Source organism: Callithrix jacchus, chromosome 18 (assembly GCF_049354715.1).
Source record: "Callithrix jacchus isolate 240 chromosome 18, calJac240_pri, whole genome shotgun sequence".
NCBI lineage: Eukaryota > Metazoa > Chordata > Mammalia > Primates > Cebidae > Callithrix > Callithrix jacchus.
The window spans coordinates 17,206,770-17,482,678 of record NC_133519.1 but is presented as its reverse complement, the minus strand read 5'-3'; the positions used below and the strand labels follow the sequence as shown (position 1 = coordinate 17,482,678).

Here is a 275,909-nt window from a genome sequence, read left to right as displayed (position 1 = left end):
CAGGGGAAAGGATCTCTGAGAGTTCGTCTCAGTCTCCCTCCTTCAGACCAGGTGCCAAGAAGGTGGGACCACAGAGTTTCTCTCCCAAGAGTTCCCAGGGCTACAGTGAAAACTGCTTCTCACTTGCCCCCAAAGCCGCGGGCCCATCCCTGGCCCTGCAGGAAGGACGAGCCCCCAGGGGCTTTCCCATCACCCTGCCCAGTTTGGGGAGACAAAGAGCCAGTGTTGTCTGCCCCAGCATAAGGAACTGGATGGTGCTGTCACGGGGTTTGGGCCCTGTTCAGAGAGACCAGCCCCTGGGACAGAATCATTCTCCTTCCTGGGGATCGTCACATATCCCTCTGCCTGGCCCCACCGCCTCTTCAGTGACCCCCATTTCTCAGGCGATGGGAAATGCCTTGAGGTCACTCTTCTAAAATTTCTTTTTGGAGTAGGTAAACCCAGGAGACTAAAAGCTCAGCCCCAGAGGACTTTACATTTCCAGGAGGTGCACTCTGCGTTTAGGCAATAGATTCGTGTGGAGCAGACTTTTTCAACCTTGGCACCGTTGAGATTCTTGGCTGCGAGATTCTCTGCTGTGGGCAGCTGCCCTGCGCATTCCTGGGCGTTTAGCAGCATCTGGGACCCCTACTCAGTAGATTCCAGGAGCACCCTCCCCCACCCTCTTAGGATAACCACACTGTCTCCAGACATTGGTAAATGTCTCCTGGGGAGAGGGGAGAAACCGCTCCCAGTGGAGAACCACTTAAGTAGAGAATGGTTTCAGCAAATCCAGATGTTCTGGGGAAGATGGGAACCAGGTTCCTCGGACTCAGAAGACTGTTGGGTTCCACACAGCAAGGGTGCTCTCTGGTGGCCAGAGTCAGTACTGGCGGTCCAGAGGCGCTCAGAACCCTGGCCTAGGCTGGGTGCAGAGCCCACAGTGGAAGGGGTGAAGGGGTGATGCTCACCTTGGAGTCCTCTGCGAGGAGGAAAAGAGTTGAAGGATGAAAACATTTTATCCATTGCAAGCCCCCTTAGCAAATCATGGACCGTCTACGAAAAGCTCACAGGTCTAACGTAGCAACACTCTGCAGCCCGTTTGTTTCTGGTGAGACCAGCTGCCATCACACCCTGTGGCTGTCAGCTTCATCTGCGGATAGAATGCTGTGGGTGCTCGGCCTTCTTCCAGGACAGTGGACACCGGGCCGAGACACAGTAGAGTCAGCTCACCTGCCAGTCCTGCTCCTGGGCACTCGGTTCCGCTGTACCAAAGGCATGTGCAGACACACACCTGGGCCTCAGGAGTTTCAGGGAGTCAGACTCCCAGGCTGCACGAACCTTATGCTGTTAGGAATCACAAGGGACCTTTAAGAGCATCAAGTTCAAGCCCCATAACTTCACAGTCTCAGAGAGAAGGTACTTGTTCAAAACCAAATAAGAGAAGAATCAAATGCAGAACATAAATTCCCTAATTGTCAGTCCGTGTTCTTTCCATCTCACCATGACCACTCAGCTAGAGAGTCGAAAATCCCTTAGAAATGAGTACATATGTTAAGAACAAAGTTTTAAAATTTATTCCTGTGTGATTTTTATTTAATTTTTTTTTTACATTGATTGATTGATTGAGACAGTCTCACTTTGTCTCACAGGCTGGAGTGCATTGGTGCCATCTCGGCTCACTGCTACCTCCACCTCCCGAGTTCAAGTTATTCTACTGCCTCAGCCTCCCGAGTAGCTGGGACTAGAGAGGCTGGCCACCACGCCAGCCTAATTTTTGTATTTTCAATAGAGACAGGGTTTCGCTGCCTCTCTGTTGGCCAGGCTGATCTTGATCTACTGACTTCAGGTGATTCCCACCCCACCCCATTTTGGGCTCCCAAAGTATTGGGGATACAGGCATGAGCCACCATGCCTGGCCCCTGTGTGATTTTTACTATGAGCATAGTTGTAAGCATTTTCCTTTTTGTGTGCACTGTGGCATTTGATGACATATTGTCTTGTGTCCTCCTCTAATTGTCTCATGTATATTAATATTGTGCCCCCATAAAGCTGGTATTCTCAGGGTAGTGCAGCACACCTGTTTGGTGGAAGGTGGCTAGTCACTAGAACACTTGATTAGCATGTGGAAGAGGTCTTGGAGGTTTTGTTTGTTTTTTTTTGTTTGTTTGTTTTGAGATGTAGTTTTGATCTGTCGCCCAGGGCCTGCACTGGAGTGCAGTGGGGCAATCTCAGTTCACTGCAACCTCCGTCTCCAGGTTCAGGTGATTCTTCTGCCATCCTCCCGAGTAGCTGAGATTACAGGCACCCACCAACATGCCCAGCTGAGTTTTAAATTTTTAGTAGAGATGGGGGTTTGCCTTGCTGGCCAGGCTGGTCTCAAACTCCTGGCCTCAAGTGGTTAGCCCCCTCGGCCTCCCAAAGTGCTGGGATTACAGGCGTGAACCACCATACCTTGGAGATTTAAAAACGAAAACAAAAGCAAAGTATTTGCCGTCCTGAATTGTTGGTGGTAGTGAGGACAATCCCCACCCTCTCCCTTTCGTTCCCTAATGAAAACCCTGACCCAGGGAGAAGAAAAAAATCCAAGCACCATACATGTTTTATATACATAAGATTTCAGTGTTCCACATCTTGTCCCCTGGGAAAGTCTTCAGGGGCGATAACAAGCATGGAGGTGTCATCTGCTATAGCGATGCCTTCTTCTGAAATACTTCCTGAAGGACTTGCCTGAGGCGATCCTGACTGTGCCCACATCAACATGGGTAATACCATACGTGCTGCTCCGTAACACGGTATCTCATGGATGTCTTCCCAATTAAACATAGAAAAACATACACTCACACATTGCTTAATGACAGGGATACATTCTGAACAAATGTATTGTTAGGTGATTTTGTCTTTGAGCAAACATCATAGGGTATATTTACACAAAGCTAGATGGTACAGGTTGTCACACACCTAGGCTCGGCATAGCCTATTGCTCCTACGATACAAACCTTACAGAACCTGTGCTAAATGCTGTAGGTAGTTATAACACAATGATAAGTACTTGTGTATCTAAACATAGAAAAGACACAGTAAAGCCCGGGCGCAGTGGCTCACGCCTGTAATCCCAGCACTTTCGGAGGCCGAGCAGAGCAGATCATGAGGTTAGGAGTTCGAGGCCAGCCTCGTCCACATGGTGAAACCCATTTCTACTGAAAATACAAAAACCAACCAGGCATGGTGGCAGGTGCCTGTAATCCCCACTACTCAGGAGGCTGAGGCAGGAGAATCGCTTGAAACCAGCAGGCTGAGGTTGCAGTGAGCTGAGATCATGACACTGCACTCCAGCCTGGGCAACAAGAGCAAAACTCTGTCTCAAAAAAAAAAAAAAAAAAGAAAAGAAAAGATACAGCAAAACTACAGCGTAAGAGATAGAAAATGGTACCCCTGTAGAGCTCATTTTGCCTTGAATGGAGTTTACAGGACTGGCAGTGCTCAGGATGGGTGAGTGAGTGAGTGGTGAATGAATGTGAAGACCGAAGGTATTAATGTACACTACCATAGACTATAAACACTGTACACTTAAGGCATACCCCATTTATTTAAAAGTGCAGTAGTGTGATCTCAGCTCACTGCAACCTCTGCCTCCTGGGTTCAAGCGATCCCCGTATTCAAGGGGTCTCCCCATGTTGCCCATGCTGGTCTGGAACTTGTAGGCTGAAGTGATCCTCCCACCTCAGCCTCCCAACTAGCTGGGATTACAGGGGCATTCCACCACGCCAGGCAAAGTTTTTGTATTTAGTAGAGATGATGTTTCGCCATGTACTGGTCTTAAACTCCTGACCTCGGCTGATCGGCCTGCCTTGGCCTCCCAAACTTTTTTACTTTAAAAACTTTAATTTTTTTTTAACTTTAGACTCTTTTGTGATAACACTTAGCTTAAGACACAAATATACTGCACAGCTGTACAAAAATATTTTTTCTTTATATCCTTACATGTAACAATATTATCCCTATTCTATAAGCTTTTTTCTATTTTTAAAATACTTTTTTATTTATTACTTATTAAACTTTTTATTAAAAACTAAGACACAAGCACACATATTAAGACACAGCACATGGCCTGAGCGGTGGCTCATGCCTATAATCCCAGCACCTTGGGAGGCCAAGGTGGGAGGATCACTTCAGCCTACAAGTTCCAGACCAGCATGGGCAACATGGGGAGACCCCTTTTCTACCACCCCCCAAAAAAGTTAGCTGGGCCTGGTGGTGTATGCCTATGGTCCCAGCTACTCAGAAGGCTGAGGTGGGGGAATAGCTTGGGGCTGGGAGTCAAGGCTGCAGTGACTTGTGATCGCCACTACACTCTAGCCTGGGTGACAGAGCAAGTCACAAAAAAAGCAAACAAAGACAGAAGCACACACAAGCCTCGACCACACACAGGGTCAGGATCGTCAATACCAGCGTCTTCCACCTGCACCTCTTGTCCCACGGGAAAGTCTTCAGGGGCAATAACAGGCGTGGAGCTGTCGTCTGCTGTGATAACAACGCCTTCTTCTGGAATTCCTCCTGAAAGACTTGCCTGAGGCTATTTCACAGTTAATTTTTTTTTGAATAAGTGGAAGGAGTACACTCTAAAATAATGTATAAGTTTATAGTGCAGTGAAAGTATAAAGTATTAAAAGTATAGTACAGTAAATACGTAAACCAATAACATCGCCGTTTATTATCATTACCAAGTGTTATGTTCTGCACACAATTGTATGTTCTATGCTTTTATGTGACTGGCAGTGCCACAGGTTTCTTTACACCAGCATTACCACGAACACGTGAAGCATGTGTTGCACTATGACATTCCAACAGCTACAATGTCACTAGGTGACAAGAGTTTTTCAGCTCCATTATAATCTTATGGGACCACACGGTCCCATATGAGGCACTGACTATATACAGTTCAACAAACACTAATTCAATGCCTACTGTGGGCCAAACACTGCACTCCCAGGTGCTAAGAGGCAGAGTACCTACCTCAAGACACTTTCGTCTGTGCCATGTCACACAGACAGCCTGGCAGAAGTCAGTACATGGCACAAAAGGCAAGCCAGCTTGCAGGTGGATGGGTTGGGGAGTGGGGGAGAGGCCAGGAGGGGGCGCTCTGCAGGAGTTGTTTAGAAATCAACCCACATTTTTTTTTTTTTTTTGAGATGGAGTCTCACTCTGTCACCCAGGCTGGAGTGCAGTGGCATGATCTTGGCTCACTGCAACCTTCACCTCCCATGTTCAAGCAATTATTTGCCTCAGCCTCCTGAGTAATTGGGATTACAGGCACCTGCCACCACGCCTGGCTAATTTTTTTTTTTTTTAAGTATAGACAGGGTTTCACCATGTTGGCCAGGCTAGTCTCAAACTGCTAACCTCAAGTGATTCTCCTGCCTTGGCCTCTCAAAGTGCTGGGATTACAGGTGTGAGCCACTATACCTGACCCTACAATCAACCTACTTTAAAATGCATACAAATAAATCTTAAGAATTCATCTCTAATTCCAAAATGGAGAAAGCCAGGTGATATGTGCTTGTAAAGTTATCATGACACATACACAGTTCCGTGGTCACTTCCAGGTATTTGCAGCTAGTGTTGACCATCTTAACCCTAGCAAACATCCTGTCATGTTGAATAGACATACATTTAGCCATTACCCTTTTGGTGATCTTTTAGGTCATTTCTTTTTATTTGCTTTACAAATAAAAATGACTTTGAAACTTTTGACTGTGGTTATAATCTTTTTTTTTCTTTTCTTATATTAATACCTTGAGATAAATTCTCAGGAGTGAAATTACCAGATCGAAAATTATGACATTTTCCCAGCTATTCTGGAGGTTGAGGTGGGAGGATTGCTTGAGCCTGGGAAGTTGAGGCTGCAGTAAGCCGTGATTGTACCACTGCCCTCCAGCCTGAGTGATAGAATGAGACCTCGTCTCAAAAATATATATATATATGACGTTGTAATGACTTTAGATACACATTGCCCAGCTATCCTCCAAAAGATGATCACGTTTTTTAAAAATCATCACGTTTTTAAAAAATCATCACGTTTTAAAAAAATCACATTTAGGCCTCATGCAGTGACTCACATCTATAAACCCAACACTTTGGGAGGCCAAGGTGGGAGCATCACTTGAGCCCAGTAATTCAAGACTAGCCTGGGTAACATAGTGAGACCCCATTTCTACAAAAACTAAAATAAAATAATTAGCCAGGGATGGTGATGTGTGTCTGTACTGAGGAGGCTGAGGTGGGAGGATCACTTGAACTCAGGAGGTCAAAGCTACAGTGATCCATGACCATGCCACTGCACTCCAGCCTGGCTGACAGAGCAAGAGCTTATCTCAAAACAACATAAAAAATAAAAGTTACATTTATGCACCATTCACTATGAACCATGCAGTCCTAAGTGCTTTGCATACATTAGCTCAATCAATACTCATAACAGCTTTGCACTATTATAATCCTTTTTTTTTAGGTTGTTTTGTAGGAATGGGATCTTAGTATGTTGCTCAGGCTGGTCTCAAACTCCTGGCCTCAAGCGATCCTCCTGCCCCAGCCTCCCAAAGTGGTGGGATTACAGGTATGAGCCATCACATTTAGCCTTTAATCCCATTTTACAGATGAGGAAATTGAGGTCTAGAGAGGTAAAATAACTTGCTCAAGGCCATGTTCCTGGCAAGCAGCAGAGCCAGGGTTCGGACCTAAGCAATCTGGCTCCACAATCTCTGCTCAAGTGCTGGCCTCTGATGCCAGTAGCAAAAGACAAGTCCTCTTCGAACCTCAGCAGCTCTGGCCTTTCCCCACCTTTGGCCACTTCTACCAATAAGAGTAATGTTATGTTATTACCGTCCTCTTTGATACATCTTCAAATAGATGGTGAGGGCAACCGAACGTTTCTCTGCTCATTTGCTACTTGTAATTTAGCCTCACCTGTTTTAAAATTAGAAATAAGGACCACCTCACTAACACAATAATGAAAAGACATTTGAAATTCACACAACTGCCAGGTGAGGATGGAGGGGGAATAGGGGTGGATGAAGGAAGAGGAAGCAAAAAGGAGATGGAGCTCTTCAGAAGATTTTCAGGAAAAGGGAGAATAAAACATTCCAAGCACCAGACTAGCCATCCATTATTTCATTGAGCGTTGAAAAGATAAACGACTTCTATAGAAATCCCCTCTGGCTACTTGGACAGAAAGCTGTAATTTCATTTGAAATTTTAATGCTGTAGCTAATTCACTGTTTGTAATTATTTCATTGTCTTTTTCCCAAACATCTCAGAGGCTCAGACCAGGCAGGGCAACCACAGGGGAAAACTGAGTGAGCACCACCATAAACACCTGGAGAGTTCAGCCGAAAGAAAGCAAGCACCAAGTGAGACTGGGTCTTTGGACATCCTAATCCCATGAGACCCACGCAGCGCAGATACCATGGACCACGGCCAGGACCTAGCGATGGAGCCAGGGATATCATCCAGTCCAATTCATTTATTTTTCAGTTGCAGGTTCAAAGGCCCTTGAGGAGAATTATTCCAGAACATTAGGAAAAGCAAAACCTGTGTATGAACTCCTGCGTGTCAATCACAGTCACTTTTCCTACTGTTGACTTTCTGTGAATTGATGGAGAAAATCTCACAACTGCACGACTTGCTGCTGCCATAGAGCCCTTCCTGTCCAACTTCATTTGGGCCCTCAAAAGCCTTTTGCTACTCCTGGGTCAGCTCACAGCGTCTACTCTAAATCTTCTCCCACCCATATCCCACTCCTTTCCTCTTCAAAGTTGACAGCATTTCCTTGGCCAGGCAAGGTGGATCACACCTGTAATCCCAGCACTTTGGGAGGCCGAGGTGGGTGGATCACCTGAGGTCAGGAGTTCGAGACCAGCCTGACCAACATGGTGAAACCTCATCTCTACTAAAAACGCAAAAATTAGCCAGACATGGTGGCACATGCCTGTGATCCCGGCTACTTGGGAGGCTGAGGCAAGAGAATCGCTTGAACCCGGGAGGCGGAGGTTGCAGTGCGCTGAGGTCACACCATTGCACCTCAGCCTGGATGACAAGAGTGAAACTCCATCTCAAACAAAACAAAACAAAAACAAAGTTTACTGCACTTCCTAGCAGGGCCCACTTGCACTCCTCCAGTCCTTACTTCCAGTCTCAAGCATGAGTTATTACTGATCCAGTGATATAATCCCTCCCACCTTTACTAAACAAGGAAGGTCAAGCAGGTGTTAGCTCTTATGCCCACTCCAGTGGGACACAAGCTAGGAAGCACATGAAAAAGAAGGGTTCCAAGGCTGTACTGTTTGCTTAGGAAGGAGAGTGGTGCCATGTTTTTCCCATGACTTTCATCACAGTAAATCCAGTGACTACATTTTTGTCCTTATCTTATTTTGTCCTCTGGTTGTGACATCGTGGACAGCCCTTTGTTCCATTAGCTGCCAAGATCCATCCCTTCCTGTTCTCTCCTTCCTACACCTGTTGCTTTTCAACCTCATTTCTGGGCATTCCTCTGCACCCCCGCCTTTGGGGTCCACAGCTCTGTGTATTCCACACATTGTTCCTAGAGAGTTTCCGTTTGGGCTTCTCTCCGTGCCTTAACCACCACCTACATGCTGACTGCTCCCAGATCTGTATGACCAACCCTGACCTCTGGCTCAAGCTTCAAGGTCATGAGTCCAAATGTCCACTGAGCATTTCTGCCTGGATGTCCCATAGGCATCTCAAACTTAGCATGTCCAAAATGGAACTCTTTATCCCAACATCTGGTGCTGCCTTCCACTCTCCTTTTCTGTTCCTTGCCCTAGTTAATGACGCCACAATACATCCAATTACACCCAAGCAGAAGCCAGGGTGGCGGCCCATGCTGTCTTCTCCCTCACCTCCTGCACCTGGTACGTTGCCAGATCCGATCAGCTTCACCTCCTAAACATTTCTTAAATCTGCTTTCTCCTTGACAATCTACACTGACCTAGTTTAGGCCCTACAGATAGTCTCATCTTGTCCCTGTCCAAGTCATACTCCATATTGCTAGAATGGTCTGTTTAAATTGCCAATCTGATCATGCAACTTAAAACTCTTCAATGGGTCCCCTGAAAAACAAAACTCTCCATCCCCCCAGTGATGATAATTTATATGTACTATAATGTCATTTAAATAGATATAGACATAAAAGTAGGTATAAATATATATTTATGGCCCATAGAACTATAAAAGCAATGGCAATTTACCAATTAAATAGAAACAAAACTACAAAGCCAATACATTTTAAAATATAAACATGGATTTATTGTGACAGATGATGTTTGCTGAAACTAATTGCTGCACAAAACGTGATGTGGGATAGGGAGCTCCAGCACAGGGTCTCCGAAGTTCGGCACACTGTGCAATGACTCACTCCTCCCACCACTTTTCTCTATTGGGACTTCTGCTAACCCTTTGCTCCTTCAGCCTGCTGGGAGGACATTTGGCCTCCTCCAGGCGCAAAGGCATTATTTACATATTAAATCCTCCTCTGTTCTTTTCTCATTAGCTGAGACAATTAAAGCAGCACTACTTGGTGCCAACTCATCACAAACACAAAGACGAATGCAGACACTGAAATCATTTGGCAATATAGGTTATAAATTGCCACCCAGATGATCCAAACCATGATTATCTCATTTGTTTTTTATATTGTCATTAAAAGTAAGACACAAAAGTTAACGTTTTCCTAGAAATTCCATGGACTTCAGATAAGACCTAAAGAACCAAGTCCAGGCCGGGCGCGGTGGCTCACACCTGTAATCCCAGCACTTTGGGAGGCCGAGGCGGGCAGATCACGAGGTCAAGAGATTGAGACCATCGACCATCCTGGCCAACATGGTGAAACCCCGTCTTTACTAAAAATACAAAAAAAAAAATTAGCCTGGCGTGGTGGCCCGCGCCTGTGGTCCCAGCTACTCGGGAGGCTGAGGTGGAAGAATCACTTGAACCCAGGAGGCGGAGGTTGCAGTGAGCCGAGATTGCGCCACTGGACTCCAGCCTGGTGACAGAGCAAGACTCCACCTCAAAAAAAAAAAAAAGAACCAAGTCCATGCTCTCTATAATGTGGGTTACAGGAGCTCCTCACTGGACCCCATGCACACGACACTCACAGAGACACTTCTGCAGCCACTTCCCACCACCTGCTTGACACCCTGGCGGTAAAAATCGCTTGTGCCTCTGTGCTTGGATGCCTGCTCATCCCTCTGACTGACAGGCCTTCCTGCCCTCTTCTTAGGCTAACTCCTCCTTATCCTTTAGGGCTTTGCTCAGAAGCTTATTTTGACCCCATGGGCAGGGTCAACTGCCTTTCCTCTGTACCTAGCTTTATCATAGAACTGACTGCATCATGTGCAAATAATTCTGGAAAGTAAGCTGCCCCAGGGCAGGGACCAGGCCGGATCAAGCTCTACAGTGCTGTCTCCTAGACAAGGTCTGGCATATGGCAGCATGCAGCAAGGGCTGCTGAACTAAAATCGCAGCTCCATGCTGTACTGGAGAGAAACTCTCATAGCGGCTGGGCTATAGAACTTGCTTTGATGACCACCTGTGATCTTACACATGTCATTTCATCACCTCCAGCCCCAGCTGCCCCATCTATGAAACAGAGACGATATAGATATACTGGTACAGATGCAAAATTAGGAGGAAATTTGATGGAGCATGGCTCCAAAAGCAAAATATCGGAAGCGACTAAATATCCATCTTTGGTGTGCTGATTAGACAATGGTACCTTCGTACAGTGGAGCACTGTGCACTACCGAAAAGAAAGAGGAAGCTCATTATGTACTGATGTGGGATTACCCCTCAGGTTTGTCTTTTTTTTTTTTTTTAGAAAGAGAAAAAAGAAAGCAAGGAAGAAAAAGAGAAAGAAAGAAAAAAATGAAAGAGAGAAAGAAAGAGGGAGAGAGAACGGGAATCTTGCTCTATTGCCCAGGCTAGAATGCAGTCTAAAAATGGGTATTAAAAACCTCTTTTATGCCAATAATTGTGCTTAACAATGGAGACAGGAAGGAATAAGGGAGGAAAATAACAAACAAGCAGCCAACCAATGTTTCATTTAAACCTGTGAAATGCTATGCAAATACTGAGGGGTGATTTACTTCCAATTATGTGGTCACTTTAGAGTAGGTGTGATGTGATATTGAGAAAATGTATGTTTTGTGGATTTGGGGTGGAGAGTTCTATAAATGTTTATTAAGTTTACTTATTTCAGGTTCAAGTCCTGGATATCCTTGTTAATTTTCTGTCTCTTTGATCTGTCTAATATTGACAATGTGATGTTAAAGTCTCCCACTATTATTATGTGGGAGTCTAAGTCTCTTTGTAAGTCATTAAAAACTTGCCTTATGTATCTGGGTGCTCCTGCACTGGGTGCGCATATATCAAGGATCGTTAGCTCTTCTTGTTGCATTGATCTTTTTACCATTATGTAATGTCCTTCTTTGTCTCTTTTGGTCTTTGTTGCTTTAAAGTCTATTTTATCAGAGGCGAGAATTGCAACTCCTGATTTTTATTTATTTATTTATTTTTGCTCTCCATTTGGTTGGTAAATCTTCCTCCATCCCTTTGTTTTGAGTCTTTGTGTATCCTTGCATGTGAGATGGGTCTGGATGCAGCACACCGATGGGTTTTGGCTTTTTATCCAATTTGCCTGTCTGTGTCTTTTGACTGGGGCATTTAGTCAATTTAAATTTAGGATTGATATTGATATATGTGAGTTTAATACTGCCATTTGATGCTATCTGGCTGTTTTGCCCATTAGGTGATGTAAATTCTTCATTATGGTGATGCTCTTTACCTTTTGGTATGCTTTTGAAATGGCTGATACTGGTTGTTCCTTTCTATGTGTAATGCTTCTTTCAGAAGCTCTTGTAAAGCAGGGCCTGGTGGTGACAAAATCTCTGAGTACTTGCTTGTTTGCAAAAAATTTTATTTTTCCTTCACTTATGAAGCTTAGTTTGGCTGGATATGAAATTCTGAGTTGAAAGTTCTTTTCTTTAAGGATGTTGAATATTGGCCCCCACTCTCTTCTAGTTTGTAGGGTTTCTGCTGAGAGATCTGTTGTGAGTCTGATGGGCTTCCCTTTGTGGTTAACCCGACCTTTCTCTCTGGCTGCCCTTAGTATTTTCTCCTTCATTTCAACCCTGGTAAATCTGACGATTATGTGCCTTGGGGTTGCTCTTTTGAGGAATATCTTTGTGGTGTTCTCTGTATTACCTGGAGTTGAGTATTGTCCTGCCTTGCTATGTTGGGGAAGTTTTCCTGGATAATATCCTGAAGAATATTTTCCAGCTTGGATTCATTCTCTTCGTCACATTCAGGTACACCTATCAAATGTAGATTAGGTCTTTTCACATAGTCCCATATTTCTTGGAGACTTTGCTCATTCCTTTTTAGGCTTTTTTCTCTAAACTTGTCTTCTCGTTTTATTTCATTAAGTTGGTCTTTGACCTCTGGTATCCTTTATTCTGCTTGATCAATTTGACTGTTAAAACTTGTGCATACTTTGAGAAGTTCTCATATTGTGTTTTTCAGCTCTATTAATTCACTTATATTCCTCTCTAAATTGTCTATTCTTGTTAGCATTTTGTCAAACCTTTTTTCAAAGTTCTTAGTTTTTTTGCATTGGGTTAGAACATGTTCTCTTAGCTCACAGAACTTTCTTATTATCCACCTTCTAAAGCCTGCTTCTGTCAATTCATCACACTCATTCTCCATCAGGCCTTGTTCCGTTGCTGATGAGGAGCTGTGATCCCCTGTAGGAGGAGAGACATTCTGATTTCAGGTGTTTTCAGCCTTTTTGCACTGGTTTCTTCCCATCTTTGTGGATTTACCCACCAGTTGTCTTTGTAATTGCTGACTTTCAGATTGGGTCTCTGAGTGGACGTCCAACTTGTTGGTGATGAAGTGTTTTCTGTTTCTTAGTTTTCCTTTGGCAGACGCCCCTCCCTGACAGAGCTGGACCTTCCCGGGTTCAGCTGTACTTGCTGTGAAACTCTCTATCTTCAGCGCTTCCAATTGCTGTTTTTTTGTGGGAGTGGGACCAGCCAAGCCCGATCACCTGGCTCCCTGTCTCTGAGCCTCTTCTTCTTCCCTTTTTTTTTTTTAGTTGAATGGTCAACTCTCTCCCAGGTGTTGTTCCAGTCACCCTCTGAAAAAGCACTGGAATCTGTGTAAGATTCAGGTTTGTCTTAAGAGAAAAAGTGGGAGCAGAAGAGTATGTGTGGGATGTTACTATTTGTCTAAGAAGGAGGGAAATATATATAGAGATTTGTGTTGAGTTGATTAGGTATTAAAATGTTTGAAAAGGGCTGGGCATGGTGGCTCAAACCTGTTATCCCAGCACTTTGGGAGGCCAAGGTGGGCAGATCACCTGAGGTCAGGAGTTCAAGACTAGCCTGGCCAACTCAGTGAAACCCAGTCTCTGCTAAAAATACAAAAAACACGGCCAGACGCAGTGGCTCACGCCTGTAATCCCAGAACTTTGGGAGGCTGAGGCGGGTGGATCACGAGGTCAAGAGATCGAGACCATCCTGGTCAACATGGTGAAACCTCGTCTCTACTAAAAATACAAAAAATTAGCTGGGCACGGTGGCATGTGCCTGTAATCCCAGCTACTCAGGAGGCTGAGGCAGGAGAATTGCCTGAACCCAGGAGGCGGAAGTTGCGGTGAGCCAAGATCGCGCCATTGCACTCCAGCACCTGGGTAACAAGAGCGAAACTCTGTCTCAAAAAAAAAACAAAAAAACAAAAAAAAATTGGCCAGGCATGGTGGCGTGTGCCTGCAATCCCAGCTATTGTGGAGACTAAGGCAGAAAAATCGCTTGAACTGGGATGCGGAGGCTGCAGTGAAGCACAGTCACGTCACTGCACTCCAGCCTAGGTAACAGAGCGAGACTCTACCTCAAAAACAAAACAAATAAAATAAAATGTTTGAAGAGATAAACAAGAACAATAGAGGTTGCCTGTTGGGGAGAAGAAAATGAATGGATAGAGGACAGAATAGAGAAGTAGCTTTTTCACTGCATATATTCTATACTTATGATTTTAAAACTACAGTACCATATTACTTATATAAAATTTGAAAGTATTTCCTGCCCACCATAATTACATCTCGAAATCAAGTAGGAAGACTAAGTAGACATTGTAAGCAGGGCGCAATGGCTCACGCCTGTAATCCCAGCACTTTGGAAGGCCAAAATGGGCAGATCACTTGAGGTCAGTAGTTCAAGACCAGCCTGGCCCACATGATGAAATCCCATCTCTACTAAAAATACAAATATTCACCAGGCATGATGGCATGCACCTGTAATCCCAGCTACTCAGAAGGCTGAGGTGGGAGAATTGCTCAACCCCGGGAGACAGAGGTTGCAGTGAGCTGAGATTATGCCATTGCACTCCAGCCTGGGCAACAAAGCAACACTGTCTTTAAAAAAAAGTAAATATTGTAAAAGCATGTATTGTTGTTGGAAGATGTAAGCAAGAATGACATTTTGTGGTGAAACTGCTGTCTTATACTTGTACTAATAAATACAATGAAAAAGATACCTTCCCTTCTCCATCCCCATCTTTCTCCAACACATACCCTCTAGGGGAGCAGTAAGCTTCACTCTCATTTTACAGAATACAGCAGATTGAAAGAACGGAAGTGACAGCTAATTTGACACACGATCTCATACATGCTTCTAATACAGAGTCCCACACATTAACCTTCCCCTAAAGAGCTTTATAACAGCACCCTCTTCAACAAGAGCCTGGCTGCTTCCTAGTCTCCCTTTCCGCGCCCCATTCCTACCTTCTCAGTGACCCTCACTCAACCAGGGTTGAGACAATCTGCCACAGAGTGTCTCAAACATTTCCCTTCAATTCCAAACATTATTTTCTCATTAATCTAGTCTGCTGAACTTTCCTCATCCACCTTGGCATCCTCACAGAAACCCCAAGGCTGCAAAATCCAAATAGCAGCCCAATGGCAGGCCCTACACAGAGTTACTGGGTGCTGACTCTGAGAACTTGAAGCAAACCCCGTCATCAGAATGCGTTACCTATGACGGCCTTCTTACTTCTCATCTTTCTTCCTCTTTGTCAAATGTTTCCAAGAAGCCAGAACTGGAGGAGAAGAATGCCAAGGTTTGCTTCTGGAGGGCAGCCAGGTAATGTGTGATAACATCCCAGTGATGTCTGTAGAAAGGGTCTTCTATGAGAAGGAATTCTGCATTCAGTCCTACTCAGTTCAAGGCATGGCTGAAAAGACCGTAATGAAATGGTTAAACACATGAACTTTAATGTCATGTGTTTATTAATTCAACAAATATTTATGCAGTGCCCACTAAATCCTAGGCACTCGACTCGATAATGGCATGCTGGACCCTGATCTCCAAAAACAGAAATTTTTAACTCCTAATTTAAGCATTTGCCAGTTAGCATGGTGTAAATACTCCCACCACAGTCAATATCAAGGTACAAGACATCAGTGAATGCAGAACTGGGAAGAGATGTATGTCATCGGCCATTGTGAGCCAGTTCAAGCTGGCTTTGGCAAACCACTGGACAATGAAGAAAATACACATGGACTCTACATTCGTGGAATTAAGTATAATAACTAACATTTATTGAGTGTTGACTATATGTCAGATAATATTGTAAGAACTTTATAGATATAAAACATTTAATCAGCACAAAACACCTGGAGGATATTGTCATCTAACAACAAAAAACTAAACACATCATCTCGAATTGTGGTAAGTGATATGATGCAAACAAAAAGGGTTAGGGGAGATCACAGACTGAAACATTTGCTGATTTTCATGGTGTAAATACTCCCACCATGACCAATTTCAAGCTACCAATGTGACTTCAATTGGTTTGCCAAATTCCGGAAATTTTACCATATTGCTCTCGTGATCCAGTATGAGCCAGTACAAGCCAGCTCCAGAGTACTACTTGGACAAAAGAAGGAGGAGGAAAGGAGAGTGACTCTGGAATGATCGCAGGTCTCTGTGGGAGATGGAATTTAAGCAGAGACATGAAAGATGACAAGGTGATAATCTCGTGGAGAACCAGGGAGCACCCAGGAAGAGAGGCATAAAACGAGGTTAGAGAGAAAGGGTAGAGCCGGATCATGCAGAGTCCCTTTGACTGTGGACAGAAATTTGAAAGTTATTCTAAATGCATAGAGACCTGGGTTTAAATTTCAGTTCCACCACTTACTATGTGTGGGACTATGGGAAAGTTCTTTCACTTCTTCAAGACTCGGTTTCCTCATGGGTGAAACAGGTTTAATACCTGAAACCTATTCTCACTATGTTATCATAACCAATACATGAGATGTGTATGTAATGCCTACCCCATACTGAAGCTATTATTATTACTAACCCCCAGTACATAATGCCCACTCATGTGAGAAAGAGAGGATTGGGATAAATGCTTGAGAGCCCTAGAAAATTTGCTCCTTATGAGGTCACTCTAGGATCTCAAGCTCAAAGTCCTACAGGGTCAGGCATATCATACACAATGAAACATGATAGAGACTAAGGCAAACAGACAACACGCTATCTTCCAAAGATAGCAGTTATTACAAAGTCCAACATGTTGTAGTCATGTGTAACATGAACCGCATGTTGACAGGTCTTCCAATTATTGGGATTTTTACGTGAAATCGCCCCATTTGCAAATGTTGACCCTAGTTCCAATTTAAAACACTGTGTAGACCAAACCAAATAAGCCTGCAGGCCACTCATTTGTGCCCTCTGCTTTATAGCTACCAATGGGCTCTTTCTCTAACCCAAGAGGAATTGGACTAGCCAAGGAATGCCCCAGACTGAGGACACACAAGTGAAGTTAGGCTCTAAGAGTTACCTTCAAGATGAAAAGGGCAACTCAACTTCCAAGGCAAAAGAAATGATTCCACATGTCCTACAACTCCTAGATGCTCACGAGTTCAGAAAGCACTTTCTGATACATATTAGTTTCAATCCACCATCTTGTTGTTTTATATTGTTTCTTGTTTCTTTTTTTGAATTTTTAATAAATTGTTTTATTTCTCCTTTTTTGTCCTCTACTAATTTAGAAGTTATGTACACAGTTTCTGTCTTATAATGGGTTGACCTCAAAATTACGACTTGCATATTAACTTGCTCAATGTTACTGTTTAATGTTAAGTACCTTTATTATTCCCTCCCAGACAGTATAAGAACACTAAATATTTTGGTTTTAATTTTATTTTTATAGAAATGAGGTCTCGGCCGGGCGCGGTGGCTCAAGTCTGTAATCCCAGCACTTTGGGAGGCCGAGGCGGGTGGATCACAAGGTCAACAGATCGAGACCATCTTGGTCAACATGGTGAAACCCCATCTCTACTAAAATTACAAAAAATTAGCTGGGCACGGTGGTGCGTGCCTGTAATCCCAGCTGCTCGGGAGGCTGAGGAAGGAGAATTGCCTGAACCCAGGAGGTGGAGATTGCGGTGAGCCGAGATCGCGCCATTGCACTCCAGCCTGGGTAACAAGAGCGAAACTCCGTCTCAAAAAAAAAAAAAAAAAAAAAAAGAAATGAGGTCTCATCTTGTTGCCCAGGCTAGTCTTGAACTCCTGGGCTCAAGTGATCCTCCCACCTTAGCTTCCCAAAGTGCTGGGATTACAGGCATGAGCCACCCTGCCTGGTTGGGAACCCTAAATATTTTAATTACACATCCCCTGCTCTCCATGGCCAAAACTCACATTTGTGGTTTTCCATTTTTGGCTGGCTGGAAAGATGATTCTTAGGGCCACTTTGGAAGCAATGTGCTGAAAATGGAGAGTCTTTGCCTGCCCTGGTACCTGAATAAATATGCAGAGGAAGGCTTTGTGCTATATGTTTACCCACTCTGTACTGTTAGGTGAGGAAGGAATACATTTATGACAGTTAAGGCACTGATATTTGGGATTTGCTTGTTACAACTGGTAACATTATCGTAATTAATATAGATATTTTTGCCTGGGCACAGTGGCTTACACCTGTAATCCCAACACTTTGGGAGGCCAAGGTGGGCAGATCACCTGAGGTCAGGAGTTCAAAAACAGCCTGGATAACATGATGAAACCCCATTTCTACTAAAAACATACACACAAAAAAAATTAGCTGGGTGTGATGGTGCACACCTGTAATCCCAGCTACTTGTGAGGCTGAGGCAGGAGAATCACTTGAACCCAGGAGTCAGAGGTTGCAGTGAGCTAAGATTGTGCCATTACACTCCAGCCTGGGCAACAAGGGCAAAACTCCATCTCAAAAAAACATATAGATAAGATATAAATTTTTCATTGATTGGCAAATGTTTTCATTATTTCAAAATTATCAGATTAAAGACGTCATTCCACTGTCTTCCGGCTTTTATTGTTGTTATGGAGAAGTCAGCTGTCAGTACATCTCCTGCTCCTTTGAAAGTCATTTGTCCTTTTTTCTCTAATCGCTTTTTTAAAATTTTCAGTGATTCTTTCAGTATGTGTCTCTACAAGATAAGGAAGAATTCTTTATTTGTAACATAACCACAATATTATCATACAAAATATTAACTGTAATTCCTTAAATCGCCAAATAAATATCCCATGTACAAAATTCTGTCTCTCAAATGTCATTTGCTTTTTTAAAAACAATGCATTTGTTTAAATCAGTTTTTTTGAGGTGCACACATTATGATCAGATTATATAATAGTCTTTTTTTTTTTTTTTTTTTGAGGTTGAGTTTTGCTCGTTACCCAGGCTGGAGTGCAATGGCGCACTCTCGGCTCACTGCAACCTCCACCTCCTGGGTTCAGGCAATTCTCCTGCCTCAGCCTCCTGAGTAGCTGGGATTACAGGCACGTGCCACCATGCCCAGCTAATTTTTTGTATTATTAGTAGAGACGGGGTTTCACCATGTTGACCAGGATGGTCATGAACTCTCGACCTCGTAATCCACCCGCATCGGCCTCCCAAAGTGCTGGGATTACAGGCGTGAGCCACCACGCCCAGTCCCTAGTCTTTTCAATATATGGGTTCACCCTCCATATTGCTCATCCTCTCTCCTGCTCACTTTCTTTCTGTGTGTGTGTGATTTTTACATATGAATGTATATACATACACACACATATATAAAAATATAAATACAATTTTTTTCTGACAGTTCATTTTTTGTTTGTTTGTTTTTTGAGACAAACTTTCTCTCTTGTTGTCCAGGCTGGAGTGCAATGGTGCCATCTCCGCTCACTGCAACCTCCAACTCCCAGGTTCAAGTGATTCTCTTGCCTCAGCCTCCAGAGTAGCTGGGATTACAGGCATGGCATGCACCACCACGCCTGGCTAGTTTTGTATTTTTAGTAAAGATGGGGTTTCTCCTTGTTGGTCAGGCTGGTCTCAAACGCCCAACTTCAGGTGATCAACCCGCCCAAAGTGCTGGAATTACAGGTGTGAGCCACCACACCCGACCAATTCATTTGTTAAAGAAACCTAATTGTCTTATGGAGTTCCCAGAGACTGCATTTTGATGATTACAGTTTAATGATTATTTTTGGTAAGATATCTTCATAGATAGTGTTGTGTAGAGTGTATAGTACTCTTTCTATGCTCACTCAATGTCTCCGTCCATTAGCTCACTAGAAGTTATATCTCATTGGCATCCCAATTATATCATATATTGATTTATTAGATGCAATACACCTATAAGGATAAACTCCACTTCATCTTTTTTTTATTGCATTTTAGGTTTTGCGGTACATGTGCAGAACATGCAAGATAGTTGCATAGGTACACACATGGCAGTGTGTTCTGCTGCCTTCCTCCCCTTCACCCACACTTGGCATTTCTCCCCAGGCTATCCCTCCCCAGCTCCCCCGCCCCTGCTGTCCCTCCCCTATTCCCCCCAATACACCCCAGTGTTTAGTACTCCCTTCCCTGCATCCATGTGTTCTCATTTTTCATTATCTGCCTATGAGTGAGAATATGTGGTGTTTCATTTTCTGTTCTTGTGTCAGTTTGCTGAGAATAATGTTCTCCAGATTCATCCATGTCCCTACAAAGGACACGAACTCATCATTTTTGATTGCTGCATAATATTCCATGGTGTATATGTGCCACATTTTCCCAGTCCAGTCTATCATCGATGGGCATTTGGGTTGATTCCAGGTCTTTGCTATTGTAAACAGTGCTGCAGTGAACATTCGTGTGCATGTGTCCTTATAGTAGAACGATTTCTAGTCCTTTGGATATATACCCAGTAATGGGATTGCTGGGTCAATTGGGATTTCTATTTCTAAGGCCTCGAGGAATCGCCACACTGTCTTCCACAATGGTTGAACTAATTTACACTCCCACCAACAGTGTAAAAGTGTTCCTATTTCTCCACATCCTCTCCAGCATCTGTTGTCTCCAGATTTTTTAATGATCGCCATTCTAACTGGCGTAAGATGGTACCTCAATGTGGTTTTGATTTGCATCTCTCTAATGACCAGTGATGATGAGCATTTTTTTCATATGCGTGTTGGCCTCATGTATGTCTTCTTTTTTTAAAGTGTCTGTTCATATCCTTTGCCTATTTTTGAATGGGCTTGTTTGTTTTTTTTCCTGTAAATCTGTTTGAGTTCTTTGTAAATTCTGGATATCAGCCCTTTGTCAGATGCGTAAACTGCAAAAAAATTTTTCCCATTCTGTTGGTTGCCAATTCACTCTGGTGACTGTTTCTTTTGCCATGCAGAAGCTGTAGAGTTTGATTAGGTCCATTTGTCTATTTTGGCTTTTGTTGCCAATGCTTTTGGTGTTTTGGTCATGAAGTCCTTGCCTACTCCTATGTCCTGAATGGTTTTGCCTAGATTTTCTTCTAGGGTTTTTATGGTGCCAGGTTTTATGGTTAAGTCTTTAATCCATCTGGAGTTAATTTTAGTGTAAGGTGTCAGGAAGGGGTCCAGTTTCTGCTTTCTGCACATGGCTAGCCAGTTTTCCCAACACCATTTATTAAACAGGGAATCCTTTCCCCATTGCTTGTTTTTGTCAGGTTTATCCAAGATTGTATGGTTGTAGATATGTTATGTTGCCTCCGAGGCCTCTGTTCTGTTCCATTGGTCTATATCTCTGTTTTGGTACCAGTACCATGCTGTTTTGATTACTGTAGCCTTGTAGTATAGTTTGAAGTCTGGTAGTGTGATGCCTCCCGCTGTGTTCTTTTTGCTTAGAATTGACTTGGCTATGCGGGCTCTCTTTCAGTTCCATATGAAGTTCATGGTGGTTTTTTCCAGTTCTGTGAAGAAAGTCAATGGTAGCTTGATGGGGATAGCGTTGATTCTATAAATTACTTTGGGCAGTATAGCCATTTTCACGATATTGATTCTTCCTAACCATGAACATGGAATATTTCTCTATCTGTTTGTGTCCTCTCTTATTTCGTTGAGCAGTGTTTTGTAGTTTTCCTTGAAGAGGTCCCTTACATTCCTTGTAAGTTGTATTCCCAGGTATTTTATTCTTTTTGTAGCAATTGTGAATGGCAGTTTGTCCTTGATTTGGCTCTCTTTAAGTCTGTTACTGGTGTATAGGAATGCCTGTGATTTTTGCACATTGATTTTATATCCTGAAACTTTGCTGAAGTTGCTCATCAGTTTCAGGAGCTTTTGGGCTGAGATGGTCTTCTAGGTATACTCTCATGTCGTCTGCAAATAGAGACAATTTGGCTTCCACCTTTCCTATTTGAATACCCTTTATTTCTTTTTCTTGCCTGATTGCTCTGGCTAGAACTTCCAGTACTATATTGAATAGGAGTGGTGAGAGAGGGCATCCTCATCTAGTGCCGGATTTCAAAGGGAATGCTTCCAGTTTTTGCCCATTCAGTATGATATTGGCTGTTGGTTTGTCATAAATAGCTTTTATTACTTTGAGATACATTCTGTCAATACCGAGTTTATTGAGAATTTTTAGCATAAAGGGCTGTTGAATTTTGTCAAATGCCTTCTCTGCATCAATTGAGATAATCATGTGGTTTTTATTTTTGGTTCTGTTTATGTGGTTAATTACGTGTATAGACTTGCGTATGTTGAACCAGCCTTGCAACCCCCAGAATGAATCCTACTTGATCATGGTGGATAAGTTTTTTTATTTGCTGTTGCAATCGGTTTGTCAGTATTTTAAGGAGGATTTTTGCATCTATGTTCATCATGGATATTGGCCTGAAGTTTTTTTTTCTTGTTGAGTCTCTGCCGGGTTTTGGTATCAGGATGATGTTGGTCTCATAAAATGATTTGGGAAGGCTTCCCTATTTTTGGATTATTTGTAATACTTTCAGAAGGAATGGTACCAGCTCCTCTTTGTGTGTCTGGTAGAATTCGGCTGTGAACCCATCTGGACCTGGGCTTTTTTGGTGTTTCACCAAGTTGGCCAGGCTGGTCTCGAACTCCTGTCCTTGTGATTCTCTCACATCGACCTCCCAAAGTGCTAGGATTACAGGCATGAGCCACCACATCCAGACTTAAACCCTATTTTTTAAAGACTCAACCTAATTATCACTTTTCCTATGCTCCCCAAATACTATATTTATTCCTCTATTTTATCAAGATAAAAGGGGGGGGGGAGCCAAGGCTGTTATTTAAGGGCTGTTATCAACGGTGTCAAGCATCTCAAAAAAGTCCAGTGGTCACCAAATACATCCACTGGACCTGACAGAATGGAAGCCACTGGAGGCCGCTGCCCAGGCAGTTCAGAAATACAGTGGGGAAGAAATCCAGACTGAAACACGTTGAAGAAAAATCAGCAGTGGAGGTGAGAAATGTCGAATAGTCTTTCAAGGAGCTTGGTAGTGAAGGGGAGCCAGAGGTTAGGTAGGTTTCATGTTTTGTAAATGGAAGATATGCACAAATATGTGAGAGGAAAGAGGCGGTAGAGAGAGGATAAAGATACAGGAGACAAAATGACAATTTCTTTCTTTCTTTCTTTCTTTCTTTCTTTTTGAGACGGAGTTTCGCTGTTGTTACCCAGGCTGGAGTGCAATGGCACGATCTCGGCTCACCGCAACCTCCACCTACTGGGTTCAAGCAATTCTCCTGCCTCAGCCTCCCGAGTAGCTGGGATTACAGGCACGCACCATCATGCCCAGCTAATTTTTGTATTTTTAGTAGAGACAGGGTTTCACCTTGTTGACCAGGATGGTGTCAATCTCTTGACCTCATGATCCACCCGCCTCGGCCTCCCAAAGTGCTGGGATTACAGGCGTGAGCCACGCGCCCGGCCAAAATGACAATTTCTAATGCAAGTTCTCACTGAGATTTGAGGACAAAAGTAAGATGGAGAGGTTTACAAATACGGAGAAACCTAGGGGTGGGGTGAACATTAATATGAGTTATAACTTCATCTTTTTTATTTTCATAAAACAAGTAAGAAGGGTTGTGGAGGGGAACACTTGAAGCAAGTGCTATGAGAGAAAGGAGAGGAGTTGATACCTCTCAGAAACACACAGGATCACAGGAAATCAAGCAGAGAGAAGAGATAATGAATTTGTACAGGTTTTACATTTTGGCCTGGAGTGGTGGCTCACGCCTGTAATCCCAGCACTTTGGGAGGCAGAGGCAGACGGATCACCTGAGGTTGGGGGTTCAAGATCAGCCTGACCAACATGGAGCAAACCCCATTTCTACTAAAAATACAAAATTATCTGGGCGTGGTGGTTCTCCCTCTGCTGCTCAAGCTGGAATATGGAGGCATGGTCTCAGCTCCCTGCAACCTCTGCCTCCCAAGTTCAAGCGATTCCCCTGCCTCAGCCTCCTGAGTAGCTGGGATTACAGGCACATGCCACTACACTTGGCCACTACGCTTAGTAAAAAAGGGGTTTCACCATGTTGGCCAGACTGGTCTCGAACTCCTGACCTCAAATAATACGCCTCCCAAAGTGCTGGGATTACAGGCATGAGCCACCATGCCTGACCCTACTCCAGCTTGCTTAAAATTCGAGTTAGCATAGTATGACTTTTTCCACCCTTACTTTTAACTAATTTGTGTCTTTACATTTAAAATGAGGTTATTTTTTTTTCTCTTCAGATGCAAGGTAACTATTGATAAAGTGGATGATACAGTTTGGCTCTGTGTCCCCACCCAAACCCAAATCTCATGTTGAATTATAATCCCTACATATCGGGGGAGGGCCTGGTGAGAGGTGACTAGATCATGGGGGCCGACTTCTCCCTTGCTGTCCTCCTGATAGTGAGTGAATTCTCCTGAGAATACTTAAGAAACCGGCCAGGCGAGGTGGCTCACACTTGTAATCCAAGCACTTTGGAGGCCAAGGCAGGCAGATCACCTGAGGTCAGGAGTTCAAGACCAGCCTGACCAACATGGTGAAACCCCGTCTTTAAGAAAAAAAAAAAGAAACCACTGCCAAATCCAAAGTCGTGAAGATATTCCATTCTGTTTCCTTCTAAAAGTTTTATAGTTTTGCCTCTTAAACTTAGTTTTTTTATTCATCTTACCTAATTTTTATGTATGGTATAAAGTAAGGGTTTTATCATAGAAGAATGTGAGATTTTTGTCCAACTTCTTTCTTTTGCATGCGAATATCGATTTTTCCCGGCCCTATTTGTTGAAAAGATTGCCCTTTCCTCCTTGCATGGTCTGGAAACGCTTGTCAAACATCAATGGACCATATACATGAGGGTTTATTTCTTGGGTCTCTATTCTGTTCTATTGGTGTATATGTCTATATGCCAGTACTACTGTTGTTTTGTAGTAAGTTTTGAAATTGGGAAGTTTGAGTCATCTTTGTTCTTTTTTGATATTGTTTTGGCTTTTGGGATCCCTTAACATTCCAAATAATTTCATGGTAAATTTTTCTATTTCCACCAAAAATTCTGCAACAAACTCCCTTGAGATTTTGACAGGGACTGAATCCATTCTGTAGATTGCTTTGGGTAGTGCTGGCATCTTCACAATATTGTCTTCCAACCCATACACATGGGATGTCTTTCCATTTGTCTAGGTCATTCTTAATTTCTCTCAGCAATGTTTTGTACCTTTTAGTGTACAAGTCTTTTACCTCCTTGATTAAATTCATTCCTAAGTATTTTATTCTTTTGGATGCTCAAAAATAGAATAGTTTTCTTAATTTTATTTTGAAATTCTTCACTATTAGTGTGTATAAATACAACTGATTTTTGTGTGTTGATTTTATGTCCTGCAACTTTGCTGCACTTGCTAATAGTTCTAACAAGTTCTGTGTACGTATTCTTAAGGTTGTTTCCATATAATGTCATATCATCTGCGAATAGAGATAATTTTATTTCTTCCTTTCCAATTTGGATGGCTTTTTCTTGCCTAATTGCTTAAACGATCCTCCCACCTCAGCTTCCTGAGTAGCCGAGACTAGAGGCATGCACCACTATGCCTGGCTGATTGTCTTTGCTTTTTGTAGAGATGGATTCTCACTATATCGCCCAGGCTGGTCTTGAACTCCTGGGCTTAAGTGATCCTCCCGCTTCAGCCTCCCAAAATGCTGGGATTACAGGCATGAGCTGCTTGCTGTGCCTGGCCTGCCTTTATTTATTATTTGTTTATTTATTTTTGAGACGGAGTCTTGCCCTGTCACCCAGGCTGGAGTGCAGTGGTGCAATCTTGTCCCACTGCAGCCTCTGCCTCCTGGGTTCAAGCAACTCTCCTGCCTCAGCCTCCTGAGTAGCTGGGACTACAGGCACACACCACCATGCCCAGCTAAATGTTTTTGTATTTTTTTTAATAGAGACAGTGTTTCACCATATTGGTCAGGCTGGTCCCGTCTTTATTTTTGAAGGACATGTTTGCAGAGTTAAAGGGTTCTAAGTTGACAGGATTTTTTTCTTCTAATAGTTTAAAGATGTTGCTCCACCATCTTCTAATATGCATTTTTATAATGAGAAATCATCTTTATACTCTATCTTGATTTTTCTGTATGTAATGTGTGTTTTTTTCCTCTGCTTCCTTCAGAATCTTTTTATCACTTGTTTTAAACAATTGGATTATGATGTTCTTGATGTAGTTTCTTGTGCTTGGGGTTCGTTGAGCTTCTTGGATCTGTAGGTTATAGTTTTCATGAAATTTTGAAAGTTTTTGCTATTTCTTCAGATATTTTTGTCTGTTTCTCTCATCTTGTTCTTCTCCTTTGGAAACTAATTTATGTATAATGGGACACTTGAAGTGTCTCACAGCTCACTGAATCTCTTTATTTCAGTCTTTTTTTTCTTTTTATGTTTCATTTTATATGTTTCTATTGCTATTCTATAAACTCATTAATCTTTTCTTCTGCTGTATCTAATTTGCTATTAATCCTATCCAGTGTATTTTTCACTTAAAACATTATAGTTTTCATTCCAAGAAGTTCAATTAGGTTCTTTTTACACTTTCTTGTATATCTATGCTTAACATGCTCAGTCTTTCCTTTAGCATCTTGAGTGTGTGTGATACAGTTACAATAATTCTTTGTGGGTACTAATTCTATCACATGTATTATTTCTGGGTCAGTTTCAACTGATGGACATTTTTCCCCATGGTAGGCAATAATTTTCTTTGCATGCCTAGCAATTTTTTATTGAATACCAGCCATTGTGTTGGTAACAGATACTCAGTGCCACAAGGAAAAATCAGTGCTGAGGCAAAGGATCTCTCAGCAAGCAATTTTTACTTCCTGGACTGCAGGAAGGGTACTCTCATTAGCCATCTTGCCACAGGAGTACAACAAACAAAGGAAAAGCAGACATATTTATCCTTTATGCATTTGGGGTCGTCCTTACTGCCATGTCTGATCTCCATTGGCAGAGCCAGACCTCACAATCTAAACCAAAACCCGATTGGCTAACAACTTAAAACTTTTCTAAACAGATAAAAGCAATGGCAAGCTGGGACATGCCTGTGGGCACATTCAGCACAGATACCTTGGTTAAAGTACATGAACATAGAATGTACTACGTGCCTGTAAGCACAGCATGTCTAACAGCTACATAGGACCGGGCTTAACAACGAGTTATTAGTACACTTATGATTTATTCTTTAACAAGAAAGGAAACTTTAAGAGGAATTTTTCTACCTCCCACACATTGTGAGTTTTACTTTGTTGGGTGCTAGATATTTCTTATTTCCTACATATATTCTTGAATTTTGCCAGAGAATGCAGTAAAGTTTCTTAGAAACAGTTTGAACCCTTCAAATTGTTTTTTTCAAACTTTGTTAGGTAAAACCAGGACTATATTTATTCTAAGGTTGGTTTTTCACTCTCATTATTGAGGCTAGATCTTTCTGTGTACTCTGCCTTACCTCATGAGTTATGAGATCTTTCACTCATAACAGACAGTGTTCCTGGCCCTGTGTGAGTGTTAAAGGTTATTCTTTTTTTTAATTTTATGTTTTATTTTTTGAGATTGAGTCTTGCTCTATCACCCAGGCTGAAGTGCAATGGCACAATCTTGGCTCACTGCAACCTCTGCCTCCCTGGTTCAAACAATTCTCATGCCTCGGACTCCTGAGTAGCAGGAATTGCAGACATATACCACCATGCCAGGCTAATTTTTGTATTTTTAGTAGAGATGAGTTTTCATCATATTGGCCAGGCTGGTCTCGAACTCCTGACCTCAAGTGATCCACCCACCTCAGCCTCCCAAAGTGCGGGGATTACAGGTGTGGGCCGCTGTGCCTGGCCAAGGGTTATTCTTTCTAATCCTTTCAGGAAGTTCTTTCCTCACATACATTCAGTGATCTAAATTCAGCTGAGTATTCATAAGAGACTGGCCCTGTGGAGATCTCTGGAGTCCTCTCTGTGCAGCAGTCTCCTTTTTGATACTCTGGCCTGTGGGCTCCAGCCACCTTGCCCTCTTGGACTCCTGACTTTGACTCCTCAACTCGGGAAATACCACAGGACTCCACCTGAGTTCCCCTTCCTCTGCCGTGGCCCGGAAACTGTTCAGGGAGTAAGCTGGAGCAAGGGAGGGCTCCTGGCATCTGTTTCCCACTTCTCAGGAATCACTATTCTTCATTTCCCGGTATCCAGTGTCTTGAGAACTATTGTTTCATATGTTTTGTCTTTTTTTTCATTGTTTCAGTTGAAACAACTGAATCCAGTTCCTATTACTCTCTCTGGGATAGAAAGAAAAATTCTGCTTGCCCTTTATTTTCAAATTTTAACCCCATTCCTGCACTTAAAATCTGAAAAATTTTCACACTAGTGAAATTAAGTTTTAAAGGAAGGCTGTTCGTGTTACCCTTTTAGGAGGGAGGCTCTTTAGTCTAATGATCAGCTCTTGAGCCCTCTGTCTGGATTTGATTCTTAGATCCTCCAAGATTTGAGTTTCAAGCCGTGTGAACTTGGAAACGTTAACTGATTTATCTATGCCTGCATCCACATTTTAAAAGTAGTTAATAATGATAATGATAATAATACCTTGCCTATAGAGTTTCCGTGAAGACTTAATGAATTAATACTTGTAATGCTCTTGTACAACGCCTGACACACAGCAGGTGATTATTACATTTGGCTATTTATATAAATGAAGAGTGCAAGCATTGTGTAATCAGATAAGCTTGGCTATTGTGGGATGCAGATTGGTAGGAAATCATGAGAAATTAGGGTAGTAAAGGAGGATGAGCATGGTGGAATAAAGTTTGGAAATTGGGCTAATTTTTTTGAGATGGAACAATTTTTTCAGCTAATTTTTGCTGACTGAACCAATCAGCACGGGGGAAAAATGTACAACAGACCTGGGAGTGGTGACTCACACTTGTAATCCCAGCACTTTGGGAGGCCAAGGCTGGAGGATTGCTTGAGCCCAAGGGTTCAAGACCAGCCTGGGGACAAAATGAGACCCCATCTCTACAAAAAGATGAAAAAATTAGCCAGGTGTGGTGTGGTGGCACACACCTATAGTCCAGCTACTCCACAGCCATGATCATACCACTGCACTCCAGACTGGCACAGAGACTGTGCCAGGAAACTGGCCGGGCGCGGTGGCTCATGCCTATAATCCCAGCACTTTGGGAGACCAAGGCGGGCGGATCACGAGGTCAAGAGATCGAGACCATGGTGAAACCCCATCTCTACTAAAAAGCACAAAAATCAGCTGGATGTGGTGGCACGCACCTGTGGTTTCAGCTACTCGGGAGGCTGAAGCAGGAGAATTACTTGAACCCCAGAGGTGGAGATTGCAGTGAACCGAGATCGCGCAACCTCTTCCCTAAGGGGCACATATTAAAAAGAAGATGTTGTGGCCGGGCGCGGTGGTTCACGCCTATAATCCCAGCACTTTGGGAGTCCGAGGCGGGTGGATCACGAGGTCAACAGATCGAGACCATCCTGGTCAACAAGGTGAAACCCCATCTCTACTAAAAATACAAAAATCAGCTGGGCATGGTGGCGCGCGCCTGTAGTCCCAGTTACTCGGGAGGCTGAGGCAAGAGAATTGCTTGAACCCAGGAGGCAGAGGTTGTGGTGAGCCGAGATCGCGCCATTGCACTCCAGCCTGGGTAACAAGAGCGAAACTCCGTCTCGAAAAAAAAAAAAAAGAAGAAGATGTTGTTTACTAATCAGTATCAAATTCGCAAAGCATTAGAAAATTAAAACTATCTAATGTGGACAAGAAGTGTTTCATGAAATAGTAACTCTCATTGAATAAAGTAGAAAGAGGTTTTTACTCTTTGAGTAAATTATTCAGTTTGGCCGTATGAATAAAAAGCCTTACAGTGGACACTTCTTTTGCTTCAATAATTCCTCAAGAATGCTTATGGCAGCATCTTTACTTATACTAATTCAAAATTGGAAAAATTTTTGATGATATAAAATAATTGAATTACAGCTCAAATGGAATGACAGATTTATCTAGTCTTCTTCATAATTCTCCATTTGTTTTCCTCCAAGTTTTCTGCAATAACCTGTATTACTCTGATAATAAAAACATCTAATTTTAAATTATTTTAATTTTAAGAGAGGACAGCAGGGAGCCAGTAGGATTATCTGGTGGAGATGGGAAAGGGTAAAGACTACTTCATTCCAGCAGCAATATGTAAAGTGGGATGGATAAGGGCCCAGATTTCTGATTACCACTTCTTCATGTACTTGGATGAGTTTCACAGGAGGCTTTTAGAGAGTCCTTCCCAAGGACTTGCACACATAGTGACCTCTCCCGCTGCACTTTGAGAGGAAAGTTGCAAGGATCCATCATAGCCTGCAGCTCTTTGCTGGCAGGCTGGGCTCCCTGCTTGGTGATTTTTGAGAAGCACGGCAGCTGCAGGGAGAGCCCAGCATGTGTGCCAACCTATTCTGATGCCTCACTAATCCTCATGGCTGGAGAGCACACAGCAGTCAGACTGGAGAGATTAGAGATTCTCAACCAAGACCACAGTAATTCCAAGAGTGGGAGAGACTGCCTTTTTGAGAAGTGGGTTAGCATTAGGGATGGAAGCGTGAGGCAGGAAGCTGTGTTGCTGGATAGGGTGAAGCGTGAGCCTGGAAGTCCTAAAATGAGTATGTGGGGTGAAATAATGAAGACTGAGGAACAAAAATTAAATGGAGTGGACTCGAGTTAAAAGGACACTGGATGAAGGAGGAAGCTCTAATCAACCTGAGCCAGTCTTGGCTTTTGTGGATAGAAGAGAAAGAGGTCTTTGGCAGCCCAGGGCTTTTCTAATTGATGTTAACTATAAGCCTTCATGACGGTGTTAGTGGCAGGAAACAGAAAGAGTTCTGACAAGAAGCAGGTATCTGAGCAGAGCTGAGTAAATGATGGATATTGAGGCTTGGGTGAAAAGATAGTGAATAAAGAGTGTTTCCTATTGCTAAGTAGACACACCAAGCTAGGTAGGCCAGGCTAGGACAGATGGCAAGGAGCACATAGATCAGAGTCCATGGGGGTTCATACAAACTTTTCTAGAACGTTGAAGAGGAGATAATTCTTCCCAACTCATTCTATGATGCCAGCATTACTCTGAATCTAGACAAAAACATTATAAAAAAGAAAAGCGGCTGGACGAGGTGGCTCATGCCTGTAATCCCAATACTTTGGGAGGCCTAGGCGGGCAGATCACCTGAGGTCAGAAGTTTGAGACCAATCTGGCCAACATGGTGAAACCCCATCTCTACTAAACTTCAAACGTTAGCCAGGTGTGGTGGCGCATACCTATAATCCCCTACTTGGGGAGGCTGAGACAGGATAATCGCTCGAACTCAGGAGGTGGAGGTTGTAGTGAGCCGAGATCACACCACTGCACTCCAGCCTGGGCAACAAGCGAGACTCTGTCTCCGAAAAGAAAAAGAAAAAAAAGAAAAGCTACAGACTAGTATCTATCATGAGTATCATGAACACATATGCAAAATCCTTAACAAATTTTTAGCAAATCAAATCCAACAATGTATAATAAGGTTAAAACATCATGACCAGGTAGAGTTTATCCCGGAAATTCAAGCCTCATTCAACACTGAAAGTTCACCATATCAACAGACTGAAGAGAAACCATAAAATCATGTCAAGTGATGTGGAAAAAAGAATTTGAAAAAATACATGTATTCTTTTTTTTTTGAGACGAAGTTTCGCTCTTGTTACCCAGGCTGGAGTGCAATGGCGCGATCTTGGCTCACCACAACCTCCGCCTCCTGGGTTCAGGCAATTCTTCTGCCTCAGCCTCCTGAGTAGCTGGGATTACAGGCACGCGCCACCATGCCCAGCTAATTTTCTGTATTTTTAGTAAAGACGGGGTTTCACCATGTTAACAAGGATGGTCTCGATCTGTTGACCTCGTGATCCACCCGCCTCGGCCTCCCAAAGTGCTGGGATTACAGGCTTGAGCCACCGTGCCCGCCCTTTACATCTATTCTTAAAAAAAAGTTATTGTGTATATTTGAGGTTCATAACATGATGTTACGGGATACATATTGAGAGCAAACTGATTACTATGGCAAAGCAAATTATCGCATTCATCATCTCACATACGTTTTGTTTGACAAGAACTGTCAAAATCTACTTATTTAACAAAAAATCCTAATATAATACAATTTCAGCTATAGTCCTCATATTGTACATTAAAACACAACTATTCTTGTTAAAGCTCCCAGCACACTAGGAACAGGAGAGAACTTCCACAACCTGATACAAACAATAAACCTGCAGACAGTATCATATTTAATTGTGAAAAAAGAATTGCTTTCCCACTAAGATGAGAAACAAGGCAGGGAATTCTTATGTTACTCGTTCTAACAACATTGCACTACATGCTCTAGCTAGTGCAATAAGACAAGAAAAAGAAACAAAGGGAGTGCCGATTAGAAAAAAAGGAATAAAATTGTTATTATTCTCAGATAACATGAGCATCAACTCAGAAAATGTGATGGAATTTACAAAATACCCAGTGAAACTAATAAGTAGGATTACAAGATTGCAAGATACAAGATCAATATGCAAAAATAACTGTGTTTCTATGCACCAGTAGTAAGTAATCAGAAACTGAAATGTAAAAAATACCATTCAGCAATAAATAAAAACACTCAACAGCACAGATGAATCTGAAAATAATTATGCTGAGGACAAGTCATAAGAAAGGAGTACATACTATATGCTTTCATTTATATACAATTCTAGAAGATGAAAACTAATCTATGGGAGCAAAAAGTATATCCAAGATTGCCTGGGGACCGGAATGGGGAAGAGTGCCCAGTGGGAAGGGTTGGGAAGAAAGAATGAGAAAGCAGCACCTGTAAGCTGTTCAGGTGCTGACATTATTATCTTCTTCGTTGTGCTGACAGTTTCATGTGTGTATGTGTCAAAATTTATCAAACTATACATTTTAAATATGTGTAATTTATTGTATGTTAATAACTTTCTTTTAATGGATACGTTTCAGTTTTGTTTTGTTTTGTTTTTTGAGACAGGGTCTCACTGTGTCGCCCAGGTGGGAGTGCAGTGACATGATCATAGCTTACCGCAGTCTTGGTCTCCTGGGCTCAAGTGATCCTCCAGAGTAGCTGGAACTACAGGTACGCACCATCACACCCAGCTAATCTTTTTGATTTTTAGAAGAGATGAGGTCTCACTATGTTGCCCAGGCTGGTCTCAAACTCCAGAACTCAAGCAATCCTCCTGCCTTGACCTCGCAATATTTTTCAGTTTTAAAAGCAGGATTTGGGCAGTTTTTTATTATCTTCCTCTTGGCGTCTCACCTTTTTTGTTTCTCACATTTGATCCTGGGAACTTTGTCATATTGGGAAGGACACACACACACACATACACACACTCACACACACACACAGTACAACATACCCAACTTCCCAAAATATTAGCCTTAGGTCTAAAATTGGTTTTCTTTCACACATTTTTTTCCTTTACAATTTATCTTGGCACCTTCTCTGTTATTCAGTTCGTCTCAGCTACTTCGAGTGTGATGGGAGAGCCTTGGTTTCTAAGGTAACCACAGACAGGAAGGTAGCAAGCTGGGAAGGCTGAAGGGCACACCTGGGTGACCCTGCAAACAATGCAGACCTCTCTCCACGGGCAAAGGTAAGAAGCTCCTTCTCCACTAAATTTCCTGAGATCCTCAAGAGGGAAGAGGCGCCAAATCTCTGGGGGAAGAAAACTCAGGGGCCACTGAGATGGAAGACAAAAAACTAAGAAAAATTTGCTTGTCCATTACCCCATGGGAAAAAGAACGCTCTGTGGGCATTGAGGAGTTAAACCAATGGACTGTATTTCGAGGTCCACCCACCCCAGTTTCTCCTCATAAGTTCTGCACCTCTCCCATCTTTCTGAGAAGGTTCTGCCAAATTAATCGTTCTTTGGTTTTATCATTTTCCCTCAGGGCCTGGCATTGTGCCTGTGACAAGAAGGCAGTACAGGTAATAAAGGAAAGTCAAGCACAGACCCTGGAGCCAGAGTGCCTGGCTCTGTGACTCTGGGCCAGTTATTCCAGCTCTGTGACTCTGGGCAAGTTATTCTGCCTCTCTGGGCCTCTGTTTCCCCTCTGAAAATGAAGTTGATATAATAATAGTACCTACCTCAAAAGCTTGCTGAGAAAATCGAGTGGTTAATCCTTTTAGTTTCCTTGGAACAGTATTTACATAGCGAGCACTGTATACGTTTTGGGTATGCTTATTACCTGATACTAAAATTTTATTGGGAATTCAACAGGTTAAATGAAAATAACATTCTGAGTGTCAATGAAATCACATCTGGAACAGAGATTTTAGAATTGGTTGTTCTGGCTACCCAGAAGTATTCTAGATAAATCAAAATCAGCTAATGAAAAAGCCACAGAATTTTCTCAGCCTTAGGAGTAAGCAATATCTCAGTTAAGCTTCTCTATATCATCTTCCCAACTGATAAATGTTTAAGAGGAGTGAAAGATCTTCAATAAAACAATGGCACTATCTCTCCAGTGGTGATTTTATTTTGCCAGACCTGTCCCTTAACAGCACCCTAGAAGGAGAATGATGGCAACCTGGAGTCCATTTCTTTAAAAGAAACGCCACTCTGGGATGGGGGTGTCTGCTCATGGATGAGAAGTTGCTTCTCTAGAATTCACATCGTGAATCATTCAGGGTTTTTCATCACTGCTCTCCCTTAGCTATTTAATCAACCACTGAGTTTCCAGAATCTCTCCCAGAAATAAAAGTTGGCCATACCCACTTACCCACCTTTATCTTTGCTTCTCACTACTTAAAGATAATCAGGAATGAATTCTAGTCTCAATCTATCAACTAATGGGATTGCATGCAAATCACCTAAAACTTCTCTGTGCCATAGTTTCCTTAACCTTGATGTAAACAGACATAACAACTAGTGCCCTACCTATTCCCCAGGATGTTAGGTAGAGAAAAGGATTCATCTATTAATAGAGTTATGTGGGGAAAAACTTAAAAGGACTATTAAAACTAATTATGTTTTACTAATACTAATTCATTTAAGGCAGGGGTGTCTAATCTTTTGGCTTCCCTGGGCCACACTGGAAGAAGAAAAATTGTCTTGGGCCCCACGTAAAATACACTAACACTAACGATAGCTAATGAGCTTTAAAAAAATCTCATTGTGTTTTAAGAAAGTTTATGAATTTGTGTTGGGCTACATTCAAAGCTGTCATGGGCCACGTGCAGCCTGCGGGCCCCATGTTGGACAAGGTTGTTTTAAGGTATCGCTTCCTGAGATTTATCCTGATTTTCCTGCCCAGGACTCTATAGCTTACAGAGCCCAGGCTTGTTCATATTAAATCCTTACAAACTGGAGACGGCAGATCGCAAAGCTAGAAAGGGATATCTAGTTCTCTGGACTCCTAGTCTAGTGCTCTCTCCATTGATCACCGGCTGCCTCCAGATTCCTACAACCTAGTCTGTCTAGGACACAATCTAATCTATTTTGTTTTCCAACTTGAGACTTGTAGTTTACTTAAATGGTTAACTAACTTCAGGGAACTCCATCTTACTAAAGCCACCCTCATCGTCTTCAAAGTGGAGTGTGCCAGGATATGCATGAGGTAAATATTTAAGAATGCACTCAAACAGTATTTAATTATAACAAACATTATTACATTTTACTAATACTAACGACCTGGCATTCTCACTCAGTCACTATGTCGGAAGTCATCTGTCGCACACAGTATATGAGGAGGTTCCAAGAACCAGAGGTAACATCACCGTTGACATTCATTTTCTTCCTAATGTATGCCACCCACCAGACAAAGACAAGTCTGTTAACTGCCACAAACTTTACAATTCTTGGTAATGACAGAGAATGACCATGAAAATCTTTGCTGTGCAGACTGACAATCTCCTGGGGAAATTGAGCCTACAATGAAATATTGAGCATAGAGGAGATGCACATTTTTATTTCACATGTTCTATGATGAGAAATGGCTGTCAAGAGTATGCTACCTAGCACTTACTTTCAAACATAAAAAACAACAAAAATGTCGCTTAATCGGTCCCTTCAAGCTGTCCCTTCAAGGTTAAGATGACAGTCTATCCATGAGCGAGGAAGTCACTGCTTTTCTAAAGAAACACGTACTTTAGGAAAAAGTATTTTGAAGATGGATGACTGGAAATAGTTCCAATATTGTGATTTTTAAAAAATTACCAAAAACAATGGTTTCACCTATGAAAACCTTTCCACACTTTGAAAAACTAAGAAACAGAATTTTAAAACTTATTTTTAAAATTTAAATGAAATTTCTTAATGGAGGTAGAATCCATTTATTAAGAATATAAAAAATGTAACATCTTCCAATCATTCCAGAAGGATTGACAAGATATAAATTTACTAGTTGAATTTCAATTAGAAGTCTTTGCATTGTTGGTGAATGGGATGCGAAAATAAGTATCATGATTTAATAAATGCAATCGAGGGCCTACTTCTTCTGTTTGAATCTACCTATCTTTGACAAGCATCTTTTCCAGTTATGACAGCCATTAACTTTCACTAAAAAGTGTGATTTTTAAAATGTTCTTCATTTTTAAATTTCAACCTTTTAATATTTCTACACTAGTGTTGTATAAGGTATATAATAAAATGCATGTAAATACTTGTTTTAAAAAATAAATTACATAGACCTAAGCGGGAGCTGCCGAAATGAAGTTCAATCCCTTTGTGACTTCCGACCGAAGCAAGAATCGCAAAAGGCATTTCAATGCACCTTCCCACATTCGCAGGAAGATTATGTCCTCCCCTCTTTCCAAAGAGTTGAGACAGAAGTACAACGTGCGATCCATGCCCATCCGAAAGGATGATGAAGTTCAGGTTGTACGAGGACACTATAAAGGTCAGCAGATTGGCAAAGTAGTCCAGGTTTACAGGAAGAAATACGTAATCTACATTGAACGGGTGCAGCGGGAAAAGGCTAATGGCACAACTGTCCATGTAGGCATTCACCCCAGCAAGGTGGTTATCACTAGGCTAAAACTGGACAAAGACCGCAAAAAGATCCTTGAACGGAAAGCCAAATCTCGCCAAGTAGGGAAGGAAAAGGGCAAATACAAGGAAGAAACAATTGAGAAGATGCAGGAATAAAGTAATCTTATATACAAGCTTTGATTAAAACTTGAAACGAGGAAAAAAAAAATAAATAAATAAATTACATATATTAAGAAGACATTATTAGTATTATTATTTTGAAATGGAGTTTTGCTCTTGGTGCCCAGGCTGGGGTGCAGTGATGGGGTCTCAGCTCTCTGCTGAGTTCAAGCGATTCTCCTGCCTCAGCCTCCAGAGTAGCTGGGATTACAGATGCCCGCCACTGTGCCAGGCTAATGTTTCCTATTTTTAGTGGAGACGAGGTTTCACCATTTTGCCAGGCTGGTCTCGAACTTCTGACTTCAGGTGATCCACCCGCCTCAGTCTCCCAAAGTGCTGGGATTATAGGCATAAGCCACCACACCAGGCCAAGAAAACATTATTTTAAAATGTTTGGCAACCAGTGGTCTGTCCCCACAGAGTAGTGTCCACATTTGAGAGCATCATTTTTGCAGGTAGTATGGGAAAGACCCGATGAAGTCAGCAACAATCTAGGCTGTGCTTCAAGTGCCGGGGAGATCACCTGTTTGGGGTTCTGGCCTAGGGATTGGTGGAGACAGGGTGAAGGCAGCAGGTCCTTTTATTTGCCAAGTGCTCCCTAGCACTTACTTGATAACCTGATATACCTGATATACATTAAAGGCAAAGTTCCTGGTTCATAGTAGGTCTTCAATTGATCCTTATTTGTTTCTTTTTCCTCTTGCAATTTGCATAGCTACCACTTCTAACACTGGCAAGGTCATTCCGGAGCTCAAAAACGTGTATGGATAATTTACATATACACATCCCCCCACTCCCAGAACAATCCAGGTAGTGTGAAAGGAAGAGAACATATGCAAACACCCCACTGCCTGCAGAGTATTTACAATGGCATCTACCTAGGCAAGAAGGCAAAGTCCACTCACGAGTCCTAGTGACAGTTTCCTTTTTAATGATTATTTTTTATTTTATTTTATTTGTTTGAAATGGAGTCTTGCTCCGTTGCCCAGGCTGGAGTGCAGTGGCGGGATCTCAGCTTGAAATCCGCCTCCCGAGTTCAAGCGATTCTCGTGCCCCAGCCTCCTAAGTAGCTGGGATTACAGGGGCGCGCCACCGCGTCCTGCTAATTTTTGTATTTTTAGTAGAAACGGGGTTTCACCATGTTGGCCAGGCTGGTCTCGAACTCCTGAGCTTGGGTGATCCGTCCGCCTCGGCCTTATCTTAATGATTTTTAATCATAAAGCTTGGGACCTTCTGACTAATGTCATGTTACTTGTAAAGATGTAGAAACTGTGATTCTGCGAGAGGGGGGCATGAAAACAGAATTGCTCTGGAAAGGCTCTTCCACAGAGTTCAAAGACACTTTACACAGCCTGGTGTCAAGATGCCCAAGCCAAGCCTAGAGGAAACAGCGAAAGGTCTTCCCCCAAAGTCGGTGGTATTAGAAGTGGGTAGGACCACAGAAACGGGAGGAAACAGAAGAATTAACACAACGAAGGAGGCCGCAACAAATGTTTGAAAAATAAGATCAGAAAAGAGGTGGAGAGAGGGTGAGCTGTGGCTGCGGGCGCCCGGGTAATGCCGGTGGACGCCAAGAGGTAAACCCGTACCCGTGGGCAGGGGCACGGGGCGCGGGCACCGTGTTGGGGCGGGCAGAGGGTCGAAGACAAAGGTCGGCTTCGGAGCAGAAGTCAATAAAAGGGGGAAGCAGCCGAGGAAAAGCGGCAAGAAGGCGGCAGGGGTGGCGGCGGCGGGGACGGCGCGCAGTGCCTGGCGGGGTCAGGGCCGGGGTCGCCCGCGGGCCGAGCCGGGCCGGGGACCCGCTAGGCCGCGCCGAGGGGCAGGGCCGGCGACTGAGGGGCCGCAGAGAGGACCGGCCGAGGCGCTTCGGCGAGAGGTCGCGGGGGGCAGGGCGCGCAGGAAGGCCGGGACAGGGGCGGGCCAGTCGGCGGGAGTCGCTGCCGCGGGAACCGAGGCCGGCGAGGGCGGTTAGCTTCCCGCCCCCGCCCCCGGCCGCCGCGGCGTGAGGGGAAAGGCCGGCGGGCTGCGGGCAGCGCGGCGAGAAGGAGGAGCCTGCGGCCCCGCCCCGCCGGAGCGAGGGAAGGAGAAAGGCTCGCAGGGAAGGAGGAGGGAGTGAAAGGGGCGGCCGGCCGGGCCTGAGCCCGAGCGAGCGGCGAGCCGAGGGGGAAGGGGCCCGGAAGGAGGCGAGCACGGCCGCGACGCCGGCAGTCTGACGCCCGCTCGTGCCGGCCTGCCGCAGCCGCCGCCGCCTTCCCTGTGCTCCGAGCCCGGCGTCCCGAGCGGCGGCGAAGGCCGGAACACGGCGGTCGGGCGCGGGGCGAGCGGCGCCGGGAGCCGGAGGCCCGGCCGGGCGTCCTGCGCGAGGCACGGCGGGCTCCTGTCTGCGAGATTAGGCGAGGGGCGGAAAGGGAGGCAAGGAGAGGCCGAGGGGAGGCAGGCGATCGGATTTTCCAGGAGGCTGGTGTGGAAGAAAAACCCACCCCGAACTCAAATCCGCAATCATAATCCGAACGAATAATAAGGGAGCCGTCTTTCTGGCCGAGCGAGAGAGAGGGAGAGAGAAGGGGGAACGGGAGGAAGCGAAATCTCCGTTTCATGGAGGCTGAGGCAAGAGAAAATTTCGGAGCCTGGATGTGGAGGAGCCCAACAGCAGAACTAACTCAGGAAATTGTCTTTCAGAAAAAGGCCGAACGTAGGCTGGGTCTGAGAATCAGTCTGGGGTAGGTGGAGGAACCTGCAAGTTTAAAGGAAAAAGAAAGGGAGAGAATATTTTCAGAGATTGTCTCTGGTTTGTGATCATTGCTACCATCTTAAGGTAAAAAGCATTGCATTTCAGGTGTTCTTTGATTTTTTTTTTTTTTTTTTTTTGGTGCAATTGGCTCGTTTAAGAATTTCAAAACATTTAATGTAAAAGCTTTTTTTTTTTTTTTTAAGTCCATAAATTTTGGTTCCCAGGGTTGCATTGGACTTGGAAGGAGTGCTGTCGTGTACATACTATTGTATGGTTTTATTTATTTTTTTTTACTGTGCAAATCAGCTGAAAGGTTTTTTTCCGAGTGCCATTTCGGATTTATTAATCCTTTTTTTTTTCCTTTTCTGAAATATATTTGCTGTTGTCACATTAAGCATTGGAGACTGGAAAAATATTTTTCACCCTTTGAGCTAAAGGGTCTCTTGCCCACAGAAGGACAGCTGAGAAAACTGGATTTAAAGGATGGTGTTATCTGTACTTTGCAGTTAACAGTGATATTTTGAAGGCACATTTTTCTGTGATTCATTTTTTAGCCCATAGTGCTAACCTTGAAGAGATTTGTGGCTGGGTTTTTGGTTTCTGAGAAGGTCATAGTTTTTCCTCTTTTTCCTTTCTTTTTTTTTTTTTTTTAAGTGGGGGAGGGGAAGAGGGGCTGAGAAAGGAAATCATGCTCGCTCGTAGAAGTAGAGTGGAGCATCAGTTACCAGGGTCCTGAGAGCTGGAGGAGAAAGGATTCAATCTTCAAGTTGGGAGACCCTCCTCTCACCTTGCTTAAAAACTGCAAGCGATTCAGTCGTGATCAAGACACCAAAGCTGCAGGATTCTGGAACCGTGGAGACACCGAGAAACCATGAGTGTAAGGTTACCCCAGAGTATAGACAGGTAGGTTTGCTGATAATTTGATTTTTCGACATTGACTAAAGGAAAGACTGGGAGAGAGGGTGTTGCATTTTAATGAATGGTTGAAAATGAGGGTCTGGGTGGGCTGTGGGCACTGGTGGGCTAGGAGCATTCGTCTCTGGAGACTGTCAGCCTGTGTGGTTATGTGCTCTCTGTGTGTCTGTGTTCAAAACACAGCTTTTGATTCCGCGTCTTTTGAGTATAAGCTATAAACAGTGAAGCCAGGAGAGGGGAAGGAGTGAGAAATGTTTCCAGTGGTTTATGACTTTTGCCAGGATGGAGGCTGAATTTGAGTCCCCCCCAACTTGCCAGCCTCAGGTGGGTGCAAACGTGTCTTGTGAGCCCCTAGGGGGACTGGCTTTAAGTGTTGGAGCTGCTGGGAGAAGGGTCCTGGGAGGGTCGTGGGTCTTCACCAGGCTGGTTGTTATGGAATGTTGGGGCTTGGCGATGGGGTAGATCTCATTTCTAGAAATGAAGAGGATGTTCTTGGCCTGAATGATGGGACAGAAACATCCTTTGCACCCATACAGGTCTGGATTTTTACCAGTAGCTGACATGGCCCCAAAATGCATAGGTCACATTAGAATTTCCTCTCCTCTGAGCTTAGAGTTTAAATTGAGACCTGCCAACCAACTGATGCTCTAGGTTTAATCTTCCAAGCCATTCTTAATAAGCTTGACTCTGCAAAATGGGCCTTCCCTCTGGCTCGAGCCGGAAGGAGTTGTTTTGGGCTCGTAGGCCTGCTGGGCAGCAGCACTGCCCTCAGAGTCTGAGCACATGATGCCCCTTCCCCCAAGAGTCTGCCCAGCCACCTCTATCACTGGTAGTGTTACAGTGTGGTTGCAATTCTTTCCTCCAGTGTGGTTGCAATTCTTTCCTCCAAATGATTGGTACAACTTTGCAAGCTGCTTGTCTTTTCCTTCCCTCCCCTACCCCTCCTCAACCCTTCTCCCCATAAGAATCTTGCGGGGTGGTGGTGGTGGGGGGTGTTTTGTGGGCACTGCACACATCCTAACTGGATAGATGGGTGGTTGAAGGACTGAATAAGCAAATGAAAGGACTGGGCCTGGAAAAAATATTATTGGAGAGATAATGAAGAATATTTGCAAGGATGCAATTGCTCCCTTCATGCCCAGTCCATCTTCGGTTATCCATGCTATTAATTTCCTTTTGGCTGTGGAATGTGGCCTAAAATGCATATAATCTCTCTTTCCCAAGCACTAATCTCTGCATTGCCTCAGAGTCCCATTTAGATTAGTTCAGCAGTCCCTAGATGGGAACTGACTTGGCAGTGCAGAAGAGGAAGCAGGCAGGCACAAGGATATATGGCCAGTTCAGACCTCCCTCCCCCTTTCTGTTGGGCCTCTCTGCAGTTTGACCCTTGGAAAGGGAGAACTGAGGCACGTCAAGGTGAGGAGTTGGAACGGTTTATATGGCTGCCCTTCTTCCCTTTTCATCCTCTTGGAATTTGAGAATTAGTGTACTTGGCCTTTTTAAGATTTGAATGCTGAACTCTTTCTGGTAAATTCAGGGATTTGAGAAGATGGAAACCCAAGTTTTAGGGGTGCAAGAAGGAGGAGGCAGTGAGGGTTCCTGGATTGATGTGAGACACTCCTCTGGGAATTTGGATATCCTCATAGATAAAAATCTCAGGATTTGCCCAGCACATTACAGTTTCCTAAGTGCTTTCACAAAACATAATCTCATTTGGATCTTGCAGTGGTTCTGTGAGGTAGACAGAAACATCAGAGGTTATTGTTCACGTTTCACAGAAGGGAAAACTGAGGCTCAGATACCCAGCTTGCCCAGTGCCATCTTGCCTGGCTAGTGACAGAATCTGCACTTAAAGATTCAAAGACAGGTCTGAATCTGTGGCTCTTTCATTGACCCTTCATATCTAACTGGGCTTCTATACTGGGCCTGTAGAATGTGTGCAGCACCGTTTTCTTCTTTCTCTTTGGCAGTAGGGTAATTGCCCATCAGCAGTCAAGGTCTTCCCTTCCATTTTCCTGTCTTGGGGCTCCTACCTGGGGGGTTCAGTCTTGGGTTTATACCTCTAAGTCCTATAGTTAAAACACTTTTCTCCTATGAGATAGTGCAGCTTTGCAGGGTAAGGGTATTCCTCACCTTCACCCTGCCTGATCCTCTTTCCTGTTAAGAGTGAGTGCTAAGACTCAGATTCCCTTCAGCTATCCCCAGATACCTGAGTGCTGGGACTCAGGTCCCCTTCAGACATCCCCAGCTAGATGCACTGAATCCTCCCCCCTTAGCTGTAGGCCTATTCGATCAGAACTTTGGACATCAGGCTCAAGACTCTATGGATTTTAAATAATTTACAGTCTTAAATCACACTGAAAGGAATAAAATGCTGCAGATAATGGAGTCTAGTATTCTTTCAGTTTATCAGTTTGCTGTGTAGAGAACCTAGTGTAAGGTGCTATAAGAGAGTTTTAGAAAATTAAGGTGACAGTTCTTGCCCACAGAAAAAGCATGCAACTGGGGGACTTAGAAAGATGTAAGACTCCTGAAGACCACATTAAGCAACACCAGACTGTAAGCTCCATGCAAGCAGGGACAGTTTGGTTTGCTTGTGTTATATTCTGCGTGCCTAGCTTGATGTGTTGCATGTGGTGAGTACTCGAGAAATGTTTGACAAATGAATGTTGGAATGAATGAACGGATCTTCAACTATAAATTCTTTCATTTCAGGTTGTTTCAACATTCACATGTTAATTTCAAATGTAGTCAAATGGGGTCAGTTAGAGAAGGTTTGCTAGGTAATCTGTATTTTCTAGAAGATAAACGACATAATAAAGGGCTACGTATTTGGAAAGAGATTATAGCTCAGAGTAAGAAGACTTTGGAATATTTACTTGGCAGTCTTTTATCCCCTGTAGCACCCTGTTCGAGAGTGACTCCTGGGTCCATAGAAAGCATAAAGTATTTGCAACTAATCTTTATCTTTCAGTGTTAATCAGTTATTACTGATAGATGGGCTAAAGTGTAGCTGTTCATGTCCCTTTCAGTTTTTGTCCATGAGCAACTTACTGCCTATTAATAGATATTCCTTTCAAGAGTTTCTAAAAATGTGTTTGCTGTTGCAGAGATGATGATACTGAATTATTTTTCATGGGAGTGGTCAAGAGTTTTGCTTAGCCATCTGTATCCTTTAGCCTGGTTCCCCATGGCAGATGTTTTTGAGATGGACAAGTGGGTTAGGGGTTTGCATCGGTGAAACATCTTTCCTCTGCCCAAAGTTAGTTCATATGAGGATCAAAGCAAAGTCTTTAGGCCAAGAGTTTGTGGTTTGAGTCCTGGCTTTCCCCTTAACTATGTGACCTTGGGCAAGTCACATGCCTCCTCTGGCTTCCTCATGTGTAAAGCAGTAGTAGCTAATTTCTGTGAAGTGCAATCCAGTTCTGAAACATTTTTATATGGTGTGTCATTTGAGGAGTATGATGTTTATTTCATCTCTCTCACAGACCTGTTGAAAAGAGCAAAACAAACAAGATATGTATTTCATTTTCTAAACTGTAAACTCTATGTGAATTTTAGATGGTAAATTCACAGATTTGATTTAGCCATGTGAACAACTTTCTGACCTAAGTAGCCCAAACCAAATTAAAGGTGACTGAAATCTTTACATCATTTTGAAGAATTTAAGCAAAGTGAACTGGCTTTATTGTTGCAGAAGTGCATGGGGTCAGGAGGAAGGAATTTTTTTCCCAATAGACAGGGTACTAGAAGAGTATGAGAAGAGAAAGGTTACTGAATCTCCTTCCCAGGAATTCTGATGATGAGAGACTTCATCTACCTTAGCTCAACTTAAATGTTTGTCATTGATGGGGCCGCAAAGGATTTGTTCTGTGATCTCTGGCCATTCCTTGTCTTAAAAGCATATGACTTTCCTAATTCAAAATAAATCCAGACCCAGCAACTGTTCCCTGTCAGGGATCTCTTCTCATCTTTGCTTCTGGTCATTATTGAGCTCTGGGACCGAGAAGTCCCCATTTAGCTGAGCTTCTACCTTGATGAGAAGGTTGGCCTCCCAGCATGGTGACAGGGATCCAGAGCTACACATGGTAAGTCCCCTGAAATGCTGAGTCGTTTCCATCTAGGGGTGTGAGAGAAGAGACACAATGATTTGCAACTGAAACATTTGGTGATTAATCACCATTATGCGTAGGAGCAGACTAAGCTTAACTTGAGACACTCAGAAGCATTTCTGAAAGAATGCCCTTTGATTATTCTGTTTGCTCAGCTTTTTTAATAGATAAGAAATAAGAAAAATTAAATGACAGCACAAGTTCATAAAAAATAAAAAGATTTTGTGAATGGTACATAGCTAATCCCCAAGTTGGTGTAAAGGTCAAGGAGTTCTAGAAGCTCACAGCCTCTGTGGACTGGAGTTTAGAAACTCTAGTTTGTACAGTGTTTCTTGCTGCCTTAAAGTTTTGATAACCTGATGTATGTGAAAGGACTTTGTTAACTGTTGAGTTCTATAAACATAAGAGGAGTTGTTTTAATCTGTATTGACTGAATCTGTTTCACCTCTTCATAGTGGCATTGCCTTTAAAAATCCATTTTATTTATGATTTTTTAAACTGAATTCGAAGATATATCACGTGGCTTGGAAACTCTCTTTGCTGTGGACTGTGTTCTTTTGTCAATCACTGCACTGGGAAAAGACCCAAGCATCGACCCTCTAGTGGCATGCAGGATCATTCCTTTGCCCGCCCCATGGGGTAAACAGGACTGAAGAAGTTACTGAGCCTGGTCTCAAAAAGAAAAAAGTATAACTTCATAAAAAGTCATGTTGGATTTTTTGTGAAAGGAGGTTTGGAGTTCTGAGGAAAAAACACAGCGTCTGAGCTAATAGATGTGGATGTTGGGGCCACCTTTGTTAGCAGCTGAGTGAATGACCTTGCAAAGGTGCTTACCTGCCCTGGACCTCAGATTTCTTATCTGGACAAATGAGGGAATTAGACTAGCCAGGTTCTAAGATTTTATTCCTTTTAGCTATTACATTCTTGGGGCCTCTGAAAACAGAATGCCTTGTGTCTTTTCAGTGGGCAAAACAGTCTTTCAGAAATCGTTATCTCACTTTCCTGAAAACTAGTGAAAGTGAAAGTTTGAAAAGAACAGAGAACAAAGCTGCCTGATCAAATGGGAGAAAAGATGGAAGTACAGGGACATGGAAACATGGGAGGAACTGAGAGATTTGTGACCCCCAATAGAATTGGAATAGGATTTGGAAGGTGATTTTGTTTTGTTTTTTGAGACAGGGTCTCACTCTGTCGCCCAGGCTGGAGTCCAGTGGCGTGACCACGGTTCACTGCAGCCCTGACCTCCCCGGGCTCAGGTGATCCACCCACTTCAACCTCCTGAGCAGCTGGAACTACAGGCATGTGCCACTATACCTAGCTAATTTTTGTATTGTTTAGATACGAGGTTTACCATGTTGCCCAGACTGGCCTCACACTCCTGAGCTCAGGCAGTCTACCCACCTCAGCCTCCCAAAGTGCTGGGATTATGGGTGTGAGCCACCATGCCAGGCCTGGAAGGTGTTCTTAAGGTCTGGAAGAACACCCCGATTTATCCTACCAAAACAATTGGACAGATTTCAGTGAAAAATCACAAAAATCTGGCAGGACCTTAAGGGATCCTTTTGCCCTTTCCTCTTGACTCCAATAAGCGTCTCTTAAGCTAGTAAAGACAGGCTGAGGGCTTCTCCCATTTTCAGTTGTCTATGGAGGGCGATTCCATGAGTTCAACAATTAGAAATCCCTTTGGATACCAAACTTCCTCTGCTAGGATTTAAAACCATTTTATTGTTTTTCTATTCTGATTTCAGCATAGGCCTTAAAGTCACTAATATCCCTCTATTACCTTTGTTGACTTCCTTAAGATTTTCCTCCTCATTTTAAAGAATAGCAAACTAAGACATGAATGTGTGAAAAAGGGGCTTTGAAAAGGCAGAGTGAAATAATTTCAGAGTCTTTCTTTCCAGCCGTTGCTCCTTTCTCTCCTTTACTTGGGAGCAGCCCCTACAAAATGGTGTGATGGGATCTGTAGTCAACAGTCACAGCCTGGCCTCAAATCACATAGGGAACCAATCTAGCAGCCCTCCAGGTGATGACCTGTGATCTGTGGTGCCTGACAGTCGGTTGGTTGGACTCAAAATGTTTATCAGATGGCTCAGTGCCCAGCACAGTTCTCACTGTTCTGAGAGATAGTACATGAGAATGTAGAGCTTACATTCTTTTTTTTTTTGAGACAAAGTCTCGCTCAGTTGCCCAGGCTGGAGTGCAGTGGTATGATCTTGGCTCACTACAGCCTCTGCCTCCAAGCGATTCTCTGCTTCAGCCTCCTGAGTAGCTGGGATTACAGGTACATGCCACCACACCTGGCTAATTTTTGTATTTTCAATAGAGACAGGGTTTCACCATATTGGCTAGGCTGGTCTTGAACTCCTGATTTCAACTGAACCGCCCGCCTAGACCTCCCAAAGTGCTGGGATTACAGGCATGAGCCACCACACCCGGCCTCAAGCTTACATTCTTGTTGGGAAATGTTATTAACAAAACAACACAAAATAAAAAGATGGTACATATTGCTGAATTGTTATGTACACCAAAATGTACATTTAGAAAAGAGCCGAAGGTCGGTGCTAATGAGAATAGCCATAGGTGTAGTAGTTAGGAATTATTCAGGTCGAAGAAAGAGAGGAGGCCATTTCAGACTAGAGAAGCGACGGAAGCAAGGTAGCGCCAACACGGTGTGGTCTGCAAGTGTTAAGGTGATTATAGAGCAGAGAGAAATTAGATTGATAAGGTGGGTAGGGTAGGGAGAATAAAGGGATTCAGACTTTATGTGATAGTAGAAAGGGAGGCAGGGAAGGTTTATATATCATACAGTGATGAAAATAGTGTTTCAAGAGAGAATTCTGATATCAATATGTAGAGCGGAAGAGAGCTTGGGGTTAGGAAGCCTAGGAGTTTTGTAGCAATCTTAGGAAAAGACAATGAGCTTCTGAATCAGAATGGTTATGGAGGGGACAAAGAGGAGCGGCAAGATTCCCAAGACATTTTGGTATTAGAATTAACCAGTATTTTAAGGCTGAATCAGTTGTTTGTTTGTTTGTTTGTTTGTTTTCTGAGACAGAGTTTTGCTCTCCTTGCCCAGACTGGAGGGCAATGGCACAATCTTGGCTCAATGCAACCTCTGCCTCCTGGGTTCAAGCAATTCTTCTGCCTCAGCCTCCCATGTAACTGGGATTACAGGCACCTGCCCCCATCCCCGGCTGATTTTTTTGTATTTTTAGTAGAGACGAGGTTTTGCCATGTTGGCCTGGCCAGTCTCAAACTTCTGACCTCAGGTGATCCGCCCACCTCCGTCTCCCACAGAGCTGTGAGCTTACAGGTATGAGCCTCCATGCCCTGAATTAAATTTTATTCCTAAATTTATGAGACTGGTGGACCAGGAAAAGCGTAGTACTATTGATGGAATAGGATCTTCAGTAAAAGTCGTTTTGTCTGCCATTGATACCTAGCAATTTACTGAATACAGTGGATACTTAACCTTCCTAAGACCCTTAGGTTAGACCATTTCTACCAAATAGTTTTAGAGTTCTTCAGTACAACCCTTTAAGAGAAGTGGAAGTCCAGGTGGGGTGGCTCACACACTTATTAATCCCGGCACTTTGGGAGGTGTGTGGATTACCTGAGGTGAGACATTTGAGACCAGCCTGGTCAATATGGTGAAACCCCGTCTTTACTAAAAATACAAGAATTAGTCGGGTGTGGTGGTGCACACCTGTAGTCCCAGCTACTTGGGAGGTTGAAGCAGGAGAATCATTTGAACCCGGGAGATGGAGGTTTCAGGGAGCTGAGATTGCACCACTGCACTCCACCCTGGGCAACAGAGTGAGACTCCATCTCAAAAAAGCAAACAAACAAAAAAAACAACAGAAAAGAAAAGTGAGCAGAGTCAGTTTTGGGAGCTCCCTTAGGAAGCTGGATCATGGTTTGAGGAGATGAGCATATATCTGATGGGTCCTGATTAATCAGCCATATCTCATTCCCACACAGCTGACCAAGCTCCAGGGCTGGAGGGCCATCTATGTAGAAGCCATTCTAGTAGCCTAATGTGGAGAACATAGGACTTTAAGTGAGCCCCAGCTCAGTGGCTGACTAGCTGTGTGATCAGGATAATTTGTGTAGAAGCATTTTGTGAATTCCATGGTGCCAAACATATGCTGAGTGTTGTTAGAGCATTTGGGTTGGCAGGGACCCCAGATTGTCCTAAACTCTCCTCAGCTGCTACTAGAATACTAGAATGCTTGGGTTACCCTCAGTCCTGTGCTGATTCTCAACTAAGGATGGACAGGCATGTGTGGGACTGTACTGAACAAATGCAGGACAATAGTTGGAAATCAGGGGCCTAAGTGCTCACCCCAAGGCAGATCCTTTGCTAGACACACACAGTGTCTTTTCTTTCTAGCCCAGGTTCCCCAGCTTGGGATTCATGACTTTCTTCAGTTTAGCCCACATCTCACTAATCGTAGGTCGCATTACTGTACCCTGTCACCCTGCTTCAGGTAGACCAGCCTGATTTCTGGGCCCACATCTCTCTTTGCACACCTTTGTATCGGTGTTCTCTGTCTTCCCCTGACTCCATTGCTCTTATTTCCTCAAGGAAGCCTTTGCTGGTTAATATCACCAAACCCTACACGTTTATATTACTCAGCATTCCGTTTGCACATACATACCGCAGTTCAACTCTGATTTACTTGTATAAAATAATTTGTGTAAAAGTTCTGGCAGAATGTCTTAGCATGTGGTAGACTGTTAGGTTGGTTCAATTCCACTCTTTTATATGGTTCTTGTGTTTTATCCTGTTCCTAAGGGTTCAAGAGCAGCGTCTCCTCATTGTTCTGGGTTGTCGTCTTCGGCCCAGCTTAGTTCTCTTTAGACAGCTAAGAGTTGTCCCTACATGTTCTTTCCTGACTCAGAACGTAGCTCATTCTTGATATTGCTGATTCCTTCTATGCCTAGCCAAGGGATTTTAAGAAAGCAAGCTCTAAACACTCGTGCCAGGAACTAAGACCAAAATTCCTCTTGTTCTCATTGGGTGCTAGGTCTTTGGTACTTGGTATTTCTTCCAGGGACAGAGCAGCCTTGTTGGGGTTGCCTGCCTTCAGCCTCTCAGAGTTCTGGGGATTTCCCCATTGGCGGCTTGGTTTCCGGGCTGCCTTTCCCTGCAGGGGTCTGATGGGCACAAGGCCTACCCTGCCATTGTCCCGCCTGCCCTAGGCTGGCCCCATTTATTTCCCAGAGCAGGGCCTTCAGAAGCTTCCCCCCAAGAGACTGCTGCTGCAGAGAAAGGCCACTGTTGTTCTGGGGGGAGGTGGCTGGAGAGAGTGTAGTAAATAGCTGAGTGAATAGGACCTTGTGTGCAGCTAGAACCACAGACCCTCTTCCCCTCAGAGCACTAGGGAGAGGGGAAAAAATACCACTAGGATTTCAGTGTCTTCACAGGAACAGCGTTTCAGGTTTGGGAACATTCATGCCACCCCTCAAATAGGAAGCTTGGTCTGTTTAACAAGTCTTCACTTATCGTAGTGCTAGACATCAAGGATTCAACCAGAATACATTGCATATGTTGCCCTTAAGGAGCTTATGATTTTGTGGAGGGAGACAGAAGTAAGCATGGTAGCACCCAAACTTATTCCTGTGGTAATAGTTGAAGCACTGGGAGACACCTGAAGAAGGTTTCCTAGAGGGAAGGACCTTTACATTGAGGCCAAAAATAAAAGCCAGGCTGGAGACAGGGAAAATCCAGGCAGAGGGAGCAGCAGGTACAGAAGCCTCAAGCAAGAAAGAGCATGGTGTTGTGAGAATTGCAGGTGGCTGTGACCTGTGGTGAGACCATAGAACCATTAATTAAATGAAACCGGAGAAAAGGAAAACGGGTAGGACAGGGCCTGAAGACCACGAAATGCTCTGTCCTAGAGGTTTTGGACTTGCTCCTGAGGGCAGTGGAAGACCATTGTGAGATTTTAAATAGGGGGTGACGTGATCAGATATGCTTTTACAAAAGCAAGATCATCCTGGCTACAATGTAGACATGGGATTAAAAGAGTGAAAGAGTGGAGGGAGGGAAGATGGGTTAGGAGACCCTTGCAGTAACCCGGACAAGAGATGAGTGTGGTCTCTGCTACAGAAGCGACTTCGGCGGAGATGGAGAAAAATGAGAGATCAGAGATTATGAAGTTGATTATATGGGCATGGGGGAGGCAAGGGTTATATGGGGATGAAGGAGAGTGTGCGGCAAGGAAGACACCGTATCTCTTGTCTTGGGCTACTGGGTAGTACTATTCAATAAGAAAAGGAACTCTAGGGGCAGGCGCCATGTCTGGCCAGGAAGGTGGCAAGAAGAAGCCCTTGAAACAGCCCAAGAAGCAGGCCAAGGAGATGGACGAGGAAGATAAGGCTTTCAAGCAGAAACAAAAAGAAGAGCAGAAGAAACTCGAAGAGCTAAAAGCAAAAGCCTCGGGGAAGGGGCCCCTGGCCACAGGTGGAATTAAGAAATCTGACAAAAAATAAGCTGTCCCTTGTCCCTGAGGAGATGGTGACCCATTATTTCATCTGTATTTAAACATCTGTATTCCCTGCCATAGCATCTTTTGCCACCTATAGCTGGAATTAAGTGTTGTCTTGGAGCTGTCGTACATTTAAGAATAAACTTTTATGTTAAAAAAAGAAAGAAAAGGAACTCTAGGAAGAACATAACATGGTTGAGGGAGAGAAGAGGAGAGGGGTCAGCATCCCTTTGGACATGGTGGGTTTGAAGTGCCTGTGGGAGATCCAAGAAGGATGTTCAACAGGCAACTGGACCTTGGGCCGGAGGTCAGGAGGGTGTTCTGGGATAGAGAGTCACATTAGCAGGTTGTCAACACCTAGCCAGAGCAGTGGAGGCATAAGACTGTCCAAGGGCAGGGTATAGAGAGAGGAGAGGGCTGTGCACAGAACCCGGAGAGCCATACATTTAAAAGGGAGGTGAAGGAAGGTGAGCCTGCAGAAGAGACTGGCAGGGAGTGACAGAAGGAGCCAGGGCAGTGAGGAGCCTCTGGAGTGAAGGGAGGGACCCATGTCAAGTTCTCCTAAGAGGTCATGGACAAAAAGGACAGAGAAATGCCTGGACTTAGTAACTAGGAGGATGTTCATGACCTCGGTGAGTGATATCTGGGCAGGAGCAAGGGCAGAAGCCAGTTTGCAGCAGATCCAAGTGAGAACAGGTGAGGAAATGGTGATGGACACAGTCTAGTCAATTCTTTCATCAAGTTTCTTCAGAAAGGAAAAACAAATGTAGCTCCTGGTCCTATCAGTAGGACTTTATTTTTTTTCAAGGTAGGGACATATTACCCTAGGTCAGAGGTGCTCAACCTTTAGAATACTTTAGAATCAGCTGGAGAACTTGTTAAAATACAGGTCTGTGGGCCCCATCCCAAACATTCTGACTCTGTGTGTTTGAGCTGAGGTTGGGGCCTGAGGATCTGCATTGTTACCAACTTCCCAGATGATGCCAGTGCTGGCATTCTGTGCTTCCAGAGTCACTGCCTTATGACATTCATGCTCTTAACAGACTCTTTTTACGTTCTTAGAACAGAACTTTTGTTCATTGTCTATTTCAAAACTTGTTAGTGGCTCTATTCTGCTGGGAATTGCTTCAGTGGATTGTGAATACCTTGGAGCAGACTGGTGGTTTTGTAAGCTTAACGTAAGCTCCCCATCTGGGAAACCTTGCTTAGCCCATTTCTGCTTACCTCTGACATAGATGCAAATAAATCCTGTCTACTAGAGATCTCTAAGGATGGTGGGTTTACAGGATTTTTTTGTGATTTCAAAATTAAAGCCCAGAAGAGTCATACACTAGATAAATGTCAAAACTTATAGTAAATGTCAAAATCAAATATACATAATTTTAATAATTCAGTTTTGGGTTAAGAGAGAATAAATTTCCTCAAACTGATCCCAGATTCTGAATTTTCCAGTGGGAAGGATCCTTGGAATATCATTGTTACCTCTTAGCATGTTGTTAGAGCTCTTAAAACCTGGTTCCTGCACTAGAGCTTACAGCCCCAGGACATGCTTCCACAGAGTGGGTGGTTGTTCTACCCCTGCGGGTGTCCGCACCCTGACTATGGCTTCTCTACTCAAGGGGTGGGAGTAGGGATCCCATGCAGTTCTGGGGTTCTATTCTAGAGCCTTTGCCACTTCCCTTGAAATTGGGTTCAGGACCACACACTGTGGTTTCTGAGAGTCCCCTGACCTTGACACCTCTTCCTCCTCTTCTGCTTCTCTTTTTGCCCTGTGCATCAGTGGGCCATTTCTCATCATTTCCAGGTTCTCCAGACCAATAGCTCTGAGTCTGAGATGCAGGTGTGGGTCAGAGGATAGAGGTAGGTACATGACACGGCCTGGAAATTCCTGTGCCAGAGGGTTTCCTAAATAACACTTCAGGGCTTAGGATCATTTAATTCAGCAATCGGAAACCCAGAGGAAATCCTAGTTCTCTTAGCTCAGTCTAGGTCAGGGCTGATGGTTACACTTCTGCTGTAGTTCATGCCTGGAGACATCCTTTTGCTCATCCTGAACTTGAGGCCTGGCAGGTTGAGGAAGAACTGGGCAGGATAGAGGGGGAGAGACCACTCCCTCATTAAGATCTTACTTCCATTTGTTGTTCTGGCCTATGGGAATCTTAAAATTCAGTTAACACATTTGCCGAATACCTATTAAATGTTAGGCAACATTCCAGGCACTGAGGATAGATACACTGGAACTTTTGTTCTGTTGGGGCAAGACAGACAACAAGCAAGTGTATAAAATTATTATGATTAGTTGTGATCCAAAGTGTAAATGCATTTTGTAAGACCTGGGTTTATGACTGCTGTGGGAGAGGCAGGAGGAAAGATGTGACAGGTTTAAGGGAAGAATTACAGTCAAGAAGAGAAGTCTGTTTCTAAAGTGGAGGTGGGGGACATAATTCATGGGAAGAGAAGGATGAAAGCTTTAGGACCAAGATTACAGTACAATGATAATGAGGCTTCTTTGTATTTCTGCAGCACGGTTCGTAGTTGGCCAAGTGTCTTTTGTCCATTATCTCATTGAGGTGGTCCAGGGCAAGCATTTTCACTTTCATTTTATAGGTAGGGAAACATGCCCAGGGAGACTTTAGTAACTTACTTAAGGTCTACAAACTAAAAAGTAATGGAGTTGGAATTAAAAAAAAAATCTGTGCCTACCGAGCCCTCACGTAGTGCTGTTCCTCTTTTCCTGTACCCCTGTCAAGGCTTGGTGGTAAAAATGTGTACTTCTTAAGGGAGCTGGACATCAGATTTGCCTGAAAGTAGTGAAAGGTAACCTCTAGGAAAGAGGTAGGTAAACCAGGAGTCAAGTCCCCCAAGTTCTTCTGTCTCTTCCCAACACAGTCTCCTTGTCCGTGGCCCCTTTAGGACCTGAGGTTTGCATTCACTGTCTAAGAAGAGGATAATTTCGTGTCTTTTGCCTCCTCATTGGTTAATGGTGGGGAGAGTGGCACGCTGGGGCCTGGGAAAGACACAGTCTCCTCAATAGTCGCCCAGCACTCTACCACTTAGCAGTGCAGCGTCTTTAAGCTACTCAGGGACCCTATCTTTGTGTACACTGTGGTGCCTGGGACTGTGTAGTGAACGGATGCTCAGGATAGTTTTATTGAAAAAAAAGATACAGTTTTTTAGTTAACAGCTTTACTGAGATAGACCGTACCATCAAATCCACTGCTTTAGAGTGTACGGTTCAGTGATTTTTAGTATATTCACAGAGTTGTGCAACCATCACTGTCTCATTCCAGGACATTTTAATCCCCGTAAAGAAACCTTGGCCCATTAGCAGTCGCTCCTCATTGCCTGCTTCCCCCAGCCCCTGAAAACCACTAATCTACTTTTTGTCTCTATGGTGTTGCCTATTCTGAACATTTCATGTAGATGTAATAATACAGTATGTGGTTTGTTGCGTCTGGCTTCCTTCATTTAGCGTGATGTTTTAAAGATTTACCCATGTTTTAGTATGTATAAGTACTTCGTTCTTTTTATGGTTGAATAATATCCCACTATACAGATAGACTCCTTTTTGTTTATCCATTTATCAGTTCGTGGACATTTGGGTTGTTTCCACTTTTGGACTATTATGCATAATGCTACTGATAGGAACATTTGTGTGCAGGTTTTTGTGTGGACATATGTGTTCATTTCTCTTGGGTGTATATCTAGGAGGGGACTTGCTGATCATTTGGGAACTCTGAGGAACTGCCAAACTGTCTTCCAAAGTGGTTGCACAGCCAGGCACAGTGGCTCACACCTGTAATCCAAGCACTTCGGGAGGCTGAGGCAGGTGGATCGCCTGAAGCCAGGAGTTCAAGACTAGCCTGACCAACATGGTGAAACCCCATCTGTACTCAAAATACAAAAATTAACTGGGCATGGTGGCAGGTGATTGTAATCCCAGCTACTCAGGAGGCTGAGAGGCAGGAATATCGCCTAAACCTGGGAGGCGGAGGTTGCAGTGAGCAGCCGAGATTGTGCCATTGCACTCCAGCCTGAGCAACAGAGTGAGACTCTGTTTCAAAAACAAAAACCAAAGTGGTTGCACCCTTTTACAATCCCTCACAATGTGAGGATCCAGTTTTCCCGTATCATTTTTTGTTTTGAGACAGGTTCTCACTTCAGTTGTCCAGGCCGGAGTGCAGTGGTGCAATCTTGGCTCACTGCAGCCTTGACCTCCTGAGCTCAGGTGATTCTCCCATCTTAGCCTCCTGAGTAGCTGGGACTACAAGTGCATGCCCCCACGCCCAGCTAGTTTTTTGTATTTTTAGTAGAGACAGAGTTTCACCATGTTGCCCAGCTGTTCTCGAACTTCTGGATTCAAGCGATCCGCCCACGTCCTCCCAAAGTGCTGGGATTACAGGCATGAGCCACCGCGCCCAGCCAGTTTCTCCTTATCTTTACCAACACTTACTGTCTTTCTTTTTGATAATAGCTGGCCTTGTGGGTGTGAAGTGGTATCTCACGGTGGTTTGCGTTTCCTTAGTGCTTAAAGATGCCAAGCATCTTTTATGTTGATTATTTGCATATTTTCTTTGGAGAAATGTCTAGTCAAATCCTTTGCCCATTTAAAAATTTGGGTTATTTGTGCTTTTGTTGTTGAGAACGGATACAGTTTTCAGCTAAGTCATTTACCCTTTCTTGGCTTTACTTTTATCGATTGTAAAGTGGGAAAGTTGGGTTTGATCTCTGAGATTCATTCAAATCTAATTTATTTAATCTTGGGCAATTTAGTCACTCTTTTAGGGTTCTACTCACCACTGTGTGCAGTCCAGTCTGGTTATTAGGGGTATGAATTTTATGTTGAATGAATCTAGGTTTCCTGCTACTTTACCCTTCTAAGCCTGTTTTTCCCTTTGGAAAATGGGGGGGAAAAGTATTTCTTTCATGAGGTTCCTCTGAAGATTAAATAGAAATAATGCATGTGAAGGGCTTAGCAAAGTACCTGATGTAGATAAGAGTTCAGTAAATGTCAGCTGTTATTATTATATCATTACTTCATGTCTTGTTGTCTTCACTTGGCAAGCCAGTTCCCCATCCCCTGGATGTGACTTGCCTGTCCTGCTCTTAGAGCTTTTGTACAGATCAGTATTGTTCAGTTTATCCGTTGCTCCCCAACAGGGGCTTAACATAATTCTAATCATTTATTTTGTTCAGAATTCTGGCGGTTGATTGGGCTGAGCCAAGCAGTTGTTCTCACTTGAGGTCTCTCATGCAGTTGTAGTCATATAGGGACAGGGCTGGGCTTCCAAAGGCTTCTTCACTCTGGCACCCTTGCTGGGAGGACTCATACAGCTGGGGCTTGAAACAGCTAGAGCTCTTCAGGGGTCTCTCTTTCTCTCCCCCACCACCCTTTCTCTGGAATCTCTCGATTATCTTTCTCCATGGTGACCTCAGAGTAGCTGACTTCTTACAAGGAGGGTGAAGGCTCTCAGAGCAAGCATCACAAGACATTTGCAGAGGTGATGTCTTGATGAGCTAGCCTAGGGGGTCTGTTAGTTGAGACAGTCACAAAGGCCAGCCCAGGATGGGGAGAAGACATAGCCACCTCTGATGGGCAGTGGTAAGGGTCTGGAAAAGCATCAGGGATGGGAGCTACTGTTGCAGTTACTTTTGGAAAATTCGTTTGTCACAATTATTTAACTCCTTTATTGTTAATTTTTGTCCCTCCTCTCCTTCAAATACCAGTCCAAAATTAACTTACTAGTGAAGTTGTACCTTATTAACTCTCCTTGATGTGGGTTTCTTCTTTTTCCTATAGCTCTTACCATGTAGGTCCCTTTTGATTTTTGTATGACATCCAATTATCTTTTCTTGTGCCTCTGTTACCTGTAAATACTCCCACAGTACCCACAACCAGACAGTATTGCTTTTTTTTTTTTTGAGACAGGGTCTCACTCTTGTCAGCCAGACTGCAGTACAGTGGCACGATCTTGATCTTGGCTCACTGCAGCCTTAACTTCCTGGGTAGCTGGGACTACAGGCACATGCCACCACACTCAGCTACTTTTTGTATTTTTTTGTAGAGACAGGGTTTCGCCGTGTTGCCCAGGCTGATCTCAAGTGATGCTGGGCTCAAGCGATCCTCCTGCCTCGGCCTCCTAAAGTGCTGGGATTACAGTGAGCCACTCTGCCCTGTAATCCTAGCACTGTAAGTAATGTGGACCAGCTACCCGAAAGAGTTTACTAGAAATCCCCAATTAAGATTTTTTCAATAACTTTAATCAACTAGTGATCAAATGTTGACTGGTTCTCTCTGCGTTAAAAATTCTCACGCTTTTTCAGACTGACCCCCAACCCCGGTCCATCCTGCACTTTAGGGAAGCCCACGTTCCACCACTTTGTTTTCTCACATTCTGTCACATCTAGGCATAACTGATAGATGGTGGCTCAGGAGCGATCCGTCATAACAATTAGCATTTGTTCAGCACTTTAGTGGTTTTGGAAAATGCTTTATAAACAGGCATTTTGAAACATAGCTGTTATGGTTATTATTCTCCTTTATAATAAAAAAAGCTGAGGCTCCCAGGAGTTGGTACCTGAAATCACATAGTATTGAAGCTATGCTCTGTCCCTAAACCCTGAGCTTCCTGTCCTTGCTTGAGGAAGGCCTCTGATTTGGCCCCACTGGATCTCGGAAATTGCCTTCTACCTTCCAGTCTTTGTTGAGGGTACTGAACCCTGATGAAATCTCTTTCTTCTACAGTTCTAGCCCTGCCTTCTCTGTTGTAGTCATCTGGGTGATCTGGGACTCAGAGCTTTGTTCTCCTTGCATGGTCTTGCCTCTGCTGTTTTGACTGTTTACCCTGGAGATTGTGTTGCTTGGGCACCCTGTGAGCTTGGTTAATTCGAAAAATTGCACTCCCATTAGGGGAAACTGCATGCATGCATGCGTGCGTGTGTGTGTGTGAGTGTGATCTAGGAAGACAGTCTGAGAAATAGTGCTTAATAAAATAGGAAGCACAGGATGGGCAAAAGGACAGGAGGGTAGCTAGACAAAGTAGAGAAAAGAATCTCCCAAAATGGTAACTTTAAAGTTCTCTTTTCTTCGGTGGAGGAGAGAACAGGCAAATGCAAAACCAATGCTGTCTCTGCCTCTTGACTCTGCTGGTATCCGCCCCGACTGTAGATTGATACTTATGTTGTCAGGGACTCTTCACTGAGAGTTGGCTTCATTTTATTTCCTGTCTTGATGATCAAATATTTGGTGAGTATAGTTAGGCTGCTGTTGCAAGAACCGGGATATAAACCAGGCAAAGGATAAGAATCCACTTAATGTAATAATCCTTTCAGTACCAAGCATTATACAGCGTTTTTATTCTTCAAAGCACTTTCTGTTGTTATACCTACCCTCATCACAGACTTGTGAGGAACAGCCTGGGCATGATGAAGGAGCCATCTCCCGCCAAGTGACTTAGTTTCCCCTTTCTCCTCTCCTTCCTTCTGCCTGGGTTCCTCTAGGACACACTTTTTTGACAGTTCTTTCCAGCTTTTGAAACTGGCCCCTTCTAATATAACTCAGCTCCTTTATCTGTCCTCCCATGAGTAGAGTCCCTTCCCTCCCTGATAGTAATTAACAGGGGAGCCTGCTCATCTGTGTGGCTGCCCAGTCTGTCATCATCAATCTCACGGAGAACCCTTTATATGAAAGCTACAAGATTAGAAAATAAATTGGCTAGGGCAGAAAGATTACCAACTCAGGCTAGGAACCTGCATGTTCAGGAAGACCTAGGGGAGGGGTGGTGAGGAGGGAGGGATGAGATAACTAGCTGGCAGCCCTGATCCTCCTGGAATCCAAGGTCCTTTTTCCCTCTCTACTAGATTTATACCCCGTCTCATTTCAGCTACTGTTGTTTCAGTCAGCATCTATACCTGCTTTGTATTGTGTGCTCATTTCTGTTCGACATGCATTGGGGAAGATATTACAGACAAGTGGTACTTGCCTTTAGGGAACCTTGAGCTTGTTGGAAAGGCACCTGCAAAAGAACTAAGAACCTGGAAGGTTCTGACTTCACTTGAAAGTCAGAGTAAAGGCACCACAGCCCACAGCAGGAGTGCTTACTGTCTGTACTGTAGGTTTGGTAGAGATAACAAATCTCCCCTTCTTTCTGATTTACTTTCAGGTCTTATTTGGCAATTAATTGACTTCAGCAAGAGATGTTCATAGATCCTAAGTGGATGTTCTGTACTGTGCTAGACAGAGGTTGTAGGGACTTAATTTATAAGCGTATAGTTAACATGGGGTATGTGTTCAAAAAATAGGAAAAGAATAATCACTCCAGATGCCAGAGGAGTGACATCTCTAAGACACATTTTAAAAAGTTTTTTCTGGTATTATGAATAGACGGGGTTCAAGAGAAAACATGAGAGAACTATTAAACTATTACAGTAATCTAGTCAAGAGATGATGGGCATAATTATGGAGTTAAAAATCTGTTGTTTTGACTGTGGCACAGATACAAACTTCTTTAACTGTGGAGAAAGATAGGTTCCTGTGTGTTGTCTTTTTTTTCCTTTCCCCCATGCAGTGTATCTTTAATACAGCTTTTGGTCAAAGATGAAAAGGAGATTATTATAAATGTGCCCACAAGTCAAGATGTAAATACATTGAAACATATTTACATAACATCGCAGGCTGAGTACCACCTATACCTGCAGACACGTTTTTTGAGGATTAGTGAATTGGCTGATTTAATTGCTACTTCATCTAACCTTCATGACTTCACAATCCATAGCCATTTATTTTGTATCATAATAATCCCTTGTGTATGTGCAGCACTTGCAGTTTTATCGTTTGAGTATTTTCATATATATTCTTGTATAACAGCTTCTCGAGATATAATTCATATGCCATAAGATTCACCTAAGGTTGTACAACCATTTTCACTGTCTGTAATTTCAGACATTTTCATCACCCCAAAAATAAACCTCAAACCCATTAGCAGTCACTTTCCATTCCCCCTCCCTGCAATCCCAGGCAACCACTAGTCTTGTCTCTATGGATTTGCCTGTTTGGGACATTACATGTAAATGGAATTATACAAAATGTGGCCATTTGTGTCTGGCTTCTTTCACTAAGCTTGATACTTCCAGGGTTCATTTTTTTGTAGCATGTGTGAATACTTCATTGTTTTTATGCCGATTAATGTCCTGTTGTGTGGATATACCACTTTTTGTTTATCTGTTCATTAGTTGATGGATGTTTGTTTCTACTTTTTGGCTATTATGAATAATGCTGCTATGAATATTTGTGCATAAGTTTTATGTGGGCATATGTTTTTATTTCTCTTGGTTGTATATGTAGGAGGGGAGTTGCTGGATCATATGATAACTCTGTGTTTAGCACGTTGAGGAACTACCAAACTTTTCCAAAGTGGTTGCACCATTTTACATTCCTACTAGCAATTTGTGAGGCTTCCGGTTTCTCCACATCGTCTCCAGTAGTTGTTATTATCTATCTTGTTTTCTTTTTTTTAATTTTTTTGTTTTTTTAAGACTGAGTCTTGCTGTCACCCAGGCTGGAGTGCAGTGGCACAACCTCGGCTCACTGCAACCTTCACCTCCCAGGTTCAAATTATTCTCCAGCCTCAGCCTCCTGAGTAGCTGGGATTATAGGTGTGTGCCACTGCATCTGGTTAATTTTTGTATATTTAGTAGAGATGGGGTTTCACCATGTTGGCCAGGCTGATCTCGAACTCCTGACCTCAGGTGATCTGCCCGCCTCGGCCTCCCAAAGTGTTGGGATTACAGGCTTGAGCCACAGTGCCCAGCCTATTATCTGTCATCTTATTATAGCTGGACAGTGGGCATAAAGTAGTATCTCATTTTGATTTGCATTTATTTAATGACTGATGATGTTGAACATCTTTTTATGTGCTTATTGGCCATTTGTATATCTTATTTAGAGAAATTTCTATTCACCTCCTTTGCCCATTTTTTATTTGGGTTATTTGTCCCTATATTGTTGAGTTGTAAGAGCTTTTTATAGATTCTGGATGCTAGACCCTTGTCAGAGACATATGATTGGCAAATAATTTCTCCCATCCCATGAAGTGTCTTTCCACTTTTTTTGAGGGTGTCCTTTGACACACAAGACTTTTTAATTACATCTAATTTCTCTTTTCTTTTGTTGCTGTGCTTTTGGTGTCATGTCTGAGAAACCATTGCCTACCTCAGAAGTCACAAAGATATACTCCCATGTTTCTTCCAAGAGTTCCGTAGTTTAACTCTTACAGTCTGTGGTCCATTTTGAGTTAATCTTTATGTATGGCATGAGATAGGTGTCACTTCATACTTTCACTGGTTGTTCCAGCACCATTTGTTGAAAAAACTATTCTTTCTCCATTGAATTGTCTTGGCATCTTTGTTGAAAATCAGTGGACCCATAAATGTGATGGCTTATTCCTGGTTTCTCAGTTCCATTCCATTGATCTCTGTCATTATGCCAGTGCCACACTGTAGCTTTGTAATAGGCTTTAAAATCAGAAAATGTGAGTTCTCCAACTTTGAGTTTTTTTCAAGATCATTATGGCCATTCTGAGTCACTTATATTTCCATATGAATTTTAGGATCAGCTTGTCAATTTCTATTTAAAAAATCAACAGGAATTTTGATAGGGATTGCATCAAATCTGTAGATAACTTTGTAGAGTAGTACCATCTTAACAATTTTAAACCTTCCAACCCATAAACATGAATATTTTCCCATTTATTTAGGTCTTTACTTTTTTCAATGATGGCTTTTAGTTTTCAGTGTACAAATCTTGCACTTCTTTTCTCAGATTTATTCCTAGGTATTGTATTCTTTTTAGTGCTATTGCAAATGTAATTGTTTTCTTAATTTCATTCAGATTTTTCATTGCTAATATATAGAAATGCAGTTGAATTCTCTATCTTGATCTTGTATCCTGCAACCTTGCTGACTTTATTTTTATCCTAATAAGTTTTGTTGTGGATTCCCTAGATTTTCTATATGCAAGATCATTCCATGTATAGAGATAAGTTTTTCTTCTTCCTTTCCCATCTGGATGGCTATTTCTTTTTCTTGTCTAAGTTTATTCCTTAGTTTATTCCTGATCTTAGGGAGAAAGCATTCAGTTTTTCACCATTAAGTATGATAGCTTTGGCTTTTTTATGCATGATGTTCATCAGGTAGAGGATTTCTATTTCTAGTTTGCTGAATGTTTTTTATTATAAAAGGGTGTTGGATTTTGTCAGATGCTCTTTTTACATCTATCGAGATGATCATGGTTTTGTTTTTTAATCTCTTAATATAGTGTGTTACACAAATTGAGTTTCATATGTTAAATCAACCTTGCATTCCTGGGATAAATCATACTTGGTCATGATAAAGAATACTTTATCCATGTTGCTGGATTCAATTTGCTGATATTTTGATGAGGATTTTTGCAAATAGAGTCTTGTTTGATCCTTGAAACAACCCTATGGGATTAGGGTTCATATGAAGCAACTGAGGCGTAAGTTGTTTGCCTATGACCACACAGTGTCAAACTGAAACAGGAATGCAAGACTTTTGAATGTAGTCTTTTTATCCACTGTTTCACATGGCCCCTCATTTAGCATCTATAACCCACAGTTGATTCCATTTATTTAGACTATTTCCTTTTATGAAACACCGTCATTACTGTCTTGTATTGAAAACTTCCAGAGGATGGTCTTGTTAATGCTCCTGTCCCATGGCCACCTAATTAAGGCTTAATATTGGATGCATTTGAGGTGCTAGTGAAATTTATATCCTTGATGGTTATTATTTTGATTTTAAATATATCCTTGTCATTGTCTCTTTTTTGATTCAGAAGCATTTCAGGGCAAGGACATGCCTGTGATTCTGCTTTCTTTTTGGGTGTTCAGCATTTGCCATCCTCAAACAAATACTTGATAAAGGTTTTAGGATTGGAAGGATGCATGTCTATAGTGCCCACCTGAAAACATCTGAGGACAGGTTCTGTTGGCCAAGGATCCACATGGCCTGAAATCTCCATGTTCTTCTCTTCAACCTATACTGTGTACCCCATCACATCGCTCTGTCTCTCTCCCTTCTTCCTGCAAAGCAAATGGCATGTCAGAGACTGTAATTGCTGAGAATTTACAGGCTCTCAACATTAAATCTTTTGCTTTCTCCACTTTTTCTGATGTGTGCACAGGCTGCCTATTATACATTTCACTTTTAGATCCCCAGAAAGGCTCTTTGGGGCAGCTTGGAGGAGTGGTGGGGAGCACGTGGACAAACATTTACCTGGAAGTATATAACATTTTGCTGGCTTTTGAATTCTTTTGAATTCGAATGAATGCTTTAAATTCTCAGTGCCTACATGTAATGCAATTGGTTTATTGATATCAGCATTGTAATTTATCCTTGTTGTGAACTCCTTAGCTCCTGCTCGAGTATAAAATAGGAAAAAAATGACAGTTCATTTTAATGTTAGTCAAAGCCTGACATCCCTAAGAATATATCTGCTGCAAAACAAAACCCCGTATTATATTACAAAGGCAAATGAGGAAGCATTGTGTAAAAATTATCTGTCTTTGCTGATTATTTGTGTTGCCTCTCCATTAATGTGTGTTTGGAACTTGCCTGTACATTAATTGATTAAATCATCGTATGTATGTACAATCAGATAAAATGCAAGAGGGTTTGTACATATTATGATTTTCCCCCATTTTAAATTCAAAGACCATAGCCTCATTTTAGGATCTGCCAGCACTATGTCCTGGACAATAAATAGAATGTCTTGGGACAGCCTTATATTACCACTAAAAAGAATGAGTGCCTACATCTCTATAATTGAGTAAGGGAATGTTTAGTTTCTAATATGGACCCAGAATAATTTTTTTCTTAATGCTGTTTTTTTTTGTTTAATCACTTTATTAAGGTATATTTGATATACAATAAATGTGCACATTTATATTTTATAATTTGATGTGTTTTGACATACGTGCACATCTGTGACACTGTCCTCAAAATCAAGATAAAGAACATACCCCTCACCTCCAAAAGTTTCCTCATCTTCATTCCTTTGTAATCCATCTCTCTCCTTTTTTCCCCTCTCCTTTCCCTAGGCAACTACTTGCCTCCTTTTTCTCACAATAGATCAGTTCACATTTTCTGTAATTCTATGTCAATATAATCATACACTGTATACTCATTTCTTGTCTTTTTTCACCTGACACAATTATTTTCCAGTTGATCTATGTTGTTGTGTCTATCCATAGTGTGTTCTTTTTCATTGCTGAGTAGTATTCCATTTTATGGGTAATTTGTATATTTGTTCACCTGTTCATGGATGTAGGGGCTACTACAAATAAAGCTGCTATGAGCATTCATGTACAGGTCCTTGTGCAGACATGTTTACATTTTTCTTGTATAAATCCTAGAAGAATGGCTAGGTCATATGGTAGATGCGTGTTTAATGTCATAAGGAATTTCCAAATTTTTTCCCAAAGTGGTTTTATAATTTTACATTCCCACTGGAAATGTGTTCAGTATCCTGGTCAACACTTGATAATTTCAGTCTTTTTCATTTTAGCCATGTTAGTACATGTATAGTAATATCTTATTGTGGTTTAATTTGCCTTTTCCTGATGAATAATAATTTGTATTATATAAATACAAATATAAAATATAAGTATGTGTCAGTTTGCCTTGTATATATCTTCTTTTGTTGAAGTATTTGTTTGGGTCTTTTATCTGTTTTTATAAGTGGGCATATTGCTTAGTATTAGCGCAGTTATTGAATTGTAAGGGTTCTTTATGTATTCTAACTGTAATTTCTTTGTAAGATATATTTTTACTACTATTTACTCCCAGTTTGTGGCTTGCTTCTTCATTTTTGTAGCAGTGTCTTTTAAAACTTGTTTAAATTTGCATACAGCAAAAACTTAGTCTTTTGAAGAACAAAAGTTCTTCATTTTGTTGAAATCCAGTATGTCAGGTTTTTCTTTAATAGTTTGTACTCTTTGTATTTAATGAATAAATCTTTGCCAATTTCATAGCCACTAAGATTTTCCTCCTGTGTTTTCTTCTAGACATTTTATGGTTCTAGCTCTTACATTTAGATCTATGATTTATTCTTCATTACTGTTTGTATAGTGTGTGAGATAAAGATTGAGGTTAATATATTATTTTTTGCATATGAGGCACCATTACTTGAAAAGCAAATTCTTTCCTCATTGAATTGTGTTGGCATCTTTGCTGAAAATCTGTTGATCATATATGTGTGGTCCAGACTCTACTGTGTTCCATTGAGCTCTGTCAGTAACATTCTGATTTGATTATTGTAGCTTTACAATATGTTTTGAAATCAGCTGATCAAGTCTTCCAATGTCATTCTTCTGTTTTCAGAATTGTTTTTGAAGTCTAGGTCTTTTTCATTTCATTAGATTTTGGAATCAATTTGTTGAAAGTGCCTTCTGGGATTATGATTGGGACTGTGCAGAAACCATAGATCAGTTTCTGATCATAGAGAGAATTGGTATTTTAACAATATTCAGTTTGTTAGTCTATAAACATCATGTATTTCTTCTTTTATTTAGGTTATTAAGTTCTCTCAGCAATGTTTTGTAGTTTCTAGTGTCAAGTATTATACATTTCTTATCAAATTTATCCCTAAGTATTTCATATTTTGAGGCTGTTTTAACTGGTAGTATTTAAATGTCAATTTTCATTTATTTTTGTTGGTATGTATAAACGTAGTTTATTATTTTTTTTTTTTGAGACAGAGTCTTCCTCTATCACCAGGCTGGAGTGCAGTGCCATGATCTCAGCTCACTGCAACCTTCACCTCTCAGGTTCAAGTGATTTTCCTGCCTCAGCCTCCCAAGTAGCTGGGATTACAGGCATGTACCACCACACCCAGCTAATTTTTGTATTTTTAGTAGAGATGGGGTTTCACCATGTTGGCCAGAATGGTCTCAATCTCTTGACCTTGTGATCCGCCCTCCTCAGCCTCCCAAAGTGCTGGGATTACAGGAGTGAGCCCCTGTGCCCAGCCCACAGTTGATTTTTATATGTAGATTTCATATCCTGAAACCTTGCTAAATTTACCTGTTAGTTCTGTCATAGCTTTTTTGTTAATTCTCTAGTTTAGAATCAGCTTATTTGATTCTAAGTTATGTTGTCTGCAAATATGACAGTTTTACCTCTTCATTCCAATCTGTATGTTTTATGAGTTTAAGAGAAAATTAGGCTGTTAGAACTTCTTGCTAGACCTTTAGAGCAAGTGAGATGCTCTCTCACTAGAAATTCTTTTAAAAATCAAAAGAAAAGAGACTGTTAAATCCCTTTCTCCATTTCTTCATTAATTCAGTGAACATTTAGTACCCACTGTATCAGACACTAGTGATTAATGGAAGAGACAGACATGTAAACAAATAATTATAATTTAACAAGTATGTGTAATAAATGCCATGGTGGTTATGATACAGAGTGTGCTGAGAATTTAGAGGCAGGACTGTTCAGAATCTGGGCAACGAGATGATCTTTACAGACCCTGCTGCTCTGGAAGGGTATGACTGCCTGAGGAATACTTGGAGGTCATTGATAAGAAAGTGTTTAAATTGAGCTATCTGGAGAAATTCCACCTCCTCCTCATCCTGATTGTCCATATTTGCTTTATTATTATGGGGAGTCTGAAAGAAATACATCTTTATCAATAGTTGTTCTTCTCCTTTCTATTTTCTCTTTTAAATCTTACATGGTATGGCAGCAGCCTTAGCTTCTAGCCTTAAATCTCACTAGGTTGGATGTGGTGGGGCATGCCTGTGGTCCCAACTACTTGGGGGGCTGAGGTGGGAGGCTCGCTTGAGCCCAGGAGGTAGAGATTGCAGTGAGCTGAGATTGTGCTACTGCACTCCAGCCTGGGTCACAAAGCGAGATTCTGCCTCAAAAATAAATAAATAAATAATAAAACTCTTTATGATGGAAAATTTCAGACAAATAAAAGTAGGATAAGATAAAGAACAAACAGTTATCAACTCATGCCAATTTCATTTTGTCAGCGCTCCTACATACCCTTCACCAGATTATGAAGCAAATCACAGACCTTATTTTATGTGTAAATTTTTCAGTATGTCTCTCTAAAAGATGAAAATGGTTAAAAATCCAATCACAATACTCTTATCACACACACAATGAATAGACACCAAACAACCTAGCAGTAGAGAAAAAGAATTTTAAAAACAGGAATATTAGGCCAGGCACTGTGGCTCACACCTGTAATCCCAGCACTTTAGGAGGCTGAGGCAGGTGGATCACCTGAGTTCGGAAGTTCAAGACCAGCCTAGCCAACATGGTGAAACCCTGTCTCTACTAAAATTACCAAAATTAGCTGGGTGTGGTGGAAGGCACCTATAATCCTAGCTACTTGGGAGGCTGAGGCAGGAGAATCGCTTAAATCCGGGAGGCAGGGGTTTCAGTGAGTTGAGATTGCACCACTGCACTCCAGCCTGGGCGACAGAGCAAGACTCTGTCTAAAAAAAATAGATAAATAAAAAAGGAAAAAACCATAAAAAAGAAAAACAATAATATTAGAAGTAGCTCCCTTTTGTTGCCTGCCAGGCCTGTAATGGGTGTTACGGATGCGTGGCCTCATTCAGTCCTCACAATAGGCATCTGGGGCTGTAGGTCTTATTTGTGATTGACTGGGCAGCCTGACTCCTGGCAAGTGTATTTCCTACTGTTCTTCTTTTGCTGCTTCATTACTGACTGAAATCTTAGAGATACTCACACTCCTGCTTTATTTTTAAGACTGCAGTAGTCATCACATCACTCTTCCAACTCCCCTATTGTGACAAGGTATCTCTCCCCCTTCCTCAGTTGAGAATTCCCAGAGGGCAGGGACCATAATAGCAAAGTGACTGGCACCTGGTGGAAATTCAGTAAATGTTTTTGATTGAGTGAATGAGTGTAACTGGCTCCCCCTGGGAGACACACCTGTTGGGCCAGGTCGCCAAGAATCCCATGGCTGATCTTCCTTCCCAGTGCTTCTGCCTCCTTCAGTGGAAAGAGGCGCCGATCCACACGTGCCTGTGCTGCATGCGGTGAGGCCCTCCAGGATATTGTGACCATTGGCAGACACACACTGCGCATTACTGAGGACCTAGAGTGTAATTATGGCAGTAGACCTTCAGGCTGCAAAGATGAATAAGACAATCCCTGCCTCAAATAGCTCAGAGACCATTAAATAGATAACTACAGCACAAGATGAATGCAGTGATGGGGATGTGCCCTGTGAGGTAGGACAGGGTAAAGAGAACCCAGCCAGGGGAGGAGAGTGGGGTTGCTTCTTTGATAAATACTCATATAGTACTTATGTACCAGGCACTGTTCTAACACTGCACATAATAATTTTTTTAATCCTCATAACAGCCTGTGAGTGTCCCCATTTCATAGCTGTGTGTAATGAGACAGAGAGCATTAAGTACCTTACCCAAGTCACACAGCTGGTAAGTAGTGGAACTAAGGTTGAAATCTAAGCCGTCTGGCCCTAGGTTCCGTCCTCTTAACCACTATATCATGCAGTCTCTGAAATTCCTGAAGTAGAGGGGAAAATGAGCAGCATAGACATTTGTATCAGATTGTCAGGATTTATTGTTTAATGGGCTGTGTGGTCACAGAAAAGGAAGAGTCAAGATTGATTGCCAAAGTTCCTACCTAGTGGGTGAGAGAATACAAGAGGACAGAGGTGTAGTGCATGGAGATGAGTTTGTCAGTGCACTGAGTTGAGTTTGAGCGTCTGTTGGCCGAGTTGTCCCCCAGAAAGTCACACATGGAGCCTGAAACCTGAGAGACACTAAAGGCTGAAAACAGGAATGAGGAGTCAGCATTGCTACAAACGTTGGTTAAAAGGAGAGTAGGCACTGTCTCCTAAGGAAGGGTAGGATTAGAGTAGCAAGCGTGAAAGCAAGAGAAATCAACATTGTCGCATGCAGAGAGAGGTCCACTTGGACGAGATCTGGAAAACAAAATGCTCTCAACTTCTCGGTTGAGGGGCTGTTGGTAATCTTACTGAAAACAATCTCATCAGAGTTCTAGAGGCAGAAGCCAGATTGCAGTGGATTGAGAGGTGAGTGTGAGGTGAGAAACTGGAGACAGTAGATGTACAACTCTTTCCAGGAGTCTGGATGAGAAGTGGAGAACATAGATTGGTTGATTGGTTATAGCTAGAGGGGCTTTTGGGTCAAGGAAATATTTGTTCCTTGGGTTAGAGAGAATTGGCTCACTTCAGCCCAGGAGTTTGAGGCTGCAGTAAGCTATGATCACACCACTACACTCCAGCTTGGACAACAGAGCAAGACCCTGTCTCAAAAAGAGAGAGAGAGAGAAAGAATTGGATAAATTTATGGGCTGAGGAGGTAGAGCCAATAGAATTAGATTTTGAAGATTTAGAAGGGGCGTGAGTGAGATTTGACCTTGGACTAGACAGAAAAGGCTAAGATGAGTGTGAGGAACTTGTGGGTAGAGGTAGGAAGTCGAGGAAGAACAATGCCTAAAGGCTCCAGTTATTTTTTTGTGGTAAGAGGCAATACGATCTAATGATAAGGAGAGGGTGGGCTTTAAATATGGAGGCTGAGGAGAGCTGTAAAGTTTTAGGGTTATGATGGAAGGTCATGGAAACACTAATAAAACCCTGACTAGAAGCACTGAAGGCCCGAGCAAGGCTGGAGGCCTTGAATCTGCATGTTAGATCACACAGTGGTGCGATTTTTCCCTAGCTGAGTGCAGCTAACAAAGTCGAAGTAAAGCCTGAAAATGGGAGCTTTGCTACTGTGCTAGTTTGTTGGACAAATTTGGTGGGAGGATGGGGATACAAAGGAATCAGGACTGCTGCCTTAGGTGATCAGCTGTGGAATTCAGGCTAAAAAGAAGAGAAGCTGAGAGGAGGGTGATACCTGGGAGGAAAACACAAGGGTCTGGTGATGTCACCAAGAAGAGACTGAAAGTATGAGGGAAACTGGAGCCTGTGTTTTTGAAGGTGGAGGTATTGTGAGCAATGTCAAGATCCAAAATGTAGTTCTGGGTGTGAGTAGTGGAGGTGGGGATGGGAATGAAAGTCATGAAAATTAAGGGAAGAAAAGGAATTCAAAGTGGGTTGTAGGAGAGACACCCATACATGGAGATTAGCTATGCAGAATGAAAGGTGTTATAACAGAGGGAGGGAGAATACCAAGTAAAGCTGGGGCCAGAAGGAAGGTGTGAGCAGCCACTGCTGGGGGAGAGGCAGGGAAATGCTTCACCAAGAATCTAATGGTTAACGTTTGAGGAATTAATAGGGGCTTGAGGAAGAAGCAGGAGTTTTTGCCAGACATCCAAGGAGGAGACATGGTGAGACATGGCTGTGCTACTGACAATGGTACAGAGAAAACCAAAATTGCCTTTGAAAGAAACCCATCCACCAGAGAAGGTTCTTGGTGTGCGTGTGGGATAGTGGGGAGGTATGAGGAGTTGGGGACAGACCCAAGTACATGATGGAAGGGAAATAGAATTCAGCCCTACAAATAAACCAGATTCTAAAGGACAGAGCTACAGTGGCTAAAGGTCTAGGCAGAGGTATCAGTTGTAGGCATCCAGGACTAGATAGCAGACCACAGGATGAAGATTGCACGTGAATATTATTGGCCTGTCAGCTTTGAATACCTCCCCCTCCACACTACTGCCCCAACAACCCCCTAAAAAAGTACCCTTATCTAAAGACCTGCGGGGACTTTGTACCAGACAGGGAAGGGGAATCTGACTTGTGCCCTATTTTATTTTTCTCCTTGAGACCTAGCTATGATACGTTTCTTCATATGTATTAGACAGTCAATTTCGTTGAATGAATGGCCCAGAAATGATGAGGATGGTGGTGATGATTGCAACTAAAACTTACATAGCATCTACTATACACCAAGCACTGTTCTAAATGTTGTTTAATACTCAACAGCAACCTGTGAGGTAGGTGCTCTTTTTATTCAGAGTCAACATAGATGATTTGGCAAAAATACTGAACTAGTTCCTAGACGGAGAAACTACTTTCTTTGAATATATGAGCAACAGGTAACCATCCAGAGTAGATGGTAAGGCAATAGTATCCTCTGAGAATCTCTTACAAGAGTACTAGGAAAGACCTTTTCTTCCTCTCTGTAAAACCAGAAAAGCATGGAAGTGGAGGGCTAGTTGTTTTGCTCGTTTCATTTGTGTGTTATACTTTTTTTGAAATATATTTCACATATCATAAAATTTATCCATTTAAATTATACAGTTAAGTGATTTTTAGTATATTCACAGTTATGCCATTATCACATCCTAGTTTTAGAATTTTTCAGTATCCCAAATGGAAACCCCACACTCTTTCCCTTTCCTGCTCCCCACTCCTTCATCCCTGCCACAGCTAGCCATCAATCTAATTTGCCTATTCTGAATATTTCACATATGTGAAATCACATGAAGTCGTTGTAACTGGCTTCTTTCACTTAGCATAATGATTTCATGGTTCTTGCATGTTGTAGCATGTATCAGGATTTTGTTCTTTTTTTAATTGCCAGTTAATACGTTATTGTATGGATATGCCATCTTTTATTTATCTGTTAATAAGTTGATGGACATTTGGGTAGTTTTCTGCTTTCTGGCTTTTGTAAATACTGCTGCTATGAACCTTCATGTACAAGTTATTATGTGAACTTTTCACTTCTCTTGGGTATGTACCTAGGAGTGGAATTCCTGGGTCATATAGCATATGTGTGTTTAACATTTTGAAGAACTGCCAAACTATTTTGCAAAGTGACTACACTATTTTACATTCCCACCAGCAATATATTAAGCTTCTCATTTCTCCACATCCTCACCAATACTTGTTATTTTCCATTATTTTTGTTCTAGTTATCCTAGTGGATGTAAAATGGTATTTTGTTGTTTTGATTTGCATTTCCTCAGTAACTAATGATATTGAGCCTCTTTTCATGTGCATATAGGCCATTTGTATGTCTTCTTTGGAGAAGTATCTTTTCAGATCTTTGCCCATTTTTAAATTGTGTTGTGTTTTTATTGTTGATTTATAAGAATTCCTTATATATTCTGGTTACAAGTCCCTTATCAGATATGTGATTTGCAAATATTTTCTCCCATTCTGTGGTTTGTCTTTTCACTTTCTTGATGATGTCCTTTAAAACACAAAGTTTTTCTATTTCAATGAAGTCCAGTTTTTATATATTTTTTCTTTTGTTGCTTGTCCTTTTGTTGTCGGGTCTAAAAAACCACTGCCTAACTCAAGGTCACAGATATTTTTTCCTATGTTTTCTTCTAAGAGTTTTACAGTTCGGTCAATGATCCATTTTTAGTTAATCCTTATATATGACATGAGGCAGGGGTCTAGCTTCATTCTTTTGCATGTGGATATTCAGTTGTCTTAGCACCATTTATTGAAAAGGCTATCATTTCTCCATTGAATTGTCCTGGCACCGTTGTCAAAATCAATTGACCATAAATGTGAGAGCTTATTTCTGGATGTTCTGTTTTATTGATCTTTGTCTATCCTTATGCTAGTCCCATACTGACTTGCCTGCTGTAGCTTTCGGGTAGATTCTGAAATCAGGAAATATGAGTCCAACAACTTGATTGTTTCTCAGGATTGTTTTAGCTATTCATTTTCATATGAATTTTAGGGTCAACTTCTCAATTTCAAAAAAATTGTGATTTTAATAGGTATTTCATTTAATTTGTGGATCAATTTGTGGAATGTTGCCATCTTAACAATCTTAAATCTGCCACTCCTTAAACATGGATGTCATTTCATTTAATTGTTTTCAGTGATATTTTGTAGTTTTTAGTATATAGGTCTTGCTTATTTTGTTAAATTTATTCCTAAATATGTTATTTTGCTGCTATTAAAATTATATTGTTTTCTTAATTTCATTTTTGTATTGTTCATTGCTGGTGTGTAGAAATACAATTTTTCAGTCCAAATGTGGTGGCTATGCCTGTAATCCCAACGCTTTATAGCTGAGATGGGAGGATTGCTTGAGGCCAGGAGTTTGAGACTGGCCTGGGCAACATAGCAAGACCCTATCTCTACAAAATATTAAAAAATAAAAATTAGCCAGGCTAATTAGCTACTTGGAAGGCTGAGGTGGGAGGATCCCTTGAGCCCAGGAATTTAAAGCTGTGGTCAGCTACTATCACACCACTGCACTACAGCTTGGGTGACAGAGCAAGACTCTGTCTCTTAAAGAAAAAAAGAAATGAAATTTTTTATATGCTGATCTTGTGTCCTGCAACCTAGTTCTCATTTTTTTGTGTGGGTTCCTTAGGATTTTTTTCTATATACAGGATGATGTCATCTGTGAAAGGAGAGAGTTTTCCTTTTTCCTTTTCCATCTGCATACCTTTTATTTCTTTTTCTTGCCTAATTGCCCTGGCCAGAGCCCCTAATTCAACACTGAATGGAAGTGGCTAGAGGAGACATTCTTGTCTTTTTAAAATTTATTTTATTTTTTTGTAGCGATGGAATCTCACTGTGTTGCCCAGGCTGGTCTCAAACTCGTGGGCTCAAGCAATCCTCCCTCCTTGGCCTCCCTAAGTACTGAGATTACAGGCACGAGCCATCATGCCCAACCCAGATAGTCTTGTCTCGTTGCTCTTCTTAGGGGCATATCTTTCCCTGTTGAGTATGATGTTAGCTGTGGGTTTTCATTTATTTTTGAGGGAAGGGCGAGATTGAATTTGGTAAGTGCTCCAGGCAGCAGGTTCATGTTGAGAAGAAAGCAAAAGAGGTTCAGATTGAGATTCAGCTAACGTGTATTGAATTGAGTGCATGGGGAGAATGGGAGCCTTTTAATATTGGAATGAACTGGTTTCACCCTCCACAGAAGTTTTCCAGCTAGATTAGACTAGCTCATGAATCTGTTAGTAAGGAGTCCTGTGTTTAGATCAAATCATGGTTCAGAGTCAGGTTTAGAAGCCAGGAGAAATAAAAAATGAGTGTTTATCCCTTCTGGGTACCCTTTAAGAGCTTAGCTAGGTACCACCAACCTTAGGATAGCTCCCCTTGCTGAGTTCCATTTTCTGATGACGATGTTTATTACTCAGTACGTTCTGTGTACAGTTGGCACTTTGTGGATTTGGACTTCTCTTATTTGTTCATTGCACAAACTTAAGTCTGTTTTGCCTATGTCTCCTAACTCCTCAAGATTGTATGTTTCCCATGGACAAAGAACCATGCCTTCCCCTTAATATATGCCTCAATGTCTAAAGCATTTCTCTGTACCAGTAAATTGTCATTAACTGTTGATAAAGGTAAATGTGATCATAAATACAAAGATCTCTGAGTCATTTGGGAAGCATGTTAAGTATAAGTCCATTGTATACTGTATAAGCAGACTTTTCATAGAGGCTAAGATCGCCGCCTAAAAGTCATGATTTTAAGATTTGACACAGACACACTTGGGTTTTCGAAAACGTGAAGAAACATTAGTACTAAACTGCCCCTAGGATTTATTTTATTTCATTCTTAATTAGCTACAGGTGATACACTGGGAAGTCTGACTTTTTACTTCCCATGGACCTGATCAGCATCTCCACTAACCCCTACTCCTGAGTACAATCTTGTAGTTTGACGATAGCTAGGAGGAAAAGCCTTTGAAAACAAATCCATGCCTTACCTTTTGTTCCTTTCCCCACCTTGTGAAGGAATGAAGTAGGACTTGGAAGAACAGCTCCCTTTGGATCCCTCTCAAAGGTGATAGATACCATTGGCTCCCAGCTTAGAGTAAGAAGCTCTGAGAAGTTAAATGAAGGATGAGATAGAGACGCTGAACCCATTCTTCCAGCTTCTAGTGTTCTTATTTCCAGAATGGCCAACACCCCTGCATTGATACACAAACACATTCCAAGGCCTTGTGTAATAGAAAGTTCACTGGCCTCCTGGGATAGGAGCTCTGGGTTCTAGTTCTCACTCTGCCACTAGGGGCCCCGAAGACTCCAATTAAAGGCTGTTTTAGTTATCTTGGGTCACCATAGGCTGCGTGGCTTAAACAACACGCATTTATTTCTGACAATTCTAGAGTCTAGAAATCCAAGATCAAGGTGCCAGCATAGTCACATTCTGGAGAGGGCCCTCTTCCTGCTTGCAGATGGCTGCCTTTTCAGCGTGTGCTCACATGGTCTTTCGTGTCTGTGTGTATGTGTGTCTGTGCACGCAAGATGTCTCTTCTTAGAAGGGCACTAATCCCATCGTGAGAGCCCTACTCTCATGACCTCATCTAACCTTAAACACCCCCCAAAGCCCCATCTCCAAATGCCATCACACTGAGGGGTAGAGCTTCAATATAGGAATTTTGGGAGACAAACACTCAGTCCATAACAATGGCTGTGGTCCTCAGTTTTCTTGTCTGTGAAATGCGAGTGCTGAGATTCTTTCTAGCCTTTATCATTTATAATTCTGTGAGAAGTAGATTAGCATGATTTTCTAGTTTGAGTTATATGAAATGTTCCCCCCTACATTTTCTTGGGCAGCTGAGAACTGAATAGGGCTAGGTTTAGGGTTAGGCTTATTCTTTCATTTAATAAGCATTTTTGGAGCATCTCCTGTGTTCCAGGAACTGTTCTAAGAGTGGAAGCTATAACAGAGAACAAAAGAGAAAAAAACAGAACACCTTTGCCTTCTTGGAGCTTACGTTCTAAGCAAATTAAATAAGAAAATTATTTGTTAGCTAATGTGTGTTAGATAATACTGTGTGTTAGATAATAGTGGTTAAGGAGACAAAATAGGAAGTATCAGGAATGCGGGATTGCAATTTTAGATAAGGCGGTCAGAGAGAAGATCACCTTAGGTGGTATTTGTGTGGAAAAGGGAGAGAGAATGCTTACTTCTGTGTAGCCGGATTGGAAACTGAGACCCTGCTAGGGAAAGTATCTTAACCCAAAATCCTACAGTAGCCTGGTTCTTACTCCCAGATGCTGATGACCCACTTCTGTCTGCACATATTCCTCCCCCCACCACCCTGTCATTCTGTTTTGTGCCAGACACTCCACACTAATTAATGATTTCACAGCCCTTTTATAAATCTCAACCCAAGGACTGTAATAAGAAGTTCCATTTAACACCCCTGCTGCCAGCACTGCCTCAGTCTGGGAAGTCTGGCTGGCATAGAATCTGTACCAACCCCTGAGACAGTCTGATGTTTAAATACTGTGATTGCCTTCGCTCCCCTTGTCAATGCTGCTGCTTCTCTTTTGCCGATTTCTCTTGCCTTTTTCCACATCTTTCCACGTAACCATCTATCCCCAGCTATTTTATTCTGTCATTCTCTTGCTCTTTCCTTTCTTTTGTAACTTCCACATTTCCCCCCACTTCTTTGTATTTTCGTCTCATGTCTGTATTTATTCCATCTCTAACTCTGTTTTTTTCTCCTCCTTTCTACCCTGTCATTCCCTTGTACCCTGAAATGTACATAGAGAACAGGGGTGACACAGGTGAGGTGTTTTCTGCATTTCCCCACTCAGTCACGCCCTGGTACCTCTGCCACCTCCCCCTAACTGTGCTGCCTGAACACAGAACCCTTGAGGGGGAGATTCTGACACAAGTCAGAAAGGGCTGTCGATCTTGGCCAGCCTGGCCCTGCAGGAGCCGCCCCTCACTAGGCCTGTGGCACAGGGCTCATGCCGCAGTTCTCAGGTTGTCTCACTGAGGCCCTTCATCCTCTGGCTCAGGCTCCTGGCACATTACACTTAGTGTATTATGGGGATGGCATCACATACCAGTCAAATCATTAAAGGTTCAGTGTGATCCAGGGAAGGAGGTACCAGCACATGGTGAAACTTTTCTCAGTCTCTGCGATCTTCTCACTGCCTTTCTGACCTGAGCCCTACCCAAGTGTCTGGAAAGCCAGAACTGCCTGACTTCGCCTGCTGCTACCAAGAACCAGAGCACTGAGTCCCAGGCCAGTGCAGTCTCCTGCACCAGAGGGCAGACGTAATCAGAGAGCAATTCTCTTGTCCTCAGAACCCTTTTATTCTCTCTCTAAGGAAAGAGAGAAACTAGATTCCACCCATTTCTACCCTGTGATTACAGTTCTTTTAGTGTTATATATCCTAGCTCTCTCACTCCCTCTCACAGTCCCACTCTGTCTTCAAATCAGAGTCAACTTCAGGATTGGAAGGAGTCTTGGCAGTCATCTAATTAAACTGGTTCCATTTTCAATATCTCCAGTTTTTCTTTGGCTATCTGGTCTTTTTTTTTTTTTTTTTTTGAGACCGAGTTTCGCTCTTGTTACCCAGGCTGGAGTGGAATGGCGCAATCTCGGCTCACTGCAACCTCCACCTCCTGGGTTCAAGCAATTCTCCTGCCTCAGCCTCCTGAGTAGTTGGGTCTACAGGTGTGCACCACCATGCCCAGCTAATTTTTGTATTTTTAATAGAGACGGGGTTTCACCTTGTTGACCAGGATGGTCTCAATCTCTTGACCTCATGATCCACCCGCCTCAGCCTCCCAAAGTGCTGGGATTATAGGCGTGAGCCACCGCGCCGGCCTATCTGATCTTTTAGATTTGTGATTTATGGGCCAGTTGCAGTAGCTCATGTCTATAATCCTAGCGTTTTGGGAGGCCAAGGCAGGAGAATCGCTTAAAGGGCCAGGAAGTTTGAGAGCAGCCTGGGCAGCATAGCAAAACCCTGTCTCTACAAAAAAAAAAAAAAAATAGATTTGTGATGTCCTGGTTGCCATTTGTCAACTGGTTTGCCACACACAAGTGGATTGAACAATGCTGTGTGTAGAATCCTATATTTTATAGCGAATATTGTGTGTGTGTGTACATATATACGTATGCCCATGCAAAAACATGTTTTACTGAGCCAGCAGAGGAGAGTGCAAAGTTTCAAAAATGGGAGACATTCTTTTCTTTCGAGGAGTTTACAGCTTAGTTGGGGTAACCAGAGATGTCGAAATATATTGATCTAAGAATACCTAGAAAAAGAGTATCAAAACAAGTGCCCTTTAATATAGAAATCAGGCCTCTTTAGAATGAACTCCAGGGAGAGTTCATATTTTTGGTCATGCTGAATGTGTGAAATATATCTTGAAATAAATGGTTTGAATGGGTTTGTGTTGACTGTTTTTCACTTTGATTTTGTTGTAAGAGACTAAGTAATAGTACAAGAATAAATTTGTGAGGACTCAAGTTACGAGAGGCTAAATCAAGGAAAGCTTCATGGGATTAATGCATTTTAAGTTAGGTTTTGATGGAATTGGGTGAGTACCAGACTGTCTGGGGGCATTTCTTAGTCAACCGGAATTCTCGGGGCTCTGAGTAGCCTTGAGAAACTGCCCTGGTAACCTTCCGTTCTGACCTCTGAGCCATCGCCGTTCAAAAGACCTTTAGGATGTTGAAGTCCACGTCCTATTTGAGATGCCCCTCCATCCATCTTTTGCACTATCCAACATTAACTTCACCTCCTGAGAGTCCCTAGAGGTGATTCCAGGGAACCCAGATCCACTGAAGACTGTCAGCATTATGGGGGTTGAGGGATGCAGCCAGCCCTGAGACCACTGGGAGCTATAAGGGACAGCATTCTCTTTTTAATGGTGGGTGTAAGGCGGTCATCAAACTAAGCTGAGCAAATCCACTGCCCAAGCAATGGGCAGTAACACAGGAAGGAAGAAAGGAAGTACTGTACAAAGTGTGTGTGAAGTTTGAAATAATGGGAACATCGGTCCTACATTTCAGCATAAAAGAGCAGCATATTTAGAAACAAAGGCAAGGCCTGGCATTCCTTCCTGTTAGCCAAGATTAGAAGGAGCTGTGGGAGGGGTAGACTTTCTGCAGGACCCCTCTGTGATCTTGGGGGTTGAGAGTTAGAGTCCTAGATTCCTTTGACCTTCTGGATGTCATCTTTTCCACATCCTGTCTCTAGCCAAGGCTCTTCCTTTCTGGAGAGATTGAGGTTGTTGTTTCCTATTTCACAAGATCCCTTTTATTTTCACATTTGGGGGGTCTCATCCAGGAAATTCCTTCCTGATGTCATCTTTGTGAGATGTAAAGGAGGGAACGAGGGGAGGGGCCCCAAGAATGTTTCTCCTTCTGTGGAAGTTTTTTTCTGCTCTTACTGCCATTCAGCATTACTTGTATCCATGAGATGGCTTCTTTCCTCCCTCACCCCACCCTTCTTCAGTTTCCTGGAAATGGAATGGGGGCTGGAAGAGAGAAAGGATGGAAATTCCCATTGCATCTCTCTCAGCTGTGCAGTGGTTCAGATGGGGTTTTGGTGAGGGGGGATGGGAGAGGTAGAGAGATGGAGTCAGCCCTGAAGGGAGAGGCCAGGAGACTGCTGAGCTGATGGTATGGGCCTAATTACTCCCTGCCTTGAGCTTGCCTGTAATTGTGGTTTCTGGGAGCCAGCGCGTCCTGGAAATCTGCTGGCACAGCAGAGATTTGGGGTTTCCGCCTGGGATGGAGTTGAATTTTCCACTTGGAGCAACTTGCCCAGCCCCCGTTTTTGGTTGGGGAGCAGAGTGAATCCCTAAAGCTCAAAAGGAGCAATTAGGATAGTGGTAGGAGTATCAGGCCTTCCTTTGGAACTGAATGAGAGGTTGCGTACTGTGAAATGCTGGACATTTTCGTAAAGTTCAGAGAGGCAGCAGCTAGCAGGACCCGGTGAAGGGTTGTACGCTGCAAGTTAGAATATCAGCTCTGTCCCTAACCAAGGGCAAGTGACTCAATCTCTTCAGACATTAGTTTCTCCATCCGTGATTTGATTTGAATATCTGTCTTTCCTAGCAAGGCTGTCCCTTAAGTAATAGGTGGAGAAATCCTAGACCAATACAAGGGAGCAACTTTAGTCCCCCTTTTCCTATGGTGGTGATAATAATAATGGTTAACATATTTTAAGCATTTAATGTGTGCTCTGTGCTAAGCGCTTTAATGAATTCTACCATTTAGCCTCTTAACTATCCAGTGTCATAGTTACTTCTGTTATACCTAAGGGAGCGTGGGTTGAGAGGTTAGATATGTTACCTGAGGTCATGGCCCTGGTGAGTGGCGGCATCAGGATTCTAAAGCCTGTGCGTTTGGCCAGCAGACATACAAAGTTGTCAGTACTGCATTTTACTCGCTTTTGTCAGGAAACACTTAGAGCCAGACTGGCTTAGTGAAGCTGGCTGTTGGATTTGGCATCAGAGAATCTGAGTTCAAGTCCTAGCTCTGGGCCTCACCAATCCTGGGAGCTCAGGCAAGTCCTCTATCTTCTCTGAACTTGTTTTCCATTCATAAAATATGTTTTCAGAGTTGTTCTGAGGGTTTAGTGAGATACTATCCGGCATAACACCTGCTACTCAGTAGATGCTTAGTGTGCATTAGCAGAATCTGACTTTGAATGGGGGGAATTTGGATAAGTGTCATAGTATAGACTCAAAATAAGCAGCCCCAGTCCCGACCCTCCTGAATTTGTGTTCTGAGATTTTAGAACATTGGCGTAAGTTAAAGATGGATCTATGGCAAAGTCAAATGGATGGCGAGGACTCGTTCTAGACAGAGTGCCAAGAATTAGCAAAGTAAAGGCTCTGAAGTTCAACTGCTTACGTTCATATGCCAGCTTCATTTCACTTGCTGGATGCGTGAAATCAAGCAGCTCAGCCTTTGTGTAGCCCATTTTCTCATCCGTAAAATGGCAACATTAATAATGCCAACTCATGAGGTTGTTGGGAGAATTAAATGTTATAAATAAGAATGGCTAACATGAATAATCAATCAGTGAACAATCAATAAGGAGTTCTTACTGAGTACCAGACCCTGGCCTGAGCATTATTTACATGCTTTAGATGATTTAATCCTAACATTCTCATGAAATAGAATCCTAACATTCTTATGAATTCTGTTATCCCTATTTTATGGATGAGTAGTCTGAGTCAAGAGATTAAGTAACTTGCCTAAAGTCAAAAGCTAATAAATATCAGGGCTGGCATTTACATCTGGGAGGGGGCTCAGGAGCCTACACTCTTGTCTTAGTAAGCGCTTTAAGAATTTGCTAGCTCTTATTATTATCCTCATCATGAGTTCCCATTTATCAGTCAGTCAGAAGAATTTACTAAGAGCATATGCTTAGCACTGTGTTATTGCAGGTTCTGTCACCAAAGTATATGTGACAGGATTTCTGCTCATGAGGAGTTTATCATCTAGTTGGAGGGAGATAGGAACAATATGGATGAAATGATTTGATAACCAGTGCTAACTGGTATGGTATGGACTCAAAATGCAGCAGAAATGGACTTGGTTACTGAAAAGACCATTGGGTAAGTTGGACTAGTTAGTTAAGTTTACTAGAGATGGCAATATTGAATTCAGCCTTAGAAAAGTGGCCTAACGGGCAAGGTTGGGCTCTTTGGGGTACTAGAGTTTGAAAGGATTTAGAATTTCAAGGTTGGTCATTGAGCATTCAACAAATTTCCATTGAGTGTATCCTGTGTGCCTCAGTCAATGGAGACTAAGATCCAAATTGATTGCTCAGTTGCGGTTGTTTCTCTCCTGGCCAATTCAGGTTCATTTCCTGGAGAGTATGTTTTGCAGACTAGCAATTTCCAAGTTGAAATACTATTATTGCCCTGCCCAAGGTAGTCCATTGTTGATGTAATAAAGCTTCATTATCATGTGATTTGTGCCCGGATAGAATCAGCATATATGTCCAGGTCCTAGAAAGGAACTGCAGGGACCACCTGGTTCGTTCATCTCTTCCTCTCTCCACCATCTCACCCCTCCCTCCCTCCGCTGTCCAACCCCACGTAGGCACTTGCGACCACACTTTTTCCTTAGGAGGAATATAAGACCTAGAACTAAGACTATAATTCAAATCTTTAAACCTTCGGGGCACTTTATTTAAACTGTGCTGCCTGGTAGTAAATTGTGAGTCAAATTAAGTGCTCTAGGACAGATGCCTACCATTTTTGTAAACCTACAGAGGGAATTATAAGCCCATTTCCCGGTGCCAGTAATTTTTGTCTTCCTAACAGTCTTTTCACTGTTGTGCAAGCCCCTCAGTATCAAAGACGTAATTCAGTAGGAAATGTGTAAGAGACAGCAACACTGGCTGGAAATGGCAGGAGCTACTGCTCTAAAAACCACTTTTCCTCCCACAGAATGGTCTAGGATCTCCCCCAGGGGAGAGGGCACCCTCCCTTTTTTATGATCTAGATCTGCAGACCCCAGAAGTGCCTGCATAGCCAGAGCCAATGGAGCATTCTTTTGGTTTGGGGCCTGCCTCTTGCACCTCCTATCAGGCAGCTATATGTTGAGTTTGTTGCTTGTCCCAACGGTCCCAGGCCCATTAGTCAATGTGTGGGGATGGAGTAAACAACAGAGAGATCCAGTGTGGATCCCTGGGTGATGAAACTGGTGAGAGCTGCAGGGATCTGGCTCCTAGAAAACTTGGTTCCGATTTTCTCTGGCTGGCCTTCTGTCAGCATCCTAGCCAACTATGTATATCAAGTATATCCTCTGTAGAGCTCAGTATATTGGTTGAGAGACCCGTTTCAGGAGGCTGGAGACTTGGTGCTAAAGAAACAAAAAATAGATGTCTCCTTCAGGACAGGTATTCTATTAGATCACACGGTAGAATATATGCGTTTCTTTTAAAAGCAATACACGGGCAGGGATCTGTGATGATAGCACAAGTCAGATGCTTAAGGGCCAGAGGAGGCAAAGAATAGGCGTGGTCATTATTCTGAGTTCATTGAGGAAGGCTTTCTGAGGGAGGGGAGTTTCTGGGCAGGTTTTAGAAGGGTGGAACAGGAATTTCCAGAGGGGCCTGTTGCAGGCTGGAGAATAACCTCCCCTGCCTGCCCGCCCTTCTTTCTTCTGTTTCTAGCAGGGCTTCCTGAAGTCACCATTCAAGAATGTGGAGGGTATGGACTCAGCCTGTGACACTCTGGCTCCCCTCCCGCAACTGTAATGGGCCCCCATTACAGTTGGGAAATTAGGTTGCATCTACCTGCAGTTACCTCCGCTGAAGAAAGGCAGCCTCCCCGAGGTAGGAAAGGGATTGCAAAGACAAGGCAGACCTCATACCATCTACTCCCATTACTTCCATAAGTTACCCATTTGATGGTTTAACCTCAGTGGCTTTAAAGTTGAACACTGACTTTCTTCTGCCACCTAGTACTTTCCTATCAATTTTGCTGTGAACTCAGGGAAAGGGAACTAATTTAAAATCGACCTTAAGAAAGTACATTAGAAAGATGAATCTTCTGAGCCAAATGATTCTTTTTTAGTGGGGGAGCGGGGGAAATGGAATTTTGCTCCCATTGCCCAAACTAGAGTGCAGAGTCACAATCTTGGCTCACTGAAACCTCCACCTCCCAGGTTCAAACGATTATCTTGCCTCAGCCTCCCGAGTAGCTGGGATTACAGACCTATGCCACCACGTCTGGCCAATTTATTGTATTTTTAGTAGAGACAGGGTTTCATCATATTGGCCAGGCTGGTCTCGAACTCCTGACCTCAGGTGATCCACCTGCCGTGATCCACCCGCCTGAGCCTCCCAAAGTGCTGGGATCAGAGGTGTGAGCCACTGCGCCTGGCCCAAATGACACATTTTAAAAAGCAGTATGAAGACTTTTTATATTGGCCATTGTCCTGGGTACCTGTTTAATTTTTGGTCCTTTATTTGTGCCAATAATCAAAAATCGACTCAAGTAGCAACTCTGTTTATACAAGGTATAAAGTAAGGCATGCCTTCTTTGAAGAAAACCCAGTCTTTTGATAATTAATATTTAAGGTATTATCACTTTCAGAATGATTTACTTCAGAACATATTTACTTACCTTTTCAGGAAAATATTAGGTAAAACAAGATATACCTGTAGGGTTGGGCATAGTGGCTCACAGCTATCCAGCACTTTGGGAGACTGAGGTAGGTGGCTCACTTGAAGTCAGGAGTTTAAGACCAGCCTGGCCAACATGGCAAAACCCCATCGTTACTAAAAGTACAAAAACTAGCTGGGCATGGTAGTGCATACTATAACTCCTGCTACTCGGGAGGCTGAGGCGTTGAGAATCACTTGAACCTGGGAGGCGGAGGTTGCAGTAAGCTGAGATCGCTGAGATCGCACCATTGCACTCCCAGCCTATGTGACAGCATGAGACTTTGTCTCAAAAAAAAAAAGCTTGTAGAGTGGTTTTAGGATGACAAATAATGTAATTATCACAGTGCCCCGCAAAAAGTACAAGGCTTGGTCTTCCCATCTTACCGTTAGGAAAGCCGAGACTGAAAGCTAGTGTGGCTTGCCCAGTGCCACATAGTGGCCATGATGTGGCAGGGAGGAAACCTCATTCCATAAATGGAGGCCTTTGCTTTGAATGCTGGCGAGTCCCTGTGACAGATCCCTGTTCTTGATCTTGTAGGTTCTAGGTTCTTCTGGTCTCCTTTGCCCTTTGCTGAAAACCAGGAAACTCAAATGAAACTATACCTAGCCATCTTGTGGATATCACCAATGCAGACACAGAATTGCTTCTAGATCATGGTTGTTTCTTTTCTAGTTGAAATGAATTTGGCCATGGCCTGCCCGCCCTTTATTCTTTAGAGAGGACCTTTCCCTTCCAGGCTATGAATGCAGTTCTGCCTGGGTGCAAAGACCTGATAAACTGAAGAAGAGTTGTGAGGGACAAAGAATCAAGCAGTGGTAGAACAAGAAAGGACGTCAGATGACCTCGCTCAGCTCACTGGTCATGGGGATGATAGGGCCAAGGCGCAGAGAGAGGAAGCTGGGATTTTGGTATCAGGCACAGTTGAACATGTGTCCTGGCTCTACCATTTAATAGCTGTATGGCCTGGGGTGACTTGTGTAACTTATCTGAACCTCATTTTCCTTATCTGCAAAGGAAAATAACACTGTTATCTCACCAGGTTGTCAGAATTAAATGAATGCCTGTAACACATGCTTATTATATGTAATTTTCTTCTCCCTTTTCAAGGATATATAAAAAGATAAGGGCAGAGTGGGTCCAGAACTCAGATGTCTAGGCTGTCTGCTGTCAGTCCTGCCCACTTGTTAGAAGGGCCTGCCCCCTCCCTCCTGCTGGGGCAGCCTCCAGGGTTTCCCTTCCTGTGGCTTTGCTCTCCACCCCCAACTCCTGCTTCTACCCGCCAGATCTTGGATCTTCCTGAAAGTTGCTTTGTATTGTCTGGAGTTGCACAGCTAGTAAATGGCAGAATCAGCACCAATACCTAGGTTTCCTGGCTTCCTCTTGATGTCCTGAGATACTGTTCTTTTCACTGAAGGTAAGTTTGATGAAGGACACTGTGACAAAAGCACATAAATACGGGCTAAACATAATAGTCGACAGTAGGTCATCTAGGAGATCTGTAAGGTGGTTGCATCTATATTAGATAACTTAACACTTGTTGGTTTTGTGTTGCTTGAGACAGGATGTGCTTGCTTTGACAGTAGCTTACTAATTATGTCTGACTTAGGGTCTTACAGCAAGAAGAGCACCCACTTTTAAAGTACTGCAGTGTGCCAGGCATTATGCTAGTTACTGTACTTCCATTACAGCAATTCTTACAACAGCCTGTTAGGATAGGAAGCTAGTATTCCAGTTTTTGTAGATGAGAAAACTGAGGTTCACAGAAAATAGTTTGCTCTTAGTCACATAGATGGCTAGAGGCAGAGCCAAGACGCAGACCTGTTCTAACTCCACACTTCACCACACTCAATATCAGGGTAAATTCCTGGGCACAGCTTAGACATTGAGCTTTTTCTGAGAAATATGTGACAAATTAGATGAGTCAGGTGTGAGATCGTGCCAGTACCCATGCTGATAGAGCCTGTGGGGCTGACGGGGTATTGGGTTCTGAGTGAAGAAAAGGATGCACAGCCTAGGGCATGCCGGATTGTTCTCTACTAAGGGATGAAGATGGTGCCCTCAGAGCTGGGCTTGGCTTCCTCCCTGGGAGACAGATGAGCTTGGTGTGCCTCTGCACTCTAGGAACTCACAATCCAGTGAACAAGGAGAGAGGTCAACAGTGTGGGAGGTGCTTTGGCAGAAATATATACCAGTTGCTGTGGGAGACGGGAGTTATTGGAGGGGTGACTCTGGGCAGGTTTCTAGTTTTTTGTTTTTGACTGTTCTGAAGGGCAAGGAGTCCTCATCATTGGAGAGAAGGCGGAAGTGTGGTGCAGCTGTGGCCAAAAGAGGCCAGACCAGTGCTGTCCAGTAGAATGAAAACGTAAACCACGTGTAATTTAAGATTTTCTAGCAGCCATACTAAAAACTAGTAAAAAGAAACAGGTGAAATTAATTTTAATGATATATTTCATTTAACTCAATATATTCAACATACTCGTATTTTAATATAAAAAGTTATTGAGATATTTTACATTTTTTAACTAAAACTTTAAATCTGGTGTGCATTTTATACAGTGCATTTCAATTTGAACCAGCCACATTTCTGGTGCTCTTAGCCACATGTGACTTGGGGCTCCTGTTAGACAGTACAGGGCTTGAGGGTACTACTACCAGTGTCTGCTCCTAGTAACCCACTCTCTCTAGTCTATCCCTCACCTGCATTTTCTAGTGCATTCCATGGCATTGCTGCCTTTCAGGTGCATGTCTGCTCTGCCGCAGCTGGTCTCTGGGCCTCCAGCTCTTCCAGGCCACTCTAGTCACTGCAGTCAGACTTATCTTTTTAAAGGCTAAACCTGATCCTATTACTTCTTCTAGAGAGCCTTCAACAACTCCCGCATCTGTAAAGAATCATATCCATAATCCTTAGATAGCATTTAAGGCCCTCCATAACTTGTCTCTTCCCTCTGTTGTACTCGCTAGCAATGATATGTTACATTAGTATTTGCAGAGCCTTTTGACATACTTTGTCTCGCTTAATTCTCACAGAAGCTGTGTGAGATAGGCAGGGCGGGGCAGGTGAATTATAAGGCTCAGAGAATTTAAGAGAGATTTCTGGCTGGGCATGGTGGCTCACACTTGTAATCCCAGCATTTTGAGAGGCTGAGGTGGGAGGATTGCTTGAGCCTAGGGGTTCAAGACCAGCCTTGGCAACAAAGGGAGAACCCCCTCTCCGTCGCTACAAAAAAAATTTTTAACTAGCCAGATAGGGTGGTGCAGACCTATAATCCCAGCTACTTGGGAGGCTGAGAGAGAAGGATCACAAGACCAGGAAGTGGAGGTTGCAGTGAGCTATGGTCACACCACTGCACTCCAGCCTGAGTGACAGAGCAAGACCTTGTCTTAAAAAAAAAAAAAGAGAGAGAGAGAGAGATTCCTAAGCTCAACCAGGATAGAGACCCATGTCTTTTTAATTTTATCTCTTGTTAATGCTTCCTGTTGTGAGATCTGTCCCCTTTTCTCCCATAGTGCGCTGACAGCCTACCGAGAGTCCCTATGTCCTCTCTCTGCCTCCCTCTATGTCTCTACTTCTGCTGCTTCCTCCCCTAGAATGTCCTTCCACAGCATAGCTGCCTGTGAGAATCCCCCACTTCTTCCAAGGCTCTGGTTAAAATTCGCCTCCTCTCTGATTTCTTGTTTGGCTATTCCCTCCCCAAATCCGCTTTGTAACTACCAACACACTTTACCATGCATTTTCTTATTTAGTTGGTGCTTCACTGTCTTATGTGTAGAATTCAATTCTAGAAATCTGGGGCACTGAAGAATTTAGGAGCTTAAACAGGTTTTTCAGGGTAGCTAGCGGTACTCCCCACTTAAGTCCATGAAGAGGCTAACACCCTCCTACTTTATTAGTCTTTGTTAAAACTGTGAAATTATTAATGTAATCCTAATTTATATGCATTGTGGAGGTCACTCAAAAATGTTTCTCTCAACCGCTGTAATAAGTATAAGCTTATGATATTCTGATGTCTAAAGATCTGTTACCCATATCTGATTTCATCTTCTAACATGTATTTATTGAATATCTACTATATACTGTGTTTTGAAGCTGTTCTGTGCTCTAGAGAACAAGATACATGAAGTTTATCATTAAATGGGAAAAGCAGGCATTTAAAAAAGCACCCAGAGAGGCCTCACAGTGGCTCATGCCTGTAATCCCAACACTTTGGGAGGCCAAGACGGGAGGATCACTTGTGCCCAGGAGTTCGAAACCAGCCTGGACAAGATAGTGAGAGCTCATCTCTATTTAAAAAAAAAAAAGAGCGGGGCAGCTACTCAGGGAGCTTAGGTGGGAGGATTGCTTGAGCTCGAACCCAGGAAGTCAAGGCTGCAGTGAGCCATGATTGTACCATTGCACTCTGGCCTGGCAACAGAGTGAGATAGAGTGAGACCCTATCTCAAAAATAAATAAATAGAAAAAAGGCACCCAAACAATAATGTAGTTACTATTGAGTTAGGCATACTACAAAGGGGAATTTTAGAGAGGTCCAACCCAGGAAGTGTCAGAGAAGGCTTCTCCGAGGAAGAGACCCTTAAGCTGAACCCTGAGGAATGAGTATGGGTTCCCCAGGCCAAGGTGGGAGAGAAGGCTCCTGAGGTTGAAATACAGTGAGCAAGAGGGATATTGACCAGATACGTGGCTTGAGGATAGGCATGAGACCTCACTAAAGACCTGCTAGTCAGGTGCAGGATTTGGAACTTCATACAAGGACAGTTGGAAACCATGGAAGGGGGCATATCCTCTAATTTCCCTCTTTAAAAGATCACTCCATGTGTAAGAATAGATGTGGGGAGGCCAGTTCTTCTAGGTGAGAAATGTTGGTGTCTTAAATGAATGTGGTGGCAGAGACGGGGAGAAGTAGGTGGATTCCAGAAATGCTAGGGGGTTGTATCAGTAGGACTTGTCGATTGATTGGATTTGCAGAGATGTCAAAGATAATGCTCAGATTTCTGGGATGAGCAAGTGCCTGGCAGTGTTTCCTGAGGAGGAAACATTTGATCAGAAGGTCTGGGGAGATTGATTGCAGTTTAACTGTTTCAGCTCTGAGGTGTAAGTGAAGGTGATTTGGTCCTCCCAATTACCCTTTGAGAAAGGTAGTACTATCCACATTTTTTATTGGGAAACTAAGGCTTAGAGAGGTTGGATGACTTGCCTAAGACTGCATAGCCAAGAAAGGGCTGAGCCTGAGCTTACGGCAGTATTTTGACTCCCACAGCTGTGCTTTAAAAACCATACCACATGGCCTGTGTGCTGAGTTTTCAGTGTTGAACCAAGCTAACCAGCCTTCTCAACATACCAGTTCTCTGCCTCCCTTCTCCACACACATCTTTCTGCCAAGTTGTCTGCTCTGATAGTCAAACAAATCCTAAAATCCCTTCTTGTCTAACACCTTCATGAAAGTAGAAAGGTGAGGTTTATTGGCCCTGCCCTATCTAGAATTTGAACACCCTGGGGGTATTTTTCACTCACTCATTCTAGTTCTGTTCCCCTCACCCCTGACATTTTTCAAGCATAGGTCACCCACTGTAGAGCTGGGGGAAAAAAAAAAAAAAAAAAAAAAAAACAGTAAAAAAGCACAGTGAAACCATTTGCAGAGGGCTATATAGTTTCAGGCACTTAACAAATACTATCTTTTTTGCCCTCGTATCAGCCCTGGAAGAAAGAAAGGACATGTGTGGTCCTTCAGCTAACATTTTTGGAGTGACACTGACTGCACCAAGCACTGTGCTGGAACTCACCTGGTGATACGAGGATGAATAAGACATGGTTCCTGTTCTCAGGGGTTTAAAGTCTAAAAGAGAAGACAGACTAACAGCTGACACCAATATGTGTTCGTTTTACAGATAAGAAAGACAATAGACTGATGATAGACTCAGAAATTAAGGGACTTGTTTTAAGTCCATACCAGAGACCTGCTGAATTGGATCCCTAAGGGTGGGGCCTCACGTGATTCATATGCTACTGGATAGCTAGGGAGTGATCCAACTCAGGTGTGAACCTTTTCTGGTACACTTCCAGTGACCATTTGTCTATCCTCTAGTTTAAGAGATGAGGCAACTGATGCTTATAGATCAGCAGAGATTCTCTGCAGACAGGCCTCTTTCCTCACAGCCCTTACTGTAGGGACGTACAGGCCCAGGAGGGTGTGTTTCCAGCCTCAGACCAGAGGCGAAATTCTACCTGGAGGCGGAATCCTTAGAAAGTTAGGGTGCCAGGAACCTGCTTAAAACTCCACCCTGGGCGATAGGGGAAACCAACCAGTAAGACCAGGTCAGAGTTCAGTAAGTGTGGACTTTATCTGGAGCTAAGGTCCTGGTAGGGTGGCTCTTTCCTGGTTTACTGCTCTCATCTTTAGGGAAGGGCCCAGGAATATTACTTTGCCCCAGACTCAGGAAGACCTAACTCAGCCTGTATATAGTGTGCTTTTTTATCTTTCTCTATCCATCTATCATATGTATGTATATTATATAATTATATACATTTATAGCATATGTGTATTATATTTAATCATGTCATAAATGTATATGTGTGTGCACACATGTGATGTATATATGTGTATATGTCTTATATGTGTATGTGTGTAAAAGAGAAAATAAAGACCAGGCAAATCTACCTGTGGTATATACAGGTCATATAACTTTTTGTTTAGGGGTACAGACCTCAAAGTCACACCAACTTTATGCACATATTAACTTCATTTACTTAACCTCTCTGTTCATGCATTGGAAAATGGGGATGTACTAAGGTTTCACCAGGCTTTTGTGAGGATTGAATTAGATAAGATTAGATCAAGTACTTAGCACAGTACCTGGTAGGTAGTAAGAACTTTATCATTATTACCACAGAACGTGGATGTTCTAGGCCTTGTCCTTATTTACACGTTTGTGATGGGTTAGGAGTAAGGCTAAGCCCAGCAACCTCCCATTGACAGATGGAAAGGACACAGTATTGTTTGCTGCTCTTTGTTTCTTTAAACTCCAGAAGCCAGTCCTGTTTGGCCACCCTGAGTTCAAACTCATGTACTTTGTAGGGGTCTGAGTGAAGCTGTGGGCAGTGGTGAATGGGAAGGGTAAGACATCCCGTCTGGAGAGGGCTGCCACCACCCAGTTTCAGCTGATTGTCACTATGTGAGACCATAAGCTCAAGGATGCCAGAACTTCTGGCTGACATTTTAAGAGAAGTCAGAAATCTGTATTTTATTGTTTAGCAACTAACTTTTGAAATATATATATACAGATTCACACACAGAGACACACCACAGGCCAACAAAACGGATACGTGGGCTCTCTGGAAGGTCACCAAGCATCTCCTTGCTTTGCCGCCCACCCTGTAGGCTGGGGTGAGGAGCGTGTGGATGCGTAGAGAGGATCTGCTCTGTGCCTTGTGCTGCACTCAGGCATACCAGAAAGTCCACATTGCAACCTCTGCCCTCCAGCAGAGAGGCAGGACTGATGTACCAGGCCAGAGGGAGCAGTGGAGGAGGGAGAACATGTGCGCCAATGCTGGCTGCATGGGAAAGAAAAGGAAGAGCCCTTCGAGTTACTCTATAGATACTGTAAATGAAAAAAAACAAAATGCAAAGGGGAGGATGTTATCTGTTGTGTAAAGAAGAAAGGAAAATAATATGTATAGGTGTTTATTTAGTTTCACAAGAAGAAACACAGAAAGGAAACCAAAAACAAATAAAAATGTTATTGGGGAGGGGGAGAAAGAATAGGTACACTTCTGAATATACTTTTAGAATTTCATTTTGATTTTTCGGCCATGTAAATGTTTATTCAAAAAATGAAATTAAATAAGCCTGAAAAAAGGCAAACCCTAAAATTCAGCACAAATATAAAAAGAAGCCTAAATATATCTCAAACTGATAACATAAAAACAGATTAAGACCAAGCACAGTGGTTCACACCTGTAATCTCAGTGCTTTGGGAGGTCAAGGCAATTGGATCACTTGAGCCCAGGAGTTCAAGACCAGCCCGGGAAATATGGCAAAACCTCATCTCTGCACAAAAAACAATAGAAAAATTCGCAAGGCATGGTACTGTGTGCCTGTAATTTCCAGATACTTGGGAGGCTAAGGCGGGAGGATCACTTGAACCCAGGAGGCAGAGGTTGCAGTGAGCTGTAATCGTGCCACTGCACTTCAGCCTGGGCGACAGAGTGAAACCCTGTCTCAAAAAACTAAACAAACAAAAAACCCAACGGATTAACCCAGAAATGTTCACACACAGTACTGATGGTACTGGGATATAGTCTAAGGACAAAAAGAATGGCAAGAAAACCTTGAACTTCATAGGTTTGTTGTTACTGATGATATTGCTGTAGTAACTCCAGGAACTATCTTTTCTGCATATTGAACAGAGCAATGAGTAAATATATTGGTATTGTTTAGGAATGGGGTTCTCAGTATGAGAAAAGGAAGATAAAATGTGGAATGGGGAAGATGAAGAACCCTGTTGTGTTGAGTTCAAATTGGAGATACCAGTGTGAACTCAAAAATTTATAATAAGGCCAGGTGCGGTGGCTCAAGCCTGTAATCCCAGCACTTTGGGAGGCCGAGACAGGTGGATCACGAGGTCAAGAGATTGAGACCATCCTGGTCAACATGGTGAAACTCCATCTCTACTAAAAATACAAAAAATTAGCTGGGCATGGTGGCGCGTGCCTGTAATCCCAGCTACTCAGGAGGCTGAGGCAGGAGAATTGCCTGAACCCAGGAGACGGAGGTTGCGGTCAGCCAAGATCGCACCATTGCACTCCAGCCTGGGTAACGAGCAAAATTCCGTCTCAAAAAAAAAAAAAAATTTTTTTTAATAAATTTTTCTAGCTCTATCCATTAATAGGTCCTGGAAGGAGGGACAGCTCAGCAGCAATGAGTACCTAGCAGCCAGATCTTGTTTGCAAATGCATTTCCTGCTAACAGTAACAGAGCTCCTTGGAGAAATGTTTGATTCCAGGTCTGGCATAGGGGAAGTACAAGGTGAGCATGGAGCATCTTTTTGTGCCAGAAAGCAAGGACGTGATCAAAGACAGATGGTGATATGTTAAAAGGACACAGGAGCTGGCTTTCGGAAGCTCCCACTGGTCAAATGGAAACATTTTAAACATTTTTTATTTTAAAAAAGGATAATAGACTATAATGTATTACTTGGGAGAGGGGGAAGTTCTGTGAATTCATAGCAATACTCCAGAAAAGGGATGATGACATTCTTTACAAAAGCTTATTGGCTAATATGTGTAGAAGGAATGATAGAATTAGCAAATTGCCATTTTGCAGGCATTAATGCAATAAGCACTTTAGGCAAGAATCATCTATGAAGAGTAAAACTATTGGATGAGAGGTTGTTGGAAAACAGTATTTATGCAATCTCAAAATATCCCAGAGATTTCTCATGAATTCAAATAAGAAAAGAGATTTTTACCATTGAAAAAAATCTCAGGAGTACCACTTTACCTAAGTAATCAAACCTTCCATCACCAAAATGGGACAAGCCATCCAACATCACTTATATAATAGTCTCTTAAAAATGTTTAGCCTGAATCTAACCCTGAGGAGGAGCAGATGCATCCAGATGGTAGGCCATTCAACAGGATAACTCACCTAGACTCTGCAGAACTTCAGTGTCATGAGAGACAAGACCAAGAAAAGCCGAGAGGGCCGAGATTAAATTAATCCAAAAGAGACATGACATAACTATAATTTGAGATCATTAATTGGCTCCTGAATTGAGGTAATTGGGGAATAGCTATAAAGAACTTAATAAGACAATTGGGAAAATCTGCATGTGTACTATGTATTAGATAATACTGTCTCCAACTCATTGAGTGTGCTGAGGGCATTGTGGTTATATAGAAGAATTTCAACACTCTTAGGGGATTTAGGCCAAATTCGGGGTGAAGTGTCATGATGTCTGCAACTTTCAAATGAAAAAATGTGTAAACATAGATAAAGCAGATGCGACAAATGTTAGTTGCTGAATCTGGATGAAGGGTATATAGACATTCACCATGCTGCTGCTTCAATGTTAAAGTAGTTTGACATTTTTCAAAATAAAATAAAATGTTGGGGTAAATGAAACGTGGGCTGCGGTGGTCAGGGATTGCTTCATGGAGTCAAAGTGATTTCATCAGGACCTTGAAAAAGTAATAGGAGATGGACAGAGACGAGAAGGGATGGTAACCATCAAGTCAGGTGGGAATGAGCACAGCATCGCTTAGGATTCGATAGAGAGAGGTAGGTGGTAGGCAAGTAATAAGAGGTGAATCTGAAAAGACATTTGGGTCCACAGGATTAAGTCCCTTAATACCAGGCTATTGCAGGCACATCTGATTGTGTGGATAAGAAGGAGAGAAATCACAAGTTCTTGATGAGAGGGCCTGAGGGAGTGGTTTTTGGGTAAGTTAGTCTATGATGGTGGAGTGCTGGATGGACTGGAAAGTGGAAAAGAGGTTTTTTTCAGTAATCCAGGCATGAGGCACTAGACATGTGGCTTCAGGGGATGAGTGTCAATGATTATGTAAAGAAAGGAGCAGCCCTGGGAAAAGATGATAAAGAACCTACAGGTTTCTTTGTCTGGCAGTAGGGGATAACTGAGAAGTTGGGTCAGAAAGTCTGTCTCAGTAGTACCATTTAGAGAGTGCAAATTTGGGGGGAAATTCTCCACTCTCCACGACCACCTCCATACCCCCAGGTTTAGGCTAAGTGGAATCTGAGCTCTGCTGCCAAATTTGGATGAGAATGTCATCAGGAAAAGGGAGGGCCTGCCATTAAATTATGACAGCCTCCATTTCAGGCCAAACTACCTTCCTCTCTCCTTTCCTTGCTTCGCAGATTTTTAACCTTTCGAGGTCTTCCTTCCAAACACGTGCTTAGACTCAAAACCCAGCTGACACAACAGTCTGTCCATTGATTCTATCCACCAGGCCTGACTTCCGTAGGCAGTTCTTTCTCCTTCCGTTCAATGGTAGTTTTCTCTCCTTTAAGGTCTCAGAAAAAAAAAAATTTTTTTTTGCATCTGTTGCAAGTATACTTATGTTGCCATCTCCTTGTCCCCCACATACCTGCCCTAGCCTGTGATTTTATTTTAGAGAGACGTTGATGACTGCTGAAATGGTCTTTGTCAGTTGTTGACAGCAGGGACATGGACTCCTAACAGTTGTTGGCAGCACGGACGTGGACCTTTGCTTCATTAGCCTTTGATTATGTGAAACTGCTCATGCCCCAGCTCAAATGCAAACTGAAGTAGGTTATCAGGTTCAAATGCACCTTCTAGACTTCAGTATGGGCATAGGAAGCCAGCTTCCTGGTGGGGTGTCTTCACGAGACAAGGAGGCCTGAGGTGGGCTTTCTCTTTAGGTCTGAAGGAGGAGGAGTTCAAGCCCAGCATGGATAACTCTGTGCTGTCACAGGGAATAAAGCAGGCAGAACACGTGGGAAGAAGGAACAGCATAGGCGGAGACAGAGCCAGAAACCATAGCAAGTGAAAGGAGGACAGTCAAGAGCAGGGACCAAGATTAGGTGTGAGCCCCTACTGCGTCAGGCACTGGGGATACCCAGCAAGACCCTCTCTGCTTTCACAGACCTTCCAGCTTTGCCTGTACAGCATTTTCAGTTGGGTATTCGAGCTGCAGGAAGGATAGATATTGGCAGCTGTGGAAAACATCAAAGGGTGCGTCTGCGGGCCTCAGGCATTATCCTTCATTAGATGCTGTGGCAAATGGCCTAGCTGAAGACAGATGACTGTTCCCTGAGTTCACGGGGAGTTTCTAAAAGGTTTTCAGTGGCAAAATGACGTGGGTAAATTTGCCTGTTGGTAAGCTCGTGGCTGTGTTGTGCCAGGTGCCTCCCCTGGGTCACACTTGGCTCTGTTGTGGTTTTTCATTTGAACCAACCATCTCTAGTGTCTTGTCTGGTTTATGTAGTGTTTTGTTTTTCTCTTTCTTCCTCCTCTCCTGCATCGCTCTCTCCTGGGCCCCACGCTCTCTCCCTCCTTGATGTCCTTCTCTCTCTGATCCAAAGATCAGCCAGTAAAAAGCAGTCTCACCTGTCCAGGTAAGAGGGGTGCCACTGTCGGAGGGACAAAGACCCCCTCCTTTATAAGTTACTTGTATCCTCTCATGGTTCCAAACTTAAAAAGTACCAAAGAATATCACAAAAGCCTGCAGTTCCGTTCCTGTGCCCTAGCCACCCACTTTCTCTCCTTAGAGACTATCATGTTACATGTTTCCTTTGTATTTTTCCAGAGATATTTTAGATATTTTTGCATATGTAAATAAATATTTAAACATATATTAAACACATAATTTTATTCTCCCTTTTACTCACTTTTTTTAACTGTCAAAAAAAATTCTATATTTTGTTTATTTCACTCAGTAACATATCATGGAGATCATTCTCTATTGTGTATAAAGAGCCTCTTCATTCTTTTTTATGACTAAGTTCTGTGTCATTGCATTACTGTAATTTATTTAACTAGTCACTCATTGTGAACACTTAGATTATTTCCAGTGTTTTGTCATCACACACGGTGCTTCCACGAGTAGCCTTCTACTTAGTCATTTGCTCTAGGTAGGATAGGAATTGCCCCTTTCTGAGGGGCAGCAACTGTTGATTCAGGCACTTGCAACTTGTACACTTTTCCAAAAAGGAGTGCCACAGCAATTACTGAACTTTCTTCTATTCCTGGGAGGGTCCCAGTTAAAGGAGATCAAGCAGAGAAACCTTTGGTGATCTGTACCATTTGGAGGTTTGGGGTCTTTCATAGTTTCTAAGCAAGGTGCTTCAGGGTGGCTGAGGCAACAGAGCTGAATATGGGGCTGGAATGCTACCACCAAACGGACCAGATTCCTGTTCCCCCATGATACCCAAAGGGTAAATGGAATTTTCAGAGGCTTGGGCCATTGCTCTACCCTCTTTTCTAGAAAGTGTGCAAGTTGCCAGTTACCCAGCGGGCTTGTACTCATGCCCATTTACCCTCCTGGAGATCACTGTTACGGAGAGGTGGGACTTTGAGGGACAAAGAGATGAAGCTGAATGGGGAGCTTGTCTCTGCTGCCGCCATTGCAGCCCCTGCTGCGCTCATGCAGGCCTCTACGTGTTTGACCCACCTCGTCCTTCCCTCCAGTCTCCTCTTCCTTTGTAAATCATCGCCTAACACTAACTGGCTGTTTGGTTTTTTCCTGTCTTTTTCTTGCATTCATTTTCTCTGCTGCTCCGTTCTGTTCCATCAGCCCCATTGCAGCCTGGTAAGACCCAACAAGCTTGTATACATGTGCACATCCCCTTCTTGCTATTCTCTCTTTGTCGCTTGACTCCAGGAAGGGTTATTTCCCTTCACACCTTGCTGGGTATTAAAGAGATCATGCTTGCCTTGCCAGCCCAGGATGCCAGATAGGTGGTGTTGCCAGTGATGTACACATGGCTTATGTCCTGCCAGATTGGGTTACAGGGTGGGTGAGTGGGTGGGTCTCTCATTATCCAAGACTCAGGGCCCCTTTCGACAGAGCCTCCATCTACTACAAGGATGGTCCCTCCCTGCCCAGCTCATTGACGTGCTTTTCTTACTCCTTCTCCAGGTTAAGTAGCCTGTCTTCCCTGGGAGATTCTGCACCTGAGCGCAGGTCCCCTTCCCACCATCGCCAGCCCTCGGATGCCTCTGAGACAACAGGTAACCTCCTTGGGCATTAACATACAGACACAGCCAGGCATGGTGGCACATGCCTATCTTCCCAGCTACTCGGGAGGCTGATGGAAGGATCACTTGAGCCCAAGAACTCTGGACTGTAGTGTGCTATGCCAGTCAGGTATCTGTACTAAGTTCTGCATCAGTATGATGACCTTCCGGGAACAGGGACTACGAGGTTGCCTAAGGAGAGGTGAACTGGCCCAGGTCAGAAATGGAGCAGGTCAAAACACCTATGCCGATCAGTAGTGTGATCATGCCTATGAATAGCCACTGTACTCCAGATTGGGCAACATAGTGATACTCCATCTCTTTAAAAAAAAAAAAAAATCACATGGCCAGTAATGGTGGCTCACACCTATAATCCCAGCACTTTGGGAGGCCGAGGCAGGCAGATCACTTGAGGTCAGGAGACCAGCCTAGCCAACATGGTAAAACCCTGTCTCTACTAAAAACACAAAACTTAGCCAGGCTACTCAGGAGGCTGAGGCAGGAGAATTGCTTGAACCCAGGAGCAGAGGTTGCAGTGAGCCGAGATCACGCCACTGCACTCCAGCTTGGCGACAGAGCAAGACTCTGTCTCAGAAAAAAAACAGCACATGAAGACAGAGGTATACACTCATACAAACAGATCAGTATACTCCAAATGTAAAGCAACTTAGTTTTTATGTTAAGCACATGGTATATACTAGGTATTGTATTAATGGGTTTTATATAAATTCCCTCCATATATCAACAGTAGAAGCTAGGTTTTATTATCTGTATTTTGCAAATGAGGAAGCTGAGGCACAGAGGTTAAGAAATACGTCCAAGTTTACAAGCTTACTGGGGACAAAATCAAGACTTGAAACCAGTTCTGATTTAACTCTAGAACCCACACTTTAATCAGTACAGGATACAATCACACATACCAAACATATGCACAGTGTCTACTGTACACTCACAGGAATGGAGACATTTGATAGTCAGAGCCTCTGTTTCTTTTTTTTTTTTTAATAATTCTGTATTTAAAAAAAAAAAAAAAAAGAGTACAAGTCAAGGAGTAGAGGAAAGGCTTCCTAAAGAAAAAGCCTGCTTCGAAGTGTGAAATACAGAGCCCGCTCAGTAGAGGGAGGGATCAGAAGAGGACAAAAACAAGTAGAGGCCAGTGCGGTGGCTTGCACCTGTAGTCCCAGCACTTTGGGAGGCCAAAGTAGGGTCACTTATGCTCAGGAGTTTGAGACCAGCCTGGGCAACATGGCAAAACCCTGTCTCTACCAAAAATAGAAAAAATTAGCTAGGCATGGTGGCAGGCACCTGTGGTCTCAACATAGTTAGAATTCATCTCTACAAAAAAAAAAAAAAATTTTTTTAATTAGCCAGGTGAGGTGGCATGCATCCGTAGTCCCATAGCTACTTGGGAGGTTGAGTTGGGAGGATTACTTGAGCCCAGAAGACCGAGTCTGCAGTGAGCTGAGATCACACCTGTCCACTTCAGCTTAGGCTACAAGGCAAGACTCTATTAAAAAAAAGGAAGGGAGAAAGTCTAAATGGCTTTTAAGTTTTTTTTAAAGAAATAAAAGTGATCATCTTTAATGATGTGAACCCCCAGAATATCTTTATGAGCCTACATGACATGTATCCTTTTTTTTTTTTGTCGTATATCCTTCCCTGGATTTGCCAGGAGACCACTCCTAAGTCACCTTGCATGAGTTATCCAGCTCTCTAAGAAGAGTCAAGCATTGCTGTACTACTTGCTGCATTCATTGGATGTCACTTGACATGTAACTTCTAGGCTCCCTTGGGCTTCAATCCTGGGAGGCTCCTAACTGGTAATATTAGTCTTCAGGAGGATGGCTAAACTTGGCCCTGCCCCTTCTTTGACCAGTCTCACCCAGGCACACCAAAAGGCACAGACATGTACATGAGAGACAAGCATTTTAGCACCTCAGAGAAGGGTAGTTTCTTATTTGGAGTGCAAAGTATACAGGTTTTGCCAACCACCGAGGGAGGCATGTCTACAGGTAGTTTCTATAGGTAGGCATGTCTACCTAGTTTCTACAGGTAGTTTCTTATTTGGAATACAAAGTATACAGGTTTTGCCAACCACCAAGGGAGGCATGCGGTAGTGTTCAGACAGGAATAGTCTGGGGAAGTAAGTTAGTGTGAAAAGGCTTCTTGAAGAAGAAACGTACTGGGGCTTCCCTCGGTTGGTCTTGGCATATGTACACTAACTTTCCAATGACACTGTGTACTCAACCTTTCTCTCCACCTTCTAGGTCTTGTTCAACGCTGTGTCATTATCCAAAAGGACCAGCATGGCTTCGGCTTCACAGTCAGTGGGGATCGAATTGTTTTGGTGCAGTCTGTGCGGCCTGGTGAGTGCTGCATTCGTCCTGCCCACAGTGGACAGTTCTTGCAAAGCCACCGTGTATGTGACAGTGCCACTCTACTTGGAGAACTTGTGCTTTCCTGTGGGGCACAAATGAATTACTCTAGAACTGGCTCTCCATGGGTGCCTGGGGAAGCCTCTTCAATGCAAAGCCCCAGGCAGAATTTCTAGAGATTGCACCTCATGCTTGCTTTCCTGGTTGGGAAGTGAAAAACCAGCAAAGTAGCTGTCAGGTCATCATCAGGCAGATGTCTGATTGCCATCCAAGGGAGGTCCTCATACTGGGTCACAAGATTCTGTGGCAGAATCCAAGGCACCCTTTCTTCATATTTACCTCCATACTACCTGGCTAAGTGCACAGATGTTCACTTTCAACAGAGGTTTATAACCTGAGACAGGCACAATAGTCCAAATGATTACAGAGCACATTTGCTGATATAATTAACATTAAATAATAAATTACCAACAGATGAATGATATATGCTGGACATGATGTCGGTTGGGGGAAATGGTGTTTGGAAGTTTGAGTAGTTTGTGATTTGAGGTGTAGTCATTTTCCTTGTGATCGTTTGGGAAGCCCTCTTTTTAAAAAAAGGATTTTCGAAGTAGTTTGAAAGATGGAAATGAAAAGCAAATCAGCAGAATAGGAATTTGTGGGAAGGGAGTAAAGAGTGAGTGGGCATCATAGCCAAATCCATCCAGTTACCACTTGTGTATAGAAGGGGTGAAAACAGTCAAAACTCTAGCATGTGCCAGCTAGTGGAACCATTGTTAGTGGTCCAGGCTGAGGAGGATAGTCAGAAAGACGGTGGGTGTGGAAGATTCCCTAAAGGGTAAAGAAGTGTCCCTAACAGGAGTGAACTTCAGTGCAGTAAGTAGCACTGGGCTGGTGCCAGGGAGCATCCTAGGCTTGGCTTAGACGAGAGCACAAGGAAAGGATTGGGAGTAGATTTCCCGTTAGGGATGGTGCAGAGGAGGAGGGAAAATACACTTGCATTGATTCTGGAGGAAGATTTGGGCTATGTTCATAGGAAAGGTGAAAAGAGAATTTCAAATTTGTGACCAAAGTGAGATATGTGGATCATATAAGGATATAAATAAGCATAGCTTCTTATGTTTGGGAGTGAACTTATATCAATGGGAGATTTGTTTTGCATATCCTGAGGTGACGCTCTAAAAAGATAGTTTTATTCTTTGCTTTTCTTATTTCTCAGGGTTCCTGGACTGGGGTGAGACAGAGTTAGTAGAACTGCCAATACCTCTTACTTTTCCTCTGCAGCCTATCTTGTACAGAAAATATGGGATCCCCTTTAGTGAAGTGTAGGTTCAGCTCTCCTTTACCTTCTTCCTTCTCTTAGGCTGAGCAGAGTCAGACCCAGAGAGGAAAGAAGGAAAAGATGGCTTACAAGGAGAATATGAGTTTTAGAGACTATGTTTGTGTGAGTGTGTGTGCATGCATGCATGTATGCATGTGTGTGTTGGGGAGGAGAGTAGAAGAGACTTCATTCATTTGGATTGGCATTGAAGTCACAAGAATAACAAAGCAGTAGTTATCTTTTCCAGATATATATTAGGTTTCTTTAATTCACTGTTTCTGAAAATATAATCTGTGTTCTGCCTGAATCAGAATCACCTACGCCCAAGATGATTGAAATCCTTTTTCTTGGAGCTGACCTTGGAAGCACTGAATTGCTTTCTGGCAAGAGGTCCATGAAATACACTTTTTAAAAATTCCTGCACAGATTCTCATGCTTGCTGAAGTCTGAGAACTTCTACTCAAGTTCCTTTACTCGGAAGAGTTTAGTTTTGTTTCGTTTTTTTTATCACTAAGTTATTAGAAGTCCCCTCACATGTTTCATACATTCAGGCAAGACAGCTCTGTTCTCTTTAACATTAGTTTCTAAATGAATGTATAAGCAGGAATTTCAAGCCATTTGCAAGTATTCTTCCATAAATAGCACACTTTAGATGAGGGTAGTCTTGAGTCCCAGGATTGAAAAGCCAAATTGGAATGTAGTCATCACTATATTTTTCTTTTCAGAGTAGACACGTTTAGATGGGCTTTGTGGGAGTTTTGTTTTGATCAGAGGAATGCAACTTACAGATTTAATGATCACGTTGGGGCAAATGTGCAATATGTAATTTTTATGCTTCTCATTAACTTGTTTTGGCTTTAATGCTTTTTGCGCTTCCTGGATGTAAATTAAACTAGGAATATAAGCCATTTTAAACTGTCTTGTGAGGTTGGGCATGGTGACACACGCCTGTAATCCCAGGACTTTGGGAGGCCGAGATGAGAGGATTGCTTTAGCTCAGAAATCCAAGACAAGCCTGGGCAATATGGTGAAAATATTTGTCTCTATAAAAACAAAATTAGTCAGGTGTGGTGGCACATGCCTATAGTCCCAGCTACTTCAGAGGCCAAGGTGGGAGGATCGCTTGAACCCAAGAGGTCAAGGCTGCGTGAGCCAAAAATCACACTACTGCACTCCAGCCTTGGTGACAGTGAGACAGTGTAAAAAAAAAAAAAAAATATATATATATATATAGTGATCAAAACCACTGTAGCCTCCAGCCAGATGACAAGTTGAAAAAGTGAAGAGCATGATCTTTTGAGCACCTCAGTCAGTCGCCATCAGAAGCTCTTAATTTGGTTTATTTTAAAGGGAGACTGGGCTGAGTATGGAGGCTCACGCCTACAATTCCAGCATTTTGGGAAGCCAAGGCAGGAGGATCACTTGAGCACAGGAGTTCAAGACCAGCCTGGGCAACATAGTGACAAAAAAAAATTGTTTTTAATTAACTAGGCTACAAAAAAAATTAGCCTCATCTCTTCAAAAAAAAAATTTTTTTTAATTAATTAGCCAGGCGTGGTGGCACACACCTGTAGTCCCATAGCCACTTGGGAGGTTGAGTTGGGAGGATCGCTTGAGAAGACCACGTCTGCAGTGAGCTGAGATCATGCTTCTGCACTCCAGCTTGGGCTACAGGGCAAGACTCTGTCTATTAAAAAAAGGAAGGGAAAAACTGTAAATGGCTTTAGAAAGGTTTTTTTAAAAGAAAAGTTATTATCATCTTTAATGATGTGAACCCCCAGAATATTTTACAAAACCTCTCAGGACTTAGGAAACTCTTGTTTTAAGCCTTTTCTCCATATTTCTCTTAATAATTATTTTAGCAATTATGTTTCATACAGTAAACTCATTTTTCCCCCTGGATAATAAAAAATAACTCATATTTGACCTTGGAACATATCCAGATACATTAGAATGAAGCACACATGCTCTTCCCAGAGCCTGGCCCTGCCGGCCTCCTGCCTTGGCCTGGCTATCAGAAGTCTAGCATCTTATCTAGGTGGAAGGAAGAGCAGGAGATGGGACCTTATATAGTTAGTTCACTCTAGCTTAAAAGAAGTTGTGTCTCTAAAGTAGAATAGGAAGTGCACCCAGCATTTGAGGTACTTAACACAGAGAAATAGGAGGAAATTTCAGAGGAGAGGTGATCTGACAGGGACCTTGGTGTAGCTTCAGTGGCCTCTGGGAGAGGTTGTTGGGCTCTGCTGACAAGGCCTTCTCCTTACAGGAGGTGCAGCCATGAAGGCCGGTGTGAAGGAGGGCGACCGGATCATCAAAGTGAGTGACCCCAACATGCACTCCCACTCCCAGCAGTGGAGGCAGATGTGCAGGGCACTCCTGGCCTTGCCCCATCCTGCACACTTTCATCTTGATACCAACTGCCAGGCAGCCACTGAGTTAGGAGTGGTCCATGCAAGGGAGCACGGTGTGGTACAGTGTGAGAGAGAGAGCAAGGAGGAAGATAGCTGTGCTCCGTATTTTAGGACCTTCTTGACTCTAAAGCAACCAAGCTTTTAGAACAAGTTTTATTATTCTCATTTCATAACTGACCAAAATAAGATTAAGAGGGAGGGGTAGTAACTCATGGAAGGACCCAAGACTTTGATTCTCAGGTTGATATTCTTTCCTCCATATAATGCCAACCTGGGGTCCTTGCCCATTCTGAACTACTATAACCTGCCCTGGTTGTTCAGGCCTTTCTTCGACAGAATGGTGTTCAAAACCAGCCTGGGCAACATACTGGGGAAGCATTAAGGAAATTTCAGATGCAGAGACTTCTTAGTCCTCTGTAAGGAGGAAGCACACTGGGGCAGTGGACATTCACATGTGTGTGAGACAAATGGTTGGAAAAAGTGTAGACCAAAAATAAGTGAATGAATGAACAAATTAAGGAATGAAGACACAGGTCTTATCCCTGAAAACGTGCAGGCTAGCTGGAGAGACAGAACAAATAGCAGATATGAACAGAACAAATTCATGCTGTGACCTGAGTAAACGAGTGACCAGAGGACGCTAAAGAGCATTGGAAAATGGCTTCCTGAAGAAGTGGTGTTTTGAACTTACAGAAGGATGCTCTAGCTGTTCATCACCATTACTCAATATTGTTTGTCCCTCCAACAGGTCAACGGCACCATGGTGACCAATAGCTCACACCTGGAAGTGGTAAAGCTGATCAAATGTGAGTTGGAGAGAGGTGACAGCTAAAGTAGGGGAGCAGATGGGCTGAGAGGGAGGAAAGGAGGGAGGAAAGGGTGGACCTACCATCCCAGGAGGTTTCCTTTGTAGATGTGTGAGGCAGCTGAAGTCGCATCTTTAATCTTAACATGGAGTGATCCACTTGAATGGCCACAATTCCCTATTATTTCAAGTGGAGACACTACTAGGCTGTCATGAGATATCTTTATGTTTACCCACACCGATCTTTGCCACTCTTGTTTAGACCATATCCTACTGAGCGCAGGTCTCCCTCAAATACCTTTCAATTCCCTCTCCCATTCATGGACATTCATACTCACTTGTTTTCTATTTGGCAGGGAAAAGCAACAATAATCTGTTTGTAGCCAGGAAGGCTCAACAATTTGAGTCTGTACAAATATTCAAATAGAAGGAACAAATGTTGAAGAAAGAATTTAAGAATGTGGGAAGTTTAGGGAGGGCAGAGGGCTAGAATCTGAGTGCCTGGTCTGTACCATGTGGGCAGTATGCTCAGAGTGTGACACTGGCTACTTACTTTAGTGAGATAAAGGGGGAAACAAGGGGCTGCTGAGGCAGCCCGTGGCGTGTGATCCCAGATATTTATGAGTGGAGTTCTAGTTGAGGTCTCTGCATGAAGGAAGGGCAGGAAGTGGTACTTGGGTCCATGCAGGGCATGAAGGCAGGGATTAAAGAACTGGTAGGGCATTAAAAGTGAGGAGAACCTAATCTACAGAATTATAAACTTAATGACAGGACAAAGGAGAACAGCCCCCCCAACCCCCCCCAACCCCCGCCACCATACCTGGACTGTCTCTCCAGAACAGCACTCCTGGAGCAAGTCTCTATCTCCCTCTAGCTGGCGCCTATGTCGCACTCACCCTCCTGGGCTCTTCACCTTCATCCGTGGGCATCCCTGGGCTTCAGCAGGACCCATTCCCAGCAGGAGCTCCCCGAGTCACCCCAGCGATCCCCCCACCGCCACCTCCTCCACCTCTACCACCTCCACAACGCATCACAGGACCCAGACCTCTGCAGGTAATGATCCTTCTTGTTCTCTTTCCTCACCCTCATGTCCTATTGAAGAGCTCCGCATTGGGGAGGAAAGCAGGTTAAATCCATTGGGGCTGTGGTAAGCAGAGCAAGCCAAAAGACATATGGAAGACTATTGAAAGAGTTGGACACAAACAAGCGCTGCACAGTAACAGTTGTTCCCTGCCTCAGTGTCCTCCTTCTGTGCAAATGCATATATGCTTTTATCACACAGCAACATTGTGTGTTTCCTAAGTGTGTGGAAGACTCTAAGGGCGCTCTCCAAAAGTACTCCTCTTCGGAAAGAGAGTGCACACTTCCGGCAGGGACAGAATGCATCTGTTCAAGACCATTGCCAGCCAGTGTTCACCAGAGTCTGGTATAAAGTCAAGGTGTAGGGGAAAGGCTTCCTAGAGAAAAGCCTGCTTCAAGGTGCAAAGTACAGAGCCCACTCAGTAGAGGGAGGGATTAGAAGAGGACAAAAATAAGTAGAGGCCAGTGCGGTGGCTCACGCCTGTAATCCCAGTACTTTGGGAGGTCGAGGTGGGAGGATCACTTGAGCTCAGGAGTTTGAGACCAGCCTGGGCAACACAGCAAAACCCTGTGTCTACCAAAAATACAAAAAATTAGCCAGGCATGGTGGCAGGAACCTGCGGTCCCAGGTACTCAGGAGGCTGAGGTTGGAGGGTTGTTTGAGCCAGAAGGCAGAGGTTGCAGTGAGCTGTGATTGTGCCACTGCACTCTAGCCTGGGTGACAGAGGGAGACCCCATCTCAAAGAAAAAACAAAACAAAAAAGTAGAAAGGGAGCTCTAGAAGCAAGGAAGGAACACCTATGTGAAGAGTTAAAAGAGGACAAGATGCAGACAGGTATAGGGAACAGGATTTTTCAGTTGGAATGAAGACTAAACCTCCAAGTCTTGGGAGACTTTAGGGAGCAACTTGATGCCGAAAGTGATTACAGCCAAAGTTTCTAGAAGTTCAGGAATAAACTCAAAATAAGATCTGTGTTTACTGCATTCCAGCAAGGTACTGAATAAAACATACTTATGATTCAGGCTCTACTCTCATAGCTTTCCTTTCCCAAGAATCAGCAGATATAAGAGAGTTAAGCTATTGAGTTCGTCCCTAACTCTTATACTGCCATATTTTCCATCTCTAGGATCCCGAAGTTCAAAAACATGCCACCCAGATCCTCAGGAATATGCTGAGGCAGGAAGAAAAAGAATTACAGGTAAGGTCACTGCCAAGGGTAGACTGGCCATTGCCTGAGTGAAATAATACTTTCTCAGAGCAGCCTGCCAGTGTGCACAACTTCATTTACAGGCAATATCCCATCACAGTAAAACCTCAAAAAGTGAAACTTCTGGACCACTAAAGAATTATCATTAGCCAGTAGAATTTGTTAAAGCAGAACTTCACCAGTAGAATGAATAGGATTCTCCATGTATAATAGGTTAGGATAGTGAATATGTAGACCGAAAAAAAAGTCATTGGAGTTTATCTGGGAGATTTCTAAGGAAAGGAAGGGAAAGAGAGAAGAAAGGAAGGGGCAGGTGAGTCCTGGGCCAACCTGATAGAGGTGGGGAGCACTTGGGTGAAGGATGAAGAGAGTTTTCAGGCCTAGCAGTGATGTGTACAGAGAACAGTAAGTAGATTAGTTTGCTGGAGTAGAATATCCAGATTCCTATTACAGCCATACGTGTAAGTGCCGCCATATACAAAACATGGCTGGCCAGGCCAACAACATGGTTGGCTCACACCTGTAATCCCAGCACTTTAGGAGGCTGAGGTGGGCGAATCGTCAGATCAAGAGATCAAGACCATCCTGGCCAACATGGTTAAACCCCATACCTACTAAAAATACAAAAATTAGTTGATCATGATGGCGCACACCTATAAGCCCAGCTACTTGGGAGGCTGAGGCAGGAGAATCACTTGAACCCAGGAGGAGGTTTTAGGGAGCCGGATTGCGCCACTGCAGTCCACCCTGGCAACAGAGTGAGACTCTGTCTCAAAAAAAAATTGTTTTATTTTCTAGGCTCTGTAGAAATGAAAAAGATTCTGGTTCTTCCCCTCAACATGTTTAAAAATCTAATGGAGGAAATTCAAATTACAGTAGGAGGGAGAGTGGGAGGAACAAAGAGCTTACAATAAGAGACCAAAGGAGAGCACAGTTAATTAATAACGGGAAATATGGGGAAGGGCTTCACAGAGTGGATAATATTTCAGCTGGGCCTTGAAGAGCAGTACTTCAGTAGGCAAGAGAGATGGGGGAGGGAATGCTAGTGAAAAGACAGCATAGGTCAAAGGCACAGAGATATAAAAATACATGTATTTATTTCACAAGCACTGAGTTCTTGCTGTATGCTAGGTACTGCGTGTGTGTTGGGGCAGTAGATGGGAGTAATGTTAGAGGTGGCGTTGGAATGGTTACAAAGATAAACAAGAAGTGAACCTCTCCTTTAATGAGTTAGTGATTCCATAGGATATGGATGGATGAATGAAGATATACTACATTATGATAAGTGCTGATATTTATATATTGGCAAATGTTGGGGTAATCAAGACAGGATGGTACTGTTCAAGGACAGACCTATAGGTCAATGGAATAGAATTCAGATTCTAGAAATTAACCCATACGTCTTTGGTCAACTGATTTTCAACAGAGGTGCCAAGACAATTCAATGGAGAAAAAATAGTCTTTTGAACAAATGATGCAGGGACAACTGGATATCCACATACAGTTAATGAATTTGGACCCTTACCTCACACAGTAAACAAAATTTAACTCAAAATGGACAAAGACTTAAATGTAAAAGCCAAAAGTATTTTTAAAAACTATAAAACTCTTAGAAAAAATTTTCGATAGCAGTAAATCTTTATGACTTTAGATTGGGCAGTGGTTTCTTAGATAGGACACCAAAAGCATAACCAAAAAAAAAAAAAAAAAAAGATTAGTTGGATTTCATCAAAATTTAAAACTTTTGGATGTCAAAGGATACTATTAAGAAATAAAGGCAACCTGTAGAAGAAATGGGGGAAAAAAATTGCAATTCATGTATCTGATAAAGGTCTCATACCAGAATATGTAAAAGACTTAGTTCAATAATAAAAAGACAACCCAATTTAAAGACTTGCAAAGGATTTGAATAGAGAGTCTCTAAACACACAAATGGCCAATAAGCATGTGAAGATGCCCAACATTGTTTTTCACGGGGAGATGCTAGTCAAAACGACAGTGACCTACCACTTCTCACCTATTAGGATGGCTGTCACCAAAGTAATGAAAAATAACCAGCACTGTGAGATGGAGAGAAATCTGAGCAATACTTATTTATGTTTTGTCTGCATATTCACTAGCCTAATCTATTCCACCATTGATGGTGGGAGTGTAAAATAGTGCAAGCACTCCAGAAAACATTTCAACAGTTCTTCAAAACATTAAACACAGCGATACTATATGACCCAGCAATTCCACTCGCAGGTAATTCTCGCAGAGAATTGAGAACATAGGTTCACACAGAAACTTGTACATGAGCATTTATACCAGCATTATTAATAATAGACAGAAAGCAGAAACAACCCAAATGTTTATCCGCTGCTGAACAGATAAGCAAAATATAGTCCGTTCATACAATGCGATTTTATTCAGCCATAAAAAAGAACAAAGTACTGATAAATGTTACAACATGGATGAACCCTGAAAACAGTATGCCAAGGGAAAGAACCAGACACAAAAGTCTATAAGTTATATTATTCCACGTACAAGAAGTGTCCAGAATATGCAGATTTATGGACAGAAGGTAGATCAGTGGTTGCCAGAGGGTGGAGAAAGGGGAAATTGGGAGTGACTACTTACAGGTACCAGCTTTCTTTTGGAGTTATGGAAATGTTCTGGATTAGATAGTAGGGGTGGCTGTACAACTCCGTGAATATACTAGAGGCCACACTGAGTTGTACACTTTAAAATGGTCATGTTTATGTCATATGAATTATAGCTCAGTTTTAAAAGTTAATGTTCTTGAAGCCCAAAACAAGGCATAATGATTTATTCAATAATCAGAAGGCTTCATGAGGGATTTGAGTTGGGCTCAGTCTGCTGTTACTAGAACGTTGAAAATGGCAGTGGGACCAGCAGTGGTGGCTCATGCCTGCAATCCCAGCACTTTGGGAAGCCAAAGTGAGAAGATTACTTGAGCCTAGGAGTTCAACACCAGCCTGGGCAGCATAATGAGACCACATCTCTTAAAAAGTTAAAAAATTGGCCAGGCACAGTGGTGCATTCCTGCAGTCTTAGCTGCTGAGGAGGCTGAGGTGGGAGGACTGCTTAAGCCCAGGAGTTAGAGACTGCAAAGCTATAATTGCACCACTGCACTCCAGCCCAAGTGACAGAGCAAGACCCTGTCTCAAAACAAAAAAAAAGAAAAAGAAAAAGTGAGCCTCGTGACTGAAAGTGTTCCTGGCCTTGAATATCATGAGAAGCTTGGAATTTGTTTTGGAGTCTGTTGGAATTAATCAAAGAATTTTGAGTGGGGGGCTGATTACATTTTCAAACCAGTGTTCTTTGGAGAAGTCTGTTAGGAGGCTTTGCAGTAGATCAGCAGTAATGACAGTTTTAATAAAAACAGGAGGACTAAGAACAAAAAGGAGGGGATAGCAGTGGGAGACATGTGAGAGGGCCAATCAGTAGAACTTATCAATTGGTCAAGGAGAAGAAAGAATAAAAGATGGCCCCAAGTTTGTGTGTCTGGGTAGATCAAGGGATACCAGTAACAGAGTGAGAGAGGAGAGGAGCAGAGCTTAGGGGAAGGATATAAAGATCAGCTTTGGGTATACTGAGTGTAAGGTGCCCAGATAATGTTATCTCCATTCAGGCACCAGGCATATGGAGATAACAGGGCTCAACTTAGGAGAAAAGCCTGGGTTGAAATAGAGATTTGGATATCCTCAGTATGAAGGTGATACTTGAAACTTGGGACTGGATGACTGAAAGAGCTCACCCAGAGCACCAGTGCAGAGAGGAGAGAGCTGAGGATGGAATTTTGGGACATATGTGCTTCTACAGCACATGGCACCAACCTCTAATATCATACCACTTGTTATTTGATTTTTGAAAGAGTAGCCTATGCAGTAATGGGAAGAAACTAGATTGTATATGTGAAGCAAAGAAGTGCAGGGCCCTAGTTGTAGACTAATGTTTTGAAACATTTGTCTGTGAGCTGGGTGTGTCGGCTCACACCTCTAATCCCAGCACTTTCGGAGGCCAAAGCAGAGGATCATTTGAGTCCAGGAGTTCAAGACCAGCTTAGGCAACCTGCAAGCCCCTGTGTCTATTTAAATAAATAAATACAATAAAATAAAATCAGAAAACCACAGGCTCATATCCCTTTGAAAAAAGAAAAAAAGAAAACATTTGGCTGTGAAAAGAAGAAACAAATGGGGCAGTGGCTTGAAGAATCATCAGAATTGATCAAAAGAGTTTTGTTGTGGTTATTTATTTTTGTTTTAAATCAGAAAACTTGAACATTTTGTGGGATGAAGGGAAGGAGTCATTGGAAAAAGGAGACTTTGAAGATATGCAAACAGTGTCCAAGAAGAGCCCAAGGATTCACTTTGTAAAAGATTTAGACATCGCTTCTCTTCTGAGCCAGGAAAAAAGATGGCTAAAGATGTTTTGAAACGGAGTACAGTTGGGAAGGTTTTTACCAGATAGTATTATCTGCAGAGGCTAGGGAAGGGTTGGGGCTTGATGGGCATGGAGAAGATGAAATATTAGACATGGGAATTTGTAAAATGGTTGTCAGGTAATAGTGAATCCCTAGATGAGCCTAGATAATATGTGAACCCAGTGTCTTTATTTCACCATCAAGCTATGGAGCATCTCCTGTTAATAGCTACCATGTAGTCCGGTGTGTGACTGCGCTGAGGTTCTGCTAACCACTTCACATACATAATCTCACTCCACTGTTAACACCTATCCCATGAGGCAGGTACTGTCATCTCCATTTTATCGATGAGGATGTATTCAAGCTTGCCCAAGTCTATACAGCTAGTCAGTGGAGGTGCCAGAATTCAAAGCCAGGTGTTCCTGACTGTGAAGCCCCCCGCCCCTGTGCTGTCCCCTGCTGCGTGCCCTGAGGAGTGCTAGATAAGCTCTGGGATGGTACCTGCTCTCCAGGAGCTTCCTGAGGATGGGAGTGGCAGAGGTGTTGGCTGCTCTAGTTGATGCTGCTTCCTCTCATTTCTCCTGGTTCTCATTGTGTGTAAGATCCCTCTTTAGCACTTTTTTATGTTCTGGTCTGGTCGGTCATTTAAATATTTCATACTTGAGAGGTAGCTGAGAAGACCTCATTTGGGATGTGGGACTTAAGGCTAACCTTGAAGGATGGATCAGATTAGGACAGGCCTTTGTGTTTGTCTTTCACTGCTTGCCTCGTGTGTTCTTTTTCTCATCACTTACATCTTTTTCTCATCCTAAATAATGTTGATAGTGTGCATCTATTTGGAGGCAGAGACCTCTTCTCTCTCCTCTTTGTTTTGGGATAATTGCCTGTCCTCCCCACTGGTGAGTCATCCATTGTCTACTAACCACCCCTCTCCTCTGCCTTTCCCCCTCCCCGCTCTCCTCCTCACCCATCCCCAGCGTATCTGTGAGGACTATAGCCGGAACCCTGACAGCCTACTGGAAGAGCAGATGGAAGGTGCCCGGCGGCGGGTCACTCAGTTACAGCTGAAGATCCAGCAGGAGACTGGTGGCTCAGTGGTGAGTGATGCAGGCACAGCTCTAGGAAGGCCACATGCAGTGCAACTGGGGATAGAGTGAGGGGAAAAGCAAGGACAGAAGGCTTCTTGGATTATGCCAGGACCGCAAGGCTGAACTAGGAAGTGTTTAGTATTTAACAAAGAAACCAGGGTCAGCACCAGAGAGGCTGAGCACTGTAGTGACGCTTGGGATACCATAAAAAGAAAAAGCCTACTTCTTGCCCTCCAGCAACATAGGCGATGGAAAGAAAGAAACATGAAGTAAACACACTGTCAGTGTTAGTCTCCAAATTATCCTCCTCTTCCAGGTAATTCCTCATAGTGGGTGTATGTATATTTCTATACTGGCTTTACCCAGTGTTTCCTTTGGTACGCTTTCCCACCACCTACCCTCAAATAATGAGTCTTCTCAAAGAAATACAAGCACTTTTTAAAGTCAGACTACATGAAAGACCCCCAGTCAGTTGAGATGGATCTATATCAGCAGATAAACATGCTTTATGAAAAACTCCAGAGAGTAGATGTTTCTTTATCTGTTTTCTCCAGGGACTTTGCTGAGTGTCTTTCTGCTTTCCATCAGGCCTTAATTTTTTGGATAAATAAGAAGTAACTCTCCAGAAACTTTAAGGTCTCCAAGAATAACACTTGCCAAAGCCAATAGAAATTATTTAAAGATGATCTACTTTTACTTTGAGAATATCCAGACTTAAAAAGTTTAGGAAACACAAGCAAAAAAATTTAAACTGCTTCATTTTCTGAAGGACTTCTCATATTACGTGGGTGACAGGTAGGACTTACACCATCTGGATTCAAATCCAGCGTCACTTCTCATCAGCTTAAAGACTCCTGGGCAACTTAATTCATTTATAGGAGCCTTTGTTTCCTCATTTATGAAATGGAGATCACAGTTGTCAGCATTAAAGCATGCCTTTGACACGGGGGCCAGACATGTTTGCTGCTGCCACTGCCGCTGTTGGTTGTGCTATGAGGTGAAGAGTCTGAGAAACTAAGCTTGGAATCTGAAGGTCTGAGCTCCAACCCCGGCTTTAGGGTTGACCTGCTGTGTACCTTGGGCAAGTTACTTAAGATCTCTGAGCTTTTGTTTCCTCATTTATAACATGAGAGTAACATGCCTAAGCCAGAGCCATTGAAAGATTAAATGTGATGTAGAAAAGTGCTTTGTAAACAGCAAAGCGCTATCAGCATTGCTTCCTCCACATCCTGTAGCTCAGTCAGTCTCAGGCCAGTCTTATCTCCTCAGAGATCTCCAAAGGTAAACCTTTTATATCTTCCCTTGGTCACCTGCTTGAATTTTTTTAATACTTCTTGATGGTGAAGAAGTTCTTTCTTGTATCCAACCCGAAGTAAGGCACTCCAGGGTGATTAGATAAAGCTAGCTTTTAGAATTTCGCTAATGGTAGAGCTCCCTTTCCACCATTAGGGGTCATTGTCATCCTCAAACTGTACAAATGAAGCAGTATCTCTTCTAGCTGGGCATTTTTGAGGCAATGAAGCAGAAGAGGCCACTAATTGTAAGCAAATAAGGCACTGATTGGCAGAAGGAAACCATAGGGAGAGAGGTTCACAGAATTTGCCCACCTTTCTGTTTCAGGACATACTTTCACTATGTGGTGACACCGGCCAGAGACAATCAGAAGGTAAGTCCCCCCCATCACCCCTTTTTCCTCTGGCATATCTCTAATCCAGGTTTCTTACCTATTTCTCCTCCCCATGGGGCAGATTCCGGGAAAGAAAATACATCATGCCCACCCTCTGAGAAATGGAATAATGGGAGAAAGCAGCACAAATACACAGGGAAGCTGGATACAACTTAGGCAGTAGAAATGAGTGTATAGCCAGTAGCTGGGACAGATAGGGGCCTGGAACATACCAGAATGAGTATGGTCCAGAGAGCAGCTTGACTGACAGCTCCTGGCACTAAGGAATTTAGCAAATACTTGTTGTAAGACGACCTGGGTGGTGACCAGAAGAGGGTTGAGAAGGAGTGGAGGGGCAAAACTGTGAGAGAGAGCTATGGAGTCTTATTTCAGGTGGTGACATAGCCTGTGCCCAAGTGCAGAGACAGGTGAAAGCTAGATGTGAGGAGAGCAGAGGGGAGGTGTGCCAGGAAAGTGTTTGAGTCTAGGGGTCATGGGATGAGAGAGCTGAAGGGAAACTGGTGAAAGAAAAGGTGGCAGCTTCCCCTTCCTGCCCTGGGCACAGGTGCCCAGAATAGAGGCTCTCTTTCCTCCAGAGAGAAAGAGAGCCTCTTTCCATATTATATAAGCTGTTTTCTTCTCAGGCCGGCTTTCTCTGGATTCCCAGGAGGGGGACAGTGGCTTGGACTCTGGGACAGAACGCTTTCCTTCGCTCAGTGAGGTGAGTCCCAGCAGGGCAAGGCCTGTTCAAAACATGCATTCGGTATCCCCCTTGCCCCAAGGCTCTGCTGCCTACCAGCTGCACTGAGGCCTCTGTGTGCTTCTTCCATCATTCCATTTCCAAGGATGTAATCACTGTGCTCTGGGTTCCAAAGCAGAAATTTCAAATGCACCCAACATGCAAGATTATCAAATCTGACTTCCATTTTATCATAGTCAACTCTATTATATAAAGAGTAGGATGGCGAGGGAGGCCACGGCATTAACTGTGTGGCAAGCCTTTGAGAGCGAGGGAGCAAAGACGAAGTAATCTAAAACAGTGACATGACCAAAACCACATTTCCACCTGTCCAGGAATGACATCTTATATTAATACAGTGACCCCAGCCTATTCGAAAGTGGGAGTCTTTTTTTTTTTTTTGCTGTGGATCTTTTTCTTCTCAAACAGCTTGTCTTTTCTGGAATCACTACAAGAATTTCAGGTTTTGATTCAAAGGTTATCTCTTCCAGGTGTTCTCAGTTTGCTTCTGAAAACTGTAAACTGCAGTACAGAAGGCAGAATGCATGGAAGAAGTAGTCATGAAGTTAGCAAAACATCTGCTTAGCCAGAGTAATTACATATGTGAATATGTGGTTGAAAATGTGTTAAAAACCTAACTTTAGATAACAGTTGGAATTTTATTTTCTTACTGCCCTGTCCACGGGAAAATGAAATGTATGTGAAAGGATCAGAAGGTGGGAAAGTCATTGAGAAGGTGGAGTGGGATGGGGATCCCAAAGAATCTACAGTTGACGTTATCTGAAAGGTGATGAAGAGTGTGTGCTGTGGGCTGAGGCTGCCCCAGTTAAGTCCAGGATATACCTCATGACTAGTTCTCTGACTTAGCAAGTCTTGTAACTTCTTGGAGTCTTAGTTTCTTTGTGTGAAAGTGGGACGCATAATAGTAACTACCTAAAAGGGCTACTGTGAGAAAGGAATGAGATAATATATAATGGAGGGCTTAGTCTAATGCCAGGCACAGAGCAAGGACTGCACTTCCCTTAGCTGATGTCGTAAGTATGGTTATCACCCCCGACACCAAATGAGCTGAGCCTTGAGGGTGTTCTGGACAAGGTTCCTTTTCACAGAATTCTCCATTTCTCTAGTCATTGATGAATCGGAACTCGGTGCTGTCAGACCCTGGGCTAGACAGTCCTCGAACCTCCCCTGTGATTATGGCCAGGGTGGCCCAGCACCACAGGCGGCAGGGCTCGGATGCAGCAGTCCCCTCAACCGGTGACCAGGTGAGTGATCCCGAGCCTCCTTGCAGTTTTCCTTTCTTCTTTTCTCAGAAGCAAGATTTGGAGGTGTGTGTGTTTCCAGTACATGGTCTTAGATCATCAGACTAACCCCTGCTTCAGCGACCCAAACTTTGAGACAGTCACTTACATAGAGAGCAAACAGGAAAGAAAGAGAACATGCATAAATAGAAATATGAAAGTGGGGCTGTCTCAGTTTCTGTGTGAAGACTAGGTGAATGTACCTGTAGGAAGTAACAGCTAAGGAGCGGATAGCTGGTCTTTCTGTCTGTATAGAATAGGAAATAGGTTTAGGCAGTGTTTCTCCAGGATACTAATTTTCATTTTCCCTGTTCCTTAGCAAAATCCTTTCTCAAACAAAATCTTATTATGTGGAACCCTAACATAGAAAAGAAAAAAAAAAACTCAGCTTTCCTAGGACCTTTACTGATCAGCAACCCCCTGCCCTCAAGGGCGTTTCCATGGAGCCCTAAGGTTCTGCAAAACCTGATTTGAAAGGCCCTACTCTCAGGGGCAGAGCTAGATCCAGGAGAGACTTCAAGAAGACGGGTTTTGACTCAATGCACACAGCTTGCAAAGAAGCTGGGCTGTCTGGCAATGGAGTGGCCTGACGAGAGCCAGAGAATTGTCCTGTTGTTTTTCAGACACTGTCAACGGTGCCTAACAACATTAGCATCTAACAATGTTCAGATGTGGTTAGACATCTAAATATTCAACATTCTACCTATATAAGGTTACTTAATATTTTTCTTTAAGCCAACTCAGTTTTTTAAACCTAAATTCATCTTAAGGAAATCTGTCATTACCTTAAATTAAAATCAACATCACACACTATAAATGCAGAGTAAATGTAACACTAAATATGTTTAGAACCAAGTTTGTTAAATTCTACCTAGAAATATATAGAACAGTGTAGAAGAAAGCTGCCATTTATATTAAAAAGAGGAAAAGGAGCCTCTTTCTTAAGACCTCTCTAAATGAATATTTAGAGATAATAAGTGATAGTTATTGTTGCTGAGGAGGGGAATTAAGTGGCTTGAGGGTGAAGTGGATGGAAGACTTTTTATTTTATATTTACTCCTTTGTGTCCTTTCAATTTAAAACTACATGATGTAAAAAATTACTAAAAAAAAAAAAGAGAGAGAGAAAATTTAAGACAAGCTGAAAAATAAACTAGCTCAATTCTGTTGCTTGTCAAAGGCTTTAATTAAGCTTGAGGCCACTTCTGCCTTGGTTAAAGATATTAAAGCTATGCAGGCACCAGGCTGACATTTTTTCTGGGCTAATCAAAAGGATGGAATGAGAACTGAAAAGAAACAAACTTTCTTACGAGATGAGCCAATGTTATTTAATGCCAGGTCCATGTCACCTAAGATCATTTTGACCCTCAACAAAAATTATCTCACTTAAAATCATCTTGAGTTCCACTTCCCACACGGAAAACATTGGTGTCAGAATTATACAGGTGGTATTTTCAAACTGGGTCGTCACCTTTTGGTGAGTCATAACAATATTGAAGTTCATGTGTAGCATCTATTTCAATGAAGTAGAATCTAACAGCATGGAAAAGAAAGTATCAGAATTCATCACATGTGGTTAGAGTATAAGTTGGTGAAACTTCTGTTTTAATTACATACTAAGTTGCAGTGAAAACATTTATTAGAAGTTGTGGTCAAAAGAAAGTTTGAAAGCTCCTTTCTGGAGTTCTTTTGACTCTGGGATCCCGAGTCACCGAGTGCAGGAGGTCTTCAGAAGATAGGCTCTCTAAAGTAATTTGGATAAAGGGAAAGATGGCACAAGGAAGAAAACAGAGCAGACGATGATCCTACTCACTGAGCTGTCTTTGGTGGCATTGTGATTTTAGAAAACTTGTCCTCTCACCTTGGAGTTCAGGGTTCCAAGCAGCATCTTTTTTCTCTTAGAGCATTTATCCCTCTGCTGCTATTTCCCTACGCAGCTTACCTCAACTTTATATGCTTTATCCATGCAGGCACTGGGCACATAGTAGCCACCTCGTAATGTGTAGTGAATGAATGAGTGAATACTTTGGAATGGGAGTAATCAATATTGTCTTCTGAGTGGCATCTTAGGGGAGGACTTATCCAGGACACAGAGCTCCTAAATTTCTTGAAGCTGAAGTTTCACAGTGTGATCTGTAGTAAAGAGGACAGTGGCCTAGGTGAACCTATTTTTTTTTATAAATCTAGAGTTATGTGGCATCAAAAGAAAATTCTAATCAAGAGCTACTGTGCAAAAGAATACGTGTGAGCAAGCCTCTCTGAACCTATTCTGGTTGGGCTGCCGAATTCTCAAAAAATAGAATTAAAAGACAACAACATATGATGCTCTAGTTTTACCCATTGTATAAAATTTGGTTATTCTTAGAATGTGGAGGGGAAAGGTGGGAAAAGGGATTTGATGGATATTAAAATGCCTAGTATACCAGCTGCTTTACCAGATCTTTACCAAAAATCTCATGTAATCTCACAATCAGGAAAAAGGGTGGCCATTAGAATCTTCAAGCGGTAAATGGGAAAAGTGGAACAAAAAAGGCTAAGGGAATGTTCAAGGACTAACCATGTGACTGTCAGGACTAGAATTCAGTTCTCCTGGGCCCCAACACAGGGCTCTTTCCTATCCTAGCCACTGATTCATTGCTCTCTCTACCACCCTGTCTTTGTAGAACTAAAGGACCGCGTTCAGGTTGCTAAGGGGTCAGGCATCTATCCTGTTCTAGGAGAGGCTTTCCTTCAAGTGGCTCGTAGAAGCAGATGTGGGGTAGATGGTCTTGGAGCCCTTGTTTTCCTCTTCGAAATTTTTTCGTCTTCTGAAAACTATTTAAGTTGCTATTTTCAAGTGTTAAGAGTAAATAGAGTATAATTCCAGTTTCTTAATAGTAATAAATGTTAATAAACAGCAGAGGAAGAAAACCTAGACTTTCCATAAAACTTAGCAGCAGGGAAATGGATGCATAAGGACCTCTCACTTTCTGTTGTATCATTCTATAATGTTTGATCTTTTTAATAGTAAGCATACTCCGCTTTTGTAATCAGAAAGAATATGTATTTGTAAAGACCTTTTTTAACAAAATCCTCCTCCTAAACAAGCAACAACCTAGTGCTTTTCAGATTTCACCAGAGAGCTTAGGATAGCCGGAAGTGCTTGCCCACCACCTCCTGGGGCTCTCGGACCCCAAGAGGTTCAGAGACTAAGGTGTTAGGAAAGGAGGATACTCGGGATGTTTCTGGGAAATACAAATACAGCACATCAGGCCCGATTCTGCAACTTTGAGCACACCATTCAGTCTGTCTGGGCCTCACTTTTTTCAATAATTAATGAGTGTTAGACTTTAGTCTCTGAGATATCCTCTGGGCCACTCATGTGATTCACTCATTCTGTGATTCACTCATTCTGGGCATGGAGGCCATAAATACCCAGGAAAACAAAAAAGGGGTGAGGAGCATCAGAGGAACTGTCAGAAAAAGCCCCTTAAGAAAGTGGGTTAGAAGGGTATCATAGGCCTGGGTTAAAGTGGGCACAAGCAAGCTGGGTGGGTTCCAGAAGCAGAGCCCTTGTTGGGGAATCACTGGAAATGAAGGAGATTAAATGGAATGAGAAATAGAGTTGGTAGAAAAGCCTTGAGAGGTCAAAGAACCTTTAGGAGAAAAATGTGTACAATGAAGCATCTGAGAAGTTTATGCAATACGAAGTCTCTCATCGTTCCTAATATGTGGTATGTCCATTAGGATTAGGTTTTTATTTAAATTAGCATAAGGAGGAAAGAAAGAAAAAGCCAGACTAAGAAATTTGGGTTTTAGACAGGTAATGGGGATCTACCACAGATTCTTGAGCAGGCAGGGGAAATAATGCAAATGGTGTTAGAGAAAGATCAGCTACATCGCCATTTATTCAGAGAGGCAGAGATCTACTAGTAGAGTCTCTTGATAGTTATTTAGCCAGCCATACTTACTAGGCACAGAATAACTGTTCAGTAGCACTGTGGTAGACACTTTGTTTGGAGGTGTAAGCGTTTGGGGTGGTGGTGGCTGTTAAGGAAAACAGAACCCGCATCCCAGCAGTTCAGCAGGAGCTATAGGCTCTCATATTGTTGACTGACAGTCCCTCCCCAGATCTTTTGCAAACAGGAAGAGAACATTTTCTCCTACTTCCCATCTTCATATGTCATGTGACCAGGCTGCTCTGAATCTGCCCTGCCCCACCCAGAAGCAGTTGACTTCCTGCAAGTGGAAATCATTTCATCTGTGCTCTGATTTGGGGGCAGGAGTGAGATGCCAGCACTCACCAGACCTGGGTGTGCTGCAGCTAAACAGACTTCACTGAGGTGGCTGAACCCTCTGTCCTCTATAACCTCTCATCTCTGCAGCTTGACTCTCTCTCCCCCAGGGTGTAGATCAAAGCCCAAAGCCTTTAATTATTGGCCCAGAGGAAGATTATGACCCGGGTTATTTCAACAACGAGGTAACGGTTTCCTAGTTTTCTCCTTTCATCATTTTTTGTGTGTGTCATACAAGATGCCCTTGACTAGAAGCAGTTTGACTAGCACCAGCTGTGAAGGGAACTTGGGGCGGGGAGCCGTTCTCTTATGAACCCAGGAAGGGGGATCACATGGGAGCTAAGCTGGAACCAGCTGTGCTGCTGTGCCCTGCCTCCCATCACACTCATCCTTCTGCCTTTCAGAGCGACATCATATTCCAGGATCTGGAGAAACTGAAGTCTCGGCCAGCTCACCTGGGGGTTTTTCTACGTTACATCTTCTCTCAGGCGGACCCCAGTCCACTGGTAAGTCAGAAGCATCCGTCTTGATTGAGTGCCTGCCGTGCTGAACAGAGAGAACCTCTAGCCTCTCTTTCTGCTCCCTAGCTGTTACAAGTCAGATCCATGGGCACAGCCGGGCACTTCAAGGACAGAGACAAAATAGCCAAGAAGACGAAACCTATGCAGAAGGGACTTTTCACTGTATGACACAGCTAACTCACTACATCAGTTGCCTAGGGAGGAGTAAGAGGGCAAGGCCAGGAAAACTCATTCTTGATCAGTTCAGAACATCATCTTGGAGAAGTCGTTCTTCCTAGAGTTTTTTAAATGAAGGTAGATACAGACTGACTAGGGAGTTGAGACAGTAGCCCTGTGAGAAAACTTGCAGATGGCAAGGCTGAAAGGGTCTTCTGTGCGAAGGCAATGACAAGAGAGAAAGTGAGGGCATGGAGACCAAAGTGTCTGGGGACAGTGCTCAGAGCCAGCAGCCTTCCCAGTTTCCTCCTTCTGCTCAGCTGCTTAGAAAGGAAAGGGAGATGGAGGAGAGGGGTTGGGGTTGTATTCTTCAGAATAAACTTCTCACCTGGGGCATGGGCTGCTGTTTTGTCTTTCTGGGGATACTATCAGAAGCCAGAATGAACAGCCATCCACGGGTATTCACTGAACACCTGTGTGCAAGTCCAAGTGCTGGTGACTCGGAAGCATTCCTGAATAAGACAGGGCACGCCACAGAGAGAAGTAAAACATGGACCCTTAGGAAACAAGACATAAACAAGCACAAGACGCAAGTGAAATACCACGTGTGGAGAGGAGGTGGAGTTGAGGCGTGATCAGTGTTGAAGATGTGCCTGTGGGAAGGGGGTGGGGATTATTTTACCACAGGTTTCTGAAATGGTCTGACCCCAGCTTTCTCAACCTCAGCACCGTTTTGAGCTGGAGAATTCTTTGTTGTTGTAGACTGTCCTGCAGCTTTAGGGAATAGAGCTGCGTCGCCAGGCTGTACCCACTAGATGCCGGTAGCACCATACTCGCCCAGTAGTTGTGACAACTAAAAATGTCTCCAGATACGGCCAAATGTCCCCTAGAGGGCAAAATTACTGCTGGGGGAAAACCACTGCTCTAACCCAGTTATCTCTCCTCCAGCTTTTTTACCTGTGTGCAGAAGTTTATCAGCAGACAAGCCCCAAGGAGTCCCGAAGCTTGGGGAAAGACATCTGGAGTATTTTCCTGGAGAAAAATGCGGTGAGGCAGTCATAGATTGGATTATAATTTTATTATATTCTTTGAACTGGCCAGAGGCAGAGGAAAATTAAGCAAAACATTCAGACCAAATGGCGACATGTTCTTAAAGAGAAATCTAGGCTGAGAGATTAGTACCCCTGGATTCTGTTCCAGCACCACTCTCAAAAAATCTCACTGTACCTCTTATTCCACCAGAATACACATTGTGTCTTTCTGGAATGTTTGGAGGAGGAGATTGTACCAGATTCTCTTTACTCTTCCCTGATACAGCGACCTAGTTCCCCCCAGCCCTCCCTGTCTTGCCCGTCTCTAGGCTGAAAAATCAGAGGTCTAAAGACATCAGATGATCTAGATCAGTGAGGCAAGAGGAGAATCCTGGCTTCTGAAGCTCAGTCTGACTTGCTATTACCACCCAAAGGCAGGAGTCAGAGGTGGGGAGCCTCTGAGTGTCTAGGATAGGCAGCACCCTGTGCATTGGCGCAGAGTTCCCAGGGGTGTGTCAGGGATCCCACAGGCAAGAGCATTTCTACCTGCAGAGGGCAACTGCCATCCCAGACTTTCTAATCTGATCAATTAAACTAATTGCAAGGTGACTTTATTCTTCTGGCAGTAAGCTAGTAGGGTTAATGAGGTTGGAGAAAATTGGTTTTTCTTAAGAGTTTTGACCGAGCGCGGTGGCTCATACCTGTAATCCCAGCACTTTGGGAGGCCGAGGCGGGTGGATCACAAGATCAGAAGATCGAGATCATCCTGGCTAACATGGTAAAGCCCCATCTCTACTAAAAATACAAAAGAATTAGCTGGGCATGGTAGTGCACGCCTGTAGTCCCAGCTACTCAGGAGGCTGAGGCAGGAGAATCTCTTGAACCTGGGAAGTGGAGATTGCAGTGAGCTGAGATTGCACCACTGTACTCCAGCCTGGGCAAAACAGTGAGACTCTGTCTCAAAAAAAAAAAACAAGAGTTTTATATTTGCCCCCTTAAATGGGTCTTGAGTAGGGAGGTTAGAGCTGCTGGTTGTTCTCTGTTGGTTGTTTGGAGCCGCTCCAGTACCCAGGTTTCAAGGACTTGTGTAGCAAAATCCAGACACCATACTAACTGCAAGACTGGGTGACACAAGGCTAGCTTTCCCTTGGGAGTCAGGGGGAGGGAAAGTTCACCACATAGCCTAATGAAGGCTTTCCCCTTGCTGCTAAGTCAGCACAGGTCCACTTTTTGGACAACATGCCATTCCATGTACTCTAATGGCCTGAAAATAAGAGTGGAAGAAACTGCATGTGCCACTCTCAGAATATAGTCCCAGCTTGCTCTGTAGCCTCAGACTCCATTTCCCAAAAATCCTAGCCTAGAATTCAGGTATGCAGTTGGAGAGTAATGAGAAGGATGGTGGGCAGATGCAGGCAAAAAGGCATGTGGCCAAGCCCTCCTCACCCCGCACGCTGTTCATCTCTCTGGATTGTGCAGACCTGACCACTTCTGCTCCACACTTCTGTTTTTTAGCCTCTGAGAGTGAAGATCCCTGAGATGTTACAGGCTGAAATCGGTAAGTTGGCTCATTGGTCAGTTAGTCTCCACTTGGTGCCTTTCTTGTCCCGAGCTCTCAGGAGGCTCCAGTGGACAGGAGGAACATAGTCGCTGTCCTTGGGCAACCGTCCTCTAATAGGGGAAAGGACCCATAGGACAGTTGCTCCAGAACACTACACAGTAGCTAATGGACAGGCGCAAATGGGACAGACCCTGCCTAGGCGCTCATTCTGCCGTGGGGAGCTTGTCATGGGAAGACAGTGGACTTGGAGTTAGGAGACCCAGGTTCATGTCTGCCACCCTTCCACATGACCTCTCTGGGCCTCTGCTGGCTTATCTGTACAAAGAGGAAATCAGACTTGATCAGGGATTCCTAAGCCAGGTTGATTATCAAGAATCCCTTGGGGAACAAAAAATAGAGAAACTAGGGCCTCACTCCATCCTCCTGCAGAGTTGGAATCTAGGGTGGTTTTTCTTGTTGGTTTTTTTTTGGGTGGGGGGAGGGTTGTTTTTGTTCCTTAACTTATAAAAGTTAAGGAACTGACAGCAGCTAGTCCAGAGTGAGGACCCAGCAGGCTAGATGGTGCCCGGCTCCCTTCTCCTTCTAATCATGAAAAGAAGAATTAAGCAGAGGCAGTCTAAGGTGATGTCAGCCTGAGAAGCTAATCAGTAGCAGCTTTTTAGAGGACAGGAATTGAAAGCTGCATTTAGAAAGAGATGTTTTGTGGGCACATGTGACAGGGAGGAAAGCTTATGAGCCCAGGCAGAGGGTGAACAGAGCTTGCTCAAAAGCAGAGTGAGAGTGAAGTGCAGCTCCCAGGGACTTAGCCTAGCCTGGGTGGGGACGGATGCAGGAACTAGAGGAGAGACATCTTTCGGTTAATATTAGGGAGCTCAGGTTTCATGGAATGTGAAGTGCTTGCCTTTTTTAGCCTTGTGAGTTGCTTCTGGGGCAGTAGAAGGGAGCAACCCTTTCAGAGCAGACCCCTTGGTCTGCACTTGGATGTCAGAATAGCACTTAGACACATCTGATGGAGTGGCTTTAATACTTCTCTCAATGGAGCACAGAACATCCAGAAAATATTTTTGTCCTTGCTGTGGACTTTGCATATCAGGATTCCAGTCCTGAATTCAGGAATGCTCTGAGAGGTCCAGGCCTCCTCTTCCTTTAGACTAACAGGACAGAAAGCCAGCCCTTCCTCCCAGTGTCACAGGGAGCCGAAATGCCTTGAGATGCTCAGCAGAAGTGACCTCCCCCCAGCCCCAGTACCCCACCCACTGTGCCTTCTCTGGTCTCCCACTACAGACTTGCGCCTGCGGAACAGCGAGGACGCCCGCGGCGTTCTCTGTGAAGCTCAAGAGGCAGCCATGCCTGAGATCCAGGAGCAGATCCACGACTACAGGTTGGCCCAGAAGCTGCCCTCCCACCACTCTCCTCGCACCTCCACCCACTGGCCCTTTCTCCTTCCCTCTGGGGCCTGCATGTGTCTCTTGTTATGTGTGTCTGCCTCACTCTTTCTGGGTGTCCATCTATTGAGCATTTGTGTATAGTTCTTTCTTTACCTGTGTTTCTCTGGCTTAGAACGAAGCGCACTCTGGGCCTGGGCAGCCTGTATGGTGAAAACGACCTACTGGACCTGGATGGGGACCCTCTCCGAGAGCGCCAAGTGGCCGAGAAGCAGCTGGCTGCCCTTGGAGATATTTTGTGAGTCTTCAGCTTCCTCCCTCCCCACTGAACGTGCCAAGCAGGTTGACGTATTTTGTGGATCTGTTCTTTCAGTCTCTCGCCTTCTTCCACTTCTTGCCTGATTCTCCTGCCCCTGGAAGATGGGGGAGTCATGCCCTCCTGCTGCATTGGTCAGGCTGAGGGCTGCAGATGTCAAGGGTGTGGCAGAGCCCAGAGCTCCTGATAGTCATTTGGTGGTTATGACAGACCACGGGCCCCACAAATGTGATGAGCTTTCTGCTTCCCCTGCTGGCCCTCTTCCTGACCTCTCTCCCTTCCTGCCTCTAAGATCTTACCTGTCACGGTGAGTGAGGCCAGTACTGTGTGTGCCCAGCAGATAAAGTTCTTTCAGGAGGCAGCTAGAACTGGTTTAGGAGAAATTTTACTCATCCACATCAGAAAACTGAACTAGTGGATCATACTAAGGCGCTTCTGGCACAGCTGCTTTTGTTATGCATTCCTAGCCCCATTTTCTAACGCGTCATAGGCTCCTGTGGTGCAAGCCCCAGCATCACAGTCTTTGTGGGGACACTTCAGGCTGAGAAGCAAGTTTTTGCCTAATACTGCTTCTCACTAAGTAGTTATGTGACCTTGGTTAAGCCATTCCATACAAGTCAGATCCGTGGGCACAGTCAGGCACTTCAAGGACAAAGTCAAAATAGCAAAGAGGATGAAATGTATGCTGTCTCTGCTAAGGCTGATATTTCAACTCGGCAAATATTTATGGAGTTCCTGCTGTGTACCAAACACTTGCGCATCAAACAGTTCTCTCCTTTTCCCCCACTAACCCTCCTTTCATCTAGGAAAAAACTTACCATCCTCCTAGCGTCTGACCAGGTGACCAGCCTCTGTCTTTGCAGTCTGAGTCATCTATTCTTTCTTTCATTCCAGGTCCAAGTATGAGGAAGACAGAAGGTAAGCAAGTCTATGATATGCATCTGCAGCTTTCAAGGTGGAAGGAGTGGGTTGAGCTACTCTGCTTTCCATTTCAGACGAGTCCCTAGTGTTGTACAACCACGCGGGACCATAGTTCCTGCAAGTCTAGCTCTCAGGGGTCTGTGTGGCCATAATATAGGGGATCATGAGGCCCATGCCCCAATGTTCAGGGATCACTGCCTGGGCATGCGGGCCTGCTCCTCATTGGGAAGACACCAAGCTGCCATCACTCCTCACAGTCCCATACCTGCTGCAGCTTCTCTACCCAGATGAGCCACTTTTTTCCCTTAAATCACCTAAAGTGGTAACGGTAATCATGAAGTCAGCCTGTTAGCGGCATCTGCAGAGGGGAGCTGGGGTGCAGCACAGTTCCTTTCTTGGCACACATTAGAATTTTTTTTTTTTTGCAAGCTATATATTTATCTCATTGTTTTTCATTAGCCGAGGTTAAAGTGAGTTTGCACTCCCTGAGCAGACAAACTAATAGGGGAGAGAAAATGGGGTTAGGAGTCTGTTGAAGAGGGAAAAACAGCCAGAGCTGAAACCTTGCTGCATTGAATGCACAGGGTGGATCATCATCCATCCAGGAAATTATGGGTACAAATGCATTTTTAAACACAGAGCTCTGGACATTTTCATTTGTGACAATTGGAAGCCACTTGACAGCTCCTTTTCCATCTCTTTTTCTCTGTACTGGGGATGAGAAGATGGTGACAGCAGTATACCTTGGCAGAGGCTGCTTACCATTTCTCCTTTCCCCTGGCCTCCCCACCCCTGCACATATGCCTGAGAGTATCAGCTGCCGACCTCAGCTAGTCCTCCAGGTCTGCCTATGACTTGACCAGCCAGAAAATTATTTACTTACATTTTAGGAAATTGGCATGTTCTTCCACTGATCATCATCTGCTCATGGGGAACAGTTCTGCTTAAGGAAAGAATTAAGACTTCTCCTGGGAGTCCTGCCAGCCTAGACTTTTAGCCAGCTTCTGCCTGCTCTCCCATTTAATTACTCTAGACTTCCCTTTGAATACTTTGACCTATAACTACTCGTTCCCCACTCCACTGGGTGGTGGTGAAACACACAGGAAGATAACTTGAGCTCTCTGATTGAAGACGCTGTTCCTCTTTTACAGTGCCCCCATGGACTTTGCCCTCAATACCTACATGAGCCATGCTGGGATCCGTCTTCGAGAGGCACGACCTTCTAATGCAGCTGAAAAGGCCCAGTCTGCTCCTGACAAGGACAAGTGGCTACCCTTCTTCCCTAAGACCAAAAAGGTGAGGGCTGGGCACAGTGAGTGGCTCATGCCTGTAATCCTAGCACTTTGGGAGGCCACGGCTGGCAGATTGCCTGAGCTCAGGAGTTTGCAACCAGCCTGGGTGACATGGTGAAACCCTATCTCTACTAAAATACAAAAATTAGCCTGGTGTGGTGGTGCATGCCTGTAACCCCAGCTACTCGGGAAGCTGAGGCACGAGTATTGCTTGAACCGAGGAGATGGAAGTTGCAGTGAGCCAAGATCACCCCACTGCACTCCAGCCTGGGCAACAGAGCAAGACTCTGTCTCAAAAAAAAAAGAAGGTAACAGAGCTGTCCTAGAAAATACCTCCTCTTGGTGCAGTGCACTGTGCTGAGGTAGATCAGGAAAGCCATCTTGCAGGTCTCTGGCTATATCCCTCCACCTGGATGTGGAGTCAGTGAGAACCACCAGACTAGAGCAGCTCTCAGTCCATTCCAAACCCAGGCCAGAGGTGAATGTACTCATAGGGTACCAGCAAGAGTCAACTCTCCAGTTATTTGCTGAGGGTCAACCTTGGGGTACAGTGACAGAATTGATTAGCAGCCACACCTGGGTATCGGGACCTCCTCCAAACCCCAATGTCTCCTGTCTCAGCAGAGCAGCAATTCCAAGAAAGAAAAGGATGCCTTGGAGGACAAGAAGAGAAACCCCATCCTCAAATACATTGGGAAGCCCAAAAGCTCTTCTCAAAGCAGTGAGTATTTGGGGAGCAACACCTTGGGCATTCCTTAGGCAGGGACCTCAGCCCTTTTATATATTGGTATGTTGACAGAGAGCCTTCCAGTGTTTCTGGGAGCCACAGGCTCAAACTGAGACCACAGCCACTTTCTCCCCTTGCCAAATCCAGTGCAGGATCTCTGAGGTTCAGGCAGATGTTTCCAAGCCAAGGAAGCCGTGCCGGTCCCTGGGTCTTAGTCTAGGAACCCAGAACAGTTGTAGCTACCAAACAGCCATGTGAGAAACATCTCCCTCTGGCAAGGATTGCCCTGTGGACAGTAAATGCCCCCTTCACCTTTATCCAAGGGCCTATCATTTTTCCCAGCACACAGGACTGCAGGAGTACAGATGCAGGCGGGGGATGGTTGAGTCACTATTAGTAGAACTAGTCAGTTTGGGGGCAAGTTTGAAACCCAGAGTTTCCCCTAATGCTATCAATAACCTAAAACTCAAGTGATTCTATCATTGATCTCTTCCCAGCATGTGTCATTTGTCTGGAAATTGTTGTTGGCCCCTCCCAGCCATTACCTTAAACCCCCCCCAGCATCAGTGGGAATCTGTGAAGGGCAGTGGGGTGGGCCAGCTGCCCTTTCTGAAACTGCTGCATTGCAGGAGAGGGAAAGGGATTCTTCAAGATCAGCCTTGATTTTTGCCACTACCTTTTCATTTTCTGGCTTGATGTAACTTTTGTTTTGATTCTTAAAACATTTATTTGACTTTTCATGGTTTACTTTTGTTTTTGTTTGTTTTTCTTTTAGCATTTCATATTCCCTTGTCCCCTGTGGAAGGTAAAAGGACCATTTTCTTTGGGTTTGTCTTTGCATTAGCATTGAGTTTCCATCTCCCAAATCCTGACTTTTCTGTTCCTCTTCCCTCCCTTTCTTTCTCCTCTCCGTTTCTCTTATGCATTGCTCCTTGTTGCTAGAGCTGCTGTGTGCTACAAACCCTGTGGGGGGTTGGGGAGGGCACCACCCTCATGCCAGGTACAAGACCTTGTTTCCTAACCCAGAGTTTAAGGGGGCAGGGCCCCTTCTTCTGCAGGGACAGCTCCTTCTGGTAGTTCTGGCCAAGGCTAGACTTCTGGTTCCTCTGGCAGTGTTTTCACAGCCTGAGACCTTTTCTCTATTATTCAGTCACATCTCCATGGATGAGCATCCAAAAATCCAGAGTTCTATATAAATGAGAGGAATCCTCACACATTGAAGGGTCTTGCAGTGAATCAGAGTGTAGAGTTTTTTTCAATTTTTTTTGGAGACACAGTCTCACTCTTGTTGCCCAGGCTGGAGTGCAGTGGTGTAATCTTACCTCACTGCAAACTCCACCTCCCAGGTTCAAGGGATTCTTGTGCCTCAGCCTCCCGAGTTACTGGGACTACAAGCGTGTGCCACCGTGCCCAGCTAATTTTTGTATTTTTAATAGAGGTGGGGTTTCACCATATTGGCCAGGCTGGTCTCGAACTCCTGACCTCAAGTGATCTGCCCACGTTGGCCTCCCAGAGTGCTGGGATTACAGGTGCAAGCCACCACACCCAGTCAGTGCCTCAGATTTTTGTTTTTAGTTAAAATAATAATAAAAATTCTCATTTTTGAAGGTGATTTTTATAAAGTAAATTAGGAGTCTCTAACAATTTTTCTCGTGGGTATTTTTGTTCATATCATCTACTTAAGCCCTTCAGTATAGCACCTCCATCTCTCTTGACTTTTAACTACCAGCACTGTGTAACCACGGCAGTGAAAAAGGAATGACCCTTAATGTACTTTAAAGGACCTAATACCTTCCAGAATCTGTGTATTTAAAACATTAATGTGATACACATTAACCCACAAGAAGCTTAGCGCCTACAGTGAAGTGTCACAGAATTGAGCAAGTTCATTTCCTATTAATTAATAAGGTCCATATGCATGCAGTTGATTAACACTTTCTAGGTTCTACTATATATAGAGAGAAGGAGAGAGAGAGCACAATAGGATGCAGTCAGGAAATTATTCTGTTACTACAATTTATTTTATGTAAAAGTGGCAATGAAAAATATTCAAAATTATTTTAAAAGTTACTAACTCCTAGACTCTATGCCATTTTAAGCAGTAAAAATAAAGAATTAATGAAAAAAAGTTTATAAAACAATGGGGAAAAAAGAATGGCCTTGAAATCCAGTCCTCAGTTTTGTTTTTTGAGGTTTTGTTTTGTTTTTTTTTTTTTTTGGTTTTTTGGTTTTTTGGTTTTTTTGAGACAGGCTCTTGCCCTGCCACCCAGGCTGGAGTGCAATGGTGTAGTCATGGCTTACTACAGCCTTGAACTCCTGAGGTCAAGCAGTCCTCCCACCTCAGCCTTCCAAGTAGCTGGGACCATAGGCATGTATCCCATACCTACCTAATTTCCTTTTGTAGACACAGGGTCTCACTCACTATATTACCCAGCCTGGTCTCAAACTCCTGGGCTCAAGTGATCCTCCTGCCTTGGCTTCCCAAAATGCTGGGATTGTAGGCATGAGGCACCATGTACCTAGCCACTTTGCTCTTTTTAAAAATGCATTTCCTTCTGCCTGTTTTTCCCCTGTTACTCTGGGTCATTCAGTTATACCAGATCTCAGGGCTACACCTGTTTCTTGCCACAGGTAAGGTATAACTCAATGTAGAGCACAATTGGGCATTTCCAAGTGGCCCATGGGAAAGGGAAGAGGGGACTCAGCCTGTTGGCTTTCCATTATAGGATGTTCCCAGACTCCTACATCACCACCCAGCCAGGGTGGCTCAGGGCTGCGTCTGTTCGGCTGACCCTGGCATCTGCATGGCTTCAAGGCCCAGGTGCACATTCAGGCTGGGACAGGCAGATCTGCTCTTAATCTCCAAAATGAGAGTGATGTTAGTAGCCCCTGTTCCCGTAATATGCACACATAGCCACTTACACAGTTTTAGAAAAATATTCCCTAGCCACTTGCATACAGGCTGTGGAGGTGTAGACTCTGAAGGCAGCAGCTAGCTGTTTTATTTTTTTTTTCTGTTTTCTCTGACTTAGAAATTTTCTTGGCTGGGTACGTTGGCTCACGCCTGTAATCCCAGCACTTTGGGAGGCCGAGCCGGGTGGATCACGAGGTCAACAGATCGAGACCATCCTGGTCAACATGGTGAAACCCCATCTCTACTAAAAATACAAAAATTAGCTGGGCATGGTGGCGCGTGCCTGTAATCCCAGCTACTCAGGAGGCTGAGGCAGGAGAATTGCCTGAACCCAGGAGGCGGAGGTTGCGGTGAGCCGAGATTGTGCCATTGCACTCTAGCTTGGGTAACGAGCAAAACTCCGTCTCAAAAAAAAAAAAAAAGAAAAGAAAAGAAATTTTCTTATGAAAGTCAGATTTTGAGACAGATTTGTAAGTTTATATATTTATAAGTTTGCCCATGACTTCAGATGTCAAAATCTCTGAAGTCATGGGCAGGACTCTTAGTATGGTTAGGATCAAGGCCCAGACCCTGAGCTGTTAATATTGCCTCCCCATTTCCACTCATCCTTCCCGCTGGTCTCAGGCAGCCAGCATCTCTAGCCCACCGCTGTTCTAGTATCGCTGGGCTGGGCTGAGAACTGAGCTAGTTGACTTGAAGGTGAACTTCTTATCTCTTTTTCCTCTTGCTAAGAGCCATGGAACTCGGTCTGAGTTCCCCAGGGGCTCTAGATGGCATTACCTGTGGCTTTTCACTCTCTCCTCTGCCCTGTCTTTCTGAACAAGAACAGCTCTCTTCTGCCTTAGCTTTGAAAGGGGGCTGGAGTTTGAATTCCAGTGAAGTCTTTCCTCTGTTCCTCCTAGGTCATCTCTCATGGTACTAGAGAGTCTGATTCTGTAATGATGGAGGCCAGAGAAGGGCAGAAAGGACAGGAAGGAGAGACAGAGAGAAGCAGAAATAGTGAACTCTAAAATTCATTTAAATTTGAGAAATGCAACATTGTCAAATTACATGTAGATGTGCTTTGGTCTTCCTGGCTATTTTTTTTAACTGTATGTGGCTCTTAGGAAAAACCTAATCATGACTTTCAAGCAGAAGCATTATTGTAATAATATGAAAGCCAAAAGAATGTTTATGGAAAATAGACTTCCAAACCCTCTCATTTTGCACATGAGGAAAGAACAGACCCAGAAAGGTAGCATGACTGCCCAGGGCCACACGGCGAATTCATAGGAGAGCTGGGACCAAGGCACATCTCCTGACTCTTGGTCCGGTGCTGTTCTCATCCACGCTTGCTCATTGCTCTGTCTTCTGGGATCTAGGGGAGTCAGGGTCTGAGACGCCATCCCTGAACAGCAAGCCTAGCATCCTTCATTTTCTTTTTGCTTCTAGTCAAACCAGGCAATGTGAGGAACATTATTCAGCACTTTGAGAACAATCAGCAGTATGACGCCCCAGAACCTGGGACACAGCGACTCTCAACCGGAAGCTTTCCCGAGGACCTGCTGGAGAGTGACAGGTAGCAGTGACTGGATGGGACTTGCCACCTGCTCAAAGAGTGGGGCCTGGTTGGGGCTGATACTAGGGTTTCATTCCGGCTACCTTACCCCTCTCCACTAGCCTCTAAGCTCCCTGGACAGAACTTCCTCCCAGCCCCAGTATCTTCAGGAGACACACTGTGTGCTGGTAAGCAGGCCAGTAGGAGAGCAAGGAGATCCCCGACTTCCAGCCCAAGAACTATACACTTCTAAAATGCCCTTTTAAATGGGATTTACCACCTGATGGCTCAGTAGCCTTCATCTAAGATCGAGCTAGATATTATAAAGCAGTTAATCAGGAAACCCTAAGTGACAAAGGATAAGGAAGACTGTAGTGGGGGCAAGAGGAAATCCTGAGAAATAAAGACCCAGCAGGCAAAAGAAAGTCGTTTCCTGTCTGTGTATGAAAAAGAGCCAGAGATGAGGTTCTGCTAGATACTTGAACAACGGATGTAACTATAGGCATCATGTCCACCTCAGCAAAGAGAGCCCAAGTGGATTGATTACAAATGAACTGTTTGGTTTTTTTTTTTTAAGAAGGAAAAGGGGATTAAGACACTGGCATCTCTCACATTCTCCTTCTTTGGTCAGGTTCTAACTAGAGTCCTTGTCTGGCATGAAAACATATTCTCGGACTTCCTTGCTCTTGATTGTGGCATGACAGCAGTCAAGTCATGTCTAAAATTCTACGGCCGACGCTTAAAATCAAATGTCTGTAGTCAGAAGTATTCATGCAAATTATTTAAGTCACCCTCAAGGTATGGTCATGTGGTCTTGTAGCGGGGAATAATGCTTGTGTACACTCAAGCTTGAGAGCCACTGAGGTGGAGCAGGCAGGCATGAAAGCAAGTCAGCATGTAGGAGTCTGGATATTCAAACCATTTTGCCTTTGATTTTTTTTTTTTTTTTTTTTTTCTCTGTTACCCAGGCTGGAGTACAGCGGTGCAGTCATTGCTCACTGAAGCAGCCTCAAACCCCTGGGCTCAAGAGATCCTCCCATCTCAGCCTCCTGAGTAACTAGGGATACAGGCATGCACCTGGCTAATTTTTTTTTTTTTTTTTGAGACAGTCTTACGTTGCCCAGGTTGGTCTCAAACTCCCGACCACAGCAGTCTTCCTGCCTTAGCCTCCCAAAGTGCTAGGATTATAGGCATGAGCAACTGCACCTGGCCTATTTTGCCTTTGAAACAACTAATTGCCAGGCCAGGCACAGTGGCTCACACCTGTAATCCCAGCACTTTGGGAGGCCGAGGTGGGTGGATCATTTGAGGTCAGGAGTTCAAGACCAGCTTGGCCAACATGATGAAACCCCCGTCTCTACTAAAACTACAAAAAAATTAACCAGGCATGGTGGCAACCACCTATAATCCCAGCTACTTGGGAGGCTGAGGCAGGAGAATCGCTAAAACCCAGGAGGTAGAGGTTGCAGTGAGCTGAAATTGCGCCACTGCACTCCAGCCTGGGTGACAGAGCAAGACTCCATCTCAAAAAAAAAAGAAAGAAAAAATGATTATCAAACCATGAGTCAAGCTTTCCTGCTTGAGTGCAGGTTATTCCTTTCTGTTTATCTGAAGCCTTTTTTCAGCTTAACACTTATTTAAAGATTTTGTTGTCATGAGAATTGAGAGATTTACGGAGGTAAAGGTTAGATTTGTACTAGGGGAAAGATTGAGTTCTAACATTAATTAATACACAAATTATGTGATTCCTGTGGTAGCACATGATGTCATAGATACAGCAAATATTTTAAGATTATGAGACATCAACATTTTGAGAAAATATTTGAGACCATTTACAAACTTGCATTCTTGGCATTGTTAGGTAAATTTGCCCTAAGACATTCACTAGGATCCTAAAGCCACTCTAAGCAGAAGCCTTTGGATTTGATGATTATAAATTCATTGGCAATCTCAGAAGAAATAGTATTAGCAGTGTGGTGGGTGACAGCTTGTTGTAGATACTCAGCAAGTTTAAGATACCCTAGTTCTAGAAGGCAGTACCTGCAGTCATCTGCAGCTCCAGTGACTACTGGGTGTTTGTTGTGGTGGTACAGGGACCCATTTGGATGCTGTAAAAAGGGTTCCAAGCTAGTCTGGGTCAGGATTGTTCTAATAGAATTCTGGAGGGTGGATTTAGTAGGGGATCAGTGGGTAGTGTGTTTTCTAACCCTGCAGATAAACCCATCTCAGGACCCCAGGAGATGAGCCCCATTTAGGATCATCTGGCAGTTTGGCCACGATGAATGGAGACCGAGACATTTAGCTCCTCATTGCAGCAACTTGCTGTGCTGTTAAGAGCTCTGCAGACATTTCCAGGCCTCCTGTGGTCCTAGAAGCAGAGCAGAATGTAGATTACTGATAATATCAGAAAAGAGCCAGCCCAGCAGGGCCACGGCATGGGGGTAGGGGACCGTCCTGGGGCGATTAGGGGTCAGAGATGCCAGCTATCTCGGGCTGATACATGGCAGGACTCGACACCGCAACACCCAGTCATCAGCATCTCATCAAACCCCAGACACTCAGTGGCCAAGCACAGACAGCCAAGGAGCAGGTCCTGCCCATCAGTAAAAAGGCCGCTTTAAACACAAGCCTGTCTGCTCCTGAGAGGAAATGGAATCTTAGGAAGGGTACTGTTAAGATAAGAATGGAACTCGGCCGGGCACGGTGGCTCACGCCTGTAATCCCAGCACTTTGGGAGGCCGAGCCGGGTGGATCATGAGATCAAAAGACCGAGACCATCCTGGTCAACATGGTGAAACCCCGTCTCTACTAAAAATACAGAAAATTAGCTGGGCATGGTGGCGCGTGCCTGTAATCCCAGCTACTCAGGAGGCTGAGGCAGGAGAATTGCCAGGAGGCGGAGGTTGCGGTGAGCTGAGATCACGCCATTGCACTCCAGCCTGGATAACAAGAGCGAAACTCCATCTCAAAAAAAAAAAAAAAAAGAATGAAACTCATCCGCATCACAACTGGAGGGTGAGGAATCCAGCAGCAGACAGAATTTTCTGACAGGCAACAGATAGAATTTTCTGATAGAAATTTCTGACAGTTGTGGAATATCCTAAAATGAGCTGCCAATATAGTGACTCTGCTTTCCTCTTAAGACCTTGTAAAAGAGGTCTGCCTCAAGCAGAGTTGAAGGTGGGAGCTGACCCATTCCAAAGCAAGGGCAATGTGGACTGGCCACTGGACGGCCCCAGGGGCAGGAATCTGGGACCTTGTGGTCTCTGATGAGGGACAATGATGTCTACCACCTTCCTGACAGGACCACAGTTTCTCAGGCCTCTGGACACACTACAACTCTGATTTCATTTGCCCCAGGTTTCATCTTCCTGTTAGGATCCCTTCCTAATAGCTCCAGAGGAAGATGACTCTGTTCATCCATCAGGGAGGCTAGGGAGAGGGAATTTTGTAGAGCAGCAAAAATGGCCTATCACTGAGAAGCTTCCGCTGCCGTCCAGGTGCCTTGGCCATGTTTGGGGGGGAGAAGCTGCCTCACAGAGGCACCCCTGAGATGGAGCTGCAGGTAAGAGCTGGCCAGGATGTAAGCATGGCCCACTGGCTTCCCAAGTCCCAAAGTCTCTGTCCCTTCTCCCCAGTTCACGCTCAGAGATTCGCCTGGGCCGCTCTGAAAGCCTCAAGGGCCGGGAGGAGATGAAACGGTCTCGAAAGGCAGAGAACGTGCCCCGCTCTCGCAGTGATGTTGACATGGATGCTGCCGCAGAGGCTACTCGCCTGCACCAGTCGGCCTCGTCTTCCGCCTCCAGCCTCTCCACCAGGTAGGCAGGGCTACAGTGGCTGCACCCATGGTCATTTTGCGGGGTGGACAAGGATAGAGGGTTGCTGAGAGTTGACATTCCCTCCACAGGTCTCTTGAGAACCCAACCCCTCCTTTCACTCCCAAAATGGGCCGCAGGTGAGTGATGGGCATGGTGATGCCTCTGTTTGGTGTCTCCGTGTCCCAACCACACCTAGCTGCTCTCTCACCCACAAGGGGCTGGTTGGGTGGGTGTCTCCTCTTCTGGGCCCACTGGTTTCCCATGTGCATGGGGCAAGCAGGTTGGGCAGAAGAGGGAGGGCCAACTGCTGTGTGTGAGTTCTTCCTCCTGAGTGAAGCTGAGCTGCCTGTTTTCCCCTAGGAGCATTGAGTCCCCCAGCCTGGGGTTCTGCACAGATGCCCTCCTTCCCCACCTCCTAGAGGATGATCTAGGCCAGCTATCTGACCTGGAGCCAGAGCCAGATGCCCAAAATTGGCAGCATACAGTGGGCAAGGATGTGGTGGCTGGGCTAACTCAGAGGGAGATTGACCGGCAAGAGGTCATCAATGGTGAGAACGGGCCCCACTGCCCACAGTTCTGCTCACACACATGGGAACCACTGCCCGCAGCTCTGCTCACATACGTGGGAACCAGTGCCGGCAGCTCTGCTCACACACTTGGGAATAGGTCCAGAATGCCTAAGACACAAGGATGGGAAAGAAGCAAATAGGGTGGGGGGGGCCCCTGTGGGCTGGAGCAGCTCCACGTTGCCTGTTGCTGTAAGGTCCCCCTCAGTTCTGGCCCTTGGGGTGAGAGAAAAGTTGTTGTATGATCTAAAACCAGCATTTCAATTCCCCCAAAAGTAGAGTGGTAGAGGACTCTAGACACTTGTTGATCTATTTTTCTCCCTGGCTTTCTACCCTCCTTGTCACAACCACCACTTAGAGCTATTTGTGACTGAAGCTTCCCACCTGCGCACACTTCGTGTCCTGGACCTGATCTTCTACCAGCGAATGAAGAAGGAGAACCTGATGCCCAGGGAGGAGCTGGCCCGACTCTTCCCGAACCTGCCTGAACTCATAGAGATTCACAGTAAGGAGCTGGTGCCCCTCCAGACTCCTCCACTGCTGCCCTTCAGCTTCCTGTTCCACTTTGGCCCACCTGCCAGGACCTCCCTGAGTAGATAACCCCCATCAATCCCTGGTGAGAAAAAGATCTGTGGACAGCCTGAAACCAGCACTGGAGTTCACCCAAAAGTAAAATGGTTTCCAGACCCTCCCATGGCACTGATGTCAGAGATTCACTTCTTTCTATCAGAAAGGTTCTGGCAATTGAGCTCAACCCCAGGCATTTCTAGCTATTCTCTTCTCACCCTAGATTCCTGGTGTGAAGCCATGAAGAAGCTCCGGGAGGAAGGCCCCATCATCAAAGAGATCAGTGACCTCATGCTGGCCCGGGTATAGCTCCAAACTTTTCCCTCTCGGCAAGGAGATTGGGGGAGGCCAGGGACCGGTCCCAGGCAGGGATGTGATGCCTGGTCCTGTGTCCATTCTGCCTCTTTAGTTCGATGGCCCTGCCCGAGAGGAACTCCAGCAGGTGGCTGCACAGTTCTGTTCCTATCAGTCAATAGCCCTAGAGCTAATCAAGACCAAGCAGCGCAAGGAGAGCCGATTCCAGCTCTTCATGCAGGTACGTCTCACCCATGCCTTGGCCTTCCTTCATCTCCATCAAGGTCACCAAGGGTCTCCTGAGCTTCTCTCCTTCTGACCACACCCTCCTTCTCTACAGCGACTCCCTCCATCCTTCTGCACAAGCTCCTCAAAAGTACTGACTCACTCTAGACAAACAGACGGCTGTTTGTTGAAAAGAATCCTGGATTAGCAGTCAGAGGCCTGGCTTACCCACCAGCACCTGTGTGCACTGAGGTGGATCTCAGTTTCCTTGTCTATAGAGTGGCAGCAGTATACCTGCCCTTCTGTTCTGTGTCCCTTCCTTGGGTTGGTGTCTCCCTGCCACCACCAACCCTTCTCTATACCTTTAAGGAAGAAGCTGCCACTACCATTTCCGAGTGACCCATCTGGGGTTAGGACCTGTTTCTCAAGTTCACATCCATCTTGGCCCTGAGGCCATAAGCCAGCTCCCAGCCACATTGACATCTCCTCCCTTCTGTGTCTCCTGCTGTCTAGGAGGCTGAGAGCCACCCTCAGTGCCGGCGGCTGCAGCTGAGAGACCTCATCATCTCCGAGATGCAGCGGCTCACCAAGTACCCGCTGCTGCTGGAGAGCATCATCAAGCACACAGAGGGTAGGCCTGGGGAGGGGCTCTCACCACAGGCAGAAGGCCTTCTGCCAGACCCTCATTCTGGCACTGCTTTGTGACCTTAGCAAGTCACCGTGCCTTGTGGCCTTTGGGTGTCTTCATCCTTGTCCTGTTGTGGGGCATGTCAGAGGAGAAAATGATTATAAATGTCCTTTGGAAAATATAAGGTATTCAACAGCGGGAGGAGTAAGGGCCACTATCAGAGGCCCACCTGTGTGGAGACTTTGTGTAAATCCAGGGAAAGCATCCAGTGCTTAGCACAGGCAGGCACTCAAGGGCACCTGGGTCCCTCTGGTTGAATGGGGCTGGACTTTATCCCCATTCATGCCCCCTGCAGTGCACAAAAGACACAGCCAGTGTGGTAACCCTAGAGGAGCAGGGGGCAAGACTGAACAAGGGGGTCTAGCCTCAGCTTGTCACTGTCCCTGGGGTCCTAGGCATCTTTTACTACCACCAAATTTCAGACATTGGGATCAGGACAGAGAAGTGTTAGGAAACCCAGCCTGATTTGAACAGGCTTCCTGGAGGCGTGATCATGACCATTCCCACAGTCTGTCCCCCGCATCTGTAGAGCTGGCTGTGCTAGAGGCAGGAATTCCCAAGAGCTATCAGTGTCTTCAAGGCATTGATCTGTCTGAGACCTGGTGATGCTCAGCAAAAGTTACCCTTATGACTTGAGGTTCTCATGTGAAGCAGGAGTGGCTCACCTCTACCCATCCATGCCTGCCGGTTTGAAGCAAGCCAGTTGCCATGGATGGATTCAGGCAGATAACAACTGACACTGTGATAGACTTCTCAGGCAGGACCCCCAGCCATCTCCTCTGTCCTGTTTGGTAGGTGGCACCTCCGAGCATGAGAAGCTCTGCCGGGCCCGGGACCAGTGCCGGGAGATTCTCAAGTATGTGAATGAAGCAGTGAAGCAAACAGAGAACCGCCACCGTTTAGAGGGCTACCAGAAACGCCTGGATGCCACCGCCCTGGAGAGGGCCAGCAATCCCCTGGCAGCAGAGTTCAAGGTAGGAGGCAGAGGCTCCAGCACAGTCAACCCCTCACACTTGTTGCGCACCCTGAGGAGCAGAACTCTGGCCGGGGCTTGGAGAGTCTTAGAGGTAGGAGACACAGACCAGACAGGGTGGCACGATGGAGCCCAAAACACACATACTCTGTCACCCATCCCTAGATGGACAAGGTAGACAGCCCCACCCAGGAAAGACTAGATGTTGGAACTCAGCCTGAGAGAGCAGGGGACAGGGTAAAACTGGAAGTAAGGTGGAGGTCCTCTGGGAGGGAGTGGAGCTGGAGGCATGGCCGGGAAAAGCAGTGTGTGATCTTTTTAGGACTGTAGCTGGCACATGGTAGGGACAGGTGGGAGACCCAAAGTCAAAGCCATCAGTATATCTCCCAGCTGGTACATGGCACATGACTTCACAGTTACCTTTTTGCTTGTCTTCATCCCCCACAAGAGAGTAAGGGCAAGGACTGTTTCTTATTCACCAATTCCCAGCACCTTAGCACAATGTCTGGCACACAGTGGGTTCTCAAATACTTGAATGAATGAATGAATGAGTGGTGTCTCCTTAACAGAGCCTGGATCTTACAACCAGAAAAATGATTCATGAAGGGCCCCTGACCTGGAGGATCAGCAAGGATAAGACCTTGGGTATGTGCCAGGGCACTGGGACTGAGCGGGAACCTGCAGTGGGTGGGCCTCCCTGGGCTCTTCTCTCTGTGTTTCCCAAGCATTGAAACATGATTGGAGGTGACATCTTGGGACATGGGAAAGGAGTAACCAGAGAGAGAAATGGGGTCACCAGACTCCCAGGGCTTCCTAGAGCCTCCAAGAGCCTGAGGCTCCACACTGTGCTCATGAGGGATGAGTGGGACCAGGGAATGCCTCCCCGACCATACCCCTCCAGACCTTCACGTGCTGCTGCTGGAGGACCTCCTAGTGCTGCTACAGAAACAGGACGAGAAGCTACTGCTGAAGTGCCACAGCAAGACTGCCGTGGGCTCCTCAGACAGCAAGCAGACCTTCAGCCCTGTGCTCAAGCTCAATGCCGTGCTCATCCGCTCGGTGGCCACAGGTACCTGGGGAGATGGTCCAGGCTGTCCTCGGGCTAGGGGACCGTGATCTCTGTTACTCGTGCCCAGCAAATGCTGGATGAGGCAAGGCCAGTCTGGGGCCTTTACAGGACCTACCTGTCCACCTGTGTTCCTTTCCTCCTGTCCTGACCCAGCCTAAGCAGGAGGACAGAGCAGGGTAGAATGAGGGTTGGCGGGGGGCCAAGAGGAAACTAGACAGCCTTGCGCAGGGGTGGTCAGCAGTCCTCCAGCGCAGTGCTGGTTTGGTTGGGATGTGCACACTGAGGATGGGGTAAGAGTAAGCAGGACTGGGAGGAATGGGATTAGGCGGGATGAGTAGGACACCCCTTTGTGCTGCAACAGTGACTTGAGCAGAGCTTGGTTCCAAAAGATGTTAGATGTTAGTACCTGCGGTACAGAGCTGGGACCACTGGACAAAGGCATTTCAGTGAGAAGTGCCGTGTGTGTAAGAAAGGGCTCTGGAGCAAGAGTCAGGCAACCAAATTCTCTGGGCTCACTTCCTTCATCTGTGAGATAGGAGTGATACCTACCCTACCTCTTGGAGGCATCAAAAGGGATGACGGGTATGAAAAAGTTTTATAAACTCCTGGCCAGGCTCAGCAGCTCACGCCTGCAAACCCAGCACTTTGGGAGGCCAAGGCAGGCAAATCACTTGAGGTCTTGAGTTCAAGACCAGCCTAGCCAACATGGTGAAACCCCATCTCTACTAAAACAACAAAATTAACCAGGCGTGGTGGCAGGTGCCTGTAATCCCAGCTACTCGGGAGTCTGAGGCAGGAGAATCACTTGAACCCAGGAGGTGGAGGTAGCAGTGAGCCAAGATCTCGCCATTGCACTCCAGCCTGGGCGACAGAGCAAGACTCTGTCTCAAGAAAAAAAAAACCATTTTGTCAGTCCTAAGCACCATACACACGTCAGCCATCACTATTATTAGAGTGTGAAAGGAATGGTGGTGGCTGTGAAAGGTGACATTAGGGGTCCTGGAATTTCCTCTGTCCCTTGTGTAAGTGGGTTCCAAGTGGTCCCGATGACTCATCTCTGCCTCATGCTGCATTCTTCATCCTCATTGAGGGTCAGGGCTTTGGGTCCCACTCTGCCACCCTGGCCCAGGCTTTAGTCACACCTGCCGTCCCTAGTACAGGCCCTTCTACCTTCCTTTCCTCACACAGATAAACGGGCCTTCTTCATCATCTGCACCTCCAAGCTGGGCCCACCCCAGATCTATGAGCTGGTTGCATTGACGTCATCAGACAAGAACACGTGAGACTTGATTGAGGGGTCATCCGTAACTGCGGTCCCCTTGGGACCAGGGTGGTGTGTATGAGGACGGTGGACAGCAAGGCCAGGGCTGGGCCCCAGAGCAGTCCCTGGACAGGGAGTTGGGAAGGGAAGTGGGAGGTGGTAGGACAGAATAAGAGAAACTGGGAGGGGTCATAACCCCTGACCTGGTCACTAGGCCCGCCTCTGGGAGAATGAGCTCCTGGCAGCCTTCCAGCCGCAGCCGCTGCTGCTGCTTCTCTGCTTCCTGCCCTACTCCCTTCACCATCAGGCGAATTAGATTCATGCATCCTTCTCAGGCGTTTGCCTCCCACCCAGCCCATGTTATCTGACAGCAGCCACCAGAGGTGGCGTGGTGCAGTGGAAGGGGGCGGTTGGAGTCAACCCGTTTCCCACCTCCAGGGTTTTCATTTGTAAAATGTGGCTAATGCTCCCTGTTAGAGAATTACTTTAGAGAGAAAACAGAAGGCTTTGCACAGAATGTAGCAGAGGGTTGGTGTCCAGGATTTGGTAGCTACAAGTAATATAACCCCAAGGGAGCAGCCAGGGAGAACTGTACGGGGAGGTGGGCACCTGCCAGGCAGAGGGTCCTTAGGGCCTGAAGAAGGACCTGGAAGCCCTGAAGCAGTGGGCTCAGCATGGGGGTGGTGTGTGCCGTGGTCTTGCTCTCACTACAGTCCTCTCTGTTCCTGCTGAGCAACAGATGGATGGAGCTCTTAGAAGAGGCCGTGCGGCATGCCACCAGGCACCCCGGAGCTGCCCCAATGCCTGTCCATCCTCCACCCCCAGGGCCCCAGGAGCCAGCCCACCAGGGATCTACACCCAGCAGGTGCAGCGCTTAGCCCTCCAGACCCCACACTCTCTACACTCCAAACCGCCTGTTTCCTGCTGCTTCTAAGCCCTTCACCCCAGGGGTGGACAGCCACAACAGGGAAATGCTAGCAGGGAACAGACAGCTCCAAGCGCTGGCAGATGGAGGAACATGCCCCCTGTCCCTGCTTCCTATCCCTGTCTGTTCCCCCCACAGCCTGCCACCCGGCTATAATACAGCCTGAGCCTGAAGTAGGGTGACTGGGGTGTAGAGCAGGGGACCAGAGAAGCTCAGCCAGCAGCCCCCCTCCTCACCGGGTTGCCATGCAAACCAGCCAGATGAGGAGGCCCCACACCGTCCTCAGATCCTACTCCATCACCCATCCTAACACAGGAGTCCCGGATGGAATCTCATGCATGACATCTCACCCTGGGTTGGTTTCCTCCTTCAGGGTAGAACTGGATGACTCAGACGTGTTCCATGGTGAACCTGAACCTGAGGAGCTGCCTGGAGGTAAGGGCCCTGAACTGTGTGGTGGGAGCCAGTGCAGGTTGGGTGTGAGTATGGGGGCGATGGGAGAGGCCATCAGGGCCCAGGGTGTGAGGTTTTGAAGAGTAGAGAAGAAACGGGGCGGGAGAAAGAGTCTGGAGGAGGAAGGAGAGCAGACTGAATAGACAGGCAAGTGTGAGCTCACTCACCTGACCAGAGATTCCCACCCAGCCTCTGGGTGATGGCGTCAGCCATGGGGGAAGAGGAGCAGCCTGGTGGGGTCCCCTGCATCTTCCAGGGATTACTGCTGGGGAGAGAGATGCATGCTGCAGCTACAAGGATGGGAAACATGGGGGGCCAGGGCACTCAAAGCGCTTCAGATGCACTTACGTGATGGGATTGGTAGAGGGGACGACATTCTCATTGAGAGCTTGTGTGTAAAGTAACCTGGGGTCTTGGGTTTGAGGAGAAGTCTCAGGCTTCCTGGCTGGGTCCCTGTTGTTTCCTTCTGCTTAGAATGCTTTTCCTCCCAACGCCACACCTTCATCGCGTCTTTGTTCCAGTGTCCCCTTCGCCCAATCTGTTTAACGCCAGCACTGACCAGCCCCCATGCCCTACTCTGTTGCTTTCTTCTTTCCCGTGGAAGTTACCGCCTTCTAACAATCTGCATAACTGACTGAAGTGTCTTATTTTTGTATGTCCCTCCACTAGAATGTATGCTCCGCATGGGCAGGGATCTTTTAGTTTTGCTTACTGTTGTATGCCTAGAGCCTGGGACAGTGCCGGCCAAAGTGCCCAGTGACCAACCGTAGAATGAATCGGTGTTCCCAGCCCCTTGGCTCCAAAGCTGCTCATGGGCTCTCCCATACGTGCCCTCTCCCTTTCCCCGCCTGGCAGTCTTCTCTCATTCAAAGCAGGTACTGGGCCCCAGCAGAGGGTCCAAGGGAAGCACCCGGTCCTACTCGAGGACCCTGAGCAGGAGGGCAGTGCGGAGGAGGAGGAGCTGGGTGTCCTGCCTTGCCCTTCCACATCCCTGGATGGAGAGAACCGGGGAGTCAGGACAAGGAACCCCATCCACCTGGCCTTCCCAGGCCCTCTGTTCATGGAAGGCCTCGCTGATTCCGCTCTGGAAGATGGTGAGTGCCTCAAGGCCCTGGCGTCAGCCTCTGGTCCCCAGTCACACAGCCTATGTAAACTGACAGGCGCCTGCACCCTCCACCTTCCCAAAGACTCTCCCTGGTGTGCTTGGGGAGAGGTGGATGCGGAGACAAATGTCATTGCCCAGCCAACCCCCACCAGCTAGTTGGCCAGAGCCCCCCAGCTCTGCCTGTGCCTGAGGTCACCACCTTGCATGGGGTCAGTGGGGCAACACAGCGATCCCTCTGGCGTGGCGCGCAGTCCGGTGCTGGGAAGACACCACCCTGTTTCCCTCCAGTGGAGAACCTGCGACGCCTGATCCTGTGGAGCCTGCTGCCAGGTCACACCATGGAAACTCAGGCTGCCCGGGAGCCCGAGGATGACGTGACACCCACGCCTTCAGTCATCGGCGTCACCTCTCACCCCTGGGACCCAGGCTCCCCAGGGCAAGCCCTCCCTGGGGGTGAAGGGGACAACACCCAGATTCCAGGGCCGGAGGGGGAACGGCCAGAACAGGAGAACATGGCTCTCTGTTCTCTGGAAGATCTACCCCCAAGGACCAGAAATTCTGGGATATGGGAGTCTCCAGAACTGGATAGGAATCCGGCTGAAGAGGCTTCAAGCACAGAGGCAGCAGGAGGTTACAAAGTTGTGAGAAAAGGTAAAATAAACGGGCATGTCCAGTGCAGGGAAAAGCACCCTTGCTAGGTGAGATAAGTCTTCGGAACAGCTGCGTCCTTCCCTATGCTGCCCCTGGGTGTCGTGTGAGCAGAGACCTACGCTGGGTCCTGGAAGAAGGCGACGTGCCACTATCAGGCAGGCTTTGGAGCTGGACGGTGGAGATTCAGAGCTTAGCTCTGCCGCTTAATATCTGCGCGGCTTTAGAGAAAATTGTGAATCATCTCTCAACTTCATTTTGTAACACATAAGGGCATTTCTTTCTGCCTGGCACAAACCAACTACCAGAACCTGTCTCTGTTAGTGCTCCTCACTGAGCTCCTGGTCCCAGGGAAAAGAGCCGCCCTTCCCAGGAGCCTCAGCCCTAGACAGACGGGGCAGGGGCACGCAGCCCCTCACGCCAGGCAACAGCACCGAGGGCAACAGAGGTGGCAGCTGGAACTGGAGGGCGTGGAGGACAAGGCTGGGAAGACACCTGGCGAGTGAGGGGTCTGGGAGTGAACAGGGTGACAGGAAGGCAGCCCGGGTTGGGGAGCACCACAGGCGGCCTTGAGATAAGAAAAGCCGAGACAAGCTCGCAGGGAGGCAGACAGGTTTGCCTGGCCGGAGCAGTGAGCCCAGGGAGGAAGATCCTCACCCCGGGAAGAGTGGGCTAGTCTGAGAGGGTGGCAAGAAAGGCAGAACAAAGCCTGGGACACACACAGGGCAGGGTTCCACTAGGGGGTCTTGCGGCAGGGGCTTCCCGCCCTCCCCTGGGGCTCCGCTCTGCCTCCCTTCCAGTAGCGTTTTTATTCCATCTGCCCGAGGCCTGCCTCTCTCCTGGGTTTCTGGGAACTAACCTTCCTTCTCTCTCGGTGAATTGGTGGAAAGTTCTCTGCGCTGCCTGGGATGTCATCATGTATGATCTTGTGTTCACCTTGTTCTTCCCGTTTTCTCCTCCCCCTGCCCCCACCTCCCGCCCTCTCTCCTTCCTGCTGTCTCTCCCTTCCCTTTCCTTGTCTTTTGGTCTCTCCTCTTCCTGGTGGTGGTGGTGTCGGTGCAGCTGAGGTGGCAGGCAGCAAGGTTGTCCCTGCACTACCAGAGAGTGGCCAGTCAGAGCCTGAGCCACCTGAAGTGGAAAGCGGAACAAAGGCTACTGGTAATAACTTTCTCCTCGGAGCCAAAGACAGGCCAGGACTGGCATGTGGGACCTGAGGGCAGAGCCAGACCCCTGCCCGCAGTCACACACACACCCACCAGCTCCCTCAGCTGCCTGGAAAGGGGAGGAGGAAGATGTGGACCTAAGGATGCGGAGGGGCCCTGTGCTGTCCGTCCAGCTTTAAGAAGCCACCTGTCCAGGCTCCTGTTCAGAGCAGCAGGGATAAACACCTGTGTGCAGTTGTGAGAGGGGCAGGGAAGCCTGGCCTGGTGCCGGGAGCCCAGTGTCCTTCACCTGATACTCGAGCAGCTGCTTGCCCACCCCAGACGCCACTTGAGTGTCACTGTGGAAAGCGGCTGAAAGGGCCTCCCCAGTTCCGCAGTGGTCCTCTGAGCTTCCCGCCTGTCAGGAACCCTCCACGTCTTTCCTCCAACTGTCTCTGGTGCCCCTTGGTTGGGTCGAGGGACCTCCAGAGGCTCGTGGCATGGATGGCAGAGGAGCAGGGCAGGGCTGCAGTTCATCCAGAGCTGGAGTAAGGCAGGGCGAGAGAGCCGCCGCCTGCTCCTTTCAGAAGAGCCTGAAACCAGCCCCTGATCTGTTCACTCAAGGAGGGGGAGCCACTCCCGTTTCCCCAGATGAAACACTGCAGCCTGACACTTCTCCCTTGAGTTCACTGCTCAGCATCCCCCCAGGTTGGGGCCAGACTGAGCAAAGTGCCATCTAGAAAGGCTGGGGAGCAGGGCTTTTAGGGGGCTGGCAGACAGTGAGCAAGGGCCACGTGCTCGGGGTTCGCCTGGAGAGGGCTGCCTGGCCTGCGCTGTCAGGCGGCTGGGGAACCCCACGGGAGTGGGAGGATAGCTCCAACTTCTCTGTTTGCCTCCTGATCGCTTTTCTCTTCTTGTGGGGACAGGGAACTGCTTTTATGTCAGCATGCCAGCAGGACCCCTGGACTCAAGCACTGACCTTTCAGGGGCACCCACGAGCCCCCCTCAGCCTGACAGCTTCCCTGCAGGGCAGATAGAACCTCAGCCTCAGCTGCAGGGAGGCAATGGAGATCCAAGATGCCTCAGCCGCTCTCCCCCAAGCCTGGCCCTCAGGGACGTGGGCATGATCTTCCGTACCATTGAGCAGCTCACCCTCAAGCTCAACAGACTCAAGGTGAGGGAAACAGAGCTTGTCCCTGCAAGACTTCAGTCCGTCACCCCAAAACCATTCCCCATGAGCCCTAGATCCTGTCCTGGCCCGGAGATATTCCCCAGCTCACTCAGCCACTCTTAAATCACACCCCCTTCCCCAAGGCCCAGCACAGATCAGAGTGTGACCTTAGGAATAGAAGGACTTGAGCAGACATTCCCCCACCGACTCTTCCAGGACATGGAGCTGGCCCACAGAGAGCTGCTCAAGTCCCTTGGGGGAGAGTCGTCTGGTGGCACCACGCCCGTGGGCAGTTTCCACACAGAAGCAGCTCGATGGACAGACGGCTCCCTCTCACCTCCCGCTAAGGAGCCCCTGGCTTCTGACTCCAGGAACAGCCACGAACTGGGGCCCTGCCCTGAGGATGGTGAGTGAAGCCAGGTCCCTCTTGGTACCTACCGTGAGGGAGAAGTTCCCCAACTTGTGAGGACGCATTGCCAAGCAGTAAGAGATAGTGGTTCTGAGAGTCTGGTTTCCCCTTGAGTGAAACGAATTCATTCCCTCAGCTTCAGAGAGGGACCCCACAGACGCTTCCCCGCAAAATGGGGAGCTTAGAATTGAGCCCTCTTATTCCTTGTGCTATGGAGGTAACAAACCAGGAGGAGCCTGGTCTCACATCCAAGACCTTTTTTCCTTTTTTTAATTATTTTCAGTGTGTGCGTGTTTATATATATTATATTTGAAATAAGGGCTTGCTCTGTTACACTGGTCTCAAACTCCTGGGCCCAAGTGATCTGAAGCAGCTGGGATTGCAGGTGCACACCGCAGTGCTGGCCTAAGACTCGTGCTTATTAAAGGGTTCAGAACCATACTGGGTGGGCCAGGCTGTGTTGTAACTCAGGAAGACATGGCACATACCTACTTGACCTAAGGGCTTTCGGGGCTGATGCAAGTGGAGTTTGGTAGATAGCCCTTTTCAAGCCCTACAAGAAACTAGGGTTTCTGGAGGAGAGGGAAGGTGCTGATAGAGCTCCTCTCATGAGCCTGAACACTTTCTAGACAAAACATGCGGAAGTGGTGGCCTCAGGCTGGCCAGTTCCTCACCTTCATCCTCCTCCCGCAGGCTCTGACACCCCCCTGGAAGAGAGTGCAGCAGACGCAGCCACGTCACCAGGACCATAACCGTGCAAACCACCAAATCCCCTGTGTCCCCACTCCTCCTTCGGGGACTGGCCTGAGACCGGACCCAGGGTGGGGGATCCTAACTCTCCTCACTGTGGAGGAGGCAGTTGGGGAAACTAGGATCCAGCCAAGGCCTGGGGGGAGACCCGCATGTTGCTTGGTCTGCTCAGATCGGAGTCAAGTTTCAGTGTCTTTTCCCTCCCTCAGCCCAACCCTCTAAGGCCTGGTGTCTCCTAAGCATGCTGACTGCATCTGAAAGGCCCCCACTCACCATGGCTGCCCTCACCCCACACATGCGCGTACGCGTGCACGCCTGGACGTGCGCTGCCCTCAGACATGCAAGTGAGAGGAGGAGGCTTCTGTGTAAATGCACTTTCTTCCTCCCCTCTTTCTCCACAAGACCCCAGGCGGAGGTGGGTGCCTCCCCTCCCCGTTGTCACTTTGGTCCTATAAATATGTATGTATTGTATGTGCATCTTCGCTATTGTAAATAACTGACCTTTTTTGTTCCTGTTCCTGGAGTGCTGGAGGCAGTTATGGAAGGAGCTGCTAAGGGAAGAGAGGGTTCACCTGTATCTCCTAGTTAACCCAGCCCCAGGATCAGGCCTAAATGGGGGCCAGGCCTGAGTGTCCCTGTCCCTGTGAGTGGGAAGGTCTGGCTCCCCATCCCACCTGGCTCCCCAGCTCACCTGGCTCCCCATCCCACCTGGCTCCCTGTCCCAGCTGGCTCCCCATCCCACCTGGCTCCCTGTCCCACCTGGCTCCCCATCCCACCTGGCTCCGCATCCCACCTGGCTCCCTGTCCCACCTGGCTCCCCAATGCACCTGGCTCCCTGTCCCACCTGGCTCCCCAACGTACCTGGCTCCCTGTCCCACCTGGCTCCCCAATGCACTTGGCTCCCTATCCCACCTGGCTCCCCAACGTGCCTGGCTCCCTGTCCCACCTGGCTCTGGAGCCTGCCCTCCACAGCTTGCTGCTGAGCTGCTCCCTCCCTCCCTGGACTCCTCATCTTTGCAAGATGGGACTGTGGGAGTTTCTCACCCCACCTATGTTCCCTCTTCCCCACCCTGTCCCTGTAGAAAACTAGTGAAGCAGGTACGGAGCTGAAGACTGGGCCCCAAGAGGTAGGGAGAGGGGGTCTGAATGCTAGGTCCCTGAATTCACCCAGGACCATCCGAGGGGCCGCCGCAGCGTCAGCCCCATCACCACGTCCTCGCCAACTCTCCCTGATGAATATACACACTGTGCTAGGTGTATATATACATATATATATAAATATATATATATAATATATAAAATATAGATATGGAAATGACTGTTTTGCTGTTAAGATGATGTATACTCTTTTATTTTCTTCCTTTCATGGTTAAGATTTTTTTTAAGAAAAGTTAAATATTCTTCAATGGTGGTGTGTGTGTTTCTTGGAATCGCTGGGATAGAAGATCCAGTGTTTGTTCCCTGTAAGACTGGTTAGGACTGCACAGTGGGAACCAGAGGGAGCCCTCCCACCCCCAGACCCCGATCTTGCCTCTTCCCTCCCAGAGCTTCAGATGTGCACTCACTGAACTGGGGGCTGGGCAAACTGTAGTTATACAACCCCCATGGAGAAAACCTGACAAAACACTGAACTCAGTTACACACACACACACGTGTATATATATATATATATAAAGGAGCAGTGGAGCCCGAGTCAAGAGGTCTCATGAGCTGCCCTCAGTGAGCTTCAGTACTTTAAAAGCTGAACCTAAGCAGGAGGGTTCCCTCAGGCCCAGCCAGTTCCTCACTGTCATCACCCATCCACATCCCACAGACAGACACATCACCAAGACTGTAACCATATCACCTCTGTCTCCCGGCACTCAGTGTTGGATTCCAGTGACCGATTCTCTTCCAGCCCTAAATCCCTAATACCCTGACTCCTGTACCTCTCACAGTCCTCGGCTGTGTCCTCATGAGGGTACAGTTTAGTTGGGCATCAGAACTGATACAGAAGTCATTACTGGTGAAGGGTGGGGATAAGGATATGGGCTGAAGGAGTCACCGAAGCTCTAGAGGACATGGCAGGGTTCCCTGCAGAAGCTGGGGTGACTGACCATCCAGCACCTCAATGTGTTCAGTGTTGGGAATTCAAAGAAATGATGGGTTTGCCCTGGAGAAGCTCGCTCCGCAGCTAGCTGCAGAGAGATAGCTGAGGCAGTGAGACCAGGAGGGCTCTAGGCACTCAGAGGCGGGAGACAGGCCCCGGTGCCACTGAGCCACATAGTAAGATGGCTGGACAAGGGAATTCTAAGTAGGCAGAGGCAGTGGAATGAGGGAAGTGGGACTAGAGAATGTGGAACGGGATGAATCAGAAGTGAGGAAGGGAGGCTGGTCCTTGTTCATCTGCCCCTTCTCAGACACTCCTGTAGGTTATAGGTAGGCTTCCCGGAAGCCAGTCACTCCTACACTCTCCGGGTACTGGCAGGGACCTCAGCGGAGGCAGCACTGAAGGGCAAAGGTTTGGGGCCCCTGACCTGGCTCAGGAACCTCACACCTGGTTTCAGATTGCTAACTTCTGCAGGCGGTGTTATTAGGGTTCATGTTCAATGCTTGGCCTTTGCTGTGTAGACGTTGAGAGTTTAGTACCCTCTCCAAAGTGTCCTGCCAAATCTTTGTTCATTTTCTTCACCTGAGCCCTTTACTGCTCCTCCAAACCAGTCAAACACCTGGGCCAGCTGGGCAGGGAGACAGAAAGGAGCTGGTGTGGAGCCTGTGTGCTCCGTTCCTCTGCTTTACCTACTGCTTCCACTCCCTCTCCCAAGCCTGTGCGTGTCAGTCACTAACCCCTATCCCAAATCTTTCTGAATGCAAACCCTGGCATAATGCATATCCCCTAGGGCACACAGTGGGGGAATGGCTCTTGCCAGAGCAAGGAAGAACTAGCCCGCAGGAGGCAGAAAGGCAATGCTCCTGGCTAGCTGAGGCCAGGGAGCTGAGATCATCCCCAGCAGAACTGTAATGCAGACCATCACTTTTCAGACATTCCTGGCCATGTAACATGGACAGGCACACAAAATCCAAATGTTCTAAGTAGTTCTGCAAGAAAGTGTTCAGACAACATCAAGGAAAAGAACAGCAACAGACTTTGTTATTGGTCTGAGAGCTCCCCCAGGGAGGTCAGTGCACACAGGGACGGGGGGTGCTTCTGTGGCTCAGAGTCTCAGAGGCGAGCAGGTGGGAGGGGCTAGGGGAAGAACGCCATGGCCTCGTCCTCCCTGAGCTTGACCTTAATGGGGCCCCTTGGCAACATCAGTTCCTGGAGCTTGGCGTATGCAGGACATTGTGGAGCGAAGCAATTTTTCTGAAAAGAGGAAAAGGAAGGGTGACCTCTGACAAGGGGAATGGAAATTGGTCCTCTGGGAGAAAAAAGGGTCCTGGGGCAGGGTGGGTTAAGGGCTGGGAGACATGCAGAAAAAGTGATTAATACTGTTGATCTTTCAGCAAGACAAGTGGAGGTTTTCTTGTGATTTTTTAAAAAAGAAGCAGAGAAGCTATAGACCTTCCTTGAAAACAGGGAGAGAGACCCTCCTGCAGCAGCTGTCTAGTGTGACAGCTGATAGGGGCAAGCTCTCCTTTGGCAGGAGAGAGTGAAAGGGACTCACAGCCAGGGACAGCCACAGCAGCCCCACTGGACCCTTGGACACACTCTTGGCCTTGGAGAACTGCACCTGGTGCTGCATCGTGGCGAGGAAGCCCTCCAGCCCCACCTCTGTGATGCGGTTCCCTAGTGGAAGATGCAGAGAGGTGATCTCTTAATGCCACAGGCATCTCTGGCACCTGACACACCAGACACCCCCAGCAGCCCAGCTCCCCACTCCAGACTCACTGGCCGTGGCCCACCTTTCCCTGACCTGGCCCTTCACCCAGCTCTCCTTTAATTCTCTGACTGTCCCTCACTCTTTTTCCTCTTCTTCCCTCTCCCATCCCCCATCTCTCTAACTCCCCTCATTACTCATCACCTGTCCTCAGTCTCCTCCCAGACTCAGCACTTCCCCTGGCTCCCCAAGCCCTGTGCAAGAGAGCCTTGGGGGACATGTAGCCCAAAGATGGAAGGACCAGATCTGCTCCATGGAGTCAGGACAGGCACCCGCAGGCAGGACAGCGTCTCATGGCAGAAAGACAGGGGAGGTTGGCAGACATACGGAGGAGGTTGAGGTGCAAAAGGACCTTGTTCCCAGGCATGAAAACTTTCCCAGCTCGGTGCTCCACTGGCTCCAGGAGAGGGTTGATCACCTCAGTAGCCTCAACAACCAGCTGCTAAAGCAGAATACTAATTGCAGCAGACAGCAGGGGAGCTGGTCAACAGGCCATTCACTCATTCATTCAACATACATGTTTTGACTGCTGGCTATACTCCAGGCTTTGTCCTAGGTGCTGGGGATACAAAAACAAATAACCCATACCCTCAAGAAGCTCCTTTGTATGGGGGAGCCAGAAAATGGAAGAGTAATGTGGTCTAGAGTGACCGCTGACAGAGGTAAACTCAGGGCACTGTGGAGTATGGAAAAGGGCTGCCTAGGCCAGGCCAGGAGGGGTCTCCTGGCTGAGGAGGGCGGTGAGCTGAAATGTGGATGCACATGATATTGTCAGATGATGGGAAAGGTGTTCTGGGCAGAGAAAGCAGGTGCTGTCTTTTGTTCTGGAGGCGGGAAACGGTACGTGGCATTCAGGTTTTACTAACTGTTTCCCGATGCCTGAAGCAAAAAGGAGAATGGATTGGAGGGAAGTGACAATGAGAGCAGGATGAAAAGAAACTGCAATAGTCCTAGTGACAATCAGCAGCCTGATCCAGACAGAGGCAGACACAAAAAATGGGAACAGCAACCCCACCCTCTTCCTCCCTCTGAAGGGCCTTTTTGGTAAGATTTTGTCTTGGGTGCCAGAGAAGACTCCTGAAAGCAGAGGGCCCCTTCCCTGCCTAGGATGTGCAGGGAGTCTTCCGACGGAAGAGAAAAATACAGAGGCAGACCCTCAGGCAGCTGACAGAACCGAGGGCTGGAGGGTGGCAGGAGCACTGGAGGCAGCCCAGGAAGATTTCCAATGCAAGGAGCAAGTTGGTCCAAGTTGAAAGGGGGCAGAGAAGATCCAGGGGCAAAAGAAAGAGGATCTGAAGGAGGACCCATGCACAGGGTAGCATGGGGCGGTGCCATTACTATAAAAATGCCCCACCTTCCCTGGAGAGCTACTGAGAGGGACAAAAAAGAGGATGCTTTGTTCCTATGCAACTGCCCAAGCAAGTGATGGAGGCGGTGGTGATGAACTGAGGGCCTCTGCAGGAGCAGCCCGGCTGAGTTGAGACAGCAGATCCGAAGTGTGGGCTATTAACAGGCGAGGAAAAGCAGAAGGGGCCCACTCCCATGATTCCCACAGAAGCCCAGGGTGAGATGGGAGTGGGTTTCAAGTGAGGTTGGGACAGGAGTGGAGGACAAACTTGAAAGTAAATGGCTGCTGCCACAGCATGAGGCTGGAGACCACATTCCAGGAGGGGCTGGGATGAGAGGTCCCAGGAAGCCTGGAATCCCAGGGATGTGCCCTTTTCCTCCACTCCTCCAGCAGCCTACCTCTTGTCCCGACTCCGGGAGGATGCTGCGCTTCTCTCTGCTCCCAATCTTGATCCCTTTTATCCTGCTTGGCTTCTGCTCAGGGATGATTACCTCTGGGGCCAGAAGAGGAGCCAGAATGCACAGTGCCCATTTCTGATATCACCCAGGCTCCCTCCCCAGAGAGAACAGGCTAGGTGAGGCAAAGACACCCCCCAACCAGGGGTTTGGGTGCAGTAGAAATGGCTGGAGGGGGCCAGGCGTGGTAGCTCACACCTGTAATACCAGCAATTTGGGAGGCCAAAGTGGGAGGATCACCTGGGGTCAGGAGTTCTCAACCAGCCTGGCCAACATGGTGAACCCCTTCTCTACTAAAAATACAAAAGTTAGCAGGGCATAGTGGTGCATGCCTGTAATCCCAGCTACTGGGTAGGCTGGGACAGGAAAATTGCTTGAACCCTGGAGGTGGAGATTGCAGTGAGCCAAGATCCCACTTCTGCACTCCAGCCTGGGTGACAGAGTGAGACTCCATCTCAAAAAAAAAAGAAAAGAAAAGAAAAGAAAGAAAAGAAGAAAAAGAAAAAAGAAATGGCTGGAGGGGGACCCCAGCTAGATGGGTGGGTTCTTTGAAGACAGAGCCACAGAGCTCCAGCTCCGACAAAGGGGATGTGGAGAGCAGTGGCTTAGGACATCCGGGCCAGACGAGGCTCCCCACATTATCCCACTGTGAGAAGGAAATCAGGCCCAGAGAGACATGGTGAGGTGAGCTCCAGGCAGATGCGCCCAGGCCCAGAACAGCCTCCTGCACCCTGCCCAGCACTCTCCTCCTCCACATGGGAAGGTGCTGCCCAGGGGCACCTGCACTTACTCCCCTTTCCTGCTTTTGTGGCATCTTCTTTCTTAGGGATTCCTTGTGTGGGTGACTGCCCAGCCCCTGACCTCTCCTCTTTCTTGGTCAATTCCTATGGAGAAAGTGAGAAGAGCAGTACAAGGCCCACCTCCGGAGGGGATGGGCAGTGGTGAGGGAAGGATCAGGGTTAGGACCAGAGGCCTTAGGGGGAATTCAAAGGTCCATGTGGCCTGTTTCCCTCCACCGCCTCTGCAAGTGATAGAAGCCCCCTCCACTGACCATTCAGCACCCAGGCTCTGTCCCACTACACACCTACCCATGATTTCTCCTTTTTCTTGCCCAGGCCCTTAGGGGTTTTCATTGGCTGCGTCTTGTCTGTCTTGTCCACCAATGCGCTGTTGCTGATCCCTACCGTCTGACTCTTCTCACGGTCTGTTTTGGAGTCCCCATGTCTCGAGGAGGAGGGCTGTGCTCACGAATGGGAAGGGAGGGAAGAAGCAGCCAGAGTCCCTTCCTCAGTGGGGGGATGAAAGGTAGCTGTACCCATACTTGGGGGGAGCAGTGGAGCTGACAGCACCCTCCCACCCACCTCCCTGCCTAAATGCTAAAATAGTTTGTAGTGGACTCCTCTGGAGTGAGATGCTTTGGGGAAGAAATAGAAATAGCAGCGGGACCTGGGTGGGGGTGAGATGAAGGGTGAGGCAGGATCTCAGACTCTCATACTGAGTGGGGGAAAAGGCAGCTAACTTTTATTGAGCTAAGTGCCAGGTGCTATTTTAAATGGATTGCAGGAATTAAGTCATTAAATCCTCTCAACAGTCATGAAATAGGTACAGTTATCCCCACTTACAGATGAAGAAACTGAAGCAAGGAGAAGTAACAGGCCAGGCGCAGTGGCTTATGCCTGTAATCCCAACACTTTGGGAGGCCAAGAGGGGCCAGATCACTTGAGACCAGGAGTTCGAGACCAGCCTGGTCAACACAGCGAAACCCCATCTCTATTAAAAAATCCAAAAATTAGCCGGGCCTGATGGCACACACCTGTAATCCCAACTACTCAGGTGGTTGAGGCAGGAGAATAGCTTGAACCCTGGAGGCGGAGGCTGCAGTGAGCCGAGATTGTGCCACTGCACTCCAGCCTGGGCAACAGAGCCAAACTCCGTCTCTAAAGAAAAAAAAAGAAGTTAAGAAGTTTAGTTATCTCAATGATCCTGCACATAATGAAATAAAGCAAAATATTCTACCATTAAAAAAAAAGTTTAGTAGCATGCCCAAGGTCACAAGCTAGGATATGGATGAGCCGGACTTCAGGTCCAGATGGTCTAAATCGAGTGTCCTGTCTCTTAACCAGTACACTCTACTGCCCATAGGGTGGTTCTGCGATCAGAGCCTGCCCAGCAGGGCGTTTGTGCAGAAGTCGGAGGGAAAGACAGTCACGACAGAGGATGGAGATTTAACCGGATGACCAGTTTGCTGAAAAGCAGCGGACTTGGGAAGTGGGCTCGAGGGTTAGAGGACCTCTCCGCTGGTCCTGGGGCCTGGTGGTTCCTCACCGATCGCGAGTGCTCCTGCGTCCCTTTCTCCAGCAGGAGGCGCCGGCGCTCCACCACCTCGGTGTGCGTCAGCTCGAAGGGTCGCAGGACCTGCGGAAGGCGGGCGCCCTGAGGAGGTCGGACGCCAGGGGAGTCAGACCCCCCCCACCGCTCCCCCGCCAGGCCAGTCCTCGTCCCGGACCCACCTGGTCGGCACACCCACCTCCGCCAGCTTCAGGGCGCCCTTGTCCTGGATGCGGTTGTGGGCCAGGGACAGCCAGAGCAGGGAACGGTTCAGCCGGAGTCCCTAAGGGGTGGTCAGGGAGCCGTGAGCTGCCCAAGCCGCCCCTGCTCTCAGCGGGTCTCTCCCCGCTGCGCACTCACGTCGGCGATGTAGCCCGCGCCCTCGTCCCCAATGTGGTTAAAGCCCAGGTTGAGCGAGACAAGGGTCCGGTTGCAGCTGTGCAGCGTGGACAGCGCCTGGCCCAGGAGTTGCGCCCCGCGGTCATCGATGTTGTTGTTACGCAGAGACAAGTGCGCGATCCTGCGTAGCCGGAGAATGAATGTGGGTGGCTGGAAACTCAGTGCAGGGCGTCCGCCGGAATTTGGGAGACATGACGGCTTGAGGAGCCGCCTGGTCTGAGGATGTAGGGGCAGGAACCGAGGGCCCTTGCCGAGATGGTAGGGGGACAAGGAAGGCTGGGGACTAAAAATGGCTTGGGGGTTCAAGATAGGCCCAGATGAAGGGGGTGAGGGCAGGGAGTCTCACGTGCTGTCCGAGGCCATGAGCTTGTGATAGGACTGCTCCAGAAGTGGGTTCCCCTCCAGAGACACCTTCCTGAGGGCAGGGGAGATCTGAGAACCAGAAGGTACCACTGAGGCCAGGTAAGGGAGGGAAACAGAGAGGAAATGTGGGCCTCTGGGAAGCAACTAGGAAACAGAGTCGAAGGATTGTCCCCCAATATAGAAAACAGATGTGACAATTCCTCAGACTAAAAATTCAGAGGTGTGACCATCTGAAGGGGCTGCTACGCAAAGCTGGCAATCCGTGGTAGGGTGGCCTCTAAGATGGCCTTCAGTGGTCCCCACTCCTAGAACTCATGCCCCTGTGTCATCCTTTCCCCTTGAGTGTGGACTTCACATTCGAAGTGACTCACTTCTGGCCGGGCACGGTGGCTCACACCTGTAATCCCAGCACTTTGGGAGGCTGAGGAGGATGGATTGCATGAGCTCAGGAGTTTGAGACTAGCCTGGGCAACAGGGTGAAACCCCGTCTCTACTAAAAAAAAGAAAAAAGAAGAAAAAAGCACGATGTGGTGGTGAGTGCCTGTAATCCCAGCTACTTGGGAGGCTGAGGCAGAGAAATCACTTTAACCCAGAAGGCAGAAGTTGCAGTCAGCCGAGACTGTGCCACTGTACTCCAGCCTGGGCAATAAAGCAAGACTCTTATCTCCAAAAAAAAAAAAAAGGAATAAAAAAGAAGTGACTCACTTATAATGAACAGAACATAGTAGAAGAGATGGGACAGCACTTCTAGGTTTAGGCTACAAAGGCCATGGCTTCCGTCTTGAGTGCTCCCTGGCACTCTCTCAGATGGCCAGCTGCCATGTGGTAAGGATACTCAGCCAGCCTGTAGAGAGTCCCAGGCAGCCACAGAAGCGAGTCTGGAGGTAGATTCACCACCGCAGTTGGTCCTTGAGGTTAACTGCAGTCCCAGTCAGCAGCTGTACGACAACCTCAAACCCTGGGCCAGCGCGCTCAGCCAGCCCAGCCCAGCCCCAGGTCACCTCACCGCAGCTATGAGATCATAAATGTGCGTTCTTTTAAGCCACTGAATCTCGGGGTTAATTTGTCACACAGCAATAGATAACTACGACACAACCCACCACATGGCAGTGGCTTCTCTAACAGTGCTGTGAGAAAGGCGGTCCTGTTCTAAGTCACAGCAAAAACTGAACTAATGGCCAGAAATTTCTCTATGTAAAAATTTGCTCTCACAATTTCTTATTTTGTTCGACCTTTCAGGCTGCCTCGCCTGTGATGTCAACTTGGTTACATTCAGTTTAATTTTTTTATGTTGGGAGGACTTACTTTTACACAGTATTTACAGATGAATTCATATCATTGTTTTCTGCTAGTTAATTACCACCATAGAAGGAAATACGTTTCATGGCGTTCTACACAGAGCACTGGGGACCCCCAGCTGAAGAAGACACAGTTCCTGCTCTCAAGGAACGTCCGTGCCATCCACAGCAGGAAGACAGGCAAGCCACCGCAGGAGGGGTGCCCCCAAGAAACAAGAGAGGGCAAGCTGCTGTGGGAGTCTGGAGAAGGGGTGGGGCCAAATCAGCCTCTCTGCTAACACTCCCAACCACACCTGTAGTTACCCTGCCTCACGCCTTGCTCCTGCTCCTTCCCATGTAAGAATGCCCTTTCCTAATTCCCTCTCTGGCCTGCTCACAGGCCTTCTTCAGCTCAGTACCACCTCCTCCAGGCAGTCTTCCAGGTCTTCCTGCCCCATAAAGTGGGGTGGCACTTCTTTCTGCCCGACTCCCTCCCCCAATGAACCAGTCTTCCATCATGAGTCTCCACATTGCCCTGCAGTACTTATTCTTGTGTCCTTTTCTCTCCCTCACTGGACTGCGAGTTCCTAGAGGATAAGCACTGTGGGTCTTATCAGCCTCTGGTACAGGACCAGGGCTCCAGGCAGCCATGAAGGAGAGAGAGAACCTCTGGGGAGGGAGTGGAGGGTAATGGAACTGATGCAGAGGGATAGGATGAGCCCTGGAAGGTCAGGCTCTTTGGATACTGGTGTGGGCAGAAAAGCGGACCTGGCTTCTTGTCTGATGGGGGTATCATGATCCAACAGACATTGCCGGCTTCTGCTTACACAGGGATGCTAGCCAGGCCCACAGGAGTCAGCCACTTCCATGCCCACATTGCTCCCCTCTGACCACCCGCACAGCCAGGCCGTCCAGGCACTGGGGGCCTCCCGGTCTGCTGACCTGAGTGTGGATGAGCAGAGATGCAGGAGGTCGATGAAGGTGGTCAGGGTCTTATCAGTCAACCCCACCTTCCACAAGCTGGCATGGGCGGGAAGTGCAGAAACACAGAGCTAGAGGTCCCCTCCTACTGGAAACGCTTCCCACACCATCTTTCCAACGGAGCCCTTCCGCATCCCCCACCGTCACCTCCCATAGTCTCCAGGGTCTCCCGTGCCCCTTGGTTCTCTCTCCCAAGCCACCAGGAGCCCCACTTCTCACGCGCGCGGGCCTCTCGCCCATCCCCCCAGTGCCCCTCACTTGATGGCCTGTAGCTGGGTGAGCGGGGGCAGGCATTTAGAGAAAATACCCAGAATCCGTTCCTCAACCTTCCAACCTGCGGGCCAAGAAGAGTCAGGCGCCTCAGGCCTGGGAAGCACCAGGGGAGCGGGAGGGAGCGGGGACGGGCGGGGGTACCCGGGCTCACCGCGGATGTAGATTTCTTTCACCGACTTGCTGTCCTCCTGCTCCAGCTCCACCTGGATGGTGGGCCGGAAAAACACGTATTTGGTCTCCAGACTGTTAAGGCTGCAGGACCCGGACAGCTGTGGGTCTTCTGGAAGAGGTGAGGAGGGAGGGGAGCAGCTGCCTACCCGCGCCCCGCGCCCTGCCGGCCCACAGGTGCCCGGGTAGGATTGGGGGGGCACCGCCGGCGTGGGAGGCACTGGCCTGCGGGCGCTGCCTCTCCGGCCACGGCGCCTCTGCTGGGATTTGGAAAGAAAGACGGGAGACTCCTCCACCTCCTCACCGGCATGGTCGAATTCCCCCCATTCAAACACACACTGCCCCCCCCCCCCGTGCCATTCTCCTGGCTTGGGAAGAGAGGGTGAGGATGGTCGAGGCGGCCCAGGTAGGCACCGGGGAGCTCCACTGTCACTCACCTGGGGTGACCTTTTCCGACAAAGAGGTGGAGGGGACAAAAGGCGGGTGAGGGCGGGGCCGGTTGACAACTTTAGGGAAGTCCGTGTAGCCCGACCGCATGCAGAGCTCGGCGAAGTCGATCTCGAGGACCCCTGAGCACTGGTACTCCTCTGCGGGGACAGGCAGGGGCGTGAGAGAAGGGGCCGCGCCCACCCCTGGCTCCTCAGGTTCACCCGTGCTGACTGGCGCCCCTCCTCAGCCATTCAACTTGCAAATGCCTGGAAAAACGGGGACTAGACACTTGCAAATGCTTGGAAGAAAGGGCACTAGCGGCCTGCACGGCAGACAATGGTGTCGCCTCTTCTGTGTACTGGCTTCCCCACCCCCAGGTCAAAGCCACTGCCACCCCTGCTTTCCACTCCCAGCCCCACCTCTGCCTCTCCTGGTGTCCCCAGCCCAGCCTCGTCACAAGTGTTCCTTCCCTGCTGGAACTGCTCAGGGTCCCTGGGATGGAGACCCGCAGGCCCGATGTGAGTTCCTTTCTACTCCCACCCCTTCCCTACACATATGACCAAGGGCAGCAAAACCACACTATTATTTAACACTTCCTCTGTCCAGTGTGCTTATATGGAACTTCCTCGTGTCCAGTTCTAAAATGCTTTAGAAATATAACTCATGTGTGAGTTATATTAATTCACACATGCCCACCCCATCTCATCCTGAGAGCGGTGCTATGCGAGCTTGAGACTCTGAGTCTCCAAGAGATCCTTGCTCTTTCTGGCTCCCCACTAAGAATTGGTTCCTAGAGTTGAAACCGGAGGCCCTGCCATATGCTGCAGGAGCTCCACAGAACAGGGAGCCTGCCTGAGGGCATGGAGGGACTGGCGGGAAGAAGAGAGCTTCGAGGGTTCCTGGGGAAATTTGTGAGAGGCATGTTCCTCCTGTGTCTGGCCATCAGCGGGACCCCAGATGCACAGTCAAATGGGCGAAGCAGGTTGGAGGCGGCATAGGGAAGTTGCAGTGACCCCTGGGCTGGCTGGCTCCTGCACACCTCCCAGCCCTCCCAAACTTCCCTCTGCTGGGAGAGCCCCTCACGCTTCCTTGCTTCACTCATACCTCCCTTCTCAAGAACGGACATTTCAAACTTTAACATCTTAAGAATCACCTGGAGAGCCTGTTAAAACCATTTCCTGGGCCCTATCCCCAGAGATTCTGATTCTGTAGCCCGGGTGAGGCCCATGATTTTGCATTTTTAGCAAGGCCCCAGATGATGCTGAAGCGGCTGGTCCACAGCACCTGTAGAGAAGCCCCGCTCTAAAACCGCGAGAACAGCGCCGCCCGCGCGGGCGCGGTGGAAACGGGCTCTGCACCTGAGCACCTGTCAGCTCAGCTCTCCTCTGCTCCTACACCCCTTCCTCATGCTCACTAATGGTCTCAGCCCATAGCTTCTTGAGAAACAGAAGCCATCAGATAGGACTTCTTCTAAATTCCTACACATTTCTATGTGTGCCATCAGCAAGCCCGCATCTGCCCCTGTCGCAGCACACCGTGGTGTCTGCTAAGGCCACCGTGACCTCCATGTTGCCTATCCAGGTCCTGCGCAGGCGTCACTCCCATTCTCTCCTCCCTCTCTGCTGGCTGCTCAGACTCCCCTGCCAGCTCCTTGTGCTCTACAACCTGTAAGGCTGGGTCCTGAACCCTCTGCTCTTCCCTAGTTGTATACTCCCTGCCTCCTGGAGGGGTCTCTCTCATTGCCAGGACTTAACTGTGCCAGAACGTCAGCAGCTCCCAAAGCCACAACTCCACCCCTGACCTCTCCCAGGCACTGCTGACCCATGTGTCCAGCTGTCCAGCTGGCATCACCCCTTGGAGCTCCTCCCTTACATGCACCTGTCTCCATGAGTGGCACCTCCTCCCACCATGTGCCCAGTCCAGAAGCCTGAGAATCATTCTTGCTCTGTCCCTCACTCCCCATCCTGTCCATTCCTTCACCAACTCTTATTACTTTTACCTTCAAAGTGTTTCTCTGAGGAGCCTAACCCAAGCACCCCTCACCAAGCTCACTGCCCTATCCCAACTCCCACTGTCCCCAGACTAGGCTGTTGAAATAGTCTGGTGACTCATCTCTCTGCCTCCTTCCACCCCATTTTCTGTACAGCAGCCATGTCGTGTGTGTGTGTGTGCGTGTGTGTGTGTGTTTAATGTAACTGGCTTCATACCTGTAGGGGATTCTATGCTGCCTTGTCTTCCCCTCCAGAAGATGCTCTTTCCACAGCTCTTAGAATTCCTTCCCCAGGGACCCACCAGCACTGACAGGAGATAGCACCTGGGGGATGCTGGGCGAGCAGAGCCTTTTCCCAAGGTTTTTACTTCGATTCCAGAGACAGCAAGTTCTTGTTCAGTAATGTTGAAGCTGGCAGACTTGTACCAAGAAGTCTTCAGATACATTTCCCCTCCATGCTTAGTTTGGTTGGGGTTATATCACTTGCAAAAAAAGAGCCACACCTCTATTTACACCATTCTATTCGTTTTCTTTTCCCAGAGGATGTAAACCCCATGGGAGCAGGGCTGTGTCCCTCTCCTTCTCTTCTGTGACATGCCTGGCCTCGTGGCTGGCATTTGGAAATTAATTGTTGAATCAATGAATGAATATCTATAAACTCTGCTCAAAGGCACCTCCTGGCATCCCCCTCCTCACCCCTGGGCCTTCCTCTCTTCTCTATCTTATCACATCTTATTGGTATTTGTCAGCATCCCAAACCAAAGTGTGGGTTCTTTAAGATCAAGTTCTATTCAAACATCTATCAAGCCGAGATTCAGAAACTCAACCTGGGTATGTGAGAGTTCAGCCGTAGCCGTGAGCAGTGAGTAGCGAGTGGGAACCCGGGAAGACGCAGCCTGGAGGCCTGATTTCCCAACCCCCGCGCCAGCGTACCAGGGTTTTTGGGCTCCTCCTCGCCCACGGGAGGCAGAACGGTCGCTGGCTTCTCTTTGGCCGCGCGCTCTCCCTTTTTGATCACCGTGCCAGACGACTTCTGGGTCCCCGGACGCGGGGCCCTCAGCGAGGACCCTGGGGCGCTCTGCTCGCTCGACATGCTGGTGTTGTCTACAGCGTCTCTGGCACCCTCGTCGGGGCGGGAAGGTAGAACCGTACTCTATGCGGCTCACTCTGGGGTGGCTGAATCAGGGGGTCTCTGTTCCGCGTCCAGGGACCGGATCCGACCCGTCCGCAATGGCGTCGCCTACGCGTCCCTCTCCAAGACAACCGCGCGAGGCGGGCGGGCCCGCGGGAAAGGGGCAACCGCAGAAAGCACGCGAGGCAGACAGGGGGCGCCGCAGGGCAGAGCAAGGCGAGGGGAGTGCCCGGGGGAAGGGGCGAGAGCGGGAGGGGCGGGCCCGGCCGGCGGAGCAGGCAGGGCGAGGGCAGCCGGAGATCGCAGGAGCTGATGGGCCCAGGAGGGCCAGGGCAGGCCGAGCCTGTGCTAAGGGAGAAAGGCAAGGGTAACCCAGGACCTGCGCGGAGCCATGGCAGAGGGAAACGAGTGGATCCCAGACAGGACCCAAGCGGGGACGGGGATAGGGCAAGGGCGGGCGATCCGAAGTCACCCTGGACTTGAGCCGGGGGGGAGCGGGCAGACTGCGCGGGGTAGGGATCTTAGCCGTGGGCAGTCGGAGGACACCAGGGAGAATCCAGGTGGTGGCAGGTTCACTCTCCAGCGTCCACCCACCTGCCCAGTAAGGAGAGAGCACCTGGTGGAAGGAGCCTAGAGAAACCCATCTGGTTGGTGTGGTGCTAGTTTCTATTCTCGACTCCCACCTGTTTAGTCTCCTGGGGGTCTCTGGGACCTCAGTTAATCTGCTAACGAGTTAATAAGGTGAGTCACACTCTTTACAAATCTGGGATTCAAAGTCATCACCTGACTCCTACTCTAGACCCTGATGATTCTGCCCTGCTGGGCTCCATTTGAATAAAGGCATGCCCCCAAAATACTAAGGGTTGGGCTCCAGACCACCGGAATAAAGCTAATATGGCAATAAAGTGAGTCATGCCACTTTTTTTTCTCAGTGCATATAAAATTACATTTACACTGTACTGTAGTCTGTTTTTTCTCAGTGCATATAAAATTACATTTACACTATACTGTCGTCTGTTAACTGTGCAATAGCATTACGTCTCAAAAAATACATATACCTTTTTTTTTTTTTTTTGAGATGGAGTCTCACTCTCGCACAGGCTGGAGTGCAGTGGTGTGATCTCAGCTTACTGCAACCTCTGCTTCCCAGGTTCAAGCAATTCTCCTGCCTCAGCCTCCTTAGGAGCTGGAATTACAGGTAGGCACCACCATGTTCAGCTAATTTTTGTATTTTTAGTAGAGGTGCGGTTTCACCATGTTGGCCAGGCTGGTCTTGAACTCCTGACCTCGAGTGATCCTCCCACCTCAGGTTCCCAAAGTGCTGTGGTTACAGACATGAGCCACAGCACCCAGTCCAATGCACATACCTTAATTTAAAAATACTAATTGCTGGCCGGGCGCGGTGGCTCATGCCTGTAATCCCAGCACTTTGGGAGGCCAAGGCGGGTGGATCACGAGGTCAAGAGATCGAGACCATCCTGGTCAACATGATGAAACCCCGTCTCAACTAAAAATTCAAAAAATTAGCTGGGCATGGTGGCTCGTGCCTGTAATCCCAGCTACTCAGGAGGCTGAGGCAGGAGAATTGCCTGAACCCAGGAGGCAGAGGTTGCAGTGAGCCAAGATCGCGCCATTGCACTCCAGCCTGGGTAACAAGAGCGAAACTCCGTCTCAAAAAAAAGAAAAGAAACGAAAAATACCCATTGCTAAAACTGTTAGTGATCATCTGAGCCTTCAGCGAGTCACGATCATTCCGCTGTGGAGCGCCTCGCTTTGATGCTGGTGGCTGCTAACTGACCAGGGTAGTGGTTGCTGAGGGTTGACGTGGCTGTAGCAATTTCTTAAAATAAGACAACAGTGAAGTTTGCCTCATCAATCGAGTCATCCTTTCACAAGAGATTTCTCAATAGCACCCAATGCTGTTTGATAGCATTTAACCCATGATAGAACTTTTTCAAAATTAGGGTCAGTTCTCTCAATCCCTGCCACTGCTTTATCAACCAGGTTTATGGAATATTCTAAATCGTTTCTTTTTTTTCTTTTCTTTTTTTTGAGACGGAGTTTCGCTCTTGTTACCCAGGCTGGAGTGCAATGGAGCGATCTCGGCTAACCACAACCCCCACCTCCTGGGTTCAGGCAATTCTCCTGCCTCAGCCTCCCGAGTAGCTGGGATTACAGGCACATGCCACCGTGCCCAGCTAATTTTTGTATTTTTAGTAGAGACGGGGTTTCACCATGTTGACCAAGATGGTCTCAATCTCTTGACCTCGTGATCCACCCGCCTTGGCCTCCCAAAGTGCTGGGATTATAGGCGTGAGCCACCGCACCCGGCCCGTTTCTTTTCATTTCAAGAATGCTTACAGCGTCTTCACCAGGAGTAGATTCCATCTCATGAAACTACTTTCTTTGCTCTTCCATAAGCAGCTCCTCATCCATTCAACTTTTATCATGAATTGCAGCAATTGAGTTTCATCTTCCGGCTCCACTTCCAATTCTAGTTCTCTTGCTATTTCTACCACATCTGCAGTTACTTCCTCCACTGAAGTCTTGAATGCCTCCAAGTCACTCATGAGGATTGGAATCGACTTCTTCCAAACTCCTGTTAGCATGGATATTTTGACCTCCTCCCATCTTGAATCACAAATGTTCTTAATGACATTTTGAATGGTGGATCCTATCCAAAAGGTTGAGTTTACCCAGATCCACCAGAGGAATCACTATCTATGGCAACTAATGCTTTACAAAATGGTTTTTTTTTTTTTTTTTTGAGACGGAGTTTCGCTCCTGTTGCCCAGGCTGGAGTGCAATGGCGCGATCTCCTCTCACCGCAACCTCTGCCTCCTGGGTTCAGGCAATTCTCCTGCCTCAGCCTCCCACGTAGCTGGGACTACAGGCATGTGCCACCATGCCCAGCTAATCTTTTGTATTTTTAGTAGAGACAGGGTTTGGCTATGTTGGTCAGGCTGGTCTCAAACTGCTGACCTCAGGTAATCCACCTGCCTCGGCCTCCCAAAGTGCTGGGATGACAAGCTTTGGTGAGCCACCACGCCTGGCCCAAAATGCATTTCTGAAATAACAAGACTTGAAAATCAAAATGACTGCTCCATCCACAGGCTGCAGAATGGGTACTTATGAGCAAGCATGCAGACAACACTAATCTTGTACATCTCCAGGTGTGACTATTCCTTTCACTTCAACACCCAGAGGCCCTTGTAGGGTTATTAATTAACTCTCATTTCAATATTGTTGTGTCTCAGGGAATAGGGAGGTCCTGAGAGAGGGAGAGAGTTGGGGGAACGGCTGGTCTGTGGAGAGGTCAGAACACATACAACGTTTATTGATTAAGCTTGCTGTGTTATATGGGTGCAGTTCATGGCGCCCCAGAACAATTACAACAATAGCAAAGATCACTGATCACAGATCACTATAACACATATAATAATAATGACAATGTTTGAAATATTGCAAAAATTACCAAAATGTGATGCAGAGACCCAAAGTGAGCACATGCTTTTGGGAAAATGGTGCCAACAGACTTGCTTAAAGCAGTGTTGACACGGATCTTCAATTTCCTATTGCTGTCACCTATATTTCCCAAAACCTTCAATTTCTTTAAAAATTCCACTACCTGTGAAGTGCAATAAATGGAGGCGTGCCTGTATACTCTCTCCTAATATCCTGTCTCCAGCCTCTGCAGCCCCCTTGGCCCACCCCCCTGCACCCCTGCCCCTGGCACCTTCCAACGTCTGAGCTCTGTGTTGTCACCCCATGGAAATGCCACCCTTTAGGGAAGTCTCCAACTTATTCAGTCTGTAGCTGTCAGCGCACACCCATCTATCCTAGCACTACTGCAAGTCACTGGTAGTTTAATTCAGTCAGCCACTCAGCCTTTTGGGGAGCATTTATTGAGCCCCTACTGTGTGCCAAGGAAGAGCCAATATTGAGCATAAGCACAGGATTCCTGCCTTCAGGGAGCTTACATTCTTAGCGTGGGAGGCAGAGATTAATCAATCACATAAAGAAAGAGCACATTAAAGAAGCGCCTGGCACCCTGTAGGCCTTCTGCAGGTACCTGGTGAGTGTCCACAGCTGCCGTCAGGGCTGTGAAAGAGGCATGGAGGGTGGGGCGCTTCCCTGAAGAGGAGGTGTAAAGGAAGAGCAGTGGTGAACAGGCCAGTAGGGGAGGAAGGGCACTCCAGGTATGCAAGTCCCCGTGCTAGAAAGAAGTGTGGCCCTGTGGCCTAAGGGAAGACCTAGAGGCCAGTGTCACTGGTTCGCAGTGACAGGAAAACAGTTCAAGGTGAGGCTGTAGAGACCAGGCAAGCAGGGCCTTTAAGGCCTTGGAAAGTTTTGATACCGGCAGAAGAGCAAAGGGTCACCTACGAAGGCTTTCAGGTAGGGAGAAACTACCCAGCCTGTATTTTGAAATTTTGAGCCTCGAATTGGAAGCTTCACTGAATGAATGCAGGGAGGCCAGGTGGAGGCTAATGCGAGAGTTAACTGGGTTGGGTCCATCTCCCTACTAAACAGTAAGTGCCCTAGGACAGGACCTGCGCTCGGCACCCTTCCAAAATCACAGAAACACACACACACGGAGCCCAGCCTGAGCTTGCACAGAAAAGGCACCCCACACACATTTGAAATCAGTCTGAAATCAGAGTTACCTAGCAACTTTCAACCCACCAGTTTATGTACACAGGGCCCTGGGGGCCTTGGGAGCAGTGGGGTGGGAAAGGGAGCCAGGCATCCTGCTGACCAGTGTCTCTCCCACAGTAGAACCTGGGAACAAGGCTCCCGTCTCTCCATTCACTTGCTCCGTTAAGTGTTGTTCATGTTCATGGCCTGCCGGTCCACTCGCTGCTCCTGGCAGGGTACACCAGGCTCTGTCCCCAGCCTTCGGCAGCAACAGCCAGGTATGCTGGCCTCTGCCACACCATCCTCACTCCTCACCGGTCCTGGCGTCGAAGTGGAGGTGATGGGGGATGCCGTACTGGAGGCAGGTCATAATGTCCGGGGATGTGGCTGTTCTTGGGTGAGTCATAGTGGCCGGGAGGTAGGCCCGGAGGCAGAGGGGGCTGGGGGCCCACAGAGTCTCGGTCTGGAAATGTATAGGACAGGATGAGAGGGCGAGGCTCCTCCCACTCCTCTCCCACTCCCACCCTTCTCCTCCCCTCTTCAGCCTCTTAAAGGCAAGGAGAAGGAGATAGGTCTCTGGATACATAGCCCAGCTTACCATCAGCTAGTTGTGTGGCTCTGAGCAAAAGGCCCTTAGTGCCTCAGCTGCCAGTGAGAAAGCCACCTCAGCCCATCCACCTCCCAGGATACCAGCAGACTTCATCCCCTGCCTGGCTCCCTACTTTTCTGGGTGCCAACTCCACCCCCCGATGCTGTACAACCACCACTTCCATCCTGAGCCCTTCGAGGCAGATACACATGCTGTTCTCCAGATGAGGACACAGGCTGTGAGAGGCCACCTCGATTCCTCATTGTGCCCGATTTGAGCTCGAGGCTGACCCAGAAGGCCTCACTCTTGCTGCCACATCGCGCCTTCTCCTTCTCCTCTCCCTGTTCCTTCTCTTTTTCTGCCTCCCTTGTCCCGTTTCTCTGCCAGTCCTGCCAGTGGAAAGGGAGGGCTCACCATGGATCAGGGGGCTGGGCTGCTCGTAGGTGCCACTGTCTCTCTGTGGCGGGGGCTGCCGCCGCCTCTGGCTGTCCCGGAGCTGGAGCTGACGAGGCTGCCTGGGGGGAGATCCTGAAGGGGGACCTTTCATTTCCATGTAGCTGCTCTCCCGGGGTCCCCCTGGCAGGCTGGGCAGGTCCCGGATGGTGGCATAGGGGTTCTCACTGCTCAGGGAAGCCACGCTGGCCCCGAGCCCGTCTTCAGAGATGAGCCCTAAGGATAGAGCAAAGAAGTCAGGCCCCACGGAGGCACTGGTTCCTTAGCCCCGGCTCAGTGACCTCCCTTGTTGCCCCTGTGCCTATACCTTTATTATAGAATGGGCCTGGGCCATTGCTGTAGCTGTAGCTGCGGTCCAGGCGGCTGCTTCCTGAGGAGGAGACAACTGGCAATCAGCCCTCTGTCCCCTCCCCAGACTCAAACACCTCTAAAATTGGGGCCCAGAGCCCCATCTCCAGACACATTCACTCAGACGTTGCGGGATGCCAGGCTGCACACATCCACCCTTACCAGAGACCCAGGACCCCTGGCACCTACCCCTGTCCAGAGGCCCAGGCCCCCGGCACCTACCCCTGTCCAGAGACCAAGGGCCCCGGCACCTATCCCTGTCCAGAGGCCCAGGCTCCCTGGCACCTACCCCTGTCCGGAGGCCCAGGCTCCCTGGCACCTACCCCTGTCCGGAGGCCCAGGCTCCCTGGCACCTACCCCTGTCCGGAGGCCCAGGCTCCCCGGCACCTACCTCTGTCCAGAGACCCAGGCCCCTGGGAACCTACCCCTGTCCAGAGGCCCTGGAGGGTGCTCCCGGCGGCGCTTCCAGTCAGCAGGCAGGGTGGCGTGGTTATCATGCCCGTGGGCCCCACCTGGCCACTCAGGGGCCTGCAGGCTGGCAAAGAGCTGGCTGGGAACCTAAGAGGGGACAGGGCAGTAGGGAGAGCAAATGCAAGGACAGGGCTTTCCAGAGTCAGGTCTGTGCGCTTCCCTCCACAGTGCACTATGCCCCCAGCACTGACCTTGTTAGGGGGCGGGGGGTTCAGGGAGCACTGCGACAGGGTGTGGTAGCTGGGGTTGGAGTAGTAGTGACTATAGCTTGGAGGGACATCTGCACAACAGACATAAGCGCAGGGTGAGCTCAGCGATGGGCAGCAGTCCAGGAGAGCTGTTCTGTCCCTGAAGATGAGTACTGTGGCCTCGCTGACCTCCCTTCCTCCCTCCTCCCCACTCCTCAGTTTCCCTTTGGGTCATGCCCAGCATCCACTCTTGTGCCTATGAGCCAGCCACTCCTCTGTGCTCCAGGCCCCAGGCCAGCTCACCTGGCATGACATACTCGGAGCCGTCCAGCCGCCCGCTGCTGTAGGCCACTGCCAGGTGGTGGTGCTCCTTGCCTTTTTGCCAATGCCGATAACCAATGAACAGTGCCACCAAGGCCACCACAAGGGACCCCAGCACTGCAATGCCAATCACTGCACCCAGCGAGTTATAGGCCACTGGAGTGGTAGGCATCACAGTAAAGGGCTCCTGGATTCCTGTGTGGGATGGGGCGGTCACTCAGAATGGCATCTTGGCTCTGCTGCATGGGACAGGTGCCCAAGAGGAAGGCAGGGACAGTATGAGGGACCTAGGTCCCAGTTCCCGGGGGACAATGGGTAGAAAGGAGGAAGGAAAGAACTCACCAATCCTGCAAGGCGCACCACTGTGCCCGGGGGGACATACACAGGCCCCAGTCTCCGGGTGGCACTTTTCCCCAGGACCACACTGACATGGCTGGGAGCAGTTAGCACCAAATGTCCACAGAGGGCAACCTGGGGAGACAGCCAAGGAGGCAGGCAAGCATCAGAGGGCCAGGAAACTCTGGTCTCCTTTCTGGGTGAGGGCTAATTTGGGGCAGGGGCACAGAGTTCCCCTTCTGTTTGTACCTTGCAAGCAGTGGGGTCCAGTCCAGCCTGGGGGGCAGATACAGCTCCCATCCTGGGGATGGCAGGTCCCACCATGGTGACATTGGCAGGGCTGGGCACAGTTTTCTCCCCAGTGTCCTGGAGGGCATGCTACAGGAGACAAGGGGCCTGTCTGGTGGGGCCGGTACAGCCCCTCCCAGATGAACTCTCAGCCACCAGCATCACTTAAGTCTTTAGCTCAGCTTTGGTTTCCCTGGGGACACCAAGGCTTTGAACAGTATCTGCAACCAATGATCATTTCCAGCCCTATCTCTCCCCTGAACTCCAGACCCACGTGCCCACCTCCTTACTCCACATCTGCACTTGGCTATGTAATAGCCACTTCAAACCAATGCATTCAGTGCCACCCAACCAAAGGCTTCCAAGCTACCCCACGTGGATTTTTGTTTGGTTTTTAACAGAAGAGAGAAGTAAACATCTATCCTATGTAAGGCATTATTATTGTGTGTCTGACACTAGCAATAATCTAATAGTCATTGTAGCCAGATTCTGTGGAAAAACTCTTCACCAAGATGACTTCCTTTCCTACCCTGCCTGCCGGTAAACTGAAATTCAGCCTTCTTCATAACGGCCTGTTTCCTCTTTCCAAACTCATTTTACTTGGCTTTTTTGGACTAATATTTTCCATGATCTTCATATATTTTTGTGGGGGAAAGGCTCACAAAATAAAGAAATACATGTATTTATTAGTATATAAATAAAAATAAACTGAAAAATGCAAAAGAAAAAAGGGCCGGGCGTGGTGGCTGACGCCTGTAATCCCAGCACTCTGGGAGGCCAAGGCGGGTGGATCACCTAAGGTCAGGAGTTTGAGACCAGCCTGGCCAACATGATGAAACCCCGTCTCTACTAAAACTACAAAAATTAGCCTGGTGTGGTGGCGCATGCCTGTAATCCCGGCTACTAGGGAGGTTGAGGCAGGAGAATCGCTTGAACCAGAGGCAGAGGTTGCAGTGAGCTGAGATCACACCACTGCACTCTTAACCTGGGTGACAGAATGAGACTCGGTCTCAAATAAAAAAAGCAAACAAGCAAGAACACGTCCCAAGCTAAGCCTATGACTTCCCCTGCTCCCATAGAAATACTGTTCTTCCCAGGCTTCCCATGCAGAAAGGCAGTAAATTGTTTTTTCCCTGAGCTGTTCACTGTTGCATCCTTAGCACTGAAAACAGTACCCAGCAGGTAGGCAGTGCCCGGTAAATATTTGCTCAAGGTGGACCCAAGGATTTTATACCCAGGAACTGAGACAGAGGCCTCCCGACCTCAGCGCCCCCTCTCAGCATGCACACATGCTCAGACACACAAGGTACCACATACGCTGGGAGCAGTCAGGGCCTGTCCAGCCAGCCAGGCAGTAGCATGTCCCGTTCGAGGGGTGGCAGGAAGAGTGATTCCCGCACTTGCAGGGCACACAGCGTTTGCCGTAGCGGCCAGGCTGACAGGCTGGGAGAAAGGGGCACTGGTGATTGGGGGCAGAGGCCGACCCTTAATCCGCCCTTACCCCACGGTCTCCCTCCCTCCTCCCACTGCAGTAACTAGCCTGAAGACAGGTCAGAGGAAGAGACCAAGGGGGATGGAGAGGGGAGAACCCTGGCATCCGACACCACACTGCCCCCTGCTGCTGGCAGGTGGAGGGGGCAGTAGGGAGACTCACATCTCTGGCAGGAGGGGCCTCGGAATCCGGGTGCACACACACAGTTGCCATTCTCAGGGAGGCAAGTGCCCCCATTCTTGCAGGTGCAGGTGTTGCTACAGTTGACTCCCCATAAGCCCTCAGGGCAGGACAGGTGGCATCGGGTGCCTGTGGGAGACAGCATCAGGTGTGCCTGGATGGGCCCCCTTCAGTTCCAGTGGGCTCTTCTGGACACATATCCTACGGGGTGCATCCCCCAATCCACAGTAGGCCTGGGGCCCCAGAATGCTCACCCGTCCAGCCAGCCTCACACTGACAGCGTCCATGAACCGGGTCACAGCCATCAGAGTGGTCACAGTCACAGTGACTGGCACAACCTTCTCCAAATTGCCCCTTCTTGGAAAATGAGTGGAGAGTAAACAGGCTAGTCAGCTGGGGGACACCATGCCCTCCCTCCCTCCCCCAGGCAGACAGGCTGTGCAGCACTCACCGGGCAGGGCAGCTGGCAGCGGGCCCCATGCCACCCAGGGGTGCAGGTACAGGCTCCAGTTTGGGGGCTGCAGACTCCCTCATGGGCACACTGGCAGCTGGCATTGCAACCAAAGCCCCAGGTTCCAGATGGGCAGGGCACAGAGCAGTTACCACGCTGCCAACCTGGAGGAGGGGCCTGGTAGGTAGGCATGGGGACCCAGCTCCCCTCCTGAGCCAGCACACAGTGGGAGTTGGCTGGGACAGATCCTACTATGCTATGAGCTGGGGTGGGTGGAGCTGTTCATGACACCATACAGGAGAAAAGCCTATGAACTATTCAATGCTGAGCAGAAGGCTAACTGCCTTCCAGTGAGGTACCACCCCATTCTGGGTCTGGGGTGCCTTCTGCAAAATAAAGGGGATGGCAGTAAACCCAAATGTTTACAGGGGTCCCATCAGGTGGCTAAATGAATTCTACAGAGGATGTGCTGGACAACAGGGAGTAGTGGGGACTGAAGATGGGAGACTGGAACTTAATAGAGAGCTAGCCAAACAGAACACAGCTGTATCAGAATCCAGCCTAAAGGTTGCCCTCGTGCCACGCTGGCAGATCTGAGGCCCTTCCCAGCACCGAAATTGTGTTTCTCTATGACTGAGGGTGAGGGATTTCACCAGGGAGGTGTCTTTTGGCCTCAGCCTTCAAGGACAAGTAACATATTTGTGGTTGAAGAAGGCAAAGTGGATATTCCAGGAAGGAAATCGCCTGGACGCTTCCCTCTGTCCAGCTGCTGCCCCCTCCACCCTTACCCTGCAGCCACTCCCCTGCCCTTGGACTACCCATACTCTTGGACTCTCCCTTCTTCCCTTGCCCGACCGTCCCCCAGGCCCTCAAGTCCTCTCTGGGAAACTCAATCCAATTACCTTCCTTGCAGACGCACTCGCCGTCGATGGGTGAGCAAGCGATGGCATTTTCACAGGAGCAGCGTGAGGAACAGTTGACACCGTAAGAGTCCGGAGGACAAAGACTAGCACAGTGAGGGCCCTGAAAAACGGTGAGCGGTGAGACGGGTGGCCCATTCCTTGGCCTCTCCGCCGGCCTCTCTTCCTCGCAGCGGGGCGCGCCTCACCGTGTAGCCCGGAGCGCACTGGCAGAGGCCGCTGGCAGCCTGACAGACGCCGCCGTGCAGACAGAGACAGTGCTCCTGGCACCCCGGCCCGTGCGTGTCCTGCGGGCAGCTCTCATTGCAGTGGAGGCCCGCCCAGCCCGGCAGGCAGGAGCACTCCCCATTCATCGGGTGGCAGCTGGGGGCGGATGCGGGGGCGCGGCGGGGTCTGAGCTGGGCCAGGACAGACCGGCTTCCCCGACCCCTCCGCGTAGTGGGATTCGCACATCGCACATCGCACATCGCTGGGGCAAGGGAGCCACTACGGAGGCTCCACGCTATTCCGAAAACGGGATTGAGGCAAGTAGTGGTACCCCAGGCTCCTCCCTTTTCCCTTCTGTGACACCTGTCCCCCTTGGATAACCCCTGGCGCTGTGGCGACCTTGGTCCGAAGACCTCCCCATTGGCCTCCTGATCCGTTGACCACGTGTCCCGCGGCCCACCTGAGGCTGTGCTCTGGGTCGCAGGTGCAGGGGGCCTGGCAGCTGAGACCGTAGAAGCCGTCGGGGCAGAGGCGCTCGGTGCAGCGGTCCCCGGTGAAGCCATGTTCGCACAGACACGCGCCGTTGGCGGGGAAGCAGCGGGCGTCCGGGCCGCAGTCGCACGTCTCAGCACAGTCCTGCCCAAAGCGCCCCACCGGGCACTCCTCCCGGCACCTGGGCACCTAGCCGAGTGAGCCTGGTGGCGCCCCACTTCCTTCCGCCCCACCTCCTTCCGCCAGCCTCCCGCCTTTGCCACGCCACTCACCTATCCCCAGTGTAACCCGGAGCGCAGCGGCACTGCCCAGTGAATCGGTCGCAGAGGCCGCCGTTGTGACAGCGACATTTCTGGGAGCAGTTGGGTCCGTGAAAGCCCTCTGGGCAGGGCAGGGAGCAGATGATGCCCTGTGGGGATGAGACGTCAACAGGGCCAGGCACTCAGCCTCCTCCCCAAGGCCACAGGACCCCTGATACCCCCATACCCACAGAGCTCACCCCTCACTCACACCCTCCTTGGAGCCCTGCTTAGTACCACCCACAGAATACGCCCCACACCCCATGCCCACAGGCCCCACCCTCCCTACCATCCAGCCAGGGGGGCAGCTGCAGGAGCCCTTCGGGGCTTGGAAGACACCTCCATTTTGGCAAGGATGGGTGCTGGGGCAGAAGAAGCCAGCAGTGCCCTGGAGGCAGGACACATCACAGCTGCAGGACAGAGCAGGGGAGGTCAGTGTGCAAACAAGCAATAACTGCTTCCCCTGGCGCCCCCAAGGGCTGTCCCCTCAACCCCCACCTCAGGACTCAGTGATTCACACTTACTCTTCCCTGCTGGGGACTATCAGTCAGAAAGCAAAGGGTTCCAGGACTGGAAATGGCAGGGACACCCTAGCACAGCAGGTGGGGGTAAGCAAGAGCCACGAGTGGCATGGCATGTGTGCCTCCTCACCTGCTCTCGGGAATACCTGTGTTACTGCAGTGGGCTGAACTCCACCAGCGCCTCCACAAAGCCCCATCCTGATTTCCACCTAGGAACTCCCCAGCTCCCTCCTGGGACTCCCCAGCTCCCCCTGCACCCTGCCTTGTGACAGGGTGCTCTGGGTCCTTGTCCCAGCCTCCCTTGACAGCATGCCTCCACACACATGCTGCTTGATGTTCTCTTCACAGCTACCTTCCATGTAGACAATACTATTCCCGTTTTACAGACAGCAAGCAAGCTCACGAAGTGTCAGTGGTTTGCTCATTCCACTAGTGGGGTGGGATAGGATCCACTGGGATAGAGATCCTGGCCTCCACACCCTCCCCACACTTGGGGCCCTGTCTGAGCCACTTCATTTCCCCGTGTATGTGTGTGTGCCCCTGTGTCTGCGACCTCGTTAATGTGTCATTCCCCCCATTACACACCTGGGCCCAGTTCTCTCTGCGGGGCAGAAGCAGGCTCCATTCTGGGGATCGCAGGGTGCCCCATGGCACTGGCAGCGGAACTGGCAGGCAGGGCCATAGTACCCAGGGGTACAGGGCTGAAGGCAGTTTGGGGGCTGCAGACCAGAAAGGCAAGCACATACCCCACTCTTGGGATCACAGGAGCTGTTGCCGCAGATGCAGGGCTTGTCACACTGTGGCCCCCACATTCCTGGGGCACACTCTATGGGATAAGGAGGCAGGAAGGGGGTCACCAGGGGTCTAGCCCATCCCTGGCCTCTGGTTAGCCCCTGCCTCTGTCTCCCAGCCCCCACACCCCACTGTGTCTTCCACATCTCCAGAAAAGGCAGCTGGCAGCAAGGGACTCTCAAAGATAATTGCCCTGGAGTCCTAAGCTCCTGTGACCTGGTAGGGAGGGTGTGCCCGAGGGTCCTGTGGCCCTGAAGGCACAAGAGGCCACTCCCTGGGGTCAGTAGCCACTCACCACTAGAACAGTCGTCGCCCCGCCAGCCTGGTACACATTGGCACTGATTGGGTGCCACACAACGGCCATGGACACACTCCTGGGCACAGAGTGCTGGGACAGAGATGGGTGTGAATGAGAAGACGTGTCCATCCCTGCCCCTACCCACCTTTTATCCTGCAAAGCCTAACCCCACCTTCTTCCAACAGCAGGGACCAGAAGTTCTCCAAGCCCCAAAGCTGCCTCTAAGATAAAGAAAGACCAAGGGGCAGCAACTCAGGGGGAACTTAGCAAGATGCCAGGGTTTGTGGGTTCCTGTTCCTTTTTGTGAATTTGTCTGAGCACCTCATTGGGAAAAGGCTTTGGGGGAGATCCACAGAAGGGGGCTGGATATGGACCCTGTCCAGAGAGAGGGCGGGTAAGGGCTGGGATGGGTCAGGCTGGAGAGCTGTGTTCCCAGGGGCTAGTGATGGGCAGTGGCTGAGGGAAGTGGGAGGAGGAGGAAGGCAGGCTCCGGTCATTACAGGGTGCTGGGAGGGGGTGCAGTGGGCAGGGGAGACTGGATGGTGACAAGTCAGAGACCAATAGCAATAGAGAGTCAGGGACAGTAAGAGACAGAGGCAGACCCAGACACCGAGTCCTGAGACACAGAGCGACAGAGAGATGAGATAGCCCAGAGACAGAACAAGAGCTCTAGGGCAGACAGTGACTGCTGAGGGGCCTGGAGAGGGGGAGGAGACATGATGGCAGCTGGAGAGAGGGTGTGAAGTGCTGCTCCTGATCCTGGGGACAAGGCCAGGGAGAGGGGAGGAAGGGGAAAAAACCCAAAAGGGCAGAGGAGTAACCCCACCCTAGTGGGGGCCAGGAGGGGCTCAGAAGAGTGGGCTAAGCTCCCCCCATTCCATTGCCCCACCCCCCCAGCCCCACAGTGGACTCACGGACACAGAAACCACTGCTCTCATAGAATCCTTGACAGCACTGCAGGCGCTGGCGGTGGTCCGTTTTCACCACCTGACGGTACACGGTCCGGTACACAACCCTAGGAGACCAGGAAAGCGGCCCTTAGTCCTCCCAGCTGTCCGCCCGCACAACAGTGTGGCCAGGGCGGGGTGGGGGGGTGGCACTGCCTAACACTCTGGGCTGGGGGAGCATAGAAAGGGCATTTCCTGGCCAGGTGCAGTGGCTCATGCCTGCAATCCCAGCACTTTGTGAGGCCAAGGCAGGTAGATCACCAGGTCAGGAGTTTGAGACCAGCCTGGCCAAGATGGTGAAACCCTGTCTCTACTAAAAATATAAAAATTAGCCAAAGGCGGTGGCGGGCACCTGTGATCCCAGCTCCTTGGGAGGCTGAGGCAGGAGAACTGCTCGAATCAGGGAGGTGGAGGTTTTGGTGAGTCGAGATCGTGCCACTGCACTCTAGCCTGGGTGACAGAGCGAGACTCTGCCTTAAAAAAAAAAAAAGAAAGAAAAGGCATTCCTTGTTTGAGGTTGCAATGAGCTACCATCTTGCCACTGCACTCCAACCTGGGTGACAGAGTGAGACCTTGTCTATTAAAAAAAGAAAGAGCATTTCCTTCTTGCCCCACTCACACAGGCATGTACTGTAACATGCATGCCCACCCTAAACACACATACACACATACAACCACACACACATCCACACACACGAACCCCACACAGCCCACGCAAAATGAGTCCTGAGAAGCCAGGAGTTTCTGAGAAGTGAACAGGGACAGAGGGCCAGGGACCAGGCCAACACAGCAACTCAGGCAGACCACCCACCCATGGAGGATGACGAGCACTCACGTGGGCTGGGGGCAAGTATGAGCGCCCTCCCAGGGGCGCTCGCAGGGCTCCGAGGGGAGCAGACTGAAGGGGCGGGAGTGGGACTCCTTGGTGGTGGTGGTGAAGCTGCAAGACAGGGAACAGGGTCAGGGTGGAGGGCAGGGAGAGGCCTGAGTGACGCAGCGGAAACGGCCATGAGGGCTTGGCCACAGTGGGGAATCCGTAGCCCAACACTGGGGCTGGCTCCCCAAGCCTAGGTCGGGACCCCCATCCTGTCCCCCACTCTCAAGTCTGGAGGACTTCTCCCAGAGCTGGAAGGTTCCTGCGATTCCTTCCGTCAGAGCCCCCTTCCCACTCGATTGGCCCAGGGACTTCCATTTTTCTCTCCCCACACTACCCACCCAGCATGGGAAAGGTGAGTGAGAACCGAATCCTGGGCCCAGCTGGCGGAGATGGGTTGGGGCATTTCTGGCTATATTTCGCCCTTGGTCTTGTGTCCCTGCCCTGTTCCCTTTGCTCCCCCTGGGCCAGCCCCTCTGCTTGCTCCACCGTGAATGGCTCCCACTGTGTGCCCTGCCATGAAGCTGGCCTCCCAAAAGGACTAAGTGACAGGGACAGAGAAAGGATGGGTCAGAGACAGGACAGAGACTGAGACAATGTCAGAGACGGTGCTGCAGTCAGTGGTAACACATACAGAGGAGTAAAGAGAGCTGAAACAGAGAAACAGGCGGGAGTGGAGAGGCTGGAGAGAAGGAAGGAGGTAAACAGGAGGACCCCCATAGGGACAGTAGGGACAACCGGGAGCTAGGGTTTGGTGCCCTCAAGGCGCAGCAGGGGCCCTCTCACCTTTCCCAGAAGCTGCAGGTGTTGGGATCACTGGGGTTGAGAGTTTCAGCCAGCCCCAGGCCCAGGGCCAGGAGAAGAAGAGGGTGCAGAGGCAGTGACATTGCAGAGGCCTGCCCCAGGGCTGGCACAGAGTGGGCAGGGGCGCTGCAGCGAGCAGCCTGGAGGACCTGTCTGCAGAGATCTGAGCCGTGGGCCTGCAGAAGACACCAGACTGCAGCCCCATGTCCTGCGGCCCCTCGCTCTGGGCTCCAGCTCCCCACCTCGCTCCTGGACCACAGTCACTTCCATGCCTCCAGTCTTTGCTCATGAATTACTCAGACACCCTCACGTTTCATTCACCTGGAGTTCTCATCTTTCAAGGTCTATCCCAGGTGCCACCCCTTCTCTCCTCCACTTCCTGACCCTCAATGGCAGACAACCCCACTCACTGCTTCTGGGGGTCCCAGTACCATTCACCCCACCCCACTGTTCCAGTGCCTGCTCCCTGGCCATGACCTCCAGAGGCAGGGACCCAGTGCCTTTCATCTCTGAATCCCCAGCCCCCAGCCCAGGCCCTTCCCAAGGCACTCTGATATTTGTACCAAGGTGTGAGATCGGAAGCAGTGAGGGGAAGTGATGAGGGATGCAGCCTTGGGCTCAGTCAGAGGAAGAACCTTCCAAGTCAGAGCAGCTCGGGAATGGAATTGGCTGCCTCAGGCGGTGAGCTCCCCATCACTGGATGTATGCAGGCAGAAGCCAAAACCAGCCTGATGCAATACTGTCTATGTGGTGGGAATGGGGCTGGGTCCAGGTGACCTCCCAACCAGCGGTGTGCTGGAGCCAGCTCGGTACGCATCTCTTCCTAGCAACGTGTTCAATGAATCAGGCATGGGGGTTATTTACACCAGAGAAACTAGCAAACACTACAACCCAAGGCCAGTCCCCGCTTCCCACAGTCAGTAGTGACACCTTAGCCAGCACGCTACACGCAGCTCTAGGGGCCATCGCCTGAGGAGGTCGCCAACCTGGTGACCTTGCATTTAAGAAAAAGCTCCCGCCTCCCTCACATTCTGTCGGCCATTTGGAAATGGGGTCCTCTCCATCCCCACCACCTCCGGCTCCCGGGACTTCATGCAACTCTGCTCCCTCAGCTCCTGAGCTCAGGAGAGGCTGAGCTCCTGCCGCGCCCACCCCTACGGCCGGCTTCAGGTTCTGCGTTCCGTGTTCCCAAAACTCTCTGGCTCCCTGCTCTACACTCCCCGAGGCGCCCACATCTGCTTATAATTTTTCTGAGAAGAGAGAAAGGTCGCGGTTGCTGGCCCCTTACCCCCCTGAGTATCTCTGGAATGCTGGCCCCACCCCACACCCACACACTCCCAGGGCCCCCACTGCCCCTCTCAGCCCCAAGGAAGGCAGCCCCTCCTTCCCTCCAGGTCTGGGCTCCTAACTGAACTCCATCTCAATGCCATGCTCCTCCTCCATCTTTAACCTGGCAGCAGCCTTTCATCCAGGAGGCTGGCCCGCCCCTCCTCCCTGTGCCAGCATCTACCCACCCCTCCAGTGCAGCCCAGCCACCATACCCCATCGCACCTCCCTCCGGCTGAATCTCAGCCTCCAGCCTCCTCTGTGCTTCCTCCCATCCATCCTCAGTCCCCAAGTAACTCACCAGGTGGGACCTGCCCACAGCTCAGCCCTGGGGCCTGGGGCCTGGGAACCAGGGAATGTCCCGGGGGGGATCCCAGCGTTCAAATATGAAGCCTGAAAACAGGAAACAGAGCCTGGCTAGGATGAGGGACAGCAGGCGGCATGACGGGGGTGGCTCCGTCCTCCCACCATCCTGAACGCAGTGTGGAGCATAGCAAAGGGCTATGACCAGAAACCTCTTTCTGGCTGCTTGTCTCCAGAGTGGACACTGCGGCCCCCTCTGCAGGGGAGAGGACAGGGTCAGGAGTGCCCTAGAGACGTTCCCCAGAGTGTCCCAGCGCTCCGCTCACATCATCCATACACGTCCCCACTCCTGGAGTCATCCCTTCTCCCAGCGTCCTCAAACCATCCCCTCCCACCCTGCCCTGCTCCAGCCATCCTCCCAGGCCCAATGCCCACTACAGGGCTCGCTCTGCCTGGCCCCAGCTAACCTTCTCCCCACCTCTTCCTCCTCGTGGTTGGCAGCCAAGGCCGTGGGCAGGACCTGAGCCCTCCCTCCATCCATCTCTGCCTCGTCTCTCCATCTCCACACTCCCCTCTTCCTGGACCCTCAGCTCTGGCCCTGGCCTGGGGCCCCTGTGCTCAGACTGGACCGCAGCTCAGTACATCTGAAGCCAGGCTCATCACCCTTGTCCCTGGGTGAGCCTCACTCATCTCCTGAGCCACACGGGGACCCCCCGGGCATCCGCCTGCCCTGGACCTGTTCCCAGAGCCAAAGGCGGTGTGGCGTGGGTGACCCCTGCTGCAGGAAGGACTCGGGTTAAGGCCCAAGGAGGAGGTACCGTGTAGCTTGAGCAGTTGTGGGGACTAGAAAAGGTCCTTCCCCCATTCCTGTCACCCCAACCACCCAGGTGCCATCCCTGTCACCTCCCCCCAGCCAAATTCTAGGGGATGGGAGGCTTTGAGATGGACTGGAGGAGAAAGAGGAGCATGAGGAAGGGCTGGCTCTAATCCCCACCCCCTTCTGGATGGCTGCAAGCTTAGCTGGCTAGAGGGGTGGGTAGGTTCTGTTTTCCCAAGGGTCCTCAGGGTAGGGCCGGAGTGCGGAGGAGGCATCAGCTGGTCAGCCCAGAGGCTGAAAGCCAGGGTGGGGTCAGGGGAGACCAGTGGGTGGCCCAGGGAGGGGATAGATCAGGTGGGCGTCCTGTCCGGAAGAGGAAGGGTTTGGCCTGACCATTCTTTGCCCCTGAGAAGGGAACACAGGCCAGACCAGGAACCCAGAGCCACCAGGCTTGTTCCCATCTGAGCCTTTGTCCCTGAGGGGCTGGGGCACCTGAGCTGGCCCATGCTCCCCCAGCCCCTTTCAGCCACAGCAGCACTGGGCCCCAACATACCCCTCAAGGGGGTGAAATCAGACCACTCCTGGGCCCCTGATCTGCCCTGGGGGCCCACAGTGCACTCAGTGTGGGGGGCCCTGGAGCACCTCCCCAGCAGGCTTGCTTCTTCTCATACAGAGCCCTCTCCTTCAGCCTTCACCCTCCAAGCCTCTGGTTCAAGGACTCAAACACCTTCCCTCCCAAGAATCATAATGTGACCCCACGTATCACTCACTGAGCTGACACAGGCAGGGTGCTGAGCAATGTACATGTATCATCACATTCAAAGTCTACATTCACTCCTTGTGGTAGGTGTTACGGTCCACTTCAGAGATGAGGAAGCAGGCACAGAGAGGTAAGAAACCTGCCCGGGACCACACAGCCAGGAGCGTCAGAGCTGGGATGCAAATCCAGGCTGCTGGCAGAAGCCTCCCCATAATTCCATTCTTTCCCGAGCCCAGACGGGAAGCCCAGGGGCTCTGCATCTTCCTTTTAAAAGCCTCTCTTATGGGGGTGGGGGAGCTGGCAGGGGGTTGGACAGGAGAAGGGGACGGGGGTGGGGGCTGCCACAAAAATATGATCAGAAGCGTGGGAACCAAGATGTGTTTACAGTCAAGAATGAGCTGACACTTCTCTCTCCTCCACCTCGAGATGCAAATCGGCTGGGCTTCTGGCCAGGCCCTGAGATCCCAGCCCTCTCTGCCTCCAAGCCCACACAGAAGACCAGAGCACCCTCCCTGGGCTTCCCCAAACTCCAGTTCAGCTGGTTCCCTTTGGTAGGGAACCCCCTATGGTCACTGTGCCCCAGCCCCTCCTAGGAGGAAGGAATTGAGTGTAGGCTCTGGGGGAGCAGGGGTAGGGGTGGGGTTCCTGGTGGACAAGAGGATCCATTTCTACAGAAAGCAGAGATTAGGCTGGGTGCGGTGGTTCACGTCTATAATCCTAGCACTTTGGGAGACCAAGGCGGGTGGATCACGAGGTCAACAGATCAAGACCATCCTGGTCAACAAGGTGAAACCCCGTCTCTACTAAAAATACAAAAATTAGCTGGGCATGGTGGCACGCGCCTGTAGTCCCAGGTACTCGGGAAGCTGAGGCAGGAGAATTGCTTGAACCCAGGAGGTGGAGGTTGCGGTGAGCTGAGATCACACCATTGCACTCCAGCCTGGGTAACAAGAGCAAAACTCCGTCTCAAAAAAAAAAAAAAAGCAGAGAGTAAGAGTGATGGAAGTGAGACAGCAGAAGGGACCTCCCCACCGCTCCTTCCAGCTTCTCTGGGAAGTCATGTAGCATAGGATAACCCCTGAGCTCTGCACCCCCAGCCCCTGGGTTCAAGCCTGGGTGTGAATCCCAGCTTGCAGTTTCCCTGCCTATGAAATAGGGATGAGATGGGTACTTCCTTTGTAGAGCGTCTGTGCAGACTCAACGAGTTGATCCAGATAAAGTGGTTAGAGCCAGAGCCTATATGCTCAGTTAACGTTAGCTGTCTCCATGGCAGTGTCCTCAGTCCCATTCCTCCTCCTGCACCCAACGTGGCCCCCTTCCCCCCTCCCCCTGACACCTTTGGGTATTAATTCCAGGGAAAACTTTCTTGTTTTCTCTGAAGAACCCCCAGGCTGATCCGGGAATGGGAATGGGGCCGCAAATGCTGACAGAGAGAAAGGAAGTGCGGGCAGGAGGGGGCCAGGCTCCCCGGGGAACCTGATCCCCCAAAACGATGGGCTGCCCGCCAGGTGCATCTTCAAGCCAGATGCTCTTGACAAGGCAGAATGCCTGAATTCTGCTTCTCCCAGCAGGCTCCCGGGGCCTGAGCACCAACGCTAGTTCCTCTCTAGGTTCTGCTGCCCCCTCCTCTCTTCTCCATCTCCCTCTCCCTCTCTCTCTCACCACTTCCAATCCTGGAGTACAAAGCTTCTAGTCCTATCTCTGTTCCTTACAAGCTGTGTGACCTCAGTTATATTACTCGAGTCCTCTGATCCTCCATCTCCTCATCTGTAAAATGGGAGAATATCACTCCCCACCACCTCTCAGGGTTCTGCAAGGGTTGGTACTGCTGGTTCCAGTGACCATTCTGGAACAGAACCTCAGACTAGAGCCTGCTTGGTGGATGTGTTTGATGCAAAAACAGAATCCTCCAAGCTCCAGGGTTTCTGCCTCTTCCTTTTTGACGTTTGTCTTGTTCTTCATCAGACATTTTGCTATCTGACTTTCCCCCTTCCCTCGTCAGCTTCTTGGTCTCTGTCTTCCTGCCTCTCTTTTTTCCTTTCTATATACTAAGGCTGACGTGTACAGTTGCACAGTATATTCACTGCACAGCGGCACCATTTTGAGGGTAGAGTGGAAGCCAAACTCCAGCCACGGTCCACTTACTAGAGCCAGGCGTCTTAGTAAAATCAGGTGCTAAGGTTGTCTTGCCTGTATCTCACTTGTCTGTCTGTCTGTCCTGTCTTTCTGTCTGTCTCCCTGTCTCTGGGTCTGTTTCTCTGTGGCCTTTTCTAACCTATCTTTGCCACAGAGATAGGATTACTTAGTCCTTCCCACCCAGCAGTGAGATCGCAGTCCAAAGACTTCTCCCCTCCCGCCCCACACAGGGAGCTCTCCCAGCGGCCTGCTGCGCTCCACGTGGGCTACCCAGCACACCCATGCACATGCTTGCACACAGAGCACCGCCTAGATCCAGGCTGGCCGGGCCCTCGGCACACCAGGCATGTCTGCCGGATGAACAGGAAGCGTGCGTGCGTGTGCGCCAGAGTGCGCCAGAGGCTGGGCGGGAAGGGACAGGGGTGAGGGGCTGGACTTGTGTTCTCTGTGGCTCAGGAAACAGAGCTAGAGGGTCCTAGGTCCGACCTGTTTACTCATCAGGAAATGGGACGGCTGCAGGGATCCTGATTCACACATCTATCTCGCACACACACCTCCTGGAGGCTGTCGCCAGTGCCAGTCCCAACCCTCGCCACCACCCTGAAAAGTGCTGGTGATTGTCATCCCCATTTTGAGGGCGGCACAGTGGAGGGTCTCAGGTAAAATGCCTTGCCAAGGCTCTGGCTGCAGAGGCAAGAGCAGGATTCTAATCTGCTTCAAAGGACAAAGCAGGGTGGGGAGGTAACCCCTGGGGTGACACAGGCTAGGGAGCAGCGCCCCCTCAGACCAGCCTGAGATTACCTTCAGAGAGTGCTCTGGCCACTGCCCCCCTCTCCCACCCTCTGTGGCTTTCTACACCCCAGGAAGAACACCCAGGGGCCCGCCCCCCCCCAGTGGGCCCAGCCTCATTGCCTCTGCCCCTGTGCTCCCATCACACGGGACAGCCACTGACCCACATGCCTCTCACACACCACTGCAGCTCAGGCCACCCCCGAAACGCCCAGATTCTACACAGCCTCCAAGGGCCAGCCTCTTCCAGGAAGCCCCTCTGTGGCTCCAGCCTCACCAACTCCTCCCTGCTCTCCAGGCCTTTCTGCAGGCTCTCTGCAGTCACCATAGACCCTCATGGCCTCAAGGAGGCCAGAGTTACTCTTCTCCCCCGAATGCCCTGAGGCCGGCTCCCAGCTGGACTTGCATCCATCCCAGAGGCTCCACACCTCCCCAAACCCCAGCAAAAGTCCTGGCACCAGTGGACCTCCTCTGGAGGCAAGCGGAACTCACCAGGCCAAGCCAGGGCTTCACAGCCCCCAACATGCCCCAAGTCTGCTGGGCTGATTAGGCTGACAGATACCGTATCTGTGATTGCTGGCTTGTGAGTCTGGTTTCCCTACCAGGTTGGACTCTTTCAAATCTCATTCCTCTCCAAGGCTCTGGGAGCGGGCCTGGGTGCCCCTGGCTGTTTCCTCGAAACTCCCATCCTATGAGTCATTATGTTTTTATTAAAGTCAGCCTGCCTCACTGGACTGGAGCTCCCCAGGGACAGGGTACGTCTCTGCCTTCCTCACCACTGTAACCCCACCAGGACCCACACCCAGGGCACTGGGCACCCAACAGGCAGTAACTAAACGTTTGTGTGGAGTGGATGGACTGATACACCCTGAAATCCTTTCTGACTCCAGTTAGCCTCGACTTTCCCAGGAATGGGAAAGAGGGAGGGACGCTGAAAGGCTGCAGCTTCTCCCCATACTCCACACAGCAGAAATGGGCCCTTGTCCTGAGGCCCTCGACACACAATGAAGTGCGTGTTTGCTGAGATGATGGAAGGTGGAAGGCAGAAAGAACTTTTCAATGTTAAAAGCAAAAGGCGGCTCCAGACTTGCCCTTCTGACCCCCAGCAGGAATTCCTCAGGGCCAGCCTCCAAGTTCCTATGGGATGAGTGCACGCAGCGCCAGGCCCTGAGTCACCTGGAGGTGTGGTGGCATGCCCACGGCGCCTCAGCCCTCTTCCGGTGCCTCCCCACCCAGGGACAACACACCCTCACTGTCCACTGCACACATCTCCCGGTACCCAGAGGGACTGGGCCCCAGGTGCCACTCCATGGGCTAGGATGGAGGGCAAAAGCGGGAGGGCATGAGCACCTGCCGGCAGTGAATGGGCCACGCCCCAGGACTCACCCGCACGCTGTTTCTCCCAGGACGCTGGTCTTGCTGCACGTGGGTGCTGTAATACTAATTACCGCGCCCTGTTAAATGTGTACTGTGTGTGGGCTGCTAGATCCTTTGAGTTCTCCCAGCATGCCCATAAAGTAAGTGCTATTATGCCTCCCATTTTATGGATGAAGAAATGTCCCAGAAAGGTTCAGTGATTTGTCCTAGGCCACACCGGTAACTGAAGCCAGAGCAGGGGTTTGGGCCGGGTTTATCTAACACCAAAGCCTGTTCTGCTTTCTTTTTCTTTTGTTTTGAGACAGAGCTTCACTGTGTACCCAGGCTGGAACGCAGTGGCCTGATAGCGGCTCACTGCAGCCTCAACCTCCTGGGCTCAAGTGACCATCCTACCTCAGCCTACTGAGCAGTGGGCCCCCAGGTGGGCACCCCCCCCCAGCTAATTAAAAAGAAACTGCAGAGATGCAATCTCACTATGCTGACTAGGCTGGTCTTGAACTCCTGGCCTGCAGATTTCCTCACACCTTGGCCTCCCAAAGTGCCGGGATTACAGGGGTGAGCCACCTCGCCTGGCGTTTCTACTGTGCTGCTTTCTAACCCCGTAGTTTGTTTGGTCTTCTGACTTTCTCCCTCTGCCTCTGTCTCCACCTCCTTTTGTTCTGTCTCTAGGTCTCTGTTCTGTTTTTCTAGGCCTGCTTTTCCTCCTCCGGGCGTTTCGCTGTAATGAGTCTGCTTCTGCGGTGTCTCTTCATCTGTCAGCCTGTTTCCATGTTTAGGTCTGTCTCTATCTCTGTCTTTGTGTTTCTCTCTCTCTTTCTCTGTCTTCTCTGCCCCTTCCTTCTGGCTTCTCCCCTATAGGTTAGGTGACAGGAGCCAACATCCTCCCCAGAGGTAGGATGGCCCCCGGCATCCCCCATGAATCCTGGGAGGCCTCTTTCTCAAGGCTCCCTGGGCTTCTCAGCGGAGAGGCTTGGGGAGCAGAGTGTGCTGGGTGGAGGGAGGCACACAGCAGCCCATGACTTCTATCTCTCTCCAGGTTTCCGACTGGTGGATGGGGCTGCCTGGAGTATGAGTTTCCTCTTCTGGGAGAGTCTGATAGGGGAGGTTGAGGGGGAACAGAGGGTGGAGAAACAGCTGCCAACCCTCAGCTTCACCCTCCAGTGGAGAGAGAGGAAGGCAGAGATGAGCCTGGGCAACCCAGCTCCTAGAGATGGCCCCACCTGCATTGGGGCACATGGTGGATGGAGATGGCAGCCCCACCTGCACTGGGAAACATGGTGGATGGATCTTCAGAGGCCTCAAGAGTAGGAAAGGCCACAGCAGGGAGGAGAGAGAGGGAACAGGCAGGCTGCACCCACACCCTGGCTCACGAGCACACACAACAGGTCCTATAGCGTGAACTGGGTTTGAGGGGGTTCAGAGACGAGCTCCCCCATCTCCAACCATCCCCCTAGCACAAGGCCAGCTTAGGCCAGAGTTGAGAACTGACACCCAGCCCAGTGCTGCCTGAGCTGAGGCCTGGCTGAGCCTGGGAATCTCAGGCTAGCATAAGCTGTTCCTGTCCCCAGGGAACGAGGGTCACAGCCCAGCCCCAGGAGAGGCCACTCATAACAGGCCAGAAGAGGGGAGTGGAGAGCAGCTATGGGAGGCTAGAGATGGGGGCAGGAGTGAAGGGTGGCCTTGCTGGCTCCTGGACCCCCCCGACACACCCACCTGTCCCTTAGCACAACCTCAGAGCATCAGCCTGCCAAGCTTTCTGAGGATCCAGATGCCCGGAGATTCATGCCGGGACCTCAAGCCGAATCCCCAGTCCTGATAACCAGCAAAGATATGAGAGCCAGCGACCTGCAAACCTGGATCCCCCCCCTACATCCTCCCGCACACATTCCTCCCCAGTGGGCAGAGATGACACTGATGGTAAACACTAACGTGGGATAATAAGCACTGTCCTCAGTGTTTACTATCTGTGTGTCCAGTGAACACAGGCGACATGTTTTTGCTCACTTAAGCCTCACCACTCATGAGGTAGGCCCTATATTATTCTCCTTTAGAAATGAGAAACTGAGGCACAGAGGTCAGGTCTCTTGGCCAAGGCCCAGCAGACAGTAAGCTGCAGGGTGGAGGCTGGCACTTTGGCAGTCTCTCGTGGCTACATTTCCCTTGAGCCAAGGACAGTACCCCGGTGCTGGCCAAGGACAGCACCCAGTCTTCTCTCCCCAGCCCTGGCTACCCCCAACTCACACAGTCTGCAGACCAGGCGCTCAGGGAACAACCTCGGTAGTATTTCATCTCATTTACACGTTCATTACAGAAGGGAACCCCCAATCCATCCTCTCTGGCCCCCTCCAGTGCCTCCTCCCCCTCCTTCACGTCTCTCTCCATCAGTCCCTCTTTTCTACACTCCTGGCTCTGGGGTCTCAGACTCCAGTTGAGGAGAGAGACCTCAGGTCCTACGCCCTTTCCCTGGGGCAGGGTGGTCTTCGGGGGGCCCCCCCTGCCGGGGGCACGCAGTCACTCACCTGCCTTGAGGCCCCGTCTCTCCTGCCACCTGGGGTGGGGGACCGCCCGGGTCTGCGGGGAGGAGGGCTTGGACGGTCGAGGATGGAGCGAGGGTCCTCGCGTCGAGCCCCAGCCTGACTGCGGGAGCGGCGTGGAGGCGGGACGCTGCTGATCACAGGGCGGAGAGGGGCGCGGAGTGGCGGGGGGGGGGGCAGGAAGGGGGTGGGAACTCGGGCGCTCGCCAAAGCAGGAAGTTTTGACAAGGAAACGGGAGCCGGGGGAGGGGAGATCCAGGCGCCCTGGGGGGAAAACTGTGCTCAGGGTGGGATCACCGAGGCCGACTCTGCGCAGCCTCGGCCAGGAGCAGAGGGAGATGAGGAGGGGAGGTCAGCGCAGGGGCCCAGGACCCAAGTACCCACTAGCTTCCCTTCGCTGTGCGGCCTGGGTTACTTAATCTCTGGTGCCTCAGCTTTCCTGTCTGCAAAGTGGGGTTGTGGAGAGGAATCAAGGAGATCGCCTACGTCGGGCACTGTCGAGTGCTGCCCAGCAACCGTGATCTTAAGACTCCACCCGGGCACCCCAAAGCACTGGTCTCGGAGAGGTGGACAGGGCGAGGCCCCTCCTCTCCTCCTGCCGCCCTAATCAGGCTGCAGAAGGCCGGGTGTGGTGGCTCACGCCTGTAATCCTAGCACTTTAGGAGGCCGAGGAGGGCAGATCATTTGAGGCCAGGAGTTCGAGACCAGCCTGGCCAACATGGTGAAACCCCGTCTCTACTAAAAGTACAGAAAAATAGCTGGGCATGGTGGCGGGCGCCTGTAGTCCCAGATACTGGGGGAGGCTGAGGCAGGAGAATTGCTTGAACCCAGAAGGTGGAGGTTGCAATGAGCCGAGATCCGGCCACTGCACTCCAGCCTGGGCGACAGAGCCAGACGCCCTGGGGAGGGGGGGGGCGGGGGGAAGCTAGGTGTGATGGCGCGCACCTGCTCTCTCAGCTATTGGGGTGGCTGAAGAGGGAGGATCACTTGAGCCTAGGAGGTCGCGGCTGCAGTGAGCCAAATCCCGCCACTGCACTCCAGCCTGGGCGATGGAGTGAGTCTGTCTTAAAAAAAAAAAAAAAAAAAAAAAAAAGTAACTCCGCTGGAGAACGTGACCCTGGGCAGCAGTCTCCCGCGCAGTCTCCGCCGCTGCCCGCCCCCTCCGGTCCCCGCCCCGCAGCGCGGAAGCAGCTCCTGGGCCCACCGAGCCTGGTGCCAGCGCCACCTCGCGGCCAGCGCCCGCTTCCCAGAGCCCCACAGCCGGTGGGCAGGACCTGGGCGCCGCTCCCCGCCGAACCGCAACCGACCTTCGCTCTGGTCATCGTTAGCCTGTGAGGCGTATTGTCTCATTGAATCCTTCACTCGAGATTAGTTTTATCATTACGGCCTTTGACATATGGCGAAACCGACGTCCCGAGCGGCTGAGGACACTAATCAGTGGCAGAAGCACTATTTGGTTGTTTTGAGACGGAGTCTTGCTCTGCCGCCCAGGCGCGATCTCGGCTCACCGCAACCTCCCCGTCTCGGGTTCAAGCGATTCTCCTGCCTCAGCCTCCCGAGTAGCTGGGATTGCAGGCGCGCGCCACCACGTCCGGCTGTTTTTTTGTATTTTTAGTAGAGACCGGATTTCATCGCGTTAGTTAGCCAGGATGGTCTCCGTCTCCGAAAATGTCAGAACTTTTTCATCATCCCAAACTGAAACTGTACCCAGTAACTTCCACTCCCCCTACCCCCAGCCTCTGGCCCCTGGTAACCACTATTCTACTGTCTCTATAAGTGTGTCTGTTCTAGGTACCCCAAATAAATGAAATCATAAATACTTGTACTTTTGTGTCTGGCTTATTTCACTTCTCATAATATTAGTTTGATGAGGTTGTGTGTGTGTGTGTGTGTGTGTGTGTGTGTGTGCATCCGTTTAGCCACCATTCCATCAAAAAAATGTTTTTAAATTTCCATATCCCCCAAAGTTTGCCTGTTCCCCTTTGCAGATAATGTCCCCAAATTCCATTTTCACCCCTCAACCCAAACCCTGTGAAATCTCTTATCTGTTAGTCTGGGTGCGGTGGCTCAGGCCTGTAATCCCAGCACTTTGGGAGGCCCAGGCGGGGGGAGGTTGGGAGTTCGAGATCAGCCTGGCCAACATGGTGAAACCCCGTCTCTACTGAAAATACAAAATTAGCCAGGCCTGTAGTCCCAGCTACTCAGCGCCTATAGTCCCAGCTATTTGGGAGGCTGAGGCAGGAGAATTGCTGGAACCCAGGAGGTAGAGGTTGCAGTGAGCTGAGATTGCACCTGGTCGACAGCTAGAAAGAAAGGGAAAGGAAGGAAAGGGAGGGAAGGAAGGAAGGAAGGAAGGAAGGAAGGAAGGAAGGAAGGAAGGAAGGAGGGAGGGAGGGAGGGAGGGAGGGAGGGAGGGAGGGAGGGAGGAAAAGAAGGAAGGAAGGAAGAAAAGAAAGAAAGAGGGAGAGAGAAAGAAAGAGATCTCTGATGTGCTTTCTGTCACTGTAGGTTTATTTGTTCTAGAATTTCCATAAAAATAGAATCGCACAATGTGTGCTCGCTTTTGTGACTTCTTTCACTTACCACAGAGCTTTCCAAAAGTCCACCGCTCCTCACCATGAGTAGAATCCCACCGTTTGGACCAACCTTATCTTACCCCCTACCCCAGCTGATGGGTCTTTTCCGGTTTGGGACTACTAACAGCGAAACTACTAAGGACATTCTTGTATAACTCTCGTGTGGATATATGTTTTCATTTCTCTTGATTGCTACTTAGGAAGGGGATTGCTGGGTCATAACAGCTATGAATTATTTACGTATTGTAGTTTCAAGTTGTCTAAAATGTGTAACTGAGAATCCTTTTATCTGGGAAACTTCGATGTCAGAGAGAAGCAATTGGTGTTTAATGGTGTTTTAAGGGATGGGAGGTGTGGGTGGGTGGGCGACGGGATGGTGCCGCTGGCTTTGGGGAAGAAAGGGAAGAATGAAAGGTTCAAGGTGGCTTTTTGGGACTTCAGTGCCACCGAAAGCCTCCAGCAGATGGCAGCAGAAACCATAGTATAGTTCAAGGGCTGGTGGCCAAAGATCACGGAGTTGCAGACTATCAGAGGCCAGAGGGGACTTGAAAGTCACCTGATCCAGCACCTTCAAGGAGCCCAGAGGGAGACTGAGGCCTCAAGAGGAAGAGGAACAGGTGCTCTTCCGTTCCTTCACCTGGCCAACTTGTTCTCATCCTTCTACACTCAGGCATGAAACGTTTAACACACACATGGCTCTCTCCCTAGGACTCTGAGTTCTTCAAGGACTGGGGCCAGATCAAAAGAGCCTGGCACAACGTAAGTGCTCAGTAAACGAGCCACCTTGTGCCATGCTCTTCCAGCTCCCTGGCCCTCAGCTCTGCCGGCTGGGCCCGGCCATACATATAGCTAAAACAATGGATGTCCCCTGAGGCCAGCCAGGAAAGCAGATGCAGGCTCCAGGTTCTCATTCATTCAGCTGTTCAACAAGCATCATTTTTTTTTTTTGTCTGACTAGTGCCCAGGACACAGAGGAAATGACAATGACAATGACCATGATGATGATGATAACTACTAACTTTGGGGTGGAGGGTGGGAGTGTGTCGCCCTCTAGCTCCTAGTTACAAGGGCTGCCCACAGGGGGCAGGTGGCTCCGGGTATGCACAGGCAGGGGCTACAGCCTGACTACAACTGCTAACTTAGCAAACTACTGATTACCTGGTAGTATTTTAAACCTTTATTTAGTAACTTATTTATGAGTCTCCTGCTCATTGGGGAAAGAGTCTATTATTCATTGAATAACGATTTATTGAACACCTACTATATGCAGATATTGGGGCTACAGCTATGAACAAAATAGACAAGATTTTCTGCCTAAATATAGCGAATGGGGAGAAAATGGAGCTAACATTCTGTTAGTGGTGGTGGGGAAGGGATGGTAAAGATGCTGAATCAGGAAAATTGTGACACATTAGATGATTAAATGAACTATCATTTTAAAATGGAGAAATGAAACAGGGAAGAGGATAGGGAGTGCTGGGTGGGGGCGCCTCTTGGAAAGGTGGTTAGGGAAGATGCTGTTGAAAAGGTAACCTCCAGGTAAAGGAGACGAAGGCGGGAGCTATGCAGATTTCTGGGGGAGGAGCATTTCAGGCGATACCGCAAGTCCAGATGCTGTGAGGCCAGAGTGTGTGCCGTATCCAAAGAACAGCAATAGTAGCTCTCTTGGGAGCGTGGAGCCGAGTGAGCGATGGGGGGCACGTGGCAGACACTGAAGACAGAGGTATAATGAGGGTCAAATCCTTCAGGCCCTCCTAGGCTGTGGTAAGGCGATTCCATTTTGCTTTGTGTGAGGTGGAAGCCATTAGAGAATTTTGAGCAGAAGAAAGCCATGATCCAACTCAGATTTTAAGAGAATGGTTGCTGTTTTGAGAATAGGCTGTAGGGAGCAACGGTGGCAATGGGGAGACCAGTGAAGAGACCGCAGCACGAATCCGGGTGGGCAGCCGTGGTGCTGAGGAGTGTGTGCAGCACATGGCAAAGGCTAACAGAGGGCAGCTGGGGTCAAGGTGTGGTGCCTCTTCCCTCTGTGGCGGAGGGAGCTGTGAGGAGTCCTAGGCTCCTGGAACGGGCTGGAGGGGGCTCCCTGAGGCTGTGGCTGCGGAGAAGCAGGAGACTGCTCTCACGTTCCCTCGCCCACTCACCCCAGGAGGCTAAATGTCAGCGCACACCATGCACTCCACTCCACATCTCACCCACAGCCCTGCAGGAACACACGGATGCGGGAGGGAGCGGCACTGTCCCCCCACGTGGCCCAGGTGGGTGGCTGGCCTGGGGAGGGGCTTCGAGGAGCAGTGAGGTCCTCTCAGGAGAGTCCCATAGGGATAGAGTATTCCTGTTTCTCTCCTTTCCTCTCCCATAAAGCTTGTCATAAATGCCTGACAGTGGTGCTGGTGATAGAGGTGCACCTGGCCACTCACAGGGGCCCTGCACATCTGACCCCTCCCTCACCCTCCTGGGTCTTAGTGTGTGTGTGTGTGTGTGTGTGTGTGTGTCTGTGTGTGTGTGTGTCTGTGTGTGTGTGTCTGTGTGTGTGTGTCTGTGTGTGTGTGTCTGTGTGTGTGTGTGTGTGTGTGTGTGTGTGTGTGTGAAGGGGGCAGTCCCTGAAATGCAAGCCAGGACCCCCTAGCTACCTGCCTTCCTGCCTGGCCTTCCCTCCATTTCAGGCTCTCAGGTCCCTGCCCCTGGGTGATCCGTGGTCTGAGTCTGCCCGAAGGGTCCGAACCCCGCTCTCCTTTCCCCCTCCTAGCTCTGCCTCTGGCCTGCCTGCCAGCCTGCCTGGCACTAAAACTCCCATCCCTCTCCACCACCCCCTACTCTAGCTGTAATCACAGCTCAGCCCAGACCTCCCCCTCCTGTGAATAATTGGGGCTGATTTAGGGGCTATCAGGGGAGAAAGGGGGGGCTAATGGAGTTCGTGGGGGGCCACCCTGGTGATGAGAGGAAGGTTGAAAGGCAATTAGCAGGGCCGAAGGCCTCAGGAATCACCTAATGCGCCTGCCCGCAGGAAGGGCTAGTGAGGGGCTTGTGGGGAGGGGCGGCCTGCGTGGACTTGGACTTGAGGAGGGATCCGCCCCTCCCTCAGCAGGAGGTTAAAGAACACAGCAGGAGAGACCTCCAGGAAAAATAAAAAAAGAGGGCCAGGGGCAGGAGCAGGAAGGCTGGACGCGATAGGGGCACTAGGGAGGGAAGGAGGCTGATGGGGTGAGGCAGAAGCTCCTGGTCCCCCATTGCCCCCAGCACACACACGTGCACACACACACACACACACACACACACACACACACTCTGCTGTGCCCCAGCTGAATCCTATCCCTCGCTGGGGACCAGCTCCTGATTAATACTAACATTAGCCCTGAGCGCTCACCCCTCCCTGCCTCCTTGTCATTAATTACCTCCTCTCCCAGCCCAGCAGAGGGGACGCCAGCATCTCTGGGCGAAAGAGCCAGAGCTTCTGACCCCCTGGCCGGAGAAGCCACCTTACTCCCTCCTCCCTGCTTCCAAAGAAAAACGGAGGGAGAGAGGAAACAGAAGAGGGAGGGAGGGAGGGAAAGAGAGAAGGAGGGAGGGAAAGAGGGAAGGAGGAGAGAAGGGAGGGAGGGAGCGAGTTGTGCCTTTCTGTTCCCAGAACCTGCTGCTCTCCCCTCAGGGTCTTTCTACAGTCTAAGCTCCATCCCCAACCCTGGAGATGGTCAGCCAGGAGCTGGAAACTTCTATCTGGAACTGCCCATAGGGGGCCCTCCCTGGAGGAGTTGGACAGCCAGATACCTGAGTCCTATCCCCAGCCTGCAGCCCTTATGATTTCTGATGAACAGCACGAATTTGCACAGACCCATGCAGAGAACTGAGTTTACAAAGACCTTCTCACAAGAACCGTCACACAGAGACACAAAACCAGACACACTGGGACCAGAATCACCCCGGGTGGGAAGGGGTGACATGCTCCACCGTGAAGTACCCTTCGCCACCACACGTGTAATGACATCAAGAACATCCCATTCAAAGGAGCACCAGACGGCTGCCCAGAGAGGGCGGGGAAGGCGTTCCGGAGCACCCGAGGGCTGGAGGAGCACACAGGAGGCTGGGGTCGGTGGCCGGCCTGTGTACAGGAACCAAGAGGGAGGGAATCCTTCCTCCCTCTTGGGTGGCCATGGGGAGCCACTCTAACTGCATTTCGGAAACTCTCCCTCTCTTTTTCTCTCTCTCCCCCCCACACTCTCTCTTTCTTTCTGTGTGTGTCACACACACACACACACACACTCAACCTTAAGCAAGGTGTAGTAAACTGAAATCAAGCCCATTCCAGTCCAGTCCGCTCCCCGCCAAGGGCACCAAGGCCTGACGCCCCTCCCAGCCCAGCTTCATTCCTGCCTCCGGGACCCTCACCTCCCAAACTGTCTCTGCATGTCTTCCTTCCAGTAGACACTGGTAGCCCAGCCCCGCTCCAGGATATGGGGAAGGGGCTCTGTGAGATTCTTCTGAGCCCCTCCCAACACCCCCGTGAGCCCCATTATAAGACCAAGTGAGCCTGGAGACCTGGCGATCGATACCCCTCAAAGATGAAGACGCTAATAACTTTATCCCCTCTTGTCCTCCAACTCCAACCTACATTAGCTCTGACCACAGGCCCCAGGCAGCTGGGACCTGCCGTGGGCGGGCCTGGAACTGAGTAACCCCTTCAGATCCAGGTGGGAAGCATGAGGGTAGACTGTCAGAAGGATTTCCTGGCACTCAGGAATGGGAGGCCACCAGGACAAGGGATACAGCACCTTGGAAGCATGTTTCCCATGCCCGGGTCCATATCCTTGGAGACCTCGGAGACAAATCTATGAGGATTTGTAACCTCAGAAGTGTCCTTCAGGGCACAAAGATCCCTGTCCAATCCCTGAGGGCTGCCTAGAGGAGGTGAGCTGAGAGAGAAATTCTCACTAGGAAAAATCAGGGAGTAGAAGAATAAATGGGGGATAGAGGGCAGGGGAGGCTGGAGGTTCTTCCTGCTTTAGGGCCTTCTGGCTCAGGGAAGGGACGTGGAGCCCACGGGAAGCCCCTTCCTCACCTCATGCTCTCTGCAACCCCAGGTCCCCTGCAGGTAGAGGGAGTGGTTGAGATCAGGGAATAAGAGCTTCCCTTCTGCAAACACTATCCCTTCACAGCATACAGCCTGCCTCACCCCCACATGCCAGGGCTAGGGCCTGCGCTGGCAGGATAAAGAGGAGTCGGAAGAATAGTGAGGGAAAGAAGGAGTGGGAAAGAGTGTTTTTACATAGCAGCCACTAAGGCCAGGCCTACAGGGAGCGCTTTCCACATGGGACTGGTTTAAAACTCATAACAATCCTGGGAGGTTCCTGCTATTATTACCCTCATTTTGCAAAAGAGAACACCAAAGCACAGAGAGGTTGAGTAACCGGCCCAACGTCACACAGCTGGTAAGTGGCACAAGCAGACTCCAGAGTCTAAAGGCTTAACCGCCAGGAAACACAGCACTTTAAGAAGAGGAAGGGGAGCCAGGCACAGTGGCTCATACTTATAATCCTAGCACTTGGGAGGCTGAGGTGGGTGAATCACCTTCGATCAGGAGATCGAGACCAGCCTGACCAATGTATTGAAACCCCGTCTGTACTAAAAGTATAAAAAAATTAGCTGGATGAGGTGGCTGGTGCCTGTAATCCCAGCTACTTGGGAGACTGAGGCAGGAGAATCGCTAGAACCTGGGATGTGGGGGGGCAGAGGTTGCAGTGAGCTGAGATTGCACCATTGCACTCCAGCCTGGGCAAAAGAGTGAAACTCCATCTCAAAAAGAAAAGAAAAATGGGGAGGAGGAGGAGGAGGAGGAGGAGGAGGAGAAGGGGGCCCAGTTCAGTGGGAGGTAGACTCAAGAGCCTCTGGACCCCAGGACTGGGCTGGAAGCGGGGCTCATAGAAAGCACATGGCCTCTGGAGCTCTGCTTCTGTGGATCTCGGGTTCTGTCCTGTGCCTCAGGCTCTCTGCCTTCCTCTCTGTTCCTGCACCTGCAGGGCTTGAGTCTCTGCAGGGCTCTGGGCTGCCTCTCCTCTTGCCCCTCCTTGCCCCCTGTGGGCTCCTCCTGCAGCTCTGGCCTGTCTTGTCTATCTCTCCCGGCTCCAGATCTCCCTCCTATCACCACCCCAGAGCCACTGCTGCTCAAACTTCCCGTCTTAGCACAGGAGTCCATCAGCGCTGGAGTGGGAGTGGGAGACAGAGAGATCAGTCTGGGAGGGTCCAGCTGCTTACAGCAATAGGGCCACCTCACTCCCCAGCATCCCAGAAGTGCCAGAGTCGCCTGGCGGTTCAGGAAGCAGTGGGCTGAAAGTCTGGATTCCTGGGTCCTGGCTCCTACCAGAAGAGTCCCCCTCTGATAGCCCCGCTGGGCAGCTTGTCCAGCGCTGCTTCAGGAATTTGGCAAGACAGGCTCTCTCCAGCAGGTACTTAGAAAGGGCAGGGCCTCTACAGAGCCTCTGCATGGCTCTAGATTGCAGTCTGGAATTCTCTCTAGGCTCTCTCTTCAGCCTGGTGATCCAAGGGGGCATGGCCGGCACACTCTCCACCGAGGCTGTCCCAGCACTCTGCCTGTCCTTTTCCTGGAACCCCAGACAGATGCTGGCTCTCCTGTCAGGAAGCCAGCCCCGTGGGAGCAGGGCAGGGAGGAGCCAGAGGCTCCTTAGGAAGGCTCAGGGGGTTGAGGGTGGCCTGCACGCCCGGATCCTTTAGAGACCCCGTCCCAGTGCTGGCAGCCTCCGGGAAGCCCCACTGGCCTCTGCACCACTCAGTCTTTCCTTGCAGAGTAAGTGAGGAGAAGCTGGCAGAGGCTTGCTCAGACGGAGGCCTTCCAGCTTCTTTCTTCAGTGCTGGGTGTTCCTGAGGTGTGCACCACCCTTCCTGAGCCTCCGTCTGTCAACCAAGACAGCCCCCTCTGAGAAGGAAGGGGCCTGAGCCAGGTTGGGGGGAACCCAAATGTGCGATCTTTACAGCCTCAGGCTGTTGTCCTGGTCCCAGACCCCCACAGGGTCCGTGGGGCCGCGTTCCATTGATCCCCCAGCAGCTATCCATCTCAGCTGGTGCTCAGCCCCTGGGGTATGTCGGGGCGGGGGCAGCTAATGGACTTGGCACAGCCAGGAGGTAATTAACCAGGAGGGGGCAAGGGCCACAGAGGGGTGGAGGGGGCACTGTTAATGACAGTGGAATCCAACAGCTATGAATGACTGGCAAGGGGCTCTGTGTCTGTGTGTCTGTGTGTGCATGTGTCTGTGTATGTGTGTGCGTGTGTGCGTGTGTCTGTGTATGTGTGTGCGTGTGTGCGCATGTGTCTGTGTATGTGTGTGTGCATGTGTCTGTGTATGTGTGTGTGCATGTGTCTGTGTATGTGTGTGTGTGTGTGTGTGTCCCTGTTTGCACATGCATATCTAGGCTGGGTGGGGGTGGGCCAGGTTTCCTGTTGATGTGCACATCTGTGTGTCCATCAGTGAAGGGGAGGGAATGGGGTGCTTTCAAAGAAGGGAAATATGGGTGCAAGCCCTCACTTCACCCATCAAGACAAAGCCCCAGATCCAGACCGCCTGAAGGGATTGGAGTGCCAGGTTTCAGCTCCTGCTCCCAGATCAATGAAAACTGTCCAGTTCCCTCTCCCAAGCTCTCCTGGAATCTCCCTTCCTGGTCCAAACCTTATTCCCAGAACCCCTCACCTCACCTGTCTCCCCACACCTGAGGCCTGATAACCTTCAGAATGGTTCACCTGCCCTGGCAGCTCCTCGTGCTACCTGTCCTCCAAACCAGCTCTTTAGTGATGCCCCAATCCTGCTCCATATGGGGCAAACCTCAGGTCCCCTCCTGTTTCTACCCACAGATCCTCCAAGTCTGGGTGTCCCATCCTCTCCCAGCCCCTGCATAGAGGCTCAAAGGGCAGAGGGGAGGGGACAGGTGAAGTAAAACCCCCTGTGGAGTCCACAATGTCCTCCCAAACTTCTCCGACTGAGCCCTGGCCTACCTGTGTCTGTTGGCAACACTGGTCTCACCCTCTCTCCATGTGGTGTCTGCTGTGTCTGTGTGTCTGTCTCTACCTTTCTCTCTATCTGCATGTCTCAGTCCTTGTGTCTCCCTCTGCAGTCTCTCTTCATGTAGCCATGTCTGTACATCCTGTCTCTGTCTCTCTCTGCACTGTCGCTCCCTTTGCATCCATCCCTGGGCTCACCTGTTGGATCTGATCCCCCAGCTCTGCACCCCTCACCATGTTCCCAAGCCCTTTCCTCCTGATGGCTCCACCTGCTTTAAGCGCCCTCCCTCATGGGGTGATGCAGCACCAGCCCAACCCATACTGGGCAGGAGAGGAAGGCCTGTGAACTTGGCCCTTAGGGACCAACCACACACACACCCACCCCAATCCCCCTATCGATCAGCCTGCAGCCCTGGGTCAGTCCTCCATTAGCACTAACCAGCCTGGACAAGAGGCAGACACACCACTGGGCTAGGCCTAGAGGTGATAAGACACAGATTGAATCATGGGGGTGGGGGTGGGGTGGGACTGGCACCCAGGGACATGAGACAGCCATGTGATTAGCCCTGAGGAGCCATGGCAAGCTTGCATTATTGCAGGAGCTGGGCAGGTGATTGGATGGGATAGGGCTGAGGGCGGCGGGGAAGCCGCTCCTCCCTGGCTCTGGACGGAATGCAAGTCTTTGGGTTAGGGAAGATGGAGACAGGGCCCAGGTGCCCTGACATGACAGGGTCCAGGCTCAGTGCTGACAGAGCCTCAGACCACTCAGTTAAGGCCAGTGGTGTCTCAAGGGACAGAGGAGAGGGGAGACCTCACCTACTCCCTTGGAGAGAATGGGACAGGGAGATGGCTTTGTCCTTAGCACAGACCCTGGCCTCCAGATGCTAATCAAAGCACCTAGAGCCAAGAACAGTAACAGAGGGGCAAGAACAAGGGGACCTGCCTCCATCAATCCTTAGTCCTGCTCTACACACACACACACACACATACACACAGTTTCTCTCTCTCATCCACTTGTTCTACTGCATGCTTGCTCTGTTCTGGACACAACAATAGAAGGAAGACACCCCATCAACGCTTCCATCCTGCCCACCATGCCCCACACTGTGGCACCAACCTTCCTGAACACGAGGCACAAACATCCACAGGGTCTCAAGGTCTGGGACTTTTGACCAGAGGCTGCCTCACCAGCAGGTAAGCCAGGTGACCACGGGACTGGGATCCAAACTAGAGTCACAAGGTGAGAGTGGCAGGTCCATGGAGAAGGGGTAGGCAGGTGAGGGAAGCCTGAGTGGGGGAGGACAGCAGAGAGCTGTCCCCCTACCTGAATCCCAACGCCTCCCTCCTGGAACGACGTCATCCCACGAACAGGCAAGAGACACGGCCAGGGGCTAATAAATATAATTGCTATGATGGAACCTTGCTAGAAGCAGGAGCATCCTCTACTCCCAGCCCCCACCTGTCCCCTCCCACATGCTGAGGGTGAGTTAGATGCTTTGAGATCACCCTGGGGCTGCTGGGAGCTATGGGGGATGCTGAGGGCTAGCCACTCCCAGCCCTTGGGCCTGCCCCTAGCCCAGGACATCCAGGTAGACAGGAGGCGCCTGGGCCAGGGCTTGCAGGCTCGCGTGAACATCCTTGATGCTGTGGCGTTGCTGGGGCTCCCGCTGCCAGCAGCCCCGCATGATGGCGTAGACCTCTGGTGGGCAGGCCCGTGGCCGCTCCAACTCACGTCCCTGCGTGATGCATTCGATCGCCTGGGGCCACCAGAGAGACGGAGGAGAAAGCACACTAGGCCAGGGGCTGGAGAGTGAGGCCAGCCCCAGCGCCCCCACTGAGGCTCCCACGGCAGCCCACACTGCTCATCTGGGCTTCTTAGCCAGTAGTCACCTGAATGGACACAGTGAACCCCAACATCCCTTTGTGCCCTGACACTGAGAAGTGAGAAGGATTAAGGCTCACTTCTGGGAAGCTCAGGCTGGGGTAGGATTGCCTCCAGAAAACTGGGATCAGATCCTAAGAAGACTTGCCCAGGTGGGTTGAGGAAGGGGAGGGGCTGAGGTGCTTATCAAATCCATCAACTTAGTGTTGAGGGCTGACAGGAGGAGGAGAAGCGCCCTCTGACCCCCAGCTCCAGAGGGAGAAAAGAAAATACCGCAGAATTTTAGTTAAAGGCTTTGAAAAATATCTGGCTCTCATTTTAAAAAAGCGGGCAATCCCCATTTCTCCCTTCTCTGGACACCTCTCTGTGGGACTAGCTCTCCCAAAAAGAAACTGCAGCAAGAAAGATCAAAGTTAGACTCTAGGAAGAACTGTTGAAGCAGCTAAGGAATCCAAAGAAGGAGAAAGGGTGGCAGGGAGAGGCTGGAGAAGGGGCCTGGAGCCTCTTTTCCCCTTCTTACTCCCTCCCTATTAGAGGACTTGGGTTATGGGCGGCACTAATTCCATTTCTTCTCTCAGTGCTTGAGAAAATTAAAATCTATAACCCTCTCCCCCACCCCACCAGCCTCCGGGGAGCAGACTGCATTAGGAGGAGAAATGGAAACTGACAGCTGCGAGCCAAGGAGGGGGTGGGGCCAGCTGCTCTGGGAGACAGAACACCTGGGGCCTGCTCTGCAGTGGCCAGCTAGGAGGGCAGGGGGAGGGGGTCGGACTGTCGTCTGACAGTCTAACTTCCAGCCATCCTGCTGCTCACTGGGCCCTCTTGTGCTGGGCTCCTCTTCGCATGCTGGTCCCTTCCACTCTGATCAAACACAGCTAGGGACGGGGGTCTGGCTCCGAATACAAAGCACTTGGAGGTTTCCCCAGGGCTCAGTTGGGCCTGGGCTTAGGACAGTAGGTGAGGCAAGAATAGGGGAGGAAGGGAAGAACAGGGCTGGGGTGGAGGGGGCACAGGGTCAGCACAGCGCTGGAAAGGGCCCCCTGACAGGCTGTGGCAGAGGGGCAGAAGGGGGACCGAGATCCCTGAAAAAGGGACCTGAAGGGGCATGCGAGGGGGTGGCCAGCCAGGGGTGACCAGGGGCTGGGGCTGACCTCGGTGTTGGAGAGCTGGTACCAGGGCTGCTTGCCGTAGGTGAAGATCTCCCAGAGCACCACGCCGAAGCTCCACACGTCGCTCTCGGTGGTGAACTTGCGGTACAGGATGCTCTCGGGTGGCATCCAGCGGATGGGCAGCATGGTGCGGCCTCCCACCTGCCCCGGGGCGGGCGCCGCGTCACCTTCAAGGGCGCCCGGGACCGCCCATCACAGCGCAGCCCGACCCAGCCCCATCATTGAAAATAAATAGATGTGGCTCTCAAGGCTGAGAGGGAACAGCTGAAAGTGCTGTTGCCACCGAGGACGGCAAAGGACAGAACCCCCTCCACTGGGGGCTGTGGAGGTAGGTTGAAAACCGGAGCCAGTGAATCGCAGACCCCAGCGGGTGTCCTAGCAAGGGCAGGCTCTCTGTGGGCTCAGGATCCAGGGCGTCTACAGTTTGGATGCAGGGGGAGGGGTTGAGGAGGAAGGACCCTTACACGGTAATAGTCGGTGCTGTAGATATCCCTGCTCATGCCGAAATCACCAATCTTGACCACCAGTCCCTGGCCCACCAGACAATTGCGCGTGGCCAGGTCCCGGTGTACGAAGTGCAGACCCGCCAGGTACACCATCCCCGCAGCCACCTGGCTAGCCACGGCCAGCAGCTGCCCCAGACCCAGAGGGCCTGGAGCCACATCCTCCCCACCAGCCAGCAGCTTGGCATCAGGCCCATGGGATCTGTGAACAAGTAAAGGAGAAGGGATAGGCTGGGAAGTCAGAACCCCCAGGAGCCTGAGGAAGGTGATCCCCAGCGGCGGGTGTGATAGGAGAGGAGGCTGGGTTTCCGGAAGTGGAGGACAGAACAGTAGAGGCAGCGGTCCGGAGGGACGGGATGGAGGAGCAGAACAGGCATGCCCCCCTCCAGAGCTCCTGCCAGAGACAGCCCACAGTTCCCACATCTGTGCCTTCCTCTCTGGCAGCGCCTTGAACTCCAGATGCCCACTGGCCCCTACATCCCTTGCCATAGACACGTCAGACTCAGCCCTTGCCAATCAGAGCTCAGCGTCTTTACCCAAACCTGCCCCTGCCTCAGGGAAGAGACCCTCCCCACCCAGGCAGACCCTGAAACCGGAGAGTCCTTGATTGTCCTGTCTTTCTCCCCTCTGCCCTCAGTGTCCCACCATTCGTACAGGGTCTTCCTTCCTTTCCAAGGTGTCCAGGATGCCCGCCTCCCCCCACAGCGAGCACTCGGGTAAGTCCCCGCCATCATCTGTATTCCCCTATGTTCCTTCTCCTGGACCTTTGCCTGAGCTGACCACTTTGCCAGGAAAGCCCTTTCCTGCTAGCCAATCTTCTCATTCGTTTAGTCGAGGCATTTGTCAAACACTTCCAGTGTGCCAAGCACAGGGGCTACAGTGTGGAGTGTGAGGCGGATAAGCGGGTCATGGCAGTGCAGTGTGAGGGGCACCTGACGGGCACCATGGGTGGCAATGAAAGAAACCAGGGAAGGCTTACTAGAGGAGGGGACACCTAAACTCAGAGTCAAGTCCTGAAGCCACAGGAAGGGAGCTGAGGCAGGGAGGGGTAGAGTCTGTGTGTCTGTCTCCTTCTTTCTATGGAGGGAGGGAGGAACAGCGCACCAGGCGGAGGGAACTGGAAGGGCAAAGGCCCGGAGGGGAGAAGGAACAGATGGCCCCTCCTAAGGGAAGTCTTCCAGACTCATCTGTGAGCATCAGTGATTCCCTCCATGGATTCCCCCAGTGGTCCATCCAGCATCAGAGCCTCATCTCCCATAGCCTGGGTCCCAGATAGTGGTATCTCCCTAGCCTTCGTCCCCAAGACCAGCACTGAGCCTGCACCATGTCTTGGAGCAAAGAGATAGGCTCCTCCCTGGCCTTCTCCTGCTCCTCTGTGCTGATCCTCCTCCACACTCAACCTTGGGTCTGGCCTCACCTCCTGCTCTACACCCTGCTCCCTCCTGGTCCACAGGATAAGCTCAAGACTCAGGGGTCCCTCCTATCTGAGTCCTGCAGCAGCCTGACTGCATAAATGATCCATCACTCCCAACCACACAGCAGTTGCTCATCCAGATCCACAGCCCCTGCTCATTGTCCCTCTGACTGGTGAGGAAAGTGAGGTCAGAAAAGAAAGTTACTTGGCAAAAAAGGCTCAGCTCTTAAGTGGCAGCTGATTCCAAACCCGCTTCTCCCTGCCTTACAAACACCGCCCCATCCTCACGGGAGCGATCTCATCAGGGAAGGACTCCACCGAGGGAACCGATGCCCATCGCATAGGGGTTGAGAGTAGGAGCTGTGCCCGCGGTCACACGACCCCTGGACCATTTGCCACCTGTATGCACTCAGGCAAGTCTCAGAACCTCTCTAAGGCTTATATCTGTGAAACAGGCACGTTTCTCGAAGCTATGAAAATTATCAGCACAAATAGTGAAACATATCAGAGTTGTTCTGTCCAAAGCCAAAGAAATGAATTTTTTTGTAACGTGCTTCAAGTATAAATTGCAATATATGCCTGGAGGCCATAAAAATAAATACATGTTTGTATTACTGTACAAGATATTTTTGTACCAGCACACAGAACCATAATAAGAACGAATTGTAGAGCCAGGTGCAGTGAGGTGCACCCGTAGCCCCAGCTACTGGGGAGGCTGAGGTGGGAGAATCGCTTGAGCCCAGGGGTCTGAGGCTGCACTCCAGCCTAGGCAAGAGAGCAAGACCCAGCTCTAAAACAATAACAATAAATACATTTTTAAAAATAAAAAAGAATAAATTGTAAAGGATATAACAGCACCTGAACATGGAAGGTGCCTTATCCGTGCTCGTTACTGTTCCTATTGTCATTATTAAACTGCCACCCTTACAGGCCTGGCCCTTGTGTGCCACACACATGCACATACACCTTCTGCGAAGCCCACTCACCCCAGAGTTTTAGCTCATGGTCTTGGCCATCGCAACCCCGCTGACTACTGACACTTGTCCTTTGCAAGAGTTACCCCCCATTCACACATCTGCCTCCTCTATCGTCTCAGAGCTCCCTGGGGACTCGGGGATGGGAATGTGCCCTCCTGATCCTCCTTGGTGTCTCCCCTTGGTTGGAAAGACAAGCAGGGTTGTGCTTATCGGGGAGGGATGACGGGGCCCAGAGCCAGGGACTGGTACCGGAGGAAGCGGTTGAGGTCCCCGTGCCGCATATACTCAAAGACCATGAGCAGGGGGCGGCCCTCGGTGCAGACCCCGAAGAAGCGCACGATGTGCTGGTGCTGCAGCATGGTGAGCAGCTCGGCCTCGCGCTGGAAGTCCTGCCGGGCACTCTCCGACACCTCCTTCAGGGCCTGCATGGAAGGGGCAGGGACAGGACTAGGTGGGGGCCCAGCCCTCACTGCTGGCCATCAGTGACACTCCAGCCACGTCAGCCCTCGGCATCTGTCCCCACTCTGTCCTGATGTCATGGAGCTCCTGGGGGTGGGACCCAGGCCAGCGGTGCCTCTTGGGCAGGGTCTCACCTTGACGGCCACCAGCATCTTGTCCTGCTCAGGCAGGAGGTTGTGGCACTCAGCAAGGAAGACCTTCCCAAAGGCGCCCTCGCCCAGCTCCCACTTGAGCACGATGTCCCGGCGCTTGATGTGATGAACACCTGAGGGGCTTGCAGGGTCAGGTGGAGCCCCAGTCTCAGGAGGGCTGGGGTTGTAAGGGGGGACTGTCTTGGCCGAGATGTGTGCTGCACAAGGCTGCCCAGACAAGGGGCTATGTGGGGGCTGAAATTCACCAAGCCCCATGTCATAGTGTGGGGCTGCATCTGCCCAGAGAGGACATGGTTCGGGCTAGCTGTGGCTCCAGGTGGGGCTGCTAGTAAGAGCCAGTCTGAGCTCAGCCTGAGAATATGACAGGGGCTATGGCTGGAATAGGGTTGGAAAGGGAGGGATGGTTCAGGTTTTGGTGGGTAAGGGCAGCACACGCACACCTGCGTGCACACACACACACACACACACTCGCCCCTGCCCTTGACCCAGCATGGCCCCTCACAGGCATCACTGAAGTATTGTGGATTCTCGATGATGTGGCCTTGGAGCCCAGAGCCTTTGCCCTCAGTGGGGGACAGGGAACTGCCACCCAATGTCATGAAATGCAGGGACATGGCCAGCCCGTCCTCTGGAGCCAGCACAGCCGGGCCTGGGGAGGAGACACAGACACATGAAGGGTTTGCCCACACCTTGGCCCTTCCCATCCTTGCCTGCAGGATGCCTGGTCACCCCCACCTTGTAACTTGCAGGGGAGAGACTGAGGAGCTAGGGAGTGAGATAGCAGGCAGGGGGGAGGGGGAGGGGGCACCACCGCCTCTCCCTGTGCTGGCTCCTGTCCCACCCCTGGCCCCATGGGCACCAAAGAACTCCCCCCTCACCCCCACAGAGCCCAGACCTCCCAGACCCACTTAGTGCTTGACTACAATCCAGCCACCAATTAGCAGCTGCCGCCTCTGAAACGACCCCAGCACCAGCCCGACACACACTCACACACACACTCACACAAGCCTCACAGCCAGGCCTTCATTTATACCCCCACACACTCACACGCCCTGGAACTCCCGTGTGGACAGCCCCGAGACAGAGACATAGTCAGGAAGAGCCCGTAGAAACCAAGCCAGAACAGACAGATAGACAGACAGACAGCCCTGTGCAGCTCCAACTCACGGTTGATCCCAAACTTGTTTCTCCGTCCCCATTTGTTGAGCACAAGGAGCAGCGTCGAAAGGAAGAGGCAGGCAAAGACGGCCAGGCCTACAGCCACCGAGACCTGCTGGGGCAGAGGAGAGGAAGGCAGGCAGTTAGACCCAGGGGTTTCTCCTGCACTCTCAGAGATGCCCATCGCAAGCCATATCTTAACCCTGCAGGAGAGCCCAGAGCCAGACCTCCAGACCCACCTCCCCTCCCCTGGGGACCCCACGCAGTGGCTGTGAGGGTGGCAGACAGAGCTCAGGCCAGACGGTAGCGATCTCTCAGCTCAGACCAGAAATGATGCTCGGATGAGCCTCCACCCAGCCTCCCCATCCCAAGGTCTGCGCAAGCTTCTACTTCCTGTCTCACCCCAAAAGGGGTTTCGTCCTTCTTCTCCACTGGGTCTCCAGATGTGCTGTTAGTGTCTGTGGGGACACAGGACAGGAAATGTGGGCCTCGGCGCACCCTGTCGCCTCTAGCAACCCTCCAACCTTGCCCCCAGCTGGCCTCTCGGGGATCAGCTCAGCTGTGCCTTCTACCCTGGCCTCGGTGCCAGAGACCAGGCAGAACCTGCCCTCCACCCTGGGCTACTCACCCACTGGTGAGAAGGAGACTGCAGCAGGAGGGAGGAGAGAAAGCAGTCAGAGGGAGGAGGAAAGCAGTGAGTCCCCTGCCTACTCTGGGGCTCTTTCCTTCGTGGGGCGAGGGTGGGATGGAGGTGGGCTGCTGGGCCTCAAGGGAGAAGATGCATGTGGCCCTTTTCCAGCTGGGCCGCGACGCCCTGGTGCTATCTCCTCAGCCAGCCCACAAGGATGGAATAGCTCAGGAGTTCAGGAGTCCTGGCTCAGGGAGAGGGTAAGCTGGACACTGGGACTCCAGACTCCTTTCTGTCCGGAACCAGGAACTCCAACTTCTGGGCTCAAGGCCATAGCAGGAAGTTGGCTGTAACCCAGGTGGAGCCCGGGAGTGGGGGCGGGGTTCAGGATGGCCCTCGCACCAGGAATGGGGTCCTCGGGGTTGAACTCGAAAGGGTTGTCCATGAAGGCCGCCATGATGGAGGCAGCAGCCTGGCCAAGGGGGTTGGTGGCCAGCAGCGTGTAGTTGCCATTGTTGACGTGGGTGGGCTGGTTGAGGCGCAGGCAGCCGTGCCGCATGGTCTCATTGGCCGCCGGCTCCAGGAACTCGGTGAAGATGAAGCTGGTCTCATTGAGCACCGAACCATTGAAGAGCCAGCGCAGAGACGGTGCCGGTTGCCCGTCCACAGAGAAGGGGATGCACCAGTGGTGCATCTCCACCGAGTGCAGCAGCTCCACGCTGGCCGGGACTGTGGGCCAGAAAGAGTAATAGAAGGTCAGGGTGGCTGGAGGGAGCCTGGCACAGACCCGACAAGTCCAGGGGCAAAGCAAGTAGAATCCGAAACCAAGGGACAGGCCTGAGAGAAGCGAGTCAGCAGGCCCTAAGAAATTCACCAAGGAGAGATGTTTTGAAGAAAGTTGACAATACATTTTAAATAAATCAGGCAGCAGGCACATAAAATTTAGAGGCTTAAAGAACAAGCGGCCGGGTGCGGTGGGTGACTCATGCCTGTAATCCCAGCACTTTGGGAGGCAGAGGCGGACAGGAGCACAAGGTCAGGAGATTGAAACCATCCTGGCTAGCATGGTGAAACCCCGTCTCCACTAAAAATACAAAAAACTAGCCAGGCATGGTGGCACGTGCCTGTAGTCCCAGCTACTGGGGAGGCTGAGGAAGGAGAATCGCTTGAACCCTGGAGGCAGAGATTGCAATGAACCGAGATCACACCACTGCACTCCAGCCTGGGCAACAGAGCAAGACTCCATCTCAAAACAAAAAAGAAAAGAAAGTAAAAAGAATATAAGTGGTAGGCCGTATATAAGTCACAGCCCCAGAGAAGTGGGTAGCAGCTTATGATGATTAAACATGGAGTTTTTGGGGTAAGGAATCTGGAAAAAGTCACTGTAACTAAGCTGAAGAAGGGTCAGGGGTCCTAACAATCAAACAAGCAAAAAATGTGTACAGTTAAATGATTTGGAAAAAGCCACACACAGTGACTTGTTCCTGTAATCCCAGCTACTCAGGAGCCTGACGTGGGAGGATTGCTTGAGGCCAGGAGTTGAAGGCTGCAGAAAGTACGATCCCAAAGCACTCTGGCCTGGGCAACAGGCTGAGACCCCATCTCTTGAAACACACACATACACACACACACACACACACACACACACACACACACACACTTTGAAAAAAGACATGGGTTTAAAATAGACCCAATCCATTAAAAGCAAAAAAGCCCCTCAATGATAGAAAAAAAAGTGTATGTATGTATAAATATATAGATAGATAAATATACATATATATGTGGCATTCATACACAGGAATATTATTTAGCAATGAATTGCATAAACCACATATAGCAACTTTCATTAATGTGGATGAATCTTATAAAATGTTGAGTGAAAGAAACCAGAAATAATACATGCAGTAGGATTCCATTTATATAATATACAAGAACAGGTAAAACTAAACTATACCGATAGGAAAGCATGTTTGAGAAAAATTGTTTTTAAAAGCAAGGACGTGGTTACCCTGACAAAACTCAACATGAGATGGAAGAGGGGGACGGGATTGTGACTAGAGAGAGGTGTTTCGGGGGTCTTCCATGCTGCTGGTAAGAGTAGTTATTGTTTAAAGTATATATATATATTTTTGCACATTTCTATGTATATTTCACAACAAAAGAAGAAAACTGGTATAAAGTAGAAAATTTAGGATAATTTGTTGGCTGACCTAGAGAAATTAGGCAGCAAGCCTAAAGAGGAACTCAGGAGGAGAATTTCCTCTTTTGAAACTAGGATTCTGGGAGAAGGACCTGAAGAGGGACAGGCATGAAGAAATACTTTGGAGCAGTGGGAACAGCCGGGCAGCTGGCGTTGAGGGCCTCAGGTAGCAAGGCTTGGGCAGGAGGCCAGAAAGAAATCCATCTCCGTCCCTCTGGCCTTGACAAGCCCCCAGGACTTCCCCCGAAGGATCGGGTTTTCATGGGAATCTGGAAACAGCTGGGAGGGAGCAGCTGTGGAGACGCACATCCCACCCTTTCCTCCAGCCCCCCACCCTACATCCTCTTTTGAGGGAAGAAGAGATGAGTGGGGGGGTGGGTGCAGGAGCTACCACTGAGACTCACAGGAGACGTTGACCTGAACAGAGACCTCTGCCCGGCCCACATCGTTCTCTGCCCAGCACGTCACGTTCTTCCTGTTGAGGTCACGGGTGACATTGGCCAGGGTCAGCCCCAGGGATGGCAGAGCCCCAGATTTCTAGATCAGGGAAGAGAGAGGGAAATCAGAAAGAGAGGCCCTCTGGCTCCAGATGGAAAGGAAAGGAGAACTGGGAGAGAAGAAGAGGGAGAGAGAGGTGGGAGAGAATGTATCAGAGCACGGCCTTCCTCCTTTAGGTTTGTAAGTGGACTATCTCCTGGATCACATTTTTTTATTTTATGTCTTATTTTTGTAGAGACCAAGTCTTGCTGTTCTGCCCAGGCTGGTCTTGAACAGGGTCTCAAGAGATCCTCCGGCTTCAGCCTCCCAAAGTGCTGGGATTACAGGTGTGAACCACTGCACCCAGCCTGAATCACATATTTAATTATGTGAAAAAACTAAAATAAAACCAATAACCTCAAAATAGGCACAAAATACCCCAAACTGAAACTAAAACCAGACACCTGAGCAGCTAAACAGACATCATGAATCCCAAGGACCAAATTCGTACCCAGTTCATTGGAGACCCCACTTGGACCTCACCGTCCATTCATTCCCGTTTTACACACAGTTCTAACAAACTGAATCTCAGCCTAAGGAAAATCAGAAACAAAGAGACAGTGCAAATAGCAGGGTGGCGGCTAGAAACAACAGCAGCAGCAACGTCTCCTGCAGCAGATGAGGTGAGGTTAGACAGGCAAAGCGACTTGATTCTGAATCATCATCAGGGTTGAATCAGATCGAGTTTCTCTTCCTAGGAAACCATGGATTTGTCATAAGTTACATGATCTTATGACGATTCTTCATCTTGCTGAACTGTGGGTTTTTGTTTGTTTTGTAAGCTGAAGAGGTGGGCAAATTATCTTCTGACTTTTTTTTGTTTGCTTGTTTTTCGTTTTTTGTTTGTTTGTTTCTTTTGAGACAGAGTTTCGCTCTTGTTACCCAGGCTGGAGTGCAATGGCGCGATCTCGGCTCACCGCAACCTCCGCCTCCTGGGTTCAGGCAATTCTCCTGCCTCAGCCTCCCGAGTAGCTGGGATTACAGGCACGTGTCACCATGCCCAGCTAATTTTTGTATTTTTTAGTAGTAGAGACAGGGTTTCACCATTTTGACCAGGATGGTCTCAATCTCTTGACCTCATGATTCACCTGCCTCGGCCTCCCAAAGTGCTGGGATTACAGGCTTGAGCCACCGCGCCCGGCCTTATCTTCTGACATTTTACAAAGAGATTTTCACAAAATGATGAAAACAATGAAGTGGTGGACAAATCTCATTTATCTGAAAACTTCATAAATGTGAAATTCTTTGACCACATGCCAGAGGAGGTATGGTTTCCCCAGGCTTCCACCAGAATATGTGAGTTCAAAGGTTCCAGCAGAGTTCCAGCCTTTTGTGCAAGCTCTGGATTCCAGCCACCTGGAATCCTTGGCTGTCCCATCCCCTCCACTTACTGTGGGGTCAATAACTCTTCCCCCTGACCTGCTCTGCCATTCCTTATGCTCTTAACTGAGGGGCAGCAGCCTCTTTTCCCCTCCGTTTAACCCAGTTAGGCTGTAATATTTTTTTTTAAGAAGATAGGCTCTGGCCGGGCACGGTGGCTCATGCCTGTAATCCCAGCACTTTGGGAGGCTGAGGCAGGCGGATCACAAGGTCAGGAGTTCGAGACCAGCCTGGCCAATATGATGAAACCCTGACTCTACTAATAATACAAAAATTAGCCGGGCATGGTGGTGCACACCTGTAGTCCTAGCTACTCGGGAGGCTGAGGCAGAACCCGGGAGGCAGAGGTTGCAGTGAGCCGAGATCATGCCACTGCACTCCAGCCTGGGCATCAGAGCGAGACTGTCAAAAAAAAAAAAAAGAGAGAGAGATTGAGAGATAGAGGCTCTAGCTTTGTTGCCCAGGCTGGTCTCAAACTCCTGGTCTCAAGTGATTTTTCCTCCTTGACCTCCCAAAGCACTGGGACTACAGGTATGGGCCACTGTGCCCAGTAGGGTGCAACTTCTGTATAGGTAGTTTCTAGACAACACAGATGGTGGCAAACATGTAAGTCTCTCAAAGAGAAAGCAAATCCTGGAATCGCCCCAAACAGAGAGTTGATCTAAGGTCTCTCCATGCGTGAGCATGGCCTCTGCCTGCTCCCCTCTCTTTCACTCACTCCAGGCAGCTTTGCTTTCAGTGGCTAGTGGTCCCTCCACCATGTCTGAAGCCCCCTGCTCAGTGCCCCCATGGCTCCTCCCTCAATGTGGTTCCAGGTGCCTTCAGCAATTCTGGGGTTGACTCTACCCCCAAAGTGAAGGCTCCCAACTCAACACCATGCTCCCAGTCCCCAGGCACACACCCCCAGCCCCTGCACATCCACTCCTGCTGCCCAGGGGAAGCCGGTTTTTTACGTGGGCACAGCCCACTGTCAGCTCCTGTTGACCTTGTCAACAAGGCCACCAGAGTTAGCTGTGGCTACTCTCATCTGCCCATCGCCAGCCTAAGGACAAAGGGGAAGGCCTGGGAAGATGCCCAAAGACATGTCTGGATAACAGAGATAGAGGCCAGAGAACGCCCAAGGGCAGGCAGGACATCAGAAGGTCATCATGTCCACCTCCTCAGCTTACAGATAAGAAAACCGAAGTGCAGGCAAATGAAGGGACTTTTCTGAAAGTCATCCGAATTAATTAGTGAGAGAGCTGGAGCCCGACCTGGGCCTCCCCTATTCATATGTTCCTTACATGCCCAAGAGGATGCTGCTTCCAGAATCTCCAGAAAAAAGACCTCGAGGCCCCCAAGAACTCACCACGATGCAGTACCACTGATATCGTGCCTCCTCCTTGGGTCTCAGTTTCCTCATATAAAAAAAGGATGTATGGGAGGGATGGTCTATTGGGTTCCTCTCAGCTCCAACATGTAAGGGTTCTGTGACCCTCTCCCTTGCAGCCAGCACCATGTTTCCAGAAAGGGGTCCCCAGTCCTGGGGCTCTGTTGTGGCTTTGGGGTCCCTGCGGGTCCAGTGACCACCCCGAGGGTGTGTGGGTGCCCTGGGCTGCCCACAGCACAGGCCTGAGCCCTGTGGGTCTAAATCATCTCCGTGCGTCCATCCCTCAACCTCTGTGTGCTCCTTATTTGTTGTCTCTTTCCTCCGCAGTGTGTCTCTCTTTCTGTCTTTGTCCCCTGTGCCCTGCCGGGACCTCTCGGGGGCTACGGACAAAGGGCTTCTCACCATCACTGTGGCTGACTGCTCCAGCTCCGTGAGGATCCAGCCGGCCTGCTCCAGGCCCCGCCCCTCCACCTGGCAACGCAGTGGCACGTCGTCCCCCACATCCACGGAGGCGTTGGGCAGCTGGACCTTCAACGTGGGCACACCTGGCCATCCAGGATGCCCGAGGGCCAAGGGGTGTTAGAGCTGAGAGTGGAACTCCACTGCAGGGTGCTCCTTCCCCCACCCTCCTCAATGACCCAAAGCCCGGGTCATGTCACCTAGGCAGTTTCCCCCAGCCTTGCTAGTGCCCATTCCCCAGGCCCTTTCTGTGCTTGCTCAGTGCCCTCTCCCCCAGGCAGGTGGCTCTCTTTCCCAGCCCCCTTATGCCACCTCCCACACCTGGCACCTACCACAGCTGGCATTGGGCATATGGGACAGGGGGCCCAGCCCATGACACTGCAGCTTCTGCTCACGCACTCCGCCCAGTCCCTCCTCCTCCCAGCGCTGTAGCCAGCGCAGGGCACAGGAACAGTGCAGAGGGTTCCCCGATAGGACCCTGGTGGGCATGGGGGACAGCAACAGAGTCAGGGAAGGGGCCTGAGAGGCCACAGGGGATAAGAGGGAGCAGTTAGGCAGCAGGGAGAACAGTCTACAGGTGAAAGGGAGGACACAGAGGTCTTTCTCTCTGACTCCAGTAACAGGATGTTATTCAAAGAAATAGGCCAGGTGCAGTGACTCACGCCTGTTAATCCGGCACTTTGGGAGGTCGAGGCGGAGGATGGCTTGAGCCCAGGAGTTCAAGACCAACCTGGGCAACGTGGCAAAATGCCATCTCTACCAGAAAACAAATAATAATAATTTAAAAGTGAAAGAAATAAAATGCAGAACGTGGAAACCAGCTGATGACTGGGGGATGCATGGGCTCACTCACCCCAGGCTCCCCAGGTGACAAACCAGGCAAGGGCCTTCAGCATGGTGACAAGGAGGGAAGGGCACAGCCTCCCAGAGTGACCCAGAGGCCTTAAGTGCCCTGCAGGTCCACATGGACCCCTGCTGCCCCACTCACCCTGTGCAGGGTGCCCAGGGAACGTGGGCAGATGTGCCGTGAACACACAGCGAGCCTTTGGTCTGCTCAGCCAGGCCCAGCACACACAGCATCAGCCAACCAGGCCAGCTCCCCAGGGCAGCAGACCCCATAACGGGTGGTCCTGCAGCCTCTTCTTTGTTTGGGGTTTCACTGGCATGCAAACAATTCCCAGAGACCCCCAGCAGTGCCACACAGACACAGTGACATGCCATCCCACAGAGCCAAGTGCACCCAGGCACACACACACTTGCTGCTCTTGCCCCTGGAAGTGCCCTCACTCACAGTTCCTGTAAGGAGAGGCCCTGCACGGTTTTCCAGGAGAGAGACTCCAGAGCATTGAAGGAGAGATTCCTGCAGGCGTGGAGACAGAGCAAGACAGACCCCTTGAGCAACTCGACCTCACTCTGACCCAGAATGAGGGAGGGGAGGAGCAGAGAAGGAAGTTGACATCTGGCTCCCCCTTCCCAGCCTAGGCAACCAGAACAAGCCCTGGAAGGCAGTGTGTGTGGATGGTGAGGAGACAGGGGTGAGGGGGGCGTTTTGAGTCCCACTCCTCTCCCTGGAACAACAAGGGTTAACCCCACTTAACCCCCTCCCCAGACCCCAGGGAGGAGGATCTGAAGGGTCTGAAGGAACAGCCGTTCCTCCCTCCCCCACCGCTTTGGCCCCAGCTGGCAAAGTGCTGAGGCCACAGCTGGGGGAAGGGCTCCATCTGTGCTCCCCTCCCGACAGAGCCCAGGACGGGGCCAGAGGAAGACGGGGAGGACTGAGGCTCCCACACTCCCTTGCCCCTACCTGACCACAAGGAACTCAAACCACTTCCTCAGGTCCCCTCCTCCTCCTCCTTCTAGCTCCTCAGGGACTAAAAGGTCAGGCAGGAAAGGACCCACTCCCCCAGCCCCTCATTGTAGGGATGGAGAAAGTGAGTCCAGCAGGGCGCCCGGCTCCAGACCACACAGGAAACTGATGTAGGAGCCCCAGTGCCCGGTGCTCTGTGCCAGGCTGCCTCTGCTGGGATCCTCTGCCTCTGAAGGGCCTACCCTGACCCCTCTTCTTTCCTAGCCAACCTAGAATGTGTGGTGGCTGGGTTGGAGAGGTACCACCACACAGCGATCAAAGACACAAGCTGGAGAGAGCTGGGTGTAAGTTCTGTCCTGCCACACACAGCTGTGTGACCTCAGTTCAGAAACTCAACCTCTCTGATCTCAGAATTCTCATCTATGAAATGGGGACAAGAACACTCTCTCTCTCACCAGGTTGATTGTGAAGAGTGTCATTGAGCACATGTTTAACTGAAGCCCCAGTATAGATGTGATATGAAATCACTTTATTTTACTTTGTTTAATTGCTGGACCCAGGAGAGTTTAGAGGACCCAGCACACCTCCATGAATGTCAGACCCACCATCTTTCCTGTCTCTCCACCTGCTCATGTTGGGGGACAGGGGAGCTGAACTCCCGCCCTCAGAAGGCCAGGGAGGGGCTGCCAGGGACTCTGATGGTCTCTCCTGCCATTTCCATGACCAGCTCTGTCCTCCAGCAGGGGTGCCCAATCCCCAGGCCACAGACTGGTAATAATGCCACTGTTCTCCAGCCTGGGTAACAGAGGGCGACCTGACTCTTAAAAAAATAAAGAAAAAGGCCAGGCAGGGTGGCTCACGCCTGTAATCCCAGCACTTTGGGAGGCCGAGGCGGGTGGATCACTAGGTCAAGAGATCGAGACCATCCTGGTCAACATGGTGAAACCCCGTCTCTACTAAAAATACAAAAAATTAGCTGGGCATGGTGGTGCGTGCCTGTAATCCCAGCTACTCAGGAGGCTGAGGCAGGAGAATTGCCTGAACCCAGGAGGCGGAGGTCGGAGGTTGCGGTGAGCAGAGATCACACCACTGCACTCCAGCCTGGGTAACAAGAGCGAAACTCCATCTCAAAAATAAAAATAAAAATAAAAAAATAAAGAAAAAGTCAGCAAGGAAGAGGGGCTATAAACAGGGTAATATGTGGTCTGTTAGGAGGCCACTGAGTAGTGGGAGGTGAGCAGTGGTAAGTGCGCATTACCGATGGAGCCCCGCCTCCTGTCCATCAACAGCAGCATTAGAGTCTCATAAAAGCAAACCATACTGTGAGCTACTGCGCCTGCGGGGGACCCAGGTTGTGCGCTCCTTTTGAGATTCTAAGTACTGCCTCATAATCTGAGGCGGGACAGTTTCATCCTGAAATCATCTTCCCCTCCCACACCATCCGTGGTCAAATTGTCTTCCATGAAACCAGTCTCTGGTGCCAAAAAGTTTGGGGTCCTCTGCTCTACAGGAGGGATAGCTATGATCCCCAGGAATGAGGAGGGTGATAGTGACAGACCTAACACCCCAGCTCCCAGGCCGTCCTAGGGGCCAAGTCAATGCGTTCCCACCACGGAGGGGGTGGGAAATGGAGTCCCAGCCAGAACCCAGGAGTTCTGCTCCTGCCGCTTGCTCCCTTTGCACTGCTGCGTGTCTGAACCCTGGGAAGAGAGAGAGGGCAGGCACCTATGGGAAGTGTCCTTGCAGCATGAAGCATGAAGCATGGAAGTGAGACGGCAAGAAGGACCTCTAGCTGGCAGGGTGAGAGCATGCCATCCCTGCGGGAGGTGGAAGGAAGCCCCAGGAGAATGGGTGAGGTGACTTCCCTGATAAGGCTTGGGCCCTCCTCATAATCATTCCCTGGGGACAGCCAAGCCCATTAGCAGCCCAAGTCTGGGTGTCCTCCCCCACCCCCACTATCCAGCACTGGCCACTCACAGGCGACTGAGCCGAGGAGTGAAATGGAAGGCATCTGGCGCCACGAAACGGAGACCACTCTTCACGATGGTGCTGGGGAGGGGTGCGGGAGGATCAGTCCCCAGGTCTCAGCTCTTCTGGGTCCCTGGCTCTCCCTGCTACCCCAGCCCTCCAGTCCCCCATGCTGAGCTCCTCCCCCTCCCCAGGCCCCTCATTGTTTCCTCAACTACCCGAGACCCCTCAAAGCCCTGAGCTTCCTGACCTCTCCCAGTCCCTCAGTCCTCAGCCCCTCAAGTCCTCCCAGGCCCTCGGATCCTTGAGCCATCCCCGACTTTCTGGTACCCCTTCCTGGGCCCATGCTGAGCTCCACACCCACAGCCCCCATTTCCCTCACAGGTTTCTCAGCTCCCCCAGGCCCCTCAGGTCACGGAGCTCCAGATGCTGCAGATGCTGCTGGTTCTCAATGTAGCTGTGGGGAGAAGGAATAAGAGTCACAGGGCTCAGGCCCATACTTGAGTTCTCATGCCCACCCGCCTGCCTCCCTCACAATACACATGCACCTCACAGGCACACACATGTGCACCTGTTCAGACCTGCATACACACTTACACGGGCATGCACACACAAATGCATACATGTGCATAGAGATGCACCTCCTCAAGTCACACGTGCACATGTGTCCATGAACACACATGCGCACACACATGCATGGATTCCCCACACCCTCACACATATGCACTCTCACATACCTCTTGCACACACACACCCAGCCAGGTGTGCACATGCGCACATACAGAGGCGTAAGCATCTGCACAGATGACACTCATGCACATGCACACATGAACGTGTGCTGCATGAACACGCTCACACAGGGACACACAGAAACAAAGCTGGCATACATCTCCCACGTGCACACACACAAGCCCATTCTCAGGTCGGTGTTCTGCTTTTACATCAGACGTCCCTGGCACACACTCACCAATGGGAGGTCATGCTGAAACACTTGCTTCCACAAAGGGCTGAGGCGCGTCCTGCCACTGCCCCACCCAGCACAGACGAAGCCTGTGCTCATGCAAATGTGTGTTCCCAAACATGCCCAGACTCACCTGTACTGCTATACACACACACACACACACACACACACACTAGCATCTCTGCACCCCCATAGCCTCTGACCCATCTCCACACCTGAGCACCCCCTACTCCACCCAAACCTCCCCCACCATCTTTTCAGCAGATCAAGCAAGAGGCTTAGAGGCTATCCGTCAGAGACCCCGAGAAGGGACCCAGGAAGAGGAGAGGGACAGTCCTCTTCCTGGATGAGAGGATGCAGTCAGTGTTGGGGTGGGGGGAACGACACAGACTGGCTGACTCCCACAGCAAAAGAGAGAGAGAAAGATGGCGAGGCTTAATGAGGAGCGTGGGGGCAGAAGGGCAGAAAAACAGAGAGAGAGTGAAACAGAGACACTGAAAGGGAAACTGACAGGAAGAGACTGTCAGAGAGATAGCGCCAGGCAAGAAAGAAGACAGATGAGAGAAGGGAGACAGAGAGACAGAGAGATAAGGACAGAGAGGCACCGAAAGCAAGACAGGGAGACAAGAAAGAAAGAGGAAGAGCAGGCATTCGGAGCTGGGGGACAGCTGACGCCCCGGGCCCTGCCTGGCTGCTGGATCTGACGTACCAGGGAGCTCCTCAGAACTCGGCTGCCCTGCAGTGGCATGTTAGTGTGCCCCCCCACCCCAACAATACACGCCAGGGGCCCCTGACTCACTGCCAGTTCTGAGAACTCTCTCCCTCTACCCTCTAACTTTCCCTAACTTGTAGGAACCAGGACCAGCCTGAGTGAAACTCCCTTCCTCCTTTCCTCCCTTCCCAGCCTTGGCCCCAGCAGGACAGCAGGGTCAGGTCCTAAGTCTCCCCATGGACTCAGTGGAGGCCTAGAAAGTAACCTCCACTGACTCTGAGGGAGGGCATATCTCTCTATTCTACCCACCCCCAGCCCCTGCCCAGAGGGTTTCAAGCTGGAGGGACCCAGGGAGGGGGTGAGAATGCGGTGGGCTGGCAGGGTGTGTGCGAGCTGTCAGGCCAGGTTGCTCAAAGCTGCCCCAAAGCTGCCTCATTCGTTTGGATTCATAATCAATCTGTCTATTCGAGTCCATTATCTGCTCGTTAGCTCTGCGGGTGAGGGAGGAGGGAGGGGTCTGTGGAGGCAGTGGGGAGGGGGTGTCAGGCTGCAGCCCCACCCAGGGGGACATCTCAGCTCATGCCTGCAGACTGCCCGCCACTTAGTCCCCAGCCCTGACCTGTCCACTCCCCCTACCACTCCCATCCCTACCCTGCCAGACCCACTTGGGGTTTAGAAGGAGTTGGGAAATGTGAGCCCTGATGGGGAGCACTCAGGAGTCTGGACCCCAGTCTGAAGGCCCAGGGTGATGAGAACTGCACTAGGACTGGCAGGCCGTATCTCATGCCCCCTCCCATCATGCAGAGACCTAAGCCAGACCAAGACTAAGCCATCTCCTCTACTCCTGGTCTCCCTAGAGCCATTCGGGAAATTGAGTACCTTCCCGTTAATTACCATGAGATAACCCGAGTAACTCAGTGCCAATTATTTCGAGGTGCTCAAGAAACTTCCAGACAGTGATGGGCTCCACCTCGGGTACCTTCCAGACAGTGATGGGCTCCACCTCGGATACCTTCCAGTCCCTCACTGCACTAGGCTAGGGTTCCTTGTCCACCTTTTAAACCCCAGGCCACAGGAGGAGAATTTTCTAGCAGTTCCTCCCCTCTTCTAGACGTCTCACTGGCCACGATGGTCGTATGTAATACTCAAATATTTTCCAGCCATCACCATGTAATGCCTGAGTACCTCCAGGCCAATCATTACCGCATGCTACCATAGGTTTCACCCGCTGCTAAAAAGTACTTGAGTATTTTGTAACCAATTCCTGCAGAATGTCAGAATCCTGCAGAATGCTGAAGCTTCCTCCCAGTTTTGTGCCCCAGAGGGAGGAGGGTCTCTCAGCAAGGACCCTGACTCCCTACCCCAGGTAGAGAGTCCCGGTCGGAGAGGGAGATGGGAGTGGGGAGAGAAAATCCAGGAGGGGGTCCCATTTCCCAGATCCAAATCAAGGGGTCCTGGGACAAGGAATGGTAAAAATGCAAAAAGGAGAGCTCAACCACCCAGCTACGCTCCTCACCACCTCCCACCAATGTCAGCTCAATCCCCAATTCCAGGAGAAAAGCTGGGGTTGCCTCATCATAACAAGGAAATGGGTGGGGGCTGGCAGTAAGGGTGTCAAACTGGGGACTTCTCCGCACCACGCTTCTCTAGTGGGACAGGGCAGGGGCTCCTGGCTGAGCTCCAGAAAGTGTGGCTTCTAGACGACTGGGCTCTTTCAGACCTGGTCCACGGAGATTCCCCACTCGATCTCCCTGAAGCCGGCTGCCCAGCTGCCCTGAACACTAGGAAACATCCAGGCTGTCACCATAAAGCTTGCTAGGGCAGCGGCGGCTGCGGAGGAACGCCCGGGCACCGCCGAAGACTGCGTGGTGCCAGCCCTCCACTGTGATGGCCTTGCCTGACCCAGCAAACAAGTGGCGAGTTAGCGCCCTCGGGGCACGGCAATGCCTGCCTGTCCCCGAGCCCCCTCGCCCGCCGAACACTCACAGCTCAGTCAGGTTCTCTGCGCCGGGCAGGTGGTGGAGGCTATCCAGGGCCCCATCCCGGGTGCATCGCAGTCCCGAGGGACCGTGGGGGCAGCAGGCATCGGGGCAGGGTGCGGCGCCTGCAGATGCCAGCATCAGCCAAGCCAGCAGGCTGCCTGGCCCCGCAGCCCAGCTGTGCCAGCCGAGCTGCCCACGCCGTCCGCCTCGCAGCATCGCGGCGGTGCCCGCCTAGCTCTGGCGGGGCAGCCGTCTGTGCGCTCGCAGCTGCAGCTGCCGGGCCTCCCCCGACATGTGCGCCGGGCGGTGTTAAAGACCCAGCCGCCAGGAAAGGGCGGAGCCAGAGGCCCCCGCCCGTCCCCGCCCCGCCCCTTGTCTCCACCCCCTTTCCTCCCCTCTGACGCCCCCAACTCCGTCCCCTCCGCTGTTAGGGGCCCCCAGGGTCAACCTTCTCCCCGAGGATGCCCCCAGCTCCGGGAGATGCGGAGGGGCTGCTGCAGAACGGCTGGGAGGTGTCTGCTGAGGCTGGGAGTGGGAAATTGATACGTTATTTCTCCCAGCTTAAAGCAGCTGCATTTTTACATTTGGGGAGGCGGGGAGATGACTGAGTTAGTGAAGGTTGCCGTCCAGGTCAACCTAGCCAGCCCCAGCCTCGGCGCTCCATCCTCACGGAGCGAGTGCCTGGGGAAGTGCGCATGTCACCTGGAGTAAGTTAGGTAGAACACTCCGAACTCTGGGAAGAAAAGGAAAAGGATTATAAAAGGATCAATTGCAGAAGCTGGGAGGAAGACACTGACCGGCCAGAGAAAGGGAAGGGGTCGCCTAATTCGGCCGAAGGGAGTCGAGTGAGCCAAGACCGCGCCTCCAAGAGAGGCCACAGGGTGGCGCGAGAAGCCCGCGCGCAAAGGTACAAGCTCCCCGCCCGGGCCGGTGGCTGGGGGCGCGATCTGCAGCCCCCAATGCGCAACGTTTCGGGTCCCAGCTTCAGTCCCTGACCCCGGCCAGTCAGCGCTGGCCCCGGGGCAGGACAGGGCCGACATGGATCGCCTCCCTGACAAGAGCATCGATTTATTCGTGAAGAAATTAATAGATCTTCTCTTAGCTCCTCCGACGCGGGAGCCGCCCCCGTGTGGAACTGAGGACCCGTCCGCCCCTGGAGGCCGCGCACCTGGAAAGTCCCGGGATCTCCAGCACCCAGGGCAGCAGAAGGCTGGTCCTAACCCCTCCCACCGCGCCAGCCTCTGTGGCTGCCGGAGCCCATCCGTCTCAAGCTGTGGAGAGAGAGGGGGAGAGGGGTCTCTCTTGGCGGGGGGACAGGTAAGGCCCCAGGGAGCAAGCGAAGGACAGCCTCCTAGAGGGTCACGGTTCTCCTCTCTGCCAAGACCCCAGCACGGACGGCCCCCCAAGTTCCCGAGACAGGGACACACAGACTGACCGAGAAGCCTGAGCTCAAGAAAGTGACTAGAGGGAGGCAGAGCCCCACACAGTGATCGCCCTCTTGATCGGGATCTTGGTCAGAATCAAGGTACTAGTCAGTGAGGGAGCCTGGCACTAAGGGGTCTCCAAAGAGGACAAGGCGGCCTCCTCGGAGGCTGAGAGAGGCTCCGAGAGGCCATGGGCTGTCCAGGTTCTCCCGGGTCGAGGCTGCCAGAAGTTACCCCGCAGATGTCAAGGCACCGGGGAGCAGAATCTAGACACAGCGCTCCCCAGAAGCCCGGGCGCTGGCTGCCCCTCCGGCCGTGCAGCCCACTTGGAAGAAGCCTGCGGTGTGGCTAAGGGGTTGGGGGGACCCGTCGCAGCCACAGCGGAGTTTGGGGACGCTCAGTTCTTGACCCACCCTCCCCTGTATTTTGGCCTTATTTCCCCAACAGATCTCTTCTCCCCTCAGTTGTCAGGCTAAATATTTTGGCTTGGCGGGGGAGGGGCGGAGAGAACTGAGAGATCCCTGTGAACCAATCTGTTTCGGCGGGGGGCAGGGAGGGCAGGAGTTGGGCGCGGGCTGGGCGCGGCCCCTGCGTGCCCGCCCTGGGAGAGACCGCAGCCAGCGCGGTCAGCCAGCGCTGGGGGGCCGCGGGCCCAGAAGGATCCAGGGAGACTCTCCCTGTGGAGTCTCATGCTGCCCTTCTTGGGAGCGTCCCCAGCCTTCTGCTCCGCCCTCAGGGTTGGCCGGCCTCTTGGCTTGCCTTTTGCTCAGAACCCTGTGTCATTTTCTGCCTCTGGAGGCCCGAGACTCCACCCGTCACTGTCTGCATCTCTGTCCCCATCTCTGTCTCCACTTGCCTGTCACTATCTTTGTGTCTCTGTGACTCTCATTTCTTGTTTTCTGTCTCCTGCTGTGTGGGATTCCTTGCCTCTGCCCCTGCCCCCTCCGTCTCCTATCTGAACCCTGGTCTCTGTGTCCCTTAGGGCTTGTCAAACTCTTCTCCCCAGAGCCACCAGAAGAGCTGGGACTGGACACAAGCCAGGACTGGGACAATGGCAGTACCTGGTCTGTGGCCCTGGGGAGCATGCCTGCCTGCGATCGTCCTCTCCTTGGGACTTGGCCTGGATGCACTAGAGGGTGAGTCCCCAGAACTGGCTCCCAGACCCCTACCTCTCTCCCAGCCAACTGGGAAGCCAGACATCTGGGCTTGCAGCCACGGAACATCCACTTACTCTGCACTGGACCATGGAGGCTGCGGTTAGCTCTCAGGAGAACCGCCCAGCAGGAGAAGCAGTGAGTTCCCCGCATAAAGGTGTTTTTCCCTCAGCTCCCTCAGAGGGGAAAAGGGCTTCAAAACGGGGACGAATAGATATCTTCCATCCCTACTAGTGAAACTGCAATCCCAGTAAAGCTTGCCTGAAAACCAAAATGAGGCTGTGAGTGTTAGAAGTCATCTCTGGGGCCACAGAATGGGAAGAAGCAGGGTGGGACAGGGAGCTGAGGACCAGGCACCATGAAGTAATGGAGGCAAATGCTGCAGACAGAAGACTGCGCTCAGGGGACTAAGGGTGACGCTAGACTGCGTCCTGAGCCGGCCTCCAGGGCCCTGTCCTGTGGTCCTGTGTGTCCCCCCTCCTTAGGGTCCAATCACTACGGGGTGGAAGGCTGGTTCTGGGGGAAACTGCTTTTCCTCAACTGCTTTTCACAGGGCCTGTCCCCCAGGCTAGATACTGCCCATGATTAGGTTTTAGAGAGTATGGCGGTGAGGCCAGGTAGGGTGGCTCATGCCTGTAATCCCAGCACTTTGGGAGGCCGAGGCAGGTGGATCACGTGGTCAGGAATTCAAGACAGCCTAGCCAAGATAGTGAAACCCCATCTCTACTAAAAATACAAAAAAAAAGAAAAAATAGCCGGGTGTGGTGGCAGGCACCTGTACTCCCAGCTACTCAGGAGGCTGAGGCAGAGAATTGCTTGAAATCACACCACTGCACTCCAGCCTGGGCAACAGAGCAAGACTCTACCTCAAAAAAAAAAGAGAGAGAGATGGAGAGTACGGGGGTGGAGGGGTGGGGGGAACTATACAGACTAAATGACCGTCATGGAGGTACTGGGGGGCCTGATGGAAAGATGAAAAAGAGCTGAGGGTGGAAGCTTCAAAAAGGGAAGGATTAAGGGGTATCCCCTTCCTCAGTCCCACCATTCCCCTCCAGACTGAACCAGCTCAGGAATCCAGCACTTGGTGCCTGCCTGAGGGATCCTGTGATGCCCCTCAGACTGGGGGCTTCCAGAGGCAGGGGAGTCTCCCCTTCTTATGGAGACAGGAGAGCAACAAAATGGGCTGGGTAGGAGGTCCCCTGAAGGGTGCCAGTCACTGAGCCTCTGTATGTAAGGCACAGCACCACTCCCCTAGCCACTGAACCCCCTCCTGTCCTGCACAGCAGATGCCAGCTGGGAGTGTGGTTGTCAGGACAAGAGCACATCCTTGGAGGGGTTCGTATTTGTTCAGGGGACCCAGATGTTCCATTCCCAGTGCAGCTCTGCACAGAGCCGGGTCCTGAGGGAAGGCAGGGGTTAATCTGTGAAGGTTTTAGATTTGTTTTTCCAAATGACTCCCATCAGGGGAGCCCTGGAGAGGCAGGGGCATGATGGGAAGTGGGCGCCTGAGAGAACCCCCATCTGCCTCACAGAGCCTGATTGGCTTTCGCCTGGAAGGGATAGAAGTGTTTTCTCATTCTCTCTCCCTCTATTTTGTGTGTGTACCTGCGTGGGCTCAGACACACACACACACACACACACACACACACACACACACACACAGCTGCTGGGCAGAGCCAAGCTCAGGACTATTAATGACAACAGGGAGAAGATGTGAAGTCACCCCCAGGGAGCCAGCCTGGCCTGCCCACCTCTCTTAACAAACTATCAGGAACCGGGCCTCGTGCTGTGTGGTGTTTGTGATAACCCGGAGGGCTCGGCGGGAAGGGAAGTAGAGGCTGGAGACATTAGCAGGAGCTGAATGTCAGGCTGAAACATTCAGACTTGAATCTTCTGCAGTGGGGAGTCATAGAAGGTCCTCTCGGGAGCAAGTGAGTCCAGGCATCCAGCCCCCTTAGGGGGCTGGGGAGAAAAAGGGAATGGGGCTTGGGCCCTGGTGAAGAAGCCACACACCCACGTCCCCAAGGAAGGAGCAGACTTGGGAATCCAGACATCCATTGTCCACGGTTCCTGGGTTCCCAGTGGTTCCAGCCCTGGACTGGGCACAACTGGGGGAATGCAGAGCTGACCGACAAGGGTCCCACCCTCTTTGCAGGGGATGACAGAGATGTACACAACAATTTTGGAGCAATGCCCTCAGGTAATCTGGTGTTGGCGCTGAACTAAGGGTAGCTGAGCCTGAAGGGGAAGTGACTAACTTGGGGCCAGAGGGTCAGGGAAGATTTGCAGGACAAGGCCTGAAGGCCCCTTCTGAGCCTGGAGGCATAAGTAAGGGATGGTTCATCTACACCCTGCAGTGTCAGGCTGAGGAACTGAAACTTGATTCTTTAGCAATGGGGAGCTCTAGAATGTTCCTTCATGAGTAATCAAATTCAGGGAACAGGCATCTAACTCCCTTAGGACTGAGAGAGACATGGGATCTATGAAGCTCAGACCACTGCTCTCATTCACTCATTCATCAAATATTTATTGAGTGCCAATTTTGTGCCAGTCACTATACCAGCCACTAGGGTACAACATGAATTATACAAATATCCCTGCCCTTATGGCGCTTACAATAAACAAAATAAATGTATTTATATAAATAAATACATATCTATATTAATATATAAATTATATTTTAGCCAGTGTTAAAAATAAATATATGGTCAGGCATGATGGCTGATACCTGTAATCCCAGCACTTTGGGAGGCCAAGGCAGAGGGATTACTTGAGGAGGCCAGGGGTCAAGGGTGCAGCAAACTGTGATCCTGCCATAGTACACAACAATTTTGTAAGAGTGAAACTCTATCTCAAAATATTACACACACACAAATACATTAGTCAGTGTTAAGAATTATAGAGAAAACTCAAGCAGAAGGGGGAGTAGAGAGTGCCACAATTTTATTTTATTTTATTTAGTTTATTATTATTATTTTAGACACTGAGTCTCACTCTGTCGCCCAGGCTGGAGTGCAGTGGTGTGATCACGGCTCACTGCAGCCTTGACTTCCTGGGCTCAAGCAATCCTCCCATCTTAACCTCCTGAGTACCTGAGACTATAGACATGTACCACCACACCTGGCTAATTTTTGTATATTTTTGTAGAGAGGGGGGTTTCACCATGTTGGCCAAGCTGGTCTCGAACTCCTGGGCTCAAGCAGTCTTCCCATCTCAGCCTCCCAAAGTGCTGGGCTTACAGACGTAAAAAGTCAGTTTTAAATAGGATGGTCAGGCCGGGCGTGGTGGCTCATGCCTATAATCCCAGAACTTTGGGAGGCTGAGGTGGGTGGATCATTTGAGGTCAGGAGTTTGAGGCCACCCGGGTCTCGTCTCTACTAAAAACACAAAAACATGGTAAAACCTTGTCTCTACTAAAAATGCGAAAATTAGCTAGGCGTGCTGGTGGGCACCTGTAATCCCAGCTAGTCTGGAGGCTGAAGGAGGAGAATAGCTCAAACCTGGGAGATGGAGGCTGTAGTGAGCTGAGATTGTGCCACTGCACTCCAACCTGGGCAACAGGGTGAGACTCCATCACAGACAAACAAACAAACAAACAAACAAATAAAGTCAGATGGTGAGAGAAGGCCTCATTGAGAAAGGGACATTTGGCCAGACTTAAGGAGGTGAGCAAGCCATGTAGAGGGAGGAGGGTTCTGGCCGGAAGGAATAGGACAAAGACCCCAAGGTGGGAGCTTGGCTGGCTTGTTTAAAGGATAGCGAAGAAGTCAGTGAGGCTGAAGAAGATAAAGAGGATGAAGTCAGAGGGGTTACAGGAGCTGAAATCAGACAGGGCCCTGTAGGCCGTGGTAAGATCAAGAGAGATGGAAGTCACGGGGTCATAAGCAGAGGAGAAGCATGAGCCATCTGTGTTTTGAGATCACTCTGGCTGCAGTGCGGAGAATGGTCCATAGAGGGACAAGGGAGGCATTGGGGAGACAGTCTGGGAGGCTATTACTGTGAATCCAAGGGAAGATGATGATGATGGTGGAAGCTGTGAAGGTGTTCACAAGTAGTTCAGATTCTGTGTGTGTGTGTGTGTGTGTATTTTTATTTTTATTTTTTGAGATGGAAGACAGAGTCTTGCTCTGTCACCCAGGCTGGAGTGCAATGGCACGATCTCAGCTCACTACAACCTCCACCTCCCAGGTTCAAGTGATTCTCCTGCCTCAGCCACCTGAGTAGCTGGGACTACAGACGCGCACCACCACACCCAGCTAATTTTTCTATTATTAGTAGAGACAGGGTTTTACCATGTTGGCCAGGCTGGTCTCAAACTTCTGACCTTATGATCTGCCCGCCTTGGCCTCCCAAAGTGCTGGGATTACAGGGGTGGGCCACCATGCCCTGCCATTTCTGGATACATTTTAAAGATAAACCCACAGGATGCAGAAGGTGAAAAAGAAAGGCATTAAGGATGACTTTAAGTTGGGAGCCGGACTGCAGGAATGTTGCTTTTAACTAAGAAGGGGAAATGGGCTTGGGAGAGATCAGGAGTTCATTTCTGCCTGTGTGGCTCATCTGGTAGAGACCCCGAAGGCTGCAGGTGAGCCCTCCAAGGCCCAGGGCAGAGGCCACCCCACACCCAGAGAAGAGCCGGGCTCCTCACTCATTGTCCTACTGCCAGCGTGCTCCCCTCCAAAGCTGCCGGAGCTGGATGGGGAGCTTGGCCTAGGCTGTACTCACTGCTGAGTGCCATGTGTGCCCACAGTTTGCCCCAGCCTGGACATTCGCTCAGAGGCAGCAGAGCTTCGTCGGCTGGAGAACTGCAGCATGGTGGAGGGCCACCTGCAGATCCTGCTCATGTTCACAGCCACCGGGGACGACTTCCGCGGCCTCAGCTTCCCTCGCCTCACCCAGGTCACCGACTACCTGCTGCTCTTCCGTGTCTACGGACTGGAGAGCCTGCGCGACCTCTTCCCCAACCTAGCCGTCATCCGCGGGACGCGCCTCTTCCTGGGCTATGCCCTGGTCATCTTTGAGATGCCGCATCTGCGTGACGTGGGACTGCCTGCGCTTGGGGCCGTGCTGCGTGGGGCTGTGCGTGTGGAGAAGAACCAGGAGCTCTGCCACCTCTCCACCATTGACTGGGGATTGCTGCAGCCGGTACCTGGCGCCAACCACATCGTGGGCAACAAGCTGGGCGAGGAGTGTGCTGACGTGTGCCCTGGTGTGCTGGGTGCTGCTGGCGAGCCCTGCGCCAAGACCACCTTCAGTGGGCACACTGACTACAGATGCTGGACCTCCAGCCACTGCCAGAGAGGTGGGCACTGGCATACAGTGTTGACTGTAGGGATCAGAAAGAGCAGGGGCTTGTGGGGCTGGGTGGCCACAGAGTGGTATCGGTCAGTACTTTCAGCTGCCACTGTTTTTTAATCCTCACTCTTCCTATAAGGCAGGTAAGGAAACTAAGGCTCAGAAAAGTTAGATAACCAATGTGGCATAAGACAGCCAAGAGGAAGGCTCAAGACGGCATCATGGAGTAGGTGAAGGACAGGTTCAATGTAGGCTTGGGGGAAAAAGAGTAGGCACAAACAGAGAGGAGGCAGCACAAGAAGCAGTGTGGGGCAGTGGCTAAATGCAAAGCCAGAGGGCCTGGGTTCAAGTCTCGCCTCTACCACCTACCGGCTGTATTCACCTAGCCTCTCTGTGGCAGTTTCCTGAGCTGTAAAAAGGATCACTGGGTGGCATGAGGAATGAGTTCTTCTACAAACGTCAGAGCAGCACCCGCGTCAGGGTAGCAGTTCTGTTCCTAATCAGAGTGGCCGCAGCCTAGTGATCCAGGGTCAGCTGGCAGTACTGTAACGGGAGGGTGAGGTTGGGGGTGAGCGGGAGAAGAAAGGAGGAGGCGATCGATGAAGAACTGAGCAGGTGAGAGCAAAGATGTGAGGTGGGACCTTTAGGACGATGCTTGATGCTCGGAGAGGAAAGAGGCAGTAGAGAAAGGGGGAAGGAGAAAACAGAGGGATGGCCGGAGGAAGAGGAAGTGCAAAGTTATAGAAAAGGCGAGGAAGACCTTTCAGAGGTGGGGAGCAGATCTGGGGTCTCCCAACCTGGGGGTCTTTTACTCTCAGCTCCTGGAGGTCAGCTCCTCTCACCCCCAGTGCCTCAGCAGCAGGGCAGGTGGGAGAGTAACCAGATCCCCGCTGTAGCGGCTGCGCCCCACCTCCCTGATGCCTCCCTGTTGGCTGTAAACAGCTGCTGGCATCCTCTCCTGTACAGTGTCAACACGACCTGGCTGACCTTCGCCCCATAGATTGTTCCCACAGCCAGCCAGCTGCCACTATGCAGTTTCTAGGCAATTGGACCCCCAACCCCAAACCCTCCTACTGCTGCTTGGAGCCACTTCTTGTCCAGGGCAGGAAACTGAACTGGGAGGCGGTACACGCAGAAGCAGGGGTAAAACGACGGATATCAGCCCCTCCCTGCACACAGTCTCAGGCCCCTGGGCCTAGCTGCTCAGGAGAGGCTGGCTGGCTCACTATGGCACTATGCCCAGCCATGATCTGGGCACCACGCCTAGACAGGACAGACAGAACAGCAGTCTGGAGAGCAACAACCCTGATGGACAAGGTCACTGCTCTGTCCTGAGCTCTGACACCGCCGACTAGGCACTGTGGGAGGTGGGGAGCCACAGACAGGGCCACAGGCCTTGTCCTTAAGAATCCTGTCAGAGGGAAACAGAGTCAGCAGCCAGTGTCATCTGAATGGAAGGGACCTGGGTGCAGATTGAGTATCATCCCAAGAGAAATGGGGTGGGGCCAGCATTGGAAGGGCAGCCATGACTGAGGGGGCATGGCCAAGGTCTAACACACCACTCTGCCCACAGTGTGCCCCTGCCCCCATGGGCTGGCTTGCACAGCAAGGGGTGAGTGCTGCCACACCGAATGCCTGGGGGGCTGCAGCCGGCCAGAAGACCCTCGTGCCTGTGTAGCTTGCCGTCACCTCTACTTTCAGGGTGCCTGCCTGTGGGCCTGCCCTCCAGGCACCTACCAGTATGAGTCCTGGCGCTGTGTCACAGCTGAGCACTGTGCCAGCCTGCGCTCTGTGCCCGGCCGCGCCTCCACCTTCGGCATACACCAGGGCAGTTGCCTGGCCCAGTGCCCTTCTGGCTTCACCCGTAATAGCAGCAGGTGAGTGTAGGGAGGGTGGGGGGGGCACCCTGGGAGCAGTGAGGAGGCCTGAGGAGGCCCAGGCTGGTCCAAGGCTCAGGACATCTACTTGCTCCTGCTAGCATATTCTGCCACAAATGCGAGGGGCTGTGCCCTAAAGAGTGCAAGGTAGGCACCAAGACCATCGACTCCATCCAGGCGGCACAGGATCTGGTGGACTGCACACATGTGGAGGGAAGCCTCATCCTCAACCTTCGCCAGGGCTGTCAGTACCTACTCTGGGGTCACACCCCTCCTCCTGGCCATGCCCTTCCTCCCAGGCACACCCTTACAATGGGCCCAACTAAGCCCCACTTTCCATCATCCTGGGTTCCAGCCCTGAGGGCCTACCCCCACCTCCCCATTCAGCCCCCTTGCCCCACAGACCCATCACCTTCCCTGCTCCTGCTCCAGCCCCGTCTTCCCCATCCCTAGACAACCTGGAGCCGCAGCTGCAGCACAGCCTGGGGCTGGTAGAGACCATTACTGGCTTCCTCAAAATCAAGCACTCCTTTGCCCTCGTGTCCCTGGGCTTTTTCAAGAACCTCAAGCTAATCCGAGGAGACGCCATGGTAGATGGGTAAGGGTCAGGCCTCTGGCCAGCTCCTTCCATTACACCCCTTCCTCCAACACTCGCAGAACAGTGGTGAAGAGAATGGGCTCTGGAACCGATTTTTCTACTCACTAGCCATGTGGCTCTGAGTAGGTTACTTACATTCTCTGGTCTTCAGTTTTCTCATCTGTAAAATGGGGCTAATATAACATTACTTACTTTGTAGGGCTGTTTCAAATATTACTCAAGTTGTTATGTGTAAAGCACATCAAACAATGCCAGGAACACAGTGTATACAATATAAATTAGTCATAGATAACGCTATAAAGGTTGGCTACAATTGTTATCATCTGGTTCTGTCAGCTGCAGAGCAAGACTGTCTGGGTTTAAAACCCATTCCTAGCACCTGCCAGTCAAGGCCTACCTATAATGTAGGCAGGATTTTTCAAAATAAAAAGAATGTTCTAAATTACCATCCAGGCTGGGCACGGTGGCTCACGCCTGTAATCCCAGCACTTTGGGAGGCCAAGGCAGGAGGATCCCATGTGGTCAGGAGTTTGAGACCAGCCTGGCCAACATGGAGAAATCCCGTCTCTACTAAAAATACAAAAATTAGCCAGGTGTGCTGGTGGGCACCTGTAGTCCCAGCTACTCAGGAGGCTGAGGCAGGAGAATCGCTTGAACCTGGGAGACAGAGGTTACAATGAGCTGAGATCGCGCCACTGCACTCCAGCCTGGGCGACAGAGGGGGACGCCGTCACAAAAAATAAACAAATAACCATCCAGGCCAGATGCAGTAGTTCACACCTGTAATCCTAGCACTTTGGCAGGCCAAGGCAGGAGGATCACTTGAGCCCAGGAGTTAGAGACCAGCCTGAGCAACATGGTGAACCCTGTCTCTACAAAAAATACAAAATTAGCCAACCATGATGGCAGGTGCCTGTAGTCCTCAGCTACTCAGGAGGATGAGGCAGGGTCAAGGGGGCAGTGGGCCGCAATTGTGCCACTGGGTGACAGACTGAGGAAAAAAAAAAAATTACCATCCAGTCTAGTGTCTCCCTGTGGCTTCTCATGTCTCCAGACACATTGTGTGTGCCCAGGGGTGTCCACACCCCAGCTGGAGAGGAATGGCCCAGGCTGAGTACCACTCCTCCTTGTGTTTCCAAAGCCTTCGGAGTCTGGAACATAGCAGGTGCTCAGTTTAAAGAGAGTCAAGGGTTAGCTGGATGTGGTGGCTCAAGCTTGTAATCCTAGCACTTTGGGAGGCAGAGGCAGGCGGATCACGAGGTCAGGAGTTCAAGACCAGCCTGTCCAATATGGTGAAACCCCATTTCTACTAAAAAATACAGAAATTAGCCAGGCATGGTGGCACATGCCTGTAGTCCCAGCTACTCGGGAGGCTGAGGCAGGAGAATCGCTTGAACCAGGAGGTGGAGGTTGCAGCGAGCCCAGATCGTGCCACTGCACTCCAGCTTGGGTGACAGAGTGAGACTCCTTCTCAGAAAAAAAAGACAATCGAGGGATGGGGGCAGGGAAGCTGCAGTCCCCATTTCACTAATTAGGAAAACCAAAAGAGGGGGTGACTTGGCAGACATCACACTCCTGGTCATGGCACAGAGTGGGTGTGCACGAATGCCCCCAGTGTGCTGGGTGTGAGCCGGCCACTGAGTGCCCTCCTCCCTGGGCCCAGCAAAACCCCACCAGGAGGAACCCATAAGCCACCCCCTTCCCACCCCCTACACCCACCTCCCCGCAGAGCAAGGTCCCCTGGCCTCCCCCAGGAACTACACTCTCTATGTGCTGGACAACCAGAACCTACAGCAGCTAGGGTCCTGGGTGGCCGCCGGCCTCACCATCCCCGTGGGCAAGATCTACTTCGCCTTCAACCCGCGCCTCTGCTTGGAGCACATCTACCGACTGGAGGAGGTGACGGGCACGCGAGGTCGGCAGAACAAGGCTGAGATCAACCCCCGCACCAACGGAGACCGCGCCGCCTGTGAGACCCCAACCCCAGAGCGGTGGACTCGAGGCCACACACTAGACACGTGCACCCGGGGGGAAGCGTGCTCGAGGCGGGCAGTCTGAGAAGTTCTCTTCAGAGATCTCCCTGGGAATGGGATGCCGTGGGGTCGGGGTGGGCGCTCAAGCAGCTGGCAGGAGTGGTTGAGAGCAGGCCCCTCGCCCCACCCAGGCCAGACTCGCACCCTGCGCTTCGTGTCCAACGTGACGGAGGCAGACCGCATCCTGCTACGCTGGGAGCGCTACGAGCCACTGGAGGCCCGCGACCTGCTCAGCTTCATAGTGTACTACAAGGAGTCGTGAGTGCCGGGGGCGGGGCCGGAGCGGGGACGGGTCGGAACGAGAGGATGCCTATTTCTTCGGGACCACAGACTGGTAGTTGAGGGAGGGGCTCAGCGAGGCTATGAAGACCCGGGAAGACAGGACCCCCAAGTTGTATTCCGTGGTAGGGCCCACTTCTGGCTCTCTCCCCTCACCTTCTTCATGCCTCCGTGCCTCGGTTTCCCCTCACCAAGTGAAATGGAGAGGACAGGGCTTCTGAGAGCCCAGGAGAGCCATCCTGCTGACAAGGCTTGGATAATTCAACTTCACTTCACTATGCTAATGTTCTCCACTGACCACATGCTCCTGCCCCCAAAGCAGCGGTTTGGGGAGCGCCCACTAATTTGGCCAGTTTTATGAGCAGCTCTGCCAGCATTTCATTTAAGCCTTAGGAAGGGAGGGAGCAGAGATCTCCTGATCTCTTTTCTTTGGAGAGAGTCAACTGACCCTAGCAGTAGGGATAGTGGTTAGATCACAGGAAGGACTTCTCCAACAACATGGCTAGGAATCAAAAGGAGACATCCTTAGAGGAGGGAAATGGATTCGGATGCAGGCCGGGAGGGCAGGAGTGAGGAGCATTCTCTCTCTCTCTGGTAGATATTATAGAAGATGGGGGCGGCCTGGCTTGGAAGCATTTCCTGTGAATTAAAATGGAGAAGACTTAGCTGACCATTGGCTCAGGGTCTGGCCTGGGAAGAGAGAGGAAGTCAGTGGTAGGAAACCCACTCAAATGGTCAGTTGCTCTCCCCCGCCTCAGTGGTAGGTGAAAGTCTCTAGCATAGGCAGCTGGAGAGTTTGTTAAATACAGATTCCTGGGCCACACCCCCACTGATTCTGATTCAGTTAATCCTGAGCAGGGCCCAAAAATCTGCATGTCTAATAAGCTCCTAGGAGATGCTGAAGCTGGTGGTTCATGGACTGTACTCTAAGGAGCGCAGGCATGACTGCAAGGTGAATCTTCCCCAGGGCCCCAGCTTGTTCAGCCTGTGACCTGCACAACTATACACAGCCATCTCTGGGCTCAAAGGGCAGAGAACCTTGGGGTTCCTTCAAGCAGCTTCCCTAACATCACTGCCATGCAGCATGGCCGCAGCTACACACACTGCCGACCCCGCCCAATCCTGACTCCAAACAGACCTAGACCTGCTCAGTGTCATGCCTCACAGGACACCTGCTCCCATGACACCCACTATGAGCCCCGCACTCACAACCGGCTGCTTCTGGACTATCCTGCATATAGGTCCCAACAAAGGCAGGCACTCCCAGCGAGGCCACAAGGTCGCCCACTGCCACCCAATTTGGTCTCCCTCAAGTTTTGTCCCTGGCTCGACATGAATTCCACCACCCACTTCCCCATCCAAAGAAACAAATGCTATTAACTTCAATGTGATGTTCCATTGTCTCCCATGCTATCGCCCATGCGGGCCCACTTTCATCTCCCCCAGTGAGCCCTCTACTACCCCTAAAGCCAGTGATTCTTCCCTAAGCCCTGCCCCCAAACTGGCCTTCAGAAAGCCAGCACTAGCAGCCTCTGGCCCCAGTTAATTTCCCTGTGGCAGTGGGTCTTGGCCTTTTAGGCTCATGGACATGTGTGAGAAGCTGCTGAAAGCTCGGAACCCTCTCTCTAGAAAAACACACATGCACAAAACTTTGCCTATCGTTCGGGAGGCTCATAAACCTCCGAAGTCGATTCAAGTGCCTAGATGAAGACACTGCGAAGGGAGCAGTCTCCTGGTCCTGGTTCCAGGCAATTACACTTAGGGGGATTAGAATAACCTCATTGCTTGCTGTTTCTAGGAAAAGGGACTCTTTCACATCCATTTTCTTATTTTATTTATGCAATGCAAGATTTTTGGAATACTCATTGAAACTAGAGCTCAATATTCCCGGCTAGGGATGAGGAAATATATCATTACAAATTTCACTGATGACACAGATATCACAGGGTCCCCCACAGGTCTAACAGGTGGCTGGAGTCATGGCTTTGCCCTCATACGTACTGGAAGGACAATGACAGTCCTGGAGTGATTGTGGGGGCAGTGCCAGAACTTGTGGGTGGGGTTGAACGACCCCTCCACTCTGGGGATGGGTGTTCAGCCCATTCCAGAATGCCACAGAGCACGTGGGTCCAGATGCCTGTGGAACCCAGAGCTGGAACCTGCTGGATGTGGAGCTGCCCCTAAGCCGCACCCAGGAGCCAGGGGTGACCCTAGGCCCCCTCAAGCCCTGGACACAGTACGCAGTGTTTGTGAGGGCCATCACGCTGACCATTGCTGAGGACAGCCCCCATCAAGGAGCCCAGAGTCCCATCGTCTATCTCAGAACGCTGCCTGCAGGTAGGCGTTTGGAGGGTGCAAGAGTCAGACGCCTGCATCCATAAGAACAGGGGAACACAGGCACCAGAAATAGAGAAGCCAGGACACTGAACGCCTGATCCACAGAGGCTGGGAGACCAGATGCTTGAGTCCTATAAAGAAGAAGGGGCATTTGCCTAGGTCCTTTCGGGGCTGGGGTTGGGACAGTGCAGGGTTAATAGCTGAGCGAACTGAAGGGCCTGTGGCAAATAATGGGAGGACAGAAATGCTGAGTTCTAGGAAGGTGGGGTTGAGGATTACCTATTCTTCAAGAGTAGAGGGCTTTTGGACCCCAGAGAGAGGGGCTCATTACTAGACAGTATTCAGAAGGAAGACCCGCAACCCCTGATTGCATCCTCCTGTCACTCCTAGCTCCCACGGTGCCCCAAGACGTCATCTCCACATCTAACTCCTCCTCCCACCTCCTGGTGCGCTGGAAGCCACCGACCCAGCGCAATGGAAACCTCACCTACTACCTGGTGCTGTGGCAGCGGCTGGCAGAGGACAGCGACCTCTACCTCAATGACTACTGCCACCGCGGTGCGCAGGGACCATGAGCAGGCCAGCCGCGGGGCGGGTGGGGAAGTGGGGATGGAGGCGCAGGGCCGGGGCAGGTGGGGAGATCGGGGGAGGGTAGACAGCCTGTCTTACTCGTGTCTTCCCGCCGCGGTGCCAGGCTTGCGGCTGCCCACCAGCAACAACGACCCGCGCTTCGACCGCGAAGACGGGGATCCTGAGGACGAGATGGAGTCCGGCTGCTGCCCTTGCCAGCACCCACCTCCTGGTCAGGTTCTACCCCCTCTGGAGGCACAAGAGGCCTCGTTCCAGAAGAAGTTTGAAAACTTTCTGCACAATGCGATCACCATCCCCAAGTGCGAAGAGCGCGTGGCCTGGGCGGGTCTGATGGGTGGGGCCTGCTAGGGTTGGGCCTTGCGGGAAGGGTGGGGTTTGTGGGCGGGGACTCCCTTGTGTGGGCGGGGCCAAAGTTGTGGGTGGATTTGAAGGCGGTGCGCGCTGCAGAGGGCACAGGGATGCATCAGGACAGGCCTGATAGGGCTATTCCTGGCCTCCCCAGATCCCCTTGGAAGGTGACGTCCATCAACAAGAGCCCCCAAAGGTGAGCAGGGCTGGGGCCGGTGCTCAAGGCCGTGGCTCCTGGGGCTGGGCCTTGGCTCTGACTCGCTCTCCCCAGGGACTCAGGGCGGCACCGCCGGGCAGCTGGGCCCCTCCGGCTGGAGGGCAACAGCTCAGATTTCGGGATCCAAGAGGACAAGGTGCCCCGTGAGCGAGCGGTGCTGAGCGGCCTGCGCCACTTCACGGAATACCGAATAGACATCCATGCCTGCAACCACGCGGCGCAGACCGTGGGCTGCAGCGCCGCCACCTTCGTCTTCGCGCGCACCATGCCCCACAGTAGGTGACCCACACACACCTTCTACCCCCATCACCGACCCCAAAGACCCTGTGCAAGCCTTTGGGGTTTGACCTTCTGCTATCCCCAGACCCTAGCTTTGCTCACCCTTCTCATTTCCCATAATCCCAAAGTTTCCCCCACCTCCCAGCTTAGTCCAGTTTAGCTTGGGTTTGAACATAAGGTGAGAGGAACCGCTTTGGGCCCCGCTGCTGGATGCCCCCTCCCGCAGGAGAGGCTGATGCTATTCCAGGAAAGGTGGCCTGGGAGGCCTCCAGCAAGAGCAGTGTCCTCCTGCGCTGGTTCGAGCCACCAGACCCCAACGGACTCATCCTCAAGTACGAAATCAAGTACCGCCGCTCGGGAGAGGTAGGTGCCCATGGGACCCCCATCCCGGCCCCGTTTTATGCCTGCATCCCCTTCCCAGCCAGCTGTTCTGCGTTACTCTCAGGAGGCCACAGTGCTGTGTGTGTCCCGTCTTCGATATGCAAAGTTTGGGGGAGTCCACCTGGCCCTGCTGCCCCCTGGAAACTACTCTGCCAGGGTTCGGGCAACCTCACTGGCTGGCAATGGCTCTTGGACAGACAGCATTGCCTTCTACATCCCTGGCCCAGGTATACACAGCCTCAGTCCCAGACCTGTATCACCGAAGAGCCCCACCTGGTCCCCAGCCCAGCATGGCCCCTCCCCCACATCCCTCCCCATCCTTACCTCTGGGCATGGAAAAAGAAGCATGGCCTTCCCTCTAACTTCTACATCTTTGACTCTGCCCTCTGCTGCCCTCTGACCGCCAGAGGAGGAGGACGCTGGGGGGCTGCACGTCCTCCTCACTGCCACCCCCGTGGGGCTCATGCTGCTCATCGTTCTTGCTGCCCTTGGTTTCTTCTATGGCAAGAAGAGGTGATGACAAGTCCCACCCACCCTCACCCCCTTTTCTCCCGGAGCCCTCATCATAAGGTCTGTGCAGTCAAAGGGAGGTAGATAAGTCAGCAGAAAGACGGGTCTTCCATACAGGCCATAACTCTTCCCCTGGGGTTGCACAGAGGAAACATACCCCTCAGCTAGGGTGACCAACTCATCCTGGTTAGCCTGGGACTTTCCTGGTTTTATCAGTAAAAGTTCTGCATCCTGGGAAACCCCTCAGTCCAGCCACACTAGGATTGTTGGTCACCACACTCTCAGCCCAAGCTGAGAAATAATAAAGCTGGTCCCTTATTAGGAGGAGGGGGAAGGAGGCCTGGGGATGTGTTCCAGAATGCCGGATGTCAGATCCTTCCAGGGCTGACTGCAGGAGAAACATGGGCCTGTACCTTGATTAGCTGGGCTATAGGGACTAGCTGAGGGGGCGGAAGCCCCTCTACTCTTGTGTCCTCCCTATTCCCTGACAAATCCCAGGAATAGGGCCAAGGCCAGCTTGGAGGGTACTTAGGGCTCCCCAGGAGTCACCCTGACCGAGGTCGGGGGTGTGGTCAGTAGCGTCCCTCCTCCTTGAAATGTCTTTCTTCCTTCTTCTGATGTTGCTCATTCCTTCCTAAGAACCCTTTCAGCCTGACCCCCTCACCTCCTGTTGCAGAAACAGAACCCTGTATGCTTCTGTGAATCCGGAGTACTTCAGCGCCTCCAATAGTAGGTCTGGGAGTGGGTGGACAGGTGGTGTAGGAAAGGGAGATAGGAGAGGAGGAGAGGCAGACTTCCAGGAGACCTTCTTGCAGAAGGTAGCCTTGGGACCAGAGCCCTTCAGAAGAGGAGAAGATAAGTTGGGGGGGGCAGACAGATAAGAGGTGTGGCAGACAGCAGCATCCTCGCCTTGTGACCCTCCACCTCCTGGCAGTGTACATCCCTGATGAGTGGGAAGTGCCTCGGGAGCAGATCTCGATAATCCGGGAACTGGGCCAGGGCTCTTTTGGGATGGTATATGAGGGGCTGGCACAAGGACTTGAGGCTGGAGAGGAGCCCACGCCCGTGGCCCTGAAGACGGTGAATGAGCTGGCCAGTCCACGGGAACGCATTGAGTTCCTCAAGGAAGCTTCTGTCATGAAGGCCTTCAAGTGTCACCATGTGGTAAGGGGGAACCAGGGGCATTGTCAGGGTCTTAACTAGTGTAAAGGTCATGTGGTAAGAAAGAAAGGGTCAGAGATGAGGTTAGGGCACCATTACGGTCAAGACTTGGAAATGAGGTTAGGGTCCTCATTGGGGTGAAGGTCGTGGTTAGGGTCAGAGTCAAACAGGGTGATAGTAGGGCCGTGGTAGAGTCATGGCTAGGGGGGAGATCAGTCATAGTTAGGGATCAATACTGAGCATCCAGATCATGATCAGGGTCCTGACTGGGCTCAAGGCCAAAGTTGGGCCAAGTTCATGATGGTGATGATCATCAGCTATGATGAAGGTCATGGGTTAGGGTCAGGGGCATTGCTAGGTCAGGAGTCAGGTTATAGCCATGGTTGGGGTTAGGGTCAGGTTTGGGGTCTGAGTCAGACTGTGGCATAGCAGATCAGTCTTTTGGCCAAATGAGTCAAGGGGAGCTAGGGGGTCTCCTAGGCCCTTTGTCTGTCCCAGGTGCGTCTCCTGGGTGTGGTGTCTCAGGGCCAGCCAACTCTGGTGATCATGGAGTTGATGACCCGTGGGGACCTCAAGAGCCATCTTCGATCTTTGCGGCCTGAGGCAGAGGTAGGGACCAGGAAGACCCTGAGCCCAGGGTCTGGGGATTGAGAGAAGAATTGGGCACGGTGTGGGTGGCAGGGGCCAGTTCTGGACAGGAGACCAGCCTCTGGGCTCCTTCCTCACTAGCCCCTAATCTTGTCTCTAGAACAACCCTGGGCTCCCACAGCCAGCATTGAGGGAAATGATCCAGATGGCTGGTGAGATTGCAGATGGCATGGCCTACCTTGCCGCCAACAAGTTTGTGCACCGAGACCTCGCAGCCCGCAACTGCATGGTGTCCCAGGACTTCACCGTCAAGATCGGGGGTACGGAGGGTACCAGGCAGAGGAGGGCAGCCTGGAAAGTAGAGAGACTCCCCTACACGAGGCATCAGGAGACCCACAGCCCTGGCCCTGACAGCCTGTGAGACCTTTGGCAAGTCATGCCCACCCTGGATCTCAGTCTCTCCTCCAAGGGCAGAGGAGTTTGGAGGGGATGAGCTCTGAGGTCTATTGAGCCCCTACTTTCCAGGGTTCTTGGTGACTCTGGAGGGTGAGAAGATTGGGAGAGGTATCCCAGGGGCAGAAGCTAGTGTGTGGCTCTTATGCCCCACACCTCCTCCACCCTCTCCCTCACATTCCAGACTTCGGGATGACTCGGGACGTGTATGAGACAGACTATTACCGCAAGGGTGGGAAGGGGCTGCTGCCCGTGCGCTGGATGGCCCCGGAGTCCCTCAAAGATGGGATCTTCACCACCCACTCGGATGTCTGGTGGGGCCAAGATAGAGCACAGGGCTCCAGGGATGTGGAGGCGGGATCTGGGGAGGGGCCTGGAATACCCTCCTCCCTTGGAGTGCACCGAGCAGCATGAAGGGTGCTGGGCTCAGGCACTCCTGCATGCCCTCCAGGTCCTTCGGCGTGGTACTCTGGGAGATTGTGACCCTGGCTGAACAACCCTACCAGGGCCTGTCCAACGAGCAGGTGCTCAAGTTCGTCATGGATGGTGGGGTCCTGGAGGAGCTGGAAGGCTGTCCCCTTCAGCTGTGAGTCAACTCCCCTCCCCCTTCATCATCACTGCTCTATGTACAACCCTCCCCGACCCGCCCCATGATTCTGGCTCACCTCCTTTGATGCTTCAACATACACTAATCCTCAACCATCAGCCCCACCCGTCCCTGTCCCAAACCCCCACAACTCCCATTTAACCCCCTCCCATTTAATCACTCTCCCAGGCATAATGCCCCACAACCCCCACTTCCACCAACTGACCCTCAGTGCAGGGAGGGTGGGGCTGATGGTTGAGGGAGCCCTGAGTGTGGCAGGGGCTCCAGGATGCCTCTGACCCTGCTCCCCACACCCACCAGGCAGGAGCTGATGAGCCGCTGCTGGCAGCCAAACCCGCGCCTGCGCCCAGCTTTCACGCACATTCTGGACAGCATACAGGAGGAGCTGCAGCCCTCCTTCCGCCACCTCTCTTTCTACTACAGCCCGGAGTGCCGGGGCGGCTGGGGCTCCCTGCCTCCCATGGATGCAGAGCCGGGCTCCTCACCCACCCCAAGAGCAGCTTCCTCAGACTGCAGCCCTCAAAATGGGGGTCCAGGGCACTGAGGGGCACCCCATTCCCTGGCTGACTGGCCTCCCATGGGCAGAGAGGAAGGGACCTGACCTCTGTGGCTGAGATGTCTAGATGTTTGCCCCAAGGCAGACAGGGCAGGGGGTAACCGAGGGTGGGGCAGAGAACAGGAGCAGGGAAGGCTGTAGGGATGGCAGAGTGGTCTCACCATAGGAGTTTCTCAGACTCTGAGTCCCTGGGGGAAAGCAAGCAGGGTCACAGCAGGAGGAGTGGAGATCGGGCCAGGGATGGATGTCCTGGCCTCAGTCAAGGGACCCCACTCAGACTAGGAAAAGGGGCCCTGCCCAGCCTAGAGGTCCTGCCCCTCAGTTTGGAGCCTCCTGTGGACAGGTAGGGGCATCCACACATCTGAAATCAGATGAGCAATCAGAAGCAGGCCTGGGGCGCTCTCCCTGCATGTGTGGGAGGCAGGGTTGGGGGGCCACATGGCCGTCTTGCTTGTCACTGCTTTTCACCTCCCCTCGGCCTCACTGACCAGGTGGTGTGGGGAGAAGCCAGGGGACTGGGGAGTGGTTCCCAGCCTGCCCACCCTCACCTCCTCCTCTCCTCTTGCCCCACCTAGGGCCCCCCAAGCTTGGTGCATCCCTTGGAGGACAGTCACCTCTTCTCCAGTCCCTCCCCTCAATGATTCGACCTGGATGCTTAAGGCTTTAAGAGCCTCATCTTCCTCCCTCCCCTCACCCTCGCCCAGCCCCGCCCCCAGCCCTGCCTCTCATGGGAAGACTGAAGAAGGCACAATAAATGCTGAGGCCTGTTTGTACCCTGGTCCCAGGCAGCCCATTATCCCTCCATCTACATGGTGTTAAACTGGATGAACTTCCTCTCTCCCTCCTCTGGGACTCGAGGTGGTGACCCTAAGGCAGAGACACAGGATAAATACGCTGCTGTCAAACACCACCTCCGTGAGGACCCCAGCAGCCAGGGTTGCCATGGCAGTGAGGCAGGACAATCTTGCTATTATCTCCTGCTCAGGACCACAAGTGGCTGAGCCTGGCAGGGAACCTTTGTGTCTAGCCTCCAAGCAGAACCAGCCAGGCCCCAACACCTCATCTTAATTACAGCCCTTGTTATGTCTGTTATATCGGTCCACTGGGTGGGTATTTTCTGGAGTGTCATAGGACAGACTTTAAGTGGGCAGACATGGGGCAGGGAAGAGGCCCTGATCACCTGTTCGTGCCAGATGCCCCCCCACCCAAGCCAGAGGACACACAGCAGAGCAGGGTCTGTGTGTCTGGCACCCTGTGGTTATCCTGCGGGACCAGAATCTCAGTGTTTGTCCTGCATGTAGAGACGCCATTGAGGCATGTGGACGTCACACAGGAGAGTCAGTTCCAGGCTTTTATGGCAGCGCCGTACGGGCATTGGAAAGGGAAGAGTTGCAAAAGAATGACCTCAAACCTTGGTGAAGAGGGTGGCAGCGGGAGGGGCTGCCCATGGCTCAGGACTCTTTAGCTTCCTGCACCCAGAGGCTTGGGGCATAGCTGCCATGCCACACCCATGCCACACGGTCTGGCGAGATGAGCCCCTCTGGGCATCCTTGCTCACCCCCCGCCAGCAGCTGTCCTGCAAACCACAGCTCCTTCACACCACAGTGGAGTGGGCACGAGTCTGCATGAGGCAGTCTCTATGACAACGACTACCCTGTTATCCCCACAGGGTCAGGGTGGGCAGCAAGGATCACCTGTGTGGAGCCCCACCCCTCCCGTGCCCCTCATTGGTGACTGAAGCAACAGTGACCCCTAATGGTTACCAGCAGAACCGCAGCTAAGGGAGAAAGTTGGGGAGGTTGGGCTTCCCTTCCTCTGTTGCTGGTCCTCTAAGAGGCCTCCAGGAGGGTGGAAGGGTAGAGAGACTCCACGCAAGCCCTGGATCTGAGACCTGCATGCTCACGCAGAGCACACAGGCATGTCTGCATTTGCATATGCCCGCAGGGCAGCAGTGGGGTCCGCCCCTCTCCCCACCACACCCCCAACCCTCACAGCGCTGGACGTCTGGATGTAGAAGAGCTTAATGAAGGGATTGGCAGTTGAAGAAAAGAGGGCTTCAGAAATACGTTGTCAGGACTGCACCTGCAAAGATGGGCAGGTGGTCGCTGGCCCGGAAGTACTTCTGGGGGAAGGAGGACGTAGGGGTGCTAGGAAATAAGCTCGATTGCTGGCCAAGTCCTAGAAAAGAAGTGGATTTAACTAGGTAGCAAGATCGATGGAGACTGGACTTCAGGAGTGACCTCCCAACGCTACAGGGAAGCTTTGTGGAGGGAAGACATGTGTCCTCCCTGAGAGATAGTTGCAGACAGACAGCAGGTTGACCTGGAGAAGGAAGGTTGGACGCCTACCACAGAGGCAGAGCAGTAAATGCCGCAACTAAAATCCAGAAACACCCCTCCTCTCCCCCAGATCCAGACAGAACTCCAGAAAAAATAGCCTGCAGCTGGCTAGAAAACAGGGGAGCGTAAAGGAAGGGGCTGTTTGCCACCTATCCCCTCAGAACTGTCCCTGTGGCCTTGTGGCAGGTCCCCTATCTGAGAATGGGTGCTGGGGACTATGGGTCTCCTACCCTACCCTTTCCAAGCTCAGGAACAACTGATGCTCTTTGTGGGGACTGGGAGAACAGGTCGGAGTTCTCTAGGGAGAGAGGCCTGGGGGAGGAGGTGGACATGGTGCAACCTCAGGGGAGCTCTGCGGGGGCATCAGTGGCAGCAGGATGAGGTTCCTCTTCCTCTAGGCTCTGGCTACGGAGCAGGGAGTGGTTCCTGACTGTCACCATTTTGGAAGAATAGGGTACAAGTACATGAGAGCTCAGCTTCCGACACCTGCTCTTGTCCCTGTCTTTTATCCCACCCCATAACACCAAGCTCCCTCCAAGTCCCAGGGAGCTTGGATGGCAGAGTATCAGGTCTTAGATGCCCAGCCAAGGGGCAGCCCTGGAGTAGACACTTTGGTCCTTGCCCTTGGCCCAGTGTGGACACATTGTGGAAGCTCCCTCCCTGGTCCATGAGCTGTTGGCATCTTCTCCCACCTTCTATTGAGGGCTAAGGACAAGGGGGATGTTAGTAGGTGACCACCAACCCACAGCAAAGGTCTTCCTGCTTCCAGCCCGAGGCTCCCATGAACAACTCCTCAGGCCAACACTGCCTCTCCCAGGAGTAGGACTGGAGCTGATCTCCTCCCAGCCCTGTGAAGCCGATTGACAAAGTGCTGTCATCCCTGCCCACTGCCTTCCTTTGCAACAGAGGGACTTTCTGCTCAGACAGCCTGAACACCTGGGTCATCTCCTGGCCATCCACCATGAAATTGAACCCCTCTGGGTTACTCAGCCAAGGGGCTCACTAGTGAGTGATCACTAGGGTGGCACCATCTACTGCTGGAGAGGGTGGGGAAGGTGGCAACCTCTTGAATGTGTACCAAATAAGGAATCCATGTGGGCAGAGCTGGGGATGGATTTAGAGCAGAAGATACTTGGTGAGCCCGTGGACCCTGGATACAAAGCTGGAGTGGAGGATGCTTGGAGAGCCCTGGCACATGGTGCACAAGGTACCTGGTGGGTCCCTGGTACACAGGTGGAGCGGAGGGTGCTTGGAGAGCCCCAGATGCAGTCAGATGGGAAGGGTACCTGGTGAGTTAGGCACCAGAGATCAAGTCTTCAGCTGCAGCTGATGCCTGGCTGAAGCAAGGCTTTTTAAAGGAGCCACATGACTCAGAGTTCTGATGTCCTTGCTGTTGAAAGGTGACCTGATGGGCCATGGGGCAAGTGTTCAGAGTGGATGTGGCGAGGCATGGAGTGACCACTGGGCATGGATATCTGGATTTCCCTAACTCTGAAATATTTACCCTTCTCCAAAGCCAGGAGATCCAGCCACCTGCCCAGGATCTTGGCTAATTGCATGGCTTGTCCAGCCCCAGCTTTGATATGCTCCTCATTCAGCCCTGTGAAATATGCTTCTCATCCATCCCTGGGAAGACAGCACATCTGAACGGTTTGGCCTCCCCGACCTAGCAGGCCCAGAGTTGCAGGCAGAAGTCCAGCCTCTCCCCACCTTCATCACTCCCACTGCGACAGAGGAGGGAGGGGAGAGGAGCACAGGGTGAACGCAGGACTGAAGGTCCGGGACCAAAAAGTGAGGCTAGTCAGGGACAGAGGGCGTTCCTTCTTGCCTCTCTCCCCACCCTCTCCTTCCACACAGAGGGAGGCAGCTGTCAGCCACCAAGGCCTCTACATGTCGGAGGTAGGACAAGAAAGGATGGGGTGCCAGGTAGGTCATGAGGAGAGAAAGAAGCAGAGCAGGGTCTGGAAGAGAGAGACAGCAGTAGGGAGATGGGAACTCAGAAACCTCCCTGCACACATCTGTGGATGCTCTGAGGACACCCCGGGACTTTTTACCCAGCCCTGCCCCTTTGATGTCTGCGGGTCTGGCCCCCAACCCTCCCCACTTGTGAACAACAGAGGGACTTTCTGCTCAGTAATTTCCAGAGATGAGACGGGTCCCATGCTGAGGGCCCGCTCTGGGTCCCAGCCCCCAAGTGTGTCATGCTGTATCTTCAGCAGAACTGGACAGGAGGAGGTGGGCAGGCAGACACGCAGGAGGAGACAGAGGAGGACAGATGAAGCAGAGAAGACGACGGTGGCAGCTGAGAGGAAATTCTGAGACTGTGAAGGAATCTCAAGAAAACGAGATAAAAAGGACAGAAGTTGACAGCGGGGTCAGATAAGAAGTGGAGAGGGAGAAGGGTCCTGGCCAGCATCCCTCCCTAGAGGGTGGCGACTTCCAGGGAGCAGGAGGCACAGGTGTGAAGGAGGCAGGGGTGCCTCTTTTGGAAGCAGAATTTCCTAGGGGAAAGACTTTTATGCTGGAAGGCCAAGAGCTGAAATCAAATAACGAATGCCCAGGCTGGGCGCAGTGGTTCACGCGTGTAATCTCAGCACTTTGGGAGGCTGAGGCAGGTGGATCACGAGGTCATGAGTTCAAGACCAGCCTGGCCAAGATGGTGAAACCCCACCTCTACTAAAAATACAAAAGTTAGCTGGGCGTGGCGGCAGGCACCTGTAATCCCAGCTACTCGAGAGGCTGAGGCAGAGAATTGCTTGAACCCAGGAGGTGGAGGTTGCAGTGAGCTGAGATCATGCCACTGCACTCCAGCCTGGGCAACAGAGTGAGACTCCATCTCAAAAAAGAAAAAAACAGATAATGATGCCCAGTGCTTTGTAAGCTCTAACGCACCATACAAATTATTGTCATTGTTATCTGGTTGTGATATCATTTACAAAGATACCGCAGAAGCACAGTTAGTGGCACAGAAAGATGGCCAGGATGGACTGTGGAGTGAAAAGAGCAGTTTACAAATAATATAAATGATGCCATTTTTTACATTTACATGTGCAGATTCAGAAAAAAATATCTGGAAGCATAAATATGCATCTGGGTGATGAGTTGTGGATGATTTATACCTTCTTTTTGCCTATCTGTATTTTCTCTTTGTGTTTTTTAAAGAACATACATTATTCACACAGTGAAAAACAAGCAGTTTGCTTTTAAAAGAACGAGGCTTCCTGCCCAGAGGTCTGGGCTCAGGATGAGTGAGCAGAGCCTTCCAGCGCCCCCACTCTACCTCCTTGCTCCTGGGTGTGTATTTCGAGTTCTGTCTCATACATACTCTCCAAGAACACTTTCTTCCTCCATGTTTTAGGCTGGGGCAAAGTCCATTTTCTTGAATTCAGGATTGGCAGCATGTTTTTGTGGCCCTACCGTGTCTTCCATCCCAGGAGACACAAAACAGGCGGGAAGCAGAGAAAAGCAGATACTTCTCAGAGATTCCCAGCAACCCTAGGCTTACCCTAAAGGGGGCCAGTAGCTCTCTGCTTGCAGGGTCTTGATTATTATTATTATTCGAGATGGAGTTTTGCTCTTGTTGCCCAGGCTGGAGTGCAATGGTGTGATCTAGGCTCACTGCAATGTCTGCCTCCCGGGTTCAAGCAATTCTCCTGCCTCAGCCTCCCAACTAGCTGCGATTACAGGTGCCTGACACCACGCCCAGCTAATTTTTTTTTTTTTTTTTGTATTTTTAGTAGAGATGGGGTTTTACTATGTTGGCCAGAATGGTCTCAAACTCCTGACCTCAAGTGATCCACCTGCCTCGATCTCCCAAAGTGCTGGGATTACAGGCGTCAGCCACCGTGCTCTGCCTCTGCTTGCAGGATCTTTGGGGCCTCCAAAAGTGAGGGCACCTTCCCCTCCCAACCCTGTGGGGTCAGCCTCTGCCTACAGAGGCTCAAAGGCCCAAGTCTAGGTTCCCACAGCCTTTCATTTCTCACACATTCCACACCCATCACCCAGACGTGTCTCCCTCTTCCATTCCTTCCCTCATTCTCTGCCCACCTTTCCTCCCAGTCTGCATGTGGACCATCACACCCCTTGAGGCCTTCCCCAAATACTTCCTCACTGGGCTCCCACTCTCCTCCCTTTCCCAGCCTGGTAATACAATCCCCCTTCTAAACCCCTCCCCCAGAGCCACTCCTCCCCACCTACTCAGAATAGTTTTTGTTCTGTTTTGTCTTTTTAAATAGAGACAGGGTCTCTATCACCCAGACTGGAATGCAGTCAGAATAACATTTAACATCAGTAAATTTTTATACTGGCAAAGAACTTTCTATTTCCAAATTAGATTTTTTTGAATCTACTTTAGAGAGGGTGGAATGGGGCCGGGTGCGGTGGCTCATGCCTGTAATCCCAGCACTTTGGGAGGCCAAGGTGGGTGGATCCTGAGGTCAAGAGATCGAGACCATCCTGGTCAAAATGGTGAAACCCTGTCTCTACTAAAAATACAAAAAATTACCTGGGCATGGTGGCGCGTGCCTGTAATCCCCGCTACTCGGGAGGCTGAGGCAGGAGAATTGCCTGAACCCAGGAGACGGAGACAGAGGTTGCGGTGAGCCGAGATCGCGCCATTGCACTCCAGCCTGGGTAACAAGAGTGAAACTCCGTCTCAAAAAAAAAAAAAAAAAAGAGAGGGTGGCATGATCTGAGAAGCAAAACGACTCTCCTAAGATCACATAGCCAGTTCCTGGAGGTCCAGCCCACGTCCCCCAGCCCATGTCCCCCCCCACCCCGCTCTGCTGGAGGACTGGGAATCCAGCTGCATTTTTCTCTCTTGGCCTTCAGCCTCTGTCTATTGTTCTAAATTGCATCTTCCCTATCCCTAGGCTCTGGCACCTAAGCCTTCTACTTCTAGCTGCAACCTGCTTTTCCAGCATTATGACATGTCCCACCCTAATACAAACCCCATGTTTCAACCAGTCTAGACTCTTCCCTATCTGCCAGCTTGTTCTGTGCCACCCATCATCAAGCCTGGGACCTGCATCTTCTGAGACTTGCCTCCACATCTGTCCCCATCCCCTCCTCTGCATCCTTGGTCTCTGTGGCTTCCCCCTGATGCCCTCTCTGATCTCTATACCACCCACAGGGCTCTTACTACCTACTGCCACACACAGCCATGGAGTGAGTGTTAGGGGTCCTCTTGGGGAAAACAGAAACCATTCTAGGTATTTCCATAGAGAGTATTGAATATAAGGGATTGACTCTTCTGGTGTGAAAGGGTCAAGAAGCAAAAAAGAGAACATGAAGTAACACAGAGATAACTGCAGGACGATGCTAACTCCCCTAGGCTGGGGGAACAAAGAGGTGAGTTGAGGTTGCGATAATCTAGAAATGCAAGAAAGGGACCCTCCTTGGAGATGGTGCTGCCCAGCTGGTACTCCAGCAAAACTGAAAGGAAACAAACAGAAAAAAATGAGTCCTCCCTGTCTCCCTGCAGCACCCACCACTGGCAGAACCTAACAGACAGACAGCTGGCAAAGGAGTCTGGGAAATGTGGTTGGCAGCGTTTCAGCCCCAGCCTCACAGCAGAGTAGAGAAGGGAGGGTTTAGAGCCAAGAAACAATGGGGAAATGAGCAGCATAGTGGTAGTTATTTCTCTTATACCTGAAATATATTGAGCACCTACTACATGTCTATGCTTGACATACATGTTCTTTTTTCTTTTTCTTTTTCTTTTTTTTTTTTTTTTTCTTGAGATGGAGTCTCGTTCTGTGGCCCAGGCTGGAGTGCAGTGGTGCAATCTTGGCTCACTGCAACCTCCATCTCCCAGATTCAAGCGATTCTCCTGCCTCAGCCTCCTGAGTAGCTGGGATTACAGGTGCACACCACCACACCCAGCTAATTTTTGTATTTTTAGTAAAGATGGGGTTTCACCATGTTGGCCAGGTTGGTCTCGAACTCCTGACCTCAGGTGGTCCACCTGCCTTGGCCTCCCAAAGTGCTGGGATTACAGGCATGAGCCACTGCGCCTAACCTTGACATATACTTTAACACAAAAAACAATCTGGTAAGCTCATACTATTGCTGACATTTTACAGATGAGGAAACTGAGCCTTACAGAAGTCAAATAACTTGCTTAAAGTCCCACAACTAATAAATGGCAGAGCTGAGATTCAAAGTCAGATCTGTACACACATTCTCCACTATATCACGCTGCCTACATGGTGCACCACTCTGGACCAAGAGGGCTTTGGAGATGGGTGGGCATTAGTCCTTATGGGCAGGACAGTGTCTGTATGGCCCCAGCACCAAAATGTGTTTAGCGAATAGCGATGTGCTGAATACCCACTCATAGTAGGTCCTGCAGTGGGCGAAGAAGTCACAAAGATGGGCAAGAACGAGCCCCTGCCCTGAGGGGCATGCTGTCTACGGGGAGAGAAGACATGTGTAATTGCAAATCCTCATGGAGCTGTGTAAGAACCAAATGCTACAAGAGCACCATAAATGAAGGAATGAGGATGATGAAACTTGGATCTCGACACTTCCCTGCTGAAAATCCTTCACTGGCTCGCTAGTGCCATTGAGGTAAGCACAAAGCTTGCAGACAGGCCTACCTCCAGGCTTCGTCTCTTGAGCCTCCTGCCCCTTCACACCCACACCATCCTCCAGAGGGCTTCTCAGCTCTAAGCCTGCATGCCCTCATTCACTTTGCTCCTGCGACTCAGCATCCTCCACTCTCCTCCACCTCTCCCTTCCCATTTATTTTGAGGATCACCTACTCCCCCTTTAAATCAGCTCTTTCAACTGCCACCTCCTCTCTGAAGCCCTTCCTGACTTCTCTCCCCCATGAATCTCATCCTAGGCAGAATGGATCGCTCCTTCTTATACCTCTTCCCCCAAATCCTTGCTTCAAAGTTAAACTCTGAATTACCTGGATTTGTTTGCCTATATATCTTTCTTATCCTCATGTCTCTTTATCTTTGCATCCCTTGAAGCCATAACAAATTCCAGCACACTCTAGGTTTCCAATAGACACTGGATGTATTAATGACAACAAGCCAACAGAGAGTACAGAAAGGAAAAAAATACTACCTGAGAGCCAGACCTAAACTGAATCTCAGTTCAACATAATTAACTAAAACTAGTTAACTTTAATTTTCTCTAGCAAAGTTATTGGTAATTTACTTCTGCGATCCTCGGTTAAGTCGTCTGTCAAGTGGAAAGTCCACCACGTACCTCAGGACACATGATGCCTGAGCCAAAGCATCAGCTGGACCAACTGCCTCGTCCCTGAGGTGGTCCGGGATGATGTTGGGACCACGTGTGAGGACCTCAGTCCCTGGAGCTGCTCTAGGAAATCTGAAGGCCTGACTGCCATGACTACTCCTCAGCCATCAAGTCTACACTCAGCCATGATCGAGGAGGGAGGAGGGAAACCCTTAAATCTCCCATCCCCTCCAGCCCTCCAGTTCCAGCGCTCAGCGTCTGAGATCCTCAATTCTCTCCATCTTTCTTCCCCGACCCTCACATCCTTTGATGCCTTTAGCTCTGTGGGTCCCTCCGAACATCTACAGCTTCCTTGGGCTCTCTAGGGTATCTCTTGGTATCCTTGAGACCACCAGGATACCAAGCAGTATCCCTCCCCAGTGACCTCCAAGCAGTCCTGGAACGTGGCTCTCAAGTCGCCAAGCACTGTCTCTGCCACTCTCTCCAGACCCTCAGGCTGTCTCGTTCTCTTCACCATCCCTCTCCGCCCCCTCCAGGCACTGCCAGCTCTGACCCAGCACCATCTGGACACGCGGCCCCCTGACACAGGGCTACAGCTGCTGTGGGGCGCCTCCCCCTGCCCTCCTGTCACCGCTGCCCCAGCCGGTTCATTGCCATTCAGTCTAACAGCAAATTCAGGCTCAGGAAATTTCTGGCAGCAAAGCACCCATAGCAGGAGACAGAAGAAGGAGAGAAGAGGGGAGGGCAAGCTGATCTGACCCAGCGTGCTCCTGCCACAGCTCCAAGTGACCACCCTGCCCCCACATCCTTGCCCAAGACCTTCCCCATGCTCGGGACACCCTCTCCACCCATGACTTCTTATCAGGATCCTATTTATCATCCAGCCCAGATGCCCCAGACTGCACTCTCTTGAGTTTCCTCCCCTCCTCTCCAGGATGTAAGCTCCTTGAGGAGAGGATGACATTTGGGAGGCCATTCAAGGCCCAGCAGCATGCAAGGTTAAAGAGACCGATAAACCCAGAGGGGAGACCTGAGGTCTGACCCTCAGCCCTAGTCATCAAGAACAAGAAGGTTGCTAAATGCTCCCTTCAGGGTTCTGGGGGCTGGTAGAAAAGAAAGGAAGAAAATATCAAGATTCTGATAGCTGGCACATCCATTTGCTGTTAGAATCCCACAACCATGCCAGGCGTGGTGGCTGACACCTGTAATCCCAGCACTTTGGGTGGCTGAGGCGGGTGGAACACGAGGTCAGGAGATCGAGACCATCCTGGCCAACATGGTGAAACCCTGTCTCTACTAGAAATACAAAATTAGGTGAACGTGGTGGCTCGTGCCTGTAATCCCAGCTACTTGGGAGGCTGAGGCAGGAGAATCACTTGAACCAGGGAGTCGGAGGTTGCAGTGAGCTGAGATCATGCCACTGCACTGCAGCCTGGAGACAAAGCGAGACTCCATCTCAAAAAAAAGGAAAAAAAAGAAAGAAAGAGCTGCCGGCCTGGGCCCAGGCTTCCACACCCAGAGGGACTGATTCCATTTTAAAGGTGAAAACACTTCTATGGCAGTGATCACAATGTGTATCAAACTGGTGAGCACGGTTTCCAGAAGTGGGCTGTGCAAACAAGCGTTCAGTCCCTGCAGAGTGGAGCCCCCGCGTTTGACGGGCTGTGCTGAGACTGCCCCACTGCCTGGAAAGCAATGCTTAGACAGTGGGCTTTGGAGAGAATGGCAATCAGGTGTTTGAATGCTAACAATCAGACTCACGGCTCTCCTTGTTTGGCCCTTTTCAAATAGAAAGACAACTGGGCCAGGGGCAGTGGCTCACACGTATAATCCCAACACTTTGGGAGGCCAAGGTGGGCAGATCGCTTGAGGTCAGGAGTTCAAGACCAGCCTGCCCAACATAGTAAAACCCGGTCTCTACTAAAAATACAAAATTAGCCGGGCATGGTGGCACACACCTGTAATCTTAGCTACTCAGGAGGCTGAAAGGAGGGCTCAACTCTCTTTAATGAGCTGATTGGATGGAACTCCACTTCTTATTACTCCTCTACGATATAATATAAACATAACAATGATAATTCCAGCCTGACAGCAGCAGCCTTTTGCAGCTGACAAAGCAATGCACTGAGTCACTGGGCATTTCCCACATACAATGACTTAGTCTGGGTTATTCCCATTTTACATATGAGGAAACTGAGGCTCAGAGGGTCTCTGGGATTTGTCACAGGCCACAGGGCCTTTCTGGTGGCAGAGCAGAGACTCAAAAAGACCCCGACCCCCACTCTCCTTCCATAGCCTCACAGTCACATGTACAGAGAAGGGTAAACCACGGCTCCTTCTTCCTCGTCATCCTCATCCACGCCGGTGCCCGTGGCAAACACAGGCATGTGAGTGAAGAATCATCTGCCACACACAGAGGCTGATCCGAGACTGTGTGTGAGGAGACGCGTGGACCCGCAGGAGAGCAGCCTGCGAGGAGCCATCGGGAGCGTGGGGGAGGAGTCAACACGGAGCTGCCTCTCCCTGGAAGAGTGATTATTCTCTACACCTTCCTTTTCTTCCTTTCTTTGCTATATTTTCCTCAGAATGTCAATAAATAGTTATTCAGCATCTCCTACATGCCAGCATTTTACCAGGCTCTGAGAATTCCACATAAATAAGACAAGGTTCCCACCTCAGAGTGGAAACAAATGAAGGAAATAAACTTGAAACCTATCACTTCTGCCATTGATTTGTTGTTTATTCAAGTAAATCAGCTGACCTTTGAGCCCACTATAGTATATTAAAAATGAAGCAAATGATCTAATTTATCAATATCAATAATACTATTTCAATTGCAAATGGCCTTACAATTTTCAAAAATTGGATATATTATAGGCTGGGTGTGGTGGCTTGTGCCTGGAATCCCAACACTTTGGGAGCCTGAGGCAGGAGGCTGCGTGTGCCCAGGAGTTTGAGACCAGCCTGGACAATGTAGTGAGACCCCCATCTCTCTTAAAAAAAAAAAAAAAGGATATCTTATTATACTGTATAACATTTTGTGAAATAAGTTTTTTTCATACCTTCATAAGAACAAGGACTGATTTTACTAGGCCTGGCTCATTATAAATTCATGCACTAATTCTAAAATAAAGCCTGATTTAGAAACCCAGCCAGACACATGTCAGACCCACAGAAAAAAAAAGGTCCCTGTTGAAGTCAGGGCCAAGGGCTGACCATTTCAGGTTCATAGTCTCTCACTTCTATGTCGCTTGTTACCTGCTAATTTTCAATTCGAAGTAAGAGGCACTGAAACGTTAATGTGCAGCCAGGCAGGGTGGCTCCTTCCTTTCATCGCAGCACTTTGGAAGACTGAGACAGGAGGATCGCTTGAGCCAGGAGTTCAAGACCAGCCTGGGCAACATAGGGAGACCCGTCTCTACAAAAAAATTTAAAATAGGCCATGTGCAGTGGCTCATGCCTGTCATCTCAGCACTTTGGGAGGCCAAGGCAGGCGCATCACCTGAGGTCAGGAGTTCAAGACCAGCTTGGCCAACATGGTGAAACCTCAACTCTACTAAAAATACAAACAGTAGCCAGGCATGGTAGTGAGCACCTGTAATCCCAACTACTCAGGAGGCTGAGGCAGGAGAATCACTTGAGCCCAGGAGGCAGAGATTGCAGTGAGCTGAGATCACGCCACTGCACTCCAGCCTGGGTAACAGAGTGAGACTCTGTCTCAAAAAAATAAAATTAAAAAATAAATAAACTAGTGGAGAAAGGGAGGGCCCACTAAGAACCATCCCAGCAACCTGACCACAGCTGGTCTTCCCTGGACACCATGAGCCATACTGTCCAATCCTTCTTCACTCCCGCCAGCACCAGCCTTCCACCCAACTATGAGATGCTGAGGGAAGAGCATGAGGTGGCTGCGCTGGGGGTGCCCCACAACCCAGCTCCCCTGACATCCACTGTGATCCACATCCACAGCGAGACCGCTGTGCCCGACCATGTCGTCTGGTCCCTGTTCCACACCCTCTTCATGAACTCCTGCTGCCTGGGCTTCACGGCGTTCGCCTACTCTGTGAAGTCTAGGGACAGGAAGATGGTTGGTGTCCTGACCAGGGCCCAGGCCGATGCCTCCACCGCCAAATGCTTGAAAATCTGGGCCCTGATCATGGGCATCATCATGACCATTCTGCTGATCATCATCCCAATACTGATTCTGCAAGCCTATCAATAGATCGAGAGGAATCATCCAGGCCAGGGGCTCTGCCCGTGACCTGTTCCCCACATACTCCACCTTCCATTCCTCACCCTGCCCCGAGCCAAGTCCTGTATCAGCCCTTTGTCCTCACACGCTTTTCTACATTGGTGTTAAATAAAGTGCAAGTGTTCCTGATAAAATAAATAAATAAATAAAATTAGCTGGGTTTGATGGTGTGCACCTGTGCTCCCAGCTACTCGGGAAGCTGAAGTGGAAGGATCGCTTGAGTCTGGGGGCTCAAGGCTGCAGTGAGCTGTGATTGTGCCACTGTACTCCAGCCTGAGTGACACAGAGAGATCCTGTCTCAAAAAAAAAAAAAATAAGGAAAGAAATTAAAAGTTAATACGCAATGGTTATTCCTTTTCCCCCAGATGTGAACTCCAAAACTGGGAGCTTTTTATTTACTTTTGCATGTTCGGTGAACTGTAGGCACAGAATTCATGTTGACTAAATAGATACAGGAAGAGTAGCTATAAAGTAATGCTTTGGCTCTGCAAATGCCTACAACTGTTCAGAGAAGAGGCATTACGTGAAATCTAAGATATCCCACTGCTCCTTTCAGTGGTGTTGTGGGAGGGCGCTACGATTGCTCATGATGTTGGCAAAGCACATTCTGCTGAAAAAAAACTACTTGCAAAAAGATACTATGGCTCTGCAAATGCGTCCATGTTTGGGGTTTAAATGGCTGTAAAGCATACGTTCCTGCGAGGGTAGGATTGGGTCTGGGGGTTAGAACAACATCCTGGATTCTGGTTTCTTTCTTTTCTTTTTTTTGAGGCGGAGTTTCGCTCTTGTTGCCCAGGCTGGAGTGCAATGGTGCGATCTCGGCTCACCGCAACCTCCGCCTCCCAGGTTCAAGCGATTCTCCTGCCTTGACCTCCTGAGTAGCTGGAATTACAGGCATGTGCCACCATGCCCAGCTAATTTTGTATTTTTAGTAGAGACGGGGTTTCTCCGTGTTGATCAGCCTGTTCTCGAACTCCCGACCTTAGATGGTCTGCCACCTCGGCTTCCTAAAGTGCTGGGATTACAGGCATGAGCCACTGTGCCCAGCTGCATTCTGGTTTCCTAAAGCTTGAAACTGAATTGGATGTGGTGGTGTGTGCATCTAGCCCCAGCTACTCAGAAGGAGTTTGAGTCTAGCCTGGACAACATAGCAAAACCCCAACTCTGAAAACAGAAAACCAAAAAAAGCTTCAAACTCCTCTTCCCAGGGCAATTCGGTACAGAGCTCTTTTGCTCTAGCAGTAGTTTGAGGCTTTAGAAAGTCCTGCTCCTTTGCCTTTCTCCTCAGGTGTCTTTACCATGAGGTCATCCCATGGAAAAGCAGTGGGCAGTGCCCACCCATCTGTGGGTGGCTGTGTCCCTAACTCTTTGGCAGCTATACTGGCTAGTGAATGACATCCCAAAATCTGACACCAGACCATCTGGTTCTAATCCCCACTTCTTTCTGTGTGACCCTGGGCAAGTAATTAACCTCCCCAAGTCTCGGACTCCTGTCTATAAAGTGGGAGAATAATAGTAGCGCCCACTTCACCGGCCGGTTATAAAGGCAGGTAAGCTCATACCAGTAAAGCACTTGGCACAGCATTTGCTCATGCCAAGCAGGACGTGACCGCGTATCTCTCTCCACCCCCACAGTCTACAAGTTCCAGATCGGAAGCCCCAAGTTCAGATGAATGTTCTGACTGTGTGACTGAAGCCAAGTCTCTTGACCATGATCTCAGTTTTCTCACCTGTAAAACGGCACCAGGTAATCCTCAAATAAGGCAAGGCCAGGCCTTGGCAGTTATTCATCAAATCACCACTGACCATTCTAAGGTAACGATGGGCCATTGTCAAGGTTTGGACACAAAGGGCAGGGTGGTAAAAATTAGAACTCATCAGTTTTGTTCCCTGAAAGCAGACAGTAGGAATAAAAAGCGAAGAACTCTCCCTGCATGACCCACTGTGCATATTATTCTTGCTGTATTGGACACAGATCTCCTCAGATTCCCTTGATCATCATATTCTTTCCAAAAGCCCCGTCCTAGAGCTTGCTGCACAGGACGAGATGTTGCACCCTGCGCTTCCTGGCACGGAGAAAGAGGCACAGCATTTATTTCGCCTCTCTGAATTTTGGAGGCAAGATATGCTGCACTTGAGAATCTTGTTCATCCCGGTTACTGGGTGACCCAGAAGGCAGCTGATTCAAGTGAGTCCCAGGGTTAAAAAAAAAGAGTCCCTACTAGGCCGGGTGCAGTGGTTCATGCCTGTGATCCCACCACTTTGGGAGGCCGAGGCAGGAGGATCACTCAAGGTCAGGATTTCAAGACCAGCTTGATCAACATGGCAAAACCCCCATCTCTACTAAAAATATAAAAATTAGCTGGGCATGGTAGTGCATACCTGTAATTCCAGCTATTCAGGAGGCTGAGGCAGGAGAACTACATCAACCCAGGAGGCGGAGGTTGCAGTGAGCCAAGATCGTGCCATTGCACTCCAACCTGGGCAACAGGAATGATAAAAAAAAAGAAGAAGAAAGAAAGAGGGGGGGGATGGAGGGAGGAAGAAAGGAAAGGAAAGAGGAGAAAGAGAACAGGAAGGGGAGGGGAGGGGAAGGGAAAGGGGAAAGGGAAGGGGAAAAGGAAGGGGAAGGGGAAAAGTCCCTACCAAAGTTCAGGCTGTGGCACAAGCTGCTCTGCCTCCTGGGCTACGTGACCCAGCATGTCCAGTGATGCTGGAATCACCATGGTGGATAAAGGATAGAGTCTTTGGTGAGCTCCGAGGGAGAACTGCAGCACACGCCCTAGGGTTCCAGAACGACCCTCCCAAGTCATCTCTGACAAAGAATCACACTCTGAAAAACAGCTACAGTTTGCTCTTGGGCCCTCACAGAGACTAAGTGCCTGACCAGTGGACACCAAGTGACCATTCAGCCTGAGATGGCCATCCTAAGCTGAATGATGGGTCATAAGGGTGGACGTGCAAGGCAGCAATCCAGTATGCGATGGGAGGGATACATTCGAAGCAGGCTCAAGCTGGTTCAGAACACATAAGTAAATTGCATGAGCAGTGGTGGCCCACATCCCCAGATCACCTGCCTCTATTGTACTACTGCTGCTTCCATCCGCATGTACGACCTCTGGGCAGGGGTGGGCAGGGGGTCCACATAACCAACTGATAAATGTGCCAGCATCATATGTTGGCACTAGCAGCAGTGTGGCTGCATTCAGGAGGTTCCCTGAAGGGCAATGGTAAAGGAAAATCCTACCAGAGATCAGAGCTGCAAGCATACAGCTGTTCATTCATTTTGCACATGGGGAGCGATAATCCAGGGTGAGAATATACGCTGACTACAGGGAAGTGGTACCTGGCCTAGCCAGTTGGACAGGGCTCTGAAAGGAATAAATAAAATGGAAAGACTGAGAAAAGAAGGTCTGGGAAAAACATAGGGTATGGCAGGGCCGGGACGAGGGAGCCTTTGCACAATCTAAGGATGAGTGCCTCCCTAGGAACCTCCTTGCCTCATCCAGTCCCAGCCCTGGCAGATGGGCTGTGGAAGTGGGTACAGGGTGTAGATCTTTGGGACTCACATTCATGCTCACCAAAGAGCATCTGTCAGCAGGGAGGCAGTCAACAATCCGTTGGGCAGGATAACTCATCCTGTAGATGTTAGCCAGCCTTTCCCTTCTGCCACCTGTGCCCCCCAGTGCTGGCACAATGGGCTGATCAACATAGCGGACTTGGTGGCTTCTCAGGGGCTCAAGATCATGGCCACCTTCTCACTAACGTGCAGAGCTACAGCTAAGCACCCAATTTGTTTGTAGCAGAGACTGACACTGAGCCCTATACCTGGTACTATTCCTTAGTGGGGAGAGAAAACATCCAGCCATATGGTGGCAGGTTGATGACATCAGAGCCCTTCCTCTTTTGAGGGAGCAGTGATTCGTCCTCACCAGAATTATTACAAACTCCAGCAGCAGCCTTCATGTGCCTACAGAATGCCTGCTCTCTCCGCATGGTGTCCCACAGCACAGTGCCTCAGACCAAGGAACCCATTTCACAGCGAAGAGGCACAACAGGCTTTCGATCACAGGGTGAACTGGTCCTGCCCCATCACCCGTAATTAATCAGCATGATAGAATGATGGAGTGGCCTGCTGAAGGCTCAGGAAGGCACCATCTGGGGAACAACCCTTTGTGGGGGTGCTGGTATAAAAATAGACACGTAGACCAGTGGAATAGAATAGAGAACCCAGAAATAAAGTCAAATATGTACAGCTAATTGGGCTTTGATGAAGCACAAAAACGTAAATCAGGGGGGCTAGGTACAGTGGCTCACACCAATAATCCCAGCACTTTGGGTAGCCAAAGTAGGCAGATGCCTGGGCAACACGGCAAAACTCTGTCTCTACAAAAAGTACAAAATTAGCCACGTACGGTGGCGCATGCCTGTAGTCCCAGCTACTTGGGAGGCTAAGGTGGGAGGATCGCTTGAGCCCAGGAGGTTGAGGCTGCAGTGGGCTGAGACTGTGCCACTGCATTCCAGCCTGGGTGACAGAGTGAGACCCTGTCTTAAAAAATAAACAAATAAATAAATTGGGGAAGGACACCTTGTTCAATAAATGGTGTTGAGTAACTGGCAAGCCACATGTAGAAGAACGAAATTGGTTCCCCGTGTCTCACCTTATACAAAAATCAACTCAAGACGGATTAAAGACTTAAATCTAAGGCCTGAAACCATAAAAATTCCAGAAGATAACATCGGAAAAACTCTTCTGGACATTGGCTTAAGCAAAGAATTCATGATTAAGACCCCAAAAGCAAATGCTACAAAAACAAAAACAAATCAATGGGACCTGAGTAAACTAAAAAGTTTCTGCATAGCAAAAAAACGAATCAGCAGAGTAAACAGACAGCCCATGGAGTGGGAGAAAACATTCTCAAACTGTGCATCAGTTCCTAGAGGATAAACAAAGACTAGTGTCCAGAATCAAGGAATTCAAACAAATCAGCAAGAAAGGAACAATCCCATCAAGGAAAAGTCAGCAAAGCACATCAATAGACGTTTCTCAAAAAAAGGTGTAAAACAGCCCAAACACATATGACAAAATGCTCAATATCACTAATCATCAGGGAAATGCAAATCAAAACCACAATGAAACACCACCTTACTTCCGTAAGAATGGCCATAATTAAAATGTCAAAATACAATAGATGTGGCCAGCTGTGGTGGCTTATGCCTCTGATTCCAGCACTTTGGGAGGCTGAGGCAGGGGGATCACCTGAGATCAGGAGTTTGAGACCAGCCTGGCCAACATGGTGAAACCATGTCTCTACTAAAAATACAAACGTTAACTGGGCATGGTGTCAGTCACCTGTAGTCCCAGCTATTTGGGAGGCTGAGGCAGGAGAATCACTTGAACCTGGAAGGCAGAGGTTGCAGTGAGTCGAGATCGTGCCTCTGCACTCCAGCCTGGGCGACAGAGTAAGGCTCCTTCTCAAACATACACACACACACACACACACACACACACACACACACACACACACAGATGTTGGCATAGATGAGGTGAAAAGGGAAAAACAGTTTTACATTACTGGCAGGAATGTAAATTTGTACAACCACTATGAAAAACAGTATGGAATTTGACCCAGCAATCTCATTACTGGGTATATATCCAAAGGATTACAACTTGTTCTACTATAAGGACTCATGCACACGAATGTTCATTGCAGCACTGTTTACAATAGCAAAGACCTGGAACCAACCCAAATGCCCATCAATGATAGACTGGACTGGGGAAATGTGGCACATATACACCATGGAATATTATGCAGCCATCAAAAATGATGAGTTCGTGTCCTTTGTAGGGACATGGATGAACCTGGAGAACATCATTCTCAGCAAACTGACACAAGAACAGAAAATGAAATACCGCATGTTCTCACTCATAGGCGGGTGATGAACAATGAGAACACATGGACACAGTGAGGGAATCATCACACACTGGGGTCTGTTGGGGGGAAATAGGGGAGGGACAGCAGGGAGTGGGGAGTTGGGAAGAGATAGCGTGGGGAGAAATGCCAGATATAGGTGAAGGGGAGGAAGGCAGCAAATCACACTGCCACGTGTGTACCTATGCAACTATCTTGCATGTTCTTCACATGTACCCCAAAACCTAAAATGCAATTAAAAAAAGAAAAAGAAAAAGAGTATGGAGATTCCTTTATTTTTAAAAAAAGTAGAAACATGATTATATCCAGCAATCACACTAGTGGGTGTCTATCCAAAGGAAAAGAAATCATTCTATTAAAAAAGACATATGCACATGCATGTTTATAGGAGCACAATTTGCAATTGCAAAGATATGAAACCAACCTAAGTGCCCATCAACCAACAAGTGGATAAAGAAAATGCGGGATATATTCACCATGGAGTACTACTCAGCCATCGAAAGGAATGAAATCGTGTCTTTTGCATCACTTGGATGGAGCTGGAGGGCATCATTCTAAGTGGAGTAACTCAGGAATGGAAAACTCATTTCTAAGTGGGAGCTAAGCTATGAGGACACAAAGGCTTGAGCGTGCTACAAGGGAATCTGGGGACTTGGGAAGGATGGGAGGTGGAGCAAGGAATGAAAGGCTACATACGGGGGACAGTTACACTGCTTGGGTGACAGGTGCATTAATATCTCAGAAATCACCACTAGATAACTTATCCATGTAACCAAAACCCAACTGTACCTCAAAAACTATTGAAAATATAGAACATGTTTTAAAAAGGAAGAGAACAGTACATAATTTTTTTCAAAAACAGTATGTCTTGGCAAGTCCATCTCCCCCACCTGACATCTTGAGACAAAGTTGTTTTTCCTTTTTGTTCTCAGTACGAAGAACAGCGCACAGCACATAGTCATGAACGTCTGGCCTAAATCACAGTGAAATCAGTGAAAGGAAGTCTAGCTTCTAGTCCCAGCACTCACGCCAACTTCTCAGACACTGAAAAACTCTGGCCAAGGCACTTCTCCGAGCTTCAGTTTACCCTTCTGGTAAATAGGGACAATGTTCCTGTTCCCTTAGTCTGTGAGGATCAATCCAGAGAGAAATGGGATTAGTCCTTTGGTGTGGCGGGAAGTGTAAGCACACTGAAGTTTGACATCAGCACCGGCCAGCACAGTGGCTCACGCCCGTAAGCAGAGGTGGGTGGATCACTTGAGGCCAGGAGTTCAAGATCAACCTGGCCAACACAGAAACCCCTCTCTATTAAAAATACAAAACTTGGCCGGGCGCGGTGGCTCACGCCTGTAATCCCAGCACTTTGGGAAGCCGAGGCTGGTAGATCACGAGGTCAAGAGATCGAGACCATCCTGGTCAACATGGTGAAACCCTGTCTGTACTAAAAATACAAAAAAATCAGCTGGGCATGGTGGTGGCACGTGCCTGTAATCCCAGCTACTCAGGAGGCTGAGGCAGGAGAATTGCCTGAACCCAGGAGGCGGAGTTTGCGGTGAGCCAAGATCACGCCATTGCACTCCAGCCTGGGTAACAAGAGCGAAACTCCGTCTCAAAAAAAAAAAAAAATTAGCCAGTTGTGATCCCAGCTACTCGGGAGACTGAGGCACAAGAATCCCTTGAACCTGGAAGGCGGAAGTTGCAGGGAGCTGAGATTGTGCCATTGCAGTCCAGCCTGAGCGACAGAGCTAGATTCTGTCTCAAACAGACAAACAGAAGACACCAGCACTGATGTTATTAACAACATCAGCGTTGATACTAGTGATGAGCTGCTGAGTTGGAGGAATTCTCCTTCCTTCCTCCACGATTGCCTGGTTTTGACCTAACTCCGCTCCGTTATCTGCTGAATGATGTAAGCAGATTTCTTTTTTAATTTTTAAAAAATAGAGATGGGTTCTCACTATGTTGCCCAGGCTGAGCATGCACTCCTGGGCTCAAGCAATCCTCTCGGCTGAGCCTCCCAAAGTACTGGGATTACGGGCGCGAGCCACCATGCCCAGACTCATAGATTTCATATGTCCTCAGAAACTCCTTCCAGAAGTCTGACCCACGTCCTTCATGTTGCAACCCTGCCCCCTCCCTTCCTCATGCCCCCTCAAAGCATAATCTGTAAGCACCTTGCGTGACTTATCCCTGAGAGTAACATCCCCATTCCTGCTGCAGAACAGGCCAAGAGGCAGAGGGGGAGATTTTCCAGAGAGAAAGAAATATAAGCCAAGAGAGATGAGAGAGAAAGAGCAAGGAGGGGAGAGAGAGAAAGGGAAGTTCTAGTTTGAGGTGAGGGAGCAGAGAAAGAATCTGGAGGGATGGAGGTCAGAGAGCAGTAAGGACTTTCTAACACCTAAACACAGAGTGACACAGATACCCCCCACCGCTATCTACAGCTGCACGGCTTCCGGGGGCGGGACCATTGTCTTAAGGCTTTCCATGACGTGGGTCCTTTGCCAGAACGAAGGCTGTGGGTAAGGCGACATTTCCTGCCCCCAGGGCCAGGGCCTGGGGAGAGATGATGAGTTGCTGAGTGTGCACCCCTTTCCGGAGCACACACATACACTCCCTGCTCTGGGGTCCCTTGTCGGGGGACCCCCATGGAGCTCCCCCTGGCCCAGATATGTCCCCGAGGTAAGTGTGAAGTTGGAGGATATGGGTGGGAGGGGGCACCAAGACCCCCACCCCCTTGCCCTGTCTCCAGGGCTGGAACTCCCACTTCAGGGATGAGGGGTCCCACCCTAAGCCAGAGCTGGCAAGGCTCTTCAGCACCACAGCTCTGCCTGGGGCTGGCTCCATGCTCACTCATCCCTGAGGATAAAGGTGACAGGGTTTGTTGAGTGCTTCCCAGAGAGGAGAGAGGAGGGAGCAGGAGGATGAAGGCAGGAGGCGGCAAAATATCATGGACCAGAAGAGGGGCCTGACCTGAAGCGATCTGCCTCCCTGACCATCCAAAGGCCAGCCTGGTTCCCCGGCTTTCCTTCTAGGCACCTAGTGTCCCTGACAGCCTCCTCTAGCAGCATTAGCCCCCACCCCCCACCCCCACCTCCATGCCACCTTGGCTCCTTATCCTCGTGCCTGAGAAACTCCCCTGCTGCCCTCCTGCAGTTTTCCTGTCTTTAAGACTGTCCCAGCCCTCCAGGTCCCCTGAGCCTTGGGGGACTGGTGGTCAGGCTGAGATAGACACAGTCCATCTCTGAGAAACCCTGGCAGCCCTCTTTGCGCTCACAGTGAGTCACAAAGTCCCCATCCCAACCTTAGGTACCTTCCAGCCCACGGACATGACTCGCAGGAGCTGCCAGCGCCTGGCCTACACTGCGGTGAGCGGAAACCTGGGGCAGCAGGGGGGTGCAGGGCCCTCTTCTCTCCCACCCTCCCATGGGTAAGGACTTGCAGATGGACAAAGGCCACCCCGAGAGAATGCAGGAATGATCGGGGTCTGCCAACAGCCTGGGGCACAGAGGGAGAGAATGAAAATGGAGAGTACCTCCTTCATGCACTGAGTTTCCCACTCACCCCCTGGATGCTCCTAGGCCCTCCGGCAGCTCAGGCTGAGTCCGCAGATGACCAGGGTTCAGTGCATGGAGTCCCAGAAGCAGCCATCGGCACTCTGTGTCAGAGGCCTTCATTTGCCCAGTGCATTCTACATTCCCATCTCAGCCCTCCTATCCCACCCCGTCAAGAACTTTCCCTTCGAATTAGCTCAGTCCCTCATATTGTGGAATAAGCCCCTCCCTTATTCTGGCCTCTTGGGTGACTTCTTGCATCATGTCCCTTCATCCTCAAGGCCAAGGAATGGCTCTGTCCATCTGGAAGGCCATGCTGCCTTTCCCACCCCTCCTAGAGCCCAGCATGACAGCTCACTGCTGCTGGATTAAAAGCCCTCAAGACCCAGATGGCAGAGGAGAATCTCTGGAAGCCACAACAGCTGGAGCTGACAAAGGGTTTTATGTTAGACTTTAGGAAGGGCTTTCTGGGCAATTATACCCTAAAATAGGCAGGAAAGCCTGGATATGAGGAAGAGAAGGTGGCACGTGGCTCAAAATCAGGAGAAAGCCTGCACATCGTGCTGCTTCCCTCTCCTTGAACTCTCCCCCAATCCAGGCATCTCCCCAGGCCCCAGAGGCTGCCTCCATCCCAGAGAATGCTGAGAGGGCAGAGGAGGTGCCTGGGAAAGGAAGCCTGTCCCTGCAGGCCGAGATCAGGGCTTGGTTCCAGAAGACCCAGGCCCACTGGCTCCTGCAGCATGGGGCAGCCCCTGCCTGGTTCCATGGCTTCATCACCCGGAGGTGAGTCACCGAGGAGGAAATCAGCCCAGACAGGAGCAGGGCAAGTCTGGGGTCTGGGTCCTGCCACTCGCCACGAATAGATGAAGGCTCCCACTCCCACTAGTGTGGAGTAGATGGAGGCACCCACTGCAGGCTGCCACTCCCAGAGTTTCCCAGGCCTTTCACGGAGGCATTTCTCCAGGGGAGATCATTGGAGAGGCTCCAATCCAGCCCGCTCTGTGCCTCAGTTTCCCCTCTCTAGGCTCCATTATCCTCCTGTCCCTAAGGCCTCGAATGCTGGTATTTTCCAGCTCTCTCTCCCTCCAGACTTACTCCATCTTTACCTCCCAGGCCTCTCTTCTTCTACCCTTGCAGATCCTCCCTCCTGCATTTCTCAGCCTCATTTCTCTCCTATCTCTTTGTTCACTCTCCTCAGTTCAGCTTTGACTTCTGAAATCTGGAAGTCCGACTACTATCCCATCCCTGTTGCTGCAGTAGCAGCCCCTGCAGGCTGCCCTTCCAGGATGAGGCTAGAGGAGGATGCGGGGGTCGCCTGAATGGGACCCCTGGCCCCTGTCCACACCCAGTCCCTGCAGCGGAAGAGCAGCGCCCACATGTTCTCTCTCCCCATCTCAATCCTAGTCCTCCTCTAGCCACCCCAGCATGCTCGCTTGCGGGTAGGGGTTCCTCGTGAGAGCTGGGGAGACAGAGGCGAGGCTGGAAGTGTCAGAGCAGGGTTCGGCCCCCTCTCTCTGTCACCCACAGGGAGTCAGAGAGGCTGCTGGAACCCAAGGCTCAGGGATGTTACTTGGTGCGGTTTAGCGAGAGCGCGGTGACCTTCGTGCTGACTTACAGGTGAGGGGCGAGGTCACCCAGCGGGGCTCCGGCTTGTCGGAGGGGCGGGGCTTGGGGCTGATCCCGGGAGGAGCCGGGCTCTCAGCTCAGTCCCCGGGCTGCTGAGGTGGGGTCACGCCTCGCGCTAGTGGCCGTGGCAGAGGAGAGGGAGACAGTCTGATCCCTAACGGCGCCCTCCAGGAGCCGGACTTGCTGCCGCCACTTCCTGCTGGCCCAGCTCCGGGACGGGCGCCACGTGGTGCTGGGCGAGGACAGCGCCCACGCGCGGCTGCAGGACCTGCTGCGGCACTACACGGCGCACCCGCTCAGCCCCTACGGGGAGACGCTCACCGAGCCCCTTGCCCGCCAGGTACGCGCCCCAGACCCTGACCCGAGAGCCCAGGGTCTCAGGCCAGCGCCCCTCCCACCCAGAGCCCAGGCGCAGGACGCGGCACCAGGCACTTTCTCATGCTGAAACACCACCGGCCATGCCTCACTTACGCGGGCACCTTCATCTTCGTGGGAGGCCCTTCGAGAAACATGAATGCTGGTGGGGGGCGGGGACGTCCTTGAGAGGCCAGCCCAGCCACACGGAGACAGAGGGGCAAGGAGAGAGCAGGGGCACACACGGTCATTTGGGGTTTTGTGTATGTTTTGTTCTCTCTCTGTTGCGCAGGCTGGAGTGCAGTGCCATGATCGCTGCTCCCTGCAACCTCCGCCTCCCGGGTTCAAGTGATTCTCCTGCCTCAGCCTCCAGAGTAGCTGGGATTACAGGCGTGAGCCACAGCGCCCAGCCTAGTCATTTGTTTTTTTAATGTAAGAGATATTTACAGAGTACTTAGGCCCTACCAAGTGCTGGCAGGCCCTGAGAATAGACCCATGAACAAGACAGACAGGTGGGTCTCAAACTCACAAAGCTTACTTTCCAGCAGCAAAAACGGACAAGTAATAGAATTCCAGTGTAGAGAGTGTGATTCAAGAGGAAACCCAGGGTACCATTTAGCCTAGCAGGCAGTGGTGCACGAGTCCAGGCAGTGCTGAGGGGCCATTCTGGGCACTGGGAAAACGGCAAGGAACAAAACTGAGTGGGTTGGAAGGACAAGACGATGCAGGGAAAGGAGTCAGGAGCCTGAACTAGGGTGCTGGCCATGTGCGTGGAGAAAAGTACACAGATGTGAACAGCAGACAGTGGAAGGAGCAGGACTTGTGTATGATTTCATGTCGGGAGGCAGGTGGAGGCCTCAAGGCTGACTCCTAAGATGCTATTTTGGCAGCAGGGTGGAGATGTCACTCTTTATTCAGGAAGGACATACTGAGAGAGGAGGGGGTTAGGGCAGGGAAAATAATTCTTTGGATTCCACAGTATACCTGCAGTACACCTCCCGATGGAGAAGTGCACTTGGTGGATAGCAGGAGCACGAGAAAAGCCCTGTGACCTTAGCCTAGAGTGGCAGTGGGTATGGGCACAGCATTCATGGACCAAGGGCTAACGGACGCTGAGCTAAAAGCACACCCTCTGTGAGACAGAACCATCCCACATGGGGATCCTCTCTCCTGAGGTGGTCTCTGCCCTTAAAAATTTTAGCTTATGGCCTGGTGGTGGCTCATGCCTGTAATCCCAGCACTTTGGGAGGCTGAGGCAGGTGGATCACCTGAGGTCGGGAATTCAAGACCAGCCTAACCAACATGGAGAAAGCCTGTCTCTACTGAAAAATACAAAAATTAGCCGGGTGTGGTGGCAGGCCCCTGTAATCCCAGCTACTTGGGAGGCTGAGGCAGAAGAATTGCTTGGACCTGGGAGGCAGAGGTTGCAGTGAGCCGAGATCTCGACACTGCACTCCAGCCTAGACGACAGAGTGAGACTTGGTCTCAAAAAAAAGAAAATCATTTATAACTCCATAAATTAACCAGCATGCATAAATAAACACAAGCACAGCTGTCATAGAGATTGGTCCCCATGCCAATAACTTTTCAGCTAAAGACGTGTAAGGCCTACAGTGTAAAGGATAGCTAGGAAAAAGAAAAAAAAAAAAAGACATGTGAAGCCATGTTGCATTTTCACAACCACAGGCACAAATGGAATCTGGCCTGGCCCTGCGTTCCAGATGCAATTAAGTTTAATGCAGCCAAGTGTGGTGGCTCACCCCTGTAATCCTGCAACAATGGAAGGCTGAGGTGGGAGGGTCACTTGAGCCCAGGAGTTCAAGACCAAGCCTGGGCAGCATAATGAGACCTCATTGCTATAAAAAATGAAAACACAGGCCGGGCGCGGTGGCTCAAGCCTGTAATCCCAGCACTTTGGGAGGCCAAAGCAGGTGGATCACGAGGTCAAGAGATCAAGACCATCCTGGTCAACATGGTGAAACCCCGTCTCTACTAAAAATACAAAAAAATTAGCTGGGCGTGGTGGTGCGTGCCTGTAGTCCCAGCTACTCAGGAGGCTGAGGCAGGAGAATTGCCTGAACCTAGGAGGCGGAGGTCGCGGTGAACCGAGATCGCACCATTGCACTCCAGCCTGGGTAACAAGAGCGAAACTCCGTCTCAAAAAAAAAAAAAAATGAAAACACAATTAGCTGGTGTGGCAGCACGTATCTGTAGTCCCTGCTATTTGGGAGGCTGAGGCGAGAGGATGGCTTGAGCCCAGGAGGTCAAGGCTGCAGTGAGCTGAGACTGCACTTCAGCCTGGACAACGGAGTAAGACTCTATCTTAAAAAAGAACAAGTTTAACGCTAGATATGGCCTGTGACCAGACCAAACTGCCTCCACCCACACCAGGGTCTCCTCGCCATCTCCATCCCCAATTCCTCATCCAGAAAACTCAGCCCAGGCCAAATTTCTGTGCCCATCCCACCCCTATCCTCCACTTAGACCTGATGATTTTGTTCTCCTGATCACCTCCTCCTCCCCAATGTCTCCCCCCAAGTCCCTCAGACCTCCTTCTTTCCCAGCAGACTCCTGAGCCTTCAGGACTTTCCCTGAGGACCAAAGAATCAGACACTGGAAGCAAAAGCCAGGACCCAAACCCCCAGTACAGCCCGATCATCAAGCAGGGGCAGGCCCCAATCCTGATGCAGAAAGAGGGGGTTGGGGAGAAAGAGGTATTGGGCTGAAGGGGCTGAGGAAAGGGGAGGAGAGGCCTGCGGGGGGGGGGGGGGGGGTGCAGGCAGCAGGGAGGAGGAGGGGCTTAGCAGGGCAGAGGCTCAGCTGAGAGTTAGGCTAGGGCTTTAATCCTGCTGGGGTGTTAACCCTGCCTCCCTCGCTCCACTCTTCCCTGGCCTTACCTCTCCTAGCCCTCCCACCCACTCAGGCCCAAGCCTCCCATCCCCGCCAAACCTCAGCTGCCCGCAGAACTCTACACAAGCCCTGCTCCACGCCGCTGCCTGGCCTCACCCCCCAGGCCCCCCAACCCTATCTACAACGAGCCTGATGAACCGATAGCCTTCTACGCCATGGGCCGGGGCAGCCCCGGGGAAGCCCCCAGCAACATCTATGTGGAGGTGGAAGATGAGGGCCTGCCCGCCACCCTTGGGCACCCTGTCCTACGGAAAAGTCGGTCCAGGCCTGTCCCAGGAGGCCAGGTAATGGGTGTGCCAGGAAAGGTGGGTGCAAGAAGGTCTCCCTGCAGGTAGATCGGAGAAGGGAAAGAAGGTGTTGGGAGTGGATGCCCAGGTCAGGGTGAAGAACAGAGGTGTGAGGTGATGTGGGAAGGACAGAATGATCAGGTGCCAGCCTCCTTTCTCCAGGCCCAGAGACTCCCCCGTCTTCTCCCCAGAGTCACTCAGACCTCATCTTTGTCAAGCCCCCATGTCCTCCTGCCTCACAGAGAAAACAGAGGCCCCCGGGCAGGATTCCCCTCAGCCCCCCGCATTGAGACTTTTTTGATCTGCACCCATCTTGTCCTGCAGGCCCTCTTCAGACGCACCTGGGGCTGACCCCACCCCATGCCTCTCTGGCTCTCTCCCGTGGCCTTCATGGTCCTGTTGTCCTGGAGGAAAAGAGCACTTGGGGTCCCTTATATCATCTCAGTGAGCTCCCGGGAGGGGGACTCTGCTCTCCCAGCCTCCTTCTGTGTACTCCCCATCTCCCTCTTCCTTCTCCCCACCCCTAAGTCTTCTTGCCTACCCTTCAAGTCAGTATCTCATGGCATGGATTAGCCCCAGCAGCCATCCCACCCTCTTCCTCAGCCTCTGCGGCTCTCCCGAAGCCCTTCCCCAGCCTCCCTCCTCAGACCTTTCCCAGGCTCCCCCTCAGCATGAGCCTGCTGGCGCTCACCCACACCCCTGCCGACACCTGCTGTCCTAGAGCTGACGTCCCTGTCCATGTCTCCATCCAAACTTCTCTCCAAGCTTCTGGTCAGGTCCCCCAGCGTCCCACGATCCCTCAGACTCAACACAGCCAACACTGCTCTCACCCTTGCCCTGCCAACAGCTCCTTCCCATGTTCCCTATCCTGACTGATAACTCCCAGCCACCCAGCTATCCAAGCCAGAATCCCAGGGCTCCCTCAGCACTGCTCCCTCTTAGCTCCCCACAGAAGCCACTGGTTCCTGCTGGATCTCTTCCTAAGTATATTTTTCCTTTCCTCAGTTCCAGCCCCCATCATTGGGGTCTGGCTTTGTCACCCAGGCTGGAGTGCAGTGGCACAATCAGAGCTCACTGCAAACTTAAACTCCTGGGTGCAAGTGATCCTACCACCTCACCTGAGATTCACAGGCTCGAGCCACCTCACCCGGCTCCCAAGAGCTTCTTTTTTTTATGGAGTCTTGCTTTGTCACTCAGGCTGGAGTGCGGTGGTGCAACCTCCGCTCACTGCAACCTCCGCCTCCCAGGTTCAAGTGCCTCAGCCTTCCAAGTGGCTCCTTCTGTGTATGCCCACCACCATGCTCAGCTAATTTTTGTATTTTTAGAGAGACAGAGTTTCACCATATTGGCCAGACTGGTCTTGAACTCCTGACCTCATGATCCACCCACCTCGGTCTCCCAAAGTGCTAGGATTACAGGCGTGAGCCACTGAACCTGGCCCCAAGAAAAAGCTTCTTCACTAGTTTCCTAACCACTATTCTTGCCACTTCTGATTAATTCTGCATCAGAGAAGCTAGGATGGTCTTGCTGAAGCAGCTGCCTGGCCCATGATGCACTCTGGACTTGGATGAGGGGATCCCACCTCCAAAGCCTTACCACCAGCTGCTCTCATTCTCCTAGAACGATTCACATCTCTCTAAACTCACCAAGTAGTTTCAAGCCTCCTGGGATTTGCAACCACCAGTATCTCTGCCTGTAGCAACTTCCTGCAAGCTCATCCTCTTGTTGCCTGGCAACTTTCTAATCATCAAAGCTTCAGGACCAGCTTTCCCTTCTCAGAGGCCACAGAGGCCAACCCCTGTGCTTTACAGACACCTGCCATGCCTCTGATCACCTGACACACCCATCTCTTCCCATCTCCTTCTCTCTGTCCCTTCCCCAGCTTAGAGTGTGAGCTCCCTGAAGTCAGGAGCTGAGACTTACTCATCTGTTTCCAAAGCACCCAGCCCAGAGCCTGGCACAGAGCATGTGCTCAGGAGACGTTTGTTGAATGAATGAGAGGAGTTTAGACATCCTCTCTGGAAGCCAAAGTCTGTTATGTGTTGAGACTGTAGGTACACCTAGGAGGCAGAGGGTAGAGGGTGTGACCTTGGACTGTCTGTCCTTTTCTCTGCAGAATACAGGTGGCTCCCAGCTGCGTTCTGAGATCTCTGCGATTGGGCAAGGCCCTCCCCTGCCTCACCAGCCCCCACTCGCCTGGAGACACACCCTCCCCTACAATCTTTCTAGACAGGTGCTTCAGGACAGAGGACAGGCATGGCTCCCTCTCGGGCCTCCTCAGTAGGCGGTAAGTCAGCTTGGGGAGGATAACTTGGGAGTATCAGGTCCATAGACCTTCACACACACCTGGCACCCTTCTCAGGAAATGTGGATGGAACAAAGCATAGGTGATCAAAGCTGGAAAGGACCTCAGCCATCATCTATTGCAAGGATGGCAAAGAGGTGTCATCTTGCATGCCAACTCCAATCCATTGGTCGTGGCTGCCTAGAGTGCTGCATTGGAAAGGATGTTAAGGTCATATCTGAACTCAGCAGAAAAAAGCACATGATTGATTAGTGATGTCTGCCACGGGTAGGGGCGGGAGGATGAGCAGCATTACATTTGCCCTCACTGATCAAGTCCAACCCCCTCACTGTGCAGAAAAGAAACATAGCCCGAGAGGGACAGTGACTCAGCCTCTGAGGTCAAGGACTGGAATCCAGGCTTCCTGATTCCCTGTTGAGTGCTCTGCTCCTTACCACATATCCACAAACTCCAGTCCACAGGAAACATCAGAGATTTTCTCAAATAGGAAGTCTGGCCGCTTTCCAGAGTTCTGCTACACGGAGGCCTGGGTGCTGGGTCCCCTCCTCTGGATCCCAGCTTAATTCTGTCCCCCTGGGCCAGGCGCGATGTCTCACACCTGTAATCCCAGCACTTTGGGAGGCCGAGGTGGGTGGATCACGAGGTCAACAGATCGAGACCATCCTGGTCAACATGGTGAAACCCCTGGTCAACATGGTGAAACCCCATCTCTACTAGAAATACAAAAAATTAGCTGGGCATGGTGGCGCATGCCTGTAATTCCAGCTACTCAGGAGGCTGAGGCAGGAGAATTGCTTGAACCCAGGAGGCGGAGGTTGCGGTGAGCCGAGATCCCACCATTGCACTCCAGCCTGGGTAACAAGAGCAAAACTCGGTCTCAAAAAAAAAAAAAAAAAAAACTCTGTCCCCCTGACAGGTCTGGCCTGACCCCCACCAAAGAAGCCTGGAGGTCGGAGAAGCAAATGTGGAGTCTGCTCCCTCCTGAGATCCCAAGAATCCAGTGGCTCAGTGCTTGGTGATCCTCTGGAAGTGTGCGAGGAGGGCCCTGCTGGCTCCCACTGTCCTGGCTTCTCCTCCTGGAGTCTAATTTCCTTGGCCCTCTGAGCCTTTGGGTCTGGGCCCTGGTCCAATGCTGCTGTTGTCTGAGGAATGGTTTGGTGAGAACAGATGTTAGAACTTGTTTGTTGATTCTTGTCTGGCTAATAAATCATCACCAACTGCCTCCCCCTACAGGGATTCAAGTCCTCCAGGCTCCTTCTGTCTCTGTCTCTGACTTTCTCTCTCTCATACTGTGGAAAGCATGTGGTTGAACTGCCATTGCAGTGAAGGTGGAGGGGCTTGAGGGCTGACAGACACCAAGGCCAGGGACACAGACCTCTGCAAAGTATTCCTTCTCTGGCTGGGATGGTTGAGTAGGCAGCCAGGGACAAAGGGTGGCTGCACCACGTAAGACATAAAGAAAGAGGGGCAGAGAGGTGAGCAGTTGAGAGACAGGCCCTTCACCTCCTCTGCAACCCTCTCTGCTATGTACAGGACTGGGAGAAGGAAGATGTGTGTGTGAGCCCTCAGAGGACAGGAATCCCCTTGGAACTGGCTCTAGAACTCTCATCTAGCCTCTTGGGCTTAGGCCCTTTGCCTCAATTAGGACCCCATTCTCTCCCCTATCCCTCTTCCTTCCCCATTCTCTGCCCAGACCCAGCCTCCTGTCCTCGTGCAAAGCTCTACACTCTGGGGCTCTGGCGTGTGCCCTAGGTCGTACTTTTGTCTCAGACTGGGGACTTTTTTTTTTTTTTAGACAGGGTCTTGCTCTGTCACCCAGGCTGGAGTGTAGTGGCACAATCATAGATCACTGCAGCCTTGAACTCCTGGGCTCAGGGATCCTCCTGTTTTAGCCTCCCAAGTTGCTGGGACTATAGGTGTGCACCACCATGCCCGGCTAATTTAAAAACAAACTTTTTTAGCTGGGCACGGTGGCTCATGCCTGTAATCCCAGCACTTTGGGAGGAGGATCACCTGAGGTCAGGAGTTCGAAACCAGCCTGGCCACGATGGTGAAACCCCATCTCTACTAAAAACACAAAAATCAGCCAGGCATGGCGGTACATGCCTGTAATCCTAGCTACTCAGGAGGCTGAGACAGGAGAATTACTTGAACTCAGGAAGCGGAGGTTGCAGTGAGCCAAGATCGTACCATTGTATTCCAGCCTGGGTAACAGAACAAGACTCC

The 275,909-nt window shown here is 49.3% G+C and overlaps 7 protein-coding genes and 2 pseudogenes across 64 annotated transcripts; 6 read left to right on the top strand and 3 right to left on the bottom strand.

Annotated features, from left to right (window-relative positions):
- The first annotated feature begins 36,569 nt into the window (after positions 1–36,569).
- Positions 36,570–37,077, top strand: LOC100414356 (large ribosomal subunit protein uL24). The gene has a single exon (XM_002760122.7). It carries the CDS (start codon positions 36,576–36,578, stop codon positions 37,011–37,013), a length of 438 nt encoding a protein of 145 aa, XP_002760168.2. The 5' UTR covers positions 36,570–36,575; the 3' UTR covers positions 37,014–37,077.
- A 1,377-nt stretch (positions 37,078–38,454) lies between these two features.
- On the top strand, positions 38,455–149,451 carry ARHGEF11 (Rho guanine nucleotide exchange factor 11). 28 transcript variants are annotated; one of them, XM_078356021.1, is made up of 43 exons: positions 38,455–38,593; positions 96,209–96,241; positions 97,420–97,434; positions 97,765–97,856; positions 100,130–100,228; positions 103,825–103,874; positions 104,718–104,775; positions 105,649–105,827; positions 106,982–107,053; positions 112,466–112,585; positions 114,197–114,242; positions 114,887–114,963; positions 116,109–116,246; positions 120,666–120,740; positions 120,960–121,061; positions 122,181–122,279; positions 123,779–123,821; positions 125,109–125,205; positions 125,385–125,507; positions 126,420–126,443; positions 127,598–127,742; positions 128,360–128,459; positions 129,241–129,270; positions 132,811–132,937; positions 136,555–136,734; positions 136,824–136,871; positions 137,095–137,282; positions 137,659–137,805; positions 138,091–138,170; positions 138,277–138,402; positions 138,900–139,017; positions 139,870–140,048; positions 140,617–140,692; positions 140,949–141,116; positions 142,305–142,395; positions 143,117–143,242; positions 143,676–143,737; positions 144,628–144,849; positions 145,149–145,511; positions 146,571–146,666; positions 147,577–147,824; positions 148,038–148,227; positions 148,924–149,451. In XM_078356021.1, the coding sequence occupies exons 1-43, from the start codon at positions 38,574–38,576 to the stop codon at positions 148,980–148,982; spliced, it is 4,731 nt and encodes a 1,576-aa protein (XP_078212147.1). In that variant the 5' UTR covers positions 38,455–38,573; the 3' UTR covers positions 148,983–149,451. The 28 variants fall into 28 exon arrangements, with proteins under 28 accessions (XP_078212147.1, XP_035135670.1, XP_035135677.1 ...); XM_035279778.3 differs by lacking the exon at positions 38,455–38,593 and adding an exon at positions 40,399–40,650 and having other exon boundaries at positions 128,363–128,459; positions 144,631–144,849; XM_035279776.3 differs by lacking the exon at positions 38,455–38,593 and adding an exon at positions 40,399–40,650 and having other exon boundaries at positions 128,363–128,459.
- On the top strand, positions 49,109–51,440 carry LOC108589045 (translation machinery-associated protein 7 pseudogene; annotated as a pseudogene). Its single transcript, XR_013529435.1, has one exon. The product of XR_013529435.1 is annotated as a translation machinery-associated protein 7 pseudogene (transcript).
- Positions 149,452–152,085: 2,634 nt separating the features above from the next.
- On the bottom strand, positions 152,086–164,113 carry LRRC71 (leucine rich repeat containing 71). Of its 17 annotated transcripts, none has more exons than XM_008984624.5 (16): positions 163,782–164,113; positions 160,867–161,016; positions 160,413–160,541; positions 160,247–160,322; positions 159,950–160,027; positions 157,714–157,782; positions 157,329–157,488; positions 157,168–157,251; positions 156,966–157,055; positions 155,729–155,878; positions 155,431–155,524; positions 154,584–154,678; positions 153,355–153,396; positions 153,165–153,279; positions 152,625–152,746; positions 152,086–152,323 (listed from the first exon to the last, which is right to left on the bottom strand). In XM_008984624.5, the coding sequence occupies exons 1-16, from the start codon at positions 163,939–163,941 to the stop codon at positions 152,207–152,209; spliced, it is 1,731 nt and encodes a 576-aa protein (XP_008982872.1). In that variant the 5' UTR covers positions 163,942–164,113; the 3' UTR covers positions 152,086–152,206. The 17 variants fall into 17 exon arrangements, with proteins under 17 accessions (XP_008982872.1, XP_035135684.1, XP_078212165.1 ...); XM_035279793.3 differs by having other exon boundaries at positions 163,066–163,825; XM_078356039.1 differs by having other exon boundaries at positions 153,190–153,279; positions 163,066–163,825.
- A 3,173-nt stretch (positions 164,114–167,286) lies between these two features.
- PEAR1 (platelet endothelial aggregation receptor 1) lies at positions 167,287–190,044 on the bottom strand. 14 transcript variants are annotated; one of them, XM_035279320.3, is made up of 25 exons: positions 189,914–190,044; positions 181,514–181,605; positions 180,450–180,709; positions 179,869–180,062; positions 179,044–179,148; positions 178,176–178,276; positions 177,259–177,351; positions 176,757–176,997; positions 175,940–176,060; positions 175,624–175,760; positions 175,320–175,532; positions 174,841–175,015; positions 174,635–174,755; positions 173,733–173,896; positions 173,536–173,638; positions 173,264–173,410; positions 172,927–173,052; positions 171,571–171,699; positions 171,328–171,456; positions 170,968–171,180; positions 170,668–170,756; positions 170,431–170,563; positions 169,965–170,027; positions 169,619–169,873; positions 167,287–169,078 (listed from the first exon to the last, which is right to left on the bottom strand). In XM_035279320.3, exons 4-25 carry the CDS (start codon positions 179,967–179,969, stop codon positions 168,927–168,929), a joined length of 3,111 nt encoding a protein of 1,036 aa, XP_035135211.2. In that variant the 5' UTR covers positions 179,970–180,062; positions 180,450–180,709; positions 181,514–181,605; positions 189,914–190,044; the 3' UTR covers positions 167,287–168,926. The 14 variants fall into 14 exon arrangements, with proteins under 14 accessions (XP_035135211.2, XP_078212140.1, XP_035135208.2 ...); XM_078356014.1 differs by having other exon boundaries at positions 176,757–176,890; XM_035279317.3 differs by lacking the exon at positions 180,450–180,709 and having other exon boundaries at positions 181,438–181,605.
- An 11,850-nt stretch (positions 190,045–201,894) lies between these two features.
- Positions 201,895–222,513, bottom strand: NTRK1 (neurotrophic receptor tyrosine kinase 1). The gene is made up of 17 exons (XM_078356010.1): positions 222,231–222,513; positions 218,954–219,028; positions 218,581–218,652; positions 216,088–216,156; positions 215,129–215,274; positions 214,740–214,882; positions 211,456–211,588; positions 209,254–209,580; positions 208,852–208,869; positions 208,626–208,681; positions 208,233–208,335; positions 207,568–207,714; positions 207,048–207,178; positions 206,704–206,876; positions 204,025–204,265; positions 203,543–203,701; positions 201,895–202,266 (listed from the first exon to the last, which is right to left on the bottom strand). Exons 1-17 carry the CDS (start codon positions 222,440–222,442, stop codon positions 202,081–202,083), a joined length of 2,391 nt encoding a protein of 796 aa, XP_078212136.1. The 5' UTR covers positions 222,443–222,513; the 3' UTR covers positions 201,895–202,080.
- Positions 222,514–224,242: 1,729 nt separating this feature from the next.
- On the top strand, positions 224,243–243,687 carry INSRR (insulin receptor related receptor). Its single transcript, XM_035279211.3, has 22 exons — positions 224,243–224,786; positions 229,555–230,106; positions 231,673–231,976; positions 232,078–232,220; positions 232,430–232,574; positions 234,329–234,543; positions 234,739–234,865; positions 236,985–237,223; positions 237,614–237,781; positions 237,918–238,113; positions 238,317–238,358; positions 238,434–238,654; positions 238,885–239,021; positions 239,104–239,266; positions 239,447–239,552; positions 240,226–240,278; positions 240,484–240,713; positions 241,209–241,319; positions 241,459–241,618; positions 241,936–242,065; positions 242,203–242,337; positions 242,659–243,687. The coding sequence occupies exons 1-22, from the start codon at positions 224,702–224,704 to the stop codon at positions 242,900–242,902; spliced, it is 3,906 nt and encodes a 1,301-aa protein (XP_035135102.2). The 5' UTR covers positions 224,243–224,701; the 3' UTR covers positions 242,903–243,687.
- Positions 243,688–256,285: 12,598 nt separating this feature from the next.
- LOC108589044 (interferon-induced transmembrane protein 3 pseudogene) lies at positions 256,286–256,761 on the top strand (annotated as a pseudogene).
- An 8,389-nt stretch (positions 256,762–265,150) lies between these two features.
- Positions 265,151–274,927, top strand: SH2D2A (SH2 domain containing 2A). The gene is made up of 9 exons (XM_054247502.2): positions 265,151–265,329; positions 265,957–266,015; positions 266,800–266,984; positions 267,729–267,818; positions 267,999–268,167; positions 270,749–270,895; positions 271,088–271,375; positions 273,495–273,665; positions 274,600–274,927. Exons 1-8 carry the CDS (start codon positions 265,296–265,298, stop codon positions 273,660–273,662), a joined length of 1,140 nt encoding a protein of 379 aa, XP_054103477.1. The 5' UTR covers positions 265,151–265,295; the 3' UTR covers positions 273,663–273,665; positions 274,600–274,927.
- The last annotated feature ends 982 nt before the right edge of the window (positions 274,928–275,909 follow it).

What these genes read in the sequence shown, in the direction of transcription:
- LRRC71 (XM_035279793.3), bottom strand. Translation starts at nt 163,294, where the DNA reads ATGTATCTGAAGACTTCTTGGTACAAGTCTGCCAGCTTCAACATTACT. An exon ending in ACCCAGCTACAGGCCATCAA is followed by an intron (nt 160,028 to 160,246) that starts GTGAGGGGCACT and finishes CGCCCATGCCAG; the next exon opens with CTTGTGGAAGGTGGGGTTGA. An exon ending in CTCATGGCCTCGGACAGCAC is followed by an intron (nt 157,489 to 157,713) that starts GTGAGACTCCCT and finishes CCGGCTACGCAG; the next exon opens with GATCGCGCACTTGTCTCTGC.
- SH2D2A (XM_054247502.2), top strand. Translation starts at nt 265,296, where the DNA reads ATGGAGCTCCCCCTGGCCCAGATATGTCCCCGAG. An exon ending in AGCGCCTGGCCTACACTGCG is followed by an intron (nt 266,016 to 266,799) that starts GTGAGCGGAAAC and finishes CCCCCAATCCAG; the next exon opens with GCATCTCCCCAGGCCCCAGA. An exon ending in CCGAGCCCCTTGCCCGCCAG is followed by an intron (nt 268,168 to 270,748) that starts GTACGCGCCCCA and finishes CTTTCCCAGCAG; the next exon opens with ACTCCTGAGCCTTCAGGACT.
- LOC100414356 (XM_002760122.7), top strand. Translation starts at nt 36,576, where the DNA reads ATGAAGTTCAATCCCTTTGTGACTTCCGACCGAAGCAAGAATCGCAAA.
- ARHGEF11 (XM_035279775.3), top strand. Translation starts at nt 40,619, where the DNA reads ATGAGTGTAAGGTTACCCCAGAGTATAGACAG. An exon ending in GGTGCAGTCTGTGCGGCCTG is followed by an intron (nt 100,229 to 103,824) that starts GTGAGTGCTGCA and finishes TTCTCCTTACAG; the next exon opens with GAGGTGCAGCCATGAAGGCC. An exon ending in AGGGCGACCGGATCATCAAA is followed by an intron (nt 103,875 to 104,717) that starts GTGAGTGACCCC and finishes TCCCTCCAACAG; the next exon opens with GTCAACGGCACCATGGTGAC.
- PEAR1 (XM_035279317.3), bottom strand. Translation starts at nt 181,491, where the DNA reads ATGGATGGGAGGAAGCACAGAGGAGGCTGGAGGCTGAGATTCAGCCGG. An exon ending in CATACTTGCCCCCAGCCCAC is followed by an intron (nt 178,277 to 179,043) that starts GTGAGTGCTCGT and finishes CTGGTCTCCTAG; the next exon opens with GGTTGTGTACCGGACCGTGT. An exon ending in GGGCGACGACTGTTCTAGTG is followed by an intron (nt 176,998 to 177,258) that starts GTGAGTGGCTAC and finishes CTTATCCCATAG; the next exon opens with AGTGTGCCCCAGGAATGTGG.
- INSRR (XM_035279211.3), top strand. Translation starts at nt 224,702, where the DNA reads ATGGCAGTACCTGGTCTGTGGCCCTGGGGAGCATGCCTGCCTGCGATC. An exon ending in CTCCAGCCACTGCCAGAGAG is followed by an intron (nt 230,107 to 231,672) that starts GTGGGCACTGGC and finishes CTCTGCCCACAG; the next exon opens with TGTGCCCCTGCCCCCATGGG. An exon ending in ATAGTGTACTACAAGGAGTC is followed by an intron (nt 234,866 to 236,984) that starts GTGAGTGCCGGG and finishes ATGGGTGTTCAG; the next exon opens with CCCATTCCAGAATGCCACAG.
- NTRK1 (XM_078356010.1), bottom strand. Translation starts at nt 222,442, where the DNA reads ATGCTGCGAGGCGGACGGCGTGGGCAGCTCGGCTGGCACAGCTGGGCT. An exon ending in TGTTCAGGTCAACGTCTCCT is followed by an intron (nt 209,581 to 211,455) that starts GTGAGTCTCAGT and finishes TCTGGCCCACAG; the next exon opens with TCCCGGCCAGCGTGGAGCTG. An exon ending in ACAATACTTCAGTGATGCCT is followed by an intron (nt 207,179 to 207,567) that starts GTGAGGGGCCAT and finishes CAAGCCCCTCAG; the next exon opens with GTGTTCATCACATCAAGCGC.